We start from the raw sequence: 288,358 nt of genomic DNA on the forward strand, positions 1-288,358 counted from the left end.
ATTCCACGTGCCCTGCAAGCCTTCCCCTGTGAATATAGCATTCCACGTGACATACAAGCCTTCCCCTGTGAATATAGCATTCCACATGCCATGCAAGCCTTCCCATCAATATAGCATTCCACGTGCCATGCAAGCCTTCCCCTGTGAATATAACATTCCACGTGCCATGCAAGCCTTCCTCTGTGAATATAACATTCCATGTGCCATGCAAGCCTTCCTTCCCCTGTGAATATAGCATTCCACATGCCATGCAAGCCTTCCCCTGTGAATATAGCATTCCACATGCCATGCAAACCTTCCCCTGTGAATATAGCATTCCCCACGCCATGCAAGCCTTCCCCTGTGAATATAACATTCCACGTGCCATGCAAGACTTCCCCTGTGAATATAGCATTCCACATGCCATGCAAGCCTTCCCGTGTGAATATAACAATCCACGTGCCATGCAAGCCTTCCCCTGTGAATATAGCATTCCACGTGCCATGCAAGCCTTCCCCTGTGAATATAGCATTCCACGTGCCATGCAAGCTTTCCCCTGTGAATATAGCATTCCACGTGCCATGCAAGCCTTCCCCTGTGAATATAGCATTCCACGTGCCATGCAAGCCTTCCTCTGTGAATATAGCATTCCACGTGCCATGCAAGCCTTCCCGTGTGAATATAGCATTCCACGTGCCCTGCAAGCCTTCCCCTGTGAATATAGCATTCCACGTGACATACAAGCCTTCCCCTGTGAATATAGCATTCCACATGCCATGCAAGCCTTCCCGTCAATATAGCATTCCACGTGCCATGCAAGCCTTCCCCTGTGAATATAGCATTCCACGTGCCATGCAAGCCTTCCTCTGTGAATATAGCATTCCACATGCCATGCAAGCCTTCCCGTGTGAATATAACAATCCACATGCCATGCAAGCCTTCCCCTGTGAATATAGCATTCCACATGCCATGCAAGCCTTCCTCTGTGACTATAGCATTCCACGTGCCATATATGCGTTCCCCTGTGAATATAGCATTCCACGTGCTATGCAAGCCTTCCCCTGTGAATATAGCATTCCATGTGCTATGCAAGCCTTCCCCTGTGAATATAGCATTCCACATGCCATGCAAGCCTTCCCCTGTGAATATAGCATTCCACGTGCCATGCAAGCCTTCCCCTGTGAATATAGCATTCCACGTGCCATGCAAGCCTTCCTCTGTGAATATAGCATTCCACATGCCATGCAAGCCTTCCCGTGTGAATATAACAATCCACATGCCATGCAAGCCTTCCCGTGAATATAGCATTCCACATGCCATGCAAGCCTTCCTCTGTGACTATAGCATTCCACGTGCCATATATGCGTTCCCCTGTGAATATAGCATTCCACGTGCTATGCAAGCCTTCCCCTGTGAATATAGCATTCCACGTGCTATGCAAGCCTTCCCCTGTGAATATAGCATTCCACGTGCTATGCAAGCCTTCCCCTGTGAATATAGCATTCCACATGCCATGCAAGCCTTCCCCTGTGAATATAGCATTCCACATGCCATGCAAGCCTTCCCCTGTGAATATAGCATTCCACATGCCATGCAAGCCTTCCCGTGAATATAGCATTCCACGTGCCATGCAAGCCTTCCCCTGTGAATATAGCATTCCACGTGCCATGCAAGCCTTCCCCTGTGAATATAGCATTCCATCTGCCATGCAAGCCTTCCCCTGTGAATATAGCATTCCACGTGCCATGCAAGCCTTCCCCTGTGAATATAGCATTCCACGTGCCATGCAAGCCTTCCTCTGTGAATATAGCATTCCACGTGCCATGCAAGCCTTCCCGTGTGAATATAGCATTCCACGTGCCATGCAAGCCTTCCCCTTTGAATATAACATTCCACGTGCCATGCAAGCCTTCCTCTGTGAATATAACATTCCACGTGCCATGCAAGCCTTCCCCTGTGAATATAAAATTCCACGTGCCATGCAAGCCTTCCTCTGTGAATATAACATTCCACGTGCCATGCAAGCCTTCCCCTGTGAATATAACATTCCACGTGCCATGCAAGCCTTCCCCTGTGAATATAACATTCCACGTGCCATGCAAGCCTTCCCGTGAATATAGCATTCCACGTGCCATGCAAGACTTCCCCTGTGAATATAGCATTCCACATGCCATGCAAGCCTTCCCGTGTGAATATAACAATCCACATGCCATGCAAGCCTTCCCCTGTGAATATAGCATTCCACGTGCCATGCAAGCCTTCCCCTGTGAATATAGCATCCCACGTGCCATGCAAGCCTTCCCCTGTGAATATAGCATTCCACGTGCCATGCAAGCCTTCCCCTGTGAATATAGCATTCCACGTGCCATGCAAGCCTTCCCCTGTGAATATAGCATTCCACGTGCTATGCAAGCCTTCCTCTGTGAATATAGCATTGCCTTCCCGTGAATATAGCATTCCACGTGCCATGCAAGCCTTCCCCTGTGAATATAACATTCCACATGCCATGCAAGCCTTCCCGTGAATATAGCATTCCACGTGCCATGCAAGCCTTCCCCTGTGAATATAACATTCCACGTGCCATGCAAGCCTTCCCGTGAATATAGCATTCCACGTGCCATGCAAGACTTCCCCTGTGAATATAGCATTCCACATGCCATGCAAGCCTTCCCGTGTGAATATAACAATCCACATGCCATGCAAGCCTTCCCCTGTGAATATAGAATTCCACGTGCCATGCAAGCCTTCCCCTGTGAATATAGCATTCCACATGCCATGCAAACCTTCCCCTGTGAATATAGCATTCCACATGCCATGCAAGCCTTCCCCTGTGAATATAGCATTCCACGTGCTATGCAAGCCTTCCTCTGTGAATATAGCATTCCACGTGCCATGCAAGCCTTCCCGTGTGAATATAGCATTCCACATGCCATACAAGACTTCCCCTTTGAATATAACATTCCACGTGCCATGCAAGCCTTCCTCTGTGAATATAACATTCCATGTGCCATGCAAGCCTTCCCCTGTGAATATAGCATTCCACATGCCATGCAAGCCTTCCCCTGTGAATATAGCATTCCACATGCCATGCAAACCTTCCCCTGTGAATATAGCATTCCACATGCCATGCAAGCCTTCCCCTGTGAATATAGCATTCCACGTGCTATGCAAGCCTTCCTCTGTGAATATAGCATTCCACGTGCCATGCAAGCCTTCCCGTGTGAATATAGCATTCCACATGCCATACAAGCCTTCCCCTTTGAATATAACATTCCATGTGCCATGCAAGCCTTCCTCTGTGAATATAACATTCCATGTGCCATGCAAGCCTTCCCCTGTGAATATAACATTCCATGTGCCATGCAAGCCTTCCCCTGTGAATATAGCATTCCACGTGCCATGCAAGCCTTCCCGTGAATATAGCATTCCACGTGCCATGCAAGCCTTCCCCTGTGAATATAACATTCCACGTGCCATGCAAGCCTTCCCGTGAATATAGCATTCCACGTGCCATGCAAGCCTTCCCCTGTGAATATAACATTCCACGTGCCATGCAAGCCTTCCCCTGTGAATATAACATTCCACGTGCCATGCAAGACTTCCCCTGTGAATATAGCATTCCACATGCCATGCAAGCCTTCCCGTGTGAATATAACAATCCACATGCCATGCAAGCCTTCCCCTGTGAATATAGCATTCCACGTGCCATGCAAGCCTTCCCCTGTGAATATAGCATCCCACGTGCCATGCAAGCCTTCCCCTGTGAATATAGCATTCCACGTGCCATGCAAGCCTTCCCCTGTGAATATAGCATTCCACGTGCCATGCAAGCCTTCCCCTGTGAATATTGCATTCCACGTGCCATGCAAGCCTTCCCCTGTGAATATAGCATTCCACGTGCCATGCAAGCCTTCCTCTGTGAATATAACATTCCATGTGCCATGCAAGCCTTCCCCTGTGAATATAACATTCCATGTGCCATGCAAGCCTTCCCGTCAACATAGCATTCCACGTGCCATGCAAGTCGTTCCCTGTGAATATAACATTCCATGTGCCATGCATGGCATGCAAGAGGGGGTGGGATTGCAGACTGCGTGGTTAGTGGAAATGTGTGAGTGCGCACCTGTGAGGGACGAGAAAGCCACGCCCCCTGCGTATCTTTGCTGCTTTGAAGTATATTTCCAGCACCACATTGACACTTGTTTTGGGGAACACAAGGTATTATGTTTGACGTGGAAAATTCATCTCCAGCAAAAAGACGCATGAGGGGTCAGCAATAGGGAGTTTAATGGCAGGCTCCTGACTACCTGGTTGACATATTTTGCCAACCAGTACAAATTCTGCCGAACCGGGCATGCACGGAGCCCGGAAGCTGGGCCATGTTGCATGCCCGATGAGGAGAGCATGGTGACTCCCATCAGACTGCGGCATCCCAAACCGGGATGTGTTCCCCACCGTCCTGTGGGAAGACGCCAACGTGGGTGCAGATGCCAGGATGGAAGGCTCAGGTAAGTGTGTGGGAGCGCTGCATGTGGGGTAGGGAGTGTGGCGCGAGGTGTGGCTGGCGTGGGAGCATGACACAGAGATGGCAATGGCATGCCGTCCAGAGGACCCTCAGGCTCTGTATAGTGGTCCCCCTGGACCCCCCCAAGCTCCCTTGCTAAGAATCTCAGCGTCTCTGGAGGCCTATGGTACATCAGGAGTAAGAACGACTGTGCAGGAAGTGAAGAACCAGGAGACAGGCTTTCTCTGCCTATGTCCCAATACTCTGGCACCTGCTCCCCATCCACACAAGACTCGCCTTCGCTCCCAGATATCAGGAAGCAGCTCAACACCCTGCTTTTTAATGAATGGCCCCTAACACCTAGGGGCACGCACCCTTCACGCTCTACCTAATCTACGACAGGGTTATCTACTCCCCACGTTACCTCCCCTGCTTGCTTGCAGATCCCTTGCTGCAAAATGTCCAACCCCCTGCCCCGTGCTTAGCTCCCCAGTGCCTTGTGTCTTTGCTTTCCTCACAGTGTCCTCCCCTATGACTTGTAAAAGCACTCAGTTGCTTCCTGAATCGTGCTCGATAAATACTGTGATACCAATACAAAAGTAACACTTTCCCCCAGGGGGATTAGTGGGCCGGCACTTCACCCTGGACACCTGCAAGAGAAGCCATATTAGCACCAGTGTAAGGTGTGAGCGTGAAAAGGAAGGTACAGTGTGGAAGCAGGGCGACTGAGTAGTAGTAGAGTGTGAGGAAAAGCAGTGTGGGAGGAAGAGGAGGAGGAGGAGTGTGGGAGGAACAGGAGCAGTAGTGTGGGAGGAGGAGGAGTGTGGGAGGAAGAGGAGCAGTAGTGTGGGAGGAGCAGGAGTGTGGGAGGAGCAGGGGTGTGGGAGGAGCAGGGGTGTGGGAGGAGCAGGGGTGTGGGAGGAGCAGTAGTGTGGGAGGAAGAGGAGCAGTAGTGTGGGAGGAGCAGGAGTGTGGGAGGAAGAGGAGCAGAAGTGTGGGAGGAGCAGTAGTGTGGGAGGAGGAGGAGTGTGGGAGAAGGAGGAGTGTGGGAGGAAGAGGATCAGTAGTGTGGGGGGAGCAGGAGTGTGGGAGGAACTGGAGCAGTAGTGTGGGAGGAGCATTAGTGTGGGAGGAGGAGGAGGAGTGGTGGAGCAGGAGGAGTGTGGGAGGAAGAGGAGCAGTAGTGTGGGGAAGAGGAGCAGTAGTGTGGGAGGAGCAGTAGTGTGGGGGGAGGAGGAGTGTGGGAGCAGGAGGAGTGTGGGGGGAAGAGGAGCAGTAGTGTGGGAGGAGCAGGAGTGTGGGAGAAAGAGGAGCAGTAGTGTGAGAGGAGCAGGGATGTGGGAGGAGCAGTAGTGTGGGAGGAGGAGTAGTGTGGGAGGAGGGGGAGTGTGGGAGCAGGAGGGCTGTGGGAGGAAGGGGAGCAGTAGTGTGGGAGGAGCAGGAGTGTGGGAGGAAGAGGAGCAGTAGTGTGGGAGGAGGTGTGTGGGAGCATGAGGCATGTGGGAGGAAGATGAGCAGTAGTGTGGGAGGAAGAGGATAAGTAGTGTGGGAGGAGCAGTAGTGTGGGAGCAGGAGGAGTGTGGGAGGAAGGGGAGCAGTAATGTGGGAGGAGGAGGAGTGTGGGAGCAGGAGTGTGGGAGGAAGAGAGCAGTAGTGTGGGAGGAGGAGGAGTGTGGGAGGCAGAGGAGCAGTAGTGTGGGTGGAGCAGGAGTGTGGGAGGAAGAGGAACAGTAGTGTGGGAGGAGCAGTAGTGTGGGAGGAGCAGTAGTGTGGGAGGAGGAGGAGTGTGGGAGCAGGAGGAGTGTGGGAGCAGAAGTAGTGTGGGAGGAAGATGAGCAGTAGTGTGGGAGGAGGAGGAGTGTCGGAGAAGGAGGAGCAGTAGTGTGGGAGGAGGAGGAGTGTGGGAGCAAGAGGAGGAAGAGGAGCAGTACCTTAAGTGGCACTGAGAAATGAGCTGGAGCTCATCAAGGGGGCGTGGGCTGCCCCTGCCGCGCGTAAGACCACGCCCCTTGATGCGCCTCGGTTCAATGGGCTACAGGCACTCCGCCAGGCAGCCTTTTGTAGAGATCAGCACCCTCTCAACCTCTGCATTTATTTTTTAAAGGCTTGTCAGGCAGGGGACAGCGTCTGGTCTTTTCAGTCTTAATGGTGGTGCTGGCCCGCCAGCTGAGGAGGGGCTGCGTCACCATTGAGGCTGAAAAGGTGTGGCCGCTGGAAGCGGAGGGCTTTTTTTCCAAAACCTGAAGCTCCTGCTCATTTGCAGGAGCTTTGGGATTTTGAAAAAAAGGCCTCTGCTTCTAGCGGTCTCCCGGTTCTCTCCATAATGGTGCCGCCGGGGCCCACAGGCAGTTCTTGCTTGAAGGCATGCCTCGCAGGTGCAGCGCCACCATTATGGATGAAAGGCATTTTTTTCTGAAGGCTGCTCTCGCACACGAGCGAGAGCTTCAGGCTTTAGATAAAAATCCTTTTCATGTAGGGGCTGTGGCTGCCAGGGAAGATTCGTGGGCCAAGCAGGGCCCCGCCTCAGAACGAGATTACTGAACCTGCCGGGTCTCAGCCCCAGCTAGCCCCGGCCTACTTGAAGCCCTGAGTAGTAGCAGAAGAGTGGAAAATGAAAGGAGGCAGGAAATTCACCGGTCCAGCACGAGACAATGCTCCAAAACGGCCAATCCCATAAATATGGGACAGTTGTGACAGTCCCCAGACAGAGATTTGAAAGGGCCCCTGCTCACCCTAAACCGGGTCTGTTCCAGAGCGCAGAGGGACCATGCAAACGGCGGCAGTGCACGTTGCAAAGCCTAATAACATAAAATGTCTGGCTAAAATGCCAGTAACCACCATTTTTCGGAAACACATGCAGAGTCAAGTGGCAACTTGAAGAATAATAGAACATTTATTGTGCTGCAACGGGACCCCCCGCTGAGGAGCGACTAAGGCCTGCATTTAAGCAAGTCCCCAAGAATGGAACTCTCTCAATGGTACCCTTATTCTCACGAGGGGAGAGAGTCAAGGGGAAATGGCACTGTTGCCAGTGGGCCATGAACCGCGCGACTCAAAATGGCGCGAGAGCCCTGCGCGCGAGACGCATCATGGGGCCCCCTGGCTCGTAATGGTGATGCTGGGTTTCAGACCCCCTCCCCGCCCCCCCAGACACCCTAGCGTGGATGCGCGCAGCAGTCTCAGGAGCAGGCGCAGGGGCTGAGTGCACACATTCCCAGAAGTGAGCTGCAGATTTCTGCACTAATAATTTAGCATCCGTCGCCATCTCCTTAATGTCTCGGTTAAAAGCCCCTTTAGAAACCGCGGCTCAGAACAGCTCCAAGGCGGAAGCGGTGGCGGCACAGCCTCCTCCTGGGGGGTGGGAGGTGGGGGGAGACAGCAACTGCGCTGCCTGCAAAAGGGACACCAGAAGGCAGCAGCACAGCCTGCCCCAGGCAGCTGTGGTCAGAAGATGGCAGAACAGCGGATTCAGGGAAGGGCAGAGTAGAGTGGAGTATTGTGAGGAATCAACTTCCGGGGCGCCAGTGGTCCAGGAATTAATATCGGTTTCTAAACCATCAATTAGCCCCACACCTCTAGTGCACCAGAAGGGATCCAAACAGATTGGAAACACAAGCAAATTATAAGGCATCCTGTCCAATTTTGGTAACATGGACGGAACGGCAGGCTTATCTCCGCAAGGTCGTGGATCGTTGGTTAGTTGCAACACAGCGAAAATACAATTATTACCCAATGATAAAAGGGACTGTCCCATCAAGGTTGTATAAAAATATCTACTTTATTATTATCACAACAGACAGTTCTAGCAACATTACAAAATACAACCCACCCTGTAAAGGAATGCAGAGGCCAGACAGTTTCAAAGAAGGAAAAGGGATGCACTCTGGATACTGACAGGAGGGTAGTCGGTATGGTTAATAACCACAACAGGTTAAGGTTTCTTAGCTTTCGCACAAAGGGAGAAATGGGTCTTAAAATGTCTCTATGGGCCTTGCAGCAAAGACTACAGGGACAGAACCACAATGTTCATTGGGCTGCAGATGTGCTTGGTGCTCAACAGGGTCAAGTCAGCATCAGTGTGCTTTGCAGGGTTCAAGACGGGAGTCCGCTGCAGTTATCAGGCACCTAGACAGGTATGCTAGCGAACTTGGACGAATGGCTGCAGGCTGGCCTGCACGGTTGCACGGGGTCAGGAATCGTCTCAGTGCTGGTCGGCGGTTCTGAAGAACTAGTCAAGATGTCTCAGATGGCGTTAGTGACTGCAGCATAACAACGGTCAGCATTGCAGTCGGTTGCAGCTCGAAGAACACGACTGGCTTCGAAAATGTCCTTTAAGGCAGACGTCAGTAGATGTTAATCGAGGCAAGCCTCCTAGCTTCTTCACTGGGCTCTTGTCGTCCTTATAAGCGGACGACCCAAAGCTGAGGAGTGTGTTGCAGGCAGCTGCCTTGTCCTTGGTTTCGGGTTCAGAGACCTTCTGGCACTTCATACCTAAGAAGCTTGCATCCAAATCTAGCAGAGCACGCTGTGTGCTGGCTGGGTACCAGTTCTGGGGAGGCTGGAGGGGCCTCTGAGGTCTTTATCTCCCACTGTTTCCTGGGAGATGTTTAGGGGAGGGATCTTATTTCCTTCTTTGGAGGTCCTGGCCTTCCTTCACTGGCAGCAGATGTAAGGCAGACTGTACCTTCAGCCAGGGTCCAATGTTGAGTTCTTCTTCCTACTCATTGCAAAGACTTCAGATGATCTGCCAAAAGAGGGGTTCAGCCATCTTTTGAAGGCAAATGGGCCACAGTGATTGGTGTAGGCTAAGCCTACCTTAATGAACCAATCCTGGAGTCCCCACCAACAATCTACTTTAGGCATGAGGTGATAACCAGAGTGCTTTGCAGCAGGAAAGGCAAAGGGGTAAAAACATGTGATACTAAGTCCCATCTGATGTGTAACAAAGAGTATTTCTGGTTAATGGATGCCCCTGTGGTTCCTGATTAAAGCAGCAGGTCTCCCTTGAAGCTGCAGCGAGACTAGACACTCTGGCTCCTGCAAACCACATTCTCTTATGAATAGGGTATCCCTGTGGGGTGGACTACTGTATACACGCAGTGCCTGAATGAAAGGCCCACGTTAAATAACCTGCCCGAACAGAGATCAAGTCTGAGCCTGTATTGTCCTTGGGTTCCCTGGGGAAAATGTTAATGGAGATGCAGGAAGAAATGAAGCAGTCAAGAAGGGAGACTTTGGAATTAAGTGAAAGGATGAAGGAATTTAGTCTTCAGGTTAGCAAGGGCGGCGCTGAAGAAGAAAAACCCAGTGTTTCCAGACAGAGTCCTAGAAGGGATCCTCCTGTCTTGTATCCTGAGGTGGAAGTGGGAGACTCAGGGAAGGATAGAGGAGGAGAGAGAAGATTAGGAGTATCACCATCAATATCTCTAGTGACCAACCCACTGGCTCCACCAGAGCGTTTCTCGGGGGAACAATGAAAGTTCAAGTCTTTTTTGATGCAATGCGAGTTACATTATATGTGTAGGCCAGAGTCTTTCCCTAGTGATGCATCCAAAGTGGCTTTTTAAATTTCATATTTGACAGGAGAGGAAGCGGCCTGGTCAGTTCCTTTGGTGGGAATGGCAGCAATAGAGTTCAAGAGTTGGGCACTGTTTAAGGCAGAGTATGGAAACATGTTTGACCGACAAAGGTTGACTCAGAGTGTCAACAGTGAACCGTTAGATTTGAGGCAGGGTAGTCGGGAATTGCCAGCATATAAAAGCCAATTCAGAGCCCTAGTCCTGGAAAGTGCAGCCATAGTGGAAAGGCCAGCTTCCTGCGAGGAGTGCATGACTTTGCTGTTGAAATTGGATGCGAGGCTGTCTGAAAGACAACTTAGAGCGAAGAAGATATCTTCCTGAGGGGAGGTCTTGGGTTCGGAGTGAGCATCCCAAAGTAGAACCAGGGACCAAGGAAGTGACAAGTCCTATACTGAAAAGACAGTTTAGACCCTGTTTACTAAGGAAGAGAAGGAGAGGAGGAGGAAAGAAAGTCTCTGTTTCTATTGTGGGGATAGTGGGCATTTTGCAGGAAATTGTCCTCAAACGCCTCGAAGATTTCGACCAGCCACTGGAAGAGGTAAACTGGTAGCTAATACGATTCAGACGGTGCATGTGTTTTGGACCCGGGAGCTACAGGACATTTTATGGACAGAACTCTAGCAAATCGTTTAGGTGTTCCAATAATTGAAAAAGAAATTCCAGAACAAGTCAGAGCTGTAGATGGCAAACAAGGTACATCAGATTTAATCACACAAACCACAGACCATTTGGGTTTGCGAATTGCTGAAGGGCACTGGGAGGAGATTATATTTGAATTGATAGACCTACCCCAGTTACACATTATTCTGAAATGCCTTGATTGACCTTACAGAACACCCTGATAGATTGGGCCAAGAGAACCGTGGAGTTTAGATCAGAATTCTTTTTGGAGTAGTGTACACACGCTGTTAGTGAGAGTGATAAGATTGAGGAAAAGAGTCTGGGAGAGCATTTGGCAGAGGGAACAATTGTGGAGCATGTGGTGAGAATTGCCTAAATATTACCAAGATTTTGAAGATGTGTTCAGTGAGCAAGAGGCTGGTGAATTACCACCATATCGTCCATACGACTGCAAGATTGACCTTGAAGATGGAGCCTTGATTTCCTGTGGCAGGATATACGCTTTAACAAAAAAGAGAACATCTCAAGGCATAAATTAGTTTAAAAAAATTGTTTAGCAGAGTTTGCTAATTAAAATGTTTTTGATTAGCAAGCAGACCCATCTGATCCGCAATGTTGTACTCATATTGTTAATGTCACTGGATGTTATTTGTACACGAGGCATGAAATGAGCAACAATACAGCAGTTTTGCTTGCTGCTGAAATAAGACGTATTTGAGAGGACTCAGGCCTTGCAGATTCTTTAAACTTCAGCTAGACCTGCAGGTTGGGTAACTTAGTTTACTTTTTCAACCTAAGACAAATGCACTCTACACATAGCAACGGAAGACATCACGTTTCTAATGTGATTTCTGTAAAATGATTCATGTCACTACAAACCGACTTTGTTTGGCACACTGCTGCCACCCAGAGTCCAGCCATGCACAGTGAAACTTATTTGACATTTACTACAAAGTAGATGTTAAATAAAAGTTTGAAACTTCTCTTGTAAACGCTACTCGCCTTTCATAAAATCTACTCGACTGAGTGGGCGAAACAACTTGGCCATAGATGAGTGTTTGTAAAATGTAAAAGGTTACCTGCAGGAATGGACACAAATAAATAGATATGATAAAAAAGGCTCTGAAAACAGTTTGGCCAGCTATCTCCTGCAGGTTGTAATACAGAATACAATCATAAAGCAAAACAAGCTCTAGATGCTAACTACAATGTTTGGTATTGCAGTAGATCTACAGACTGGATGGAACTATTGATCACTACTTTGCATAAGCATTTAGTTCCCTTTGTATATTTATTATGTTTGTATATTATTATGTAAGAGGAAAGAAAGAAACTAAGCAGAGTGGATTGCGTAGCAAGCGGAGAACTGAGCAAACTAGATGGACTATTGTAGTTTGTGGTCCTCTCACTTTCAGGGTACCTGTTATAAAGCAACTGGGTGATAATCGAGAATGTCAAGGATTATGTGTTTGATCATGGGTTGAGCACCAGTTGCAAGATGTATGTAACCTGCAGGTTACAGAACTAGGTTTGCCATCAAAAGCATTTGATCATGTGATAATGTACATTTTCAAAGGTTCATTAGTCAACATGATGCATCTTCCCCAACAAAATGAAATCTAGTTGACGCTATGAAATTCAGTTAACCTAACCTAAACTTTACTGTAGAGCATGGATTGCTGCAAGATTTTACAGTCTCAATAATGTAATTATGTATTATTCTACACCTTACATTTTAGGAATGGAATTGTATGACTGGTTTATAAAAGATATAAGTTGACACATACTTGTCTTTGCCAGACAGGATATATATTTAGGAAGCTTAATAAAATTATCATGCGATTACGTCTGGTTTGCAATTATTTGAAGAAAAAAAATCTTGCACTCCTACACATGCATTTATCACTTAAGAGTGGAGGAGAGAATTACTGCTGCACTTTCCCTTAATTAGCACTTAAAGTGAACAGAGTAAAGAGGGTGAAGAGAGCACCAATGGCAAGAGAGGAATGCAGGGAAAGCTCTGCTTTCATTGAAGACGGCAACTTAAATAGCTAACTTTGCTACACAAGTGTTCATTTGATTAGCAAAACTACAGAATTGCATAGCAAATTGCTATGTGACACTGCTTATTTTATGCCTTGCATCTGAAGCAATGCTTGCAAGAAAATTTAGGCAAGGGGTTTGTTCGCCATTCGCAGTCATCTGCAGCATTACCTTTATTCTTTGTCTCCAAGAAGGATAAAAAATTAAGAACTTGTATCGATTACAGGGCCCTCAATAAAATCACAGTTAAGAATCAGTATCCCCTTCCACTGATTTCGGTCATGTTGGATCAAAACCAAGGCGCCAGGGTGTTCACCAAATCAGACCTCAGAGGGGCTTGTCATCTTGTAAGAATAAGAAAAGGTGACAAATGGAAAACAGCATTTGAAACCCCCTTTGGACTGTTTGAGTATCAAGTCATGCCCTTTGGACTATGCAATGCTGCGGCCGCATTCCAATTCTTCATAAATGAGGTGCTACAAGACTATCTTGACATCTTTGTGGTGGTGTACATAGATAATATCTTAATTTTTTCACAGGAAGAGAATCAACACAAAGAACATGTTCAAAGGGTCCTGATGAAGTTACATGAAAATCATTTGTTCGCAATGGTAGAGAAGAGTCAATTTCACACGACTAAGGTAGAATTCCTGGGTTTCCTAATTTCTCCAGCCGGATTAGAAATGGACTCGAGCAAAATAAAAGCAGTATTGGAGTAGCCAACACCAACCAGCTTTAAGGATATCTAAAGTTTCATCGGATTCGTAAATTTTTACCGTAGATTAATTCAAGATTTTTCGCCGGTGGTGGTGCCCATTACACAATTTCTGAAAAAGGAATTAAGTTTGAATAGGGAGGTGATGCCGAGGAAGTGTTTCATTTCTTGAAAGAAAAATTCAAAAGCCAGCAGGGTTATTGGTTCCTTTACCTACACCACCAGACCCCTGGCATACAATTTCTTTAGATTACATAGTTGAGCTACCACCAGATCAGGGTTGCACCACCGTTCTAGTGGTTGTGGATGTGTTATTCAAGACTGGTCATTTCATTCCTATCAAAGGGGTGGCCATAGCCACTTCTCTAGCACAAGCCTTTTTGCAAAATATAATGAGGCTACATGGACTTCCTTCCAAGATGATTTCGGATAGAGGATCTCAATTTGTATCTAAGTTTTGGTAGGCTTTCTGCAAGGAACTAAAGATTGAGGTTAGTTTAACTACTAGTTTCCATCCCCAGGCAAATGGTCAGACGAAACGGGTGAATCAAGAGCTTGAGCAAAACCTACGCTGTTACTAAAGTCCAGACAAGGTTTGGGTGGAATTGTTATGGTTAGCTGAATTCTGTTATAATAACACAGCCAAGGATTCTACGTCCATGTCCCCTTTCTATCTTAATCAAGGTTTCCATCCTAGATTCCTTAGGGAATCGAGTTAGAGGGAGGTGGATGTGCCTGATGTAGAAGGTAGATTGAAGATCATGGTGGAAAATATGCAGAGAGCAGTGGAGACTTTATAGAAAAGTGAGTCAAATTACAAAAGACTTGCAGACCGCAAGCATAGAGAAGCACCCAATTATCAAGCGGGAAAATTGGTTTGGCTATCCAGTAGGAATATAGCTCTCAAGGGGAAGAATATGTTTAGTCCCGATTATATTGGCCCTTTTGAGATTGAGCAAGTCTTGTCTCCGGTAGCAGTTAGATTAAAGTTGCCTTCTGGTGTTAAGATACACCCAACCTTCCATGTCAGTTTCTTGAAACCAGCGGTTGCCTGGTCCTGTGCGTGCAGAGGTTTGAGAGGATGAGTATGAAGTATAGGCAATATTGGATTCTTGGGTGGTTTGGGGAAAATTGCAATAGTTGGTGCACTGGAAAGGCTACGGGCCAGAGGAGAGATCATAGGTGGCAAAGAAGGATGTTCACTCCCCGAGATTGGTCAGGAGATTCCATGAACTAAAACCTGAGAAACCAGGCCCTGGGACAGTGCATTACGGGGGTACTGTCAGGTTCCCACTGAGCAAGTTGGCTAAAGCAAGGTTTAGAGCATGGAGCAGGTGGTCTGGTGTCTAAATTCTAGTTATTAAGGCAGTGGGATATTTTGAGCCATTTGCTGTCTTTTTCATTAACTTTAATATTAGGCAGCTGGAATTGCCCCAACGCAAGATAGTGGATCAGCAGAGCAACAGTGATTGGTCCTGTGTTCTGGTGAGGTCGTTTGGAATTTCTGCAGAGGTTGAAACTGCCTTTCATTCTAAACAAGCTTACAGAAGGTCACAGCAACAAGAAGTTACTGAGAAAATTAATGAAAGCAGATGTATTCTGAGGATTGAAAGCTAGGAGCAAGAACCTCATGAACAGTGTGACGCAAGCAATGAAGATTCAGATAAGTGCATGTTAAAAAGAAAGAATGAGACTCAATGTTGAAGTAGTAGCTGCTCTGAGACTTAAATGTGGAATTGTGCATGAAATGTCAATTAATTTATTGTAATTCTGGCAGAAGTAAATAGTTTGCAAGTTAAATAGAACTGTTTTCAAAACAGTTACAGTTAAGTTTATTCCCGATGCAATTATAAGTTGGTTTTGCGGCGCGAGCAATTCGTATGATTTTGAGGCCAGCGTAGCAAAGGATCACAGTGCACATGATCAGTTTGAAGATAACATTCACAGGTCTCTGTGTAAGCGCGCGTAGAGCTTTTCACTGCTCGTACTAGAGGAATGGACCTAGCAGTGTTCCCTTATGTCATGGACTCTGGAAGAAAGACGCTGTGAGACGGCTTGTGTTCCTAGTCCCTAGTTGTGTTCTTAGATTTATGTGAAGATAGTGGCGTCGGACCACTGACGTCGGAGTTGAGAGCCTTTTCGAACCCGCAGCTTGAATTAGAATAAATACAGAATCTGAGTGTATGGTGTGTTTATCCAGTGCGTACCTTTCAAGAAAGACAGAGTAAGTTGCTGAAATTCCTATAAGTTTAGTTTTAAAAATATTTGAAAGACTTTACTGTGGAGAGTAAGGCACAGAGGTTATTGAAAGAAAGAATGATAAAAGAAAAATACTGTGATTCAAGAGCACATATTTTGAAGCATCACAAAAAGTAAATTGATAGCAAGAGAGAGCAAGTCAAGAAAATTACTCAAATGAAATACTAATCTACATACTTTCCTTTTAAGTAAAGACTCAAAGAAGAAGTTTACAAATCTAAGCGCAAGAAATACAAGTAAAGCATTTTAAGTAAAAAAGAAAGCATTTACCAGCAGGTTCAATTTTTAAAGAAGAAATACAAGTCATTCACCTAAATTACCTCCAGGCTATGGGTGGAGGTAGTCAGGCAATACTGTGGTGGGAAAAATAGTGTAAATAAAGGGAACAGCCAGAGTGATATGTCTAATCATTAGCTGTATATATTGCAGGTTTCCTGATATCAGAGGTTTTGGCCCATGTGGGCCTGTATGAATGACCCTCTAATTGGTATGTGAATCACTGCCACCAGCGGCAGGGCCCAACAAAAGAGCAGGGCAGATCCATGGAGCCTTTGATAGTTGATCAGGGGAAGCTTTGTCTTCCCCCAGTCTGGAGATGACATGGCTGTCATATCCCAACTAAATATGACAGGGCGGACAGTGCCCGTAGGCTGTGTCCACCCAGAGTACACAGACCTATGCATTTGTCGTGGTGTGAGCATAGGAAAATGTGTGCAAATTAGCCCCACACATTTTTCTGAGGTTGGGCTATCATCATTCCATTTAATTAAAAATGTCAAAAAAGCACAGGCAAGCGCATACCCACCATACGAATGGTGGAATTCCTCACAAGTATCTAACCAGGAGATAGCCACAAAGCCTCTTCAGGTGATGAGTGAAGTCAGAAGGTGGCCTGGCCGAGGGTGAGATTAGAACATGACATCATAGCCAGCCCACGGGAGAGTGGGATGAGAACATGGCAGCAAAGCCTGCCTGAGAGAGAGGATATCATAACATGGCAGCATAGCAGTCTATAGGAGAGGGGATTCGAATGTGGCAACAGAAACTGCCGGGGGGAGAGTGAGATAAGAACATGGCCGTTTAGCTGTCTGAGGGAGAGGGGATTAGAACGTGTTAGAATAGCCTGCCCGCGGGAGAGTGGGGTCATAACACGGCAGTAAAGCCTTTCTGAAGGAGGGTGAGCTGGGAACATGGAAGCATGACCAGCCTGGCAGAAGGTAAAATCAGAAAATGACAGCAGAGCCTGCCTGAGTCAGGGTGAGATCAGAACATGGCAGCAGAGCCTGCCTGAGGGAGAGGGGCTAGAACATGGCAGCATAGCCTGTCCAAGGTAGAGTGAAATCAGCAATGGGCAGCAGAGCCTGCCTGAGGGAGTGGGGATTAGAACATGACAGCAGAGCCTGCCCGAGGGAGGGTGAGATCAGAACATTGCCACAGAGCCTGCCTGAAGGAGAGGGGAGTAGACCATGGCAGCAGAGCCTGCCCGAGAGAGAGGGTGAGATCAGGCCAGGGCAGCAGAGCCTGCCTGAGGGAGAGGGGAGTAGAACATGGCAGCAGAGCCTGCCTGAGAGAGAGGGTGCGATCAGGCCAGGGCAGCAGAACCTGCCTGAGGTAGAGAGGTTTAGAACATGGCAGCAAAGCCTGCCCGAGATAATGGGTGATATCAGGACAGGGCAGCAGAGTGTTGGGGAGTAGATCCAATGCCTCCAAAGCTCACAGAGTTACAAACTTTCAAAGTCCCTGTGAAGAAATGCACAGCATAAAGAGAGCAGCCCCATGCATGTAAAAGTCTCAGTGTAGGCCCAAAATGTGCTGGTAATTGTGCTTCAGTAAGCAGTGTCCCAAAAGGACAAGGAACCTCTAACGTGCAGAGTTATAAGAAACCTAAGGGTATTCTCACTCCTAACCCCCTTGGATCCTCTACACAGGTGGCCAGGGAGAGGCCATTGCTATTGGATCCCAACCCTGGGGGCGGAGACGCAAGGGAGGATCACCTAGTGGAGCGTCCTTGGGGACTGGGAGTGGGGTGCCCTCGGGCGAGACATGGTATCCCCCTTTCCCTATTGACAACCAACCCAACACTTCCCCAACCTTCGTGGCCTGTTATAAGCCAGTTCCCTTCATTTCTCCACAATTAACACTTGCCAGTACTGGGACAAAGAAGAGGAACTAAGAGCAATGAAGACTATGCTCTTATACCACTCTGGTACTGGGACAAGGAAGATGCCTGCTAAGAACTGTGAGGGTCAGGCATGTCCCTTTGTGATCAGACAGGGCTATTTGTACATTCTCACCTGCAGCCTGTCAAGGGGCAGCGGGCATATAAAAGGAGACCAGCCCAGTGGGGAACAGAGTGACAGGAGAAGCAGTAAGGAGGCAGGTGCAAGTGCAAGCAGCAGAGAACCTTATTGGAGCAAGATGCTGAGACGCTGGGGACTAGGGAGCGAGGTATCCATGGAAGCATGGAATGGGAGCTGGGACTCCCTGGAGCAGGCTGAACGAGGTGAAGGGAGCCATGTGGGAAGGCTGTCTCTTTCCCTTTTGCTCACAGTGTCTATGGGGTAGGAGCTGGAGCCCTGACCCTAAAAGCAGAAGGCCGTGTGGTCCGTGCTGTGCAAGAACTGTAAACGTTACCAGTGAGTTTCTGATGAATGAGAAACCTGGCGCGCGAGTGTGTGAATGTTTATTTTTGTTTTTACTTTATTGTTTTGGTTTATAAAACATTTACAGATATATCTTTAACAATTTTATAAACTATTTCTTTTAACATAAGTAAAAAGCTCATCTTTTTACGCAGACATTTAGACGCAGGCCAAGTATTTCATTTGATATGATATAATATGATAATTTATTTATATCGCGCTCGTACACAAAGTGTTTCAGAGCGCGACAAGGCAAGTGAGGGAAACGGGAGAACAAAACGATCTTACAAGGCCCAGTGACATTGAGAACGCGAAAGTGCAAGGGAAACGGAAAGGGGAAAAGTGCATGGAAGGGGGAGAGTGGAAAGTGCGGAGCAGAGAAGAAACAAATAATAATAAATAAAAATAAATAGATAGTAGAGGCAATAAACAGTGGTAGTGCAGTCAGAACGTGCTGTGTTTAAGACAGCAGACTGGGTAAGTCTGATAAGTGCATAAAAAAGAAGAAAATGGGGGTGTGGGGAACTGATTTGGTACAGATACAGTCCACCAGTGCAAGGGGTGGCCAGGAGGCAGTGCAGGAGGGTGGCAGGGTGAACAGGTACCTGGGCCCGAAGGACAGAGGGTGGCCAGGTGCACAGTGCCAAGAGAGCAGTTCAGCAGGGGAGAGGGAGAATGAAAGCAGAAGAAAAGAGGAAGGTCTTGAGGAGCTTCTGGAACGGGAGATGGTTCTCCTCAAGTTTTAAAGTGGCAGGGAGGCTGTTCCAGAGGGAGGTCCCAGCCGAAGACAGAGATCTACCCCCAGCTCGTTTCTTTGAAAAACGACTGACCCTGAGGGAGTTAGAAGTAGATGAGCGAAGAGCTCAAGAGGGGAGGTATTTGCGCAGGGATAGCTGAAGGTATTTTGGACCCAGGCCCCAGAAAGCCTTGTGGAGAAGCAGAGGGTTTTGAATTTAATCCTAGCGTCCACTCGGAGCCAGTGGAGAGATTTCAGAGCTGGAGAGATACGATCCCAGGGCTTGAGGCCAAGGACAAGTCTTGCAGTCCTGTTCTGGATTAGTTGCAGAGGGCGGAGAGTAGAGGCAGGTAGATTTAGAAAGAGTGGGGGTGGGAGGCGGGCCAAGGGAGGCCGGCCAGAGAGTAAGGGGAAAGGATGGTGAAGGTGTGCCGATAAGGAGGATCTCCGTCTTGCTGGCATTCAGACAGAGATCATTGGCGGCACACCAATCTTGAATGGCAGTTAGGCAATCAGAGATGAGAGAGGGGGAGGAGGTGGCCGAGTGAAGCTTGAAAATGAGCTGAGTATCGTCAGCATAGCACTGGAAGTTTGAGCAGAAAATGGCAATGCAGTGGGCGAGAGTTGCCAGGTATTGGTTGAAAAGCCAGGGCGAAAGGTTAGACCCCTGGGGAACACCACAGGTAGAGAGGAAGATAGATGATAGGAAGGACCCAAGTTGGACCTGGGAGGGTCGATCAGAGAGGAAAGAGGTCAGCCAGGCCAGGTTATCACGGAGACAGTTGAGCAGGATTGTATGGTTGACCGTGTCGAAGGCAGAAGAGAGATTGAGTAGGATGAGGACAGAGGGAATATTAGAGTCAAGGTTGGAGAGCAGATCTTCACAGATGTTCAGGAGAGCAGTTTGCATATTTCTGGCAGCTCTGAAGCCAGACTGATGGTCATGCAGACAGCCAACAGAATCGGAATGCAGGTTAAGCTGAGAGATGGCCAGCTTTTCCAGGAGTTTGCCCAGAAAGGGAGTAATGGAAATAGGGCGATAGTTTGCCGGACAAGAGGGATGAGCTGTAGGTTTCTTGAGAAGAGGATGCACAAGGGAGTGCTTCAGAGCGGAGGGGAAGGATCCTGAGGCAAAGGAGTGGTTGCAAAAATCAGCAAGCGCTGGAGCAAGGGTGTCAATGTGATTCTTGATGGTTTTAGAGGAACAGGGATGAAACTGTAGGTAAGACATTCAACCTAAAACGCATAAAGTTGTTTCTGAATTTGTTACCTGGGAATCTGAATAAATCGGAGTCCAGCTCCCCCATCGCTTTTTGAGGAACCACCAATGCGTAAAGTCGATGCCCTAGTACTTGTTTTATTGTTCCTGCCCAGTCTTGGCCTTTAATAATTTGTTTTCCCTTATTTGGATTATGTATTAATATCTCAATAGAAGAGTCCATAATAAATAGGCTACTGATTCCTTCCTCATACACTTCTTGAAAAAAATGTCCCCTTTTCAGCCCATTTCTCAATTCCTTACCCAACATTTCATACAAGTTACATTCTGTGTTTAACATACATTTCCTTAACAGATTCAGCCTTTTCCACAATATTATACTTTTGATGGATTGTAGCCCCAATTCATAAAGTATTACCACAAGTGGAACACATTTGGGTATACAATAAAATATAGCACACCATATTATAGCTTCAAAGTATTTCAGTTCCAAGAATACCCATGTGGGGAAAAGCTCTAAGTCGTAACACAGTCTTGGAATAACTTTCATGTTATAAAATGTAAGAGTTGGGAGTATAGAAAAGTTTCCATACTTTCTATCCACAACTTTCATTTGTGATACAAGTTTCACACACTTCTTTTTGATTTAATTTCTGAAAAAACATTTTGTATATCTTGCCACGATCGGGAGACCCCAGTATATTATATTTCTTTTCTCCCTCAATTTGCTGTTATTAAGCCACCAAGCAAAGCTATTTTTGGTCTTCCTACTTTGTTCAGGCGCTTTGACACATTTTATTATTACTGTTTTCTCTGGATTTATAACAAGTTTGTGAGCACTCATATATCTCCCAAATACATCAATTAGTTTCTATAACCCTATCAGAGTAAGATGAAAGAGGACAAAGTCGTCGCCATATGCTGCCCAAACTATCTTCCAAATACCAAATTTAGAGGGAGTGAACCAGGCTTTGTTTAAAGATGTGCTGACATCCGTCAGATAAAGATTAAAAAGGATCGGAGCTAACAAATATCCTTGTCTAAAACCATTTGTAGTACAGATGGGTTTAGATAGTAAGCTTGCAGAGTCCAATCTGATCTGGATTTGTGTGTTTTTGTGAAGATATACCAGAATACTCATTATGCCCTTATCAGTTCCATAAGAATCCAACTTAGTCCACAGATTTTGGCGATCAACCAAGTCGAATGCCATAAATAGATCCATTAAGGCCACGTAGCGAGGCTGGCTTTGTTCTACCCAAGCTTGTCTTAGAAGGGTACCTAGTAAGAGACCCCCACAGTCTGTGCCCATGCCCTTTCTAAATCCAATCAGTCTGTGGTCCAAGATGTCCTTTTCTCTACACCATACCTCAAGATGCTAACTAGTGTAGCAAAGATTTTTGAGTCCACATCCATGATCGCTATTGGCCTATAGTTTGATGGGAGCCTTTCTTAAAAATGGGTATTACATGGGAGATTTACCAACTTTGAGGAGTCTTCCTACTACTTAGTATGTCCCTAAACCGTATGTATACGATTTTAGTCCATAGAGTATAATTCTGTTTCAGTATTAAATTAGTCAGATGATTCGGACCTCCCGCTCTGGATGGACTAGAGTTCTTAATCAGTCTTTCAATATGATCCACCGAAAAATCCATTACCCATTTACGGCCATGACTATAACTATTGTGTTTACTGGCACCACTTCTCATGTGCTTAGTCCCCATATGTTCAGCGTGTGCTATCTTAACGACCCTGCCTAATGCATAACCTAGACTGCTCTGAGACTCTATTGCACAATCTCCTGTATATGCATACACACCTGCCAAAAGGCATGCGCTACATGCTGTGCCTTATTTTAGAGACCTGTGCAGATGTTATAGACTGATGCTGCTAATACCTGTATATTCGCAAAAAATGATTACCTACGCAATTCCTGTTACACAGTATAGAGCACATGTAATATGCTGTGCTAAATGTATTTCACCTGTGTTGCCATTACTGTGCATGCTCAATATTAATGATCTTTAGCAACAACTTAACTACTCAACACCACCCTCTGGGGCTATGACACACTGTAAATGTGAACCCTACAGCGATATTCAACCTACCGTGATTTTCTGTGATAAAGCCCACCGTGATACTCAGTCTTCTGTGACATTCAGTTGGGATATTTTGCAATGCTATTTAGCAGTGCCATTTAGCCGTGACATTTAATTACGAAGATTTTGAAATTTAGCAGTGTCATTTTGCTGTAACCTCTTAGCTGTGAAATTTAGCGGTGTTATTTTAGTTTTGATACTATATCTAGCTGCACTACCAGGCTTGCACATCCTTTTGCTCTCGTGGCCTCCGTACGTAGAGTCACAGTCATCATGGCCTCTATCCTCCCTCTGTTCCATTCCATCACACCAACGAACTTCCTACTCCCCTTCCTCCCACTTACATCACACAAGGCCACCACTACTGCCTATTGCTCTAATGATACTAGCACCCCTAGCAGCCCCTTCAGTCCTGCGGAATGGATCCAACATTTTGCTTCGCCACCCACTCCACTGGTACCCTGCCCAGTAAGCTCCAAAAACGAGAGACTAGGGTCTCGCTTCTTTAACTTCAAGACCCTCACCATGTAAAAGTAGATATATTTTGCATTGTAATGTTGGCCTAAGCACATACACGTACACATTGAACATACACACTGGACTGCATCATCGCACTGTCTAAAAATACCATCTTGGCTGCTTTGCTCCCATTTTCAAGTTTTCATTCTGAAAGCGGTGTAAGCTGCAAAGTCACTGCTTCGGAAACTTCCCTAAACCTGCCCCACACAGGAATGCTAAGAATCATTGAGCATGTTGAACTCTGCAACAGAGGACCTTTAAGCACTGGCACGAACGTAGCTGATCTGTAAATTAGGTGCCATTCTATCTTTCCTGACTGTCTTGTTTTCCGCAGTTAATTGTGAATATGCCATCAAGACTATTAAAGCGAAGCACGATTTACAGCATATTCTGTTGCCAAAAATGAACAAACTACTGAGTAGACATGTACACTGACCTTTAGCTTAACACAAACATAGATAATATAGCGCTAGGAATGTTACCTTGTACTGAAGAACACAATATCTTCCTACATCCTTTCTGCTCTGTTTCCCAGACAGTAAATAGTCTGCAGGGTGACCTGGAGTGTTCAAGCACATGTTACCATGGAGAATTGCCCACGTATATGGGTCCTTAGGTCACGAGTAATTACCACATGATGGGTTAGCCTACATTTTTCATGGTATTGTGGAACTGTATATAATATCTGTATGCCCACAAGTGGAGGCTCACTTTCTTATGCTTGTATTTCGTGCATTTGTAAAATCAGTCCGTGCTCGAGTATGAATAAACTGATGTTTATACCTTTTGTTCCTCGTGAGTGGTGTGTCTTCATTATCTTACAGTACCTTCTATACTTTCAGATTCACAGAATGGCACCCAGAATGTGGGCTCTTCCGAGCAGGACCCATTGCTTGGCGAGGACGGAGTGAACGGACTGAGATCCAGAGTATCGGGGGCCCCTGCACATCTTGAGACGCGACTCCCCAGCAGTCTGCTGCTTACCATCTCCGTGCACACACTTCGCCTAAAGGTCCTGGCGGCAAGATACTCGGACTAGAGGCTTTTTGAGAAGACGGCCAGCCACGACGAGTTGATTCAATATGAGGGATCTCTCTTTGGAAATCAGGTGAGTCTGTTTCAAACAGACAGTGCTCTGCCTGATATTGTTTGGATTTGAACGCATTCAAATATAGGCCTGGTGGAACTGCTTGTTTAGATATGCCGGCCTTCAGTAAATTGTCATCCTGTTGGGCAACGCTTTGTTGCAGAACATACTCAACCGGTGCCACCACCAGGGTCGCCGGCATACAATATGTTCATCAAAGATGGTATAGGAGGTGTAGTGTTTAATACTATTTGGCATCGTCAAACCAGACATGAACCAGAACTTAAGTGGCTGAAATTGGGGAGTTTTGAGATAGCGAGAATTGGGTATCTAGAAACTGTGCTGTTGCAGAAGAAGGCGAGACCAGCAGCGTTTGACGTTGTTAGGGATTGGAGGAAGGAAGCAACGCAACATCTTAGAAGTAGAGAGAAACAGGTATGCAAGAATATTACACAAGCTAGTAAAGCATTAGCGCATGATCAGCAAAAAGAGGAGGAAGCAATGAGGAAAATGGTTAGGGGTTTCCAATTAGAAGTGCAGAAAATATATCCGTCACAAGATTTGCATGCATCCGATGAATTAATTAATACATTATTAAATGAAAGGAGGACATCTCATACCGCACCGCCTCCATGTGTATCACCACAGCCACAAGTCCAGCGAGGATTGCCTACACTAGCTACACAGTCCTTTGGCTCCCAGTGCACACATGCACACAATTTACTCTTGCTTTCATTACCGACCACTTCTAGCACCCCATTGTTGAACCATGATGATACTTTTGACGATACAAGAATTGTAACTCGTAGCACGATATCGTCTGTGCAAAAGAAGGAATTACGGGATTGGTTAGAGAAGTTCATAGAAGGGGGTGACGAGGCAGCAGCTTCGTATTCTCTATCAGAACATGGGGTATTCCCAAGGAAAAGGTTTTGATAGAACAGAAGGGGTTATATTTAGCCAAAGTTTGGGGTGATTGGACTGATTCGACAGTACCACAAGAATTACAGGATTTTAATTTTTTATCTTGTACTGGAGATAGCGTTGAAAGTGTGCAATCATGTGTTGAAATTGTTTGTCTATAAACGAGAATTAGACCGCCTACATCAAATAGCGTTAGACGAAGGCACGTAACCACGAAACGAGTCAGCAAAGAAACACAGATATGCACGAGAGACGCTCTTAGATGGATTTCGGATGCTCCCATTACACCCATTGAAGTACATGATACATTCCATCAATATTCTCCATCTATGCAGAGAAAAGTATTACAGGTAATGTAATATTTCTACAGTGGATTGTGTTGTCCTGCTGACATTATGGTGATTTATAAACATGTGTTTTCTGCTGACACCGCACTAACTTCATTGTCACTTGATTTGGCTTTGCTCCTTAATAAACGTTTGAACATTCCCACAATGCAGTTGCCCATGAGAGAGGTTCCTCCAACTCTTGTCCCGAAAGTAGAAATACCTGCTGTAGGGCGGGGCACCTGCCACAGCTATTCCAGCCCATTACATTTCCCAGTTTGTTCATGTTTCCTTTTCACAACAAGAAGTAAACACCCTAAAGCAATCGATTCCGGATATTAGAAAGAATCCTACAGGATTTTATAAAGAAATACAGTCGGTTTTGAATTTGTCAGTCTTCACCCTAGGTGATATTGATCTATAGTTCCCCGTAACTTTGCTGACAGATTTATGGAAACAAATAGGACTATAGACGACCAAGGTGCCATGGGAGATACCCAGGTTGCCCTGGAATTGGCTGATAAATCAAGGAACGCTGGTGAAAAACCGCTGCAGAGCATATTAATGTTACCAAACCACACAGTGACTAAACTTAAAACGTTAGTGCCTCAGAAAATAATTATTTGGGATAAGCTCACTGCGTGTATGCAAGGCAAAAATGAAGAGGCAACTGAGTTCTTTAATATGTTTAAACAAGTATTTTCAGATTTTAGTGGTCAAGACTTGAGTACGGAGCCAGGGAAGAGATTATTTGTTGACAAATTTGTAAGAAGATTACTGCCGTACATTCAGTCACAGATCACTGCTTCTGAAAGTGCATGGTAAGCAAAATCTCATTCAGAAGTTCTTCATATGGCTCAGTACTATGAAAATAGAGTAACTAATGAGAAAGAGAAGATAAAGAAGAAAGGGGATTTAAAAACTAGGTTATTACTGCAACAGATTGCTAGAGGAGCACAGGGTGGAAATAATGAAAATAATGGGAATACACAATCAAGAAACCAGTTCATGCCACAAACGGGGCCAGTACATGAAAATCAATGTGCCTATTGTAGACAAGAAGGTCACTGGAGGGCACAGTGTCGGACCCTTCAGCAAAGAGCAGCGAATGGAACGATTGGTAGAAGATCAAGAGCACACAATGGCATGCCTAGTCTGAATAGAAGTCTGTTTACTCAATATCAACAGAATCAGCCACTGGATAATAATGCAAACAATCAGGGAGGTCAGCAACAGAATACTGGTAATACAAACGTTTTTGACACCAATTCACATTCCTAATTTACTGAGGATTTCACATCTGATGATGTTTTGTTTCACAAGGACTGCCCGAAGCAGAGTCTTGAACCTGTTCCTATTCCCGTAGATCAGAAAGGACCCTACGTTGAATTGAAAGTCGGGAATAGAGAGCATGTTTTTCTAGTAGACACCGGGGCACAGAAGTGTTCCATTGATCATGTGCGGGTTCCAGACATCCCACTGTCAGGGCAGAATGATGTTTCCATAGGGTTTTCAGGTTCGCCAGTAGTAAGCCCGGTTTCTCGACCGGTGCTGATAGCTTTAGGTCCATTCACTGACTCATGTCCATTTTTGTTAACAACTAATTGTGGTGAGAATCTTCTGGGATTAAATCTGTTGAAGAAATTGAACACAGTAATTTACTGTTCGCACAACGGAGTGTATTTGACCATTTCGCCCCAGCTGAATTCCACTTCACAATTTATGACTTTGCCATACGGAGTGAACTACACCAAGAACATACGCATTTATGGGCGGTAAATGACAATGATGTAGGGATACTGAATGTCGAACTTGTACGAATAGTATTAAAATCCGGTATTACATTGCCACATATTCCACAGTATAAAGTATCAGTAGAAGGTGAACAGGCGCTTAAAAGTATTGTCTCGGATTTGATATATAAAGGTGTTATTGAAGAGATTTCAGGTAGTATATGAAATAGACCGGTTCTGCCTGTATACAAGAAAGGCGATAACGCTTTACCCTACCGTTTTGTTATTGATTTGCGCGCAATTAACAAGGTAGTAGCACCACAATTTCCCATTCTCATTACTAACCCTGTACTGCACTTTCCCCTCTCCCTTTCCCCCTTGCACTTTTCCCGTCCCCCCTACCCATGCACTTGCACGATCTGAATGACACCTGGCCTAGTAAGATCGTTGTCTGTCCTCCCTTTGTTCCCCCCTCCCTGCCTCGTCGCGCCTTGAAACACTTGTGTATAGGCGCGTTACAAATGCCATATCATATCATATCATATCATTGTCCCTGACATCACCACCATTTTAACTATGATTCCTGCTAAAGCTAAACATTTTTCGGTAATGGATTTGAAGAACGCATTTTTTAGCATACCCATTCATCCAGATAGCAGATACTTGTTTGCATTTTCTTTAGGAGGTCGCTCTTTCACTTTCACTCGCATACCACAGGGATACATTGAAAGTCAGAGTATTTATAGTAGAGCACTCAGGGAACAACTCGACATGATTGAATTAACTTCCACTTGCACATTAATACAGTACATTGATGACCTACTTATTGCTCCTGATTCCGAGGAAGCTTGTAAGGAGGGCCCTGTTTTGTTATTATTGGCCATAAAGCTTCTTTGAAGAAGTTGCAAAATTGTCAACATGAGGTCGCCTATTTAGGCTATCTCTTGTCAAAGGAGGGTAGATGGCTTGCACCTGAACGTATACGAAGCATCTCTGGTATGACGGTTCCAAATACTAACCAACACGGATGAACACACTTGCACACCTAGGTAAATACAATTTAGTTAATAAGATAAGCACAAGATTAGCATTGCTGTCAAAATGTTTTAGGTGCGTGGGAGAAATATACAGCGCTGGTATCTAGGCTGGATATATACAAAGAACAAAAGAAATCCAATGTGGATAACTGCGTCGCCTGCACACTTTCTAAAAGGTCAAGTTAGCCTAATGGAAGTAAAGATAATTGAGCAAAGATATATAGCAGTTATTAACACATTGAAACCTATATACAGGTAATTTCCATAAAAAATTCAATGATACATTTGTGTTAGAAGAAACAATGTTCTCTTTTTATTTGTTTCTTAGTTGGCCCAACGCGTTTCGAGTTAGATACACTCTTCATCAGGGGCAGCATATTCAACAATTTAAATCTAAAAAAAGAAAATGACATACAATAGTTAGAATCATGTTTTTTAGGGTAAACAAAGAGGACTTGACTTACAATAACCAAAATTATTCACAAACTTCCAAGTTTCATAATGACATCCTGTCACCTATATACATCAGAACCAAATTATTACTCAAGATCAATAGATCTCAAACTAATTAGAACAACATTACGTTCCATGTACAGTGCAACATGGACCTATTATTTGGATTAATAATTAGGGCCTTGACCCAGTGTGTCTAACACAGGTAGTGAAGAAAAGTATGCATATATAGATTGCTCCTTGCAAGTGTGGATCTTACCCAAAAGGCTGTATGTGTTCATAGGAAGGATTGACTAGTAACGAACATCAACAATAGACGCAAGCTAGAAGCTAATTCCAGGGACCGCGATATCTAAAAATGGAGGAAATTGGAAGATTCCAAAAAATTGAATTAGGCGGGAATACAGTAATATTAAAATAAAAAATGGAAGATCCAAAGTTATAGGGGAATAAGAGAGAGAATGAAGTATTGATCTTACCCAAGAATAGAAGAGATCAATGGCTGTAGACAGCTGAGTAGATGTCTAGTAGTGCTGCTACAAAATGGAGGCAGCGGGAGGGACGCCGCTCACCTCATGTGGTAGCCTTAGTGAGAACATATTTGTGTGACCTGATATGTAGGAAGCGCAACTTGATATACAATCAGTTGTCAAAGTTCTGTACTAGTGGCACTTACTTGTAGAGAGTTCTTCCGGCAAGATGGTGACCATCCAGATGCGGTCAGAAGCCGCTGCTGAATATCCTTGCCGTATTTATATGTGTAGAAGGGATATGACGTCATCCGCGCATGCGTCAGCGGCACCGGACATGTCCGTGATGTCACTCGCGCATGTGTGGAAAAGATAAACAAAAATAGATTTGTCAGAAAAATGTAAATAACGCAAATACCATAGTTAGTAAAGGTATGATAATTCTTGGCCCTGCTCCTAAGCAGTAATAGTGACAAGCACATGTCATCTATTATAGAAAGCGTGCTATTCTGTCAGGGAGTATGAAATAAACCATGTTTATGTAAACAAAACCGTATGAGTCATAGCAATGATATGTTACAGAACCCAGTGTCAAAAGGACAATAGTAGTCTGTGCTACTAGAGAAAGGATTTGTAAAGATTCATAGCACATTGATGCATGAGGTATTAGCTTAGAATGCATGGAGGCAGAAGGTGGTAAGGGGGAGGAGGAGGAGGGGCAAATGATGCTATCTATGGAAGAGCAGTTTCAAGGTATGAGCAGTGTGTATAAGAAGAGCTATCTAGATAGCGTATGTAAAAAAGTGTAAAAAGCATGTAACACACGTCAAGGAACCTATTGCAAATTGGAATGGTGAAACAATGTGTTGCATATTTTCTGAAAGGTGTCATTCAGTATATCAAAAATGTGAAGAGGGAGAGGGGGCACCACTAAGTAAATTCAGTCTTTTTAATTATCAAATACATTAGTTGAATTGATTCCAATATTTTGAATGTTTTTGCCTGGAGCTGCCAGACCGAAATGGTCCTATAGCACAAGGACCTGTAGAAACATATGATATACAGAAAACAAAGGCTCTTCACAGTTGGCCCCATTTGGTTGCTGCTAATTTATCTGCTGTGAATTTTGCATAAAAAGTCTTGGCCATAGGTGAGTGATAAATTCAAAACAGAATGATTTATTACAGGAAATGTTTAATGCACATTCCTGAAATGTCCGTTAACATAATTTGTCTTTACAAATCGCACACTGGGTTCGCATCTCAGTTTGCCCGTAATACTCTAGTGCCAATGCATTTCGGATAAAACCTTCATCAGGGCGGTATTTAGGCAAAATTGATGTCACATGACTGATATTTCATTCATCTCTAGTAGATGTTCAACGTATTTAACACTTTAAACCAATGCATTTTAGTGAAATCAATACAAAAACACATACCATTCCGTGAGCGAGCCACATCCGTTTACATAGGTAGATGAAATAAAACAAAATTGAAGTGTCAATTAGTTAATTGATAGTGTAATGTTTACTATGTGTATCTGCAAAATCTGAATAAGCATGTCCTACCTGAGTCATGCCAGTTTCTCGAAAATGTACTTCTGTGCACAGATACATCTATAATAAAAATAAAGACTCCTTCTGGATTGACCGCCTGAGCTTCCTAACTCCTAGGGGGCTCAACGAAGAAATCAATTTCTTGTGTTTTTTATAAAACTTGTTCGATTGCATTGTTAGATATAAGCTTGTTACACCAAAAAGTTTTGTTAACACATTTTTTACTTTCCATCCACATTCTGTGGACAAATTAGTGCTCACCCTCGAGGGCTGTTTTTTGGCTTTCTTGGATTTTCTGTTGTACACATTTATTACATGCTAGGCACCATTAGTACTTGTATTTCCACCAACCACCTCCACTCTCGACAGGATAGCCTGAGGCCATTACCAGACCTCCAGCATACCTTACTATGACACCGCCAACCATATAAGATATGACACATTTGATATCCCTCATTGTAAGAGCATTAGGAGTAGCCTCTGGCCCTCCCCTCCGTTTCTTTAGACATACACGGAGTGGGTTCTTTTCTCCGTACAAACATCTACATTCGTTTCTCTGAGTAAATTGCATATATACGCATGTGCACCTTCTTCACACGAACATGCGCTTCCCAAGCGTCCGTTTCCTTGGAGACATCCCCGCCCCAGGGCTTGCTCCCGGGGGTGGGGCGCGAGGCGTACGTGCTCCTGCTGGACCACGACGCCTCGCCCGTCTCCATGGTAACACATAAAAAGAAAGCAAACCTGCCATGAGCGCGTAATGCAGCGGCTCATTCGGCTTACACGTCCTGAGAGCACAAGCTGCTCGGTAAGTACTATCCGTGTCCATTTGACTATAGGTTTTCTTTAACATCAGCAATAGGGTTACAAGTCTTTATTTTTATTATAGATGTATCTGTGCACAGAAGTACATTTTCGAGAAACTGGCATGACTCAGGTAGGACATGCTTATTCAGATTTTGCAGATACACATAGTAAACATTACACTATCAATTAACTAATTGACACTTCAATTTTGTTTTATTTTATCTACCTATGTAAACGGATGTGGCTCGCTCACGGAATGGTATGTGTTTTTGTATTGATTTCACTAAAATGCATTGGTTTAAAGTGTTAAATACGTTGAACATCTACTAGAGATGAATGAAATATCAGTCATGTGACATCAATTTTGCCTAAATACCGCCCTGATGAAGGTTTTATCCGAAATGCATTGGCACTAGAGTATTACGGGCAAACTGAGATGCGAACCCAGTGTGCGATTTGTAAAGACAAATTATGTTAACAGACATTTCAGGAATGTGCATTAAACATTTCCTGTAATAAATCATTCTGTTTTGAATTTATCACTCACCTATGGCCAAGACTTTTTATGCAAAATTCACAGCAGATAAATTAGCAGCAACCAAATGGGGTCAACTATGAAGCGCCTTTCCTAACAAAGTAGAGTTACTTTGTTTTCTGGAAATCATGCCATTCAGTATATCAACACATTCCACCTGTTATAACTCAGGATCACTGAGTGGAGTCTAGGCATTCACAATGTACAGGCGATGTATATCATTTCTATCCCCAAAGAAGGCATGGATGTACATTCTAGTGCCTGCAACAGTAGTACAGGAGAATGGAGTTAGGCTCAAAAGCTAATGCATGAAATACATACCAAAATGAAATGCTAAAAATTAAGCAAGTGTATAACCATAAATATACTAGAAGGCAATGACCTCCTGAAAAAAAATTATGTTAATGAAAAAAATATGACAAATTCAGGACCAAAGACAGTGAAACCATAAAAGAGTTTAAAAGAAATATTAACACAGGCAACTCTTCTGTATGTGTAGCCTACTCATATTGGTTATCATGTATGCGGTTTTAAACCAATGTGACCAAATTATAGAAATGGACCCAAATAGTAGTCCTCATTAATCCCTAATGGGGTCATAGCATCCAGTTTATTGATCCAAAGAGTTCCCTTTGAGCCAGAAGTTTAGGTAAATTACCTCCTCTGCTAAGTGGGTGTAGGACTTCCAATACCACAAGTCTCATTTGTGATACGTTATGTTTCATATCCTGAAAGTGTCTATAAACTGGGGATTTACAGTTTCACATCCTGATGCAGGATTTGTGTTCCGCCCACCTGTCCTTGACTTTTCTGTTGGTCTTGCCAACATAATATTTGCCACAAGGGCAGCGTATGGCGTATATGACATTTTTTGTGTCACATGTTGCAAAATTTCTTAGCATGATCTTCTCGCCGTTATGAGGTTGCCTAATGTGGTCACCTTTTATCAAGTTGTGGCAGTGTTGGCAGTGTAGAAAAGAGAAGGTTCCAGCTTTTGGTTTGCTGAAAGTTATCTGGGGTGATAGTTCAGGTTTCTCCGCTTTTATCAATTGATCTCTCAGATTCCTTCCCCTTTTGTAGGCCATCATTGGAGGATCAGGGAATAATTCTGTGAGTGTGCTGTCCGATTTGATTAGATCCCAATTCTTGTATATAATTCTTTTAATTTGAAAGCTTTGGCTCGAGTATCTCAGTGTGTAGATCAAACTCTTCTCATTTTTCTTGGGATTACCTTCAAGTAGTGTGCTTCTGTCTTGGGTTTCTGTGCGTGTTATGGCTCTATCAACTACTTCAAGTGGAAATCCTCTGTCTAGGAACCTCTTCTTCACGGAATTGTATTCCTCATGAAGTGTGTCAGTCTCCGAAGTGATTCTCTTCAGCCGCAACAGCTGACTGCAAGGGTAAATTCTCCTTCAACTGTTTTGGATGGTGACCTGTATGATGGAGACAACTATTCACATCTGTAGGTTTTCTGTAGATTTTCAGAGCCTGCATGAGGGAGAGGGATCAGTCAGCACATGGCAGCAGAGCCTGCAAGAGTGAGAGGGACCAGCACATGACAGCAGAGCCTGCCTAAGAGAGGGGGGATTAGAACATGGCAGCAGAGCATGCCTGAGGGAGAGGGAATCAACACATGGCAGCAGAGCCTGCAAGAGGGAGAGGGATCAGCACATGGCAGCAGAGCCTGCCTAAGAGAGGGGGGATTAGAACATGGCTACAGAGCCTGCCTGAGGGAGAGGGGGTCAGCACATGGCAGCAGAGCCTGCAAGAGGGAGAGGGATCAGCACATGGCAGCAGAGCCTGCCTAAGAGAGGGGGGATTAGAACATGGCAGCAGAGCCTGCCTGGGGGAGAGGGGGTCAGCACATGGCAGCAGAGCCTGCAAGAGGGAGAGGGATCAGCACATGGCAGCAGAGCCTGCCTAAGAGAGGGGGGATTAGAACATGGCTACAGAGCCTGCCTGAGGGAGAGGGGGTCAGCACATGGCAGCAGAGCCTGCAAGAGGGAGAGGGATCAGCACATGGCAGCAGAGCCTGCCTAAGAGAGGGGGGATTAGAACATGGCAGCAGAGCCTGCCTGGGGGAGAGGGGGTCAGCACATGGCAGCAGAGCCTGCAAGAGGGAGAGGGATCAGCACATGGCAGCAGAGCCTGCCTAAGAGAGAGGGAATCAGCACATGGCAGCAGGGCCTGCCTGAGGGAGAGGGGGTCAGCACATGGCAGCAGAGCCTGCAAGAGGGAGAGGGATCAGCACATGGCAGCAGAGCCTGCCTAAGAGAGGGGGGATTAGAACATGGCAGCAGAGCCTGCCTGGGGGAGAGGTGATCGGCACATGGCAGCAGAGCCTGCAAGAGGGATAGGGACCAGCACATGGCAGCAGAGCCTGCCTAAGAGAGAGGGGATTAGCACATGGCAGCAGAGCCTGCCTGGGGGAGAGGGGATCAGCACATGGCAGCAGAGCCTGCCTGGGGGAGAGGGGATTAGAACATGGCAGCAGAGCCTGCCTAAGAGAGAGGGGATCAGCACATGGCAGCAGAGCCTGCCTAAGAGAGAGGGGATTAGAACATGGCAGCAGAGCCTGCCTGGGGGAGAGGGGATTAGAACATGGCAGCAGAGCCTGCCTAAGAGAGAGGGGATCAGCACATGGCAGCAGAGCCTGCCTAAGAGAGAGGGGATTAGAACATGTCAGCAGAGCCTGCCTGAGGGAGAGAGGATTAGAACATGGCGGCAGAGCCTGCCTGTGGGAGGGTGAGACCAAGCCAGGGCAGCAGAGCCTGCCTGAGAGAGAGGGGATCTAAACATGGCAGCAGATTCTGCCTCAGGCAGAGGGGATTAGAGCATGGCAGCAGAGCCTTCCTGAGGGAGAGGGGATCAGCACATGGCAGCAGAGCCTGCCTGAGGGAGAGGGGATCAGCACATGGCAGCAGAGCCTGCAAGAGGGAGAGGGATCAGCACATGGCAGCAGAGCCTGCCTAAGAGAGGGGGGATTAGAACATGGCAGCAGAGCCTGCCTAAGAGAGGGGGGATTAGAACATGGCAGCAGAGCCTGCCTGGGGGAGAGGTGATCGGCACATGGCAGCAGGGCCTGCAAGAGGGATAGGGACCAGCACATGGCAGCAGAGCCTGCCTAAGAGAGAGGGGATTAGCACATGGCAGCAGAGCCTGCCTGGGGGAGAGGGGATCAGCACATGGCAGCAGAGCCTGCCTGGAGGAGAGGGGATTAGAACATGGCAGCAGAGCCTGCCTAAGAGAGAGGGGATCAGCACATGGCAGCAGAGCCTGCAAGAGGGAGAGGGATCAGCACATGGCAGCAGAGCCTGCCTAAGAGAGGGGGGATTAGAACATGGCAGCAGAGCCTGCCTGGGGGAGAGGTGATCGGCACATGGCAGCAGAGCCTGCAAGAGGGATAGGGACCAGCACATGGCAGCAGAGCCTGCCTAAGAGAGAGGGGATTAGCACATGGCAGCAGAGCCTGCCTGGGGGAGAGGGGATCAGCACATGGCAGCAGAGCCTGCCTGGAGGAGAGGGGATTAGAACATGGCAGCAGAGCCTGCCTGGGGGAGAGGGGATTAGAACATGACAGCAGAGCCTATATGAGGGCGAGGGGATTAGACAAGGACAGCACAGCCTGCCGGAGGAAGACGGGACTAGAACATGTCAGCAGAGCCTGCCTGAGGGAGAGGGGATTAGAACATGGCGGCAGAGCCTGCCTGTGGGAGGGTGAGACCAGGCCAGGGCAGCAGAGCCTGCCAGAGAGACAGGGGATCTAAACATGGCAGCAGATTCTGCCTCAGGCAGAGGGGATTAGAGCATGGCAGCAGAGCCTTCCTGAGGGAGAGGGGATCAGCACATGGCAGCAGAACCTGCCTGGAGGAGGGTGAGTTCAGAGCAGGACAGCAGAGACTGCCTGAGGGAGAGGGGATGAGAACATGGCAGCAGAGCCCGCCTGTGTGAGAAGGGCATTAGAACATGGCAGCAGAGCCTGCCTAAGGGAGGGTGAGATCAGACCTGGGCAGCAGAGCCTGCCTGGGGGAGAGGGGATAGGAACATGGCAGCAGAGCCTGCCTGAGGGAGAGGGGATTAGAACAGGACAGCACAGCCTGACGGAGGAAGACAGGAATAGAACATGGCAGCAGAGCCTGCCTGGGGGAGAGGGGATTAGAATATGGCAGCAGAGCCTGCCGGAGGAAGACGGGAATAGAACATGGCAGCAAAGCCTGCCTGGGGGAGAGGGGATTAGAACAGGACAGCAGAGCCTGCCCGAGGAAGATGGGATTAGAACATGACAGCAGAACCTGCCTCAGGGAGTGTGAGATCAGACCAGGGCAGCAGAGCCTGCCTGATGGGGGGTGAGATCAGACCAGGGCAGCAGAGCCTGCCTGAGGGAGAGGGGATCAGAAAATGGCAGTGCTAGGGAGGATTATCATATATGGCTAATTTCCCTTATCTAGTGAGTCCCTCAGCAGCTTTGCTGGATTTCTAGGATTTATTTTTTTCACCTGGTAAGAGTGGGAGCCCTTTTCCCCACTCTTACATGTGTTTTGCTGTGTGTGTTTAACATGTTTGTGTTCATAGACTGTGGAGCCTCACTTACTCCACAGGCATCATCTTTTTACTGTGTGTTACACAGCACCTTCAGTGCAGTGACACAGGGTTGTCTTTTAGACTTCCCAACTCAGACTCCATTTTCTGGGGCTGACTACTGTCCTCCAGAACATGTAAAGTTGCCATTAACTTTATTAGTCTCTTTTAAAAACCACAGACCCAGTACAAACCATTTTACATGGAGTACTGGAAAGGGCTACTACTTATCCCCTTTTGTCTGTTTCTCTTGGAGCATTGTTTTGCTCCCTTTCCATTAAGACTTGGCTGGTGGCAGTGGTAACTACCCTATTTTTTCTACCGCGGTTATCTTAAATAACCCTGGTATTGTTTTAGGCTATCTTGGTAGCCTCGAACTTAAATCCGCTTGCCCATTTAGTTTTTAATATTGCTCCAGCTGGGTTTAGTCGCCATTTCTTTTTGGAAAAGTCTTCTTTCTCGTGTTCATCTCTACGCGCCAAAACAGGTTTGGTTCCTTTGTTCACCGTCTTTTCACCGGCTTCTGCACAGAAGCCCTCCTTTAGGCGCCTGAAAGTCTGGGTAGGCAGGATGTGAGGGAGGGCTTTTAGGACCTCTGCCATGGGTTCCCTTGGTAACTCAAGTCGCACTACTGTGTGTTTGGCTGGATGACTGTCCCCGCCAGGACAGCCACCCTGCTGTCCGATTGACAGCCAGGCTGTGTTAATGGGGGAAAACTGTATAAAAAGCAGGTCTCTGGGTCTGGAAGAGCAGAGTCGCCACTGGAACAAGAGAACCAAAGAGGAGCTGACAGAAGAGGACCCCTACAACGACTGAACCGCCCGGTGAAGCCCTGCTGCAGGTCCGAATCTTCAGACTGCAACGTCAAAGAGGATCTTCCAAGAATCTTCTTCCCTTGAGCTGGTGGGACCAACCAGTTCACCCAAACTGCAAGCCAGGACCCCCTCTTCTGGTCGAATTCACTGTACAGAGCTACACTGGGCCGGATAGCCGGGCAGGTCGGACCCTGCTTGGGTTTTAAGGAGCGCACCTTTTATTCGTTGCTTTGCTCTGCTGCTGGTTTCTTCCCTGGGTAGTGCAGGACCCTCCAGTCTTCCTACTTCGTGTCAATTCCAACATTCACTTCAGGAACCGTGAGCCTGCTGGAACTACCATTTAAGGTACTGTTCAACATCCTGTTGTTCGTTTCGTCCAGCCGCGGTGGAATTGTGTGAAACCTTTCACCAATCCGAGGGCTTGTCCTTCTCTTCTCTTTAAGCTAACTTTTCTGCCGACCAACTTCATTCTGAACTCTTGGCAAAGACCTAACCGCGAACTACCCTGAACTGTGTGATCTTGAGCAAAAGACTTTTGTCCTATTGACTTTGGCCTAAGCCTATTTTACTTGATCCCATCACTGTAGTTCCTCTTTCTAGATTGCCCTGACTACTTACCTGCTGGTACTGCTCCTTTCTGCCTAACTTTGTCTTTCCCTCCCTTTTTAATGAACAGAGTGCCATTTTGCTCCCACTTCATTTTGTGAGCTTAACTTGTCTGTCAACTATTGGGAGTGGTGTGCTGTATCAAGAGTGTGATTTTTGAACTGCTTCACTTTAGGGAAATGTTATACAACTAAAAAGTAAATAAATGTATTTTCTTTTACTTGGAAACCTTGAGTCCGTGTTTGCTCGAATCATAGTAACTGCTGTGCTTTGTGTTACTATTTGATAATGCTCACTTTCTCTTGAGATAGGTCTGGCTGGTCAGCCATCGCTACCACTTTACTGTGTAGTACAGGCTTGTACCAAAGGGGAATTTGTGCTGCCAGTTGTAGTCCTAATTGTGTGTAGTGTTCCCAAAGGGTACTGCATATAATTCTGCCTAACAGGCAGCAGAGCCTGCAAGAGGAAGGAGGGATTAGAACATGGCAGCAGAGTCTGCCTGCGGTAGGGGGGGCAGACCAGGGCAGCGAGCCTGCCTGCGGGAGGGGGGAGCAGACCAGGGCAGCGAGCCTGCCTGAGGGAGGGGGGGCAGACCAGGGCAGCGAGCCTGCCTGCGGGAGGGGGGAGCAGACCAGGGCAGCGAGCCTGCCTGCGGGAGGGGGGAGCAGACCAGGGCAGCAGAGCTGCCTGCGGGAGGGGGGGGGAAGACCAGGGCAGCGAGCCTGCCTGCGGGGGGGGGGAGCAGACCAGGGCAGCGAGCCTGCCTGAGGGAGGGTGAGCAGACCAGGGCAGCAGAGCCTGCCTGAGGGAGGGGGGAGCATACCAGGGCAGCAGAGTCTGCCTGCGGGAGGGGGAGCAGACCAGGGCAGCGAGCCTGCCTGCGGGAGGGGGGAGCAGACCAGGGCAGCAGAGTCTGCCTGAGGGAGGGGGGAGCAGACCAGGGCAGCAGAGCCTGCCTGAGGGAGGGGGGAGCAGACCAGGGCAGCAGAGCCTGCCTGAGAGAGGGGAGCAGACCAGGGCAGCAGAGCCTGCCTGAGAGAGGGGGGAGCAGACCAGGGCAGCAGATCCTGCCTGAGGGAGTGTGAGATCAGACCAGGGCAGCAGAGCCTGCCTGCGGGAGGGGGGAGCAGACCAGGGCAGCAGAGCCTGCCTGAGGGAGTGTGAGATCAGACCAGGGCAGCAGAGCCTGCCTGCGGGAGGGGGAGCAGACCAGGGCAGCGAGCCTGCCTGTGGGAGGGGGGAGCAGACCAGGGCAGCGAGCCTGCCTGAGGGAGGGGGGAGCAGACCAGGGCAGCAGAGCCTGCCTGGGGGAGAGGGGGAGAAGACCAGGGCAGCAGAGTCTGTCTGAGGGAGGGGGAGCAGACCAGGGCAGCAGAGCCTGCCTGAGGGAGGGGGGAGCAGACCAGGGCAGCAGAGTCTGCCTGCGGGAGCGGGGAGCAGACCAGGGCAGTGAGCCTGCCTGCGGGAGGGGGGAGCAGACCAGGGCAGTAGAGCCTGCCTGAGGGAGGGGGAGCAGACCAGGGCAGCAGAGCCTGCCTGAGGGAGGGGAGCAGACCAGTGCAGCAGAGCCTACCTGCGGGAGGGGGGAGCATACCAGGGCAGCAGAGCCTGCCTGCGGGAGGGGGGGGGGCAGACCAGGGCAGCGAGCCTGCCTGCGGGAGGGGGGAGCAGACCAGGGCAGCGAGCCTGCCTGAGGGAGGGGGGAGCAGACCAGGGCAGCAGAGCCTGCCTGAGGGAGAGGGGAGCAGACCAGGGCAGCAGAGTCTGCATGCGGGAGGGGGGAGCAAACCCGGGCAGCAGAGCCTGCCTGCGGGAGGGGGGAGCAGACCAGGTTAGCAGAGCCTGCCTGCGGGAGGGGGGAGCAGAACATGGCAGAATCATGCTGAGGGAAGGTAAGGCCTGCCTGGGGGGTGCAGAGATCAGAAGGTAGCAGCACAGCCTACTCACGGGGGGAGGAGGACGTTGATGGGGATACTTCAGTCGTTGGCAGCGCCTCCAGCTTGATATGGGGCAGGGTCTGTGGAGCAGATGGTGGCACACGCTGCTTGGGAGGGAGAGAGTTTGGGGAGGGGGTATGTCCCTAAGTAGCAAGCTTTAATATTGTGAGGCTGCTTTGATAAGACCCCTGAACAAAGAGATCGGGTTCCCCCCGAAAAGCCCTATAAAACCCCTGAACAAAGAAATGGGGTTCACCCAGAAAAACCCTATAACTCCTACTCCACATGCCCCAGCGTGCATTCATTTTCAATTGGTCTTTTATCAAATTTAACAAAGCTCAAAAAAACGTGTGTCCGTGTTAGATCCTAGACTACTGCCTGCGTCCTATATGTATATACAGGTGTGCTATGATAGATAAGATGTGTAAACATGTCTGCTTCGTGTTTCTTGGAGATGTAGTGGCCTATGTCAGGACATGCCACTCCCTGCATCTGACCTCGGCTCTGTGGCATTACCAATCTCCCCCCAACCCCACCCCTACCCCTGCCCCTTTAGAACAGCCCCAGGTCTACTCTGGGTGAATGTTTTCCAATCTCAACCCCCCTTAGTACTGTGTGGTGAGTTAGGAGGGTGTGGGGGGGGGGGCGCCGCTCCCGGATCTGGGTGCAGAGTGGGATTGGAGAGGGCCTATGTGAGCACAGCCCCCCTCAGATCGAGGGTATTCCTTTACTTTCCTGAACCTGTGCTTCTGCTTCAGTGGACGACACTGCCCAGCAGACCAGCCACTGGGTTATTTGCCTCGTACATGGAGCACGTGATCAAGCACAGTACCACGGGTCCCAGAGGGATGCGGTATCTTGGCAACAAGGATAACACTTTGCCGTCGCACACCCGGGAACGCCATTTCCCAGATTACGCCACACAAGGAATGGACTTGCCTGCAGACTAGTAGATAAGGACAAGCATTGGGGTGCCTGCCCACCAGGTACTCCCGCTGTGCGGCGATGGGCTAGCGGTGCAGATTGTGAGTTCGGACGTCTTCATCAGGGTCGGACTGGGCCATGAAATTGTCTCGGGCACCAATGAAAAAGTGGCCCACAGTTGCAAATGGCAATTCATTCCTTTTATGACACTGTCTGAATAGTACACAAGGGTTTTTTTTTTTTTTTATAAAGTGAGATGCAAATTGTGCATTTTAAAGAATATCTATTCAGCAACACTGGTCAAAACTACTACCACCGAGTGAATGAACCCATCAAACTGGCCCAAATTGGCACAAAAGGTGGACTACTTTTACCCAAAAAACGGACCCACACCAGCATTTTGTGTTTTTGGTTCAGCCATGGGCCTATTGCCCTATCAGCCAGTCCATGCCGGCTCCTCAACCTCCTTTCTGTGGCCGCAAGGTAAGAAGGTGTGGGGAGAATTAGCACTGCTACACTCCACGCAACCACCCCTGACCTTGTGTCCCCTCTCCCTCCTGCACACATGTTGTTCCCCCTTCAACTGGTGTCGCTCCTCCTGCCTCCATGCCCGCACTTCTGCCCTGCCCACATGCGCTCCCTCACATCTTAGGCCACGTGCGATCCCTCTCAATTTAGGCAGCGTGTGCTCCCCCGCTACTTAGGCCGTGCATGTTCCATCGCAACTTAGGCAGCGTGCGCTCCCTCGCAACTCAGGCCATGTGCTCTCTCTCGCAACACAGGCTGCGTGCGTTCTTTTCCTACTTAGGCCATGTGCGCTTCCCCGCTACTTAGGCTGTGTGCGTTCCATCGCAACTTAGGACAGATGTGCTCCCCCGTGACCCAGGCCGTGTGCTCTCCCTCGCAACCCAGGCCGCATGCTCTCCCTCTCTACTTAGGCCACGGGCATCCCTCTAATCTTAAATTATTTGTTGCTGCGCTACACCTAGGAACCACTCTGCACCCACCTGGCCTAGCAAACCCTCCCTGCTTGGATCCCCACTTCCCTGACGTAGCGCACCCTTTCTCAGCGCTGCTCCCCCCTGTTCCTGACCCAGCCCCTCTTCTCCTTCCACTCAGGCTCCCTGAGCCACGTCCAGAGCATTGTCCCCTGCCTGTCTCTGCCATCCTTACGCCCTTTTGCTCTCTTTGCATTGTAATTCTATTGGGGTTTTCCCTGGTCATTCCATTGTGTTGTATTCACTACTGCATTGCCATTCCGTTGCTTTGCATTGCCTGCATTTCCTCCATCTCTAGGTTTCCTTAGACTACCAGTGGTTGTGTTTTGTGCTTTGTTGGATTACTACTGCCATTTCCCTCATGCTGTAATGCCTGCATTTTCTTCTTCCCAGTGAGGGCCCCTCTGATCATCAGCAGGTTTTCTGTACTCTCCCTGACACTGTCGCTAGCATTGTCCCTCCGCCCTCGTTAGGAACTTTCTAGGTCCCAATGTTTGTTGTTCGGTGGTATACTGTCTGCTCCCCCTCTCTGTTTGTGCCCCCCCCCATGTGCCTCCCTCCTGTCTGCCCCTTGCGTGTGACGCCCCCTCTGCTTGGGCTCCCCCGCACTTCCTACTTTCCGCCCCTCAGCCTCTATGGTGCTCTCTGTTACCCCCATCTTCTCTAACTGCTACTCTATCGACTATCCTATCCCTCGCACCAAGTCTGGCAGGAAGAAGCTCCAAAGGGACATCTTGGTCTCCAGCCCAGGCCTCCCTATCGCTGATACCTACACCAGTTCTTCCTCTAGACAGACCCTCACCAACATCCTCTTTGCCGTTCCCTCTCCAGGTCAAGGGACCCCCCAGATGATCTCTGTTCTAGCTCCTTTTTCCTCTTCTCCCATTAATGGTGGCACCCAGTGGGAGGTCCTCCTGGCCCCTTCCACTCCTCTAAGACCATCATTAATGTCTATTTAGATGGCACCGTCTTGGTCCAGGGCCCTCAGGCCAATCTCCTACATTTTGATAGATGCTTCCCGTGCCTTATAAACTTCCTTTCCTCTCCTGCTATCCATTCTTACACCTCTCAGGCTCCTCTGACGCCTCCTTCCTCTGCCACCTCTCAGGAATCCTCCACTGCTTCTTTGGCTGCCCTGTTGCATCCTCCCTCAGTCACCTCTCAGGCACTCTCTTCTTCCTCTCAGACTACCCTGCCATCTCTTCCTTCCTCCTCTGCCCATTCACAGGCACCTCCTACACTTCTGCAGGGAATACCTCATGCCTGGATACTTCCACGCAAGTCCTGCAAAGGTGTCAACCTGTTGCACATGGCTACTCTCAACTCTCACTCCGCTGTCAAACACTCCTCTTGCATCTGCCGTCTCCTGGAAAAGCTTGATTTGAATGTACTCGGTGGTTCATGGCCCGCTCTGTCCCGAATTTCGACACTCTCCTTCCTGATGGCTACAAGATCCTCTCCGAACCCAGAACCAACTGTCCCGGCGGGGGTGTAGCCCTGATTTTCCCAGAGTGGATCGCTGCTTCTGTCATGCCAACACAGGACTACTCCTCCTTTGAATGTCTGGTTTGCAGGCTCTCTATCTCTCCTGTACTCCTTCTCATTGATGCCACTATCTACAGGCAGCCTGGCCAGCCCACCCTCTTACTCTGAGTGGGCTGACCTCTCCTCCTCCCTCCTTGCCTCTACCTCTCAGTTTCTCCTCCTCGGAGACCTGAACATCCACCTGGATGCTACAAGCTCCTCTTCAGGGTTCTTTCCCAACTTCTGTGACTCTCTATCTCTCTCTCTCTCTCTCTATTTTTCCCTCTGACCTGACTCACTCTGCAGGGCACACCATGAATTTTCTGATCTCCTCAGACCTTCCCCTCTCCCACCCTCTCACCACGCCTCTCTCCTGGAGTGACCACTTTCTGCTTTCCTCCCACCTTTGTCTCTCTACCCCTCAGGTTAAGCTGACCCCAGCACTGCCACCTACCTTCTCGGTCATCCGGCCGATGAATCGTGTTTCAGTGGAGGATTCCGTTGCTACTTTCTCGCCTCAAAATCTTTGGCTGACTCACACTCTGACACAGCCCTCTCCAACCTTCAGCTCTCTATCTCTAACACCCTTCATGTCCTTGCCCATGTCATAAGAATTCTTTTGAAGCCTGCATCCAAGTGCAACTCTTGGTACGATTCTGACTTCACCACCCTTAAGCGCAAGTGCAGGGTGGCTGAAAGGAAGTGGAGGGAATCAAGTGCAACCTCTGATAAACTGGCCTGCCGCCTGCTCCAAAGGCATTACAGGCTCTCTGTCCTCTCATGGAAGAGAGCCTACATCCAAGCCCGGGTCTCGGCGGCCTCTAACAACTCAGCCAAACCTTTCAAAATCTGAAAGGAGCCGGCCAATCCTACTGCAGTCTCTACCTCTCCTGTTCCCTCCCAGGCCCATTGCACAGCTATGGCTTCTCATTTCACCACTAAAACCCAGGAATTCCTGTCCACTCTCTCTTCCTCTACCCCCTCTTCCTCTCCCTCCACCAGCCCAGGCCCCTCTTCGGCCATCTCTTCTACTCCTTTCTCCTCCTTTCCCCTGTTCACCCAGAAGACGTTTCTAGACAAGTCCGATCTATGAAACTCTCGTCAATGCAGGTGCTCCCCTGATCTTCCAGAACCATCAAGGACCACATCAACACCCTTGCTCCAGCCTTGGCAGATTTCTGCAATCACTGTTTTGGCACTGGAACCTTCCCTTTCCCCCTTAAGCACTCCCTTGTGCACCCCCTTCTTAAAAACCACTTTGCCGATCCTTCCTCTCTGTCAAACTATGGCCTGATCTCCATCACTCCTTTCCTGGGCAAACTCCTGGAAAAGCTGCCCATCTCCCAGCTTAATCTACATACTGAATCTCTTGGTTGTCTCCACAACCACCACTCTGGCTTCAGAGCAGCCAGAAGCACAGAAACTGCTCTCCTGAACACCTGTGAAGACTTGCTCTCTAATCTTGACTCGAACCTTCCTTCTGTCCTCATTTTCCTTGATCTGTCACCTGCTTTCTACACGGTCAGCCATGCCATCCTGCTCAATCATCACTGTAACAACCTGGGTATCTCTGGTCAGGTCAAAGCCTGGTTGACCTCCTTTCTCACTGATCGACCCTCCCAGGTCCAGCTTGGGTCTTTCCTCTCTTCTATCTCTCTACTTGTGGTGTTTCCCAGGGGTCCAACCTTTCTCCCTGGCTCTTCAACCACTACCTGGCACCTCTTCCCCAACACATCTCTACTTTCTGCTCAAATGTTCAGTGTTATGCAGATGACACCAAGCTCCCCTCAACAATTTCTTCTCCTTATCTCATACCTGACTGCCTGTCCGCAATTCAGGAATGGTGTGCATCCAACAATCTCTGCCTTAATGCCAGTAAGACAGAGATCCTCCTCATTAGGACACCCACTCACTCCTTTTCTCTCTCTCTGGCCACCCACCCTGGGCCCTCTACCTGCTCCTTCCTGTGAGGCTAAGTACCTTGGGGTCATCTTCGACCCCACCCTCTCCTACTCACCTCACATGTCGGACATCTCTAAGAAGTCACACTATCAGATGCACCTCCGCAGAGCTATTCTTCCTTTTCTCACTTTGCCCCAGAAGCTCACTGTCTCCAGAGCCTGGGTCCTCTCTAGGCTTCTTAAACGGGAAATCATATCGTGCCTCCTTCTGATATATATTGTCCTAAGTCCAGTCGCTCTGTGAAGAAAACCGTGTTGCAAAGTTCCAATTTTAGATTGACATCGCCGCCATTTTTAGGATCATCCGCCATTTTGATTTCTGTTCATATGTGATTCTGTGTTCTAAAATGGTGGCACCCAGTGGGAGGTCCTCCTGGCCCCTTCCACTCCTCTAAGACCATCATTAATGTCTATTTAGATGGCACCGTCTTGGTCCAGGGCCCTCAGGCCAATCTCCTACATTTTGATAGATGCTTCCCGTGCCTTATAAACTTCCTTTCCTCTCCTGCTATCCATTCTTACACCTCTCAGGCTCCTCTGACGCCTCCTTCCTCTGCCACCTCTCAGGAATCCTCCACTGCTTCTTTGGCTGCCCTGTTGCATCCTCCCTCAGTCACCTCTCAGGCACTCTCTTCTTCCTCTCAGACTACCCTGCCATCTCTTCCTTCCTCCTCTGCCCATTCACAGGCACCTCCTACACTTCTGCAGGGAATACCTCATGCCTGGATACTTCCACGCAAGTCCTGCAAAGGTGTCAACCTGTTGCACATGGCTACTCTCAACTCTCACTCCGCTGTCAAACACTCCTCTTGCATCTGCCGTCTCCTGGAAAAGCTTGATTTGAATGTACTCGGTGGTTCATGGCCCGCTCTGTCCCGAATTTCGACACTCTCCTTCCTGATGGCTACAAGATCCTCTCCGAACCCAGAACCAACTGTCCCGGCGGGGGTGTAGCCCTGATTTTCCCAGAGTGGATCGCTGCTTCTGTCATGCCAACACAGGACTACTCCTCCTTTGAATGTCTGGTTTGCAGGCTCTCTATCTCTCCTGTACTCCTTCTCATTGATGCCACTATCTACAGGCAGCCTGGCCAGCCCACCCTCTTACTCTGAGTGGGCTGACCTCTCCTCCTCCCTCCTTGCCTCTACCTCTCAGTTTCTCCTCCTCGGAGACCTGAACATCCACCTGGATGCTACAAGCTCCTCTTCAGGGTTCTTTCCCAACTTCTGTGACTCTCTATCTCTCTCTCTCTCTCTCTATTTTTCCCTCTGACCTGACTCACTCTGCAGGGCACACCATGAATTTTCTGATCTCCTCAGACCTTCCCCTCTCCCACCCTCTCACCACGCCTCTCTCCTGGAGTGACCACTTTCTGCTTTCCTCCCACCTTTGTCTCTCTACCCCTCAGGTTAAGCTGACCCCAGCACTGCCACCTACCTTCTCGGTCATCCGGCCGATGAATCGTGTTTCAGTGGAGGATTCCGTTGCTACTTTCTCGCCTCAAAATCTTTGGCTGACTCACACTCTGACACAGCCCTCTCCAACCTTCAGCTCTCTATCTCTAACACCCTTCATGTCCTTGCCCATGTCATAAGAATTCTTTTGAAGCCTGCATCCAAGTGCAACTCTTGGTACGATTCTGACTTCACCACCCTTAAGCGCAAGTGCAGGGTGGCTGAAAGGAAGTGGAGGGAATCAAGTGCAACCTCTGATAAACTGGCCTGCCGCCTGCTCCAAAGGCATTACAGGCTCTCTGTCCTCTCATGGAAGAGAGCCTACATCCAAGCCCGGGTCTCGGCGGCCTCTAACAACTCAGCCAAACCTTTCAAAATCTGAAAGGAGCCGGCCAATCCTACTGCAGTCTCTACCTCTCCTGTTCCCTCCCAGGCCCATTGCACAGCTATGGCTTCTCATTTCACCACTAAAACCCAGGAATTCCTGTCCACTCTCTCTTCCTCTACCCCCTCTTCCTCTCCCTCCACCAGCCCAGGCCCCTCTTCGGCCATCTCTTCTACTCCTTTCTCCTCCTTTCCCCTGTTCACCCAGAAGACGTTTCTAGACAAGTCCGATCTATGAAACTCTCGTCAATGCAGGTGCTCCCCTGATCTTCCAGAACCATCAAGGACCACATCAACACCCTTGCTCCAGCCTTGGCAGATTTCTGCAATCACTGTTTTGGCACTGGAACCTTCCCTTTCCCCCTTAAGCACTCCCTTGTGCACCCCCTTCTTAAAAACCACTTTGCCGATCCTTCCTCTCTGTCAAACTATGGCCTGATCTCCATCACTCCTTTCCTGGGCAAACTCCTGGAAAAGCTGCCCATCTCCCAGCTTAATCTACATACTGAATCTCTTGGTTGTCTCCACAACCACCACTCTGGCTTCAGAGCAGCCAGAAGCACAGAAACTGCTCTCCTGAACACCTGTGAAGACTTGCTCTCTAATCTTGACTCGAACCTTCCTTCTGTCCTCATTTTCCTTGATCTGTCACCTGCTTTCTACACGGTCAGCCATGCCATCCTGCTCAATCATCACTGTAACAACCTGGGTATCTCTGGTCAGGTCAAAGCCTGGTTGACCTCCTTTCTCACTGATCGACCCTCCCAGGTCCAGCTTGGGTCTTTCCTCTCTTCTATCTCTCTACTTGTGGTGTTTCCCAGGGGTCCAACCTTTCTCCCTGGCTCTTCAACCACTACCTGGCACCTCTTCCCCAACACATCTCTACTTTCTGCTCAAATGTTCAGTGTTATGCAGATGACACCAAGCTCCCCTCAACAATTTCTTCTCCTTATCTCATACCTGACTGCCTGTCCGCAATTCAGGAATGGTGTGCATCCAACAATCTCTGCCTTAATGCCAGTAAGACAGAGATCCTCCTCATTAGGACACCCACTCACTCCTTTTCTCTCTCTCTGGCCACCCACCCTGGGCCCTCTACCTGCTCCTTCCTGTGAGGCTAAGTACCTTGGGGTCATCTTCGACCCCACCCTCTCCTACTCACCTCACATGTCGGACATCTCTAAGAAGTCACACTATCAGATGCACCTCCGCAGAGCTATTCTTCCTTTTCTCACTTTGCCCCAGAAGCTCACTGTCTCCAGAGCCTGGGTCCTCTCTAGGCTTCTTAAACGGGAAATCATATCGTGCCTCCTTCTGATATATATTGTCCTAAGTCCAGTCGCTCTGTGAAGAAAACCGTGTTGCAAAGTTCCAATTTTAGATTGACATCGCCGCCATTTTTAGGATCATCCGCCATTTTGATTTCTGTTCATATGTGATTCTGTGTTCTAAAATGGTGGACTCTGTTTCCAACTTGTAACCGAGCCTTCTCGACCTTTGTGCCTAGTTAATGGTTAGGCTGTCCGAGGGCCGAATGTTTAGACTAGGTAATGAGACCTTGTCCCAAGCATGACTTGTGGTCTAAGGATTGTCTGCACCAACAAGCCTCATCCGCGAACACACATCGAGGACAATGTAAAGTAAATGTTGAGCGTGGACACTGGCAGAACTGCATTGTGAAGGGATATGTGCTAAGGCTCACTGTTAAAGCCAGGAATACACTTTGCCATTGTAACTTGCTGGACATGTAATCCATGTGTATATTATTGTATGAGCTATATGTGAACTCGGCACGAACTCTAGACCGCAGATTATTAACCTGTAGAGGGGCTGGACAATATTGCAATATATGTATAAATAATGTGACTGTTTAGATGTCCAGTACTCTCTCTCCTCACTCTGATGGGCTGGTACTCGTTGTGATGTATTGAGAGCCAGATAGCTATCTGTATTTCTGTTTCTTTGTAACTGTACAGTAGATTAAAGATCTGTGAATCTTTATAGCCCGTGTTTGGTGTATTTCCTTTTGTGGTACTCAGCCTCAATATTTCCTTGCTTTTACAGATGGCGCCCAAATAGGGACCCTCAAGATTGATGCCATCTCGTTGAAGTGTTGACGCGGCTATCGGACCGGGATTGGATGGTAAAAAAAGGGGGCCCCTTTCTTGGATGAGACGCGATACCTCAACAGTACTGCATGATCCGATCCCTGGGCGGTGAGCCCGCGGTCCGAGACGGCATCTTGACGAGGGTCCATATATCGAGGCGGGCAGTTTTGCCGAAATCACCAACCACGTTGGTCCTTTGTTGTCCTTAGATATCTGATCGGACCTCCTTTAGTTCTTTGATCAGGTGAGTCATGACCCGATTCTTAAGTATCCTGATCATTTGTTTGGGCGTATTGTACTCGCAAGCACAATTATTGACCAGGTAGCACCAGGAATCTGATATGCCTGAGAAATTGTCTGCCTGCTTCAGGGCATTATTCGACAAGGACAGACAATCTTTGGAATTTGGCGGTCCGGAGGGGTCGCCGGCGTGTACTATGTACTGTAAGCACGGCATTGGTAGTATAGTGTTTAATGATATTTGGCACAGACAAACTAGACATGCTTCCGAACTTCAGTGGCCAATCAATGGTAGCTTTGAAATTCCTCGTATAGAATATTTAGAGTCTACATTGTTGAAGAAAAAAGCGAGACCGGCAGCATTTGATGTATTACAAAATTGGAAGAAAGAAGCTACGCAGAAACTTAAAAGTAGAGAGAAACATACGCACCGTCATATGTCCAACGCCGAAAAAGCATTGTTGCAGCTCACCAGTGCTTATGGACAAACCTTCATTGCAACCTTTGCTGTGCCATGCATATTACTGTAATGCTATGATTGAGATGTATTGCTGCTGCTCCCGCTTTATTAGAGCCATTTTAAGTGGCCACTGGAAACAATAATATTGCCAGTGGCTTTAGTTCTTACCTGCTTGCACAGTGTTTTTAGCCTAATCTGTGATTGTTGAACCTAAACAGACCCTGTGGCCATACTGGTTCTTACCTGCCTGCACACATTTTTTAGCCTAATCTGTGATTGCATTTGACCTTGCCTTTGCAGTTCATAGCATATCTGTACTTGTCTAGTCAGCCTTATGTCCAGTACCTTGCCTAATCTGCATATGTCTAGGCCTTTGTAGCGTATAGTATAATTGCACGTGCCTAGCCCACCCAACTTCCAGCACATTGTCTAAACTACACATGTCCATGCAAGGCCAGGTCCTAGCCTAATTTGTACTAACAAACCTAGCTACTTATTGCCCACGACCATAATGAAAACCTCCCAAAAGTATACAGTACACTTTGCATTGAGCCTCCTTACTATCATGGCACTTGCACCCATTGCCTCTTGCCCACCTAAAGATAGAAGCATGAGACTAAGGGCTAGACTGTCCTATCTACATGAACCATCATCCTACCACACATTTAGGGGCTATACCAACCTAATTAACCCAATGAACAAACGTTCACAACACCCCAAGCCCGTTCCTCTGCCTCTAGGCGTCTCACCCACCAAGCAGCTACAATCTCAAGTAGCTACTTTAACTAAAAAGACGCAACCCCCTACTACCATAACAACTAGCACCCTCTTGCTAACTGGGTCCCTCATTAATGCTAGATCCATGGTAGCCCACGCCACTGAGATTTCAGACACCCTAACTAATGAGAACCTAGACCTGCTGTTCATAACTAAAACTTGGCTCTATGAGGCTGCCGGCCCTGCTATTATGCTAGCAATACCAGACGGATACCAACTGCTAAGAGTCGACAGACTTAATACCAAAGGAGGTGGCTTAGCTATTATCCACAAAGCCAACCTGCCCATTAGACTAGCCACTACTACGCCTTTTTAGTCCTGTGAACTCCTCATTGCCGAACTCCAACTCTCATGTAACTGTACTCTCACCATCTATGTGATCTACAGACCTCCCGGACCACTAGGAACTTTCGAGGACGACCTAACTAGTATCCTGACTAACAATACAAAAAAACCATCCTTCAACCTTGGCTACAATGACTGTAATGACAAACATGCCACATCTGTTGCCACACTACTGCATGATTATGGATTAATGCAAAAAGCCACTACCCTTACACACTCTAAAGGTAGGACTCTAGATTGGGTTGCTGAATTGAACTGCAACATCAGTATCAACAGTATAACTCCTCAAATATGGATAGACCACCATTTAATCTCATTCTCTGCCTCACTTGACCTTACCCTCCCTAAACTGATAATTATGGCCCCGCCGCTCCCCACTAGAAGTAAAAAAGATATCACAGTAGAACAACTCCTTCCACACCTCCTCCCCACCCTTAACAATGAAGATAATATCACAGACCCGACCTTACTTGTGGAAACCTATAATAGCACCATGACCAAGGCACTAGATCTGATCGCCCCTATCAAAACCCTTAAAGGCAAACAACTTTCACACCTGAATAACCGGTTCACACCTTAACTGAAAGACCTTAGAACTCAAAAAAGAAAACTGCAATCAATCTGGCGACACTCGCCTACTGAGAACAAAATTAAGTTAGCCACCCATGCCAAACGGTACAAAAAGGAAATTATTAGCACAAAAAAATATACTTACAATGATAGAATAGCTAAAGCCAAATCTGACACTAAGGAATTATTCTCCATCCTCCGTGAAATGGAATCACCCATACCGCAAACTGATAATACTCCCAAAAATAAGCTCTGGTGCACTAATATACAAAATGCCGTTGCAGGAAAATTGTGCTCTCTTCAAACCAAAATTGCAAGCAAAAAAGCTGCCTTGCTATTGCCAGTGGAGCCTACTCCTAAGGTACAGTCTTCCCTAAACCAGCCCAATAACACTCCTCACCCCTTTAGCTTCAAACAAATAACGATACTAGAGACAGAAAAAATGATACTCTCCCTAAAGCCTTCTAATTGTAAAGAAGATAATTGCCCTGCTCAAATTATAAAAGATGCAGCGAGAGACCTAGCTCCCTTCATCTCCAAACTGATCAATGCCTCCTTTAAGACTAACCTAGTGCCCAATAAGCTTAAACAGTCTTGGGTCCTACCTTTGCTAAAAGAAAAAAACTCTCGACCCTTACATCTCGACAAATTACAGACCCATCACCACCGTCCCATTCCTACTCAAAATCATCGGCAGGGTAGCCTAACTGCAAATTCAGGACTACCTTGAAACTAACAACCTTCTAGGCTCACGACAATCTGGCTTCCGCCCCCTTCACGGCACTGAAACAGCCTTGATTGATCTTAAGACTCAAATTGACGAGTTGAAGGATAATGGAAAATCAGCTATGCTACTCCTCCTTGACCTTTTGGCAGCCTTTGACCTGGTAGATCATGCAGTCTTATACAATCACTGTGGCTCCGCTGCCCACTTTTCAAGTGATGCCATAACCTGGGTACAATCCTTCCTTGCTAACCGGACTATGAGAGTCTTCTCCCCCCTTGCAGCTGCTGATCCCATCCAAGTCTCCTGCAGTGTCCCCCAGGGATCATGTGTGTCTCCCACTATGTACAACATCTTTACCAAACCTTTGTTTGGCAAGTTGGACAGACTGGATGTCATCTGCACAAATTATGCAGATGACACTCAGATCCTCATCCCCCTTTCGGGTAACTTCTTGGAAGACTCAGCTTTGGTAAACAAGATATATCTCCTCATTCAGGAATGGATGGCATCCCATGGCCTCTGTCTGAATGACGACAAAATGGAGATTCTGATCCTCGGCACAGAGACAGCGATTAAAAAACTTGACCCGAACTATGCCTCGTTTAAAATTAACAACAATGTCATCAAAGTGATGCCTGCAATCAAAACCCTTGGGGTCTGTCTGGACTCAGCATTCACTTTTAAAAAACAAATTGACTCTCTAGCTTCCTCCACAGCCTATACTTGTAAACTGATCCGAGCATGCAGACCATTCCTAACAAAGGCTGGCTGGATTACCTTAGCTAATGCACTTATCGTATCCAGATTGGACTATTGTAGTGCCCTATATGCGGGATCTAACAAGTATATCCTTAACAAACTCCAAACACTCCAAAATAACGCTCTTAGAGTAGCCTTAAACATTCCTAACAGAGCCCATGTCTCTACCTCCAGAAGGAATATCCACTGGCTAAAAATTAAAGACAGGATCACCCTCAAAACTCTCTCCATCACATCCAAATGCCTCAACAACATAGCTCCTCCCTATCTAGCAAACAGAATCAACAAGAGAATCTCAAACCGCCCCCACAAGAATGACTAACGCTTTTACCTTGATGGTGCCTAGATATAAAAAGAGTACAGCTGGAGGCGCTAGCTTTCCAGTCAAAGCTGCCCAAACCTGGAACAAACTCCCCTTAGAACTTAGAAAGGACCAACCCTACCTAAGTTTCAGGCGCAAGGTTCTTTCATGGATACGATCTAATGACATCTAATGTGATCACCCTCTTTTACTAGAACTACTTGTCCTGAGTGACACCTCCCGACTATGCCCTTTGTTAACTTGACCCCCCATAGGGACCTCCGACTACCACTGCTAGCATCTAGGTATTTCACTGGACCCTACCGGGACTACAAAACTGTGGTTTATTGTTACTTAGCTCTTTATGCTTCTGACACCTGGCATTAACTGTATAAGTATATTCAGACTGTAATGCTGCTGAACTGTCCTACTGCCTATTTTGCTTGTCACTGTAACTAAGTTCTCAAGTATCCTTGCAATGTTTGCACCCGGCTACCTGCGGGTTTGGTTTTGCGCTATATTAAACAAACAAACAAACAAACAAACAAACATCAAATTAAACAATCAGAGTCAGTTAGAAATATGGATAGGGCTTTTCAACTTGGTATTCCGAAAATATATCTGTCTAAAGATTTTCGTGTGTCTGATGAATTAATTGACAAGCTTCTAAATGAACAAAGGCCTGGTGCCACTGCGCCACCTCTGTAAGTTCCTATTCCTGTTGCTTTACCTCTTCCTGTTGTCGTTCCTCTCCCGAAGTAATTCCTGCTCCTCCTATCGTTCCTCCTATTGCTCCTCTTCCTCCGGTTATTGTTCTTCCTCCTATCGCTGCTCCTCCACCTGTACCTCCGCCTTTTCCTATTGTTACGGGTCTGGTAGATTTGTCTTCTGCACCAGTGATAGTATCTTTGTTACCGATTGTACAAGATTTGTCTACTCTTCCTCTTCTGAGGGATACTGTTCCACTTGTAGTTGATAAGGGAGCGGAATCAAAGATTGTAACTCGCAATACTGTGTCTAAAGAGAGAAAGCGCGATTTGACTGCATGGGCTAGACAGTGCATGGAGAAGGGTGAACAATCTGATATTTTTACCACACTCTCTAATCTAGAAAGTTTTCCTGAGAAAAATGTTTTTATTGAAGGATTGGGAATTCATTTATCTGTAATGTGCAACAGACTAAATGATGTAGATCTCCCACAATGGTTGAGGGATCTGAATGTTTTAGCATATTCAAGAGATACTGCAGAGAAAGTATATGTGCATGTCGAGAGGGTTTTTGAGTATAGAAGGGAGTTAGAAAGGTTACAGAATGAAGAAACTGATGGTGATAGTTTGAGCACTATTTTTGTACAGAAACAGTTCCTCCTCTTTGTAAATCAATGAGTGAGGAAACACAAATTTGCATAAAAGATGCGATTAGATGGATTTCAGACATGTCGATATCTCCAGTAGAAGTATATGACACGTATAGTCAGTATACGCCAGAAATGCAGAGGAAAGTGATACAGGTTATGGTAGAACACCTACAGGGTGAATATATAAAAAGAAAGATGTGTTGTCCCGCAGAATTATTGAATATCTATGAGAACGTTTTCGTCTGACACTCCTTCAGCTGCTTTAGCGCTTGATTTAGCTCTGTTGCTCAGTTAGCGTTCGGAGTTTCCTATCTCTCAGTTGCCTATGAGAGAGGTTCCTCCGACATTGGTCCCAAAAGTTGAGGTTCCAGCTAATGCCGCAGCAGGTACTGCTGCTTACGACATTCCTGCACATTATGTATCACAGTTTGTTCACGTCCCGTTCTCAAGACAGGAAGTGAACACCATCAGACAATCCATCCCAGATATTAGAAAGAATCTGACAGGGTTCTACAAAGAGATAGAATCTATCTTGCAGTCGTCAGTATTAACTCTGAGCGATATAGGTTTGTTAGTTCCTGTGCTCCTACCCATTGATTTGTGAAAACAGATTAGGACAGTAGATGATGCGGCAGGGTTAGGGGACACGTGGGATAATATGGTTAGATAAGATAGAGAAAGACCAGCTGGCGAGAGACCGCCACAGGTAATACTGACTTTGCCTGATAGAATAGTGATGAAACTAAAAGCCATAATTCCTGAGAGAAGGATTGTCTGGGACAAACTTACTGCTTGTGTCCAAGGAAAGTCTGAGGGTGCTACCGAATTATTTAATCGGTTTGAACAAGTGTTTTCAGATTTCAGTGGACAGGGTTTGAGCACAGAGTCTGGAAAACGACTATTTGTAGACAAATTTGTGCGTGGTTGTTATCTGACATCCAGTCACAAATTATAACCTATGAGAGCGCTTGGCAAGCTAAGTCTCAGTCTGAAGTATTGCATATGGCTCAGTATTATGACAACCGAGTCAATACTGAAAAAGAGAGGATCGAAAAGAGAAAGGGAGACCTCAAAACTAAAGTTCTATTGCAACAGATTGTTAGAGGTCCTAGAGGGGGTAATACACAGTTTAGGGGACAGTATGCTCCACAGGGTAATGTGCCGTTGGGTCCTGTAAACGCGACCAATGTGCTTATTGCAGACAAGAGGGTCATTGGCAAGCACAATGCCGATCCTCCAGCAGAGGTCGAATAACACATTTGTTACCATGAGTAGACGATCCAGAGGCCGCCCAGTGGCAGGGGGTCCTGGTAGAAGTCAGTTTTCTCAAAATGTGCAACCTTTTTCAAAAGACAATCAGTCACCGAGTGTGGATAGTAGAAACATTTTTGATCATCCTTCTACTGCCTATCTCTCTGAAGACCTTCCTTTTGATGACATATTGTTTCGCTAGGATTGCCAGAAGCAGGGTTTGGAACCGACGCCTATTCCCGTTAATCAGAAAGGTCCCTACGTTGAAATGATAGTGGGAAAAAGGAAACATCTATTCTTGATAGATACAGGAGTGCAGAAGTGTTCCATTGATCATTCACAGGTTCCAAACATTCCACTGGCAGGGCTAACCGATGTTTCTGTAGAGTTTTCTGGTACACCAGTAGTTTGTTCGGTTTGTTCGCGGGTACCGATTACACTAGGTCCATTCACGGATCACAGTCAGTTTCTTTTGACAACGAACTGTGAAGAGAATTTGTTGGGGTTGAATCTGTTGAAAGAATGAAATGCGGTAATTCATTGTTCTTTGGATGGAGTGCGTTTGATGATTTCACCACAGCAACTTTCTGTCTCTCAGTTCTTGACTAGACCTTTGCCGCCGGAATTTTGTGATGTTCCGGAGTGTTTATGGGCGTTTGATGACAATGATGTCGGTGTTCTACAAATTGATCCCATTAAAATAATTTTGAAACACGGAGTAAAGTTGCCACGTATTCCTCAGTATAAGATTTTGGTTGATGGTGAGCAAGCTTTGAAGTGTATAGTCTCCGATTTTGTACACCGCGGGCTAATTGAAGAAATTGCAGGTAGCTTGTGTAATAGTCCGATTTTGCCTGTGTATAAAAAAGGCGATAATGCAATTCCTTTTCATTTCATCATCGACGTACGCGCTATCAATAAGATTGTTGCTCCACAATTTCCTATTGTGCCTGCTGTAACGACAATATTAACCATGATCCCCGCTTCTACTACTCACTTTAGTGTTGTAGATCTTAAGAATGCTTTGTTTAGCATTCCTATACACAAGGATAGCAGATACCTGTTTGTGTTCACCTTATGGGGATTCTGGTTTGCATTCACCCGTGCGCCACAGGGGTACACGGAAAGTCCAAGCATCTATAGCAGGGCTTTGAAAGAGCAGCTTGACACACACGAGTTGCCTAACACTTGTACATTGCTTCAATATGTAGATGATCTTCTTTTAGCTGCTGACTCAGAAAGTGCCTGTAAGGAGGGCACTGTGTTGTTGCTTATTCACCTAGCAAAACATGGACATAAAGCTTCACTCAAAAAGTTTCAATATTGTCGACAGGAGGTCGCCTATTTAGGCTATCTTCTGTCAAAGGAGGGACGAAGGTTGACGCCTGAACGGATTAAAATAATTTCTTGCATGTCTGTCCCAAATACACAGAAGGAAGTCAGAGCCTTGATAGGAATGGCTTCTTCCTGTAGGCAGTGGATCCCGAACTTCTAACTAGTGATTAAACCAATGCTGGCTTTGACAAAGAAGGACATTTCTTTGCCATTGCCATGGAACTTGGAACACCAGAAAGAGTTTGATCTGCTCAAGACTGCACTGTGTTCAGCACCAGTTTTGGGCACACCTAATTATGAAAAGGCCTTCGAGTTGTATGTGCATGAACATGATGGATGTGCTTTGGCTGTATTAACGCAGGAACATGGAGAGAAGAATAGGCCGTGTGGCTACTTTTCTTCGGCCCTTGATCCTGTTGCATGCGCTTTGCCAAGATGTTTGAGAGCTGTCGCTGCTGCTGCTGCGTCTATAAAACAGAGCGAGGATATGGTCCTAAGCCATGCTTTAACCTTGTTGGTACCTCACTCTGTAGATGTTCTATTAAACAGAACACAAACACAACACCTCACCTCTGCACGATTAACGAGATACAAATTGATCTTGTTTGCAACACATATTAAAATTCAGAGGTGTTGTGTATTGAATCTGGCTGAACTATTACCTTTCCCGCAAGATACTGCTTGCAGTGACGAAGTGTCACATGACTGCCTCTACACTACAGAGCAAGAGACTAAAGGCAGGATTGACCTGAAAGATACGCCTTTGAACAACCCACAAGGGGAGCTGTTTTGTGATGGCTCCTGTTTCAAACTTCCGGATGGTACATTCACGGCTGCTTATGCCATCACTACACTAAGCACGATTGTGGAAACCAAAAGAATCATGCATAACTCCCGCCAGGCTACAGAGATTATTGCATTGACTCGAGCTTGTGAACTTTCTGAACGGCTTAAAGTAAACATATATACTGATAGTCAGTATGCTTTTGGGGTAGTTCACAACTTCGGTAGACTTTCGGCAGAACAAGGTTTCTTGACCTCACATGGAACAAAGATCCAATATGGCTCCTTGATAGTGCGGTTACTTTCAGCGCTTGCACTCCCCACTCAGTTAGCAATCATGAAATGCGCAGTGCATCAGAAAATCATAAATGATGTAGGAAAAGGGAGCGCTTTCGCTGACCAGATAGCCAAACAAACTGCCACCGTTCTCTATTCAGAAATGTACACTGCAAGGGAAGCCACAAATGTTTGTACCATAGATGAAGGTATTGAATCTGTAAAGAACATCCAAGCCAATGCCACGTTAGAAGAAACTAAACAATGGGCTGAGGGTTTGGCGAGGTTGGATGAAGACAGGTGTTGGGTGGATAAGTTAGAGGGAAAATGGATGCTGCCAGACGCGTAAATTACAATGATGGTTGCAATGGCTCATGGGCCCACCCACATCTGTGCAAGAAAAGTGTGCAAAATGTTAGAAAATGTCTGGGTGAACGATAAAATCTCGAAAACAGCTGAGCGTTTTGTTCAAAGTTGCCTGATCTGTCTACAACATAATATGGGAAAGCGCACATCGACACCAAGGGGTAGTTTTGGTCCACCTTTCATCCCCTTCGAAGTCATCCACTTTCACTTTATTGAAATGGAGCGTTGTAATAATCTTAAGTACGTCTTGGTTGTTATTTGCGCCTTTAGTAAATGGGTTGAACCCTTTCCTGTGAAAGATGCTACAGCAATGACAACGGCGAAAACCATGCTTACGGAATATTTTCCTAGGTTTGGTTTGCCAAGGGTCATCTGGTCGGACAATGATCCACATCTTATCGCTGCTGGTATTCTGCAGATATGCGCAGGATTACAGATCGATAAACGGTTCCATCCGGCTAGACATGCTCAAAGTGCTGGATTGGTAGAGAGACATAATGGAATTTTGGAAAACAAGCTCGCTAAGACGTGTGCCGGCACCAAATTGAAATGGCCAGATGCCTTACCGATAGTGTTACTGTCAATGCGCACCACCCCACAGACTAGGACTGGGCTCTCCCCCTATGAAGTGGTCATGGGTAGGCCAGCTAATATTTGGAATGTCCCAAAGCCCCAGGCCCTGAGGGATATTGAACATGTACTTCTTTCTGATTACTGTGACCAGTTAACTAAAAATATGTATTTGATTTACCAACAGGTGCGAGAAGCCCTTCCAGTAAAGTACGAGGGGCCAGGTCACAGCATCCGACCTGGGCAGTGGGTGCTTGTGAAAGCGTTTGAAGGAGCATCCTGTCTTGCACCCCACTGGAGAGTCCCACACCAAGTTCTCCTGGCCACACAGACTGCAATCAGGGTGGAAGGAAAAAGGCACTGGATTCATGCGTCGCATGTCAAGAGGATTCCCTTCCCTTTGCCACACGATACAGAAGATACGGACAATCTTACCCGCTCTGCTCCCAACGATCACTCAGCATTGAGCAGTATTGAGAGTGCTTCGGAGACACTCCCTTAGCCCGTGGGGCCTGGGGAAACAGCCGCTTTATCTCCACGCTCTCCTACAGATCCTTTTTCATCATTGTTAGGTTCTGTTGCAAATTTGCCACTTCCATCAGGAAGCAACGACGCGTTGTTCACAGATCACCCCGTACCAGCAGTTACAAGGTACAATCTGCGTCCACAGAGCTAGACTTACTGCACGGTTCGGCTGTGCCACCAGGAAAATCACCATAGGGCTTGTCTTTTGGCCCTGTCTTTTGCATACATAGGAAAGCCGTTGGCTAGGGATAGGGAAGGACTAAAAAACGCGCGATCAGGATATCGCCAGCAAATGAACTCCGCAGCTTTTCGTTTTGAAGAAACAATGCCTGCTACCGCCTCCACCCGTAGGGAACAAACAAGTGATAGTGTGGCCAGTATAGCCAATGGACAATCGAATACATGGTCTTTTACAACGTATTGTTTTCTTGTAATCATGTTAGCCGGCTTCACAATAGTAATTGCTTTAGGATTTTGGTACATGGAAGAAGTATGTCCTTTTGAAACTCTTTTGCCTACTGAAAATGTACCTACTGTATTTACACCTTTCGTGCATCTGCACACTCTATCTCCTAGAGACTTTCAGCACAGACAGAGTTACCACAATAACACACTACTGCTTATCATGAATGCGACACATGCCATTTTAAACAGGTCTAATTGCTGGGTCTGCTCTCATTTACCGCAACATGGAGACAAGGGGTTGGGCTGGTATTTTCATCCTTTGCCTCTGACTACTGCATGTTATGCTTCTTTAAGGGCACTATTCTTTGGCCGATGGAATGATAGCATCTCGGGGAACGTTGATGGAACAAATTTGAATGAATTTGAAAAACGAGTTCTAACGCCCCTGGGATGCTCACTTTTCGCAAATAGGAGCAAGCTTAATGTTGCTTCCATTAGGCCTTCTTATAGATTGTCTCGACCTTTTCAATCTCTGATCTCTTTCAAGATGGCTCCTATAGGTAATAGGGATGCCACGCCACCTTCCTACACTGTTAACCATAGTCCCGATTCAGTTTCTTTCTGCATACAGAGGAATGGTACTCAGTCAATTTCAAGGGTTTTACCAACGTTGCGAACGTGACCAGTGAGGACAAACCTTTGCATGTAGGTGAACCTGTCTACTTCGTTTGCGGTAATGAAGCCTTCCCATGGCTACCTAGGAATTGGCAGGGAACCTGTTATTTAGGGATTCTGTTGCCAGGGGTATTCATAGCAGGTACTATAGAAATCTCTATGGCTCGTCCAAGATGGGATGAGAATGGCGATACTTCATCACAAGTTCTGGTTGACTTAGCGAAATCTGTTGTACCTTTTTGGGGGCAAATACTAAACTCTGAGGATATTAGAAGACTAGCGAGAGTACTGGAGAGAACCATCAACCGGACCATTGACATACTCTATAACATGACTCTAGAACAGAAAGCGATAAGGTTAGTGGCACTACAGAACCGGATGGCATTAGATGTCATCCTGGCTGAGCGTGGTGGAGTATGCAAATTAGTGGGGTCTGCTTGTTGCGTTTTCGTACCAGATTCCTCCCCAACCATCTTTAACGCTATACAAAATCTGCACATCCTCAGTTCAGAAGTGCACATTCCCGAGGGAAATTGGGATCTTAGTGCTTGGTTCTGGGACTTCTTACAATCTTCGAGATAGAAGCTACTTTCAGTCTTACTGATTATTCTGGGTATTCTGTTATTCTGCTATTGCTGTATACAATGTCTTCCTGTCATATGTTCAATGTTAGGAGGATGTTGTGCACAGACTATGGGAACATTAGGACAAAAAATATGCGCACCAGAGAGAATGACCAATGAATTTGTGTCGAAGGAAATTTCCATCACAGACCTTATGGCGATCGATATCTCTGATGACTGTGATTCAGGTTGTATGGACATTGAGACGTGGAGTTACTCGTAAAGTGACTAATAGTAGTTTAGCGCTTGGCATAGGCCAAAAGGAGAGTTTGTTAAACGGGAAATCATATTGCGCCTCCTTCGGATATATATTGGCCTAAGCCCAGTCGCTCTGCGAAGAAAACCGTGTTGCAAAGTTCCAATTTTAGATCGACTTCGCCGCCATTTTTAGGATCATCCGCCATTTTGATTTCTGTTCATATGTGATTCTGTGTTCTAAAATGGTGGACTGTGTTTCCAACTTGTAACCGAGCCTTCCCGATCTTTGTGCCTAGTTAATGGTTAGACTGTCCGAGGGCCGAATGTTTAGACTAGATAATGAGACCTTGTCCCAAGCATGACTTGTGGTCTAAGGATTGTCTGCACCAACAAGCCTCATCCGCGAACACACATCGAGGACAATGTAAAGTAAATGTTTAGCGTGGACACTGGCAGAACTGCATTGTGAAGGGATATGTGCTAAGGCTCACTGTTAAATCCAGGAATACACTTTGCCATTGTAACTTGTTGGACATGTAATCCATGTGCATATTATTGTATGAGCTGTATGTGAACTCGGCACAAACTCTAGACCACAGATTATTAACCTGTAGAGGGGCTGGACAATATTGCAAGATATGTATAAATAATGCGACTGTTTAGATGTCCAGCACTCTCTCTCCTCACTCTGATGGGCTGGTACTCATTGTGATGTATTGAGAACCAGATAGCTATCTGTATTTCTGTGTCTTTGTAACTGTACAGTAGATTAAAGATCTGCGAATCTTTATAGCCCGTGTTTGGTGTATTTCCTGTTGTGGTACTCAGCCTCGATATTTCCTTGCTTTTACAGGCTGGACTACTGTAACAACCTTTTTCTATCTACTCTTCGCCCTTTACAACTTATCCAGAACAGGACTGCAAGACTTGTCCTTGGCCCCAAGCACAGGGATCATATCTCTCCAGCTCTGAAATCTCTCAACTGGCTCCCGGTGGCTGCAAGGATCAAGTTCAAGACCCTTTGCATCACGCACAAGGCTTTCTGGGGCTGGGGACCGCACTACCTCCAATGTTCTCTTCCTAAGCATCTTAGTTCTTGAGCCCTCCATTCATCCACCACCAACTCTGAGGGTCAGACCCTTTTCCAGGCAGAGAGTGGGGGGGGGATCACTTTCCTCGGCTGCAGCCTCCCTCTGAAACAGCCTCCCTGCCTCTCTCAAACTTGAGCGGAACCACCTCTGGTTCCGGAACCAACTCAAGACCTTCCTTTTCGCTTCTGCTTTCTCTCTCTCTCTCTTGCTTGCTGATGTCCATGACTGCTCCACACACTGGTCACCTGGCCAGCCACTGAACGTCGGGTCCAGGCTACCACATGTCCATTTGCCCTTGCACTGCCTATGGGCTTCCCTGCATTTACGGGCCTGTATCTGCAACCCTACAGTCCCCCGATTCTCTGCACTTATGAGCCACTTACCGGCAGCACTTATAAGCTACATGCACTTACCCCCTCTCCCCGTCCCCCTGGCACTTCTCCCCCTCGCTCCCTCCCCACACCTGCGTGATCTGAATGACACAAGGCCTTGTAAGACCGTTGTTTTGCCCTCCCTCTGTCCTCCCTTCCTTGTCTTGTCGCGCCTAGAAACACTTGTGTACAGGTGTGTTATAAATGACTTATATCATATCATACTCAGCAAAAGCAATCATGCAGCGCTGCAGAGCCGCCAAGTTCAATCAAGATGGTGCTTCACTCTGCAGATGCTTATACAATCTTACAGATCCAATCAAACCCTAATAGAAGCTGTTACTTTATGAACCAATCACTGTCAGATAAACAGGTCATGATGGAATAAAGAGTAGTGGCCAATCACAGGAGGATAAACATGAGCACGGGAGAAAGACCAATCAGAGTCAGCATTAGTAAACACCCCACAGCCACATGAATATCAAAGGGGCTGGGAAAACTAATTATTTCGGGGCCTGGAGGAAGAAGACATACCTGGTGATGCTCTCGTGATACATGGGATGCTGCCAAAGGGAAGAAGACTGCAGACGCTACTGCCTGGAGGAAGGCAGTGCCAGCCTGGAGAGACTGAAAGGAGAAGTGGAGAGATGCCTAGACATCGTGAAAGGGGAAAGCTGACCGGAAGGGCCCAACAGCCACTCTTAAATCCCTGAGGGGGACTGGAAAGCCAAAGCCAAATGTTTTCCACCAGCAACCCTTAGGGGAGGACAAAGGCCGCAGGCAGGTGGGTCAGAGAATAACAGCTACCTGATAAGGACTTGGAATGGGGGATAGGGGACACCCACTGAAGCCAAAGTACAGGAGGCACTGACCTGAATCCTGAAGGGAAGGTCCAAGAGGGAGCAGCGTGAACCCCGAAGCGAAGGTGCAGGAGGGACTCCCCAGAGTCCTGAAGGCCCGAGAGCATAGAGCAGCCTAGGAGTGAATATTGCAAGGACCCAGAGGGGCCTAGGAGGGGAAGATCTAGGACTACCTCGGAAAAGTCCTGAATGTGGTGGAAGCAGAGCAACTTAAAGACGGACACAGTCTGAGCAACTCCTACAGGTGCTTGCCCAGGAACACTTGTTTGTTTAGCTTATGGGTGTAATTTAGAATAGAATTTCAACAAATGTTTGCTTAGGCCAATCGATGGAATTTCATGTTATTAGCATAGGGTCAGCAGGAGGCTACAGGCTCAAAGATTACATTGAACTCTTCTGTTGGCCACATTGTTTGGACCTTTCTTTCTGGATTACAGCATCCATCGAGCGGCAAGGATTTATCAATCTTTATGCTCTGCCATGAGGGGAGACTTCGGAGCATTGAGGGACTCCCATTTAGTTGAACCCATCCTGATAGTTCCATTTGGAAGTCCCTCTTTAGTTGAAATGAAATTATATTTTATTAATATCTCACTCATACACTAGTGTTTCAGAGCGTGACCCGACAAAGAGAGGGGAACAAGGGAGAATAAAAACAACGATTTTACTCGGCCCAGTGACATTAAGAGCGTGCAAGTGCATTGAAAGGGGAAAGGGGGAAGTGCATGGGGGGGGGGTAGAAAGTGCAGAGCAGAGGAGAGAACAGAATAAATAATAAGTTAAATAAATAAAGGGGAATAAGCAGGGGTAGTGCAGCCAGAAAGTGGCAATTGCTAGATTAGTCAGATGGGTATATCTGATAAGGTTTATAGTGATTTGGTCGAAAACAAAAATGTCGAATGTCGAAAAAAAATGTTGAAAAAAAAAAAAAGTCGAATTTCTTTTTCAATACGTTTTTTTTCGAAATGGGGGGGTTCCCTCCCAACCTCCCTTTTTTCTATTTTTTTTTTATTTTACCCCTTTTTTTACTTACCGAACCCAAAAAAAAACATAAATGCAAAAATAATAAATTCGACTTTTTTTTTCGACATTTTTTTTCCAACATTTTTGTCATTTGACTTTTTTTTCGACATTTTGACTGACCACCACCTGATAAGTGCAGAAGAAGATTGGGAGGGGGGAATGTATGAGTACAGATACAGTCTTCAGTGCAAGGGGTGGCCCAGAGGCGGTGCAGGAGGGTGGCAAGGTGAGCAGGTACCTGGGCCCGAAGGGCAGAGGTGGCCAGAAGCACGGTGCAGAGAGAGAAAACAGGTCAACAGGGGACAAGAGGAGCAAAGCAGGAAGCAAAGAGGAAGTTCTTGAACCGGAGATGGTTCTCCTCAAGTTTCAAGGTGGCCGGGATCTGTTCAAAAGGGAGGTCCCAGCCAAAAACAGAGATCTACCCATAGCTCGTTTCTTTGAAAAATGATTGACCCTGCGGGAGTTAGAAGTAGAAGAGCGAAGAGCTCGAGAGGGGAGGTACTTACGGGGGGATAGTTGTAGAGGTTCCTCTACTACCTTTGATGTTTTATATCCGACCCTAACCATAACTATTCTGAAAGGTAGTGGTTTACGTCAAATGCCTAGATAGCCTTTGGGAACTTAACTACAACTCAAAAGCCATGACTATTCTTAGGGTTTCAACTGAGTCAGTTTTGCTTTCTGGTTTTGAGACAGTGGGTTGCTGGCACCAGCACCCTTGTTTCCGGATTGGCAAACTACATGGTTGCCTGCTGTGGCCACTGTGCCCGACAGGTCTGACAGTGCCAGTGCTTCTGTGTCCCCACTAGCATAGAGTCCCAGAGGACTCCGTGGGAATGGGGGCTTACAATTTACCGGCGCCTGACTTCCCGGGCCGCCAGACTCGTATTGATCCGGTGGCACTGGGAAGTCAGGTGCCGGTAAATGATTACTGGTCAGGCGGCAACCCGCTGGTAGCACTGGCAGGGTTACCGCCGGACTCGTAATGAGGCCCATAGTCTCGATATACTCCACACCCATTAATTCACTGTTACAGTTTCCTGGCAACCCCTTGTACATCCAATCATTCATTCTTTGTTTTCTCAACCTAACACCAGTACCTGTGCATCCAGCCGCTCATCCAAACCACCGCCCCTACACCAAACCAGCAATTTCTTTATCCATGCAATACTAATCTATCCATCCTTTACACCCCATCACTGGATTCTTCTGTTTACCCATCCGGTTCCTTCCTCTGCATATCCAACCATCCATATGAACGCACTACTGCCCACCCCAACCCACCGATTCTTTGCCATCCATGCACGATTCCACTTCAGCCCACCCACGCTCTGATCCACCCCTGCACTCCTTCTTCCATACGTCCGACCCCAGGTGCAAATCGCACTACAGCTGCAGCACATGACCTATCAATCATCCATTCATCCACCCATCACATCGCTGCCCCAATATATTCACACACCCATCTGTCCCCGAACACATCCAACCGCCCAGGCCTACTGAGAAGGGGTATATCAGTCACTTGTACTACCTAAAAATAGGCAAATGCTCCCAAAAAAGACAACTAGAGAATGAAACTACCCCCAACAAAAAATAGGAAAAAAGACACATAAAGTGCCTGTCTACCTGCTTTCACCCACAAAAACCTCCATGGATATGTTTGGACCAGTAGCACACGTACCAACACAGGAAGAAATTAATATTATTACTACCTGTTCTGAAGAGGAAACAATTATCTTTGAATGTGATTGGATAACTAGTTGCAAAGAAATATTTATTTTACAAAAATGTTTTACAGTTAAAACATATTTTTACTCACTTATAAAATACTCCTATTGGGAATGGGATGTGCATTGCTGCTCCCTAAATAAGAGCAGGGAGTAAAATACCCCTACTTCAAAATCTATTCCCATCCATCACTCCATCCACCTCATGCCCCTAACCAATCCACAACTGCACAAATACATTCCATCTATCCCTCTCTGCACTCACTCACACATCCATAGCTTTGACACTGCATCCCTCCACCCATCCCTCCATCCATAACCCATCCACAACCCATTGTCACGTCCCCGGTCACAAATCACCGTTCTCGCAAACTTGTTTCCCTCTCAGGTGACCATCAACTTCCCTTCAGTACCCACTTACCTTTGCACACCCGACGGCAGCAGTTGAGCGACCGGGCCCGGCACATCCGGAAGAAGGGCTTGAATGGCCGTCCAGGTTTGCGTCCCTTCCTCTACTGGCAGTTGCCATGGCATCTTCCCACGCCGCATCATAGACATCGGCATCGCTTGGGTGCACGTAGGTTGATGCGCCACGTGATCAGAAAGCAACTCCCGTTGAGGACACGGAGCATGCGTCACATGGTCCGAATCATGTGACTGATCCTTGCATTCAAAAGAAATGAGCAGACACACAAACAACGCTTCACAGCTGCTTCTCGGCAAGTACTGTTTGGCGTTTGATTGTTTTTGATTCCTTCGGTTACATTGATCACGGACTGTTTTCACAGTCTTCTTTTGCCTCTCCTTGGAATTGCCGCACGGTTTTGTCTTACCTGGAACTTTTGACCCCTGGCTCTGTCATCTGGTTATTGCTTTTGGATTCTCCCTGGAAGTGACGTTACCTCTTGGCTCCCGACCCCGGAGTGGGTACCGGACTGTCTACGGATCTTCCTGCCATTGTGCCTTGCTCATTGTTCTCTGCTGGTTCAGGTGTGCACCATCCATCCAAAGTGCCTTTCAAGTAGCCATCTGTCGCCTGCTGCCGCCGGCTATTTGCAGACGCCTGCCCCATTGCCACACCCAGGGTACCCGTCCACCTAGATTAGGTAAGCCTTCTTGTGTACCCTCTCCATTGCTCTAATAGAAGTGCATTTCTATTGTCTAATATCATTGCTTGCCTTACAGTGGTCGGGGGGGGGGGGTCCTTCCGGCGTTCCTGGTTCCGGTCTGACGGCACTCTACACCTGTGGCCTCAAAGATTGCACGAGCAGTGGTATTGATATCTTCCCGTGCGGTACTTGGGGACGGAGGTTCTATAATCTGCACCACCATCATGTCTTAACACCCATCCATCCCCAGCAATAACACTGTATCCATCCATCCATCTATCACCACCCACTCATCCACCCATCACCAATTCCAACACTACATCCATCCATACAGCCACCATCCCATCCATCACCCATCCCTCCCAGCACTAACACTTTATTCATCCATCCATCTATCACCACCCATTCATCCATCAATTACCCATCCATCCCCAGCACTAACACTTTATCCATCCATCCATCCATCCATCCATCCATCATCATCCAGCTATCATCACCCATCCATCCATCCATCCCCAACACTAACACTTTATCCATCCATCCATCACCACCCATTCATCCATCTATCTGTATTGGGGATCGCCTCATAGAACTCACCCAGAAATTACAAAAGTAGTCAAAAAGGAGTGTGCGCTGATGCAAGGAGTAATGCAATTTTATCCAGGGACCCAGATGCAGCTGGGACAGCAAATTCTAACAGATCGCGGAACAGAACTGCATGAAAAGGCCATGTCAAAGAAACGTCCCTACACTAATAACTTTTATAGTTAACAAAATAATAAGCACTTGAGATTGTACGATATGAAAAAATCTCCCCACACAAGTTTGATTGGATCTTGCACTTTTAACCCACATAGAAAAACATACATTGCAAGCAATGATTGGGTTTGCAGACCTTCCCACACTGCCCTCAATTATGCCGTGTGACGTCACAAGCCACCCCTAATTCCTACAACACAAAATGATGTCATTGAAACATTTGAGACGACCAGCAGAACTTTAATCATCTGACCTGGTCACCCCATCCAGATTCACATGAGAACGGCTACCCACCATGTCATCATAAGAGCCTTGAACCATGGACATACTGCTGCACACAATGTTGCATATTGGGGACACTCTAACCCTTTTCCCAGGGAAAACGTTCTATGGGGTGATTTGAAAATGCCATTCTTCTTGCCGGCTGCACTGGATAATCGCATTTCATAAATGATTTTGAATTATAAAATGTACATGTATTCATTCTTTGCTGTTGAAACCTGGGAGCTCGAATCTGTTGACCTCGGAAAATAACAAACATTGTGTAGTTCTCTTAATGCTGGCCGGGGATCGCATACTCTGCACTCATTTATCAACTGCAACAGCCTTTGCCACAAACAAAATCCTTGCACATGTTTAAGGCAGAAGCAAGCTTTTAGGGCCTGTTTACAGTGTTTCATCCTACCCCTACGCACGATTATGCTTACCTGTGCCCCAGGATTTATGGATTCGTTTTATTCAGTCTTTGATTTCCCATATATCAAAAGGAGCCCCTCCCATTTTACAATGGACCTCTCGCAGCTGATACTTGTGTTCCATCATGCTGTGCTGAACTTGCATTTTTATTACATTATTCCTCCCTTTTATTAATAACTACATATTTTTGGGCCTCTTGTTCCTTTTTAGCAACTTCATCTTTATGTATCCATATTTTCTCCAACTGTGTAATTTCTCCCCAAGTCTCCTCCCAGCTATTCAGATCTTCCCCAACCCATACATGCCCTGTCCCATCTTTTAAACATTGTATCCAGTATTCCTTGTAATTCTCAATATCAGCAGGCTGTGTAAAAACCCATCTATCAGGATCCTCCCACTTACTTTCAAATTTACTTTTATCAACACTCAGGGGTAACATCAAATATCGTTTTTTGTTTGTTAGAAGGTGATGAGAATCAGCACTGCCACAGGGACAGTCACTCAAAACTATCCGGAAAGCTAGGTGGACACCCATGTGAATACTCTGTCCAGCCAGTCTTTTGCTTGCACTCCATAAACCTTGCTTGTCATCTTTCCCAGGAGTGTCTATATCTCTTGTATAGCTGCACTTATAGTTCCATTGGAGACATCACCATCAGGTATTGCAGTGCAGCAACTTGACCGAATTTAGCGCAGACCCCTCCTTCGATAGCTGTTAGGAGGTCCAGAACAAAACAATTTTGGGATGGGGGGGTGCCAAGCGCAAAGACCTCATCTCTTCCTTGATTGCGTTCAATCCTTTCGCAGTTGAATTAGCCAGTTGCAAAACAGCCAGAACTCATCTGGGATAGCCGCCAGGATCTCTGCGCTTTTCCTTGAGAAATAATTATTCTCACACTTTCTCCTTCTCACTATCCATTGATGCTCATTTTGCTGTGCCATTTTTCCCTGCAGTGCGATCTTCATGGCAGTGCTTTCTTGCGGTGCCACAAGTGTAGGGCTGTGTAAAGTGAGGAGTGTGCAGATTCCATTCCAGTCAGGAGGAATTTGGGCATATGCTTTGGATGCGCAAGCCCACCAAAAATCCATCTCTGATGCTGTCCCCCCACGTCAGCGCTGCATTCTGCATGACATTGGTGCATCCTGAATTAGTACCCAATTAAATTGACCTACTTGACCTGAACCACAAATGGAATCGTGTAAAGCTCCTTATATCAATTGGTTGATGTGTTTCTCGTAACCACGTTAAGGCATGAACATACTTTCCCCAAGTTGCTCGGCAGTTGTCATTATCCTTGGCTACCATGTGTTGCTTAAAACCCACCAGTCTTTCAGCTCGACACTACATTATTCCCCCCTCCCATTTGTCCCCATACCAAGCTCCCTCTATTTTCATCAGTGGCTTCGTATGACACCAGGGGACACTCTGCCCTTCTTAAGTTGTGCACTGCAATCTTGTATGGTCTCTTATTTGCAATTCCCCTTCACTAGGCCCTTCAATGACATACTACATTACCTTATGCCTTGTTTCCTGATTTTGAAGCATTCACATTAATTTTACATTCTTGTCTTCATATTCATTGTCCCCTTCATCCACCCAGTGAACTGTTACTTTTAACCCCTGGAATAAACTTTAGGCATCCTGTCTCCTCATAAAACAGCTTCTGGGGCAGGAGAACCTTGGACATTCCAACTATGTGTGGACTGAGAGAGCACACATAGCATGTGCCATTTGCTCTCTCTATCTCCCCCACATGCATCATGTCATCATACCAGTAATTGCCTATTAATAAATGATGCTCTTCCTCAGTGCCATGGTGGAAGCCCTCCCCCTTCATCACATTTCGCTTTCCCGTTTTTGTTTTAGCATTCAATTGTTTCACTTTTTCCTTTAAAAAGCATATTAAATGAAAGCATTCAAACTATAGTGAAACGTGTTACTATCATTACAACCCAAAAACCTGTAAATGTCTTTTTCTTTGTCATTTTGAATTGTAACCTTCTTCAGCTCCCTCTTTTGCAGGTTTTTTATAAATCCTAAGGGCCATTAGAAAATGAAAAGAAAACTCTGTGATACTTCCCATTATGTTGTGCTTTGGGAGACAATACTTTTGTCTCTGCAAACGTCAGTGATTTGAACTGTAAGGAAGGCATGGTATCAAACAGTGAAGACAGACAGGTAGGTTGAATGCCTCTCTAAGCTAAATCTAAGGATGAGAGCAAGCTATGACCATCAAATAATAACGCACTCCGAGTCTAGTCTCTGTCAAAATAAAAGGGCCTATACTAATAAACCTATTACCAATCCTTACTTCTAAATACAAAAGTGTGTAGGACAATAGTGTATGCAAAAAGAAAAGTTTTCAAGAAATAATATGCCAGCCCAGTTGGGCAGTTGGCTTCCCTTCCCCAAGTTTTCAGCACAGGGCAAAGTGGCATGTTCGAGCTTTGCACACACTCTGACTTCTCTGCCACAAGGACACAGTTCAAAGCATAGACATCAGGACCTTCTGCCAAAGTCTCTTTTCCAATAACAGTATCTTACTGCAGAGGGCCTGTCGTAACAGACAAATATCAAAGTTCCATTTCTATTAGGATCTTCACATGCACAAGTTCTCGGTTCCAGCATTTATCATGGGTCTCCCTCCTTCACGCTTGGACCCCTTTCTACCACAATGTTTACTCTTGGTCTCCCTCGTTCCGGCTCAGACCATGAATCTTCTTGGTATGGGGCTTGGATCCTCTTGATATCAAAATCGAGGACTTTCGAATGTGTAATGGGTTTTGCTGAAACCGTGGCAGGAACACTTCGATTCACTTAATACAATATTCTCATCAATATTTTGGCTTTCATTTCTCTTGGTGGGGTACAGAGACCTTCGACTGAGCGCACTCACGGTGCCGGACCACTCTGTTAACAGTTTTGTATCTTTCCTTCCAAAGTTCAAATATTCATCAGCAGTTTAGCTTTACTCGCGTCTTTCATCAAACGCGTTTAACAATGTTTATTCCAGTGCTCATTATACAGTGCTGCTGCTTGCAACCTTGACTTCAACACAGACCGATCTTGCATCGGTCTCCGCAACTCACCAGCTGTGTTGATCTCTCTAATGCTTCTTTTCTCTTGGAGCCAAGGACGATACCCCGGCAGCTTGTCTCCTCCCCACTTTGGTTGGTTACTTGAGAGGGCCTTCGGTATCTCTGACACACAATGCAGGAGTCTTCAGTCTGGTTTCCTGGCCTTATGCTTTCTGCTTCGAAGGTTTCTCAAAAGTAACGGTTTCTTGCCGAAAAGGTCAAGGGTATTTCCCTCCTTGTAAACCCTTGTTGGTTTTCCGTCTTTCCCCCTCATTCAGCTGCTGACTCAAAACTGCTGTTCCTTTATGTGCTTTGCCCCGCTCAGAGTGTGCTCTCATGCTCCGCCTTTTATCCGTGTGCAGAAGTTTAATGGAAGTCAGGTGTGATTGATTGTCAGTAATTGCCTGACTTCGCCTAGCCATAGCAGTGGGACATGTTAGGTACACTGCTTGGGTTTGAGTCTGTTTTCTCCCAGAGCGGGCTGTCTGTGTGGAAGTCTTTCTGAAAGGAAAGGGGTGGTGGTACAGCTCCCACGTATCCTACCTGATAGGATAGGTTAAAGGTCATACACAGGGAGGGGAACTGCATCTTGCCATCAGGTGTCATACTCCCCCTCCCCGAAAACCACTCAGCCAGGTGATCCTCCCACACTGGTCCATCCCCAAGTGTCTGGATCCAAAGGCGATGGCTGTGCCCTGGCCACCTGAGAGAGAGATTCCTGGGGACTAGTGGGTGAGACACCTTCTGGTTTCTCAAGGACCCATTTGTATCGTCCCTGGATTTTGACGGCTGTTGGAGTTGAATAGACAACGACGCGTGTGGCTGTGAAGCACTGCTCTTTCCACCTCCTCACGTGATTGCGAACAAAGACACAATCACCCGGTAAAAGAGTTGTTTCTGGTGGGAAATGTTCGTTCGGATCATCTGATTGTCTACTTTTGTTTTTAGACCTCTTCTGCAAGGATATCTCGTTTAGGCACTTGGTAAGTTCTTTAAGATACAGATTAAATTCCCCCCAAGAATAGCAGAGCTAGAGTGAGCATCAGAGATTGTATGAGACAGCGGAATTGGCGCATACATTCTCCACCCTGTAAAAATCTCATGTGGAGTCAAGTGATGATCTCCTGCATGTGTATTTTTTAGTGCAAACAAAACAATCGGTAAGCAGCGCATCCAAGACTTTTCAAGAATTTGCATAAGTTTGGCCAGTCACATCTTCAGCCGTCCATTCAACTTCTCTACCAAGCCGTTGGCTTGAGGATGGTAAACCGTGCATAGTTTATGTTTTATTCCCAGGAGAGTTGTAATTTTCTTCATTAAATCATTGGCAAAATTATTCCCATTATCAGAGCAAGTTTCATCTGTAATCCCACACCTCAGGAACACCTCCTTCACCAGAAGTTGTTCCGCAGAGCGTGCATCATTGTGGGCCACAGAACATACCTCAAGCCAATGTGAGAATGGACACACCACTAAAAGCACGTACTTGTAAGAAGCAAGTCTCTTGTGCATATCAATGGAATCGATATGCAAGTGCCGAAAGGGGGCTTCCGGTCACAGCAATGTTCCCTGTACAACTCTCAAAATGTGAGCTAGTAAAAACTTTAGGTAGATCATACAATTACTCACATACACAGAAATACATTCATACAGGTTTGGCACAAACCAGTCTTCACTTATCCCTTTATCCCTACAGCCACATCTATTTATTTATTCGTTGCGCATTTGTAAAGCGCTTATCCCTAAATTGTTTTTCAAAGCACCCACAGGGCAAACAATAGGGAACATGGGAATGAAAACAATATAACAATGAAAGATAGAGGCGGACCTACTAGGCCTTGTGAGCATTGAGAACATGCAAATGCACAGTGAGGGATTAGGGAGTGGGCGTAAGTGTTAGGTGTATCAAGAGGGAAGTGCTAGGGAGTGAGCAGCTGTAAGTGCATAGCTGGAGTGGTCAGCTGCCAATAAATAATGCTTTTTCCATATGTGGGAAGGATAGTGAAGCTGTTCTACCTCCAATTGTAATAGTTTCTTTGGCATGACAACCTTCCCTGTGCTATCATGTCATCAAGCCAAAACAGTTGGAGACAGAGAGCATCCTCTCTTTTTCCGCAGCTCTTTTTCAGCATCTGATGCATCTCACTGCAACTCAATTATCTTCAATATTGGGATTGCATTGAAACTTTCTGTCGGTGCATCTTTCTCTTTGCTCACTTTCAGTACTGCTATTAGGGGTATTTTGTCTTCCTCGCCAGGGTGCATCACATGTGATCCCTCTGACATATATGCTGCTTCTTTCACTGCTCTGTCAGCCCTTTCGTATCCTAATGAGATAAAATCTTGCCCTCCTGTATGGGCTTCACACTTTGTTAATGCCAATTCTACTGGGAGTGGTAACATTTCTAATACTTCACTATGTAATGCTGCATGCTGGACGGAGTGCCATCACTTCTTTTGAACCCTCTCCTTTCCCACCTTGCTAGTCCTGGGTGCACTGTAGAGGTGACATATGCTGAATCAGAGAAGATGTTCATTGCTTGGCCCTCTGACATATTTAGTGCTTCAGTCAAGGCCACTAGCTCTGCCGCTTGTGCAGAGTAATGGTTTGGCAGTCGTGTCTGTGAGTACACTATCAACTCCTCCCCTTTTTGTATTCCTTGTTCATACCCCACCACTGCGCACCTTGAGTGCCTTTGCCCCATGGATTGATCAATGACCTCCTTTTTTGCTTCCGCTTTCTCTCTTCATCTCTCCTGCTGATGCACATGACTGCTCTGCACACTGGTCACCTGGTCACTATCTGAACTCGGGCACAGGCTCCTGCATGTCCAGTTGCCCTTGCACTGCCTCTGTGCTCCCCGGCACTTAAGGGTCTGCATCTGCAACCCTACAGTCCCTTCTCTCTTAACTTCGAGCCACCTGCTGGCTGCACGTGAGTTAACAGCACTTCCCCCTTCCCCTCCCCCCTGACACTTCTCCCCTTTCCTCGTACCCACACTTGCGTGATCGGAATGGATGCCTAGTAAGATAGTTATTTTGTCCTCCCTTCTTTCCCCCTCCTTGTCTTGTTGCACCTAGAAACACTTTTCTACAGGCGTGTTATAAATGCCACATCATATCATGTCATATATCAATGCTGGAACTCCCGTCAATGAAAATCATGTCCCCCTCTTTGATCACTTCTTCCTTAACAAGGGGGTTACCTTCGCTCCTGTCGATGCATGCTACACAGTCATTCACATAGTCTCCTTCTTCTATTTGTTCTGCAATGAACTCTGCTGGGTTTATTGTCCTGCACATCAATTCTTCTATTGCTGGGTTGGTTAGTATTGCCTCATACCATGAAGACCTCTGAGTTGTCAATGTTGAATTTTGTTTTCTCCAGTATGGCAAATAATGCATGTTCCGCGTACAAAACTACTGGGCACCCCATGGTTATTGTGGAGGCCTTTTCAATAGTGAATGCAGCAGCAGAAAGTGCCTGCTCACATGGGAAGTGTCCCTGCATAACTGCATCCAGGGACCCACTGTAATATGCAAGTGGCTTGTGTCCCTGTCCCTTTTTCTGTGTCAGTACTGCAGTCATACTTTTCCATCTGAGTGTGAAAACAGGAGAAACTTCTCTTTGTAATTGGGATTTGCTAATGTGTCAACTCGTGTTTTAGCTCATCAAAACATTCGTCCAACTCAGCTATCCATTTTATGTGCGTTTTGTTTTTCTGTTCTTCATTTAGTGCTTGCAACAATGGCTGGGTGTATGTGGAATAGTCAAAGACCCAGGCTCTGCAATAGTTGCACAAGCCCAAAAATTGCTGCATCTCTTTCACTGTTTTTGGTCGTGGAGTCTTGTGTATGGCCTCTACACTCTCTGGCATTATTTATCTCCCATCTGCTGACGCAATCTGACCTAAGTACACCACCTCTTCTTGACAATATTGTAACTGCGCTCTGTCCACTTTGTATCATTTGCCTGCTAATAAAGTCAATAGTGTCACTGAGTCCCTTCTACACTGCTCTTCTGTCTTGATGCACACCAATAAATCATCAAAGTCATCCTGTATGACTGTGCTCGCAACCTGCATTTGGTTCAGGTCCATTAATATCACTCTATTGAAGATGCCTGGCCCTTCGCAGTACCCCTGAGGCATTCTAGTATGTTCGAACTGCGTCCCGCGATACGTAAAGGCAGTGAAATACCTGGAGTCTGGGTGTAGTGCAATGGAGAAAAAGGCATTCTGTAAGTCAACCACTGTGAAATAGAGTGCTTTCACATGAGTGCTGCAAAGAATCGTCTCAGGGTTGGGAACCAATGGATATTCTGCCTCAATAATGTCATCCAGAGGGGCGTAAATCCTATATAAAATGCCACGTCCCTCCTTTTGCTTTCTTGATCAGATAGATAGCCGTGTTGCAAGGGGATGAGCTCACCTGTATTATGCCTTGCTGCCATAGGGCATGCAATGTCTTACATATGCCCTCATCTGCTTCTCGTGAGAGCGGGTACTGCTTTCCTTGTGGCAACAGTGCTCCCTCTTACAACTTGATGTGTACCCCCCCCGCCCCTTTCAGTACTCCCTCATCATGGGTTCCTGTTGTCCACAGATTCTTGGGCACTTTTTCCAAATCTTCCGGCAAATATTGTGCTTTCTGTTTCGTTATCTGGGTCATCTGGGGCACTGCCCTTTCTGTTAGGTTTACTGGACAAGGTAGGCTCAGTTCGAACACTACCTCTCCTTCTTCATTGTCTAATGTTGCAACCAACTCTGTGTCGCTTACTCCTGTCAATGTCAGTGTGCGGTCAATACATAATATTGAGCGCCACTCCATGTTGTTCTCATCAGTGGCAACTAGCATAATCATGTCTTTTCGTACCACTACTTCCTCCAAGTACAGTAGAGTGTGTGTGCCTAAGCTAACTGGGGAGGGAGAATGAGGCCTGAACAAAAATGTGTTTGACAGACGAAACACCTTCACTTTAATCCCTGGCAACCATCCCACCAATATGTGCACTCCGTACACAAACACCTCTATGTGTGTGGGTATCCCTCTCATATTGCTGTGTGCATAGTATGCCTGAATCAGTAATGCCACCCGAGCTGGATACATTCCTGGTGTGGTGCACACCATCCCCTTCTCCGAGAATGAAATTGTGGTGTTCAATTTGCTGAGTAGGTCCCCCTCCCAGAGTATAGGTGGGGGTGTCTTATGAATACAGCAAAGGTTCTACAATATGCTGTGCCCCTATCATCAAGGGCAAATCTTGTGTCAGAGGTACTTTGAAAACTGTCCCCAAAAAGCCCTGTGTGTCCAAACGTTTGTTAGATAATGGAAATCCTTCCTCCTTTATGAACCATCTGGTGGCTCCAGTATCTATAAGAAAGGGAAGTCCCCTCTGTCCTATCTGAACTGCTACCTCCGGTTCCTCCCCAGGGTCTTAGGTTACTGCTAGAGTAGGACACACTTGCACTCCCCGAGGGAACCCTATTTGGAAAATGTGTTCAGGGATGACGCAAATGGGTTAGCGACTAACAATCATCACTCCAGTGTATTGGGGTATGGTATTCCGTCCCGGTATTCTTAGCCCTTTGGGTATCTGTGTCTCAAGTATGCTCACTGTACCTTGAATTCCTGTCATTTCCCCATTTTGTACCTTTACCTGAACCTGTGCCTGGGTGGTAATGCCCAGTGTCTGTGCGGGCTGTATCTGTAATTGCTGCTGCTGCAGCATTACCTGAACCTGTGCCTGGGTGGTAATGCCCAGTGTCTGTGCAGGCTGTATCTGTAATTACTGCTGCTGCGGCATTACCTGCACCTGTGCCTGGGTGGTAATGCCCAGTGTCTGTGCGGGCTGTATCTGTAATTGCTGCTGCTGCAGCATTACCTGAACCTGTGCCTGGTTGGTAATGCCCGGTGTCTGTGCGGGCTGTATCTGTAATTGCTGCTGCTGCAGCATTACCTGCACCTGTGCCTGGGTGGTAATGCCCGGTGTCTGTGCGGGCTGTATCTGTAATTGCTTCTGCTGCGGCATTACCTGCACCTGGGTGGTAATGCCCAGTGTCTGTGCGGGCTGTATCTGTAATTGCTGCTGCTGCGGCATTACCTGCACCTGTGCCTGGGTGGTAATGCCCGGTGTCTGTGCGGGCTGTATCTGTAATTGCTGCTGCTGCAGCATTACCTGAACCTGTGCCTGGGTGGTAATGCCCGGTGTCTGTGCGGGCTGTATCTGTAATTGCTGCTGCTGCAGCATTACCTGCACCTGTGCCTGGGTGGTAATGCCCGGTGTCTGTGCGGGCTGTATCTGTAATTGCTGCTGCTGCGGCATTACCTGCACCTGTGCCTGGGTGGTAATGCCCAGTGTCTGTGCGGGCTGTATCTGTAATTGCTGCTGCTGCGGCATTACCTGCACCTGTGCCTGGGTGGTAATGCCCAGTGTCTGTGCGGGCTGTATCTGTAATTGCTGCTGCTGCAGCATTACCTGAACCTGTGCCTGGGTGGTAATGCCCGGTGTCTGTGGGGGCTGTATCTGTAATTGCTGCTGCTGCAGCATTACCTGCACCTGTGCCTGGGTGGTAATGGCCGGTGTCTGTGCGGGCTGTGTCTGCAATTGCTTCTGCTGCGGCATTACCTGCACCTGTGCCTGGGTGGTAATGCCCAGTGTCTGTGCGGGCTGTATCTGTAATTGCTGTTACTGCGGCATTACCTGCACTTGCTGTGGAGTCTGTTGCATGTATGTCTGTTGTTGCTGGGGAATGACCTGCACCTGTTGAGGAGTCTGCTGCATGTATTTCTGTTGTGGCTGTCCTGCCTATGGCATGAGCAGGCACATTCGTGCAAAATGTCCGAAATTCCCACATGCGAAGCACTGTACTCCAAAACGGGGAGTCATTCCCCTGTATTCCATTGCCCTTTCACGTGTGTAGCATCCTATCCCCATCTGATACTGTCCCATGTACCCACTTCCTCCGCCTGCTTGCATAACTCCTGGCTGCAGCTGCACGTTTCTGAATGCAGGTTGCTGCTGCATCTGTACCGCTCCCCGGTGCTGGTTTGGTGGCATCATAGTGTAACCGCCACTGGAAGCCCACCTTGCTGAATTTGTGGACCCACTACTGGCCCTGTCAGTACTGCTCCCTCCATGTAAATTTGTATCCGCTTTTTTTTCTGAACCAATTTGTTTTCTGTTTTGGTTGCATTATCGACTGTCTCCTTAACCTTCTCCTGCTTCCTTTTGCAATAGTGTATAATTGTCGTCTGTATCTGAGGCCTCCCATTTACTTCAATTCCCACCATCTTTTCAGAGACCTGCACATCCGCGGGCAGCCCCCTCACTAAGATGTGGTAGAACAATGGTATGTTTTCGTCCCATGACTGTTTATTTTCCTGCGTCCACGTTTCCTGTATGGACGGTATGTATTATGCAGGATCCTCGTCAGGCTTCATTTTGCGAGCCGAGATAGACCCCATGCCTGACGTGTTTGGATACAGCTCCCTTTGAGCCTTCCAAACGTGCTCCATAGTTGCTAAAGGGTGCTCCATCCTGTATATTGGAGCTTAACTTTACCATTGAATATCCGCCCTGTTGCCATATTTTCACTTCTCCCCGACCAACAGTGCCAACAAACGTTTGATATCTCCTATGGCCAATGGGATTCCCGCTGTCTCTTTCTCGAAAACATAAATCCATGTGCTCGCCCCCGCCATTAATGAAGGTAGACTGTAAACTAAATTGTCCCTGTCCATTGTCTGTCATGGTATGTAATGAACCTTGCCCCTCGCTTTCTGTAAAAAGGGCATTTGCGTGCGTGCTCTGCATTTATTGCCATGCTGTGGTCTTTTTGCTACCACTATTCTGGTTTTCCTGCTTCGGAGCCTATTTCCCCAGTCTCCCAGAGATTCTTCTCTTTCCTCCTCCTCTATCTCATCTCTCCTCCGTTCCCTTCTCCTGTCTGTCAGACTGTGTGTCTCTATGTCGTCATTCTCATGATCGATGTCACTGCTGTCTTCCCAGTCCAATATGGTTTGCCTTTCGTCTGCCGTGTCATTTCCACTATGGTCAGAGTCCCGTCCCCACTTGTCTATTTTAAACTTTATGCGTCCTGCTGTCCACACCTGCTCATTGGCTCCCTTTTCGTGTTCATTTCCTATCTCCTCTATTTCCCTTCCCATGGCTTTTTCTGCCTCCTTGAACACACTGTCAAGGTGTTGTTGCGTGGTCTTTTTTATGTAATTTACATATTTCCTCTTCCCTTTCTTGTCCTTGGCAGAAATGCCAGAGTCGCCCTCATCTTTGTTTTTATGTGTTCCTTCTTTCTCTTGAGACACTTGTTTAGGATTTGTATGCCCTGCGGCTTGTTTTAATAACTGATATATCGTATAGGTTGGTGGCGGTGCACTTCCCTGCTATTCCTCCTTTTTCCCTTTCTCAGTTTCTTTCTCTCTCTCTTCGTATAATTTTCAAAGCCCCAGAATGTCCTCTCTCTGCTAACCAACGATCCACATCCTTTCAGAGATAAGCCTGCCGTTCTGTCCACGTTACCAAAACTGGACACGGAGGTTACTAATTTAACTTGTGTTTCCAATCTGTTCAGATCCCTTCTGGTGTGCTAGAGGTGTGGGGCTAATTGATGGTTTAGAAACTGATATTTATGCCTGGACCACTGGCGCCCCTAAAGTTGATTTGTCACACACACACACACCTATCCATCCCCAGCTCTAACACTATGTCCATCATTCTATCACCATCCCATCCATCATGCGTCCATCCATCCCGCATACATTCATCCATCCATCAAGCACCCATCCATCACGCGTCCGTCCGTCCGTCCGTCCGTCCATCCATCCATCATCATCCCATCCCATCCATCATGCACCCATCCATCACGTGTCCGTCCGTCCATCCATCCATCCATCCATCCATCACGCATCCATCACGCATCCATCCATCACGCGTCCGTCCGTCCATCCATCTATCTATCACGCACCCATCCATCACGCACCCATGCATCTATCACCATCCCATCCATCATGCACCCATCCATCACGCGTCCGTCAGTCCATCCATCTATCACCATCCCATCCATCACGCGTCCGTCCGTTCATCCATCTATCACCATCCCATCCATCATGCACCCATCCATCACGTGTCCGTCCGTCCATCCATCTATCACCATCCCATCCATCATGCACCCATCCATCACGCGTCCGTCCATCCATCCATCTATCACCATCCCATCCATCACGCACCCATCCATCACGCGTCCGTCCATCCATCTATCTATCACGCACCCATCCATCACGCACCCATCCTTCTATCACGCACCCATCCATCACGCATCCATCACGCATCCATCACTCATCTTTCCACCCGCAGCTCTAACACCTTCCATCCCATTCTTCGGGCATCCATCCTACCCACATCCACTGCCACTCCCCATCCGCCCCTGTGGTGTGGTGCGTTTAGAGTGGTAACTATGCACCCCAGCATCTCTCCTCAGCCCACCCCTCCTCCGTCCCTGCATGCCCCCCACTTCCACGCCCCTCCCCGTCTATCTCCTTGACACCTTGTCCTGGCAAATGGCAGGTTAAAAAGAACCCGCGCTTCATTGGTCTATTTTGGGCGCACAGAGCCAATCAGAGGCTGCAGGAGAATGGAGCTGGCGCCTGACTGGCTCCCTATGGGAGCAGAGCCCCCCACTGCATGCCCCCCACTTCGCAAGGGCTACGGAGGAGTAGGCGGGGGCCATTGATCTGCAAGAGAGGGGGGTTGAGGGGGTCAGCCCGGGGAGGAGTGTGAGCAGGACGCGGTGCACCGCCCTCCCATCCACCACCGCGGGAGGTGCAAGAAGCGGCAGCAGCACATCTGGAGGGACATCTGTGGGGGAGCCACTCTGCAGCATCACCTCTGCAGAGGATACGGCAGGGAGAAGACCGCCCCCCCCCTCCTCCACCCAGGACCAGACGCAGGGCTGCACCTGCGGAGCCCCCGAGAGAAAGCAAAGGGGTGCCCCTCTACCCTGCCACCCGGGCGCCCACTGGCCCTCTGCCCCCCGCATCGCAACAGGGACCCCCGCGGAGATCTGCACGTCATTTGCCCTTCCCCGGCCACAAGATATCCTGTGTCTGGACGCAATGTGCGCCCCACGAACTGAACTGCGCGCAGCGCAGAGGAGTATGCGCCGCGAAGCACGGAGCGCAGTGGCGTGACACCTTGCAGAGCATTGCCGGGGGGGGGGGGGGCTGCGCCTGCAGGGGCATTAGCTGCGAGCTCTACGGACGCAGAGGCCGGAAACGCGGAACCATGAGCAAAGACGTGCGCAGGGCTTGCGCCTCGGCTGACGCTGGGCAGTGACCGGCTGGGCACTTTGCGCGGGTGGGCGCCACAAGCCGTGCCCTTGAGAAGGAGCTCCCGTGCCCCCGCCGCACCTCTTCTTTACCTACAGGACAGCGTCTCCGCGCAGAGGGGCCAACGAGGGCAGTGAGGAGCGGGGTACCCTCCATTCCTCCTTCAGTCTCGCTGAGGACCGGAAGAGAGAGGGGCCAGTGGCGACCGGTGCCCCCCACAAAACAGAACAGGCATCCAGGGCCCAGAGGCGGGCCGCAGTCTGCAGAGCAGCCAGCCGAGACATCCCTGCTCCCCGCCGGCCAAGCCTTTGCTACCCAGCACCAGCGACTGCTGAGGCAGGGCTCATAGCCTGGAGGCATTACCGCTACCCAGGACCACAGGCTGAGAAGGCGCCCCTGCTACCCAGGGCCGCAGGCTGAGAAGGCGCCCCTGCTACCCTGGAGCGCAGGCTGAGAAGGCTTCCCTGCTACCCAGGACCGCAGGCTGAGAAGGCGCCCCTGCTACCCAGGACCACAGGCTGAGAAGGCGCCCCTGCTACCCAGGACCACAGGCTAAGAAGGCGCCCCTGCTACCCAGGACCGCAGGCTGAGAAGGTTTCCCTGCTACCCAGTGTCATTGACTGCTGAGGCATTACCGCTACCCAGGACCGCAGGCTGAGAAGGCGCCCCTGCTACCCAGGACCACAGGCTGAGAAGGCGCCCCTGCTACCCTGGACCACATGCTGAGAAGGCTTCCCTGCTACCCAGGACCGCAGGCTGAGAAGGCGCCCCTGCTACCCAGGACCGCAGGCTGAGAAGGCGCCCCTCCTACCCAGGGCCGCAGGCTGAGAAGGCGCCCCTGCTACCCTGGACCGCAGGCTGAGAAGGTTTCCCTGCTACCCAGTGTCATTGACTGCTGAGGCATTACCGCTACCCAGGACCGCAGGCTGAGAAGGCGCCCCTGCTACCCAGGACCACAGGCTGAGAAGGCGCCCCTGCTACCCTGGACCACATGCTGAGAAGGCTTCCCTGCTACCCAGGACCGCAGGCTGAGAAGGCGCCCCTGCTACCCAGGACCACAGGCTGAGAAGGTTTCCCTGCTACCCAGTGTCATTGACTGCTGAGGCATTACCTCTACCCAGGACCGCAGGCTGAGAAGGCGCCCCTGCTACCCAGGACCACAGGCTGAGAAGGCGCCCCTGCTACCCTGGACCACATGCTGAGAAGGCTTCCCTGCTACCCAGGACCGCAGGTTGAGAAGGCGCCCCTGCTACCCAGGACCACAGGCTGAGAAGGCGCCCCTGCTACCCAGGACCGCAGGCTGAGAAGGCGCCCCTGCTACCCTGGACCGCAGGCTGAGAAGGCGCCCCTGCTACCCAGGACCGCAGGCTGAGAAAGCGCCCCTGCTACCCAGGACCACAGGCTGAGAAGGCGCCCGTGCCACCTAGGACCACAGGCTGAGAAGGCTTCTCTGCTACCCAGGACCGCAGGCTGAGAAGGTTTCTCTGCTACCCAGTGTCATTGACTGCTGAGGCATTACCGCTACCCAGGACCGCAGGCTGAGAAGGCGCCCCTTCTACCCAGGACCACAGGCTGAGAAGGCTTTCCTGCTACCTAGGACCGCAGGCTGAGAAGGCGCCCCTGCTACCCAGGACCACAGGCGGAGAAGGCTTCCCTGCTATCCTGGACCACAGACTGCTAAAACGCCCCTGCTACCCTGGACCACAGACTGCTAAAACGCCCCTGCTACCCTGGGCCATAAGCTGCTGAGACGTCCCTGCTACCCTGCACCACAAACGGAGAAGACGCCCCTGCTACCCTGGACCACAGACTGCTAAGACGCCCCTGCTACCGTGGGCCATAAACTGCTGAGACGTCCCTGCTACTCTGGGCCATAAGCTGCTGAGACTTCCCTGCTAACCTGAGCCCTTAAGCTTCCGAGACATCCCTGCTCCGCTGGGCAATACGCTTCTGAGATGTCCCTGCTACCCTAGACCACAGACTGCTGAGACGTCCCTGCTACCCTGTTCCACAGACTGCGGAGATGTCCCTGCTACCCTGGGCCATACGCTGCTGAGGCGTGCCTGCTACCCTGGACCACAGACCGCTAAAACGTCCCTGCTACTCTGGGCCATAGGTTTCTATCCAGTGGCAAAGACTGCTGTGGTGTAGATCCTAGCTTGGATCACAGACTGCTGGGGCATTCCTGCTAGCCTGGTCCATGGACTGCTAAGACGTCCCTGCTACCCAGACTCAGAGTGCTGTGATAACACTGCTGCATCCTCTCCCCAGGATCCTCTACTTTGCAGGGACTAAGGGACTTCAAAGAAGCCTTCAAAAAGCAGGGGAGACCAAGAGCTGCAACCATGGGCTGACCTCCGGGTCACTGGCTCCAGCCCCTCTCCCCTGCACCGATGCAATGCAACAGAAAAAGCGCCTGAGCTGCCAGCACCACCTGCCCAATATATGGCTGCTGGCTACCTGGGGGGTCCATGGCCCTGGAGTCAGCTACTGCTTGCCTGCTAGACCTGCCAGCCTCGGATAGGCGCTTCAATGCCCTCTTCTGCAGAAGCAACATGTGGTGCCAGCACGCGCCCCGGTCAGTGTCAGGCACCTCCTGGTTCTTGGCCCTATGCCTGCTGAACTTCAGGGTCCTGGGTGTGGAGGGGTCCGAGCTCAACTGCCGCACAGGCTGCATCTGCGCAAGCAATATCGTGAGCTGCACCAAGAAGGAGCTGGTGACCATCCCGACCAAGCTCCCCCGCTACACGGCCATCCTGGACTTGAGCTACAACAACCTGAAGGGGCTGTCGGCCGAGTGGCTGCGGGCCCCGCTCAGCCGCCTGCAAACCCTCCTGCTCAGCCACAACGAGCTCACCTTTGTCTCCACTGAGGCCTTTCTTAGGGCGCCCCACATCAAGCACCTCGACCTGTCCTCCAACAAGATCGAAGAGTTGAACGAGAACGTCTTCAGCGAGCTCCAGGAGCTCGAGGTCCTCCTTCTCTACAACAACCTCATCAGCCACATTGATCGCACCGCCTTCGATGACGCGTCCAGCCTACAGAAGGTCTACCTCAGCCAGAACCACATCAGCCGCTTCCCTCTGGAACTGGTCAAGGATGGGGCCAAGCTGCCAGAGTTACTCCTCCTGGACCTCTCGTCCAACAAGCTGAAGAAGTTGCCGGTGCCAGAGCTGAAGGAGCTCCCGGCCTGGATCCGGAATGGGTTGTACCTCCATAGCAACCCATTAGCCTGCGACTGTCAGCTCTACAGCCTGCTCATGCACTGGCAGATCCGTCAGCTGGCATCCGTGGTGGACTTTCGCGAGGACCTCAAGTGCGTCTTGGTGACCCATGAGAAGACCACAGTCAGCATCTTCAGCCTGGACGGGGCACAGTTCATGAACTGCAGTGTGATTAAAGAGGCGGATATGGAGGCGTATCTTGGCGAAACAGTGACCATCGACTGTGACACCAAGCAGAGAGGAATGACCCAGGTCTGGGTGACTCCGAATAATGAGCTTGTGCCCCCCAAGACGAACCAAGCCACCAATAGGACCATGGCCGTCCTGGCCAATGGCAGCTTGCAGATACGCCCAATCCAGGTAGAGGACAAGGGGACCTACACCTGCTACGCAGAGAGCGAGATGTTCAACGAGACCCTGTTTGTTACACTGATGGTCTACAACTTCACCCAACATGGGCACCAGGATACCCTCAATACGGCCTACACCACCTTGGTCGGCTGCATTGCCAGCATTATCCTGGTCCTCATCTACCTGTATCTGACCCCGTGCCGCTGCTGCTGCCGCGGCGAAGAGAAGAAGAACGAGGGCGAGGACAGCATCCATTCGTCCATGCTGAGCGCCACGCCCAACCATGAAACTGCAAGCGACAAGGTGGCCCTCAACCGGCACGTGGCTTTCATTGAACCCTCTGGCAACCTGCAAGGCCAGAATGGCAAGCTCAAGCCCAATGGGGCCCAGGAGGGCCCGGATGGCAAGCGCACGCACAAGCAGCCCCGCAAAATGTCAGACCCTGGCTCTATCAGCTCTGCATTCTCAGACACCCCAATCATGGTGTGAGTTCCCCTCGTGGAAGAGGGTGGCAGCTAGTTCATAGAAGCCACCACATTAATGCCAAGCAATCAAGCAATGGGGTGCAGGCAAGAGAAGATCTGGGGGTGGAAGGCAGGGACTTGGGGCCCCTCTCCCCTACTTACATCCCAGATTTCCTTACATGCAGCTCCACCCCCCACATCCTTTCTCTACAAATGTTCCAAACGACATGTATGCACACCTCTGCACACAGCTCTTAAAAAGGTCTAGCCAGCCTATAGGGAACCAAGGAGGAACCCTGCTGGGCTGTGGCAGTGAACCAGACACCGCACTGTACGGCCCATAGGGAACTGAGGAGGAACCCTGATGGGCTGTGGCAGTGAACCAGACACTGAACTGTATGGCCCATAGGGAACTGAGGAGGAACCCTGATGGGCTGTGGCAGTGAACCAGACACTGCACTGTATGGCCCATAAGGAACTGAGGAGGAACCCTGATGGGCTGTGGCAGTGAACCAGACACCGCACTGTACGGCCCACAGAGAACTGAGGAGGAACCCTGATGGGCTCTGGCAGTGAACCAGACACCGCACTGTACGGCCCATAGGGAAATGAGGAGGAACCCTGATGGGCTGTGGCAGTGAACCAGACACTGCACTGTACGGCCCATAGGGAACTGAGGAGGAACCCTGATGGGCTCTGGCAGTGAACCAGACACCGCACTGTACGGCCCATAGGGAAATGAGGAGGAACCCTGATGGGCTGTGGCAGTGAACCAGACACCGCACTGTACGGCCCATAGGGAACTGAGGAGGAACCCTGATGGGCTGTGGCAGTGAACCAGACACTGCACTTTACCGCTGTCACTCCCCCTACTGACTAGGAGCCCATGCAGGGAGGGCCCCAAGATGTGGCCCCCAGCGGCTCTCAGGGCCACTAGTAACAGATTGGCAGGCAGTAGGCCTTCGACGACTCCTGTGTGAGGGACCCCAGCACCCCAGAAGGTTTCCCTACTCTTAGGCCATGGAGTCGCAGGGAGCGGCTGCAGATCCCATTGGCTGGAACCGGAGTCTTGATGCCCCGAGCCACAATAGATGCACCGTTGTGACGTCATTGCACTTCCTTAGGGGGGCTCACACCACCCAGATCATGCCACTGCTAGCCATCCCATGGGACGTCACCCGCTGGCGCATCTCCTTCCAGGGCTGCTTGGCAGAGTCGCTAATTGCCACCCTAGCTCTTCTGACAACTTAATGGCCACATGGTGGACACTTCTTGTGTTTGAAAGCACACATTCTAGAAGTCTCCCCCAGCCATAAAGCACGAGCTCTCGGCAGCCTGTGATCATAATGACAGCAAAGGCATCACCACTCCCCCAGTGCAGCTGCGCCCTGTGTCCTAGAAGAGACCCACAATTAACGCATCTTAGCCTTGCAAAGACAAGCAGCGTCCTCACAAACCCAGGCAACACTCCCCTAGAAGCAGCAGAACAAGCGTGTGCCGCAGAACTGACGCAAAGCTCCCCCTAACGACAGACAGGGCACCTAAAAAAAAAAAACCACACTAGCACAACCAACACCACACAGCAACCACCTCGAGAACACAAAACACACCCACACAAACTGCAGCAGGACAGCCGTCTCATAAAAACGAACATAACACGCAGTATGTTTACATGTGTTTATTTGAAGAGCGCCCACTGCATGACTTACTTGCTTCTTGGCACCACGCCTCCATGCAACCGCCCCCCTCTCCTTTGCACCACCAATGAGTACGTGTTCTCGTGCACTTAGCTCCAGGACAAATAAAGCACCGTCCACCCCCTAAACACCAACCACGAAAAGCATCGTCCTTCTCTTCCCCGTCCAAGACTTAGCTCTGTAGCACACCTCACTTCTCTGACAGCACACCTCACTTCTCTGACAGCACACCACACTTCTCTGAGTGAAACACACAAGCATACTCTTAATCTCCTAACCACGAACACAATAAACACACCCAACACTCCTAATCTTAAAGGCACACCAACGTCCCTAATCTTAACCAAAACAAACACACCCTTCCCCCCCTGGGTATGTCCAGAACACACACACTGTGCGCACCCTAACCATGGAAGCAGCACCACGTTAGCGTTCCTCAGCGGCAACACAGACGTGGCTTTTGCCCCCCTGCCTACCAACAACGCCCAGATATTGCCATCATCTTTCCTAACCAACAAGAGGATTTAACCCCCCCCCCCTCCGCCCCCCGCCGCAAGAATCAAGGCATGACATGCACATTCGATCTCCTCCCTAACAGCATAACACGCATATCCGGGGCTCCCCTCCTCAGCCATGAACACAACGGACCTCTGCATTTCTAACACAAACACAGAAAACCCCAGGACACCCGCGTATTCACGGTCCCATCTTCCAGAGAAGACATGTGGGGGGGTGGGGTGGTGGGGTGACGCCCCCTCTTGCCCCCCAGCAGGTTGGCCCCGCTCAGCTCGTTCCTGGGAGAATGTGCCTGCCTCGTGCGGCAGGGTCGTGCATCCCTGCTGTGCTAGCCACGAGCCTCCCATCTCTACATGGCATGGCTGCCCTCTCCCGCAGGCCCAGGCGCCCCTGCATCACAAACGCACCCCCCACCCCATCTCCCATGCCAAAGAAACGCCCCTTGGTTTCTGGGGACCAAACATCCCCCCTCACCCTCTCCCTTTCCGGTTTTGTAAAAAGACAGAGTGGACACTTGCAGAATCAAGGCTATGACTGTAAAAGTCAATTTATCGAACAATTATAACCACATCGCGTCATTATAGTTTAGCTAGTTTCCAATACGCGGTCCAGAGATAGCCTCGAACTGGCAACCTTTTGGTTGGCAGCAACATCCATTGAGTGATCGTGCCACAGACACTGCTTGTCTCTCATGACTGGCAAGAACGCCTCCTTGAAACAACCCCTACACAGAACACTTGGAGAGATTACCATTAGCCCCCTACTCATGTCTGCTACGCTTAGCCTTCCAAACCAGGTGGTCTGTAGCCCGTCTACTGAAGCCCGGTGAGCGCACCCTTACAGACCCGATGGTCTGTAGCCCATCTACTCATGCCCGGTGAGCGCACCCTTACAGACCCGATGGTCTGTAGCCCGTCTACTCAAGCCTGGTGAGCCCACCCTTCCAGATCCGATGATCTGTAGCCTGTTTATTCAAGTCTGGTGAGCCCATCCTTCCTGACCAGATGGTCTGTAGCCCATCTACTCAAGCCTGGTGAGCCCATCCTTCCAGACCCGATGGTCTGTAGCTCGTCTACTCAAGCCTGGTGAGCCCACCCTTCCATACCAGGTGACCAATAGCTTGTCTACTCAAGCCTGGTAAGCCCACCCTTCCTGACCAGATGTTCTGTAGCCCGTCTACTCAAGCCTGGTGAGCCCACCCTTCCAGACCCAATGGTCTGTAGCACGTCTACTCATGTCCGGTGAGCGCACCCTTACAGACCCAATGGTCTGTAGCCCGTCTACTCAAGCCTGGTGAGCCCACCTTTCCAGACGTGATGTTCTGTAGCCCATCTACTCAAGCCTGGTGAGCCCACCCTTACAGACCTGATGGTCTGTAGCCCGTCTAATCAAGCCTGGTGACCCCACCCTTACAGATCCGATGGTCTGTAGCCTGTCTATTCAAGCCTGGTGAGTCCACCCTTCCAGACCAGATGGTCTATAGCCCGTCTACTCAAGCCTGGTGAGTCCACCCTTCCAGACCAAGACCAGCCCAGATGGTCTGTAGCCAGGTCTACTCATGCCCGGTAAGCCCACCCTTCCAGACCAAGACCAGCCCAGATGGTCTGTAGCCCGTCTACTCCTGTCTGGGGAGCCATGGGGGACCCTCTTCGACTGGTGTGCTCTCTCAGGTCAACCTCACCTTGCACCATGACTTATATGTTTGTGTCGACTCTTTCCAGCCACGTGCCCTTTCACTCTGGACTCTCTTGGGTGCCCCCCTCCCCCCATGTTCTATGTCATTAATAACTTTGTGTTGTTGGTCTGCTACTGGAGTGACGAAGGACGGAGCCCCTCATGGGACATTGGTCGAGCTCCTCCGCGTGGACTCATCTCTCGTCCTGCCCAGAGGGGGCGCCCTTCCTTTAGATGTCTTCCTGCCCCCGCCCCCTCTAGGGAAGAGACCCTCTAACTAGCCGGAGACGGATGTGAAGAGCAAGAGCTGCTGGGAAAAAATCCCTCACTGTGACCGGAAGACAAGCCTTTGAAGCTAAAAAGTGGACTTGTGTGGCATGCGGACCTCTGCAGCATGGCAGTGCCAGGGCTGCATGGATACAGGTGAGAAGTGCCTGCCAGGCTCGGGTTGGGGGGGGGCTTCTTCCCGACCCTCTCTCCTCATGGGATGAGGGTTTTTATCTCGTTGAGTCTTGAGTGGAGCATCAGGGTTGCCATCAGCGGGTCTCAGACCCTGGAAGCTGTGTGTGCCACGCCAGTGCCAGGCATGTGGGCGTGCCCCCAGGAGAAGGCTTCATGTTACACCCTGGGGGGGGGGGGGCTTAAACACCGCGCTCGGGAAGTGACAGAACACAGCCCTTGCCTTCAAACACAGCAGTTCATGGGCTCTTAAAGGACAGTCATGTTTGCATTTCTGGAGTCCCCAAAGAAAGCTACCCCTGCACCCCAGGTTTTCAAACACAGCCACCCACGAGCCCCCAAACCCAAGCCCTCCAGTGGTCCACAGAAAGCTACCCCCGCACCCCAGGTTTCGAAACACAGCCACCCACGAGCCCCCAAACCCAAGCCCTCCCAGGGGTCCACAGAAAGCTACCCCCGCACCCCAGGTTTCCAAACACAGCCACCCACGAGCCCCCAAACCCAAGCCCTTCCAGGGGTCCACAGAAAGCTACCCCGCACCCCAGGTTTCCAAACACAGCCACCCACGAGCCCCCAAGCCCTCCCAGGGGTCCACAGAAAGCTACCCCCGCACCCCAGGTTTCCAAAACAGCCACCTACGAGCCCCCAAACCCAAGCCCTCCCAGAGGTCCACAGAAAGCTACCCTCGCACCCCAGGTTTCCAAACACAGCCACCCACGAGCCCCCAAACCCAAGCCCTCCCAGGGGCCCACAGAAAGCCACCCCTGCACCCCAGGTTTCCAAACACAGCCACCCACGAGCCCCCAAACCCAAGCTCTCCCAGGGGTCCACAGAAAACCACCCACGCACCCCAGGCTTCCAAACACAGCCACCCACGAGCCCCCAAACTCAAGCCCTCCCAGGAGTCCACAGAAAGCTACCCCTGCACCCAGGGTTTCCAAACACAGCCACCCACGAGCCCCCAAACCCAAGACCTCCCAGGGGTCCACAGAAAGCTACCCCCGTACCCCAGGTTTCCAAACACAGCCACCCACGAGCCCCCAAACCCAAGCCCTCCCAGGGGTCCACAGAAAGCTACCCCAGCACGCCAGGTTTCCAAACCCAGCCACCCACGAGCCCCCAAACCCAAGCCCTCCCAGGGGTCCACAGAAAGCCACCCCTGCACCCCAGGTTAACAAACACAGCCACCCACGAGCCCCCAAACCAAAGCCGCCCATGGACATCCAGGGTGGCTGGAAATACAGCCCCCATAAGCCTCCAATGGGGTCCCAAACACTGCCCCCAAGCGCCTTGAAGGCACATGAAACCTAGTCCACAAGGTGCTCCCAGCACAGCCACATATGCCCCCCTGGGTGCTCCAAACACGTGGTCTGTATCCCTCACCCCTGCCCTCCGCGCCTCAGGCATGCCAAGCACATATAGCCAGCCTTGGCAGAGCACATCCCCCCTTCCCGGGCTCCTGCAATACACAGATAAATGAAGGTCAGCTGAGAAGCGGGGACCCTCCTCCCAGGGTGGGCGACAGACGCCGCAGTATTTATAGCAGCCTTGCAGGTGGCAAGGGAGATGCCAGGCAACCGCCCCCATAAGCCGCCGCCACTGTGATGGGGCATGAAGCGCACGCCCGCAGCGGGTGGCGACAGCGGGGATGGAGTAAGTGGAGTGGGAGGGGCACTGGGATGGAATGAGTGGAATGGGAGGGGCACTGGGATGGAGTGAGTGGCATGGGAGGGACACTGGGATGGAGTGAATGGAATGGGAGGGACACTGGGATGGAGTGAGTGGAATGGGAGGGACAGCGGGGATGGAGTGAGTGGCATGGGAGGGACACTGGGATGGAGTGAGTGGCATGGGAGGGACACTGGGATGGAGTAAGTGGAGTGGGAGGGGCACTGGGATGGAATGAGTGGAATGGGAGGGACACTGGGATGGAGTGAATGGAATGGGAGGGACACTGGGATGGAATGAGTGGAATGGGAGGGACAGCGGGGATGGAGTGAGTGGCATGGGAGGGACACTGGGATGGATTGAGTGGAATGGGAGGGACAGCGGGGATGGAGTGAGTGGCATGGGAGGGACAGCGGGGATGGAGTGAGTGGCATGGGAGGGACACTGGGATGGAGTGAATGGAATGGGAGGGACACTGGGATGGAGTGAGTGGCATGGGAGGGACAGCGGGGATGGAGTGAGTGGCATGGGAGGGACAGCGGGGATGGAGTGAGTGGCATGGGAGGGACACTGGGATGGAGTGAGTGGCATGGGAGGGACACTGGGATGGAGAGAATGGCATGGGAGGGACAGCGGGGATGGAGTGAGTGGCATGGGAGGGACACTGGGATGGGATGAGTGGAATGGGAGGGACAGCGGGGATGGAGTGAGTGGCATGGGAGGGGCACTGGGATGGATTGAGTGGAATGGGAGGGACAGCGGGGATGGAGTGAGTGGCAAAGGAGGGACAGCGGGGATGGAGTGAGTGGCATGGGAGGGACACTGGGCTGGAGTGAGTGGCATGGGAGGGACACTGGGATGGAGTGAATGGCATGGGAGGGACAGCGGGGATGGAGTGAGTGGCATGGGAGGGACACTGGGATGGGATGAGTGGAATGGGAGGGACACTGGGGTGGAGTGAGTGGCATGGGAGGGACACTGGGCTGGAGTGAATGGCAAGGGAGGGACACTGGGATGGAGTGAATGGCATGGGAGGGACAGCGGGGATGGAGTGAGTGGCATGGGAGGGACACTGGGCTGGAGTGAATGGCATGGGAGGGACACTGGGATGGAGTGAATGGCATGGGAGGGACACTGGGATGGAGTGAGTGGCATGGGAGGGACGGAGTGAGTGGCATGGGAGGGACACTGGGCTGGAGTGAATGGCATGGGAGGGACACTGGGATGGAGTGAATGGCATGGGAGGGACAGCGGGGATGGAGTGAGTGGCATGGGAGGGACACTGGGCTGGAGTGAATGGCATGGGAGGGACACTGGGATGGAGTGAGTGGCATGGGAGGGACACTGGGATGGAGTGAGTGGCATGGGAGGGACACTGGGCTGGAGTGAATGGCATGGGAGGGACACTGGGATGGAGTGAATTGCATGGGAGGGACACTGGGATGGAGTGAGTGGCATGGGAGGGACACTGGGATGGAGTGAATGGCATGGGAGGGACACTGGGATGGATTGAGTGGAATGTGAGGGACACTGGATAGAGTGAGTGGAATGGGAGGGACACTGGGATGGAATGAGTGGAATGGGAGGGACACTGGGATGTAGTGAGTGGAATGGGAGGGACACTGGGATGGAGTGAGTGGCATGGGAGGGACACTGGGCTGGAGTGAATGGCATGGGAGGGACACTGGGATGGAGTGAATGGCATGGGAGGGACAGCGGGGATGGAGTGAGTGGCATGGGAGGGACACTGGGCTGGAGTGAATGGCATGGGAGGGACACTGGGATGGAGTGAATGGCATGGGAGGGACACTGGGATGGAGTGAGTGGCATGGGAGGGACACTGGGCTGGAGTGAATGGCATGGGAGGGACACTGGGCTGGAGTGAATGGCATGGGAGGGACAGCGGGGATGGAGTGAGTGGCATGGGAGGGACACTGGGCTGGAGTGAATGGCATGGGAGGGACACTGGGATGGAGTGAATGGCATGGGAGGGACACTGGGATGGAGTGAGTGGCATGGGAGGGACACTGGGATGGAGTGAGTGGCATGGGAGGGACACTGGGCTGGAGTGAATGGCATGGGAGGGACACTGCACTGGGATGGAGTGAATGGCATGGGAGGGACACTGGGATGGAGTGAGTGGCATGGGAGGGACACTGGGATGGAGTGAATGGCATGGGAGGGACACTGGGATGAATTGAGTGGAATGCGAGGGACACTGGGATATAGTGAGTGGAATGGGAGGGACACTGGGATAGAGGGAGTGGAATGGGAGGGACACTGGGATGGAGTGAGTGGCATTGACGTGGCATTGGGATGGAGTGAGTGGAATGGGAGGGACACTTTGATGAAGCAAGTACGAGAGGAGGGACACTGTTGAGGCGAGTGATAGAGGAGGGACATCGTGGTGAGAGGATGGCATGGAAGACACTGTGTTTTATGTTGTGGGGGGCAGAGGAGGTGCCACTGGGAAGGGGTGGGGGGCTTGGGAAGGACAAAGATGAGGTGACTTCTAGGGGAAACTGGCCCTGATGAGTGGCTGGCTTGGATGACCCACTGCTTTTTGCAGAGAGGGGCTGCAGAGGGGCAGTGCTGTTGTGGCACAGTGAGAAGGCAATGCGTTGGGTGGGGTAGTGCACGCAAAGGTTGTGCGCGTGTGTAGCTGTGTGTGTACACAGCGCCCTGTTGAGAAGTGCCGAGTAACTGAGGTGAGCCCCTCCAGTGTTAAGGTCCCCTCTACGGCCACTCTCTGGTGTCGGTCACCGTAGACCAGTGGTCTTCAAACTTTTCTGAGCAACATGTGGGCAGGCCGGACCCCCCCCCCCAAAAAATGCCAAATGGACATTAAGTCCAAATGGCTATGAACTATTGCACACCGTCACTGCACCCTATTCCCAGTATATTCCCTGGGCCCTCCCCACCCTGCTCCCACCACTATCTTACTCCTACCCCCCTTTGTCCCCCCCTTCCCAGCACAGACCAAGGGCCAGTGAGGGCAGGTGAATTTTTTAAGTGGAGAGGCATAAATATTTCCCCCAGATATGCCAAGCGACCGGGCGTAGTGAGGGCACCCCAACCAATCAAGGTGCTTTCGGGGGAGTTCTCCCCCATGACATTTATTTAAATAATGGGTTAAAATGTTGCATTTTAGAGCATAATTGGGTAAAAAGCCAGTTTGCAATTGGTGCTGGGGGGCCCAGGTATGCTATTTTATACTGGACATATATGATAGATCTCCAGTAAAAAATAATACCACCCCTGTCCCCTGGGCTCCACTGCGCCTACACTCTCACACAATCAACATGATTACGTGTGCGCGGGCCCAGGGAGAAAGCATGGTATTTCTAACTGGACATCTAGGATAGAAGTACAGTAAATAAAAATACCATCCCTGTCCCCTGGGCTCCACAGTACCTCAGAAGGAGAGCTGATTTTGGCAGGTGGGTAGGGGGATTGTGCAACAAAGGCATTTTTAAAATGCCTTTGTAGTACAACCCTCCTTCCTCCTCCCCCCCTTGCCAAAATCAACTCAACGGACCAACACAAACACACACACATACACACATTCACATGAGCACCCATCATCATACAGTCACTCATAACACAAGCATACATGCACCCACACACGTATTTAAATACAAAATAGATGAACATAAACGCACCTTGTGCCCCGGTCCTGAAGTTTCCTCCCAGCGCTCCAGCTCCTGCACCGGGAACAGGAATCAGGAAGCAAGAGCTCCTGGTTCCATCACATGTGTACAGGGGCACGCATGTGAGTGCTGAAACGCTCTGCTCTGTCTGTATGTATGAGGTGGCGCAGGAGCCCCCCTCACACATACAGACATGCAGTTCCTCAGCCAGCATTTCCAATGAGCTGTGCGAGGCTGGCGAAGCACAACGCCCCAGCCTTACATGGCTCAGCGAGCAAGTGCGGCTGGGGAACTGAACTGTCAAAGGAAAACAGTTTTTCCTTTTGACAGTTCAGTCAGCCCAGGAGCGTTCGCTCAGCTGGAAAAAACAATCGAGGGAGCACTCAGCGTTTCACTGGGCTCCTCAGCTCCCCCATAATGGGTGAGGGGGCCACTGGGTTGACGTCCCTCACCCATTATGGGTTAATCACCCCAGCCCAGGGCCCCCCTGCCCCGCTTTACATTTCCTACATTAAAAGAAAAAAATGTATAGAAACACTTTTTTTTTTTACATTTCAGGCTGGGGTCTCACACGTATCTGTCTGCATCACACACGCCCCACTTTGGCCCCTCCGTCATGGCCTGCATTGGACAGTCAGTGTACACTAATGTGTGTGTGCACCCTTCTCGGGTGTGCTAAGTAACAATCACTCCCCCGCCCCCACGCCCACTTCTCTCGATCGGTGGGTTCACTGTCCAGGAAAACCACACCATCTCTTTTCAGCCACACACAAAGAAGCTTGGACCCTGAAACACCTGGACTCGTGGAGGTACAACTTGGTTCGGGTTAAAAGGCAACAACCTGCCCATTACTCCAAATTGGAGGGTCCTATTTTAAGGGGAACAGGGCCCTGGAGAAAAGAGGCCCATTTCACCTGCCACTAAAATGGGAACACAATGCGTGAATTACAAGGCTGGCTGTCGTGATGGCATGGGGTGAAAGAAACACTGGAGGCAGCTAAGTTTCAAGTGTGGCACCCCACAGTTTACTCAAGACTCACACCACATACCCTGCACCAATGGCACACTCACCACTACTCTGTTGAGCCTATCAGCAGTGGCCTTCTACCTCTCCCTTGCCAGCCTCACCACTTGTACCAACTCCACCTTCGGCTGAGCCCCACCACCCAACCAAACAGGCCGGAGCCTACCACCAGGCAGTCTACCGTGCATGAGCTCAAAAGGAGAGCACACTGTCAAACCACTGGGAGTGTCCCTCTGCACCTTCACTGCCTCCTCCAAAACAAACCTCCAATCCAAACCATTCACCAAAGACCATAGAACTGCCTCCTTTAAAAACGTGTTGGCAGGATCCACCAAACCATTGGCGCTGGGATTATACAGCGCTGTCTTGTGATGCACAATGCTCCTGTCCCTCAAAAAGTCTGTCATCGCCCTAGAAACAAACTGTACCCAATTATCAGTGACTATACTGACCGGCACCCCTTCTCTGTCAAAAACGTCCTTTAAAAATGCCACTACCTTCTGCATAGTCACAGTCTGCACCGGGGCAAATTCTATCCACCTCGAGGTATAGTCAATCAAAATAAGGATTCCAAAAGGTCCCACAATATCCAGAGCTACTTTGCACCAAACACTATCAGGAACTGCTACAGGGTGCCCTGGTTGCGCCCTAACCACCTGGCTTTTGCCACTCACCGCACACGGAATGCAATGTCTCACCGCCTGTTGAACATCTGCATCCATGACGGCCACCAATAAGACTTCCTCAGTCTCCTTTTAGTCATTGTCTGTCCAATATGCCCCTGATGGGCCAAAGCTGCCAGAGTCCCTGCACACCGGCAGGAGAAATAAATGTGTCACCCCGAGTTAAGCCCCAAGGTCCATCGGCAAGTTCATTAGCCACCAGAGCATACTTTTTGCTCACTACTGCATCAATGATCGCTGACCAACTGTCCTTAAGACCCTTCCTTAACCATGACAATTCCATGTCCTTCTCAGCCTCTTACCATCGTACGTTCCCGTCAATAGCTGGAATCACGCACGCCACCTGCACGTGACTTCCACCAATCATGCCTACAGAGCTATTGTCACTGCCTGCCTACACCAGCAGATGAGACAGGCAATCCGCCATAGCACTCCGCTGTCCCGGAACATACTCCACCACAAAGTTGTACTCCTTGAGTCCCACATCCAACAAGCAATCCTGGGCGAGATTGACCCGAGGCCCCCTAGAGGTGGAAACATGCATGAATGGTTTACAGTCCATCCTGACCACACAAGACAAACCCCACGACTGTGTCCTTAAATGTTTTGATGCCCAAATCACGGCTAACACCTCCCTCTCAATCACAGATTATCTTGTTTCCATACCACGCAACACTCTGGAAACAAAAGCTAAGGGTTTGTACTCGCCATAGCCCCATTGTGCCAAACAGCACGCACACCAACCTCACTAGCTTTCGACGTTCTGTCCTTCACGTCAAAACTCGCTAACAAAGGGGCCTCTTCCACGCACTTCCTCACAATGTTCTGACACTCGCTAGTCCAGTCAAATAACACATGCTCCTTCAGCAAACCCCTCATATGAACTGCTTTCTCCGCATAGTTGGGAATGAATTTTACATAGTACTCGGCCACCCGCAAAAACAAATGCAGCTGTTCCTTAGATCCGGGAACAGGCATTTCCTTAAGCACATTCACCAAACCTTCTCTGGGTCTCATGCCCATCTCATCAATAGTGTAAACCAGATAGGTGACACTTCGCACCTTTATCTGACATGTTGACATCTTCACTCTTAATCCCTTCTCACTCCTCCCCCACACCAAACTGCCATCTTGAAAACAGTTCACCCCAACCAATCTGCTGAAAAACTTCAGCATCAAACGTTAAAAAACAGTCACTGCCAATCCAAACAGCATCTGGCGGAAGATAAATGCACCAAATGGCGTGCCAAAAGATGTCAAATTGCACGACGATTCATGTTGCTCGATTTGGTAATAGGCCCGAAGACAAGTGAAAAGTTGAAAACCATGTCGTCTTCCCCATCGTGGTCAACAGTTCATTGATGTTGGGGAGAGGATGTCTGTCCCCCCAGATGTTGGCATTAAGATCAGAGATCTACACATATCCTTAGACTGCCGTCCTGCTTCCTTGCCAAAACCACCGGCGACAGCCATTCCAATGCTTCGATAGTCACTATCACACCATCTTCTGTCAACCTGGCCAATTCCGCCTTGAGTCCCTCATAAGCTAACACAGGTACATTCCGGACTCTGTATGCAATGGGCTTTGCCCCTCTCTTCAAGACTATTTTGTGCACAAAGCCCCTCAGCTTCCCTAACCTGTTGCAGAACACATCATGAAATGATTCCTTGAGACTGTCATCTAACATAGGCCTTACCGCATCCACACACAGATTGGGAACACTCCTTCCAGGGCAAATTTGAATATCCAATGCATCCTGTTCATCCCACCCCAATATACTGGTTCCCTTCTGCGCAACATACAGATTGCCCCTTGTGCAACTGCCCTTGATTTGGATATCAGCCTATTTGTATCCCAAAACTTTGATGGGGGCTTGCCTATAGGTGCTTGGGTTAATGTCCGGAGGTTAAAGTGCCTCCATGGATTTCTTGAAAGTATCCTCATATAGTTCTGGAGCCACCATTGTATAAGGTGACCTGGAATCCACCATCATTTCAATATCAGCCTTGTTTACCTTTAACGTGCTCAGTGGCCCCTACTTCTTCTCCCCGTGCACACAGAGTATCAACCTCTCTTCCATGACAGTCTGCTTGCACTTGAAATCCTCCAACAAGTGGACACGTCCCTTCTGCGTGCAGAAATGTTCCTTGAACATCCTGCTTTGCCTCAAAAAATGCCCCCTCACACTGCAGCATCTCCATTCTGCTGCCACAGCTGGACACTCTCTGAACCCTGTGGTGTGACTGCCCCAACCTCACCAGTTGCAATTTCCTGTATTTCTTCTTCCCATGTTGGCATTCGCACCTACTTGCACCTTTGCTCTGAACTTATTTGACCTTCTGCCTTCAGACTTCTTGGCAGGATACACCACCTATACAGTGTCCATCCACTGCCTCCCGGTGCCCCATGCTTAAGGGTCGTTGCCCAGATGTTGCTGGCAGATTCTTCAATCGCGCTGGCCAGTTCCAAAGCCTTCTCTAAGGGTGTGTCTTTGTCAATCCAGAGGCACGCCCTTATTTTAGCATTACATGTTCCCAGTCATTATTCGGCCCTTTATGTAATCGGACAAAGTCGCAGTGAAATGAAACATAGCAAGGAGTGTCCTCAGTGCAGTAACATAACTGTCCATACGACTCCTCCGCACCCTGCACCCTTGAATAAAAATGGTAGCGTTCCAGCACGACAAACGTTTTGCGAGCTTCTTTAGGGCGGTCTCATCTGCACTGATCACAGTCTCACCTTCCCCACCCACTTGCATCATGACATCATCGCCAGGTAAATGCTAAAAAGTGTGCAGGCCCTCTGTCCCCAGGCAGTTTAATAGGGCCGCCTCCTTTTGGACATCACTGTAATTGGCCCCACCAGCTCAGCTGCCCTCAGAATCCAGCCACAACACCCAGGAAATGGGTGGCTCACCTGCTGACAACAGAAAGCACGGAGGTGCCCTGGGCTGGGTACTCTGCACGTGCCTGCAACCAGCACACCAGAAAGAAAGAGGTGCAGTACCTTGCTGGATCTGCAGGTGGTAAGGGAAACAGCACTGAGAAAACCCAGTGGGTGGCGAGCTACGTTGCACTTGAGCAACTTCTTCCTCGTCAGGTCATCATCCCGGGGCAGCCTCCAATGTTGCAACAATAAGGGGACCATGGACACACCCGCACCCTGTTGCAGCCTCCTGCCATGACCACTACCGCCACCACCGACAGGGGACCGCACGGCAGGAAACGATGTGTGCCGCCGCTGACCCAGACCCGCCCGGGACAGCACAGACAGGCTGCCGCCACCGTGGCGTGCCCCAAAAACTCATGCCAAAATATAATGAGGGCGTAGGGGTGAAAGAAACGCTGGAGGCAGGTGTGTTTCAAGCGTGGCAACCCACGGTTTACTCAAGACAAAGTAGCGGTCCGTACAGACCCAATTCCCATGTAAACATGCTACACACTACACGCATACACGATCAGCACACTGGCCATGTAGGCTTTTCAGAGGGGGCCGCCCCCAGGATCTCTTTCTTAAGGTGTATACATAGGGGTCGAGTTTTCCCTTCCGGTCCATCCACTATTAAGTAGCCCAAATGTTCTTCCACGCTCTGCGCAAGTTGGCGACACTCGGTCCAGGGACTTCATTTGGGAGTCGCCAGAGGTTGCAAGTGCGACCTCTGAGGTCTCCCTTGCGACCTCTAAAAAAAAGAAAATATATATATATATTTTTTTTGTTTTGTTTTTTTTTTGCAATGCAAGCTCCTGGGCTGTGGCCAGAACCATGTGGCTCTTTAATTCTGGAGTGGCTGGCTTTCTTTTTCGGGCCCCTTAAAATAGAAGAAAAATAAGAACAGGAGTGCCACAAGTCTAATACTTTCATCACTGACCCTAAATAAGAAAGAATAGGAATGCCAAAAAATGTGTCTTTCTGGAATTCTATACAATAATTGCTAGACTCATTAAAGGTTTGTTTCAGGAACACTTCAGGGGGTGAGTCACTGATTTAGTCTGTTCTTAAACGCCTCAACTCAGCCCTTCATCCTTCTGAGGTCGATAAATGGGTACCAACACAGGTTGGGTGATATTGGGTGTATATTTCTTCTATGTAAAGCGCTTAAGCGTAAGTGCTATATAATAACACATCATTATCATTTGGTCATGGACGTCTGCTTGCATTCACAGTAATTTGGTAATATGGGCCTATACACACTGATCTTAACGATACATACGGCGATCCATTCTTGCATGAAATGTACATCACATTATTATCGTAATCATATTTTTCGTAGTGTACAATGCTATGTGATGCCACTTCCTATTTTGTCAACGGGTGAAAGGTCGTGTTCCATCGCTTCCCGCAATATCACTTTGGGGTGGGGTCAAATGACATCACTTCCTGTGATGTCATCAGGGGGGTCAAGGGTCATGTGATGTCACTTCCGCTACCCCTGGCATTTTGGTGAAATGTCATCCTTGCCTCGGTCCTGCCAACTCTATTCACAACGCATAGGACGCTATGCAAAATGCATACAACGCCATGCACATGGCATACAGCGCATAAGCAATGGGCAGGGCAGGCACCGAGGTGGGCGCAGAGCCACCAGCTTTTGGCCGCATTCATTACAGAAAATGGAATAGTCAATAACTTACAGATGGATCCTTCAAACATCTGCCATAACAATGTCCAACAGGGGCAAATGTCAAGGACGAGTGCATGACGTCATACACCCCCCCCCCCCGTCCTGGGAATTGTCCCGGGGAAAGCCCTGTCCCACCTCCTCTGCATAGCCACCAGCTCAGCCCCAACCAGGAACAAATAATAGCTTATCAAATGGGCTAAACATTCAGGAGTCCATTATTCCCACCCTGGTGACCCCTCAGTCTCCTGACATTGCTTCCATAATGCTCGCCTTCCATGTTGTCTTCCGTCATCAAATCAGGGGCTACTGCCCATTACCAGGTTTAAATGGACCAGACCGTGTGGCCTTTCCTTCTCTGTTCTTGCTCCCTCCCTATGGAGCAACATTCCTCGGCTAAGCAGAGATTGGACAGCTTTCTCTCCTTTCGTGTCTCCCTAACCCTTTTCTTTTCCACTTTCTTCTCTCTATCCTGTTTTTGCCCCCCTTTCTTCATCTTCCTCAGCTAGCACCATAATGCCTAAAGGTGACCGAGTGCTCTGCAATATGCACACCCCACGCCCAATACCGAAGGCGCATGGACCTCACCAACCAGAACGTCATTGCAGCTCCCACCGATAGGCCACCCATGTGCCCTGGAGTGAGGATTAGGGAACTATGGGTATGGAGCCACCCAACCTAGACACCCACCTCATGCCAATCTCCAATCTTATCTGCCGCCACTGTGTGTATATCAGCTCGCCCCCTAAAATGGCTTGTGCCAACTAGCCACCTCAAAGACATTCTGGTGTGCAGTGGTAAAGGCACAGATAAAAATGGCACTAGACGTGGTCATCTATGGGTGAGCACATGGAGAAACTATGTTCATCCGTGGCTAAACACAGATAATCGTGGTAAATATCATATGTTCATCCGTGGCTAAACACAGATAATCATGGTAAATATCAGGGGGAAACTATGTTCATCCGTGGCTAAACACAGATAATCATGGTAAATATCATGGGGAAACTACGTTCATCCGTGGCTAAACACAGATAATCATGGTAAATATCATGGGGAAACTACGTTCATCCGTGGCTAAACACAGATAATCACGGTAAATATCATGGGGATACTATGCTCATCCTTATGTTCATCCATGGCTAAACACAGATAATCATGGTAAATATCATGGGGAAACTATGTTCATCTGTGGCTAAACACAGATAATCACGGTAAATATCATGGGGAAACTATGTTCATCCGTGGCTAAACACAGATAATCATGGTAAATATCATGAGGAAACTATGTTAATCCGTGGCTAAACACAGATAATCATTGTAAATATCATGGGGAAACTGTTAATCTGTGACTAAAGAGAGATATGGTAAATATCATGCGGAAACTACGTTCATCCGTGGCTAAACACAGATAATCATGGTAAATATCAGGGGGAAACTATGTTCATCCGTGGCTAAACACAGATAATCATGGTAAATATCATGGGGAAACTATGTTCATCCTTATGTTCATCTGTGACTAAACACAGATAATCATGGTAAATATCATGGGAAAACTACGTTCATCCATGGCTAAACACAGATAATCGCTGTAAATATCATGGGGAAACTATGCACATACGTGGCTAAACACAGATAATCGTGGTAAATATCATGGGGAAACTACGTTCATCCGTGGCTAAACACAGATAATCACGGTAAATATCATGGGGAAACTATGCTCATACGTGGCTAAACACAGATAATCATGGTAAATATCATGAGGAAACTATGTTAATCCGTGGCTAAACACAGATAATCATTGTAAATATCATGGGGAAACTGTTAATCTGTGACTAAAGAGAGATATGGTAAATATCATGCGGAAACTATGTTAATACATGGCTAAACACAGATAAACGTGGTAAATATCATGGGGAAACTATGTTCATCCTTATGTTCATCTGTGACTAAACACAGATAATCATGGTAAATATCATGGGAAAACTAGGTTCATCCATGGCTAAACACGGATAATCGCTGTAAATATCATGGGGAAACTGTGCACATACGTGGCTAAACACAGATAAACGTGGTAAATATCATGGGGAAACTATGTTCATCCTTATGTTCATCCGTGGCTAAACACAGATAATCATGGTAAATATCATGGGGAAACTACGTTCATCCGTGGCTAAACACAGATAATAGTGGCAAATATCATGGAGAAACTATGTTCATCCGTGGCTAAACACAGATAATCGCTGTAAATACCATGGGGAAACTATGCTCATACGTAGCTAAACACAGATAAACGTGGTAAATATCATGGGGAAACTACGTTCATCCGTGGCTAAACACAGATAATAGTGGCAAATATCATGGAGAAACTATGTTCATCCGTGGATAAACACAGATAATCGTGGTAAATATCATGGGGAAACTATGTTCATCCTTATGTTCATCCGTGGCTAAGCACAGATAATCATGGTAAATATCATGGGGAAACTATGTTCATCCTTATGTTCATCTGTGACTAAACACAGATAATCATGGTAAATATCATGGGAAAACTAGGTTCATCCATGGCTAAACACGGATAATCGCTGTAAATATCATGGGGAAACTATGCACATACGTGGCTAAAGACAGATAAGCGTGGTAAATATCATGGGGAAACTATGTTCATCCTTATGTTCATCCGTGGCTAAACACAGATAATCATGGTAAATATCATGGGGAAACTACGTTCATCCGTGGCTAAACACAGATAATCATGGTAAATATCATGGGGAAACTATGTTCATCCTTATGTTCATCTGTGACTAAACACAGATAATCATGGTAAATATCATGGGGAAACTACGTTCATCCGTGGCTAAACACAGATAATAGTGGCAAATATCATGGAGAAACTATGTTCATCCGTGGATAAACACAGATAATCGTGGTAAATATCATGGGGAAACTATGTTCATCCTTATGTTCATCTGTGACTAAACACAGATAATCATGGTAAATATCATGGAAAAACTAGGTTCATCCATGGCTAAACACGGATAATCGCTGTAAATATCATGGGGAAATTATGCACATACGTGGCTAAAGACAGATAAGCGTGGTAAATATCGTGGGAAACTATGTTCATCCTTATGTTCATCCGTGGCTAAACACAGATAATCATGGTAAATATCATGGGGAAACTACGTTCATCCGTGGCTAAACACAGATAATCATGGTAAATATCATGGGGAAACTATGTTCATCCTTATGTTCATCTGTGACTAAACACAGATAATCATGGTAAATATCATGGGAAAACTACGTTCATCCGTGGCTAAACACAGATAATCATGGTAAATATCATGGGGAAACTATGTTCATCCGTGGCTAAACACGGATAATCGCTGTAAATATCATGGGGAAACTACGTTCGTCCGTGGCTAAACACGGATAATCGCTGTAAATATCATGGGGAAACTATGCTCATCCTTATGTTCATCTGTGACTAAACACCGATAATCATGGTAAATATCATGGGAAAACTAGGTTCATCCATGGCTAAACACGGATAATCGCTGTAAATATCATGGGGAAACTATGCACCTACGTGGCTACAGACAGATAAGCGTGGTAAATATCATGGGGAAACTATGTTCATCCTTATGTTCATCCGTGGCTAAACACAGATAATCATGGTAAATATCATGGGGAAACTACGTTCATCCGTGGCTAAACACAGATAATCATGGTAAATATCATGGGGAAACTATGTTCATCCATGGCTAAACACGGATAATCGCGGTAAATATCATGGGGAAACTATGTTCATCCTTATGTTCATCTGTGACTAAACACAGATAATCATGGTAAATATCATGGGAAAACTAGGTTCATCCATGGCTAAACACGGATAATCGCTGTAAATATCATGGGGAAACTATGCACATACGTGGCTAAAGACAGATAAGCGTGGTAAATATCATGGGGAAACTATGTTCATCCTTATGTTCATCCGTGGCTAAACACAGATAATCATGGTAAATATCATGGGGAAACTACGTTCATCCGTGGCTAAACACAGATAATAGTGGCAAATATCATGGAGAAACTATGTTCATCCGTGGATAAACACAGATAATCGTGGTAAATATCATGGGGAAACTATGTTCATCCTTATGTTCATCCGTGGCTAAACACAGATAATCATGCTAAATATCATGGGGAAACTACGTTCATCCGTGGCTAAACACAGATAATAGTGGCAAATATCATGGAGAAACTATGTTCATCCGTGGATAAACACAGATAATCGTGGTAAATATCATGGGGAAACTATGTTCATCCTTATGTTCATCCGTGGCTAAACACAGATAATCATGGTAAATATCATGGAGAAACTATGTTAATCCATTGCTAAACACAGATAATCACGGTAAATATCATGGGGAAACTATGTTCATCCATGGCTAAACACAGAGAAACCACAGATAATCGGTGTGAATATCATGGACAGCCGTGCAAGCCCATCATGGCCGACCAGATTGTTATCCCAGAAAACTGTGCTTAGTCAATTATCTTAAGAATCAGGTTTTTGCCCCGCCAAGAGCTGATTGACAGGTCCACCACTTGGCTCTTAGGGCACAGGAGCTTCCACTAGGAGTCGCAACTGGTTCTGAGTCGAACGTGGTTTGAGGGGCATCAGAATCCAGTGGGTGGAGCTGGGTTCAGGGAAGCAATGAGGGCCCTCATGGGCCCTTCCTCTGTGGACAAGCAAATGAATCAGGGACCTTGGAGTCTGCCCCCTCCTGGCCGTGCATGGACTTGCCATGACTCATGTCTCATCCATGTGAAAGCTCAAAGTATGCTGGGAACGAAAGCCCCCCCCCCCCAACCAAGTGGGGCAATGACTTATGCAAGGTGTGGCATGAAGAACAAGCGCAAACACACACGTAAGATCATGATTTAGGATAATGGGGTGGCCAATCAGATTCCAGGGGTAGCACGTGCCACCACAGGCCACTCCTTGGACGGACACGCCTCTAATCCTCCCACCTTACAGTAGGAACTATATGGGCACAGGACACCCACATCAAACGTGGGGGGGTCAGCCCTCTTCTCGTTAGGAAAGGACGGGATGCCGGTCTGGGGGTTACAAAATTGTCTGCCAAGTTCCCCTGTGATTTAAGCGCAAAAAGAAAACAGTGTTTGGCCTGCATTGGAAAGGTAGGAAGACGGAATCTATGACCCGCTAAAAAATGTGGCATGGTGTCAAAAGGAAGCATTTTAATGGCAGTTTTTGTTCACTGCCTGCTTTCGCTGTAGGCAGCAGCTCTAGGGCATTCTGGTGAAGCCGCTGGGCTCCTGGGGAGACAGCAGCCTGTGCAAAGGAAGACATTTTGATGGCATTGTTTGTTCACTTCCTGCTTTCGCTGTAGGCAGCAGCTCTAGGGCATTCTGGTGAAGCCGCTGGGCTCCTGGGGAGACAGCAGCCTGTGCAAAGGAAGACATTTTGATGGCATTGTTTGTTCACTTCCTGCTTCCGCTGTAGGCAGCAGCTCTAGGGCATTCTGGTGAAGCCGCTGGGCTCCTGGGGAGACAGCAGCCTGTGCAAAGGAAGACATTTTGATGGCATTGTTTGTTCACTTCCTGCTTTCGCTGTAGGCAGCAGCTCTAGGGCATTCTGGTGAAGCCGCTGGGCTCCTGGGGAGACAGCAGCCTGTGCAAAGGAAGACATTTTGATGGCATTGTTTGTTCACTTCCTGCTTCCGCTGTAGGCAGCAGCTCTAGGGCATTCTGGTGAAGCCGCTGGGCTCCTGGGGAGACAGCAGCCTGTGCAAAGGAAGACATTTTGATGGCATTGTTTGTTCACTTCCTGCTTCCGCTGTAGGCAGCAGCTCTAGGGCATTCTGGTGAAGCCGCTGGGCTCCTGGGGAGACAGCAGCCTGTGCAAAGGAAGACATTTTGATGGCATTGTTTGTTCACTTCCTGCTTCCGCTGTAGGCAGCAGCTCTAGGGAATTCTGGTGAAGCCGCTGGGCTCCTGGGGAGACAGCAGCCTGTGCAAAGGAAGACATTTTGATGGCATTGTTTGTTCACTTCCTGCTTCCGCTGTAGGCAGCAGCTCTAGGGAATTCTGGTGAAGCCGCTGGGCTCCTGGGGAGACAGCAGCCTGTGCAAAGGAAGACATTTTGATGGCATTGTTTGTTCACTTCCTGCTTCCGCTGTAGGCAGCAGCTCTAGGGGATTCTGGTGAAGCCGCTGGGCTCCTGGGGAGGCAGCAGCCTGTGCAAAGGAAGACATTTTGATGGCATTGTTTGTTCACTTCCTGCTTCCGCTGTAGGCAGCAGCTCTAGGGAATTCTGGTGAAGCCGCTGGGCTCCTGGGGAGGCAGCAGCCTGTGCAAAGGAAGACATTTTGATGGCATTGTTTGTTCACTTCCTGCTTCCGCTGTAGGCAGCAGCTCTAGGGCATTCTGGTGAAGCCGCTGGGCTCCTGGGGAGGCAGCAGCCTGTGCAAAGGAAGACATTTTGAACCGGTTCTTTTTTGTTGTTTTCTGGAAGAGGTTGAAGGAGCGTCAGAACTGTCACTCCTGTTGGTAAACACATTTTATTCTTACAGAATTCTGCGCTTTGCAGCAATAGGAGGCATTGGCTGGTGATGGGGATTGGTGGGGAAAGGGACTAGAGAGAGAAGGAAGAGAAGGGGGAGTTAAAGAGAGAGAGAGAGAGAGAGAGAGGGGATAGGGGAGAAGAAAGTGAGGGCGTGGAGAGCGAATGTTGGATAAGGAATCACACACGGGTACACAAGACATTGAGAACATCCCTAGCAGTCTCGTAAAATGCAGCTGCGGCCACATGTGTGTACTGTATGTGTTGAGTGTTCTATAGCAGGGATCTAGTTAGGGGGCAACAGAGCCCTGCAGAGCAAGAGGTACAGTAATATGGCTACAGAGCGGCCTAGTTCAGTTAGTGCCAGGGTCGGCCTCAGCACTGCACACCTACACGACCACCCGCTGTTATACAGCAACAGCAACAGTAGACTCAACCCAAAACACCAAACCTCCACAAGAAAAGACACCACAGGCTCACACTACAATCCCATACAGAACCACACGCCAAAGCACTAAACCTCCACGAGAAAAGACACCACAGCCCACAATACAATCCCATACAGAAGCACACGCCAAAAAACCAAACGCAAACCAACTAGAAGCAAACAACACACGGGGACCAGTTTTTCTGAACTGAAGCTACCAACAGCACGACAAAAAGCTCTCTTGCGCTTTCCTTCTCGGCACCCCTAATTCTCCCCAACCCTCCTTCCTTTTCAAATCAGCCAAAGAGCCTGGAGACCACGAAAATGGCAGCGCTGCACGGTATACATCTCAACAACATAACAGAAACTTTTGGGGCGTAAATTGACAAATTAATGTTCCTAAACCCAGTGTGACTTGTATTACATTCTGTGATTTCTGCAGTGGACGCTAAGACTACCCTCCCCGGCACACAGCAGTCTGTCTTTCATTTCTTTGCTTGGGGGTGGGGTGGGTTCCCTCTGGGGTCTTCCCTTTCTCATTCCTTGCACCCTGTGCCTGGCAGACACTTTGGATCCTCTCCTTTGCACGGAGTTTGCAGTTATACAGCGTATATATATATATATATATATATAGATAGATAGATATGATATAAATATATATTATAATTTTATTTATTTATTTACGTCCAAGACAAATCCAATGGTTGCACAGATTTGTAAAGTAGTGTGAAACATGTATAGAAATAAAGCGGCCTCTGTTACTGAATGCCTAGCCTACTCTTGCATGACTTTATTTGAATAGGTCAAATGTCTTGGCCTGTAGGACTGTGTGAACTAAGGGTGTTTCATCCACAGAGTAAGGTCTGCATAGGCAATGTAGAACGCATACACTACTGCAGCACAATTGCAAGCAGGGCTTTAAGTGAGCTGGGGCTCACCGGGAAGAATCCTGGCAGTCTCCAAACACTAATTTTACTGATTGAGCCTAATATCATTTTGTGCGCAGGCTCCCATCGCCATCATGTGGTAAAAATGTAAAGCGCGCCTTGGTTTTATTTTGTATTGTGAACAAACTTGATTAACGTTTGTTCAAACCAAGGCGCAAGCCATGTTTCTATGGCGACAGAAGGCTGCGCGTTAGGGTGGTAGAAGGCATACATCTTAGCCCAGCCCACAGCCGTTTACTGCAGCCTCTAGGACACAAAGCAAGGCCATTAGAGGTGTGCCACTTCTGTATGTAGACTTGCATGCAGTTCGCTTCAGATGACAGACTGCGCGAGACAGCAGCTGGAAAGTTCACTCTGACTTATTAATGGCTCCCCATTAAACGCAGAGCACCCTGCTTTTTCTCCTACAGGCTTCAGTTCATCTTTTTTTAGTTTGAGAAACTTGCTTTACTTTGTAAGAAGTATACTGTAACTTAACCTATTTTTGAGTGTTCCTGTGATAATCTCGCCAGGAAAAAGTCGCCAGGTAGGGGACCTTTTTTTCCTGGCCCCTTAAATGTTTTCACCAATTATTTTAGGAGGGGGGTATAATTATATATAATATTACCTCGAATCCTAGAATATTTGGGGGAAGGGTTTGGTTGTGGCGGGTGCATTTTTAGGGAAATGTCGCCACCTGGCGGCTATTTTCATGGCGACATTATCATTGGATAGGTTTTTACATATGTTAAAATAATGTCTTATGCATCGAAGTCGTTTTTTAAAGCAAAAAACACAGGATTCTCTGAGTTAGTTTTAACTCTGAACATCCTTTGCTGTTTTAAAAAAATAGTAGTATGTACTCTTTCTTGATAACATTTTATTCCAAGCATCTAAAAGTGCAGTGCTACTTTAAAATAGACTCCTTTGCAAAGATTTTTTTTTCTTAACCTGAAAAGCACCAGCTAGTTGATTGATGTATCATCCTGAGAAGGCAACTTGTGTTCAAATCATGCATCCCATGAAATGCATGCAATGCATGCATGGCCGTTTCAAACGGCTCAAATGTCTCTGTTGTGAGATTATCACGGCTGCTGAATGGTCAGTTTGGTAGTGCTGGAGACTTCGGAAACCATTACAGCTTGCCGCGACGTCTCTGTCGAAACGGATTTGCAGGTCTAGTTGTTTCCAAGATGGCGCCGGCTGGGCTGAATGTCCTATTTCAGCTGTTCGGTGTTGCCGGCCCGGCCCGGCGCGTCCCAAGCCTCGACTTCCTCCTGCTAGAGGTGACGCTGCTCCGTTCTTACGCCAATACTGAGTAATGTTGGTATTTTCTGCTGCTGCACTGCTCCGTTTCCTCATTTTCTTATTTTTTCCTTTTACCCTCATTTTTCATTCCTTGTTCTGGACATTATTATAATTTTTTACACTACTGGAGATTCCACTTGTTTGGACATTATTTACCTGGCTGTACTGGATCGCCCATACCTATTCACCTTGAAACACTTGTGTATAAGCGCGTTATAAATGCCATATCATATCATAACGACTCAATACCCGAGAGAAGACTTCCAAGTCTTCTGGAACACATGGATCCCAGGTCACTGGACCGATTATAGACACTAGTAAGAGCTTGCGACGCCTAAGGGACCAAGATGCAATCAACGCCGTTCAGAATGAAACTTTGGAGGTTCAGGCGGGAAAGATCGAAAACGCCACCCTTCGACAGATGCTTGTTGCCAGAGAAGCCCCTCCCGTAGATCCCCCTTTAGGCGGTGTATCGCGTAGTAAATATGATGGCTCTCCAAGGAAGTTGCGCGATTTGTGGAGGCATGTACTGTACACTTCACATTCAAACCTATAGCTTTTGCTTCTGCTAGAGCCAAAGTGGTCTTCATTTTTCCAACTTGGTAGTAAGTGCCCTTGCTTGGGCTACGCCACTATTGATTTCCGACAGACCATTACTTTCTGATTATATGACCTCTTGACCGCAATCAAAGAAATGTTTGAATGCACCAAACTAGAATGTGCAGCACATAAATCCTTGTTGGGCATAAGACATGGAACCATCAACGTACTGGCACATGTTACCCAACGGTGAAGGGTTGCTGCTGACTCTGGATGCGCCAATGCTGCGCAATTTGCTGAATTTAGAAGAGGACTCAATGATGACATCAGAGATGAGTTGGCTCGTATGCCGAGACCTACTTCATGAAATGACCTCATTTCTACGGGTTTGCAGTTGGAATTCCCTGGGGCTGAATGAAGGGGTGCAAAGAGAAGATTCAGACGCCAGTCTTCCCGAGCCATTACCTCTCCTGTACAAGGTGCACCCCTAGAAGAGGAACTCACGCAGATAGGCACAGCCCGAGGTCCCTTGCCCTCGGATGAACGAAGGAGAAGGAAAGACATGGGTCTGTCTATGTATTGTGGTTTAAAAGGGCACATTTAAAGATAAAGCTCTGTGGTTCTGCCATGTCGTCGGAGAAACGCAGACCCCAGTCTTAGTGTGAACTAAGACTGGGGGTTTTGATGCATGCTCCCAAAGTTCTCCTACCATGACCGATGTGTGAAACAGTTCTCACACTATCTGATTCTAAGTCCCTTGAAGTGTTAGCCTTGTTTGTTTGTCTGTTTTATTTATTTCTATAGAGCACCTTAACCCGGAGGTATCTGGGCGCATTCGATGGTTGCATAGGTTACACACATACATATGATGTATAAAACAGATATACAGTCATAAAAAATAATTGCATAGCTACAGAATTACAGACATAAGCAATACTAATGACATTAAGTTGTTCAGCCTGTGTAGTCACATGTTCTGATTGGGACCAGAAGTGAAAAGAATATTAAATTAATGCTACTTGGTTAGCCATTTGATGGAGTTACTTTTGAAGTTTGTAAATTAATTAGATCTTTTTAAGGATAGAGGGAGCGAGTTCCACCGCTTAGCGGCCATGACTGGGAAGCTAGTCCCACCAGATTTTTGGAATTTATATCTGGGAACTATCAAAGCGAGTGTATTAGCTGACCTAGTGCCTCAGGTAGACAAGTTTAACTTAAACGTTTCTGTTAAGTATGGGGGGACGCATGATTCAGTTCTTTGTAGGTGAGGGACATCGTTTTGCGTTGAATTTTGTCCTTGATTGACATCTATTTATATTGTCTGCTTGTTTCGATATGTGAGCTCTTCTTGAGATGCTCAAAGCTGATCTGAGAGCATTGTTTTGCAAGGTGTTCACCTGCTTTTGTAGATTTAGGGTGGCGTTGATATAAAAACCTAGAGTTTCTACCTCTTCGGCCACTGGGATCTTGTTTCCATCAATGTTGAAGGAGGTGAAGTCTGAGTTCAGTATTTTTAGGTTCGCTGTGGAGCCTACAATCAGCAATTCCGTTTTGTCATCGTTCAGGCAGAGGCCATGTGTGGCCATCCATGCCTGAATGAGATACATTTTGTTCACTTGTGCTACATCATCTTCATAAGTACCCGACAACTGGAGGAGGGTCTGGGTGTCATCTGCGTAGTTGGTGTTGGTGACACCCAGCCGATCCAGTTTATCGAACAAGGGCTTAGTGAAGATGTTGTACATGGTGGGTGATACGCAGGAGCCTTGGGGGACTCCACATGTGATGGGAATAGGGTTGGCTGCTGCTGACGGGGAGAAGACTCTCAAAGTCCTGTTATTTAGGAAGGATTGTATCCAAGTGATGGCATTCTGGGAGAAATGGGCTGCAGAAGTGAGATGGTTGCATAGTACCTTATGGTCAACCAAATCGAACGCTGCCGATAGGTCCAATAATAGTAGTAGGGCCATTTCCCCATTGTCCTTCAGTTCATCCATCTGGGCTTTTAGGTCAATGAGTGCTGTTTCGGTCCCATGTTGAGGTCTAAATCCTGATTTTCGGGTCTCCAGAAGGTGGTTAGTCTCAAGATATTCTTAGATCTGTAGATAAACTGCTCTGTCCAGAATCTTTCATAAAAACGGGACTGTCGTAATATGGCCTATAATTTGTAGGGCTGGTCGGGTACAGAGATAGTTTTTTAAGCAGGGGTAAAACCCAGGATTCCTTTAGGTCACCATGTGCTGTGTGATGTAAATGAGGCGTTGATTAGTTTGGATATGAAGGATGCTCGATCTCTAGCAGCATCTTTAATTATTTGCGCTGGGCAGTCGCCTTGGCATTGGGTAGGTTTGAGGGAGGTAATGATTTTTTGTACCTCTAAGGCAGATATTTTAGAGAATGTAAAATCCTGGGGTGGATTGGTATTACGATTAGTGTTGTGGTGGAGGATGCCTATCTTTTGTAAATATTTTCTTTTTTCAAAGATTTTAGTTTGCAGAATGGCTATTTTGTTGGAGAGAGCATTCTGGGGGGTGTTCATGCACCAGAGTTGGTCCTTTACGCGTGCATCCACTGGGGTAATAGAGGTCTCCATCTCTTTAAGGATCACAAATAGCTCTTTAGTACTAGAGCTGGCCTGATTGATTCTATTATTGTATGATTCCCATTTAGTGCTCAGTATTTCTTCCTTGTATTTCGCAGATATGTTCCTAAGATTCGTTTTGTTCTCCGCAGATGGGATGAACTTCCAAATAGATTCGAACTTTCTTTTTTCATTCCGCAGGTTTTTTAATTCAGGGGTGAACCAAGAGTTCAAGTGCGCTCTTGGTTTACATTTGTGCAATTTAAGGGGGGCAATGATATCCAGAGCTTTGGTCATAGAGGAGTTGTGAATCTCTGCTAGCTTCTTAGTGTCAGTGATGTCCTCTGATGCATTTAGCATAGGGATTGCAAGTGGCAGGATAGCCTCCACCGTGATGGTGCGTTTGTTCCTTGTCTGACATGGAGGTACTATCGGGTTTAGTTTAGTTTTTTTGAGGGTTTATTGGGAGGGTGAGTGACAGAAGATAGAGACCTGTCCAAGATTGAGGAGTGATGGAGGTAATTAAGGTTTCACAATTAAGGTCTGCTACCCAAACAAGGGTCCTGCCTTTGTTGTGGGTAGGTTGGGTAACTTTTAGGTTAAAGCCCTGTTCTGTCATTGTGTTGGCGATTATTAGTGCTTGAGGGTCATTAGGGTCGTTCAGTCCCAGTACTAGGATTTGGGATGATGTTTTGACATTGTCTGTCATTAGTAGCATCAGATCGTCCTCGAAGGTGCCTATAGGCCGGGGGGGTGGGCTGTATACTTGCTGGATTGTTATGGTGTGGAAGTTGTCGCTTGGTATTTTGGCAGTCAGTAGTTTGCAAGATGAGAGTTTATGAGAAGAGGCTAGTCTGAGGTCTAGGTTTGATTTGGCTAGGATGACGATTCTGCCGCCCCTGGCGTCTACTCTGCCCTCTCTTACAATTGTGTAATTGTCTGGCACAGCGAGTAGGATTGACGGTCCTGCTGCAGCATGGAGTCAGGATTCTGTGATGGCCAGGAAGTCTAGATTCTCTGCAGTAATTAGATCAGCAATGGCTGTCGTGTGCGCTACCAGCGATATGGCATTGATTAACCCACCCTTTATAGTCTGTGTACCGACTTGAGTTGGGATGGTACTTTGTTTATGTTGTTTTGGTAAGTTATTATGCTTGGTTGCATTTTTAGATGAGACTTTCCTAGGTACAATGGTACCTTTTATGGGGATACCGGTGACAGATTGGCGTTGGGTGTGTTTGACGAGGTTAGGAGTATGGCTCCGAGTCTCCTATTTCTGTCTGGAGTCGGGCAGGGATGGCTTGAGGTTCCAGCACTGGTATAGGTTCCCTTATCCTGATATACTGACTGGAGTCTGTCGCCAAGTCTATGGTTTCTGAATGGCATCAGACAAGCATGGCTTAAGGGCTTTAGCTTGATTAGGGATCCGTTTACGTACCTGATAGGTAATGTTGAGGGTTGAAAGTCACTACTAAAGGGACCTAGTTTTTGTGAGTTGAAGTTTAGGTTTAGTTTTGATAGGAAGTGTGTGGATTTGATAGTTGCGTACACAGCATTATGTTTTAGGGCAGGTAGGAAAGGTGTTGCCTTGATTTCTTTCGGATCGCAATGCATTGGTGGATAGAGGTAGTGCGCAGATCGAGCACTGTGTGTGAGAGAGGGCAGCTGGTTAAGCGTAGTAAGTACGTTTACCAATGATAGAAGCACAGCGTGCATGATATTAATGGATGGCTAAGTTCTAGTGAGGAATGTTGCTTGTGGTTGGTTAGGATACGTTAGGGGTCTGTGGTGGGACAGCCGGCTTAGCAACAGGGTGCATAGGCTACTCTAAAATTAAAGCAGCAGGGCTAACAGCAGTGTGCATAGGAGGCAGCAGGCATAAAAGTAGGTGCATAGGTTATTCCAATAATAAGGTAGCAGGCCTAACAGCAGGGTGCATAGGCTATTCCAATAATGAGGTAGCAGGCATAACAGCAGGATGCATAGGCTATTCCAATAATGAGGTAGCAGGCCTAACAACAGGATGCAAAGGCTACTCCAATAATGAGGTAGCAGGCCTAACAGCAGTGTGCATAGGAGGCAGCAGGCATACAAGTAGGTGCATAGGTTATTCCAATAATGAGGCAGCAGGCCTAACAGGGTGCAAAGGCTATTCCAATAATGAGGTAGCAGGCATAAAAGCACGGTGCAAAGGCTATTCCAATAATGAGGCAGCAGGCATAAAAGCACGGTGCAAAGGCTATTCCAATAATGAGGTAGCAGGCATAAAAGCACGGTGCAAAGGCTATTCCAATAATGAGGCAGCAGGCATAAAAGCACGGTGCATAGGTAATTCCAATAATGAGGCAGCAGGCCTAACAGCACGGTGCAAAGGCTATTCCAATAATGAGGCAGCAGGCATAAAAGCACGGTGCAAAGGCTATTCCAATAATGAGGCAGCAGGCATAAAAGCACGGTGCATAGGTTATTCCAATAATGAGGCAGCAGGCATAAAAGCACGGTGCAAAGGCTATTCCAATAATGAGGTAGCAGGCATAAAAGCACGGTGCATAGGTTATTCCAATAATGAGGCAGCAGGCATAAAAGCACGGTGCAAAGGCTATTCCAATAATGAGGTAGCAGGCATAAAAGCACGGTGCATAGGTTATTCCAATAATGAGGTAGCAGGCATAAAAGCACGGTGCATAGGTTATTCCAATAATGAGGCAGCAGGCATAAAAGCACGGTGCAAAGGCTATTCCAATAATGAGGCAGCAGGCATAAAAGCACGGTGCATAGGTTATTCCAGAATTAAAGTAGAGGGCCTAACAACAGGGTGCATAGGCTATTCCAGAATTAAAGTAGAGGGCCTAACAGCAGGGTGCATAGGCCTAACAATAGGGTGCATAGGCTATTCCAAATTAAGGCAGGAGGCCTGATAACAGGGTGCATAGGCTATTCCAATAATGATACAAAAAAGGTAGCAGGCGCCCTTCTCTCGAAAGAACAAGGCATGATAACCTGTTCAGTGGTGTATAACCACTTTGAGAGTTCGCAGCCATCTGCTTTTTGCTCACTGTACCTTTCACAGATGGGAAATATCCATTTGCATATCAATCTTTGTCCCGTCCACATGGGCAGTTCAGCACCGAAATGCTATGGCAAGTCCCTTCTGAACAAGAGTACCGACAGCAACCCCATGCACGTGTTTCAGCCTTGTTGGGGCTCATCAGTGAGGTAGAGCTGTGACATATACGAAGTTTCGGGCATCTGTAACTCCAGATATAGGAAGGGAAGAAAGACTACCTTATCTAGTGGAATGGAAGGCATGTTCTCCATTGGAAATATCTGGGAGCCTGCTTCACATGTTAGCGCATCTCTTCTCCTTCATCGCTTCCATGCCAGCCAGCCGCGGAAACCTGGGCCTGCTCATCTCGGAAGGGGGCACACTCTCATTGCTGCTCAATGGTCAAGTTGGCAGCACTGGAGACTAGGGGGGCCATTGCGGGTCTAGTTGTTTCCAAGATGGCGCCGGCCGGGCTGCATGTCCTATGTCAGCTCTTCGGTGTTGCCGGTGCGTCGCAACCCTCGGCTTCCTCCTGCTAGAGGTGACGCTGCTCCGTTCTTACTCCACTACTGAGTCATGTTGGTCTTTTCTGCTGCTGCTCTGCTCCGTTTCCTTATCTTTTTGTTTTGCTATCTTCCCCCCCCCCCCTCCTGTTATTGTGTGCTTTTTCTTGCCTTCCTGGTTCCTGGATTTTTTCTCCTTCATGCTCTTATTTTTCTTTCCTTGCTCTGGACACTGTTATTCTTTTTTGCACGGCTGGATATTGCACTTGATTGGACATCATTTAACTGGCTGTACTGCCGCATTTCCTCAACCTGCGGCTGGGGTTTGCATGCCTATGCTTTTCCTCCTAAAGGACTCTGCCTTCCTTACACCTATTTCGGGCTCGCAAGGTTGCGACTGGACAAGATCGCCCATACCTATTCAGCGAACGACTCAACAGCCGCAAGAAGACTTTCCAAGCCCTCTGGAACACGTGAATCCCAGGCAAGTGAACCCATTACAGCAGGATGAAAACAAGAACACCTGTCACCAAGCAATTGCTTGTAGCACGCGGCCCATTCCAAAGTTGCCTGCTAGCCAATTAAGCCACGCCCCTTGTTAAAGCCCCCCTCTATTTCACATCCCACTTAAAGCACTGACTGCAAGCTTCCCTCACTCACACAGCCGGTAAAGCAGCAGCAGTGAACATTTCTTTCAAATATACATCATGTACAGCAAGCAGCATTAGTGCAAGCTTCCCCCATGCAGACAGTAGGAATGACAGCGGTGCGTGCTTCCCTCACACACACACAGCAGGAACCGCAGCAGCAGTGCACGCTTCCCTCATGCAGACAGTAGGAATGACAGCGCTGCGTGCTTCCCTCACACACACACAGCAGGAACCGCAGCAGCAGTGCACGCTTCCCTCATGCAGACAGTAGGAATGGCAGCAGTGCGAGCTTCCCTCACAAACAGTAGGAACAGCAGCAGCAGTGCAAGCTTCCCTCATGCAGACAGTAGGAATGACAGCAGTGCAAGATTCCCTCGCACAGAGCAGGAACCGCAGCAGCAGTGCACGCTTCCCTCATGCAGACAGTAGGAATGACAGCAGTGCAAGATTCCCTCGCACAGAGCAGGAACCGCAGCAGCAGTGCACGCTTCCCTCATGCAGACAGTAGGAATGACAGCAGTGCGAGCATCCCTCATGCAGACAGTAGGAATGACAGCAGTGCGAGCTTCCCTCACACACACACAGCAGGAACTGCAGCATCAGTGCAACCTTCCCTCATGCAGACAGTAGGAATGACAGCAGTGCAAGATTCCCTCGCACAGAGCAGGAACCACAGCAGCAGTGCACGCTTCCCTCATGCAGACAGTAGGAATGGCAGCAGTGCGAGCTTCCCTCACAAACAGTAGGAACAGCAGCAGCAGTGCAAGCTTCCCTCATGCAGACAGTAGGAATGACACCAGTGTGAGCTTCCCTCACATACACAGTAGGAACAGCAGCCGCAGTGCAAGCTTCCCTCATGCAGACAGTAGGAATGACAGCAGTGCGCGCTTCCCCCAGACACACACAGCAGGAACTGCAGCATCAGTGCAAGCTTCCCTCGTGCAGACAGTAGGAATGACAGCGCTGCATGCTTCCCTCACACACACAGCAGGAGCCGCAGGGCAAGCTTCCCTCATGCAGACAGTAGGAATGACAGCGCTGCATGCTTCCCTCACACACACAGCAGGAACTGCAGCCGCAGCGCAAGCTTCCCTCGTGCAGACAGTAGGAATGACAGCAGTGCGAGCTTCCCCCAGACACACAGCAGGAACAGCAGCTGCAGCGCAAGCTTCCCTCGTGCAGACAGTAGGAATGACAGCGCTGCATGCTTCCCTCACACACACAGCAGGAACCGCAGCCGCAGCGCAAGCTTCCCTCGTGCAGACAGTAGGAATGACAGCGCTGCATGCTTCCCTCACACACACAGCAGGAACTGCAGCATCAGTGCAAGCTTCCCTCGTGCAGACAGTAGGAATGACAGCAGTGCAAGCTTCTCTCACACACACAGCAGGAACTGCAGCATCAGTGCAAGCTTCCCTCGTGCAGACAGTAGGAATGACAGCAGTGCGAGCTTCTCTCACACACACAGCAGGAACTGCAGCATCAGTGCAAGCTTCCCTCATGCAGACAGTAGTAATGACAGCAGTGCGAGCTTCCCTCACATACACAGTAGGAACAGCAGCCGCAGTGCAAGCTTCCCTCGTGCAAACAGTAGGAATGACAGCAGTGCGAGCATCCCTCATGCAGACAGTAGGAATGACAGCAGTGCGAGCTTCCCTCACACACACACAGCAGGAACTGCAGCATCAGTGCAACCTTCCCTCATGCAGACAGTAGGAATGACAGCAGTGCAAGATTCCCTCGCACAGAGCAGGAACCGCAGCAGCAGTGCACGCTTCCCTCATGCAGACAGTAGGAATGGCAGCAGTGCGAGCTTCCCTCACAAACAGTAGGAACAGCAGCAGCAGTGCAAGCTTCCCTCATGCAGACAGTAGGAATGACAACAGTGTGAGCTTCCCTCACATACACAGTAGGAACAGCAGCCGCAGTGCAAGCTTCCCTCATGCATACAGTAGGAATGACAGCAGTGCGAGCTTCCCCCAGACACACACAGCAGGAACTGCAGCAGCATCAGTACAAGCTTCCCTCGTGCAGACAGTAGAAATGACAGCGCTGCATGCTTCCCTCACACACACAGCAGGAGCCGCAGGGCAAGCTTCCCTCATGCAGACAGTAGGAATGACAGCGCTGCATGCTTCCCTCACACACACAGCAGGAACCGCAGCCGCAGCGCAAGCTTCCCCCGTGCAGACAGTAGGAATGACAGCGCTGCATGCTTCCCTCACACACACACAGCAGGAACTGCAGCCGCAGCGCAAGCTTCCCTCGTGCAGACAGTAGGAATGACAGCGCTGCATGCTTCCCTCACACACACAGCAGGAACTGCAGCATCAGTGCAAGCTTCCCTCGTGCAGACAGTAGGAATGACAGCGCTGCATGCTTCCCTCACACACACAGCAGGAACTGCAGCCGCAGCGCAAGGTTCCCTCGTGCAAACAGTAGGAATGACAGCAGTGCGAGCTTCCCTCACATACACAGTAGGAACAGCAGCCGCAGTGCAAGCTTCCCTCGTGCAGACAGTAGGAATGACAGCAGTGTGAGCTTCCCTCACACACACAGCAGGAACTGCAGCATCAGTGCAAGCTTCCCTCAGCAGACAGTAGGAATGACAGCAGTGCGAGCTTCCCTCACATACACAGTAGGAACAGCAGCATCAGTGCAAGCTTCCCTCGTGCAGACAGTAGGAATGACAGCAGTGCGAGCTTCCCTCACATACACAGTAGGAACAGCAGCCGCAGTGCAAGCTTCCCTCGTGCAAACAGTAGGAATGACAGCAGTGTGAGCTTCCCTCACACACACACACAGCAGGAACTGCAGCATCAGTGCAACCTTCCCTCATGCAGACAGTAGGAATGACAGCAGTGCGAGCTTCACTCACACACACAGCAGGAACTGCAGCATCAGTGCAAGCTTCCCTCATGCAGACAGTAGGAATGACAGCAGTGCAAGCTTCCCTCACATACACAGTAGGAACAGCAGCCGCAGTGCAAGCTTCCCTCGTGCAAACAGTAGGAACGACAGCAGTGTGAGCTTCCCTCACACACACACAGCAGGAACTGCAGCATCAGTGCAAGCTTCCCTCATGCAGACAGTAGGAATGACAGCAGTGCAAGATTCCCTCGCACAGAGCAGGAACCGCAGCAGCAGTGCACGCTTCCCTCATGCAGACAGTAGGAATGGCAGCAGTGCGAGCTTCCCTCACAAACAGTAGGAACAGCAGCAGCAGTGCAAGCTTCCCTCATGCCGACAGTAGGAATGACAACAGTGTGAGCTTCCCTCACATACACAGTAGGAACAGCAGCCGCAGTGCAAGCTTCCCTCATGCAGACAGTAGGAATGACAGCAGTGCGAGCTTCCCTCACATACACACCAGGAACTGCAGCATCAGTGCAAGATTCCCTCATGCAGACAGTAGGAATGATAGCAGTGCGAGCTTCCCTCACATACACAGTAGGAACAGCAGTCGCAGTGCAAGCTTCCCTCATGCAGACAGTAGGAATGACAGCAGTGCGAGCTTCCCTCACATACAGCAAGAACTGCAGCAGCAGTGCAAGCATCCTTCGTGCAGACAGTTGGAATGACAGCAGTGCAAGATTCCCTCGCACAGAGCAGGAACTGCAGCATCAGTGCAAGCTTCCCTCAAGCAGACAGTTGGAATGACAGCGCTGCGAGCGTCCCTCACACACACACATCAGGAACCGCAGCATCAGTGCGAGCTTCCCTCATGCAGACAGTAGGAATGACAGCAGTGCGAGCTTCCCTCACAAACAATAGGAACAGCAGCAGCAGTGCAAGCTTCCCTCGTGCAAACAGTAGGAATGACAGCAGTGCGAGCTTCCCTCACAAACAGTAGGAACAGCAGCAGCAGTGCAAGCTTCCGTCGTGCAAACAGTAGGAATGACAGCAGTGCGAGCTTCCCTCACAAACAGTAGGAACAGCAGCAGCAGTGCAAGCTTCCCTCGTGCAAACAGTAGGAATGACAGCAGTGCGAGCTTCCCTCACAAACAGTAGGAACAGCAGCAGCAGTGCAAGCTTCCCTCGTGCAAACAGTAGGAATGACAGCAGTGTGAGCTTCCCTCACACACACACAGCAGGAACTGCAGCATCAGTGCAAGATTCCCTCATGCACACAACACAGCAGGCATGGCAGCAGTGGAAGCCTCCCTCGTGCACACAGCAGGAGCAGTGCAAGCTTCCCTAAAATGTAGAACATATATATATACATATATATATATATATATATATATATATATATGTCACAGAAGCATTAGTGCAAGATTCCCACCACACACGGGAGGTGATATTGCAAGGTTCCTAAAACACACACACACACACACAGCAGGAACTGCAGCATCAGTGCAAGCTTCCCTCATGCAGACAGTAGGAATGACAGCAGTGCGAGCTTCCCTCACACACACAGCAGGAACTGCAGCATCAGTGCAAGCTTCCCTCGTGCAGACAGTAGGAATGACAGCGCTGCATGCTTCCCTCACATACACAGTAGGAACAGCAGACGCAGTGCAAGCTTCCCTCATGCAGACAGTAGGAATGACAGCAGTACGAGCTTCCTTCACATACACAGTAGGAACAGCAGGCGCAGTGCAAGCTTCCCTCATGCAGACAGTAGGAATTGCAGCAGTGCGAGCTTCCCTCACACACACAGCAGGAACTGCAGCATCAGTGCAAGCTTCCCTCGTGCAGACAGTAGGAATGACAGCGCTGCATGCTTCCCTCACATACACAGTAGGAACAGCAGACGCAGTGCAAGCTTCCCTCATGCAGACAGTAGGAATGACAGCAGTACGAGCTTCCTTCACATACACAGTAGGAACAGCAGGCGCAGTGCAAGCTTCCCTCATGCAGACAGTAGGAATTGCAGCAGTGCGAGCTTCCCTCACACACACAGCAGGAACTGCAGCATCAGTGCAAGCTTCCCTCAGCAGACAGTAGGAATGACAGCAGTGCGAGCTTCCCTCACATACACAGTAGGAACAGCAGCTGCAGTGCAAGCTTCCCTCGTGCAGACAGTAGAAATGACAGCAGTGCGAGCTTCCCTCACATACACAGTAGGAACAGCAGCCGCAGTGCAAGCTTCCCTCGTGCAAACAGTAGGAATGACAGCAGTGTGAGCTTCCCTCACACACACACAGCAGGAACTGCAGCATCAGTGCAACCTTCCCTCATGCAGACAGTAGGAATGACAGCAATGCGAGCTTCACTCACACACACAGCAGGAACTGCAGCATCAGTGCAAGCTTCCCTCATGCAGACAGTAGGAATGACAGCAGTGCGAGCTTCCCTCACATACACAGTAGGAACAGCAGCCGCAGTGCAAGCTTCCCTCGTGCAAACAGTAGGAATGACAGCAGTGTGAGCTTCCCTCACACACACACAGCAGGAACTGCAGCATCAGTGCAAGCTTCCCTCATGCAGACAGTAGGAATGACAGCGCTGCATGCTTCCCTCACACACACAGCAGGAACCGCAGCCGCAGCGCAAGCTTCCCTCATGCAGACAGTAGGAATGACAGTGCTGCATGCTTCCCTCACACACACAGCAGGAACCGCAGCCGCAGCGCAAGCTTCCCTCATGCAGACAGTAGGAATGACAGCGCTGCATGCTTCCCTCACATACACAGTAGGAACAGCAGACGCAGTGCAAGCTTCCCTCATGCAGACAGTAGGAATGGCAGCAGTGCAAGCTTCCCTCACATACACAGTAGGAACAGCAGACGCAGTGCAAGCTTCCCTCATGCAGACAGTAGGAATGGCAGCAGTGCGAGCTTCCCTCACATACACAGTAGGAACCGCAGAAGCAGTGCAAGCTTCTCTCATGCAGACAGTAGGAATGACAGCAGTGCAAGTTTCCCTCACATACGCAGCAAGAACCGCAGCATCAGTGCACGCTTCCCTCATGCAGACAGTAGGAATGGCAGCAGTGCGAGCTTCCCTCACAAACAGTAGGAACAGCAGCAGCAGTGCAAGCTTCCGTCATGCAGACAGTAGGAATGACAACAGTGTGAGCTTCCCTCACATACACAGTAGGAACAGCAGCCGCAGTGCAAGCTTCCCTCGTGCAAACAGTAGGAATGACAGCAGTGTGAGCTTCCCTCACACACACACAGCAGGAACTGCAGCATCAGTGCAAGCTTCCTTCATGCAGACAGTAGGAACCGCAGCCGCAGTGCAAGCTTCCCTCATGCAGACAGTAGGAATGACAGCAGTGCAAGCTTCCCTCACATACACAGTAGGAACAGCAGGCGCAGTGCAAGCTTCCCTCATGCAGACAGTAGGAATGACAGCAGTGCAAGCTTCCCTCGCACAGAGCAGGAACCGCAGCATCAGTGCAAGCTTCCCTCGTGCAGAGAGTAGGAATCACAGCAGTGCAAGCTCCCCTCAAATATGCAGCAGGAACAGCAGTGCGAGCTTCCCTCATGCAGACAGTAGGAATGACAGCAGTGTGAGCTTCCCTCACACACGGCAAGAACCCCAGCAGCAGTGCAAGCTTCCCATATGCAGAAAGTAGGAATGACAGCAGTGCGCGCTTCCCCCAGACACACACAGCAGGAACTGCAGCATCAGTGCAAGCTTACCTCATGCAGACAGTAGGAATGACAGCGCTGCATGCTTCCCTCACACACACACAGCAGGAGCCGCAGCCGCAGCGCAAGCTTCCCTCATGCAGACAGTAGGAATGACAGCAGTGCGAGCTTCACTCACACACACAGCAGGAACTGCAGCATCAGTGCGAGCTTCCCTCATGCAGACAGTAGGAATGACAGCAGTGCGAACTTCCCTCACATACACAGTAGGAACAGCATCCGCAGTGCAAGCTTCCCTCATGCAGACAGTAGGAATGACAGCAGTGCGAGCTTCCCCAAGACACACAGCAGGAACCGCAGAAGCAGTGCAAGCTTCCCTCGTGCAGACAGTAGGAATCACAGCAGTGTGAGCTTCCCTCACACACAACAGGAACTACAGAAGCAGTGCAAGCTTTTCTCGTGCAGACAGTAGGAATGACAGCAGTGCAAGCTTCCCCCAGACACAAAGCAGGAACCGCAGAAGCAATGCAAGCTTCCCTCGTGCAGACAGTCGGAATCACAGCAGTGTGAGCTTCCCTCACACACACACAGCAGGAACTACAGAAGCAGTGCAAGCTACCCTCGTACAGACAGTAGGAATGACAGCAGTGCAAGCTTCCCCCCAGACACAAAGCAGGAACCGCAGAAGCAGTGCAAGCTTCCCTCATGCAGACAGTAGAAATAACAGCAGTGCAAACTTCCCTCACACACAGCAAGAACTGCAGCAGCAGTGCAGGCATCCTTCGTGCAGACAGTTGGAATGACAGTGCTGCGAGCTTCCCTCACACACACACACAGCAGGAACCGCAGAAGCATGCAAGCTTCCCTCATGCAGACAGTAGGAATGACAGCAGTGCAAGTTTCCCTCACATACGCAGCAAGAACCGCAGCAGCAGTGCAAGCTTCCCTCGTGCAGACAGTAGGAATGACAGCAGTGTGAGCTTCCCTCACACACACACAGCAGGAACTGCAGCATCAGTGCAAGCTTCCCTCATGCAGACAGTCGGAATGACAGCAGTGCAAGCTTCCCCCAGAGACACAGCAGGAACCGCAGCCGCAGTGCAAGCTTCCCTCGTGCAGACAGTAGGAATGACAGCAGTGCAAGCTTTCCTCACATACACAGTAGGAACAGCAGGCGCAGTGCAAGCTTCCCTCATGCAGACAGTAGGAATTACAGCAGTGTAAGCTTCCCTCGCACAGAGCAGGAACCGCAGCATCAGTGCAAGCTTCCCTCGTGCACAGAAAGTAGGAATGACAGCAGTGCAAGCTTCCCTCACATACACAGTAGGAACAGCAGGCGCAGTGCAAGCTTCCCTCATGCAGAGAGTAGGAATGATAGCAGTGCGAGCTTCCCTCACACACACAGCAGGAACTGCAGCATCAGTGCAAGCTTCCCTCATGCAGACAGTAGGAATGACAGCAGTGCGAGCTTCCCTCACATACACAGTAGGAACAGCAGCCACAGTGCAAGCTTCCCTCATGCAGACAGTAGGAATGACAGCAGTGCGAGCTTCCCTCACATACACAGTAGGAACAGCAGACGCAGTGTAAGCTTCCCTCATGCAGACAGTAGGAATGGCAGCAGTGCGAGCTTCCCTCACATACACAGTAGGAACCGCAGAAGCAGTGCAAGCTTCCCTCATGCAGACAGTAGGAATGACAGCAGTGCGAGTTTCCCTCACATACGCAGCAAGAACCGCAGCATCAGTGCACGCTTCCCTCATGCAGACAGTAGGAATGGCAGCAGTGCGAGCTTCCCTCACAAACAGTAGGAACAGCAGGCGCAGTGCAAGCTTCCCTCATGCAGACAGTAGGAATGACAGCAGTGCAAGCTTCCCTCACATACACAGTAGGAACAGCAGGCGCAGTGCAAGCTTCCCTCATGCAGACAGTAGGAATGACAGCAGTGCAAGCTTCCCTCACATACACAGTAGGAACAGCAGGCGCAGTGCAAGCTTCCCTCATGCAGACAGTAGGAATGACAGCAGTGCAAGCTTCCCTCGCACAGAGCAGGAACCGCAGCATCATTGCAAGCTTCCCTCGTGCAGAGTAGGAATGACAGCAGTGCAAGCTCCCCTCAAATATGCAGCAGGAACAGCAGTGCGAGCTTCCCTCACACACGGCAAGAACCCCAGCAGCAGTGCAAGCTTCCCATATGCAGAAAGTAGGAATGACAGCAGTGCGAGCTTCCCCCAGACACACACAGCAGGAACTGCAGCATCAGTGCAAGCTTCCCTCATGCAGACATTAGGAATGACAGCAGTGCGAGCTTCACTCACACACACACAGCAGGAACTGCAGCATCAGTGCGAGCTTCCCTCATGCAGACAGTAGGAATGACAGCAGTGCGAACTTCCCTCACATACACAGTAGGAACAGCATCCGCAGTGCAAGCTTCCCTCATGCAGACAGTAGGAATGACAGCAGTGCGAGCTTCCCCAAGACACACAGCAGGAACCACAGAAGCTATGCAAGCTTTTCTCGTGCAGACAGTAGGAATGACAGCAGTGCAAGCTTCCACCAGACACAACGCAGGAACCGCAGAATCAATGCAAGCTTCCCTCGTGCAGACAGTCGGAATCACAGCAGTGTGAGCTTCCCTCACACACACACAGCAGGAACTACAGAAGCGGTGCAAGCTACCCTCGTGCAGACAGTAGGAATGACAGCAGTGCAAGCTTCCCCCCAGACACAAAGCAGGAACCGCAGAAGCAGTGCAAGCTTCCCTCATGCAGACAGTAGAAATGACAGCAGTGCAAACTCCCCTCACACACAGCAAGAACTGCAGCAGCAGTGCAAGCATCCTTCGTGCACAGTTGGAACGACAGTGCTGCGAGCTTCCCTCACACACACACAGCAGGAACCGCAGAAGCATGCAAGCTTCCCTCATGCAGACAGTAGGAATGACAGCAGTGCACGTTTCCCTCACATACGCAGCAAGAACCGCAGCAGCAGTGCACGCTTCCCTCATGCAGACAGTAGGAATGGCAGCAGTGCGAGCTTCCCTCACAAACAGTAGGAACAGCAGCAGCAGTGCAAGCTTCCCTCATGCAGACAGTAGGCATGACAACAGTGCGAGCTTCCCTCACATACACAGTAGGAACAGCAGCCGCAGTGCAAACAGTAGGAATGACAGCAGTGTGAGCTTCCCTCACACACACACAGCAGGAACTGCTGCATCAGTGCAACCTTCCCTCATGCAAACAGTAGGAATGACAGCAGTGCAAGCTTCCCCCAGAGACACAGCAGGAACCGCAGCCGCAGTGCAAGCTTCCCTCGTGCAGACAGTAGGAATGACAGCAGTGTGAGCTTCCCTCACACACACACAGCAGGAACTGCAGCATCAGTGCAAGCTTCCCTCATGCAGACAGTAGGAATGACAGCAGTGCAAGCTTCCCCCAGAGACACAGCAGGAACCGCAGCCGCAGTGCAAGCTTCCCTCGTGCAGACAGTAGGAATGACAGCAGTGCAAGCTTCCCTCGCACAGAGCAGGAACCGCAGCATCAGTGCAAGCTTCCCTCGTGCACAGAAAGTAGGAATGACAGCAGTGCAAGCTTCCCTCACATACACAGTAGGAACAGCAGGCGCAGTGCAAGCTTCCCTCATGCAGAGAGTAGGAATGACAGCAGTGCAAGCTCCCCTCACATATGCAGCAGGAGCAGCAGTGCAAGCTTCCCTCATGCAGACAGTAGGAATGATAGCAGTGCAAGCTTCCCTCACACACGGCAAGAACCGCAGCAGCAGTGCAAGCTTCCCTCATGCAGACAGTAGGAATGACAGCAGTGCGAGATTCCCCCAGACACACAGCAGGAACCGCAGAAGCAGTGCAAGCTTCCCTCATGCAGACAGTAGGAATGACAGCAGTGCGAGCTTCACTCACACACACAGCAGGAACTGCAGCATCAGTGCGAGCTTCCCTCATGCAGACAGTAGGAATCACAGCAGTGTGAGCTTCCCTCACACACCAACCGCAAGAACTACAGAAGTAGTGCAAGCTTCCCTCGTACAGACAGTAGGAATGACAGCAATGTGAGCTTCCCTTCTAAAGAGGCTCCTATTTTGTCTGGTGTCCCGCAGGGGGCGTGCCTGTCACCACTCTTGTTCAACCTCTATATGAGGTGTCTCTGTGTAGTGCTCGAGGAAATCGGAGCATACTTTACGAACTACACAGAGGACACCCAATTGATGGGGGAAATGAGTGGCAATTACATCAAGGATAGGGCTAAAGTGGCGATGTTATACAACACCATTGAGAAATGGATGGGAAAAACAGGATGTGCCTTAATGGCCATAAAAAAGAGGTTATGATTTTTGGATCTCACCAGGCTCATGGCAAGTTGGGACCAGAATATGATTCCATCAACATCAAGGGCTCCCCCATCCCGGTCTCGGGGAAAATGAAAACGCGCGGGCTCTTCCTGGAAGCCTCAATGGGTGCAGAGGCACAGGTCCAATACTTACATAAGAACTGCCTGTATTATCTACGCCTCCTCAGAGCAATACAACCCTTCCTGAGTAAAGAGAATTGCGCCACTATCGCAAGGGCCACCGTCTCGTCTCGTCTCGTCTTGACTATGGTAGCACGCTATTGCTAGGCGCAAACAAGAACTGCAAAGCAAAATGCCAAGTCTTGGAACATAACGCAGTCAAAGCAGTAAAAATTAAGAACACATGACAGTGGGTAGAAGAGCCTTGCACTGGCTGACTGTGGAGGACAGGATTCTGGCACATCGATGCCTCCACGGGAAGGATCCGGTGTACACAATGGAAAGAATCACCCGATATGGGCCCAAGCGCTCTCTAAGATCAGAGATTCTGGGTCAGATCTCAGTTTCAGCTCACAAATGATCCAACGGCTGGCGAGAGCATTGCCACAAATGGAACCACCTTCCACATTGTCTCAGATTGGAACCCAATTACATAGCTTTTAGGAAAAGCTTGAAAACACATATTTTCAAGCAAGGGGTCGGCTTCCTGCCCAGTTGAGATCTGTCAGGTTAGGGCCTGCTTCGTCCTGTAGAATTACACGTCTGTAACTTGTGTTTGTGTTTTTACGCCCCGGTGCCTGCATAATGTGGGTCGTGGATTGTTTTACAAAAAAGGCATATTTTATAGCTTTGAAAAAACTGCCATTATGGCAAGAGCATTCCAGCACCGACTTTCAGCAAAAAATGATATTGGTCCGAGGATCCCAATTCATTTGCCATTTTTTGACGGCCTTCTGCAACTCTCCCAGTCCCATCTGCAAACGAACAGGCAGCCCGAATGAACTAACCAGATCCTGCAACAGTATCTTGGGTGCTACCAATGCCTTACAATCTGACTGGCATGATTCCTTGGATCCAGCTGAAGTAAACTACAACAATGCTGCCCACTCTCTGACAGGATACAGTCCTTATTTCAGTAACTATGTGTACCACAAGGTCATGCCAACTGCAGCTATCACTCGAGCTCTGTTCCATCTGCTATCCAGGAAAACCATTGCATAGCCCACTTTGGAACTGAACAAGCTAACTCCGAAACATCAAGCAGACAAATCAAGAAGTCCTGCCCCTACTTATCCCCAAAGAATATCTCTGTACATAATTTACTCATGAAAAGGGGCCGCTCTCTCTGTCCTTTTAGGATGAATTCAGTGTTGATCTCCAGGAGCGACCCGGTCCTGCCTGGAATATACATCCTGTTTTCCACATAAACCTTCCCAAGCACCACATCCCTAATCGCGTTGGGAGTCACGTTCAGAGACCGGGCCCGATAGCCACCGATGGGAAGTCTGAATATAAGGTATAGGACCGATACTTCCTAGTGGACTGGAAAGGCTATGCCGCCTGCGACAGGTCCTGGGAGCAGGCCTCCTTTGCCCACACTCCCCGCTTGATGGGCAGTTATACATACACCATCCCTTTAAACCAGGTGCACCATGGGGTATTCAAGGGGGCACAGTGTCACTACGGCCAGCAAACAGGTCCCTACTATTACAAATACACTACCTGTGCCCTGGATGCTTTATCCTGAGGGAGAGCTCTGCACCCGAATAAGATGTGAAGTCTTTTTGCAGAGATATGCACGCCTCTGAGAGACGCAATCGTGTGCAATGGCCGCTGCCATATTTCCTCCACCATGCATAAGCGGGGACGAGTTATCTGGTTACAGGTATGCACAATGAAGCACAGACATTAGGTCCTACTGGGAACAAGGGTGAGCCTCGGTATCACACTGCAGGAGTCGCATAGTTCCCTGCGCCTCGTTCCCTTGTGTTTCCTCACCTGCTCTTTCCCTTCTACCCCTAGTCTCCTGTTCCGGATTCCTTCCTGCTCAGTTTGCCTCCGCATTGGTTTTTCACCCCAAATATTTTGCATAGTGTGACAAGTCCCAGGGTATTCTCACTGCTTCCATAGGGGAGCCCTTTCCCAAGAGGCAGGGAGGTGAGGCCGCTACCCGACAGAACCCCTGGGGGTGGTACTCAGCGAGTGGATCTCATGGGAGGGGAAAAAACCCTGTGGGACCAGTGACTAACATATCGGGGGAACGCAGTATCCCAGCTAATCCCCTGACCCCAGACCCCCTTCCTACAACCTTAACAACAACCCCATTGCTAATAGGGCCATGAGTTATCACCCCAACATTGTGCTAGTAAGTACTGGGACAGGGAAGAATAGGAACTACCCAAGTCAAGATCCCGTTCCCAGTACTGTGACAAGGAGGCACCGTAAGATCAGTATTGGGCGAGGGAGAGGTGCGTTGGCATGGAGATTACCAACGGGAACCACCGTGAGCGGTCTACTTGTTGCCGGTTTCCCATTGGGTCAACAGTAGTTGAAATAGAGGAAGGAAATCAGGAAGTGTTGCCAAGCCCACCATGGAGGAGCAAGGCACAGGGAATGATGCTGCAGGGCACGGGGCTGTAGACCAGAGCCCCTGCTAGGGAGAGGGGGAACCTTTGCACGTCGGTGAAGTGCTAAGGACTGGGGGAAGCCCAAGAGAATCCCTCTCTAAAGGACTTGACAAAGAGTCTAGCCCTCCCTGAAGGAACTAGAGATCCAGCTTGACCTGGTGGAGCCAGGTGGCAGACTGGGAAGCCCAGAGGGGAGAAAGCTGCTGCAGAGCTGGTCCAGTGGAGCAGGACCGCTCAACAAGCAAAGAAGGTGAAACTCCTGACCTCCCTGCAGGTCGGTACGCGTGGGGAGAAGGTGCTACGCCGACCAGAGGAAGACTAACAGTGTGGAGTGGCCGCAGTTCTGAGAAGGACACGGAGAGAAGAGGAAACCCTGCGGCAGACCACAGGTATCCAGGGAGATCCGAGACCATCACGAACCACGAGTCAAGGTATGCAGACGGACAGGGAGGTGCCGGGGCCCCTAGAGCGTGGTGCAGCCAATTTGAAGAAGCAAGTTATTGGGTTTGGAACCCTGGATTAAGGCAACAGACATTTGTGTTGTGAAAATCCAGGAAAGACTTGGCAGGATGGTGAACCAAGTCTGGTAGTGCGAGTATGGGACCCGCACACATAAAGAAGCAAGCATCCTCACTGCTCTTCATAGTCACAGTACCCAAAGGACTGGGGAAACAAGGTGACTGTGGGAGTTTTATGAAAGCAAGAGGAAGACTTGGCAGGATAGTGAACCCAGTCCATCAGTGTGAGTCTGGGACCTGCACCCACAAGGGAGCAAGCATCATCCTTGTTCTTCACAGTCGCAGTACCCGAAGGACTGGGGAACCAAGGTGACTATGAAGTTAGTGAAAGCAGGAGAAAGACCAGGGGACGGAAACCATCTCCCCTGGCGTTGTGATCTTCCCAGGAAGCCTGAGCAAAATTAGGGGGAGGGACTCATCCCCCTAATATTGAGAACTATGAGATATACGTTGTATGAAGACAAGAGAAGGGGAGGCCTCCTCTTGGTGCTTGTGAAAGAAAAGGAAGAAGCCAGGGGGGCGGAAGGGAACTTTTACATGGTCACACGCCTGGGGAAGGGAACCATCCCAAATGGTATAATGGGAATTCTGAGACCAAGAGACTTTGTTTTTGTTGCACATCGGTGAAACCCTGGAGTAGGAGCAAAACCCCAAAGACTTTTGATGTGCTTTTTTGGTGGCAGACATTCCTGTGAGGAAGAAGAGCGTCATTCTTTAACCATCCTGTTTTAGTATAGTTTATAGTGTACGGGTTGGACATAGGTTTGGACACGAGATGGTGGATACCATTCTGACAGGCCCTCATTGCTCAGTTGAGGCTGGGAAAGCCCCTCTTAGACATAGGGAAAGGTGGGAGTTCCTTCTTTTCCTTTACTTTAAATAAAGCTAATTGTTTAAACATGCCACCACCGTGCCAGCCTCATGCTTCTGACCCAGCTCCAGGCCTTGCTTCTCACAGGAGGCTCCTGTCCTCGTCATGATGTCTGGATGCCTGGTTCCCACCTTCAACACCTTACCTTCAGGAGCCAGCTGACATCATGCCAAACCAGTCACCCATCACAGGCAGCAGACTTCAAGCAGGTGCCTGCCTTCTTCGTACTAAGGAGAGAACACACGGTCTGCAAAGATGCCCGGCTTCATGGTGAATACAACATATATGGCTTAAGGAAGCAGGAGATCAGTGTCTCCAACAGAACAAAGAGACAGACAATGGGTGTTTATATCAAAATATAGATGTATTATCAATCACACTATGTTGCAGAAACAAGACCGTTGTGATCAGGGTCCAGTGCAGCAAGTCAATACAAGAGGACAGGTAGAAGGGGGCACCGTGCACAGGTCAAGTACCCCTACAAGGGGGTTCAGAGACTTCTGGGTATGCGAGAGACGATTCGAGATGTAAGGTTACCCTTACAATCACATTGGACTTGGTCATTTCCTGGGGTCTCACACAGAACCAGCTTCCCAGTAGATCCCCCTGCGCTTGACTCAGCCTCATGATCTCAATGTCACCTGGCATAGTAAGATCGCTGTCTCTGTCTTCCCTGGTTCCCTCCCTTGCCTCTGCACTTGTGCGATCTCACTGTCACTTGGCCAATTACGATCGCTGTCTCTGTCTTCCCTCTGTTCCCCTCCCCTGCCGCTGCACTTGTGCGATCTCACTGTCACTTGGCCAATTACGATCGCTGTCTCTGTCTTCCCTCTGTTCCCCTCCCCTGCAGCTGCACTTGTGCGATCTCACTGTCACTTGGCCAATTACGATCGCTGTCTCTGTCTTCCCTCTGTTCCCCTCCCCTGCCGCTGCACTTGCGCGATCTCAATTGCACGTGGCCTAGTAAGATCGCTGTCTCTGTCTTCCCTCTGTTCCCCTCCCCTGCCTCTACACTTGGGCGATCTCAATGTCACTTGGCCTATTACGATCGCTGTCTCTGTCTTCCCTCTGTTCCCCTCCCCTGCCGCTGCACTTGTGCGATCTCACTGTCACTTGGCCAATTACGATCGCTGTCTCTGTCTTCCCTCTGTTCCCCTCCCCTGCCGCTGCACTTGTGCGATCTCACTGTCACTTGGCCAATTACGATCGCTGTCTCTGTCTTCCCTCTGTTCCCCTCCCCTGCCGCTGCACTTGCGCGATCTCAATTGCACGTGGCCTAGTAAGATCGCTGTCTCTGTCTTCCCTCTGTTCCCCTCCCCTGCCTCTACACTTGGGCGATCTCAATGTCACTTGGCCTATTACGATCGCTGTCTCTGTCTTCCCTCTGTTCCCCTCCCCTGCCGCTGCACTTGTGCGATCTCACTGTCACTTGGCCAATTACGATCGCTGTCTCTGTCTTCCCTCTGTTCCCCTCCCCTGCCGCTGCACTTGCGCGATCTCAATTGCACGTGGCCTAGTAAGATCGCTGTCTCTGTCTTCCCTCTGTTCCCCTCCCCTGCCTCTACACTTGCGCGATCTCAATGTCACCTGGTCTAGTAAGATCGCTGTCTCTGTCTTCCCTCTGTTCCCCTCCCCTGCCGCTGCACTTGGGCAATCTCAATGTCACTTGGCCTATTACGATCGCTGTCTCTGTCTTCCCTCCCCTGCCGCTGCACTTGTGCGATCTCACTGTCACTTGGCCTATTACGATCGCTGTCTCTGTCTTCCCTCTGTTCTCCTCCCCTGCCGCTGCACTTGCGCGGTCTCAATGTCACTTGGCCTATTACGATCGCTGTCTCTGTCTTCCCTCTGTTCCCCTTCCCTGCACTTGCGCGATCTCAATGGCACGTGGCCTAGTAAGATCGCTGTCTCTGTCTTCCCTCTGTTCCCCTCCCCTGCCTCTACACTTGCGCGATCTCAATGTCACCTGGCCTAGTAAGATCGCTGTCTCTGTCTTCCCTCTGTCCCCTCCCCTGCCGCTGCACTTGGGCGATCTCAATGGCACGTGGCCTAGTAAGATCGCTGTCTCTGTCTTTCCTCTGTTCCCCTCCCCTGCCTCTACACTTGCGCGATCTCAATGTCACCTGGCTTAGTAAGATCGCTGTCTCTGTCTTCCCTCTGTTCCCCTCCCCTGCCGCTGCACTTGCGCGATCTCAATGGCACGTGGCCTAGTAAGATCGCTGTCTCTGTCTTCCCTCTGTTCCCCTCCCTTGCCTCGTTGCGCCTTGAAACACGTGTGCATAGGCGCGTTATAAATGCCATATACATACCGATACAGGTACCGGGAAGGAAGGTTTTGCGCCTACGTTATGGCTTATCGGACAGTCACTGCATCTCAGACTTGGTGAAGCCACTGGGCCTGTCATATGAAATTAAATCTGTGAGTCTGAGCTATTTAACCTCCACACAATGGTCCATCGGGCCATTCTATAGCCCATTCCAAGGAACAGGACGAGTTCCGCATCTCCAACTTCTGAAAGTCTGTAGCGGACAAACCCCTGCAGGATCCATGGAGCTTGGGAGGAGTTTCAGCAAAGTCTGCGCATGTGTGCGCAGAATCGCACCCAGCAGCAGAGAGCCACACGGTGGGGCTCTCCTCATTCACTGCCTCTTCCGCCACCACGAATAAATACCGCAGGGGCTCGTGGCACTCCTCCCACAGGAGGCAGCTGCTTCCCGCAGCCTTGTGCACCACCACTGCAGCAGAGTGTGCAGCAGGGGTCTGCTCTGCAGCCTGGGCCCGTATCTAAGGCGCCCCTGGCTCCCTCCCTGCAGGTCCCGGACAGTAACAGCTAGAAAAGTCACTTAGACCCTGAAAGCGCTTCACACAAGCACAAGAAAAACACGACAAGGTGAGTGTGTTCCATGCAGACACAGTCTATGAGAGGCAACGCATGATAAACTGTGAGTTCAAACACACAACACATGTGATGGGGTTGCAAACAAACACACACACACACGCAATGCGAGTGGCATACACAGAAACTCCAAAATAGGACGGGTCACCCATCTGGGAGTGGCCACACCCAGCAAATAGTGGGGGGGATGTGGTCACTCACATGGAAGCACACACCCACTGCAAGGTGTGGCATCACTCACCTCTGGGACCTGGGTTTAGGGAGTAATTCACGCATGATAAACAAACTAAAAAGTGGTCCCATGTTGAACAATAGGAGGCTTAACACACAAAGGGATGACATAGTCACACCCATTACACACTATATGGTGTCCAATTCCAACAGCGCACTGTTGATAGCGAAGCACCCGAGAAAACACACACAGGTATGAAGGGCCAAGAGGCGGCGTGAGATGGGGGTGTGACAGCAGAAGAGAACAAGGAGGGGAGAGACTGGGAGACACAGAGGGGGAGCGGCACCAAGGGAGTGTGATAAGGAGTAGGGCGGAAAGGGAGAGATGGTGTGGGGAATGGGAAGGAGGCGGGGAGAGAGAAAGGAATGGTCAGAGGGGTGAGTAGGAGAGGCGTAAAGGAATGAACCCAAGGGAAGCACCGCAGAAGCGCCTGCATGCTGCACCAATAGGAAGTCAGGTCTGCACCTGCACCCAAGGGAAGCACCGCAGAAGCGCCTGCACGCGGCACCAATAGGAAGTCAGGTCTGCACCTGCACCCAAGGGACAGGTCTGCACCTGCACCCAAGGGAAGCACCGCAGAAGCGCCTGCACGCTGCACCAATAGGAAGTCAGGTCTGCACCTGCACCCAAGGGATGCACCGCAGAAGCGCCTGCACGCTGCACCAATAGGAAGTCAGGTCTGCACCTGCACCCAAGGGAAGCACCGCAGAAGCGCCTGCACGCTGCACCAATAGGAAGTCAGGTCTGCACCTGCACCCAAGGGATGCACCGCAGAAGCGCCTGCACGCTGCACCATTAGGAAGTCAGGTCTGCACCTTTTTCTTCGGGAGGTAAACATTCAGCGCCTGGTTCATGATAACGAGGGCAGGGTAGAGGGGCAGCGCCAGGCAGATGTACCAGGCCACCCCTTTAATTTGGGCCTGGAACCAGTCTGACGAGATGCCCAGCAGGAGAGTGGACGTGGCCAGCAGGTAGACGATCAGTCCGCAGGTGACGTGGTACAGCTTCAGGCGTGCCACCGACGAGATCCGGACCAGCTGCGGGCACAGAAGGAGCATGCCCAGCAGGGCCTGCCCGCAGGTGGCTGCAAGTGTGCCCATCCCCAGCACGCTGTGCCAGGACACGAAGTGAGGAAGCTCGCTCCAGTTCTTGCTCGACACAACGTAGAAAAGGCCCACAGCAGCGCAGAGCATCACCGTGCCCTGCCCCAGCCAATGCAGGCGCACCTTGGCCTTGCGAGAGCAGAAGCAAAAAGGCGAATTCTCCGACGAGAAGAGGAGGATGGCTTCCGTCAGGGTGAGGTGGTACTGGAAACAAAGAGAGCAGAGGGTGCATCAGAGGAGCGCAGCCACACAGCCTGTCACCTGCACGTGAGGGGGGCATGCATCCAGGGGCCAACCACCCGTCACCTCTAGGTGTAAATAAACTGAAAACACTGGCAGGATACAGAGCCTGTCACCTCTAGGTATGAATAAACTGAGAACACTGGCAGGATACAGAGCCCTTCACCTCTAGGCATGAATACACTCGTGAGCCTGGCAGGATACAGAGCCCGTCACCTCTAGGCATGAATACACTCGGGAGACTGTCAGGATACAGAGCATGTCACCTCTAGGCATGAATACACTCGGGAGACTGGCAGGATACAGAGCATGTCACCTCTAGGCATGAATACACTCGTGAGACTGGCAGGATACAGAGCATGTCACCTCTAGGCATGAATACATTCGTGAGACTGGCAGGATACAGAGCCTGTCACCTCTAGGCATGAATACACTCGGGAGACTGGCAGGATACAAAGCCCATCACCTCTAGGCATGAATACACTCGGGAGACTGGCAGGCTACAGAGCCCATCACCTCTAGGCATAAATACACTCGGGAGACTGGCAGGATAGAGAGCCCGTCACCTCTAGGCATGAATACACTCGGGAGACTGGCAGGATAGAGAGCCCGTCACCTCTAGGCATGAATACACTCAGGAGACTAGTAGGATACAGAGCTCATCACCTCTAGATATAAATACACGCAGGAGACTGGCAGGATACAGAGCATGTCACCTCTAGGCATGAATACACTCAGGAGACTGGCAGGATAGAGAGCCTGTCACCTCTAGGCATGAATACACTCGGGAGACTGGCGGGAATACAGAGCATGTCACCTCTAGGCATGAATACACTCGGGAGACTGGCAGGATAGAGAGCCTGTCACCTCTAGATATAAATACACGCAGGAGACTGGCAGGATACAGGACCCATCACCTCTCGGTATGAATACACTCAGGAGACTGGCAGGATAGAGAGCCTGTTACCTCTAGGCATGAGTACACTCGGGAGACTGGCAGGATACAGAGCCTGTCACCTCTAGGCATGAATACACTCGGGAGACTGGCAGGATACAAAGCCCATCACCTCTAGGCATGAATACACTCGGGAGACTGGCAGGCTACAGAGCCCATCACCTCTAGGCATAAATACACTCGGGAGACTGGCAGGATAGAGAGCCCGTCACCTCTAGGCATGAATACACTCGGGAGACTGGCAGGATAGAGAGCTCATCACCTCTAGATATAAATACACGCAGGAGACTGGCAGGATACAGAGCATGTCACCTCTAGGCATGAATACACTCAGGAGACTGGCAGGATAGAGAGCCTGTCACCTCTAGGCATGAATACACTCGGGAGACTGGCGGGAATACAGAGCATGTCACCTCTAGGCATGAATACACTCGGGAGACTGGCAGGATAGAGAGCCTGTCACCTCTAGATATAAATACACGCAGGAGACTGGCAGGATACAGGACCCATCACCTCTCGGTATGAATACACTCAGGAGACTGGCAGGATAGAGAGCCTGTTACCTCTAGGCATGAGTACACTCGGGAGACTGGCAGGATACAGAGCCTGTCACCTCTAGGCATGAATACACTCGGGAGACTGGCAGGATACAAAGCCCATCACCTCTAGGCATGAATACACTCGGGAGACTGGCAGGCTACAGAGCCCATCACCTCTAGGCATAAATACACTCGGGAGACTGGCAGGATAGAGAGCCCGTCACCTCTAGGCATGAATACACTCGGGAGACTGGCAGGATAGAGAGCCCGTCACCTCTAGGCATGAATACACTCAGGAGACTAGTAGGATACAGAGCTCATCACCTCTAGATATAAATACACGCAGGAGACTGGCAGGATACAGAGCATGTCACCTCTAGGCATGAATACACTCAGGAGACTGGCAGGATAGAGAGCCTGTCACCTCTAGGCATGAATACACTCGGGAGACTGGCGGGAATACAGAGCATGTCACCTCTAGGCATGAATACACTCGGGAGACTGGCAGGATAGAGAGCCTGTCACCTCTAGATATAAATACACGCAGGAGACTGGCAGGATACAGGACCCATCACCTCTCGGTATGAATACACTCAGGAGACTGGCAGGATAGAGAGCCTGTTACCTCTAGGCATGAGTACACTCGGGAGACTGGCAGGATACAGAGCATGTCACCTCTAGGCATAAATTAACTTTTCCCGCAAAATTGACCAGTCAGATGTATGACCATTAGAACTTTCTAGGCACTTGAATAATTCATGATGTATTACGCAATTTAATAAAAATCCATGTACCAGATATTTTGAATCTGGATACAAAAAACAATAACTTTAGGTGCAAACCTAGAGATGTGTCCATTATATATGCTGTTCTTATGGTTTATGTTGTGAATTTGTCTTTCCTTTTAAGCACGCTAGTCTCGTGACTAGTATATGACTGATGCTGTTCCTCTGTTTATGACTCTAATATATGTTTTCTTTTTTAGTCCAGTAATGTGTTGTACATGCAGGTGTTTATACAAGAATTTCATTGTTGTCTTAATACAATTAAGTATATTTACGATGCAGCCCCTTCTGTGTGTGTTTTTTCTTCCTTGACAATTTCATGGGCAACTAACTTTGGGATATATTCCTTGAGTATAAGTAGGAAGGTTCCCCAGTACAACCAAAATGTTTTTCATCCCTTGAGGAAGCAATTGGGTTGAGCCTACTAGTAGCAGTACTAACTCGTTTATGTTCTCCTAAACTCAGGAGACTGGCGGGGAAGGGCTTATCCAAGTCTGGATACCTAGAAGAGAATGTCAGGATAGAGAGCATGTCACCTCTTATCTTGGATGGACTACTAGACAGGCTTACATTCTCGTGAATTGAAGTTCCTCGCATCCACAATGCACACTGACTCTACTCCACAAGAGTGGATTATCACTCATCACATGGCTAGTGGCGAGTCCAACTCTGAGCCACCCTCAGAAGATTGGTATAATGCAAAGAACCTGTCCCTTCTAGGGGTGGAGAGGCCAAGGCCCCAGAAACGGTCACGTCATGTCATATATAAATATGTCCACAAGAATCCTTGGCAGTGGAGAATTCCAAGACTGAGGGACAGAAAATGTTGTCCCTGGAGGGAGTGTGCTTCTGAAAGCACTGCTTACTATTTATTTAATTACCTCCTGAGTGGAAGCCCATCTTATTTTAATTTTTTTTTAAATTATAGGCTTTGAAATTTTGGTCTGAATAATCAACACCACAAACAGAAAAGTAACTTAAAATAATTCTGAGATTTCAAAGAAACAGCCCCATGCAACTGAGCATTACATGCATAGGGTGCAAGAATATCCAAGCATCACATGCACAGGGTGCAAGAATATCCAAGCATCACATGCACAGGGTGCGTGTCCATCCAAGCATCACATGCACAGGGTTCTAGTGCATCCAAGCATCACATGCACAGGGTTCTAGTGCATCCAAGCATCACATGCACAGGGTGCAAGAGCATCCAAGCATCACATGCACAGGGTGAAAGAACATCCAAGCATCACATGCACAGGGTTCACCTGCATCCAAATATCACATGCACAGGATGCAAGAACATCCAAGCATCACATGCACAGGGTGCAAGAACATCCAAGCATCACATGCACAGGGTTCACCTGCATCCAAATATCACATGCACAGGATGCAAGAACATCAAAGCATCACATGCACAGGTTGCGTGTCCATCCAAGCATCACAAGCACAGGGTGCAAGAACATTCAAGCATCACATGCACAGGATGCAAGAACATCCAAGCATCACATGCACAGGGTGCAATAACATCCAAGCATCAACATCCAACCATCACATGCACAGGGTGCAAGAACATCCAAGCAGCACATGCACAGGGTGCAAGAACATCCCAGCATCACATGCACAGGGTGCATGTGCATCCACGCATCACATGCACAGGATGCAAGAACATCCAAGCATCACATGCACAGGGTGTAAGAACATCCAAGCATCACATGCACAGGGTGCAAGAACATCCAAGCATCACATGCACAGGGTGCAAGAGCATCCAAGCATCACATGCACATGGTACTAGTGCATCCAAGCATCACATGCACAGGGTGCAAGAACATCCAAGCATCACATGCACAGGTTGCAAGAACATCCAAGCATCACATGCACAGGTTGCATGTGCATCCAAGCATCACATGCACAGGTTGCATGTGCATCCAAGCATCACATGCACAGGGTGCATGTGCATCCAAGCATCACATGCACAGGGTGCATGTGCATCCAAGCATCACATGCACAGGGTGCATGTGCATCCAAGCATCACATGCACAGGGTGCATGTGCATCCAAGCATCACATGCACAGGGTGCAAGAACATCCAAGCATCACATGCACAGGATGCAAGAACATCCAAGCATCACATGCACAGGATGCAAGAGCATCCAAGCATCACATGCACAGGGTGCAAGAACATCCAAGCATCACATGCACAGGGTGCATGTGCATCCAATCATCACATGCACAGGGTGCAAAAACATCCAAGCATCACATGCACAGGGTGCAAGAACATCCAAGCATCACATGCACAGGGTGCAAGAGCATCCAAGCATCACATGCACATGGTGCTAGTGCATCCAAGCATCACATGCACAGGGTGCAAGAACATCCAAGCATCACATGCACAGGGTGCATGTGCATCCAAGCATCACATGCACAGGGTGCATGTGCATCCAAGCATCACATGCACATGGTGCATGTGCATCCAAGCATCACATGCACAGGGTGCAAGAACATCCAAGCATCACATGCACAGGATGCAAGAACATCCAAGCATCACATGCACAGGATGCAAGAACATCCAAGCATCACATGCACAGGATGCAAGAGCATCCAAGCATCACATGCACAGGATGCAAGAGCATCCAAGCATCACATGCACAGGATGCAAGAGCATCCAAGCATCACATGCACAGGATGCAAGAGCATCCAAGCATCACATGCACAGGGTGCAAGAACATCCAAGCATCACATGCACAGGGTGCATGTGCATCCAAGCATCACATGCACAGGGTGCCAAAACAAACCAAGCATCACATGCACAGGGTGCAAGAACATCCAAGCATCACATGCACATGGTCAAAGAACATCCAAGCATCACATGCACAGGGTGCTAGTGCATCCACGCATCACATGCACAGTGTGCATGTGCATCCAAGCATCACATGCACAGGGTTCACCTGCATCCAAGCATCACATGCACAGGGTGCAAGAACATCCAAGCATCACATGCACAGGGTGCAAGAACATCCAAGCATCACATGCACAGGGTGCAAGAACATCCAAGCATCACATGCACAGGTTGCGTGTCCATCCAAGCATCACATGCACAGGGTGCAAGAACATCCAAGCATCACATGGTGCAATAACATCCAAGCATCACATGCACAGGGTGCAAGAACATCCAAGCATCACATGCACATGGTGCAAGAACATCCAAGCATCACATGCACAGGGTGCAAGAACATCCAAGCATCACATGCACAGGGTGCAAGAACATCCAAGCATCACATGCACAGGGTGCAAGAACATCCAAGCATCACATACACAGGGTGCAAGAACATCCAAGCATCACATGCACAGGGTGCAAGAGCATCCAAGCATCACATGCACAGGGTGCTAGTGCATCCACGCATCACATCAGGGTGCATGTGCATCCAAGCATCACATGCACAGGGTTCACCTGCATCCAAGCATCACATGCACAGGGTGCAAGAACATCCAAGCATCACATGCACAGGGTGCAAGAACATCCAAGCATCACATGCACAGGGTGCAAGAACATCCAAGCATCACATGCACAGGGTGCAAGAACATCCAAGCATCACATGGTGCAATAACATCCAAGCATCACATGCACAGGGTGAAAGAACATCCAAGCATCACATGCACAGGGTGCAAGAACATCCAAGCATCACATGCACAGGGTGCAAGAACATCCAAGCATCACATACACACGGTGCAAGAACATCCAAGCATCACATACACAGGGTGCAAGAACATCCAAGCATCACATACACAGGGTGCAAGAACATCCAAGCATCACATACACAGGGTTCACCTGCATCCAAAAATCACATGCACAGGGTTCATCTGCATCCAAGCATCACATGCACAAGGTGCAAGTGCATCTAAACATCACATGCAAAGGGTGCAAGAACATCCAAGCATCACATGCACAGGGTGCAAGAACATCCAAGCATCACATGCACAGGGTGCAAGAACATCCAAGCATCACATGCACAGGGTGCAAGAACATCCAAGCATCACAAGCAAAGGGTGCATGTGCATCCAAGCATCACATGCACAGGGTGCAAGAACATCCAAGCATCACATGCACAGGGTGCAAAAACATCCAAGCATCAAATGCACAGGATGCAAGAACATCCAAGCATCACATGCACAGGATGCAAGAACATCCAAGCAAAAAATGCACAGGATGCAAGAACATCCAAGCATCACATGCACAGGGTGCAAGAACATCCAAGCATCACATGCACAGGGTGCAAGAGCATCCAAGCATCACATGCACAGGGTGCAAGAGCATCCAAGCATCACATGCACAGGGTGCAAGAGCATCCAAGCATCACATGCACAGGGTGCATGTGCATCCAAGCATCACATGCACAGGGTGCATGTGCATCCAAGCATCACATGCACAGGGTGCATGTGCATCCAAGCATCACATGCACAGGGTGCATGTGCATCCAAGCATCACATGCACAGGGTGCATGTGCATCCAAGCATCACATGCACAGGGTGCATGTGCATCCAAGCATCACATGCACAGGGTGCATGTGCATCCAAGCATCACATGCACAGGGTGCATGTGCATCCAAGCATCACATGCACAGGGTGCATGTGCATCCAAGCATCACATGCACAGGGTGCAAGAGCATCCAAGCATCACATGAACAGGGTGCATGTGCATCCAAGCATCACATGAACAGGGTGCATGTGCATCCAAGCATCACATGCACATGGTGCGGGAACATCCAAGCATCACATGCACAGGGTGCAAGAACATCCAAGCATCACATGCACAGAGTGCAAGAACATCCAAGCATCACATACACAGGGTTCACCTGCATCCAAAAATCACATGCACAGGGTTCATCTGCATCCAAGCATCACATGCACAAGGTGCAAGAACATCCAAGCATCACATGCACAGGGTGCAAGAACATCCAAGCATCACATGCACAGGGTGCAAGAACATCCAAGCATCACAAGCACAGGGTGCATGTGCATCCAAGCATCACATGCACAGGGTGCAAGAACATCCAAGCATCACAAGCACAGGGTGCATGTGCATCCAAGCATCACATGCACAGGGTGCCAAAACAACTAAGCATCACATGCACAGGGTGCAAAAACATCCAAGCATCACATGCACAGGGTGCAAAAACATCCAAGCATCACATGCACAGGGTGCTAGTGCATCCACGCATCACATGCACAGGGTGCATGTGCATCCAAGCATCACATGCACAGGGTTCACCTGCATCCAAGCATCACATGCACAGGGTGCAAGAACATCCAAGCATCACATGCACAGGGTGCAAGAACATCCAAGCATCACATGCACAGGGTGCAAGAACATCCAAGCATCACATGCACAGGGTGCAAGAACATCCAAGCATCACATGCACAGGTTGCGTGTCCATCCAAGCATCACATGCACAGGGTGCAAGAACATCCAAGCATCACATGCACAGGGTGCAAGAACATCCAAGCATCACATGCACATGGTGCAATAACATCCAAGCATCACATGCACAGGGTGCAAGAACATCCAAGCATCACATGCACAGGGTGAAAGAACATCCAAGCATCACATGCACAGGGTGCAAGAACATCCAAGCATCACATGCACAGGGTGCAAGAACATCCAAGCATCACATGCACAGGGTGCAAGAACATCCAAGCATCACATACACAGGGTGCAAGAACATTCAAGCATTACATACACAGGGTTCACCTGCATCCAAAAATCACATGCACAGGGTTCATCTGCATCCAAGCATCACATGCACAAGGTGCAAGTGCATCTAAACATCACATGCAAAGGGTGCAAGAACATCCAAGCATCACATGCACAGGGTGCAAGAACATCCAAGCATCACAAGCACAGGGTGCATGTGCATCCAAGCATCACATGCACAGGGTGCAAGAACATCCAAGCATCACATGCACAGGGTGCAAGAACATCCAAGCATCAAATGCACAGGATGCAAGAACATCCAAGCATCAAATGCACAGGATGCAAGAACATCCAAGCATCAAATGCACAGGATGCAAGAACATCCAAGCATCAAATGCACAGGATGCAAGAACATCCAAGCATCACATGCACAGGATGCAAGAACATCCAAGCATCAAATGCACAGGATGCAAGAACATCCAAGCATCAAATGCACAGGATGCAAGAACATCCAAGCATCGCATGCACAGGGTGCAAGAACATCCAAGCATCGCATGCACAGGGTGCAAGAACATCCAAGCATCACATGCACAGGGTGCAAGAACATCCAAGCATCACATGCACAGTTTGCAAGAACATCCAAGCATCACATGCACAGAGTGCATGTGCATCCAAGCATCACATGCACAGGGTGCAAGAACATCCAAGCATCACATGCACAGGGTGCTAGTGCATCCAAGCATCACATGCACAGGGTGCAAGAACATCCAAGCATCGCATGCACAGGGTGCAAGAACATCCAAGCATCGCATGCACAGGGTGCAAGAACATCCAAGCATCGCATGCACAGGGTGCAAGAACATCCAAGCATCACATGCACAGGGTGCAAGAACATCCAAGCATCACATGCACAGGGTGCATGTGCATCCAAGCATCACATGCACAGGGTGCAAGAACATCCAAGCATCACATGCACAGGGTGCAAGAACATCCAAGCATCACATGCACAGGGTGCAAGAACATCCAAGCATCACATGCACAGGTTGCGTGTCCATCCAAGCATCACATGCACAGGGTGCAAGAACATCCAAGCATCACATGGTGCAATAACATCCAAGCATCACATGCACAGGGTGCAAGAACATCCAAGCATCACATGCACATGGTGCAAGAACATCCAAGCATCACATGCACATGGTGCAAGAACATCCAAGCATCACATGCACAGGGTGAAAGAACATCCAAGCATCACATGCACAGGGTGCAAGAACATCCAAGCATCACATGCACAGGGTGCAAGAACATCCAAGCATCACATACACAGGGTGCAAGAACATCCAAGCATCACATGCACAGGGTGCAAGAACATCCAAGCATCACATGCACAGGGTGCTAGTGCATCCACGCATCACATGCACAGGGTGCATGTGCATCCAAGCATCACATGCACAGAGTTCACCTGCATCCAAGCATCACATGCACAGGGTGCAACATCCAAGCATCACATGCACAGGGTGCAAGAACATCCAAGCATCACATGCACAGGTTGCGTGTCCATCCAAGCATCACATGCACAGGGTGCAAGAACATCCAAGCATCACATGGTGCAATAACATCCAAGCATCACATGCACAGGGTGAAAGAACATCCAAGCATCACATGCACAGGGTGCAAGAACATCCAAGCATCACATGCACAGGGTGCAAGAACATCCAAGCATCACATGCACAGGGTGCAAGAACATCCAAGCATCACATGCACAGGGTGCAAGAACATCCAAGCATCACATGCACAGGGTGCAAGAACATCCAAGCATCACATGCACAAGGTGCAAGTGCATCTAAACATCACATGCAAAGGGTGCAAGAACATCCAAGCATCACATGCACAGGGTGCAAGAACATCCAAGCATCACATGCACAGGGTGCAAGAACATCCAAGCATCACATGCACAGGGTGCAAGAACATCCAAGCATCACAAGCAAAGGGTGCATGTGCATCCAAACATCACATGCACAGGGTGCAAGAACATCCAAGCATCACATGCACAGGGTGCAAAAACATCCAAGCATCAAATGCACAGGATGCAAGAACATCCAAGCATCAAATGCACAGGATGCAAGAACATCCAAGCATCACATGCACAGGGTGCAAGAACATCCAAGCATCACATGCACAGGGTGCAAGAACATCCAAGCATCACATGCACAGGGTGCAAGAGCATCCAAGCATCACATTCACAGGGTGCATGTGCATCCAAGCATCACATTCACAGGGTGCATGTGCATCCAAGCATCACATTCACAGGGTGCATGTGCATCCAAGCATCACATGCACAGGGTGCATGTGCATCCAAGCATCACATGCACAGGGTGCATGTGCATCCAAGCATCACATGCACAGGGTGCATGTGCATCCAAGCATCACATGCACAGGGTGCATGTGCATCCAAGCATCACATGCACAGGGTGCATGTGCATCCAAGCATCACATGCACAGGGTGCATGTGCATCCAAGCATCACATGCACAGGGTGCATGTGCATCCAAGCATCACATGCACAGGGTGCATGTGCATCCAAGCATCACATGCACAGGGTGCATGTGCATCCAAGCATCACATGAACAGGGTGCATGTGCATCCAAGCATCACATGCACATGGTGCGGGAACATCCAAGCATCACATGCACAGGGTGCAAGAACATCCAAGCATCACATGCACAGGGTGCAAGAACATCCAAGCATCACATGCACAGGGTGCAAGAACATCCAAGCATCACATGCACAGGGTGCAAGAACATCCAAGCATCACATACACAGGGTTCACCTGCATCCAAAAATCACATGCACAGGGTTCATCTGCATCCAAGCATCACATGCACAAGGTGCAAGTGCATCCAAACATCACATGCACAGGGTGCAAGAACATCCAAGCATCACATGCACAGGGTGCAAAAACATCCAAGCATCAAATGCACAGGATGCAAGAACATCCAAGCATCACATGCACAGGGTGCAAGAACATCCAAGCATCACAAGCACAGGGTGCATGTGCATCCAAGCATCACATGCACAGGGTGCCAAAACAACCAAGCATCACATGCACAGGGTGCAAGAACATCCAAGCATCACATGCACAGGGTGCTAGTGCATCCACGCATCACATGCACAGGGTGCATGTGCATCCAAGCATCACATGCACAGGGTTCACCTGCATCCAAGCATCACATGCACAGGGTGCAAGAACATCCAAGCATCACATGCACAGGGTGCAAGAACATCCAAGCATCACATGCACAGGGTGCAAGAACATCCAAGCATCACATGCTCAGGTTGCGTGTCCATCCAAGCATCACATGCACAGGGTGCAAGAACATCCAAGCATCACATGCACAGGGTGCAAGAACATCCAAGCATCACATGCACAGGGTGCAAGAACATCCAAGCATCACATGCACAGGGTGAAAGAACATCCAAGCATCACATGCACAGGGTGCAAGAACATCCAAGCATCACATGCACAGGGTGCAAGAACATCCAAGCATCACATACACAGGGTGCAAGAACATCCAAGCATTACATACACAGGGTTCACCTGCATCCAAAAATCACATGCACAGGGTTCATCTGCATCCAAGCATCACATGCACAAGGTGCAAGTGCATCTAAACATCACATGCAAAGGGTGCAAGAACATCCAAGCATCACATGCACAGGGTGCAAGAACATCCAAGCATCACATGCACAGGGTGCAAGAACATCCAAGCATCACAAGCACAGGGTGCATGTGCATCCAAGCATCACATGCACAGGGTGCATGTTCATCCAAGCATCACATGCACAGGGTGCATGTTCATCCAAGCATCACATGCACAGGGTGCAAGAACATCCAAGCATCACATGCACAGGGTGCAAGAACATCCAAGCATCACATGCACAGGGTGCAAGAACATCCAAGCATCACATGCACAGGGTGCAAGAACATCCAAGCATCACATGTACAGGGTGCAAGAACATCCAAGCATCATATGCACAGGGTGCAAGAACATCCAAGCATCACATGCACAGGGTGCAAGAACATCCAAGCATCACATGCACAGGGTGCATGTGCATCCAAGCATCACATGCACAGGGTGCATGTGCATCCAAGCATCACATGCACAGGGTGCATGTGCATCTAAGCATCACATGCACAATCTGCACTTGCATTCAAGCATTAGAAACACACGGTGCGTGTGCATCCAGGCATCACATGCACAGAGTGCACATGCATCTAAGCATCACATGCACAATCTGCACTTGCATTCAAGCATTAGAAACACGGTGCGTGTGCGTCCAGGCATCACATGCACAGAGTGCACATGCATCTAAGCATCACATGCACAATCTGCACTTGCATTCAAGCATTAGAAACACACGGTGCGTGTGCGTCCAGGCATCACATGCACAGAGTGCACATGCATCTAAGCATCACATGCACAATCTGCACTTGCATTCAAGCATTAGAAACACGGTGCGTGTGCGTCCAGGCATCACATGCACAGAGTGCACATGCATCTAAGCATCACATGTACAATCTGCACTTGCATTCAAGCATTAGAAACACACGGTGCGTGTGCGTCCAGGCATCACATGCACAGAGTGCACATGCATCTAAGCATCACATGCACAATCTGCACTTGCATTCAAGCATTAGAAACACACGGTGCGTGTGCGTCCAGGCATCACATGCACGGAGTGCACATGCATCTAAGCATCACATGCACAATCTGCACTTGCATTCAAGCATTAGAAACACACAGTGCGTGTGCATCCAGGCATCACGCACAGAGTGCACATGCATCTAAGCATCACATGCACAATCTGCACTTGCATTCAAGCATTAGAAACACACGGTGCGTGTGCGTCCAGGCATCACATGCACAGAGTGCACATGCATTTAAGCATCACATGCACAATCTGCACTTGCATTCAAGCATTAGAAACACATGGTGCGTGTGCATCCAGGCATCACATGCACAGAGTGCACATGCATCTAAGCATCACATGCACAATCTGCACTTGCATTCAAGCATTAGAAACAGTGCGTGTGCATCCAAGCATCACATGCACAGAGTGCACATGCATCTAAGCATCACATGCACAATCTGCACTTGCATCCAAGTATAAGAAACACAGGGTGCACATGCATCCAAGCATCACATGCACAATCTGCACTTGCATTCAAGCATTAGAAACACACGGTGCGTGTGCGTCCAGGCATCACATGCACAGAGTGCACATGCATCTAAGCATCACATGCACAATCTGCACTTGCATTCAAGCATTAGAAACACACGGTGCGTGTGCATCCAGGCATCACATGCACAGAGTGCACATGCATCTAAGCATCACATGCACAATCTGCACTTGCATTCAAGCATTAGAAACACACGGTGCGTGTGCATCCAGGCATCACATGCAGAGTGCACATGCATCTAAGCATCACATGCACAATCTGCACTTGCATTCAAGCATTAGAAACACGGTGCGTGTGCGTCCAGGCATCACATGCACGGAGTGCACATGCATCTAAGCATCACATGCACAATCTGCACTTGCATTCAAGCATTAGAAACACACAGTGCGTGTGCATCCAGGCATCACGCACAGAGTGCACATGCATCTAAGCATCACATGCACAATCTGCACTTGCATTCAAGCATTAGAAACACACGGTGCGTGTGCGTCCAGGCATCACATGCACAGAGTGCACATGCATTTAAGCATCACATGCACAATCTGCACTTGCATTCAAGCATTAGAAACACATGGTGCGTGTGCATCCAGGCATCACATGCACAGAGTGCACATGCATCTAAGCATCACATGCACAATCTGCACTTGCATTCAAGCATTAGAAACAGTGCGTGTGCATCCAAGCATCACATGCACAGAGTGCACATGCATCTAAGCATCACATGCACAATCTGCACTTGCATCCAAGCATAAGAAACACAGGGTGCACATGCATCCAAGCATCACATGCACAATCTGCACTTGCATTCAAGCATTAGAAACACACAGTGCGTGTGCGTCCAGGCATCACATGCACAGAGTGCACATGCATCTAAGCATCACATGCACAATCTGCACTTGCATTCAAGCATTAGAAACACACGGTGCGTGTGCATCCAGGCATCACATGCACAGAGTGCACATGCATCTAAGCATCACATGCACAATCTGCACTTGCATTCAAGCATTAGAAACACACGGTGCGTGTGCATCCAGGCATCACATGCAGAGTGCACATGCATCTAAGCATCACATGCACAATCTGCACTTGCATTCAAGCATTAGAAACACGGTGCGTGTGCGTCCAGGCATCACATGCACGGAGTGCACATGCATCTAAGCATCACATGCACAATCTGCACTTGCATTCAAGCATTAGAAACACACAGTGCGTGTGCATCCAGGCATCACGCACAGAGTGCACATGCATCTAAGCATCACATGCACAATCTGCACTTGCATTCAAGCATTAGAAACACGGTGCGTGTGCGTCCAGGCATCACATGCACAGAGTGCACATGCATCTAAGCATCACATGCACAATCTGCACTTGCATTCAAGCATTAGAAACACGGTGCGTGTGCGTCCAGGCATCACATGCACAGAGTGCACATGCATCTAAGCATCACATGCACAATCTGCACTTGCATTCAAGCATTAGAAACACGGTGCGTGTGCGTCCAGGCATCACATGCACGGAGTGCACATGCATCTAAGCATCACATGCACAATCTGCACTTGCATTCAAGCATTAGAAACACACGGTGCGTGTGCGTCCAGGCATCACATGCACGGAGTGCACATGCATCTAAGCATCGCATGCACAATCTGCACTTGCATTCAAGCATTAGAAACACAGTGCGTGTGCATCCAGGCATCACGCACAGAGTGCACATGCATCTAAGCATCACATGCACAATCTGCACTTGCATTCAAGCATTAGAAACACGGTGCGTGTGCGTCCAGGCATCACATGCACAGAGTGCACATGCATCTAAGCATCACATGCACAATCTGCACTTGCATTCAAGCATTAGAAACACACGGTGCGTGTGCATCCAGGCATCACATGCACAGAGTGCACATGCATTCAAGCATTAGAAGCACGGTGCGTGTGCGTCCAGGCATCACATGCACAGAGTGCACATGCATCTAAGCATCACATGCACAATCTGCACTTGCATTCAAGCATTAGAAACACGGTGCGTGTGCGTCCAGGCATCACATGCACGGAGTGCACATGCATCTAAGCATCACATGCACAATCTGCACTTGCATTCAAGCATTAGAAACACGGTGCGTGTGCATCCAGGCATCACATGCACAGAGTGCACATGCATCTAAGCATCACATGCACAATCTGCACTTGCATTCAAGCATTAGAAACACGGTGCGTGTGCGTCCAGGCATCACATGCACAGAGTGCACATGCATCTAAGCATCACATGCACAATCTGCACTTGCATTCAAGCATTAGAAACACACGGTGCGTGTGCATCCAGGCATCACATGCACAGAGTGCACATGCATCTAAGCATCACATGCACAATCTGCACTTGCATTCAAGCATTAGAAACACACGGTGCGTGTGCATCCAGGCATCACATGCACAGAGTGCACATGCATCTAAGCATCACATGCACAATCTGCACTTGCATCCAAGCATAAGAAACACAGAGTGCACATGCATCTAAGCACCACATGCACAATCTGCACTTGCATTCAAGCATTAGAAACACACGGTGCGTGTGCGTCCAGGCATCACATGCACAGAGTGCACATGCATCTAAGCATCACATGCACAATCTGCACTTGCATTCAAGCATTAGAAACACACGGTGCGTGTGCGTCCAGGCATCACATGCACAGAGTGCACATGCATCTAAGCATCACATGCACAATCTGCACTTGCATTCAAGCATTAGAAACACACAGTGCGTGTGCATCCAGGCATCACATGCACAGAGTGCACATGCATCTAAGCATCACATGCACAATCTGCACTTGCATTCAAGCATTAGAAACACACGGTGCGTGTGCATCCAGGCATCACATGCACAGAGTGCACATGCATCTAAGCATCACATGCACAATCTGCACTTGCATCCAAGCATAAGAAACACAGAGTGCACATGCATCTAAGCACCACATGCACAATCTGCACTTGCATTCAAGCATTAGAAACACACGGTGCGTGTGCGTCCAAGCATCACATGCACAGAGTTCACATGCATCTAAGCATCACATGCACAATCTGCACTTGCATTCAAGCATTAGAAACACACGGTGCGTGTGCGTCCAGGCATCACATGCACAGAGTGCACAAGCATCTAAGCATCACATGCACAATCTGCACTTGCATTCAAGCATTAGAAACACACAGTGCGTGTGCATCCAGGCATCACATGCACAGAGTGCACATGCATCTAAGCATCACATGCACAATCTGCACTTGCATTCAAGCATTAGAAACACGGTGTGTGTGCATCCAGGCATCACATGCACAGAGTGCACATGCATCTAAGCATCATATGCACAATCTGCACTTGCATTCAAGCATTAGAAACACGGTGCGTGTGCATCCAGGCATCACATGCACAGAGTGCACATGCATCTAAGCATCACATGCACAATCTGCACTTGCATTCAAGCATTAGAAACACGGTGCGTGTGCGTCCAGGCATCACATGCACAGAGTGCACATGCATCTAAGCATCACATGCACAATCTGCACTTGCATCCAAGCATAAGAAACACAGAGTGCACATGCATCTAAGCACCACATGCACAATCTGCACTTGCATTCAAGCATTAGAAACACACGGTGCGTGTGCGTCCAGGCATCACATGCACAGAGTGCACATGCATCTAAGCATCACATGCACAATCTGCACTTGCATTCAAGCATTAGAAACACACGGTGTGTGTGCATCCAGGCATCACATGCACAGAGTGCACATGCATCTAAGCATCACATGCACAATCTGCACTTGCATTCAAGCATTAGAAACACACGGTGCGTGTGCATCCAGGCATCACGCACAGAGTGCACATGCATTTAAGCATCACATGCACAATCTGCACTTGCATTCAAGCATTAGAAACACGGTGCGTGTGCGTCCAGGCATCACATGCACAGAGTGCACATGCATCTAAGCATCACATGCACAATCTGCACTTGCATTCAAGCATTAGAAACACACGGTGCGTTAGCGTCCAGGCATCACATGCAGAGTGCACATGCATCGAAGCATCACATGCACAATCTGCACTTGCATTCAAGCATTAGAAACACACGGTGCGTGTGCGTCCAGGCATCACATGCACAGAGTGCACATGCATCTAAGCATCACATGCACAATCTGCACTTGCATTCAAGCATTAGAAACACACGGTGCGTGTGCATCCAGGCATCACATGCACAGAGTGCACATGCATCTAAGCATCACATGCACAATCTGCACTTGCATTCAAGCATTAGAAACACACGGTGCGTTAGCGTCCAGGCATCACATGCAGAGTGCACATGCATCGAAGCATCACATGCACAATCTGCACTTGCATTCAAGCATTAGAAACACACGGTGCGTGTGCGTCCAGGCATCACATGCACGGAGTGCACATGCATCTAAGCATCACATGCACAATCTGCACTTGCATTCAAGCATTAGAAACACACGGTGCGTGTGCGTCCAGGCATCACATGCACAGAGTGCACATGCATCTAAGCATCACATGCACAATCTGCACTTGCATTCAAGCATTAGAAACACACGGTGCGTGTGCGTCCAGGCATCACATGCACAGAGTGCACATGCATCTAAGCATCACATGCACAATCTGCACTTGCATTCAAGCATTAGAAACACATGGTGCGTGTGCATCCAGGCATCACATGCACAGAGTGCACATGCATCTAAGCATCACATGCACAATCTGCACTTGCATTCAAGCATTAGAAACACATGGTGCGTGTGCGTCCAAGCATCACATGCACAGAGTGCACATGCATCTAAGCATCACATGCACAATCTGCACTTGCATTCAAGCATTAGAAACACACGGTGCGTGTGCGTCCAGGCATCACATGCACAGAGTGCACATGCATCTAAGCATCACATGCACAATCTGCACTTGCATTCAAGCATTAGAAACACACGGTGCGTGTGCGTCCAAGCATCACATGCACAGAGTGCACATGCATCTAAGCATCACATGCACAATCTGCACTTGCATTCAAGCATTAGAAACACACGGTGCGTGTGCATCCAGGCATCACATGCACAGAGTGCACATGCATCTAAGCATCACATGCACAATCTGCACTTGCATTCAAGCATTAGAAACACGGTGCGTGTGCGTCCAGGCATCACATGCACAGAGTGCACATGCATCTAAGCATCACATGCACAATCTGCACTTGCATTCAAGCATTAGAAACACGGTGCGTGTGCGTCCAGGCATCACATGCACAGAGTGCACATGCATCTAAGCATCACATGCACAATCTGCACTTGCATTCAAGCATTAGAAACACGGTGCGTGTGCGTCCAGGCATCACATGCACAGAGTGCACATGCATCTAAGCATCACATGCACAATCTGCACTTGCATCCAAGCATAAGAAACACAGGGTGCACATGCACAATCTGCACTTGCATTCAAGTATTAGAAACACACGGTGCGTGTGCATCCAGGCATCACATGCACAGAGTGCACATGCATCTAAGCATCACATGCACAATCTGCACTTGCATTCAAGCATTAGAAACACACGGTGCGTGTGCATCCAGGCATCACATGCACAGAGTGCACATGCATCTAAGCATCACATGCACAATCTGCACTTGCATTCAAGCATTAGAAACACACGGTGCGTGTGCGTCCAGGCATCACATGCACAGAGTGCACATGCATCTAAGCATCACATGCACAATCTGCACTTGCATTCAAGCATTAGAAACACACGGTGCGTGTGCGTCCAGGCATCACATGCACAGAGTGCACATGCATCTAAGCATCACATGCACAATCTGCACTTGCATTCAAGCATTAGAAACACACGGTGCGTGTGCATCCAAGCATCACAATCACAGAGTGCACATGCATCCAAGCATCACATGCACAATCTGCACTTGCATTCAAGCATTAGAAACACACGGTGCGTGTGCGTCCAGGCATCACATGCACAGAGTGCACATGCATCTAAGCATCACATGCACAATATGCACTTGCATTCAAGCATTAGAAACACACGGTGCGTGTGCATCCAGGCATCACATGCACAGAGTGCACATGCATCTAAGCATCACATGCACAATCTGCACTTGCATTCAAGCATTAGAAACACACGGTGTGTGTGCGTCCAGGCATCACATGCACAGAGTGCACATGCATCTAAGCATCACATGCACAATCTGCACTTGCATTCAAGCATTAGAAACACACGGTGCGTGTGCGTCCAGGCATCACATGCACAGAGTGCACATGCATCTAAGCATCACATGCACAATCTGCACTTGCATTCAAGCATTAGAAACACACGGTGCATGTGCGTCCAGGCATCACATGCACAGAGTGCACATGCATCTAAGCATCACATGCACAATCTGCACTTGCATTCAAGCATTAGAAACACACGGTGCATGTGCGTCCAGGCATCACATGCAGAGTGCACAGCGGCATCACATGCACAGAGTGCACATGCATCTAAGCATCACATGCACAATCTGCACTTGCATTCAAGCATTAGAAACACACGGTGCGTGTGCGTCCAGGCATCACATGCAGAGTGCACATGCATCTAAGCATCACATGCACAATCGCACTTGCATTCAAGCATTAGAAACACACGGTGCGTGTGCATCCAGGCATCACATGCACAGAGTGCACATGCATCTAAGCATCACATGCACAATCTACACTTGCATTCAAGCATTAGAAACACACGGTGCGTGTGCATCCAGGCATCACATGCACAGAGTGCACATGCATCTAAGCATCACCTGCACAATCTGCACTTTCATTCAAGCATTAGAAACACACGGTGCGTGTGCATCCAAGCATCACATGCACAGAGTGCACATGCATCTAAGCATCACATGCACAATCTGCACTTGCATTCAAGCATTAGAAACACACGGCGCATGTGCGTCCAGGCATCACATGCACAGAGTGCACATGCATATAAGCATCACATGCACAATCTGCACTTGCATTCAAGCATTAGAAACACACGGTGCATGTGCATCCAGGCATCACATGCACAGAGTGCACATGCATCTAAGCATCACATGCACAATCTGCACTTGCATTCAAGCATTAGAAACACATGGTGCGTGTGCATCCAGGCATCACATGCACAGAGTGCACATGCATCTAAGCATCACATGCACAATCTGCACTTGCATTACAAGCATTAGAAACACACGGTGCGTGTGCATCCAGGCATCACATGCACAGAGTGCACATGCATCTAAGCATCACATGCACAATCGCACTTGCATTCAAGCATTAGAAACACACAGTGCGTGTGCATCCAGGCATCACATGCACAGAGTGCACATGCATCTAAGCATCACATGCACAATCGCACTTGCATTCAAGCATTAGAAACACACGGTGCGTGTGCATCCAGGCATCACATGCACAGAGTGCACATGCATCTAAGCATCACATGCACAATCGCACTTGCATTCAAGCATTAGAAACACACGGTGCGTGTGCATCCAGGCATCACATGCACAGAGTGCACATGTTGATAGTCCCCAAATGTGCCCTATAAGGCATTCTCATTAAACCCAAACACATTCGAATAAAACCAGCTTTTTTACATCACAAATTCTATGCTGCACCGAAGAGGACTGGCATGCGCTCATTCTCCCTCACCCTAACCCACCCGCCCCCTACTTCACTTCCCCTGCCTTTTGTATGTGCCACGTATCCCCTCTTTTTTTGCTTCATGCTTCTTGTTGGACCAGGCCAGACCTTCGGACAGTATGAAAACATCGTGCCCTGGATTAGAACAAAGGAAACAAATGTTTGGCCCAGTCATTCATAAACATCAAACCTTGTCTGCTGAGGATTGGTGGGAGCCTTGTTTGATGGTTCAAATAGAGCCGTCTTATTCGCACTAGTTGCTTTTTCTCGTGTTCTAAAGGACGGGTTGTATGGAGAGACAATACATTCAGGACCTAATTGAAGAATGGACTACTTTTTGCCCTTGTATGACTGATTTGAAAGGTTTTATTCCCCGAATAATGAAACTACCGAGGAAGAGAAGAGATGGAAAAAGTGAAATGTATTTCTGTATTCTTTTCTTTTCTTTAAAAAAAGTTGTAAAAACCAATAAAAAAATAAATAAATAAAAGTATGAAAACATATGAGCACATTACATACAAGATAAGGAAACCACGTCATGGCACCTGGACCCCCTCCCCTCACAGAGACGCGATGCCCCAGACCGGCCAAAGAGCCCCAGATGTGAAGAGATCTTATACTCACAGCCACAGCCATGAAGACCGGATGCCAGGAGAAGCGGCCTGCAGAGAAAAAGAAGCAGTGAAACGTCTGACAACCCAGCATTGCATAAGCACTCAAAAGGCAAGACCTGCTGCTCCCCCCCCACACCTCCCCTCACCCCCGGGCCCCAGCAGCACCTCCCCCGATGGCCGGGTCATGCAGGCATAGACTCGGATACAGCCTCACCCCGGCAGCCGTTAGTGAGCCTAGAAGGCAGCCAGGGGCATTCTGCGCCTGTACAGGGTGCCGGTGCTTCTGGCAGGCTGCGCTTGCCAGAGGTCTGTCGCCTTGGGGGTGCATGCGTCTTCTATACCACAGCGCAATGTTTCAAAGGTTCACACTTCCGGTTTTCTGATGTATTATTATTATTTTTTTTATTTACTTACTTTGTGTATAATTGCTTTTGCAATTTTTACAAAACTGTTGCTAATCATCTTAAAAGCGCCACATAATACGAGAAAACAAAACAATCAAACAGTACAGGAGAAGGCGAGGGACTAGGATGGAGATACGTGTAATAAGGACACAAGATCAACAGAAGGGACGGAATATAGCGACAATAAGCGCACAGCACAAAACAGAAACGGATGCAAAAGCAAAACACCAAACAGGGACTGGGGATCGAAGACCACAAACAGCCAGCTGTTCCCAGTTAAGTGTTCAGCCACGCAAGGGTCCCGACAGTTGATCACCGTAGAAGTTCGTAAGGCGATCAGTTCAAAAGCGCTTTCCAGAATTTTAACAGTCGCTATGGAACCATTTCGTTTTCTCCCCTGATATCAACCTATTCTACCATGTTGTGTCTGCTTCTCCTAACAATCCCGAATGAGCTGTACGCAGGCTGGTCAGATATGTGGCTCTCGAATTTCCTAACTCTGGGCATTGTAGCAGAAGATGTTTTATTGTTTCTGGTTTGGTTGGTTGGGTGCAAAGACGACAGGCTTTATCATTTGTTTGCATCCTGATAGCCTGGATTTCAGGTGTCGGAAGGAGGTTGAAACGTGCTCTCATGAACAGTTTCCTTAGGTGTTTATTTGGGAATTTGATACAATATGTCACGGGTTCCTTCAACCTGTTGAACTTTGGTGGAAGATCTTTGGCCAGTTTGTTAGCTTGGGCTTTTTCCAGAGTCTCGATCCAATCTTGGGCCTCGAGTTTAGATTTTACTCTTACTGGATTAGTTTTTAGATCCTCTTCAGTACATGCGATCTCGATAAGCTTTTCTCCGAGTTTGTCCGTCCATTTATTTAAGATGACCGTTTGCTATTTCAGCGGCTATGATCTTATAAATAGGCGGGCTGTCCGGTATGAGAGTATTCCTCAACAGTTGCATTGCATTTTGCGCCACCGTCGCTTCCAGAGAGAGTAGACCCAGCTTTCTTCTGATGAGGTCCGTTGAGATTGCGTTGGGAAGTCCTAGGACCGTTTTCCAAATGTGGCTCTCTAGTTTCCGCCAGATGTCGTTTGGCATGCTCAGGGTTGCTCCCATGCCATAGGTTAGGGTTGGCACAACCTTCCCTTTGTAGAATTCTATAGCTGGAACTAGTGAGAATTTGCCATATTTTCTGTCAACGATTTTCATTTGGGCAGCAAGGTTTTTTGTTTTTCCCCATAAAGCACTTTGCATTGTTGCTTCCTTTGCCGAGTGATCGATATGGACTCCTAGATATTTAAAGCTTGGGACCACTTCAATTTCGACTTTATCCAAAGCACAATTATAGCCAGCCTGGGTCTTCTTGGCACTTTTTCCAAGGATCACTATTTTCGTTTTTGATTTGTTTATTTTTAGGTTATTCAAGTCCATGTATTGCGCCAAGTTGGTAAGTTGGCGTTGCAGGCCGATTTGGGTTTGGTCTAATAATATCAAGTCGTCTGTGTACAGTAGGTGCGGTATATTTACCTTTCCCAACTTGGGTGGGAAAGCTCTGACTGATTCTTCCGACTCTTTAAGATCCCCCAAAAAAGCAATAAAAAGCGCCGGGGCCAGTGGGCAGCCTTGCTTCACTCCTCGCTCCGCCGGTATCTCTCTAGACAGAAGGCCTTGGTTGTTTAAACAAACTCTTAGCTTGGTGTTTCTATGTAAGGCCATCACAGGGTCCAGCAGTTCCCTCGGGCAGTTCCATTTTTTCAATTTGTTCCACAGAATCCGCCTGTCAACTCTGTCAAAGGCCTGGGACAGATCCACGAAAGCCAGGAACACGGTAGGTGCCCCTTGCTTGACCTTCGCTTTTATCAGATTGAGAACTAAGATGTTCACTGATGTGCTCCCTTTCTTTAGAAATCCCATTTGAAAAGGGTCGTTAGCCGGGGATAATCTGGCCCAATTTCGAAAGCGTGTCAGAAGAAGGGTCGCAAAAGATTTTACCTATTATATCGAGTAAGGTGATGGGTCTATAGTTGCTCGGATCTTCTCTGTTCCCTCGTTTAATGATCAGAACCACCACTGCTTTTACCCAAGACGTTGGGAGGGCTCTTGTCTGTCTGCACTGGTCAAAGATGATACTAACGAAGGTGGCCCATTTCTCAGGGTTCTGTTTTAAGTCAATATTGCTTAGGCCATCGTAGCCAGGTGCTCTTGATTTCTTTAATTTGAGTATGACGCACTTTATGTCATCCATTGACGATATATCGATCCATGTGGTTACAGCTGGTCTTTCGGCCGTCGATATTTGATGTGGTGGTGCCCTAAACAGGTTTTCAAAAAATGTAACCCACGTGCTTTCGCTCACTGCGTTTGCGATTTGGTTTTCTACCTTCTTATCAGATTTTTTGATAAGCGCCCAAAAATCGCCAGTTTTTTTTGTTCTTAGTGATCGAAGCATTTCCTCTGTGTCTTTTTGGTACATTTCGTGTCTATGGCCTCGCACCCAAGATTTATATTTTGAGATTTCCTGTTTCCATGTATTCCATGCCGTTGGCGAGTTATCCTTTTTCATTTGTCTCTTCAATTTTCTCAACGTTCTCTTTCTTTCCACGACAACTCTGTCGTATGTGTGATTATTTTGTAATGCCTTTAGATTTTTTCCCTGCGTATTTTTGTCCATGATTGGTCGCTCATTTGAGCCCTTGAACCTGGAACACGTTCTTGGAATCTCCGTGTCTCTATATTTGCTCTGTTTCCCGTCTGATTTTCAGGTCTCAAATTGTGTCCTGAAGTTACATGGGACTCTTGTTGCTCCACTTGTTCCTTTCTTGGGGTCTCGCGTGGTGGTAGGTGTTGGTTTATCATATGACTCTGTGAGTTTAGGTTGAAAAAGGATCTCTTCTGCCGGGTTTCAGATGTTATTTCAATCCTAGGCGAAAAGTCAGCACTTTGGGTCGGTGTCCCTATAATGATGGTGTTTTTCCTAGTATCAGGTTTCGGTCGAGGCATTTGTTTTCGGGGACATCTTTGATGAGTCATCCGTTTCCCTTGGAGTACCCGTTATGCTGTTTATTTCCCTGGAGTCTTTGTTTAGATTTTTAGGTTCACTAGGTAGTGCTTTTTGTTCAATCTGTTTTTGGATCTTGGTGTCCTTTTCTTTAGGGGTTGGAGGGTTTAGCTGGCATATTTCACTTAAATTCGCTTCATTGGGTTCATTGTTCCTCGGGCTGATCGCCAGCTTGTCAACTGCTCTTGGTCACTTTTCGCCGTGTCTTGTTGTGATTTCAATGTCCGTTTCCGTTTTCCTGGCTTTTATTGCTGGAAACGAACCCTCAATCACTTCCAAAATTTCGGCATCAGAGATCTCATCATCTGACTTTAGTTTTCGTTTTTTCTGTTGTGTCTTGAAAAAGTTAAACAGGGCATTTGAGAATAGAGGTTTCGGGAGCGTGCAAGTCCCCGATTCAGGTTTTTTAGCTGCCGGATTTGTTTATTTCTTTGGTACCTGTGTTTTTCTGATTGTGCCTCAGTGCTCCATCATCTTGGCGGTTTTGAATTTCAGGCCCACTTGGGATTATTGCCTTTCCCCTTTGATTCTTAGTGTATTGTCGTTTTGTACCACTTGGCTTAATGTTCTTTTTTGGACCTTTGCAGGTTTCACGTACAGGGGGGCATAGGTCCACCCAGTCCCCCAGGTCGTGGTTCATTTCCTTATTCGTCGATTCTGTGAGCACAGCACTAATCTCCATGCTCGAACTTTCCTCTAATGTCCTTGTCGGCACATAATTTGATTGTTCCGTCATTGATTGACTAGGGCTTACTACCCGCATATGGTCATTCAAGGCTGCGTTCCTGTCTGCCGCCGCATATATATCCATATTTGTGTAAATTAATGCCCTGGTTAAAGTCACTGGCTTTTCTGTTGCCACTGTATCCACTACATTGTTCTCCCCGGGCCTATGATCTACAGAGCCTTCTGATGTTATCGTTGTATTACAACTTGAGGTCCGGCTGAGTTCAGTCGAGTTCCTATTTGCCCCCGGGGCTATGCTCATTGCCATTGCCCCTTCCTTGATCGATGAAAGAAACGAGGGGGAAGCCACGTCTATGGAGATTTTTCCCGGTTTTCCCGGGTGGAGACTTTCTCTAGACTCCAAATCATTGTATGTCTCAGTACGCCCCCCCCCCCCCGCGCTTGTTGGTGCACAGGAACAGGGCAAGGTCCAGGCCAGTCCACCCTCCGGCAGGCTGAGCTGGCAAACCTCTCGCCCAAGCGGCGCTCCGGTCCTGTGCTGGCTCCGCGGCGTCTATGATGTTGCGCAGGGGGGCGGCGGTCGTCTGAGAGGGAGCCGATTCCATCTTGGCGATGTCCTTTGCCGTGTCCATACTGGTGTGTTTGTCTGCTCTCCTCCCTCCCGCTCCCTTGTGGCGGGATTGCATAGCAGGTGTAGTGGCTTCAACAGGTTTAACGTCTGAGGTGGAGGGCACGAGGTTCTTACCTCTTTTCACCGGCGATCTCCGGTCGCCTTGAGGCAGTAGCTTAGAGTTGCTCCGGAGAATTCTTGGCTGTTCCAACTGTTCCAACGGTTCCGGATCAAGATGTTGATGCAAGTCACTCCCCCGAGAGTCGGGGGCATGGGCTCCTGCTCCCTGCATTTGCCTGCAAGGACTGCAAAACTTAGCAAACTTTGCATGCTCCGCGTTCCGCTCTGCGGAATACTGCTGGGCTTTTGTGGGTCCTCCCACAACAGACGAGCTGAAAGGCAGACTCTGCTGCAGGACTGCAAAATTTAGCGAACTTTGCGTGCTCCGCGTTCCGCTCTGCGGAATACTGCTGGGCTTTTGTGGGTCCTCCCACAATAGACAAGCTGAAAGGCGTATTTAAAGAATGTATGATTGCGTCCATGGGTGACATTTTACTCTTGTGGCAAACCCTTCTATCATATCCTGCAACGGGAGAGCAATGACTCTATGCGCCTGTCTCCTTTACTTCCGTACTGCAATCGGGTCCTGGAAACAAATTTTGTGTTTGGAATAAGAAAACACCCTTCAATAACTCAGTACAGGCGACGGATCCGCTCAGAAGCAGGCGCATCCCTCCCTGTCAAGGCCTCCTAGTGAGGTAGGTATGGCCCTTTGAGTGGGCTCGGTGCTGGGGGGCCCAGTGATGCAGGCAGGGGGTGGTGCTGCTGCCTTCTGGCACCGAGGACTGCACACTGCTCCCAGTAAGAGGCCACTAGTCCCGCGATTCCTCTACTTTGGGGAATTGCGCCTCCCAATACTCGTATTTGCGTGCGTTATTTTTGTACACCGGACTTGTTACATTTCTGTTCAACATCTTGTACGATGTTTAAAAGCTACAGGCACTAATCAGATTTTTTCAACTAAATTATTTACGCCCCTTGCCATGCCCACAGACCGCCCCGGCATTGACCTTACCCTCTATACGCCATTAGGGTGGGCAATGTAATGTGGCAGTGCTCCTGAGGCTGAACTAAGGGCATATTGTGACCACAAGAGCGCCTCTCGTGTATGGGGCTAATATTGCAAGACCCCCTGAGCACCCTGTCCCACCCTTTATTCTCCAGCCAGATTCCCCTACCATGAAGCCCACTCTTGACTTGGCCTCGCCTGGCCTCCAGGCTCGGCAGCCCTGCATTACTATTCCAACAAGGAGAACCCCAGGCCAAACAAAAGGCCCACTTGGACTGGACCTCCAGAGCACACCACTGGCCCATCACCCCCAACCCTACTACTATTATTATGATGCTATTTATTGAGCACAAACCTAGCTTCGAGAAGCACCCGGAACGCCATACAGCGGTATACAGCAATACATATACATAACAGAGCACAGGAGGAAGCACACACTGACAGAAGCAGAGACAAAGGGAGCAGGGAGCTAACAGAGGAGGGTGGGCCATTGTCAGCATGCAGGGGGGGGAGACAGTGGGGCGCAGAGCCCCAAGTCTAAGGTAGGATGGGTAGGGCAGGGTGTGTGGACCTAAGTGTTCAGGAGGAATCATTCCTTGAAGAGAAGTTCTTGAGATGTTTCCTGAACCTTAGAAGTGATGGGGCAAGTCTGAGGTTGACAGCGAGGAGGTTCTGAGTCTTGCAGCGTAGACAGAGAGAAGGCCTGTCTTCTGGTTCTTTCCTTCCTCCACCACCGTAATTCAAGTCTGCACATTTCCTTCTGGTGGATTGCAGGCCTCCAGAGATTCTGAGTTTCTCAGTGAGGGCAAGTCTGCACATGTCTTTACTTCTGGTGGATCGCAGGCCTCTAGGGATGCTGAGTTTCTCAGTGAGAGAGCTTGGGGACTTGAGGGCGACAGCCTTGCAGAAAAGGCCACAGGATTTTATGATGGGGGGTTTGGGGACTTGAGGGTGACAACCTTGTAGATGATGTAAAATGATTTGAAGATGATACAGGCTACTAGCAGGGGCAAGTGCAGTTTGATGAGGGTCGGGGTGATGTGGTTGAATTTGAAGAGGACTTTGATGAGTCATGCTGCAGCATGCAAGACATCTCTTGGGTGCCAGCGTAGTCGCCGGAAGGCCTATCAAAAGGTCACTGCCACCATCCAGGTGGGAGAGGACCCAGGCTTGCACATCAGATCTGAAGTTGTTTTCTAGGTTGGAGGGCTTCATTTTCCACAGGAGAGAAAGTTGGTACCAAGTTGTTTGCGTGTTCCTTGCTACGTGCTGTTTGAAGGAGCGGAGTCTGGCAATACAGCACCCAAGGGACTTGGCGCAGGTGGCCAGCTGGGGTGTGAATCCCTCAAGGTCTCAAGGACTGACAAGGGTCTGACCTGATCAATGCCCTTACTTCCCCCCTCCATTTCCTCCTCACCTGTAATTGCGTCTTCAGAGGAGTCTTCGGACGATACCGCTCTCCTTTCTCTCCAGGCGGTGTCCGGTTTTTTTGTGTGGATGTTAGGACGGGCTCTACTGGAGGCCACCTTGCCAACTAGCTATATGTTCGGCAGAGGGACCCCCAGGGAGCGCGCCCGATTAGCAGGGAAAAGCTTAGCTGAGAAAACCCTGGAAAATTGAAAGTAGTCACAAGCACTGCTGGTGTTCGGAGGTTTGGTTTGAAGAAAGGACTCCAACTCCCAGAAGGCACTCCGGGTAGTCGCAAGCGCTGCTGATGTTCGGAGGTTTTACTTGAAGAGAGGACGCCAACTCCTAGAAGGCACTCCGGATGCTTGCATGGAGGTTCTTTCCAAAAGGTATGTTCGAAAGGATTAGAGGGAAGCGAAGAACCCAATATAGGTGAAGCCGCTTACGTGGATTCAACCTTCCATAGGACTCCTGGAAGGAGTAGCACAATAGAAAACACGGACCCCGCAATAGAATGCAGGTAAGAGGATGGAGCCTGGAAGCTCCGGAAATGAGGCGAAGGACAACAGCTGCTCGGAAGGAAGGGAGCCGTACAGGAACAGACAGGAGAGCAGCAAAACACACAGGGTGAAACACAGAACAGGATGGCAGACGGGGGGGGAACTCGGGACAGAGAAGAAAAACTACGGCGGAAATAAGCCACTTACTTAAGTGTACGGAAGAAAGTAACAGCATGTTAACCCGAGAAGGCAGAAGGGTTGCAATGCACCGATGCATCTGATAGACGCGTACTTGTACGTGTCTCCCGTGCGTTGAAAACTAGACCGCTGCATTCGCTGCTACCTAAGTTAGCCCCTCTTCCATTTCCACCACAGTCTCCATGGCGTGCGCATCATGACAGTATGACCCCTTCTCAAAGGTCCCCCTCCTGGTTTCCCCGGATGGTTTCGATGGAACAAGTGCAGAAGTCTGGGTGCCCTGAGGTTTCTTGCTGGTTCCCAAGATCTTTCTGTCCAAGGGTACCCTTTCCAGAGTATGAGATATTGAACCACTCCGTGTTTATATCGGGAGTCTAGGATGCGGGATACTTTATACTCCTGGGTGTTATTCAGGCTTGGAAGTCTTCTCTTGATTCGTCTTTTATGTGGGTCGGGTTTGCATTCCTTAAGAAGGGAGGCATGAAATACTGGATGTATCCTGCGTAGGGAAGATGGCAAAGCTAACCTGAAGGCAACCGGATTTACCTGTCGATCGATGGTAAAAGGGCCAATATATTTTGGAGCGAATTTCCGTGGATGTATTCGCCTAGGTAGGTATTTGGTTGATAGCCGGACCTTATCCCCGGTCTGCCATGCTGGGTTTAACCTTCTGTTCTTGTCAGCCCATTGCTTATAAGTCTGGCAAATGGAGGACAGGGTTTCCTGGGCCTTCTTATGGATTTGTTTCAGAGAGTCCAACAACTGATCGATGGTGGGTACATTGGTGGAATGAATTGTGGAAAAAGGTATATGTCTGGGTTCGTACCCATATGTACACCTGAAAGGACTCATTCCGATAGCTGAGTGAATGATGTTGTTATAAGAGAATTCGGCCACTGGTAAGAGATGATACCAATTGTATTGTGTTTGATTAAAGAAGTATCTGAGATACTGCTCAAGCGTGGCATTAAGTCGTTCGGTTTGTCCGTTACTCTCAGGATGAAACCCGGATGATAATGCTCTTTGGATCTGTAATTGTTTACATAACGTAGTCCAAAATTTGGAAGTGAATTGTGTACCTCTATCTGACACAATCGTTTGTGGTATAGTTGTACTATATGTCTAAGAAAAACCTCAGCCGTGTCGGTGGCAGATGGAATACCTTTGAGGGCAGAAAGATGTGCCAGTTTACTGAAAGAGTCGATGACCACCATGATGGCTGTGCACCCTCCTGAGTCAGGCAGTTCCACAATCAAATCCATCGATAGGGGTTGCCATGGTCCTGCGGGAGGATTTTCTTATTGGAGGAGTCCCAAGGGCCTTTCTGTATTGTACTTACTCTGCGCGCAAGTAGGACAAGAAGAGACATACTTCAAGGTGTCTTTTGCATTGGTTGGCCACCAAAAGTGTCATCTCATGAATTCCAAAGTGGCTGATCGGCCCTTGCGTCCAGCTGTTTGTAGGTCATGACACCAGGTTAGGGCTTGTGACTGGAGGGCTCACGTTGGCAAGTTTAACAAGTTCTCTTTAAAAAGGAACTCCTCCTTCTGGATCAGAAACAGAATTTGGATATCAGATGATTCCTTTTGTGCTTCCAAGACTTGTTGCAGAATGGTGTTAATGGCACCTGTGAATCTCTTCCCTTTTAAACAAGAACTCATGACCGGAGTACTTTCCTGATTCTTCTCCATAGCTCCGTGAGAGGGCATCAGCTAAGTAATTCTACTTCCCAGGTAGGTAAGTTAGTTGGAAATCAAATTGGGAGAAGAAATACGCCCATCTGGTGTGCCGTGAATTTCTGCATTCCATTTGTTGTAGAATACTGAGATTCCTGTGATCTGTGCGGACCTGAAAAGGGTACTTGGCTCCCTGTAGTAGATGTCTCCACTCTTCGCAAGCTTGTCTGATTGTTAACAGCTCCTTTTCAATCACCGCATAGTTCTTTTTACTGGATGTAAATGTCCTCGAGTAGTAGGCTATTGGATGTTCCAGCAGGTCTTCCTTCCTTTGTAGAAGTGCGGCTCCGAGAGCTCCCTGGGAGGAATCAGTTTCTACTATAAAGGGCAAGGTTTGATCTGGTTGTCTAAGGATCGGAGCGGTAGTAAAGGCTTCCTTGAGTTGTTTGAATGCAAGGTCAGCTTCTTGATTCTAGTCACATTTTGTCCCTTTCTTCAACAGGGCTGTAATGGGTAGGACTTTGTTGGAGAATCCAGTGATGAATTTACGATAAAAATTGGCTAGGCCTAAGAACCTCTCGATGTCTTTCACCGAGCTGGGAGTAGGCCAGTTGGTAATGGCTGCAGTCTTGTTTGGATCCATCTCTAGCCGATTCTCTGAAAGAATAAAGCCCAAATAGGGAACAGTCGAAACCTCAAACAGGCATTTTTCTGGTTTTGCCAACAAATGATGGTGTCGGAGTCTTCTGAGTACTTCTCTTACTTGTTGGCGATGCTGTTCTAATGTCACTGAATAAATCAAGATGTCGTCTAAATATACCACTACTGAGTTGAATAATAGGTCACTAAATACCTTGTCCATAAATCTCTGAAACTGGGCTGGTGCGTTGACTAAGCCAAAGGGCATCACCTTGTACTCATAATGGCCTAAGGGAGTCAGAAAAGGCCGTCTTCCATTCATCCCCTCTCTTATCCTTAGGAGATGGTATGCTCCTCTGAGGTCCAGTTTGCTAAACGATTTAGCTCCTTGTACTGCTTCCATAATATCCTTTATTAAGGGCATGGCGTATCTGTCTCTGATTGTTAGGCTATTGAGACCTCGAAAGTCAATACAAGGTCGGAGTTCCTTCGTCCCCTTCTTAGGAATGAAGAACAAGGAAGCCCCAAGAAGTGGATTCGTGTATAAGACCATTCTGAAGATTGTTTGCTAGATATTCCCGTAAGGCTTTTTTCTCAGGAAGAGACAGTGGGAACATCCATCCGAGTGGAACCACTGTTTCAGGAACGAGGTCGATTTTGCAATCTTCGGTTCGGTGTGGCGGTAGTGGTCTGGGTGGTGTATCAGCAAATACGTCTATTAATTCCTGGTATGCTAATGGTATAGAGTGGATTCTCCTCACTGGTATTGAACTTCCTTGGTGGCTCTGCTTTTCTTCTTTGGATAGACAGGACTGAAAACAAAGGGATTGTGCTTTCTCAGCCATGGGATTCCCAAAATCAAAGGAAAGTGGGCTGCCTTTATTAAGTCGAATATTATTCTTTCATGGTGTGTCTTCATCTTGACTGTGACCTCTTGTGTCTCTTGTCTGATCAGACCTGACGATAGAGGGGTGCTGTCAACGCCTTCTACAGGAATCGGTTGGTGCTTTTCTCGTCTTGGAACAGCATGTTCTCTTGCCCATTGATCGTCCATAAAATTTCCAGCTGCTCCACAATCCAGCATGGCGAGGCATTCAACTGTATGGTCCTTCTTCCATTCCATAACCACCTTAAAGACCATTTACTGGTGTGAGGGATCCAGAGCAACGGATGGATTGGTAACACAGGGATTGGCCAGTGAAGCACCTTCCGTGTCCCTGTTCAGGGTCGGGGTCTTTCGTTTCCCGACCTCCTGGGAGGCACTTCGGGACAGTCACGCAGAAGATGTTTCTCAGAACCACAGTACATACATAGGCTCAAATCCTGTCGTATTTTTCTTTCAGCGGCCGTCAAGGGACCCCTGGCTGTACCTATTTGCATAGGTTCTTCGGTCTGAGGTGGGAGTCTTTCGGAGATAACAGGTGGGTAGGAGGGAAGATTATGTGGAAAGCCTAGTTTGGGTATCCTTCTTTCTGCCCGTCGCTCCAAAAGACGGTATTCAATTTGAAGAGCTAAGGCAACCAGTTCTTGAAAGGACGTAAGTCTAGCCACCCTCGACAGTTCATCTTTTATCTCCTGATGCAATCCTCTTCTGAAGTGTGTTTGTTTAGCCGAGTCAGGCCATCCGGTTTACAAAGCAATTCTCTGGAAGTTGGAGACATATGTCTGCACATCTGAGGGTCCTTGTTTGGTGTACAAAAGATTCTCCTATGCTGTATATAACACTTCTGTTCTTTCAAACCTAGTGTGAAATTGTAGTACGAAGGCTTCATAGTCATTCACAACAGGGTCGATATTTGTTACCAACGGGGTGGCCCATGCAAGAGCATTGCCCCCTAGATTCGAAATGAGAAATCCGACCTTAGCCCGGTCCAACTCATTGGGCGGAAAGTGAAGTTAACCCGACATGCAGCGAGAAATTCTTTTAACCTTTTGGGGTTACCCTTATATTTACCACAGGGTAAAGGCATTGGTGGAAGATCGCCACGAATGTCATCTCTTTGAGTGCTCTGCTGCCTCAACGCAGCGTTGTCTGCTTTGAGCGCATTGTTCTCTGCTTTCATAGTCTAGAGTTCGGCGGTGATTCCTTGTATGGCATTGACCAGTTCTTGGTATTGTTCTAGGCTGGCCATCTTGGGGCGTTGCAAACTCTCAAGGACTGACGGGGGTCTGACCTGATCAATGCCCTTACTTCCCCCCTCTTCCTCCTCCCCACCTGTAATTGCGTCTTCAGAGGAGTCTTCGGACGATATCGCTCTCCTTTCTCTCCAGGCAATGTCCAGCTTTTTTGTGTGGATTTCAGGACGGGCTCTACTGGAGGCCACCTTGCCAACTAGCTATATGTTCGGCAGTGGGACCCTCAGGGAGCTCGCGCCACTACCAGGGAAAAGCTTAGCTGAAAAAACCCTGGAGAATTGAAAGTAGTCACAAGCACTGCTGGTGTTCGGAGGTTTTACACTGAAGAGAGGACTCCGACTCCCAGAAGGCACTCAGGATGCTTGTATGAAGGTTCTTTCCAAAAGGTATGTTCGAAAGGATTAGAGGGAAGCGAGGAACCCAAAATAGGTATAGCCGCTTACGTGGATTCAACCTTCCGTAGGACTTCTGGAAGGAGTAGCACAAAGGAAAACATGGACCCCGCAATAGAATGCAGGTAAGAGGATGGAGCCTGGAAGCTCCGGAAAGGAGGCGAAGGACAACAGCTGCTCGGAAGGAAGGGAGCCGTACAGAAAAAGACAGGAGAGCAGCAAAACACACAAGGTGAAACACAGACCAGGATGGCAGACAGGGGGGGGACTCGGGACAGAGAAGAAAAACTACGGCGGAAATAAGCCACTTACTTCGGTGTACGGAAGAAAGTAACAGCGTGTTAACCTGAGAAGGCAGAAGGGTTGCAACGCACCGGTGCGTCTCATAGACGCGTACTTGTACGCGTCTCCAGTGCGTCGAAAACTAGACCGCTGCATTCGCTGCTACCGAAGTAAGCCCCTCTTCCATTTCCACCACAGTCTCCATGGCGTGCGCATCATGACAAGGTTCATAGCAGAGGATCATGTCTGGATGTCTGGGTGTTCAGTGTTGCTGGCCAGCAGTAGGAATTCGGTCTTGGAGGGGTTGAGCTTCAGGTAAGCACAGGACATCCAGAACTGGATCAATGTGAGGCAGGTCTTGAGCCTGTGGATGTATTCGACTGAGGATATCTTGAGGTAGATCTGCGTGTCTTCTAACTATTGGTGAATGAGGATGTTGTGTGGCGTGAAGAGGGTTTTGAGCAGGTCCATGTAACGATTGAAGATCACGGGAGAAGGGGATGGATCCTTGCGGGTCTCCGCAGGTGATGGGTAGAGTTGATGATCTGGAAGAATCAATTTGTACAAACTGTTGGAGTTCACAAGTTAGGATCTGAACCAGCTGAAGATAATCTTGCTGATCCCCATGCAGCGGTGTAAACTGTCAGTGAGTGTCTGGTGGTCTGCTGTGCCAAATGCTGCTGAGACATCAAGGAGAACCTGGAGCAAGGATGGCCATCATCAAGGATTTTAAGGGCATTGACGATCACCTTGATGGTAGCCAGTTCTGTGCTGCATCTGGGTCTGAAGCCAGATTGGTAGGACTGAAGGAGGTTATTGGCTTTGATGTGTTGGAGGAGTTGCGTGGCTACAGCTTTCTCAAGGTTCTTACGTAGGAAGGGAAGATAGGTGATGGGACGGTAGTTGATGAGATCATCAGGGTCCAGTGTTATCAACTACCTTCTGCTCTTTGAAACCGCTCCAGTCCTGATCTATGGCCCATGTAGTGGGTGGACACACACACACACACACACACACATTAACCCCTTCCTATATCTGTGCATCCACATATGGTCTTGCAGGATCATTATCAGGGACAGCATCACAGTCTTTCAACCATTTCAAATTGAAAGGGGCCTCAAGCCTCAGCGGGGCCCCCAGCAACTGCCTCCATGTTGCCAGACAGCCATCTTGGTAATTTATTCCCTTCTCTATTTTCGTTCAAGGACTTAACAGTATGCGCTTTACAAGCTGTGTTTCCTGGAGCCCTTCCGGACGTCACTTTCCACAGGACATACTGAAGTGTTATTACCTCATGGCCTTCTAATACTGGTTCTTCCACATCAGCCACTTGCTGACAAATAAGGGTTTATAGCTCTTCAGTGGGCATTTAGTGCTTAAGGCCCCTGCTGGTTGGCTGCTTTGTGATAATCGGTGGCTATTAACTTTATCTTTGTCGTCATTATAATGTATGCACCCCAGGGGTAGCTCAGAATGTTTTCGCTCTAAGCAGGGGACCCCAATCATCATAATGAAATGGGACCCCACACATCTTCCGCTGGGCCGGATCCTTATAACTATCTGTCCCTGCCTTATTTTTCTGTCACTCTAGTACTCTCTCTCTTTCTTCACTCTGCTAGTGTGGTGTGATTTTCTCTCTGCCTTACTGTCTCTCGGTTGGTGAGAGGCATGTTGCAAGGTGCACTGTGTTTGTTCTGTCATTAATGTGTGATACTCGCATCCTCCCGTGATTTAGACAAACTTTCCTATGGTTGATGTTTCTACACAGCACTTAATTGGCTATTGGGCTTAATAGCACTAGAAGGACAGCCTGGCAGTAATTTAGCGCATGTATTATTGGAGTGAAGCTCAAGCAGCCCTCCACTCCTTGTGAAACAGTGCAAGGTAGGTGGCTGGGCTGCCAAACAAAAGGGGCTCCGTGTACAGAAGGTTCCATGTCATTTCATCAACACCCGTTTTTTCTGTGGAATTTTTGCAGAAATGTGTTTTGGGTATTTTTTAAAAATTATTTTTGGGGGGTTCCTCCCCCATGACCCCCGTCATTTAGCTATTTTTTTATTCCCACCCCCCCCCCCAAATCCTTTATATGCTTTTTCCCACCCCCCACAAAAAATGTGAAAAATATTTTCGGCAAAAAATCCACGGAAAAACATGTCGTAAAAGCAGGTCTCGATGAAAGGACATCGTACCATACAGAAATCACAACAACAAAAATAAAACTAGTGGCCCACATTGTGATACTGAGAATACCATACAAGACCACAACATTACAAAAGTGTTCCTTCTGATCTGTGAATCTTCTGAGAGCAGCACTGCAGGGAATGAGTCCAATGTCACTGCAGTAGCAGCAGTCTAGGAAGGTGGCAGAGTAGGGAACAAACAAGCCAGGCTCGAAACCAAAAAGGCATTGTCCTACCCAGCCTATATCGCCCTGCGCTGATCTCTACGCCTAGCAGCTGCTCCTTCAAAAGCATGGCATGCACATGTGGCTTTCGACTTCACGCATGCTTAACCATTATCACTGTTTATGGCCCAGCTGGAGTCGCTACGTCAGTCCTACTCGAGCGGGATGATGGAGTCTCCACTATCCAATCTTCTATGGACTCCATATCATGCGCAGTGACCGTCCCACCGATGAAATCCCTAAAGATTTCTTCTCCCTCTGGGATTCACTCGCTCTCCAAGTCCACAGTGGAGGCCAAACTCTTGGTGCGACAATTCCATCCGCTCATCTTCATCTCTCCTCCATGACAGTAACTGACCACAACCCACTCGTAAATGAATTATTAAAAATCCACCTAGGTCCGTTCCTCGCCCTCCTTCTGCTGGCTAGGGTTTCATTCATGTCCATCCTATGAAACGTTTTGCCACCCCCTTCATTGACCATGTAGATCCTTGTAAGCACCCAGAAACCTTTCCCGCCTCGTTCTGCAATCCGCTGGAAAGAACACTGGATATCCTTGCCCTGCCATTAAAAACAATACCAACCAGAGGCTAAGACCAACTTCATCTGGCCACACAGAGAAAAATCACGCATTCTGGAAAGGCGATGCAGGTAAAAAAACATGCACCCTGGAAAGGCAATGCAGGTAAAGCAAAGCTCCCGGCAATAAGACATCAAGCTCATGCCCACCTTTCCAGCATGATTACATCTCCCGGGCTAAAGATGCCGCTTGCCAAGCAACCATCACTCACCTTCAGTGAAAAGATCTAGCGCTTTCACCTCTTCCCCACTAACCTGGCAAGATCCGCCTGGCCTGCCAGTCCTGAAACCTTGGCTGGCGCGTCTTTCCTGCGTCTTAAATCCTTGTCACAACTCGATATCCAATAAATTAAAAATGCTGAAAGCATCATCTGAACACATTTGCCCTTCCTAGCTAAGTCCATCACAGAGAATATTTAAGTCCTCACTCCAGCTCTCTCCTCCCGAGTCAACCTCTACCCATCTACCGGCTTCCTCACTTCACTCCTCAAGGGGTCCCTGATTACACCTCTATTAAATCAAAACAAACAATGCCCCCCCCCCGGTAACCCTGCTAAGCACCCCCTTCACAGGCATAATTGTTGAAAACGTTGCCTCACTCCATGCTCACCAGTGCATCTACTGACCTGTAAGAGGCACTGAAACTGCATTACTATTCTTGAGGGACAATCTTATATAGGCGCCCGACACCAATACTCCAGCCACCCTTATCCCCTGGATCTGTTGGCAGCCTTTGACACAGTCAAACATACAACTCTCTTTAATCGCCTAAAACCTTCTTTCAGCGCTGATGGTCTGGCCCTTAGCTGATCTCTTCTTTCCTCTAGGACAGGGTTAGCCCTTTGCTCTCTACCTTGGAGCAACACAAGGGTCTGCATCCATACTCTGCCCCTGGCTCTTCAATGTGTACCTGAAATGCCCCCCTCATCTGACATCCGTGCGCTCTTCACAAGCACATTCCAAACCTATGCTGATGACACACAAATCACTGCCACACTCTCTGGCCCCTCCTTGCATTCCAGCACCATCTCTACTCAAAATTCAAGACTGGATCATCAACGACAGTCTCTGCCTGAATGCCTCAAAGACAGAAAGCATCCACTTTGGCCAGCCCCACCTCTTTAGGGCCTACTCCTCTTCTCTTCTCTTCTGTGCAGTGTAAATCCTCGGTTTTGTTTTTGAAGAGCTCCTGTACTTCACACAACAGATCCAGGAGATCAATAAATGATCTAGTTACCAGCTTCTTAGGCGCATTCGACCCATTCTGAACATGTTGCAAAAGTTACACGGCGCTTCAGCCATCATCACCTCTTGCTTAGACCACTGTAAAAACCTTTGCTTGGGCATCCCGAAGCACGTACCCCATCAACTACAGTTAATACAAAATAAGGTTGCTAAACCGTTCCTTGGCCTAACTCCCTGTGAGCCCATCATGCAGCCCCTCATCGCCCTGCATTGGCTCCCTGCTGCCCCTCAAACTGAATTCAGCACATGGTCCTCTGAGGCATGCAAGAGCCTCCACATCAGACTTGCTGATCATCGCCCCTTGAAGAGAAAGAGACATGGTGGGAAAACTCTGGATACAGCGGAAGCTCTCAACCGGAATGCAGAGGACCATCACCGCTACTGAAAGACGTAAAACAAACATCTCATCCTGGTTCCTTGGTATGGGCCTCTTCCTCTTTGACGCGTGTACATCCCCGTCAACCTCCTGCATGCCTCCCCCGCCCCCCGCTTTTATTGTGTATCCCAGACACACTTTTGCACTCAGTTATCTAAACGCCGGCCCTTTTCTTGCTTGGAGACTTGTACTGCACTTCACAATAGCTGTTTCTCTGCACTTTCCTGGCTTGAACCTTCCCCTGAGCTACGAATGATCAGCTGTTCCCTTCCCCTTCATTTCTCCGCTCAGGGGGTGCCACGAGGTGACAATGTGGCCGTTGGCTTCTTAAGAATCACCAATAAATACAGAGCATAACACCAATGATAACAGGAAACAAGTGTAACTTAATTGAATGATACACACGAAGGACTCCAAAATGGCACCTGTAACTGAAGAGAATGGCACTAGGCAGAGTCATTGAATGTTTGCCATAGACCTCTGTAGCAGCAGCCTCCCTACTTACTTGTTCCAGGTCGAGACAACACCAAGAGGAAGATGGTGAATCCGATGACCACCAGGTGAGCCAGAACTCCAGTGAGGCAGCGAAGCCATCGATAAAGCCAGTACTCGGTCATCACTGGTCCTTTGGCCCCCAGCAAAGTGTTGGGGACTTTCAACAGGGACAGAACACCTCTCATTGGGGGATCAATTAGCTGTGCTGTGAGGAGACCATTGAGCCCTGAAAGATAACTCTCCCCCCTTCTCTGTGATATGTGCTCAAAGTCTGTAGACCGTTCTATGGAAACCCAGCTTTTTGGGGATGACAAGTCTGGGAATAAAAAACTCCCACTCTTTAAGAGAAGGGCACTCTGTACTGATGTTAAAGACAACCAGCCTTGTGGAAGGAACAGAAGCTTGGCCTCTGTGGTAAATGTCACCCCGTCTCAGCAAGTGTTGGGATAAGATGAAAGATCGCAATCCAGGTGTTTGGAGGAGCGCACTTTCTCCGACTGATGATTTTGTGCCTCCCTGCTGTCCCTTAGGCGCTATATTACAGCAGTGCTGACCCGCTCATCTATATCCATATTCTAGCCCACTCTTTGCTTTGACTTTTAAGTGCTGCCCCTTCCCCTGTTGCTTCTGCCAGGGTTTCCCCCCCCCCAAAGCTGTAGCAGTCCCTTCCCTTTTTCAAGCTCGAAGGGAATGTTTTAGACTAGCATGCAGAGTTCTTCTCCAATATGAATGTCTATCTAGACCGAATTCCACACACACCTAATGGCAGAATACCTCACTGCTGCACCACCCCAAGTGCTGCTGCAACCCTCTAGAATTAGTAGCTACCTCCCTTCCCTAGTCTAAGCCATCCTCCTACAGCACTGCCCCCACAACTGCCCCCAGCAATGCCTCATTCCCTTTACTGCCCCTTCCCTCAGTATTGCCCCGCTACATGAGTGCTGGGCCTCCACCTTCAGTGCTGCACTCCCCCCTTCCCAGTCTTGCCCCCCTACTCCCGTCCCTCTTGGTGCTGCCCCTTCAGTGATGCCCTTCCCCTCTCGATGTTACCCTCATCCCTGTCCCTGCCCTCTTAGTGCCCCCCCTGCGCTCTGGGTGTCGCCCCCCCTTTTAGTGCCGCCCCCCCTGCGCTCTGGGTGTGCCCCCCCCCTCTTAGTGCCCCCCCCCTGCGCTCTGGGTGTCGCCCCCCTCTTGGTGTCGCCCCCCTCTTAGTGTCGCCCCCCTTTTATTGCCCACCCCCCCTTTTAGTGCCGCCCCCCCTGCGCTCTGGGTGTGGCCCCCCCTTAGTGTCGCCCCCCCTTAGTGTCGCCCCCACCCTGCGCTCCGGGGTGTCGCCCCGAGCCCCACTTCCTGGTTCGGAAGCTCTTCGGTTCCGGGTTCTGATAAAGGAAAAAAGCGCAACTGCCCACAGAAAAAGGACCAAAACAAGGCCCAGTAATCGAACGACGTGGATAGGCTACTAAACGGCCCATGTTTTGTTTGAAATGGAGTATAAGCAAAGTCAGATCCCTATTGGCACCAAACTCACCTCAGTCACTACCAGAGAAAGCGTCATGCACTGGATTATGCCATAAGGGGAAGACAAATACAAACAGACTCTTGAAATAAGATGGGAATCCTCTGCCTCACTTGTAAGTGCCAAACACCTAAGCCCAACTTCCTTTATCTGGCAAGAGAACTCCAACTTGGAGCACAGTTTCAAGTATTGGGTTTGCATTATACATCCTGGTTCAGCATAAGTACCAACAGTGACATTCCAGTGTCATGTAGGATCATACGTTGACATGTCATGTGATAGGCAGGCGCCCAAAGGCATGGGGAGCGGGGTGGGTGGAAAGGGAGGAGACAGTTGGGGAACTTTCACTTTCTAGTTGTAACACGCTGAATAAAGACACATACATGCCAACATTGCGACGCACCTGGGAGGGAGATTTCCCTAAGGAAATCGGGAGACATGCATTTTCCCATAGGAATGCATTGGGGCTACGGGTATTTTAGGCGGGAGACCGTGAAAAATAGCAATATTTTTCACTGAAAAATCGGGAGTCTCCCGCCTAAATCGGGAGGGTTGGCATGTATGAAGATACGTGTGAGTAGCCACTCTTGTCCGCGCCTTATTTCCATGGGTGAATGGCGCTGTGTGAGTGTGCTGCTCCTGACTCACACAAGAGTCAACATTTGGCGACGAGTGGTTTTCGTGTGCCCGCGAGTACTGTACGCTGTGGGAAGGTGCAACAGCATCTCCCTGATAGTGGAGAAGCACCGGAAGATGCGGGTCTCCCACTCCAATGGTACGACAGACCAGCGCAAGTCAAGGAGGCACCCCAATGAGAAGGAAATCATCAATTTATAACAGTCCCGACTGCTGTACGCATGTAAGGGGGCAAGGGGAGGCCTGTCACAGCAATGCTGGGAAAGTGATCGAGGAGACACACACTGGCCCCACATGTGGTCATGGTCCATTAACTCTGCAAGCCTGTATGATGCTGGAAATGCATTGGAGGGACAGGTCCTCCATGTCCTTGTCCTGTACTCCCTTATCATGTGTGATCTGTGTTGTTTTCTGCACAGGAGTCCATGTGGGACTCCTGGCAGTGCAGTTCTTCCTCTTTTTGGTCATGCTGAACAGAGACCCTTGGGATACCCTTATGGCACCCACGGGTGAGGGTAGAACCCTGTACCCCTAGTGTATTTTTTTGGGCACCTTTGTGTGGCCCAAAGAGCAGTGTATGGGCTGGTGGCAGCTCTATGCTGAATTTGACAGGTGCACCGACTATCCTCCATTTTGGGATAGCCAGGCCCTGCCATAGGAATCAATGGATTCCTGATAGAAGGCAAGATGGCCCCTGTGGCCTCTTGGTTTCTATTGCCTGTTACCTTGTTTTCCAAAAGTCCTGGGAAGCCCGGACTCTTCCCTTCCCCCTGACTGGCTGTTGGGTAGAAGAACCATATATGGTATTGTGGGGAAGTCCAGGCCAGACTGGCGGGAGCCTTCCCAGTGACTATATTACATTACATTACGGTATTACATTACAGTATTTATATAGCGCGCTGTGGACCCTCAGGCATTAATGCGTTAAAACAGAGTACACGAACATAACATAGAACAGTTACTTGTTGAATGCAGGTGAGTTAGAGCAAGTGTTGTGATGTTATCCAAACAAATGGGTTTTTAGCCCCTTTTAAAAGCAGGTAATGAGCTCTGGAACCTTGGATTCTTAGGAAGCTTATTCCAGAAGTTAGGAGCCAATGAAAAAAAGGCTCCTTTCTCAACTTTAACGGTTCTGCATCTGGGTTGTATGATGAAATTCTGTCCATTGGATCTCAGGCCCCTACCAATCGATTTATCGTTGATGGAGTCCTGCAAGTAGGATGGTATGGATCCTAAACTACACTTGAATGTGATAATGAGGAGCCTGAATGTGACTTGTGCTTCAATTGGTAACCAGTGCAGTGATCGCCTGCCACCCATTACATGTACTCTTTTAGGGAGTCCCAACACTACTCTGACTGCTCTGTTTTGCATAGTCTGAAGCCTAAGCAGGTTGCGTTTGCTATTACCAGCCAGGAAGCTCCCGCAGTAATCCATTTTAGCGCCAATGATGGCTCTGGGGATGATCTCTGCACTAGCCTGGGTGAAAAGCGGCTTACGGTGGTGAAGTATTTTAATGTTATATGCAGAGGCCATCACAATGCTAGAGACGTGGGGTTCCAGAGATAAAGTTCAGTCAAGCGTTACACCCAAGAGCTTTAGTTTAGAGACTGGAACAATAAGATCAGTTCCTAGTCTGAACATACCAAAGCTGTGGTCTACTTTCATGAGCACTGTTTTGTTTTTGTTGAGGGCCAAGTTATTATTGAGCATCCAATTCTCTATGATGTTATGTTATCAAAACTTCTAAAGCGCACCTACACCCGGAGGCATCTTGGCGCTGAGGAGGCGGGCAGAAAGGAGCGCAGCTAGAAAAGCAAGGCTTTTAATCCTCAACGAAAAGCAAGATGATTAGTGGTGTCGCGTAGCGGAAGGGGAAGGTCATTCCACGTTCTTGCAGCAGCGACGGAGAAAGCACGGCCACCCTTACGGGCCAGCTTGAAATAAGGTACAACCACCCACCAGGTGGTAAGAGAACGGAGGGTGCATGAGGGTTGATAGGGAGCGAATTTACTTTGCAGATATTCTGCTGCAGATCCATAAAACGCCCGATGTACTATGCACATAGACTTGAACAGAATGCGCAGAGCAACAGGGAGCCAGTGAAGTTGTCGCAGTAATGGGGTCATGTGGGCTCCAAAAGGAGGGCGGATGATGGAACGGGCTGCAGTGTTTTGAAGCAGCTGCAGCGGACCAATCAGGTAGGCAGGTTGCGCCAGATAAAGTGAGTTGCAGTAGTCCAGGATGCTAAGGACCAGGGCTGCCACAACCGGTGCCTGACTGGCAGAGAGGAAGAAGGGGAGGACTTTTCGAAGAACCCTAAGTTTAAAATGCCTGATTTGCAAACTGCTCCGACTTGCTCGTCCATGGTCAGGGTAGCTGAGAAGCGAACTCCAAGGTTCCTAACTGATGGAACGGGTATAGGAAGAGGGCCCAATGACAGGGGCCAAAAGTCGGCCGTCCAGAACACATGAGGGGTAGAAGTACCCACAACCAGGACTTCAGTTTTTGTGCCATTTAGCTTGAGCCAATTCAGCGTCATCCATGGACCAAGTTCCCCCTGACACTTTTTTAATCTGTAAGCTGTTTCATGTTTGGTTAGGTCAAGACGGACCAGTAGCTGGGTATCATCCGCATATGAATAGAAGCGGAACCCATGAGACTCAATGAGGAACAGCAGATATCTTATATAGATGTTGAACAGAATAGGGGAAAGCGCCGAGCCCTGAGGGACACCACAAGAGAGGAAAACAGGAGCAGAGAAGAAAGGGGGAAGCAAGACTGACTGCGAGCGATTAGTAAGAAAGGCTATGAACCATTTGAGGACTTGACCAGAGATTACGTCCTCAGAGAGTCGTGAGCCAAGAAGAGAGTGATCGACGGTGTCGAACGCAGCCGACAAATCTAAAAGCAGGACTGCTCCAACACTTCATGATAGTGAAGATTAGATTCAGCTCCAGTTCCAGTTCGTCCTGAGCGTGACTCCCTGAGAGCGGGACGACACATTGTGTGTCGTCGGTGTAGTTACAAAACATTATGCCCTCTGCCTCTAGCTCGGAGAAAAACAGCGTCATGAATAGATTGTAGATGCATGGAGACATGCTGACCCCCTGCGGCACTCCAAAGTGGTATGAAATGGGTAAGACTTCTGCAATATCGGAGCAGACTCTACTTACTCTGTTCTCCAGGAACAAAACTATCCAGGAGACAGCCAGCGGTGAGAAATTGGCAACCTCTACGAGTCTGTGCTTCAAAATAGAATCGTCGACTAAGTCGAATGATGCGGACTGATACAGCAAAAGTAGCAAGGAGAGAGCCCTTTTATCTAGTCGCTTAAGCAAATTGGATTTTAGTTCTAAAGTGAGGTTTCAGTACCATAGCCCTGTCTAAACCCGGATTGGTGATCATTCAAGGTGGGGTACAAATATAAATGTTCTGATATTTGTCCGTATGCTACCTTATCTAAGATCATCAGGAGAAAGGGACTGTTCGAAATGGGGCAGTAGTTAAGGGGGTTATCCCTGGCTAGTCCATTTTTCTTTAGTAGAGGTGTGACCATAGTTTGTTTTAGGTTGTCAGAGACAAGACCTTTGTCCAACGACTCGTTGGCAAATATACAGATAGCTTTTATTAGGCGAGGGGGACAGGTTTTTATAATCAAAGAGGCACAAGCGTCTCCTTTACACCGAGATGGTTTTATTTTCTATATGACTTCCTGTAGATACTTGTCACGTGCTTCATGCGCCTGCCATCCTGGAGGCTATGGAATACATGGCGGCTTCACCGCCATTAAAATGTGCCATTCGTTTTCTTTCCATTTCCCGATTCCGCGCTCTAGTCTTTCTGTCTGTCTCTGTGCTTTTTCCTTTTTAACCACGCCCCTTCTTTAGCGCTGCGCATTGCAACCCTACTGCTTTCACTTCTGTGTTTACATGCTAGTACTCTTGCTTTTTTTCGTGCTTCTGTTCGAATATTCCTTCTACTTTTGTTTTCCCTTGTGATTTCTTTCTTAGCCGGGTCTCGCCCCGTACTATCTTTGTGACTCTCGTTCCGTCTATTTTCGTACGGGCAGCTTCCCGGCCTCTCCCGCTGCCGTGTTGCCTTGCAGTCTTTGCTCTGCTTTCTTTTCTACTCTGGTTCTGCCTCTACCCTTCTTTTCCTACCGGTACCTTTCCTTGCAGGCGGTTCTGCTTTTCTTTCCCCATTTGTTTTCTTTACTTATCTGTTCTCCGACTTACCTTTTTTCTGGATTTCCACGGCTTTCAGTTTTCACCGCCCTGGATTGCCACCAGTTGTGTCCTGTTATCCTCCATTGCTACCATCCTGTGAAAGACTCTAAACATTTCTTCAGGAAATCTGGACTCTTTGCTTCTTAGCTTTGTACCGGACCTACAGCCCCTGTGCAGTCTTACCTTTGGACAGTGGTCGAAGTGAGTGGGAGCGGTCGGGAACGGTGCTCGACCTTTTACAGCTCCTGTACTTTTATTTTGAAAAGAAACCGTTTCGGAATGGTTTTGTTTTAAAATGAAAGTGTAGGAAGAAGTTGAAACGTGCACTTTCAGTGCACTGCACTGAACATTCCCTTAAACAGTAGGTGCAAGTGTCTCGGTGTGTGTATTGTGTGTGGGAGGGGGCGTGGTGATGGGGTTTGTGGGGAGCGAGGGCATGCCAGCAGGGAACATAGTTCCACTACTTCTTTTCATACACTTCGACCACTGCCTTTGGAACACACCAGCGTTAGGATACCATGCTCGACAAACTACGAGAGGTTTTTCCACCGTTCTGGCTTTTTCCGCTCTGAAGCTCTCTCGGAACGAGGTCCTCTGTTGACCTTATCTATTAAGGCGTCAGAGTGGCTTCACTCCGAGGGAGGCCGTATCTCTTCAGGAAAAAACAGAGAGACCGGAGAAAGAAGGGACGCCAACAAGACAGTTCTTCTGAGGATGCAGGTGAGGAGGAGGGGGAGATTGAAATAAGGGATACTCATGGAGTGGAAGACAAACTTGACAATACTCCTGTTATAGGATGGTAGTTAAATTGGGGAATAGTCAATTGGCAACTAAGTGGCTTCTGAGTTTCAATTATAGGTTTAGCTGGTGAATTCTGCTTTCTATCCCGCATTCCTACCATAATACCTAAGAGTTTATTATGCATTCCCTCTTAATTCTTTTGGCACCAGGCAACATCGCGAATATCCAGTTGATCCGCTGGGGGGGCAGGCTCTTGTTCTTTTAACAGGTTTAAGATTTCCTTTAGCTCTATTCTTAGATTGTGATCATTTTGTTTGGCCTCTAAAATTGCTATTTTGTATCTCTTAGCTTAGGTCTTATAAATCAGCTGCAGCACGGAGGTCTGCGTGGATTTCCATGAATAAAAGGCCTTAATTACTGTGGACGTGAGCTTTCTGAGGTCAGCCGAGAACCAGGGTTGGCTTTTCAGCTGGACATTCTTCTGTTTCTTAAGCTTTAAAGAGGCTAGGGTTTCTGAGATACTTCCCATGTAAGAGGCCGGATTAGATGCCATGGCTAAGAGAGTGGAATCAGGCGAAAAGATTGATTTCAGGTCCAATAACGGTTCAATGTTGTCCACAGTAAAATGTTTTAAATGGCGTGACAATGAATGTCCATTAGAAAGACTTCTGAGCTTGACAGGGAATGGGACTATTATTGAAAAGTGTATCAGAGCATGATCTGACCAGGGACATGGTATGATGTTCGTATCGTGACAAGAAATATTGGTCGTAGCAATCCAGTCCAATGTGTGTCCTAGAGTGTGAGTGGATTCTGTCACTTGTTGCTCAAAACCTAGATCCGAGAGGGCCTGTTGTACCTGTAAAGTATACAGGAGGGCAGAGCATAGGTCAGAACTCACCCTCCAGTACTTGTAAGACAAGATAGCTGCACCTTGAGGAGGATGGGGTGCAGGATTGATTTACTCCGACACACTTCAATAAGGACAACTCAAAGGTTTAGCAAAGGGAATTCCGTTTAATGACAAGTACAAAAAACGGGGAAACAAATGGTAATCATCAATGGTGCGATCACCTGTCTCACTTCAACTCCTGACTTCTTCATTCAGACAGCAACTTTTATGGCCATAAATCGTCATCATTTGACATGCAAAACTCATAAGTTTGTCATGCAATTTCTATTGGTCGGAAAGGTAACTTAAGTATAGGTGCTATAGCTGTATATGGTAACAGAGCATGCGGATTGGATCATTCTTATCGAGTGGGCGTCTACGCCCATCCCACTACATCACTCGTGATAGACGTCACTACAACTACAACGTCTTATTGGTTCTACAAGCTATAGGACCCTAGATTATTTGGTACATTGTGATTGGGTGGGTTACAGCCCTAGACATAAATCTCCACTTTAATTAGCAGCATGCAGAATAGACACCCAAATGCGGAGTGCCCCAAGATTCACCCTGCCTCCCTTCCATCAATCAGTACCTTTAGGCCTATGTGTCAATTAGTTGGCCCAGGATGGCCTCGAAACTGTAGTTCTTATCAGGGAAAGTTATGGCATCCTCGGGTTCTGGGTGACATCAGACGTTGGTACCTCTTTGCCCTTGGCTGGTCACGTGTCTTTTTCCTTCTTTTCATATATTTGATTCTTTGTTCAGCCCAGCCACCTGCCCGGGGCCTCTTATTTCGACCTTCACTGGCTGGCAGTCATGCTCTGACGTTTTGAGTCTTCAGAGTAGTCGCCCTCCTCCCTTCCTGGAGTTCACCTCCAATTCCCAAGCATGAGCTACTTCTTGCTGAGTTTCAATTCCGCTCTTCCTTTCTGGCTTTAGGTGGAATATGAATCTCGGCCTTGGTGGACCCTTTGCAGCCTGGGCTTAGTTCTCCTTTACAAAATGGAGTCGCACTCGTATAGCGTGCTTCTTTGAGGTAGAGATATAATTGGCGCATGCCGCTCTATTCTTCTACTAAGCATTGCAAGCAGTGTCGTTTTCCTTGCTACTTGCGTTCCAAGCCTATTTACATGCATTCAGTCAGTTGCACGATTCGATCCTGGGTACGTTCTTTGTGCTGCAACCTGGTATCTTCTTATACGTTTGTCACATTATCATTCTTTTACAGTTCGTCCTTGTGTATCTTTCTTTTGCTTTTCGTTTTATGGTTGTCTGTACGTCACGTCTAGGCTCTTATATCTTCACCAATTGCCTTCCATTAAGGTTCTGTGGGCCTCTTCGGGGACAGTCTGTAAGTAGTCTTCGTATGGTTGTCTCAGTGGATATCTTGCAGCCCACGGTTGTCTAGTTATTGGTGCTTCAATAGGTATACATGTCCCTCTGATGGGTACTGGACAGAGCCCCACCGTGGCTCTCTGTTGATTCATTTGCTCCTTATATGTCACATATCTTAGCGAGAATGCTTCTGGCATAACATGAGTGAGAGGCCATCTTTGGGACCTCCTCTACACACCCCCCTCTGGTCGGTTTATCGACCACTTGTTCTTCTTCCTTTAAGTTATTCTTGCTTTGTTCTTCCACATCCACTTCTTCGTCATCTGCGTTTGTACATGATGCTGTGAACGTGTGCATCTTTGGAGTCCATATTTTTATCACTCCTTTCAAACTTCCTGTTGTTTTTATGTGTTCGTCTTTGTTCCAGGTCATTAGCTGGCATTGCCCATTTGGGCTGCAGTAAATCCATTTCCCTTCATACCTTCTTCGTTTTCTGGGGTATGCAAACTTTGTTCCTTCTGGCGCAAATTCACTGGCCTTCACAAAGTATGTTATTTTCTCATCTGTTAGGTCCCTTGGCATCCATCCCGGTTCGACATTGACCATAATTTTCATCCCAATGGCTTTCTTCGCTGTTTTCTGGCATTGTGTTACGATTATCTTGATAACACAAAATCCTAGTAGTATCATTACTAGCAGGGCTCTCAGCATTTTGAATATTTCTGCCATCCATTGTGGGACCCATAAAACAGTGTTCCACCCCAGCTGCCATCGTCCACTTCGTCAGTTTCCTTGATCATCTGCCTCTGCAGATCTGCCAGCATACTTATGGCTTCTGTTAAGGTTCCATTTTCTTCATCATGTGAAGGTATAAACGTGCAACATGATTCTCCGATTTTTGTGCAAACACCTCCATCCATTTCTGTAATCATGTCAAGTACATATCTATTCTGGAGGGTCATCAATCAGATTGCTCTCAGTTCTTCTTTGATTGCATTGAATCCTTTTATGGTAGTGTTGATGGTCGCAATAACTCCCATCTGGGTATCTGCAACCATTTCGTATTTACTCCAACTTGGACGTGGGGTAAGAGCAGTGTTGTGAATACTGTTGAGGTGAAGCCAAACAGCCTGTGCTCGTATGAGATTGCATGGAATGCTTCTTCTGATTTGGCAGAAAAGTAATTCTCTCTCTTCATCCGGGATACCAATGCTATAGATCTCCTCTTCCTTAGATAAGCATCTGCTTTCGGGAAACTGTCAATACTCAGGTCATTTTTTGGGATCACTAGTGCAGGAACGTGGACGTTCACTAGTGTGCATATGCCTCCCCAATGTTTTGGTAGTCTTATATATGCCTTGGATCCACACGCCCAGTAATGGTCTATGATTACTGCGGTCCCTTGCGTCATTCCCAGAGCTTCAAAGATTCGTCCGCAGTTTTGATTCTCTCCCATCTTCCTTGTGCCATTGTTTCTGAAGCACAGTTTCGGGCTTTCCAGCGGTACTATCTGCAAGAGTCCTCCTTTGTCTTCGACCCATGTCAGCAGCTTTACCAACTTCGGCCATATGGGTTTGCATAATCTCTGAGAGTTCTCTATTGCTTCCTTGCAGGCTCCAAGACCCATCCATGCTCGGCATATCACTACTCCTGCTTCCCATCCGTCTGGGGAAAGCACTGTTCCCCAAATCTGCACCTGGCCTCTATTTCTCCATATTTGTGCTTCTTTTGGGGTTTTCCCTTGGACTTTCAATCTTGGGTTTATCTCCCATCTTGTTCCTGTTCCTTGTGCTTCTGGATTTGCATATCTAATCACGTGATTCCGGGTGTGAGCTCTGTTTCTTGTCTTGATGTCTTGGATATAGTTGTCTTCATCAGTGTATGCTGTCTCTGTTGCCCATATCAGTGAGGCATCTCTTCCCATGAATTGTCCTCTGGTGTTGCACATAGCTACGTGTGACAAACAGTGTGCTGTCGGCACATCAATTTCTACAGCCACGAAGATCTTGGACTTTCCCATGCTGTACGGTAGAAGTGCGCAGACGTAGCATTCTCCTTCAGCTTTTCTTCTTCTGACCTCTTTCATGTGTTGGTACCAAATGTTGTTTCCTAGATGTGCTGTGCTGTCTAGGTAATTGTTTAGTTCATTGTTGTCTTCATGTGGGTTTCTCTTGATTCTTAATGTCTTTTTGTAGTTAGCTATAACTACGTCTCTAAATGCATCTATGTGACTTTTTCTTGCTGGAGGATTCTCAGGCATGCTTGTTGGAGGAGCAGGCTTCATTACCTGTATCGTTGTGGTAGGAGAAGGTTTTGTGTGTCTCTGCTCCTCTTGCATTCTCCTGTAGGGCTCCTTTAACCACCATCTGTATATCGTCTGTCCAACGTGTGGCCTCATCATGGGCCTAGTGCTCGTAGGAACTGATGTGATTTCTGCGATAATCACTGTGGTCCTATTTTTCAGCTACTTATGCACTTCCTTTGCTCTGGCTATAAACGGGAACAAATGGTCTATCAGCATTTGTGTCTTTGCAGCAAATTCTTTTGTAGCAGTCTCTGTCTTCTTGAGTGCTTTGGTTATATCCTTTTCAGTTGGCCTTTCGCTTGCTTCCTCTTGGTTGCTTCTACTATTTTCTGGAACTGGTTGTTTGGTAGGCAGTCTTTTATTTTCTGTTGCCATCATTCGAGGTTCAGTAGCCATTGACACTTGCCCTTGCCCGTGTGCAATTTTAGTTAGTTTACTTTATCGTCAGTTTTTCTAGGAATCGGAATGACTATATAGGGTCTGGGTGCTTTCATGGGATTCGTACGTACATTATCTGGTGGGTGCACTGAAATTGGACTGCTTCATGCACCAATAAAAAATGCAGTTCTGATTGTTAATGACAGAAAAACAATAATAATCACTATACATATACACATTATCGTTCGATAAGACAGTTTGCAGCATTTTCTTCCAGGGAAGAGGGGGCGCCCCTCCGCTTGTGGGAGGACTAGGTTACTGTTCTGGGCCCCCATTTCAATCATATCAATGGTTAAGGTTCTATAAAGATCTCTTCTTTTTATTTACTCCATTATGGTCTTTCAGGAGGTCTTGGACGTAAAGTATCTTGTGCTTCATAATAGTCCCCCCTCTTGAGGTTGTCGAATGTCTCTGGTTGCGGGATGTAGTTCCCTTGCTAGACTATGGAAAAAGATTAGACTAGCCTCTATGGTGAGTCATACTCATTGAGCATATTCAAAATAGGTCAATTCCTAGTCCACCCCCCCGAATTTGCCTTAGTCCGGAAGACATGCTGGAATCTTGTTTAAATGCGACAAAGATAGAAAAAATTAGAAACAAAAGAAAAATGGAAAAAAATGATAAAAAATGGAAAACCTGAAAAAATGGAAAAATGGTATCGTTCAAATCAAATTAAAAATGGGAGTCAAATAACCGATAAAATAAGAATACAAAATAAAAAATAAAAATAAATACGAAGCGGTGAAGTTCTCTTTCCTGATCTTCTCGATCCGTCCCACGGCAGTAAGATGAAGAACTGTGTCTCTTTTCCTGGATCTGTCCCAAGGCGGACGTTTCACTGGAATCTCCTCAGATATTCTCGCTGAACATTGGATAGCTCCACCTGGAGCATGATTCCGTGGAGGAGTGTGCCCATATGTGCGACATTAGCTGGGTCTCTGAGGAAGGTGATGACGTCAACATCTGCAGGCCTTCCCACCATTTCTGGATAGTCAGTGACTAAACGGAAAAGGACATTGTGCGCCAGGCGACTGTCCTCGGGTGACAAGGACATTTGTCCTGCTTGGCTGGGTTCTGGATCACAGGCCTTTCTTTCGACGAGAACAGTTTCTGCACTTTCCTGCTGCGTGGATTGCAACCACGTAATTTAGCTTGGTATCTGTGGTTCTCCCTACAACTCCTGGGCATTCCTCTATGATGCGAAAGAAAAGCGTGTATGTCGGCTCATCAATCATCACTTGTGGTGGAAGCATCTGTGTCCTTATCACCGTACTCGGGCAGTACAATGAAGGCTTCCGCGATGACAGTCAGTAGTTGCCAGAATATTTTCTTGTTGGCTGGATCTTGGACAAAGTCTGTGATACTGGTAACTCTCCCTACAAGCGATGGATATGTCTCTAGCACTAACTGAAAACAGGACAGCACATCCCTTATGATATTTCTGTTGGGGGATATCATACGTTCTGCAAAGCAAAGTCTGGGTGTTGGTTGATTCAGGTGACTGTGTGATGTTCTTAACTTTTGCTCTTAGTTCATCAAAGTCTCGTTTGCTGAAAATGCTTGGATATGGCTTGATTCAAAAGTTCGTATCATCAGTGTAATGTGGCTTAGATGTGCGATGTTCTTCTTTACCCTGCAACTAGAATGCACAGAGTGTCTGTTATGTCCATATCCCCCTTTGCTTCGAGAAACTGTCCAGTTTTATGCCACAACTTGCATCCGAGTTCTTTGTCTTGATTTTCCTTCTCATGCGTCCTTCTTCCTCGTCATAGCTCTCGTCTGCACGTGCTGAGGTTCTTCCCCGTTGTCTGTAGGTCCTTCGCGGTTTCCACGGGTTCTTTTCGTCCTGTGGTGCCTCCTCTTGAAGCTTCATCAATTGAGTTTGCCCCATATTACTATAAGCCTCTGGAGTGGCTCGAGTTATCATCATACGCTCGTGGGTGCGTGCCACTTCTACTTCCATGATTGTCTAATTTTTGGATGCCATACGCTTGGCTTCCGTGTCTGCTGAGTGATTTCCACGTGACACGAAATCTGTCCCGTGAGTACGAGCGGCGCATTTCACGACCGCTATGCCCACTGGGAGCTGTAGTGCCTTCATCAGCCTGTCCAATAAGGCTGCGTGCTGCACTGGTGTGCCGTCTGCTCGGAGGTAGCCCCTCCTCTTCCAGCGCGCTAGTCCTGTGTGCACTGTGGACGTTACATAGGCAGAGTCACTGTACACCGTATTTCCTGGTCTGAATGATTCTCAATGGCAAGTATCAACACCAATAATTCTGCAGCCTGTGCTGAATAATGAGATGGTATTCGTGCACTAACGAGTACTTGGAATTCTCCGTTCGCTATGTGTTTTATTACGGCAACGCCCGTATATCTTTGTCCATCTTCTTGGTCGATTCTCGAAGAACCGTCAATGAAAACGATCTCACCTCCTGCCAGGGCATTTTCTTTTACCCTGGGGATTCCATCATAGAATTCTTCATAGTTTGCGCAGTAATGTATCGGCTCACCTTCAGTGACTGGTTCAGCTATGAACGTGGCTGGATTCACCGTTTTACATCGCACTATTTTGATCGATGGATTCGATATGATCACCTCATAGGCCGAGGCCCTTTGAGATGTCAATGTACCTTTTGGTTTCTCTAATATGGCAAATAATGAGTGTTCAACATACAATGGCATGGATCATCCAATTACAATGGTTGTTGCCTTCTCTATGGTGAATGCTGCGGCAGCTAAGCTTTGTTCGCATGGGAACTGGCCTCTTATTACAGGGTCCAGATTCCCACTGTAATACACCAGGGGCTTGTACCCCAACGAGGTTTTTTGAGTGAGTACTGCCGTCATAACATTGCCATTCGTGTGCGAGAACAGGTAGAATTCCTCTGCATAATTAGGAATCCCGAGAACTGGAGCCGTGCAAATTGCTCTCTTTAGTTCTGTGAACCCCTCTTCCATCGCTTCAGTCCATTAAATTTGTTCTTTTGTCGCTCGGGCCTTCTTCAGGGCCTGGAGCAAGGGCTTGGTATACGAACTGTAATAGAAGACCCATGCCCTAAACATAGCTGCACAGGCCTAGGAAGCTCTGCATTTGTTCTATCGTGAGCGACTTAGCCGTGTTCATGATAGCTTCAGCCCTTTCTGGGGTGATCCTTTTCCCCTCATGCGAGATTAGCTGGCCTATGTTCAGCACCTCCTGTTGACAATATTGTAACTTTTCCTTGTCAACCTGATATCCTTTTTCAGCCAATATAGTCAGAAGCTAGATAGAATCGCGCCTGCATTGTTCTTCAGTGGTGCTGCAGATCAGAATGTCATCCACATACTGCAAAACAGCACTGTCTACTGTAATGTTGCCTAGGTCCATTTGCAATACTTGGTTGAACATGGATGGAGACTCACAGTACCCCTGCGGCAACCTCGTGCTTTTCAGACACATTTGTCTGAAAGTGAAGGACGTCAGATCTTGTGAGTCACGGTGTAGCGGGATTGAGAAAAAAGCATTTTTCAAGTCAATCACCATGAAGTATTTCGCCTCGATCGGTATTTTACACAAGATCGTAGATGGATTAGGGACTATAGGGAACTCGGCTTCAACAATATCGTTTAATGCTCTTAAATCTTGGATTAAATGCCACGACCCTCCCTTTGATTTCTTGACTGTGTTGCATGGTGTTTCTGACGTCAAAAGGATGCCCTGCTCCATCATGGCGGAAATTGTCTTCGCAATCCCTTCATCTGCTTCTCTAGACATGGGATATTGTCGTGCCCTTGGTAAAATTGCTCCTGGTTTCAATTTAATTTTCACTTCTCCTGCTCCTTTCAGGAGTCCTACGTCATAGGGTCCTGTAGTCCATACTGAGACAGGCACCTGGGCCATGTCATCATCAAAGCATGCGGGGGGGATCAGCACCAACATCATTCTCTGTGGCACTTCTCGTTTGATCATTTTGACCCAAAATATGAGACTTACTTCCACCCTTGTCTCTTCTGAGTCAGGGTGTTCTTCAAACAGATCATCATCGGTGACGTCAGTCACTCGGTACGCTTCTTCAATGTCGATAATTGCACACCATTGTCTGTCTTCATCATCGTACCCTTCGACCATTACTACCTTCCCTCGTACTGCTGCAATATGTATCGATAAGGGAAATACTTGCCCCTCTTCTTCATGCATAGGTATCCTTGGTCTGAATAGAAACTCATCAGGGGTTCTCATAGTTCTATCTGCGAGGCCTGGCAGTCCCGCCATAAGCACACACACACCATATGCGAAGACTTCCGGTTCTAATGGTATAGCTCTCATGGCTGTGCGTCCGGAGTACGCTCTGACCATTTCGCATACGTTAGAATAATGCATTCCTGGAGTGGAGCATACTATGCCCTCCTCTGTGAATGATATAGTCATATTCAACTTTGTCATTAAATCTCGACCCAAAATGTTTACTGGGGTAGGGCGTGAATATAACAAGAATCGCGTAAAGCCCAAACTTCATCTCAAACAATCAATGATACAGTTATTTACGTTTGACATATAACAGGTCACATATGACAGACATTTGACAGACTAGACGGACACCAGCTGGACACACATATACCTGCCTTCTAATCAATACCCCGACATGGGGTTTAAACAAACCCCATTTGTGCCGTCTTTAATCGTCACCGTAGCCTTATCGTCCCCTATTATGTGGGCTCTGAGTTCATATTTCTTCTGACCGCTGTATTAAAGCGCGGTAACCTTACTTTTTCTCTCGGGTGTCCTCCCGGTAACCTTACTTTTTCTCTATCATACTCGAGTCATTAACCCCTTATTTATATACAGTCTTCTCTACGTCTAAATATTTTAAATTTTTCTCCACCACCCTCCGTTACCTTTCCCTTACTTGTTCTAATGCCTACAAGACTTTTGCCAAAGTAATGAGTTTATTGTTTCACTCACTGCTCGCATCTTTTCCTCTCTGGAACTTCGGGATTACCAGCCCCTCCGTCGTTACCGCCTCTTGCTGTCTTTTCGTCTGATCCGCTGCCCGTGGAAATGAGAAGGGTTTATGCTTGGAAAGGCAGGTTCCTTCAGACCTACTGCAGATTTGATGGATTTACTTCTATCATTGTCCACAGGAAGCTTCTCAGTCTACTCAGCCGAATGGCGAAGGACTTGTGATATTGCCAAAGGCCGTCGGTCTATGGGTGTCTTATTATTAATCAATCAATAGTTGATGGTCGAACCATCCTCTGCTACCAAGTGTACAGGAGGGCAGAGCATCCTCTGATGGGCCCATAGGTCAGAACTCACCCTCTAGTATCTGTAAGACAAGATAGCTGCACCTTAAAGAGGTTAGGGTGCAAGATTCATTTACTCCGACACACTTCAATACAGACAACTGAAAGGTTTTGTTAGTTTGTAAAACAGATCCCTACCCACGTCTTGCCCCCCTGAACAACCATGCACCGGTCTTAGACAATCTCCTAGGGGTGTGGATCAATATACCCACCTGCGTCTGTGTCACAGGGCCTATGTGCACTGTATTACTCCTTTATTACTCCTAACATACATTCACCTATAGACACAATAACACAATAACACAAGACACAAAGAAAACACATGAATCGATTCAATTATAACAATAGAATACATTTATTTATGCACAGCAAAGCATAATTCAAACAATACTAAAACTATTGCAACCATCTAATTTGCACCTTTTATACTGTTGGTGCAAATCTACCATGCAGTGGATAACTATAAGCCTTACAGGTTTTGAATGCAAGCCTATGATGCAAGCCTGTGATTCTAATGCGGTATAATGCCAGCGTCAGCATCCCTCTCATTCATGCAGGATCAAACCTATCCAATCCACACCATACTTCACTCTCTCTATCTAAGACAATCCCTGTCTGATTTCCCCTTCTCCCAAACCCAAAGCTCTTTGTGTGAGTGTCTGTTCTAATCAATCAGTTCAGTCTAGGCCATAAACCATACTTCCCATTTGCATCTCTCTCCTCTCCAGCTCTGTCTTTGTCAAGTCTCTCCTCGCTCGCTACTCTGCAATCAGCCAGTCATTCAGATCCGGGCCTCGCTCTCTCTGCCAGATCGCTATCATCAAGGCCTCCACAGGTTCTGCTGCACCAAGACACCTCTCCCTCATCGCATCTAGCACCATCTCCCACAGCAACTAGCCCATCGGATTCTCCCACAGCAACTACTCCAACTCTCTCTCTCCACTCCTGGTTATACTTTCCAATGACGCACTCATTCCCATGGTTACTTACATTCTCTAAGCTAAGAATGTCTCTTTCTCTGTTACCAATGCCTGCCAGTCTCTGTTATGCGTGCTGTCTGGTCACTATGTGTTCTGTGTCAAAGTGACATTGGACATCATATCTCTGCCTTGGCCTTCTGTGTGCGGTGCAAAACACCATCTATTCCTCCATTTCTCCATTCACTCCACTGTTGGCTCTGTCTGCATCATGAAATCCTCTCTCTGTGCCTGTGTTCAAAGCATCTCCTTGCCTGAAAAGGCTTCTCTCCCAACTCCCCATGTCACGCTCCCTCCCACCGTTGCTGTCTCTGCGGCACACCAAGCCATGCCATGCTGATTAGCTTCCTTCGCTCTCCCCACTCGGACAAGGTTCATGTTATCTGTCTGCCTGCAAAGCTACTGTTTACACATTCCTTCTTTCAGTGTACCATAACATCTCCGCACTAAGCCCAGTGCCCCTCTTCTGTCTCCATCAGAAATGGCTTCAAATGCCAGCTAAATACTTCCTAGCGTTTACGCTTTCTCTCGCAAATCCAAGCGCTATCTACATACAAACTAATTCTAAGTGCACACTCTACATACATGTGTACATAACATATCTCTAAATGTGTCTCTACAAGAACATAACAATGTGTCATTCTAAATGGCTCTACACAGCATTTCCAAATATGACAGTGTGTCATTTCAGGCCTCATTCGTTCTCTAAAGGGATAATACTAAATAATGGGTAATGGTTCTGTAACAAAGAGTGCCGATTCTCTTATGATTCCCTAATGATAACAAACCAGGCATCCTCATTTTATCAGATTCCACAATCTCTCCTCTTATCGTTAGATAATCATTCCTAACTATATGTCATAACATAACATAGCAATGTGGTATGCAATACCAAGCAAAATTGAAAAAAGGAAAAAGCATATTATTTCATGATGCAAAAAAAAACCTTTTTAAAAAGGCAAGCGTTTCACTCTATCAGTGGCAAGCTAAAAATTCAAATGCAAAGCTGCAAATGTGTCAGAAATCAGAATAGCATATTCAAATTTCTCATTGAGTCAAAAAGTCAAAAGGTCAAAAATGTCTACAAGCCAAAAGTGTGAAAGTGTCTCTACAAGCAGAACACGAAAATGCAATGGATAGAATCAATGCATATGTACTGTGGATACAGGTGTTTCCATCTTTCAATGTGTCAAGCACAACATATGACAATCACTTTCTCAGGTGTCAAAGCTCAGTAGCCAAACAGGCCAAGCATTTCATTACAGATCAATGCATACATATCAGTGTATACATCCAGTTTATTGGTCATACAGACCAATTCAGTTATATTCCAGTCCAAGGTATTTTCAGGTCACTCATGAGGTATGTGTGTCCTCACATATGTGCAGAATTCCAGGTAAGCACAAATCCAATTCTAATGCAAAAGGTTCAGCCAAGGAATGTCAACAAAGATGCAGTGTCAATGAAGCAAGTGTTCACAAATCCGATAATGTGTTCACTATGAGCATATCAGTGTTCAGCAAAGGTTTTCAAAGTTCAGGTAGCAGAAAAGTGTACAAGCCAATTCAGGCTGGCCTGCTGAATAAATGGCAGCAAGTTAATGAGATTTGGACAGAGCTCCAAAAAAGACAGGAGCAAGCATCAAGTGTCGGTACCATATGTGTCGGTACCATATGGCTCCATTTATCCCCATGGAGTGATCACACATGCCCTTCACTTTTCAAAGGTAGCACCGGGAAAACCGTGTGTCGGAAACTGTCAATTTGATGCAGATCATACGCTCCCTTTTCCCTAGGCCTTCATTCCCATTTCATTCAAATTTGGGGAACAAAGGCGGTTCACTCATTCAGAGTGTTTGCATGCCAATGCAGATTGTAACTCTCCTCTGGCACAGTGGCCCTTCTCCATAGGCCCAACTCCAGCTTCAAATTCTCTTCTTCCTTGCCAGGTCATGCTGTTGCCAGTATTCCAGCTCATGCCAGTTCCATGCCATGCCAGTCCCATGCTCTTCAAATAAGGGACCAGCCAGCGTTGAATGCAAGTGCACATTTCAAAGCACCATGGATCAATGCTCAATCTCTTTCACTCAAGAGAGAAAGCTTCACTGCTGTTCAAACGTGTATCAGGAATTAAAATGCTTTCAGAGCGCATCTTCCTGCTCATTCCTAGTTTCTCTCTTTCTCCTCAGGCCCAAACTTGTGTCTGGTTCTGGTTCACAAAGTAAAGCATTCCAAATGGATTCTCTTCTCGCTGCATATTACAAAAGCTGCTCACAAAACAAATTCTCTCTTCTTTGCTGAACAATCTTTCACTGCTCTTTCTCTCTCTCTCTCTCTCTCTCGGCACAGAATGCTGCAAGGTGTATTCTCTCTGCACAGTCAGTCACGATCTTCACTTTCCATGGCAATAGGTGTCATGCCAGGAAATTCTGGGTAGCAAGCAGATTTTCTGGGTACATTCTCAGAGCACAGCCATTAGACAAGGCCACACCCTAAGGCCTCAAATCCGTCGGTCGGCATTCCTCAAAAGTGCTGCTGCAAAGCGTAGCAAAAGGTCAGATGGTGTCACATTATAAGGTGACAAAAGCCAGTCTCTTTTCTGGTGCTGTTTCAAGACAGCCATGCAAAGTCACAAGGTGTCAGCCATCGTGGATCTCAAACAGACGGTCATCAAGGTCTGGTCAATCTGGTCTGGTCATTCTGCTTTCAGCCGTCATGCTGCTGCCAATCATGGTCTGGTCAATTCATGCGGCAAAGCAATCTGGTCAGTCATCAATGCGATCTCGGTCTGGTCAAGGTGTCTCCAGATTTCATGCAAAGAAAATAAAAGTGCAAGTATCAGTCTTCAATCAGATTCAGATGTAATCAAAGCCAAAAAACAAAACAGCAATCCCCATTGTGCGTTGCAGTGCACATCTAGTTCTACACTTTCCCATGTCTCTCAAAAGACATCAATGCTATCTCCCTCAGTGTCTGCAGTCAGTTCTATCAATGTGTCAGTGTCTAGGTCTAACTATGCCTGTCTCTCCATGCTGCTTAATGCATGCATGCTTAATGCATGACTCCTACAATTACATCTCTTTCCTTCTCAAAACAAAACAAAACAGCCAGTTTCACATACTCCAAACATTTCACATTCAAATGCTGCACATTCAAAAATGTCACAACTGCATTCTCATTCAATTGCATTCCATATCCTGTATTTTCTTCTGTGCCACTTCCATGTGTTCTAGCACTCTCCCATTTTTTCATCATTAAGTATTCACAAAGCTGAATAACTCCATGTTGAAAATAAATCGGTCATATTCAAACAGCCTCTCACATGTCCAATGCGATTCACATTCAAACAACATTCCTGCAATGCACTGCTAACTCCTGCTTCAAATAAACAGTCTGCCAGTCCTGCGCAATCTCTGATGTCAACAAACTTCCTCTCCATGCACTCATTTAAACAAAAAAAAAATTCCAGGCATACAAAGTCTCAAAACATCCAATTCTAGCACGATTCTCTTTATCAACGTTCTTCTTCAATGCTATCAAATGTTCTATGTCATTAGACAATATTTTTTTTTCACTCGAAAACATAGGCAAAATACTGGTGTTATCACTCCTGCAAAAACTGTCATTATTTCTATTCAAATCAAATCAAAGATCTTCACATAACTACCTTCATGCACATAACTTTTTACATGCAAATGTCTCTCCAATGATACAGTTTCACAATGCCTCAAATCTTCATAGGCAAACCCTCTATGCATTTTCCTCATGTCTGTCAGAAATGCACTATCTCTCATATTATTCGGAGGTAACTCTTTCTCCCCACGGACAATATTAATTTCTCTAGGAACTCTGTTCCCGCCCATTACTGCTGATGAAATGGATTTCAATGGGTCTGATTCTGCTGGGACATTTTCCCAGTTTTCAATCACATGTCTGAGATGATATATTACTGAATGCAAATTACCAATATATGGGCTCCTCTCTGTCATAGCTATGTCACTATTCACTTTCAATACAGTTGGTGCCTGTGATACATCCCAGGCCTCAAGCATATTTCTAAGCCGATTTCTTATTGCCTTCAGGTCACTAAGAAATGAGCTCATTCTGCAGTTTCAATTATTCACCCTCGGGATTTCTCTTCAACCAATCTCATGACACTTCAGTGAGTTACAAAAAAAACAAGTTCCAAGACTTCTCTAAAACAAGCAGATCTAGTCTATGGCAACTCGCCAAAAATGTGTCCACAAATTTTCAACCAAATGGAAATCAAAACATAGTTCAGATTTCACCAAAAAGTGTCAGTCTCTGCGGATTTCCAAACAAAGTACCACAAGCATCTTCCAGAAAAAAATCTGTTTCTCTCGCTCGGCCAAATAAATGTACATTTATTCCTAAAATATTGCCAGTCATGAAATACTGCTCTCGGTCAATGCCAAATTCAATTCCGGATTTCAAAGGTCAGTCAGACAATTAAGTTCCCCTTCCTACGATGAACAAAATTGTGGACAAAGCATGCGCTAAATCATAACATCCCCAAGACAGACAAAACATGAAACATAAAAATCTATTCCCACGATGAACTAACAGAAAAAAAAAACACAGTTACACGCGATGTTCAAACTTCGACTGCTGCAAAACCGATAAGTGTACCAACAAGCCAGCTGCAATTCCATGTTATCAGTCAGCATTAGTGAAGATCCGGGTGTCCCCTCCATTTGTTAGTTTGTAAAACAGATCCCTACCATCGCCTTGCCCCCCTGGACAACCATGCACCGGTCTTAGACAATCTCCTAGGGGGTGTGGATCACTATACCCCCCTGCTTCTGTGTCACAGGGCCTATGTGCACTGTGTTACTCCTATATTACTCCTAACTTACATTCACCTATAGACACAATAACACAAGCCACAAAGACAACACATGAATCAATTCAATTATAACAATAGAATACATTTATTTATGCACAGCAAAGCATAATTCAAACAATACTAAAACTATTGCAACCATCTTATGTGCACCTTTTATACTTTTGGTGCAAATCTACCATGCAGTGGATAATTATAAGTCTTACAGGTTTCTAATGCAAGCCTATGATGCAAGCCTGTGATTCTAATGCGGTCTGATGCAAGCGTCAGCATCCCTCTGCTTCATGCAGGATCAAGCCTATCCAATCCACACCATACTTCACTCTCTCTATCCAAGACAATCCCTGTCTGATTTCCCCTTCTCCCAAACCCAAAGCTCTTTGTGTGAGTGTCTGTTATAATCAATCAGTTCAGTCTAGGCCACAAACCATACTTCCCATTTACATCTCTCTCCTCTCCAGCTCTGTCTTTGTCAAGTCTCTCCTCTCCCGCTACTCTGCAATCAGCCAGTCATTCAGAGCCAAGCCTCACTCTCTCTCTCTGCCAGATCGCTATCATCAAGGCCTCCACAGGTTCTGCTGCACCAAGACAACTCTCCCTCATCACATCTAGCACCATCTCCCACAGCAACTAGCCCATCGGATTCTCCCACAGCAACTACTCCAACTCTCTCTCTCCACTTCTGGTTATACTTTCCAATGACGCACTCATTCTCAGGGTTACTTACATTCTCTAAGCTAGGAATGTCTCTTTCTCTGTTACCAATGCCTGCCAGTCTGTGTTATGCGTGCTGTCTGGTCACTATGTGTTCTGTGTCAAAGTGACATTGGACATCATATCTCTGCCTTGGCCTTCTGTGTGCGGGGAAAAACACCATCTATTCCTCCATTTCTCCATTCACTCCACTGTTGGCTCTGTCTGCATCATGAAATCCTCTCTCTGTGCCTGTGTTCAAAGCATCTCCTTGCCTGAAAAGGCTTCTCTCCCAACTCCCCATTTCGCGCTCCCTCCCACCGTTGCTGTCGCTGCGGCACACCAAGCCATGCCATGCTGATTAGCTTCCTTCGCTTTCCCCACTCGGACAAGGTTCATGTTATCTGTCTGTCTGCAAAGCTACTGTTTACACATTCCTTCTTTCAGTGTACCATAACATCTCCGCACTAAGCCCAGTGCCCCTCTTCTGTCTCCATCAGAAATGGCTTCAAATGCCAGGTAAATGCTTCCTAGCGTTTACGCTTTCTCTCGCAAATCTAAGCGCTATCTACATACAAACTCATTCTAAGTGCACACTCTAAATACATACATGTGTACATAACATATCTCTAAATGTGTTTCTACAAGAACATAACAATGTGTCATTCTAAATGGCTCTACATGGCATTCCCAAATATGACAGTGTGTCATTTCAGGCCTCATTCGTTCTCCCTAGTGCGTAGCATGTTTCTCTCCTAATGGCAAGCGCTATAATGCAAACATATAATTCTAAAAGCATCTCTTTCAATCATATATGGCAATAACATAACTAAGCAAGCCCTTCATATAACAGGGCCTATTTCTCTCTTCAAATGCATAATGCAAATGGCTAATGCATACAAAGTGGCAGTCTAATAATGTGGATAGTGTCTACTTCAAAATGTACAATGGATAGCTAAACAGGATGCAGTGATTTCTAAAGGGCTAATACTAAATAATGGGTAATGGTCCGGTAACAAAGAGTGCCGATTCTCTTATGATTCTATAATGATAACAAACCAGGCATCCTCATTTTATCAGATTCCACAGTTTGGCAAAGGGAAGTCCGTTTAATGACAAGTACAAAAAACAGGGAAACAAATGGTAATCATCAATGGTGCGATCGCCTGTCTCGCTTCAACTCCCAACTTCTTCATTCAGACAGCAACTTTTATAGGCAAAAATCGTCATCATTTGACGTGCAAAGCTCATAAGTTTGTCATGCAATTTCTATTGGTCGGAAAGGTAACTTAAGTATAGGTGCTATATCTGTATATGGTAACAGAGCATGCGGATTGGATAATTCTTATCGAGTGGGCGTCTACGCCCATCCCACTACATCACTCGTGATAGACGTCACTACAACTACGACGTCTTATTGGTTCTACAAGCTATAGGACCCTAGATTATTTGGTACATTGTGATTGGGTGGGTTACACCCCTAGACATAAATCTCCACTTTAATTAGCAGCATACAGAATAGACACACAGATGCGGAGTGCCCCAAGATTCACCCTGCCACCCTTCCATCAATCAGTACCTTTACGGCTATGTGTCAATTAGTTGGCTGAGGATGGCCTCGAAACTGTAGTTCTTATCAGGACAAGTTATGGCATCCTTGGGTTCTGGGTGACATCAGACTTTGGTACCTCTTTGCCCTTGGCTAGTCACATGTCTGTTCACCGTGAATCTGCTTCTTTTTCCTTCTTTTCGTATATTTGATTCTTTGTTCAGCCCAGCCACCTGCCTGGGGCCTCTTATCTCGACTTCCTGGAGTTGACCTCGAATTCCCAAGCATGAGCTACTTCTTGCTGAGTTTCGATTCCGCTCTTCCCTTCTGGCTTTAGCTGGAATATGAATCTCGGCCTTGGTGGCCCCTTTGCAGCCTGGGCTTAGTTCTGCTTTACAAATGGAGTCGCACTCGTATAGCATGCTTCTTTGAGGTAGAGATATAATTGGTGCATGCCGCTCTATTCTTCTACTAAGCATTGCAAGCAGGGTCGTTTTCCTTGCTTCTTGCGTTCCAAGCCTATTTACATGCATTCAGTCAGTTGCACGATTCAATCCTGGGTACGTTCCTTGTGCTGCCACTTGGTATCTTCTTATACGTTTGTCACATCATCATTCTTTTACAGTTCGTCCTTGTGTACCTTTCTTTTGCTTGTCATTTTATGGTTGTCTGTACGTCACGTCTGGGCTCTTATGTCGTCACCAATTGTCTTCCATTGAGGCTCTGTGGGCCTCTTCAGGGACAGTCTGTATGTAGTCCTCGTATCGTGTCATCTGCTGGTATGGTTGTCTCAGTGGATACCTTGCATTCCACGGTCGTCTGGTTATTGGTGCTTCAATAGGTATACATGTCCCTCTGATGGGTACTGGACAGAGCCCCACCGTGGCTCTCTGTTGATTCATTTGCTCCTTATATGTCACATATCTTGGCGGGAATGCTTCTGGCATTTCGACATGAGTGGCTGGAGTGCAGGCCATATTTGGGACCTCCTCTACACAAACCTGTATGTCTTCAGGGTCACCCAGCCAGTGGTTATAATTGCCTATGATAATGAATTGTGATAATGGTTTAAACCGTGGAAGCACAAGATTAATAAGCACTTCTATCCAACTATCCTTCTGTGAAGGTGGTTGATATAGAAGTATAATGTTAACCGTGGACTTCGCGTTCATGCCAATCTTGATGTAGAGCGAGTCAATTTCTTTAATTATCTCTCCTGGGACTTCCCATATGGAAAGGAAGTCTCTTGGGATAAAAGCTACTCCTCCCCCTCTACCTTCCTGTCTGTCCTTACGTATGTTGTGGGTACACCCTTGGGGTGGGACCTGACTTGAGTGTGTGATCAATATGCATTCTATGTTATGGGTGCCTGGCTTCTGTGTGTGTGACACAATGCATGAGACAGCCCTACCTGAACCTGACTTGCATGCAGTGTGGGGTGCTGAAAGGCTGGGTGCTTGCCCCAATCCACATCCCTTGTAATGGTGTCTGGCTGGAAGTGAATAGCCTGAATGCCTGTGAGTCTGATTGGCTGCCTGCCTGCATGAATGCCCCTCTGTCTGATTGGCTGACTCTGCTTGGCTCAACAGAGTGAATGAGGGACAGATGTGTATATCTGGGAACCTCTCACTTCCTAATTTGTTCAAAAGCTGATGTTCAAAGTTGAAGCTGCTTATCCTTTAAACTCAGCTGGAAGAAGAAGAATTGCTGCTGCTTTACTTAGACAAAATCTAAAATCTGTCGATTCTGTCGAGGACTGATCCGAGAGAGGACCTGGCTAGGAGACCTCTCCCCGAGCTACGAGGGAACATCATGCAGAAGCTGGTCTTCATCGAAGTACCCTGGAAGCCAGTCCCGAAAGACTGTCAACCGGAGAAGGGGTTCACTGAGAATCTTGGAGTAAAGCAACAGGATATCAAGGCCATCAATGATCAATGCCATTGACCGGGGTTTGCAGGATTTCCGTAACCACTGGAAGCCAGTCGAGCCATGCTGCCCGGAAGCGGGGACAACTTGACGCTGTGCTGCTCAACGATCAGAGCCGCAACACTCCACCTTGCCCAAGTACATTGAGTGAAGGGCTCCCTTGCCATCACCATCGACCGTTTTTTCCTGTCGGAGAAAGTCGAGGTCGTCGACAACTGAGCAGAGTCCACCGGTGGGTTTGCCGCCACCCAAAGCCATGAAAGATGCTGACGGAGTGAAGATCCGAAGTCCAGCCCGTGGTCGAGTCCCGATCGCCAAAGCTATCCTGACGCCCACTGCTGGGCCTACGCTCATCACAGAGTCTTTTTTGTGACACCGAACTCTTTGCATCGAGGTGGACCGCACGCCTCATCTTCACCGGACTTGCACGATCGATTGTCGAAGAGCACAGCAAAGGTCGAAGCTGCAGTCTCGACGCAAGTGTTCACCCTTTTTCGGGGAATCTCGATGCCCTGTGGCTCCTGCTTTAAAAGGAGTCCACTCTCGAATGATCTGTCGACAAACCATCGAAGAAACTCTTCGAACTCAGGTACGTTGCGGTAGTTCAACATCTTAACCAGGAAACAAGACTACTCAAAAATTAATGGACTGGGCTTGTTAATACTATTTATTACAGGTTGCCCAGGTGGGAGGATCCTCAATCAGAAAGCATTCTGCCATTGTTTAACCCAACTTGTCTTCCTTCCTATGATCGATGCTTCTACACATCGCTGTATGATTTGTATGCCATTACAACTGTCAGCAGTTGGTGCATTTTAAAGGAGTCAATAGCTAAGTGTGGTACAACATAGACATTGTATATATTTGACATATTAGAATTGCCAAAGTACAAAGTGTGTAATTAATTGATTATATATCTTGAACCTTATTTTTTTTAATAAAGAACTGTGTAAGCACATAAAATAGTGTGTGGACATTCCTTTGTGGGGGCTTGGGGACTACACTGTACTTAACAACCAGACTGCATCCCTCCTGAGAGCTTAAGCCTTGGTTGCTCATCCATTCGCAACCCTATAGAGAACCTTGGCTAGGGTGCTCTGTGCTTCTACTCTGCCATATAGAGGGCAGAAGTACAGATACCCCCTCCCGTCTTTACAGCCTGCCAGCCGTGCCAAGGCCTAGGTGCGTATTAGTCAAGATTGTACATTACACGTCAGATGGTGAAGGAGAGTGAGGGCTGTTTCACACCCGGCAGCCCTGGACTGGAATGAACACACACACCCCTACAACTCATGCTGGTAAAAGGAAGACCACACAGCAGGGCATCAGCATAATATCACCTCATGCAAATACTGGTTGTGGGCAGAGTGCAAAAATAAAGTGCTTTAAACGGCGAAGGGTCACAGGTGTCAGACGGAATTCCTGACTATATCCAACCGTGTCGAATCTAGGCTAAGTGGCAGCGCCTACCACCCCACCACGCACGCCGCAAGAAGGCCTACCCTCGAGACTGCAAGAGAACCTGGTCATGCAGCTGCCTGGCCATTTCAGCCTAACAGTACCCAGCACTTTGGGGTCTAGATGGAAAAGCTGGATGAGAGACTTTGAGGTGTATGTGCAGACGATTGGGCCCCTGGAGGAGGTAAAGAAGCATGACCTGCTACATTTAGCAATTGGGGCGAATGTGAGAGACATTGTGGATGAAATTCCAGCCAATACGACGGACACATACACAGGCCTCAAAGATGCCCTAACCGAGTATTTCACACCACATACCAACATTGACTACTAATGTCACATATTACACACCACCAAACTATACAAAGGGGAATGAATGGGCTCATTCGTGATGTGGCTACGTGTGAGGTTGAAACACTGAGTTCAATAACTAATATAAAGAGGAAGCCCTGAGGTTGTAGATTATTTCGGGTTGCGAGTCCCCATTGGTCCGCAAACGCCTACTACAAAAACAACGGTCCCTTGATGAGATCTTGAAGTTGGCCAGGTCTGAAACTGCGCTAGAGCAACAGGTGGAAGCCATGGGGAATGTCAAAATATCTGTGCCATCATCAGAGGCCATTCACAAGATGACTGCATCGTTGATGCCACAATGAAATAATGACCCATTTTGCTACTGCTATTGCTGCGAGTACCCACATGATGGTGCATGCCTAGCTACAGGGCAGCAGTGCACCACGAACAGTGCACCACGTGTGGAGGGATAACCACTTTAAAGCAGTATGTTGCATGTCACATGGCCAAGCCAGAAGCAAGAGCACACAAGTGGGGTCAGCCAGGACAAAGGGCGATGTCATGTATGGGCACTCGTACCTTTCCAAACTACGGGCTCGTGTCCCTTTAAGAAGCGTGAAACCGGGTGCCTGGAAACTGGCATGGCAACGCTGGCGTCTGCTCTACTCCTCCCACGGTCCACGCCGAGTAGCGCGCCGCGTTGTCACGTGACTTGCCTCCTTATTAGCCCCTCCTCCCCCTAGATCGGTGCTTCTGATCGCTGATTAGTGGCGTTTCGAAATCTGTTCAAAGTTTTCCTTGTATCTTGTTCTTTCCGTTCCTGTCCTTGTTACCCTGTTTTTTCCCCCCTTCAGTTTCTGATTTCCTTGGCTCCTCGACGCGGACTGCTTATTGGATTGCTCTTCCTTATCGCCTTGCCTTGATTTGCCCCGTCTGGTATCTTGATCACGGACTGTTACTGGACCTCCCTTGCCTGCTCCTTGGGTGCCACGTTACTTCAGGCCAGACCTCGTCTGCATATGCTTTTCCACCTTTGGATTGTCCTTGGAACTTGTGGTTTTCTCTCGCTTATCTGGAACTTTGGAGTTTAGAATTGGTACACGGACTAGAGACTCCCTGTGTGTCCTCTTGCCGTCGGTTCAGGGTGTTATTAGGCGTCCTCATGCTGTCGGGCTAGGTTTGGACTGCCTTCTTTGTGGATTGCTTGGATCTTGTCTACGTGTGCATACCCTCTCCTGGGACAGAACCACCGGTAAGCGGCAAACCTTTTCTGTTAAGCCTGGGGGGAAGAAGGGAGGTGGGTTTTTGTATCCTATGCTAACCATTACTTGTGGGGTACGACTACTGGAACTCCCCTTTTGCCTTGCTTGGTTGTTGAATCTTTTTGGCACAACGCAAACTCAAATCTTGCTGCTGTGGTGTGTTGTTATATCTCACATTTGCAGGTCCGGCCTCAAATTGCTGTTGTGTTATCCACCTCCAGTCCTCCTTTGACATACCGCATCTCGACCTGTGTTGTTCCATTGGTACCCCGGGATTTCCATCGACATCCATTCTTTTCTCCAATAGATCGCTCTGGTTCTTTCTAAACCAAAACCAGAGGGGCACATTGGGAAGAAGAATTCATCGGCTACACTACGAGGGCAAATCTGGTATCTGACAGGCGAGGTGACTGGCCCACAAATGGAACCGTCAACATCCTATGAACCCCCTCATAGAAGACGCAAGGAGGGGGAGAGGAGAGTTGTAAAAGTGACAACCCGGCACCTGAGTGGTGCACCCGTTGTTCCTCAAGGTCAAGGTCCCAGTGGAAGCCCAGGTGATATGTAAGATACCTAAAACAACAAACCACGTCAGAAAGTGGATCTAGTGGTTCATCAACTGAAGAGATCAGGAGGAGGAAGCAATCCAAGCAGTCTGCAGAGGAAAGACTACTTAAATGCCCTGGTCAACCCCATGGCCAAAGAACACAGCCCTGTGTTCCTGCTACAAATAGAAGAGTTATCAGAGGAATTCCTCATAGACACAGGAGCTACCGTGAACGTCATCAGTGAGGTTGTACGTGGGAAAATCGCAAAGCCTCCCAGACTCATTCGGCAGAAGTAAACATATACCCATTCGGTTCAATGACACCATTACCGTGCAAAGGGTATTTCATGGCAGAATGCAAATACAAGGGTCAGTCCAAGACGCTGCCCGTACATGTGCTTGAAGCGGCTGCAGAAAGCGGGTACATTCTTAGCTACAGGGCCACATTGGACATGGGATGAATCCACATATTATATAGGCTAATGGGCCATAAATACATTGACGCTCCAGACAAACTGGAACAGTTATTCCCCAAGCTGTTCTTGGGACTTTGAAAACTAAAGGGTGGACAGATAAGCCTGCACATCAATCCTGAAGTGCGCCCACCAGAGACACAGAATCCCCATAAAAATTCAGAAGAAAGTACAGGAAGAATTGCATCATCTGTTAGAACAAGACATCATCGAACCGGCAGAAGGTCCAACCCCGTGAGTCCCACCCATAGTTCCAGTCCCCAAAAGGGATCAGACAATATACAAATATGTGTCGACATGCGTAGACCCAATGAAGCAGTCATGAGAGAGAGACATCAAGCCCCCAGGATCACAGACATGATACATGTACTACATGGGGCTCAAGGTTTCTGCAAACTAGTCCTTATCAAGGCTTACCATCAGCTGGAGATAAGTAAAGAGTCAAGATGCATACCCACTTTTATCACTCATTTGGGACTCTTCAGATATAAGCGATTAGGTTTTGGAGTGTCATCGGCTGCTGAACTATTTCAGTCAGAAATATATCATGTTATCAAACACATACCAAATTGTTTAAACTACAGTGACGACATACTAGTGCTCGGGAAAGACCAGGACCAACATGACAGTATCCTGGCGAGAGTATGCATGGTGTTGGAGGCAGCAAATTTCGCCCTGAACAAGAAGTGTACATTTCGCAAAGGACATCAGCAAGTTTTCACACACATTTTCTCAGCACAGGGAATAATGCCGGAACCCGAAAAGGTTGCTACACTCACTCACGCAAAGCCTCTCACATCTGCAGTCTTTTCTGGGTCTCGCCAATTATTGCACAAGATACATACAGAACTTTGCATCTGTGAGTGAACCACACGAATGCTTACCAGAAAGGAAGTAACTTTTGAATGGTCAGAAGGATGCCAGTAAGCTTTTGAAATCATTTGGCGATGCATCTCATCTGCGGATAATATGGCATACTTCAATCCAGCCAGAGAAACGGAAACGGAACTCACAGTGCATTCTAGCGCTGTGGATCTGGGAGCCATACTGGCTCAGGTGGACCCAAAGGCACCCGTCAAAAGACACATTGTGTCATATGCCAGCAGGAGTCTTTCACCCATACAACAGGCATATTCACAGCCCGAGAAGGATGGGTTGGCAGTTGTATGGACCTGTGAACATTTGCACTTGTTCCTGTATGGGAAACCATTCACTGTAGTGACAGACCACCAGGCGCTCCTGTTCATATTTGGCAACCCACAGGCCAAAATGCCTCCTCGAATTGCTAGGAGGGAGCTCCACCTTCAGGACTACCAGTTTTGCATAATTCACTGACCAGTAAAGAAAGAAAACCCGGTGGATTTCCTATCCCACCACCCTGTCTCAACAGCGGAAACAAGTATGTCGATTGCGGATGAGTATATTCATTATATCGTAAAAGAGGCCACGCCGGAAGGGATTGATGTCATGCAAATAGCTCAAGAGTCAGAAAGTGACTCTGCCATCCAAATCCTCCTGCGCTGCATGCAGTCGGGTAGGTGGAAGCAAGCTAGAAAGATGGCAGAGAACACCTGTCCGGAAACACAGAGAGATACAAGGGTTATTGATGTAGAGGGACAAATTGATATGGGCAGAAGAAGGTCTGCTGCTAAAAGGAACCCGGATCGTGATACCTCAAAGTCTAAGGAAAAAGGAAAAAAATGCTGGAGCTGGTACACAAGGGTCACAGGGCCATCTTGTCCACCAAGAGGCTCTTGCGCCAGAAGATTTGGTTCCCACTCATGGACACCCAAGTGGAAGCACTGCTCAGAGATTGCCCCACCTGTGCTGTTCTGAACCCCACACTCACCTGGAACCCCTCCAGAGGACAGAGCTGCCTGAACACACCTGGGATGTAGTGATCATTGATGGCGGCCGGTGGCCATGTATTGGTAGCGGTGGAAGAACATTCCAGGTATCCTGATATTCAGACAGTATCATCCACAGCGGCTCATCACACCATCCCAGCTCTAGATAGAATGCTCACCGCCTACGGAGTACCCCGGGGTGCTAAAGTCTGATAAAGTACCCCCATTCATGGGACAGGACTTGACAACCCTTTGCAGAATATGTGGGTTTTAGGCATAGGAAGATGACGCCGTTTTGGCCTCAAGCCAACGGAACAGTTGAGTGGTTCATGGGCAAGGTCAAGCGATCGCTACAGATTGCTGATGTGACGGGGGAGTCGATGCGGAAGATGCTATATCATCTCTTGAGGGATTACTGCAATACCCCACACAGCACCACAGAGGAAACACCCTGAGAGGTCATGTTTGGACGAAATGTCAGAACACGTTTGCCCCCCACATCACGATGACGGAGGAAAGGTACGCACATGATCATGAAATGAGGGAACGAGACTCTCATGCCAAAGTGAACATGAAACACTAGGCAGATGGCAAACGAAGAGACCGAGAAGCTAACATTCATGCGGGCCGTGGTTGTGAGGCAACTGCGTACCCATAAACGTACCGCGGCCTTCAGGAGTACTCTGTTAACTGTCACTCATGTTCATGGATCGATGATAACAGCTGAGGACGGGCAGTGGCAGTAACCAGAAACCCCTCACATTTTCGCATGGTTACTGATTGCCTAGACCGAGAGAGATGGTGTGAGGAGGCTTCAGCACAGGGTCTCCAGGATCTTTATGACAGTGATGGAGAGGAGTCAGAGGGTGAGTGTTGGAATCCTCCTGAACATTCCAGCCCAGGGAACAGGGTGGAGGTCCTGGTGGGGCAACCCCAAAGGGCCAGGACTCGGGCAAGGTGACTGATTGAAGATATGGATTGAAGTTACGTTCCTGTTTATAAAGGGGGGAGGTCGCCGTATCTTCCGTTGACATGTGATGTGATGGCCGAGCGCCGGAAAGCACAGGGAGCGGGGTGCACGGGCGGAAAGGGAGGAGTCAGTTGGGGAACGTTCACTTTCTAGTTGAACACGCTTAATAAAGACGCCTTGTCTGCATGGGTGAATGGCACCGTGTGGGTCAGCTGCTCCTGACTCACACAGGAGTCCACATGTCACGACATACATAGATTGGATCCCGGGCCTGGAACATAAGAAGAGGAGCAAGGCTCCGCTGAGGCTAAGGGGGCAAACCTAGGCCAGTTTAAGACATATAAAGCAGCAATTGTTTCAAAAAGACTACTTAGACCGAATTTGTTTGGCCATAAAAATCTTTTAAAAAAACGCTTACAATTGTGAATTAATTCATTCACCGTTAAGTGCACCCAAGTGATGTTTGTGCGTTGGCCAGACTCTGCCAACATGTATCTCATTTCTTCTAGGAAAGGAAAGGGAGTTCCCCCATCCCTCCAAATGCGAGTTGCCAACAGCACTGCCGCCATGTCCAGTTCTGGCCACTACTTCCATGAAGTGCTGTGCACACATGTAGCTGTGCCTCTGGGTGAGGGCAGTGCAGTGCCGGAGCAGGCAGAAGGTGTAGGAGGCGGGAGGTAAGCAGTGGGTGGAGTGGGGGTGCCAGGGATATGGAGATCACCCCCCCGCCCGCTAATGTTGGCAGTCTGGTGGTCTCTGGGTCCTGCAGACCTCTCATCTCATCTTCTCTTCTTCTCCTTTCTCTGGGGCCCCTTCCGTCATATATCATGACGTGCGCCCCCTCTCTGCTATGGCCTTAATCGCACAGTTCTTTGTCATATCCACAATGTATCTCAAAATTGTTTTTCTCCTTTTTGTCCCTGGAACCCTTGGTTTTCCTTCCATTTTAAGAATAATCTGTGACAAATTCTCAACACGAGCACAAATCACACATTTCACCGGTCAAAATTTCGTTGAAATAGTTCTTGTAAAACCAACAATGTTCAAACTTTTCTCAGCCAATTTAATTATAATCTCCATCTTCACACTTTTACTTTGTGTTTTAGAGAAATTATTGATATCCGCAATTATATCGAGTAAAACAATGTTCTTTTGTCAGCACCAACATAACCTCATCCACATGTTTCGATGGTTCCATGTCTTAAAATCGCGGCAACAATTGCCATGTTTAAAAAATATCATGGCAAAAATGCTGTGGTTTTGCCGCCACAATCATAAAGGATGCAGCGGACACCCCCGCAACCCCCACTCCCCTTAAATGGTATAATGGGGTACACCTTTACCGGGTCAAACCACAGCATTTTTGCTGCGATTTTTTTATCAGCCACATTTTGGCTGCAATTCTATTACATGATACCGTTTCGATACCGGTTCAGCGTCTGATACACCCGGATTAGGCAACTGTACTAAAGGCGCTGATGCAGAGCCAGATAGGGGGTGGCACGTACCACCTTTAAAAGTAAGCAGGAGGGACAGAGTACCCTGTAGGGGGGTAAAGCACGGCAACTCAAACAAACTGCAGTTACACCATGAAAGAAGACTTTGCAGGGAAACACAGCGGTGGGAATGCATTGTGTGTACGAATGGCCCAAGGGACCTCTCTATGATTAGCAACAGGAAGGGAAAAATAACCCAGGTGAACACATTCAACAGGGATGCCTCCAGGATGGGCCCTGCCTGGGAAACCTTGCTCCAAACACATGATCACCACCCCATGGGCCAGCGAGGAGGGGGACAGAGCTGAAGCTGCGCGTCACTGGCATGACTGAAGCCGCCAAGACAGCACTGGGTGATGTAATGACATGGCGGCAAGCCAATCCTCTGGACACTCGGGTGATAGTGGGAAAGTGGACTTGAGCCAGAGAACCGTTCACATGGCTACAAGTGCCTATCGGCAGGTGGCTATGGGAAGGGGAAACTGGGCAGAGTGGCGTTCCTGTGCGGACCATTCAAAAGCTACTTTTAAATGTCTCTGGGAGGTAGCATGGCCAGCACTCAAAGTATCCATTACAGGGTTTATGAAGACCGATATTTAGCTGGATGTCTCCCTTCACTCCAGAAGCAGGGTGTCTTTTGTTCTTTCTTCAATGGTGCTGGCCAATGGCAGTATAATAAAGTTCCGGCGGGCAGCACAAATGTTAGTTTACTAATTGGAAACTTTTCCTGGGAGGGGTGAGAATAGATGTGACGCCACATGGGAAGGCAATGAGTTGGGATACTGTTGATCTCTTAGCTCCAATCATGTTCTACTATCATACATTAACTCTAAGGATATGACTTAGTCTAGCCAATAAGCTTCTTCGGAACCACAACAAAATGCGCAGAGTTTGAGCTACAAATGTTTCTAATTCCTTGACTATTACATGCATAGTAAAAAAACGAATGTTCACTGTATGCGCCGATGTCAGCGCTCATCAATCAGTTCCATTCAACTGTTCTGTTTGATTTGAAAGGAACGGATGGATGGAAGGGAACGGATGGATGGAAGGGAACGGACGGATGAAGGGAACGGATGGATGGAAGGGAACGGACAGATGAAGGGAACGGATGGATGGATGTGAAAGGAATGGATGGATGGGAATAGATGTAATGGATGGAACGGATGGAATGGATGGAATGAAAGGGAAGGGATTGGATGGAAGGGCAGGATGGATGGAAGGACAGGATGCATGGAAAGGGATCGATGGAAGGGGATGGATGGAAGGGAATGGATGGAGGGGAATGGATAGATGGATGGAAGGGATTGGATGGATGGAAGGGAATGGAACGATGGATGGAAGGGCAAGGTGGATAGATGGATGGATGGATGGATATGAATGGATGGATGGAAGTGAAGGCATGGATGGAAGGGAGCGGATGGATGGAAGGGAATGGATGGAAGGAAGGGGATGGATGGATGGATGGATGGATGGATGGATGGATGGATGGATGGATGGATGGATGGATGGATGGATGGATGGATGGATGGATGGATGGATGAGATTGGAACGATGGATGGAAGGGAACGGATGGATGGAAGGGAATGGAACGATGGATGGAAGGGAATGGATGGATGGAAGGGAATGAAGGATGGAAAGGAATGAAGGATGGAAAGGGAATGAAGGATTGAAAGGGAATGAAGGGTGGAAGGGAATGAACGGATGGAAGGGAATGGATGGAAGAGAATGGATGGAAGGGAATGGATGGATGGATGGATGGATGGATGGATGGGATTGGATGGATGGGATTGGATGGATGGAAGGGAATGGAACGATGGATGGAAGGGAATGGATGGATGGATGGATGGATGGATGGATGGATGGATGGATGGATGGATGGATGGATTGATGGATGGAAATGAATGGATGGATGGAAATGAAGGCATGAATGGAAGGGAACGGATGGATGGAAGGGAATGAAGGATGCAAAGAATGAAGGATGGAAAGGGAATGAAGGAAGGGAATGAACGGATGGAAGGGAATGGATGGATGGAAGGGAATAGAACGATGGATGGAAGGGAATGGGTGGATAGATGGATGGATGGAAGTGAAGGCATGGATGGACGGGAACGGATGGATGGAAGGGAATGGATGGAAGGGGATGGATGGATGGATGGATGGATGGATGGATGGATGGGATTGGAACGATGGATGGAAGAGAACGGATGGATGGATGGATGGATGGAAGGGAATGGAACGATGGATGGAAGGGAATGGATGGATGGAAGGGAATGAAGGATGGAAAGGAATGAAGGATGGAAAGGGAATGAAGGGTGGAAGGGAATGAACGGATGGAAGAGAATGGATGGAAGGGAATGGATGGAAGGGAACGGATGGATGGATGGATAGATGGATGGATGGAAGGGATTGGATGGATGGAAGGGAATGGAACGATGGATGGAAGGGAATGGATGGATGGATGGATGGATGGATGGATGGATGGATGGATGGATGGATGGATGGATGGATGGAAATTAATGGATGGATGGAAATGAAGGCATGAATGGAAGGGAACGGATGGATGGAAGGGAATGAAGGATGCAAAGAATGAAGGATGGAAAGGGAATGAAGGGTGGAAGGGAATGAACGGATGGAAGGGAATGGATGGATGGAAGGGAATAGAACGATGGATGGAAGGGAATGGGTGGATAGATGGATGGATGGATATGAATGGATGGATGGAAGTGAAGGCATGGATGGACGGGAACGGATGGATGGAAGGGGATGGATGGAAGGATGGATGGCTGGATGGATGGAAGGGATTGGAATGATGGATGGAAGGGAACGGATGGATGGATGGATGGATGGATGGATGGATGGAAGGGAATGGAACGATGGATGGAAGGGACGGATGGATGGAAGGGAACGGATGGATGGAAGGGAATGAAGGATGGTAAGGAATGAAGGATGGAAAGGGAATGAAGGGTGGAAGGGAATGAACGGATGGAAGGGAATGGATGGAAGAGAATGGATGGATGGATGGAGGTTAATGGATGGAAGGGAATGGATGGATGGATGGATGGATGGATGGATGGGATTGGATGGATGGAAGGGAATGGAACAATGGATGGAAGGGAATGGATGGATGGATGGATGGATGGATGGATGGATGGATGGATGGATAGATGGATGGAAATGGATGGATGGATGGATGGAAAAGAAGGCATGAATGGAAGGGAACGGATGGATGGAAGGGAATGAAGGATGCAAAGAATGAAGGATGGAAAGGGAATGAAGGGTGGAAGGGAATGAACGGATGGAAGGGAAGAGAATGGATGGATGGAAGGGAATGGAACGATGGATGGAAGGGAATGGGTGGATAGATGGATGGATGGATATGAATGGATGGATGGAAGTGAAGGCATGGATGGACGGGAACAGATGGATGGAAGGGAATGGATGGAAGGGAATGGATGGATGGATGGATGGCTGGATGGATGGAAGGGATTGGAACGATGGATGGAAGGGAACGGATGGATGGATGGATGGAAGGGAATGGAAAGATGGATGGAAGGGAACGGATGGATGGAAGGGAATGAAGGATGGAAAGGAATGAAGGATGGAAAGGGAATGAAGGGATGAAGGGAATGAACGGATGGAAGGGAATGGATGGAAGAGAATGGATGGATGGATGGATGGATGGATGGATGGATGGATGGATGGATGGATGGGATTGGAACGATGGATGGAAGGGAATGGATGGATGGATGGATGGATGGATGGATGGATGGATGATGGATGGATGGAAATAAAGGCATGAATGGAAGGGAACGGATGGATGGAAGGGAATGAAGGATGCAAAGAATGAAGGATGGAAAGGGAATTAAAGGTGGAAGGGAATGAACGGATGGAAGGGAATGGACGGATGGAAGGGAATGGATCGATGAATCTAGGGGACAGAAGGGATGAAATAGATGAAACTCCCCACCCCTATCCCTGTGTGCCCCCACGTATGTGTCTCTGTGTACCTTGCTCCCTTACTCCCCATGCAGTTGTTGTACATCGCTATGTCCCACCCTATCGCTGTACTCCCTCCCCACTCCCTGGGTGCCCGAGTGCCACTACGTTCCATGCCCCCTGTCTCTGTGATTTCACTATGTACCCCAATGTATCACCCAACCTTCTCGTCACCTTATGTGTCCATGTGTCACTTTGTACTCCTTGTGCGTTCATATCCCCACGCTGTTATATATCTGTATGCCCGCTCCTGTCACCATAAGACCAAGCCAATGTCACTGTGTATCCTTGTCCTGATGTATTCCCTGCCTTCCCGTTCTTGTGCCTGGTCTCGGGCGTTTTAAGATGAACCACCAGTCTTATCACATCACTACGCCTACTCTCTTCTACACACCATCACACAACTAGAACACAGCTATACCCCTGATTAATTCGGCCTAGCTGTTCACATATGAACACTACCCCATGAACACCCCATCACCCTATAAAACGCAGCTATCCCATGACATTCCGGTCTCGCTGCTCACATAAGCGTCCTTCAGGCCTAACGCAGCCAACCCCAGTCTGGATGCCCAACCACCAGACTGCAAACACATACAACTATTATCTTCAACGCCACACCTAACGCTAGGATGCAGCTACTATGCGACAACTACACCAGCTGCACACATAATTGGCGCACCCACGCACCCTATGATACCATCTATCTCTACTGACCTGAACTACGGTTCCCGAGGGCGTTCAACCAACAAGCGCTTTGAGATCATACCGATGATATATAGAGTGCTATATAAATGGCAAGTAACATAACATAACGTAACATTTGTGCTCGCCCCGCTGTAATAAACAGGGTGGGTTCTTGCCCAGTGTGTGCTCCTTTTTTATTACAATTTTTATTCGGTGGGATCGGTGGACCCCTGAGTGCAAAATCCCTTAGTCAACGTCAGCCAATGTTCTCCCGCACAGCTCCTACAGACGAGATTCTTTTCATCTAAACTTTCCTTGACATCATGAGCATCTCTGCATTTAGCACAGACTTGTACACCTCTACAAATACTGGCTATATGTCCAAACCTTAGACACTTAAAACATAACAACGGGGCTGGTTTGATCTTAACCAGACAACATCTTTCATAGCCAATACATAGGCACTGGGCTATCTCCTTGGACTTAAAGGTTATCACCTCTATGCCAGACTAGAACTACCCCTTCACCGGTCCTGTGATTCAGTCATCTCACCCATCACATGACCATGCTTAAGTTCCACCAACAAATTCTCCAAATACGAATGGACTGGCATACCATACATGACCCCTTGTAATTTATTCACCTTTGCTGTAGGCACAGTGCATGCCATAGAAACACCCACCACCGTTTCAAAATGGAGGACATTTTCTTTTCGCCAAAGACTTTTGCAGCATATCAAAGGTTTTCCCCCGCCTGTCTTCCTAATGTACCAGGATGACTTAATGCTCTCCTGAGCAAAGTCCAAAGGCTGCTATTTCAATTGGGCATACATTCCTAAAATCCTGCCCCTCCATAGTTCTTGCCACAATCACCAAGATGTCTCTCTCTTTATGGTACCTACATCTCCCTGGTCCTGCACTGTCTCTTTCACAGCAGAGCCTAAGGCTTTCACAGTCCCCCCCAAAGTCCCAATGCACACCTTCCTCTACACCGTTACCGCAGGACGCCGCCTCCTCAAGCTACAACACTGAATACGTGGATGGTACTGCTATCCCACAACAGCCATTCACTTCCCTATCTGCCTGGGTCCTGCTTCTAGCCCCAAGGAACAGTATTCCACTCTGAGCTGGAGTCCCTATTGCTGGGCTCCAATGAGTCCCCTATTTCCACTATTCTGTTTCTGTGTTGATGTTAACTTTCCCTCCTCATTTTCCTTTGTCCCCAACACTAACTCCCCCTCCCCCCCGTTTCCTTCCTCCCTAGTGTCTCAACTCATTGGTCAACTCTCCATTTTTTTGTCCCCATGCATTGTAGTCTCAATCTCTCCTTTCTCCAATCACATTTCTCAGGCACTAGTTGTTCACTCGACCAATCATCACTCACACTACTGCTGAGCCATCCTCTCATTTTCTCCCTGCCTGCAGCATCACGTTACTGTGCCAGTCACGCTCACAACATGCCATGGAAATGGAAGAGGGGCTGCATGCAGGGAACTGAAGTCCTCTTTCCAAGAAGTTGAAGGCCTCAAGGCCTGTCGATGCGGTAGGACCAGACCCCCCCCACTTAAGACACAGGTAGCTGGTCTGACCTCCGCGCATGCACTGACATGCAGATGCGTTGACGCCCCATTTATTGACGCAGCAGAGTTACGTCACTCCGTCACATCTCTCTTAAAGCGGCACCACCATACTCCTCCTTTTTCATAACAACAACAAAGAGTTTTGCGGATTAAACTAATCAGTTCTATCCCCCCATTTAAAACATCTAAACACCCATAACACAACTAGAGAACTGTCCGACTTAGGCCTTCCTTTATGCGTCCAGCACATAGTCCTTCCAATGGGAAGGCCGGCTCCTTAATTCTCGCTGAGGGTACCTCATGGTCCCGCCCCATGGTGTTCTTCCATCCTCTACCGGCCCCGGATCAGCAGGTTCTTGAGGGATCCCTTCTTCTTCAGCTCCCCCAGCTTCTTCTTCGTTTCCAGTCATGGGGCCGGGTTCTGCCTGACCACTTTCTCCTTCTTTGTTAAAGAAACTCAAGTTTCTGGCCATCAGACACAGTCACCATGGACCCCTTCACTTTCACCACATCCATGCGCCAGGGTTCATAAGTCGATGAAAGTTTCGCTTCAGGGTGTCTGTTCCTTATGAACACTTCATCGCCAAGTGACAGATGTTGTGGCTGTAGACCGCGACAGATGTTCTCACTTTCCTTCCTGGCCCTCCTCTCTTACGTCATCGATCTCATCAGGTGCCTTCCTTCCTAGGTCTGGTCATAAACCACAAGGACATCTCCTGAACAGTGCCTCCACAGGGGCGACGCCTGTTGAGTGGTGGGGAGTCACTCCATTTTCCCTCATAAATTGGCATAGGGCCCTTGTCAGACATTGGCCGTGGCCGTGGGCTCTGCAAAACTCCTTGTTTAGTGTTCACATAAAGTGTTCTTCTTCACCATTCGCTCTTGGCCACACCAGAGATCCTCCTATGTCTTATCCCACACACCACCATGAACTGTCACCTTGGAACGGTGGTTCATTATCTGAACAGATTTCCTCCAAGAAACCATGTGAGGCAAATACCTTCTCCATTACCTGCACCATGTGAGCAAATGATATGGACTCCACAAATTCCACTTCTGGATACAATGCCCACTGATCAATGAACACCAGAAAATGTGTGTCCCATCCTGTGGACCCAAAGTCCATGTGTACTGTCTCCCAGCGGCAACAACTTCTTGGCCTGGACTCGATCTGTAGTTCCTGTTGCACCGGGGCTGATGCTTAGCACCACACACAGCTCTTTAGATATTTGTCAACACAATTCTCTAGGTTCGGGAACCACATCTTAAGTCTCAGGCACGCTTTTGTTGTCCTTGATGCGCCAATGCAATTACCTGCAGAATGTTGACTGAGGGGACCACCATCCTCTACCCTCTCAGCAGTAGTCCTGATTTGTTGATGGACAGTTTGTCCCTGACCTTCCACAACGGCTCGAGCATCACATGGGCCTCCTTGGTCCTTTTTCTCAGCCCCATAAGTATCCCTTTCCATTTTCCCTTGTGCAATGCTTCACGTAGGAGGCGGAAACACTCATCCTCACTGGATGTGTCAGCCAACACCTACAATGAAATGGAATACGGAGCAGCCGACTCGATTACCAATTGGACAAATTCCTCTGCCTCGGCTTCACCAGTCTCTGGTCGGCTGTCTTTCCCCAGCAGATGTCTCGATCTGGGAGTATCGCTGTTCTGTCCTGGATAGGGCTCTGCTTGCAAATGCCACTGGTCTAATATTTCCACTCGACTCATGCTGAGTCAGTACTGCACCCAACGCAAACATGCTCACTTCCACCACAATCTCAGATGCCAGGACCGGATCAAAGATCAAATGGTGTCATTTGCTGTGAGAGCTTCTTTAATATTGTTAAATGCTGCTTGTTCCAGTGGGCTCCATTTCCACACTGTGTCCTTCTTAGTTAAATTCCATAAAGGTTCTGACAGCGTTGCCAGGTTCTTAATGAATCGCCGGCAGTACATCACTATTCCAAGAAAGCTACGGACATCCAACACCATCTCAGGAGGTTTTGCTTCCTTGATGTCGTTCACTTTACCAGGGTCAGGTAACACACACCCTTCCTGGAACACAAACCCAAAGAAGTCAATGCTTTTTTGGAAGAACTCACATTTGTCCTTATGTAGCGTGAGACCAAACTATTCGATTCTTTCCAGGGTCTTCGTTAGCCACTCCATGTGTTCAATTTCCAATTTCACAAAAACCAGAATGTCATCACTGAGGTTTAAAACTCCATCCAGGTCAGCCAACACCACTCTAATGATGTTCTGGTAAACTTCAGCCGGTGACAAGACCCCATAACTGAGTCGCTTATAGCGATAGAGACTGCTGTGTGTGGTGAATGTTGTAATGCACCTCGACTCAGGTTGCAGGACCACCTGATGATAACCTACCCTCTAGTCCAGTTTAGAAAATAATATTGCCCCCTGTAGATCTGCTACAATATCATCAATGGTGGGCATCAGGTGTCATTCTCTTTTAATGGCCTTATTTGGTAGGCGCATGTCAACACAAATGCAAACTGATACTGTGTTACACTTCAGGCTTCCCCGCGGGCCTCCTTGCAGAATACGACTTCTTTACAAGCTCCTCTATGGACCAGATACAGGCTACCATGGCGTCTGTACAAACTTCGACGGACTCCGGGTCACCTGACACGTCTTGTATGTGGAAGACGTAAGGCAAGCAACGCCCCTCTTACGACTAGAAAACCACCGTCTTCCAAGGGGCTCGTTGCTGCTAATTAGCGTTACAAGCTACACGCGGTTTCGTCCGTTTCCTCTTTGTGTCTTCCTACACGATTCCTCATCTGAACTCCTGGTTTTGACCTTTGCCTGACTTCTGGATTGCCTCGTCTCCTCCTTTATTCCTGTTGTGCTCGTCTGGTTGTTTGACTTGGAATGTTACTGGATCCGGCTTCTTCTGTCTCTTGCGGTACTTATTCCTGGTTGCCGCTCTGCACTCAGAACCAAATTGCTGTCTACTATCCGGACCATTTCTACAGCTACTCAGCTATACTTGTGTACTCAGGTACATACTTAATTGGCTATTCCCATCTCTGCTATTGGTTACCTCCACGACTTGTTTGGATATTTGTCTTCTGTTGGATTCTGGGACATTGAGCGACTTTCCTGTGAGATTGCCCTTAAGTGCATACAAACGCTTTCCTGAAACTGCACCAACCCGGCACTAGTGCGTCCCTCGTGCCGTCCGGGGCTATTCCCTATACTAACATCCCTGTTTGTTATTTTCTCCTGTCGTTGTCTTCAGTTTCCTGGACTCCTTTCCTCAATATATCCTTACTCAGGTCAGTTGTTATCAATTCTATATCTATAGTTGGAACCAATATTGAATTAGACCATTTCCACTCATTTTGTGTTATTCCTTGTAGATAACCACAGGGAAACTCCACTCCAATATCTATCTAGGTAGTTGCCCATTTACTTCAATTGTTCTAATCACTTGCATAAACTTCAACACTGTCTAATATCTTTGGATTCCTTTGCAGCATTGGTATTGGCGGTGTGTGTTCTCCCCGCTCTTTTATTCAATTGACACCTCTGTCTGTCCCAACTGAAACAGCAGAGAGGTACATTGTGGAAAAGAGCCCCTCTTTGAGGAAGCCTGAGTCTTGTACTCAGGGGAGCTGGGATGGAAGGCTGAATATCGATTCTTGTACCACCATCATCTCCAAGGTCACTTCTCTGCATCTTCGGCCTATTTCGGAGTGGTGAGTAACAGAATTAGCAGCCACAAAAAATGTCCACGGAGGCCAGTGATGCTTTGAATCAAATTGTGCAAATGGTCACGGATCTACGTACCGACTTGACCAATGCACAAGAGGCACTGCGCCAACGTATGGACGCCATTCAGGCCTTGGTTACCACATCAGCGTCACAGATGGCCGGTGCTGGTGCTACAACACCAGGATCAGGGTTTCCACCTCCACAGCAGGAATCAAACCCGATCATGCTTACAACCCAGTTCCCTCTAGCTCCTCCTGAATGCTTCCTAGGCGACCCTAAACAATATCGAACCTTCATTAACCAATTCAAACTACATTTTCTGTGTCGCCCGCTTCATTTCCCACCTCTACAACTAAAGCGTCTTTTGCTTTGTCTCATTTAGGAGGCACTGCAGCCACATGGGCTAACCCATTGTTGGAATCCAATAGTCATGTTCTCTACAATTGTGATGCCATTCTTGCTATGATGAGTAAAGTATTTGATACACGTTATACTACTTATGCTACTGACCTGGAACTCTTAAAGCATCGACAAGGGAACAATTCTTTATTGGTCTATTTGGCCCGGTTCAATCAGTTGGCAGCAGAAACTGACTGGCCTGAAGAAAAGAAAACAGCCGTCTTCTATCAAGGCCTCTCAGATGAACTAAAGGACATCCTCTCCACTGTTCCTGTAGTTCCCACGGCATTTGGGGAACTGCTAGATTTAGTCCTTCAGATTGATGCTCGTAAATCCGAAAGACGTGGCGAAAAGAAACCAGCATTGTTCAGCACGGTTTCAGCAGAGGCCTCGTCTTCTTCACTTCCTGCGCCAGAACCTATGCAGATTGGTGTGGTTAGGGGACCACTTACCCCTGCTCAACGAGAATATCGTAGATCACACAATCTCTGCATGTACTGTGGGGCCTCTGATCACTTATTGCCTGAATGTTCCAAAAAAACCTAAAAGAAAGACGGGAAACGCCAAATCCGGACAATAGACAGAGTCCCTATGTCAGGAAACTCACCTTTGGACTCTACATTACAGAATCTGAGTCATTTAGTCCGCCTACCTGTTACATTTTCCTTAGATCACGGTGTTTCATTCCAGACAACAGCCGTGATTGATTCAGGTGCAACAGGTAATTATGTTGATCAATGCTTTGCCTCCATGTCAAGAATACCACTAGTTCGCAAAACTATACCTGAAACAGTGAATGCAGTGGACGGTTCAATTCTTGTCTCAGGAATGGTAACTCACCAAACAGTTCCACTGCAAATGAGTACTGATGAAGGCCTACTGAAGACATATCATTCGATATCATTAAAGCACCAGCTTACAAAGTCATTCTGGGCATTCCATGGTTGAAGCTTCATAACCCTGCCATCGACTGGTTGACATCTCAGATTCAGTTCCCTTCCAATATATGCAATACTCGATGTACTACATTACTCGGTATTACCCAGGATAGTCCAGTCAGGGCGCTAGTTTCTCCTACTATGCATATTGGAGCTGTCTCTAAAAATGTTGTCTCTGTGATACCATCTCAATATGCAGATTACACAGATGTTTTTGACAAAGGGATGGTGGAGACTCTGCCCCCACATAGAGCCTATGATTGCCCAATAGACCTAATACCGGGAGTAAAGATACCATCCGGCAGAGTGTACTCCCTCACTCTCAAAGAAGATGAAGTCCTTAAAGATTACATAGACAAGGCTTTGACCATGGGATTCATTCGTCCTTCCAAATCACCAATTTCATCACCACTTTTCTTTGTTCCTAAGAAGGAAGAGGATCTACGTCCTTGTATTGATTATTGTGCTTTGAATGCAGCAACCATAAAGAACCAGTACCCTCTTCCTCTGATTTCTGTCCTCCTTGATCCATTGGGTTCTTCCAAAATATTTACTAAGCTTGATCTCAGAGGAGCTTACAATCCCGTCCGCATGAGAGAGGGACGAATGGAAGACCGCATTCAAAACACGTTACGGTCTATTTGAGTATCTTGTCATGCCCTTTGGGCTATGTAATGCCCCGGCCACCTTTCAGGCATTCATGAACGATCTGTTTTACGACATTCTTGATCAATTTGTTGTTGTCTACCTGGATGACATTTTGATTTATTCACAAAACCAGGAAGACCACGAAAAACATGTCAAAACAGTACTCCAACGCCTGAGAGAACACAGATTGTTTGTAAAAGCCAAAAAGTGCATATTTCATGCCTCAGAGGTGGAATTTTTGGGATATGACCTCACTAACAATGGAGTGCGCATGAGTCAGTCCAAAATTAGTGGGATCCTGGAATGGCCTGTGCCCAATTCAGTCACATCTTTACAATCATTCCTGGGATTTGCAAACTTTTATAGACGCTTCATCAATGGATTTTCTGAAATCCCTGCACCTCTTACCTCTCTGACAAGTGCCAAGGTGCCATTTGTATGGTCTTCAGAAAATCAGAGAGCTTTTGATCAATTAAAATCAGCCTTCACTTCCGCCCCTGTCCTCAAACATCCTGATCCTGAGCTTCCTTTTTTTGTTGAAGCTGACGCTTCAGGTTATGCTGTCACAAATATCAGATTTGTCTGTTATATCCAAGTCGCTCCCCACTTCTGTCACCTCCCCTTCCTCCTCACCGGAGGAAATGTCTTTGGAGAGCTTCCTTTTTCTTTCTCTGGCGGCGGATTTCTTTTTTAGGAGATATGGTCTACCACGGAACAACGCCACAATGGTTGCCGGAGTTTCCGGGAACCAGTGGCCCCGGATCTGTGATAACCAGAGGGGAAAAAGCCGGAAAGGCAAAAAACCCAGGAGGACTCGCTAAGAGAAGATTCCAGCAGACTGAGACGTTCGGTGAGTAAATAATACCCGGAAGTAGGCAAGGGTAAAAGAGCCGAAGGGCGAAGAGTACTGGCAGAAGACAACAGAGGAGCAGCAGGCAAAACGGGACGCCAAAGGAGTGACACAGCACTAAGGGAGAAACCACAGGGGAGAGGCCAATCTCCTCTAGCAGGTAAGGAGAAAGCAGGGGAAACCAAGCTGGGAGAAGGCGCCGAGGGGGGGGGGAAGCCCCGAGGGCCGGGTAGGCGGAAAAAGAAAGAAACGAAGAGAGGAGGGCGAGGAACCCTAAGGACAGGAGGGGGCTCAGCAGAGCCAAGAGGAGCACTGAGCGCAACAACCATAGGTAGCGAAGAGAGTAAGATGCAACGTGGCGAGCCGGCAGCAACTGGTCGCCAATATGCTGGAGGCGGCCATATTAGAAAAAGACTAGACCGCTCTCGGAATACGTCTCAAACGTGGCGGGACACTCCATGGCGACCGAGCCTCCATCGGTGCCAATGACCGAGAAAAAAGGGTCTCATGACATATGCTCTTGGGGCGGTCTTGTCTCAAACCTGTCCTCATTCGGGAGAGATTCATAAATTGACAGCTTACGAAAGAAATTATTCCATCACAGAACGCGAACTTTTAGCCATCAGAGACGCATTCTTGGAATGGAGACATCACCTTCTGGGGGCCAAACACCTTGTAACTGTATACTCGGATCACCGCAGCCTGTTAGACTTCAAATCTATGAAATGTCTTACAGCTAGACAGGCGCGGTGGCATTTATTCTTTTCACAATACCAATATGTTATCACATACCGTTCTGCTAAAGCTCAAGTTTCGGCTGATACTCTCTCTCGCTTATATGCGGATGGCCAGTCTCAACAGATCGAAGCACTTCCTCATCTACAAAACAAAGTTGTTTGTGGTTGTTCGGTTCAGCCCTCTTTGCGTTCAATCATCCTTGATTGGGTCTCAACCCATCCAAAAGAGATCACTGACCTCAACCTGGAAATAATTCAGGGTATGCCATTCATTCAAGGGCGCGTCTATATACCCTCAGGTCAAGCTAGAGATTTAGCGCTTCAGTGGTCTCACGATTCTTTGATTGCTGCACATCCAGGAAGTCAAAAAACTCTTGAAGCCTTACGGCGTTGGGCTTGGTGGCCTTCCATGGTTTGTGATGTAAAGGATTACATTTTGACTTGTTCCATATGCACTCAGTGTAAAACTTCTAGATCCAAACCAGTCGGTTTGTTACAACCTCTTCCTGTTCCGTACAAACCTTGGCAGATGCTGTCAATGGATTTCATTGTGGAACTCCCTGACGTTCAGGGCTGTGACACTATTTGGGTAATCGTTGATTATTTCACTAAATATGCATTGTTCATACCTTGCTCTGGTTTGCCTGCGGCTCCAGAATTGGCGAGACTGTTCTTGACGAATGTGTTTCGTTTCTTTGGATTATCTTCGGTTATTGTTTCCGATCGTGGCACACAATTTACGTCACGATTCTGGAAGGCTCTTACAGCTTCTCTGGGTATTGAGGACAGGTACTCCTCGGCTTACCATCCTCAAACGGATGGGCAGACTGAGAGAACTAACGCTACTATCGAACAGTACCTACGCTGTTTATGCCTTCAGTACCAACAGTCTTGGTTTACTTCTCTGCCTTATGCAGAATTTGCATATAACAACTCTATGCATACATCAACTGGAGTTTCTCCCTTTTTTTCCCTGTATGGTGGTCATCCTAGGGCACTCCCACTTGATCTGGTATTACCGGCCATTAATCCTGCAGCAAGTGATTGCATGAGAGATCTCGATAAGATTCATCGGGATGTACGCTGTCATTTACTCCGAGCTCAAGATTGTGCCAAGAAGTATGCTGATGTGCATCGATCACCTTCTCCAGTCTATCGCAGTGGCATGAAGTTGTGGTTGTCATCCCGTAATTTTCGAATTGCAGAAAAACTCTCGCTTCTGCCCAAATATGTGGGGCCCTATGTCATTACTGATGTTATCAATCCTGTGGTGGTTAAGCTTTCTCTGCCGCGATCATGGCGCATACATCCAGTCTTTCACGTCTCCCTGATCAAGCCTTTCATCCACAGGACTCGTCTGCCTACTCGTCCTTCGCCGATCTTGGTGGATGGTGAGGAGGAATATGAGGTCTTGCGTATCCTGGACTCAGGGTGTCTAGGGGTACGTTGTTCTACCTCGTGGATTGGAAGGGATATGGGCCTGAGGACCGTACTTGGGAGCCTCTCTCCAATTTGCATTGTCCGGTTCTTCTGAGGAGTTTCCATTCCACCAAGGGGTTGCCGGAGTCTTTGGGGGAGGATGCTGTTACACTTCAGGATTCCCCGCGGGCCTCCTTGCAGAATACGACTTCTTTACAAGCTCCTCTATGGACCAGATGCAGGATACCATGGCGTCTGTACAAACTTCGACGGACTCCGGGTCACAGGACACGTCTTACACGTGGAAGACGTATGGCAAGCCACGCCCCTCTTACGACTATAAAACCACCGTCTTCCAAGGGGCTCGTTGCTGCTAATTAGCGTTACAAGCTACACACGGTTTCGTCCGTTTCCTCTTCGTGTCTTCCTACACGATTCCTCATCTGAACTCCTGTTTTTGACCTTTGCCTGACTTCTGGATTGCCTCGTCTCCTCCTTTATTCCTGTCGTGCTCGTCTGGTTGTTTGACTTGGAACGTTACTGGATCCAGCTCCTTCTGTCTCTTGCGGTACTTATTCCTGGTTGCCGCTCTGCACTCAGAACCAAATTGCTGTCTACTATCCGGACCATTTCTACAGCTACTCAGCTATACTTGTGTACTCAGGTACATACTTAATTGGCTATCCCCATCTCTGCTATTGGTTACCTCCACAACTTGTTTGGATATTTGTCTTCTGTTGGATTCTGGGATATTGAGCGACTTTCCTGTGAGATTGCACTTAAGTGCATACAAACGCTTTCCTGAAACAGCACCAACCCGGCACTAGTGCGTCCCTCGTGCCGTCCGGGGCTACTTCCCTATACTAACATCCCTGTTTGTTATTTCCTCCTATCGTTGTCTTCAGTTTCCTGGACTCCTTTCCTCAATATATCCTTACTCAGGTCAGTTGTTATCAATTCTATATCTATAGTTGGAACCAATATTGAATTAGACCATTTCCACTCATTTTGTGTTATTCCTTGTAGATCACCCCGGGGAAACTCCACTCCAATATCTATCTAGGTAGTTGCCCATTTACTTCAACTGTTCTAATCACTTGCATAAACCTCAACACTGTCTAATATATTTGTATTCCTTGGCAGCATTGGTATTGGCGGTGTGTGTTCTCCCCGCTCTTTTATTCAATTGACACCTCTGTCTGTCTCAACTGAAACAGCAGAGAGGTACATTGTAGAAAAGAGCCCCTCTTTGAGGAAGCCTGAGTCTTGTACTCAGGGGAGCTGGGATGGAAGGCTGAATATCGATTCTTGTACCATCATCATCTCCAAGGTCACTTCTCTGCATCTTCTGCCTATTTCGGAGTGGTGAGTAACATACAGGCTACTTGAGCTTCCTTGCTACCACAATAGGAGAAACCCACAGGTTCGGTCCTTTTACTTTCTCAATAATATCCAGCTGAACCAGATGGGCCAAATCTTTGTCGACCTGATCTCTCAGATGAAACGGGATCTTCCTAGGTTTTAGGGTGAATGGACTGATGGAGTCGTCTATGTGAAGCTTCACAGGTTCCCCCACCAGTTTCCCAATTCCAACAAACATATCCGCGAACTTCTCCAGAACAGCCTGAAAGTCCTCGACATAAACCCCATAGGCAATACTCACAATCTTCAGCGCCTCTGCCACAGAAGATCTCAGCAACATGGTGTTGCTGATGTCTGTGACAAAGAAGCATGCTTTGATGGTATTAATCCCATGGTCCACTTTCGAGATGAATACTCCCTTAAGCGGTATGTGTCTGTCCCCTCCAAACGTGAATATTCAGACATTCGCCTTGTCCAGTTAAGAAGCACCAGACAACTCCTCATAGTCACTAGTGTAGCAGGGGCCCCCGCAACCCCTGTAATGTGGGGGGCCCCGCCATGCAAAGCCAAGCTTCCAGAATCTTCTGAAAGAAACATTTTCCTTCAGAAGTTGCAGCTCGACTTCTGAAAGAAATTATTTATTTCCGAAAGAAATGCTCCGGTTGCACCATGGTATGAAGGAAGAAGAAAAATGGAACAGAATCGCTGTGTTGTCACAGCCTGAAACGTTTACTCAAATCCTTGAAGTTTTGCCTAATCTGCTTTCAAAATTGCCCGGCAAATCAGAAACAAAAGTACCAGGACTTGAACTTTCTGAGGACACTCCTTTATCATCCATTGTCGCGACATTATTGACGGGAGATCGTCATGAGAGGCTTACAAAGCCAATTGGGAACAAACTTACATCATTTGTACCCAATAAACCTCTGTTTAAGTATCGTCTTATATTGGAACGTATTTCAACTGTGGATGATGGCTTAGTGCTTAATCGCAATAATGTTTTACGCCTGTTTCATTACGTTCCAATTCTTCGTACAATTGAAACGGGAGACATCAAGACCGTTGAATTTCATAAAGAACCACAGAGTGATTGTGTCAGATTACATCTTGACTCTGGAATAGTTCGCAACATCTTACTTAATATAAAGATAAAAGCACTGTTCCAGTGATAAATCTGCCTTCTGGCCCGCAAAAAAAGATAACTGCGACTACATCACCGCTTGTATCTCCACGTAATTATAGTAAAACGTTTTCACAGTCTGGCAAAGAGCCGTTGTCATGATCTCTGCTTCCAAAAGATCAGGACTTGCCCGACTCCCTTGGAAGCAGACCCATAACCCCGGTTCCGAGTGCCAGCCAGTCCCAATTGGGACCTTTTGGACCCTGTCCTGGCGCCAGTGGCACCAGGCTCATAAAGATGCCCAGTCCCAGCGCTGGAAGCGCCGGGCTCATAATGCTTGGGTGGACTTACCTGCAGCAGACCATGCTGCTTACTTACCTGCCAGTTGAACCCCTGATCCTCTTCTGTTTGGGACTACTTTTCCTGTTGGGTGGGGCAGGAGCCACTCCCTAGGTTCAGAACACTGGAACTCTTCTGGAAAGCAGGAACTCTTTTCTTACCTAGGCGTGGCTGTGGAAGGAGACACCTAAGCACTACAGGAGGCTATTTAAACCACACCCGATGGATGAATCTTGCTTTGCGTTATTCTGCATTCTCTGCAGCAGAACGCTCATCGTGTCTTCTGCTTCTGATCCTGGGCCTAAGGGAACAAAGGCTTACCATCCTGGAATCCAGTCTTCAGCAACACCTGTAAAGACAAAGAAAGAACAGGTTAGCACTACGGTCTTCAGTGGCAGCGCATCTCTTAACTGGTCCATCGGCTGTCACCAACGCCTCGCGCTGCATTCCGGCATCTGAAAGACAAAGGCTTACCTACTCTTCGCATGCTCCGGAGGTCTTCGCACTGCATTCCGGCATCTGAAAGACAAAAGCTTACCAGCTCTTCGCACTCTCCGGAGGCCTTCGCCGCTGCATCCCGCATCTGAAAGACAAAAGAAGGTGCGTTTAAAGACATTGGGCAACTTTATTACTCACGTGCCATTACTCCTTCCCACGCCGAATCCAGTGGGTATTCCAGCACCCTTCAGCTTCTCTAAAGCTCCGAACTTGTACCTGCAAGATAAAAGGGACAGTTAGTGCGCATCGTGAAGCAGGCTACAAGCGCTTACTTACGTGCTTCCAGGCGCTTCTATTCCTCACGCGGGTTCGATCCTCAACTCTCATCAGCCCGCCATCCGCCATCGCCGGAACCCTGCAAAACAAGAGATATCATTACAAAAGACTTTTAAGACATTTGAAGTGCCCAGAACTTACCGTTTGTGCAGTTAACGACGGACAGCAGTCCTCTGAGGTCAAGAGGCCTGCACCCTTATCCAGTGAAGAAACTGGTTACGGCACCCTGCCCCGAGGCAGATGGAGAGCTCGGCGTTCACTTACCTAAGGTGAGGGCGTTAACCTTTGGGGTTCTACAGGAGAAGAGAAAGGGAAGAGGAGGGGGGCACCCAATAACCCCAGTTCATTAATCCCATATTTTCTATCTGCAGACATCTTACTCTTCGAGTCAGACATACAGTGCACAGAGGTCCAGCCCAAAGAGCCAACCGTGTGTTACACATCACCTTTGAAGATACGGCATTCACCCAGTCAAGACCGGCGCCTCTGCGGGAATCAGGTGAGCGTTACAGAACGCAAAGCCTACCGCAAAACTCCCACCCAGGCGCTATGGAAACCTCGGATACCGACCAGCTAGCCCAGTTACTTGGGGAACTAAGAGCAGAAGTGCATGCAGCCCGTCAGGAAACGAATGCTCTAAGAAGGGAACTGATTATTTCCAAGGAGCGAACAGACGATCTCGCTAGACAATTGCTACAGTCACAAGCCGGACAAACTCCGTTACCAGCATCAGGGGCAAATCTTCCTTCAACATCCTCTACGAACCCAGTGCAGATCAACCTACCTGGGAATGTACCTCTGGCTCCGCCCGAACGATTTTCTGGTGACCCAAAGAGGTTTGCAGTATTTATTAATCAGTGCCGGTTGCACTTCTTATGCGAGCCAGCAGCCTTTCCAACTGATCAAGCTAAGGTAGCTTTCGTGCTTTCGTACCTTAGTGGCAATGCGGCAGACTGGTCGATCCCTCTAGTTAATCAAGATGATCCGGTTCTCCATGATTTTCAAGCTTTTCAGCTCAGTATGGAAAAACTGTTTGCAAGACATTCACAGGGGCAGGCCTTGGACAATGAGCTCCTTTCATTGCGACAGGGTAATCAAGACCTTTTGGCTTATATTGCGTCTTTCAACAGACTGATAGTGGAAACTCGATGGCCTGAGGACAAAAGGATTACGCTGTTTTATAGAGGTCTACGTGGAGAGCTCAAAGATGTGTTAGCCCAAGTAGTGAATCCCCCGCAAGACTGTTCGGACTATATTGACTTAGTCGTTCAAATTGACCACAGACTGCAGAACAGGAAGGCCGATCGTTCCAAGTTTGATGCTCGAGTATTTTCCAAACCACCAACTCCTACCAAAGGAGTAGACTCCGGGGAACCCATGCAAATAGGGGGCCTGAAAGGACCACTAACACAAAAGCAGCGGGAAAGGAGAAAACAGCTGCAATTATGCCTCTATTGCGGAAACTCGGGGCACTTTCTTCGAGACTGTCCGGTGAAACCAGCCAAGAAGGCAGTAGGAGCTGCAGTTACCAGGGTCACAAACTCTGAGCAGGGAAACGACCTCGCCCGACAAGAATAGAGGTCCTCTTGCCGAGCGTTAAAACCAGTTCCGTGACCTCGCATTTCGTGATACCTATGGTCCTCATTAGCCCTGAACATCCGGATCGATTACATGCGATTGAAGCTTACGTCGACAGCGGTGCCATCGGCAATTATGTGGATCATGAAATGGTTTTGAGGATGAATCTGACTCTTTGTCCAAAGGCTGTAAAGGACGTCATTACTACGGTGGATGGTACGGAGATAGCCTCCGGACCAGTAAAGCATACCACCCAAGAAGTGACGCTAGTAAGTCAAGATGGACACCATGAGAAGATCGTGTTCGATGTGATCAAGGCCCTTCAGTTCCAGATTATTCTAGGAATTCCTTGGTTAGAGAAGCACAATCCTCAGATCGATTGGCGAGCAAGAACGGTTCAGTTTCCAGAATGTGTCTCTACTTGTCACCCTCGACCTGGTGTTGCACTGGCAGCAATTTCCTCAGAGGCTCCCCAGTTACCTCCTGAATACCTAGAATTCCAAGATGTTTTCCGGAAGGATCAGGCTAACTCTCTACCTCCTCATAGGTCTTATGACTGCCAGATAGACCTGATACCTGGATCTACTCCTCCTTGTAGTAGAATTTATGCCCTCACCGAGCCTGAGAATCTTCACCTCCGACAATACCTGGATCAATACCTAGCAAATGGGTTTATTCGTCCTTCCAAGTCCCCTGCTTCCTCAGCTTTGTTCTTCGTTCCAAAAAAAGAAGGGGACCTTAGAACTTGTATAGATTATCGCGCCCTGAACCAGATCACCGTTAAGAATAGATATCCGTTACATTTGATCCCTGAACTCCTGGACCAAGTCAGAAAAGCATGCATATATACAAAGCTGGATCTTAGAGGAGCCTACCACTTGGTACGAGTAAAAGAGGGCGATGAATGGAAGACGGCCTTCCGCACCAAGTATGGGCTATTTGAATATCAGGTCATGCCCTTCGGACTTTGCAATGCCCCGGCCGCCTTTCAATATTTTATGAACGATGTCCTCAGAGAGCTCATAGATGTGTGTGTTGTTGTTTACATTGACGACATCCTCGTTTATTCTTCATCGGAAACTGAACATCGGAAACACGTGAAAATGGTCCTCGAGAGATTGCGTCAACACAAACTTTTCGCTAAGTTGGAAAAATGTGTTTTCAACGTGACTGAAGTTGAATTCTTGGGATTCATATTATCACCTAGCGGAGTGCGTATGGATTCAAAGAAGGTTGATGCAATTCTCAAATGGCCATCGCCATCCTCCGTAAAAGGTGTTCAAAGCATGTTAGGCTTCGCTAACTTTTACCGCAGGTTTATCCCCGAATTCTCACGAATAGTCCAGCCCATCACCGCCTTGTTAAAGAAAAACAAACGTTTTGAATGGTCTACCGAGGCGGAACAAGCTTTCCAGAATTTGAAGACTAGATTTATCTCTGCACCGATCTTAAAACATCCTCGCCCAGAACTCCCCTACATCGTTGAAACTGATGCTTCGAGCCTTGCCATGGGGGCAGTTCTATCACAAAAGGACCCAGTAACCAATCAGTTGCATCCCGTGGCATTTTGGTCCCGCAAATTCTCGCCTCCTGAAATCAATTACACTATTACTGATAAGGAACTTCTAGCTATCAAGTCCGCCTTTAAGGCTTGGCGGCATTATCTTCTGGGGGCCCGACACATCGTTACTGTGATTACAGATCACCGAAACCTGCAATATTTGAAAACCGCAAAAGCTCAATCCTCTAGGCAACTCCGTTGGGCACTATTCTTTGCCGAGTTTGACTTCATAATTACCTATCGACCTGGTACAAAAAACGGTAAATCTGATGCCCTTTCTCGGATGGGAGTGGAAAAACATTTGATCAATCCTAAACCTGTACCTATCATTCCCGAACAAAGAATTCTAGGTGTAATCGCCACACAATCCATAGAGGAAGTTAAGGATAAAGCCAGGCTACTGGTAACTCCAGCAGACATACAGAATTGGCATCTGCAGGGAAAGGACTTTACGGTGAAGGACAACCTATTATATTTCCAAGAACGGTTATACCTGCCCAGCACAGATTTACAGAAAAAGGTAATCTCTTGTTATCACGATTCTTTAATGGAAGGACATCCCGGTATGACCAAGACCTCGGAAAAGATCAAGCGCTACTTCTGGTGGCCGTCTTGGAAAAAAGATATCAGAGACTTTATAATGTCCTGTGGAGTACGCGCCCAAAACAAGAGTCAAAAGGAAAAACCAGCTGGCCTCTTACGCCCTATTGACATCCCGCCTCGCCCTTGGCATACGCTTTCTATGGACTTCATCACCGATCTACCTCCATGCTCCGGATACAATACGATCCTAGTAATCGTGGACCTATTCTCCAAGATGGCGCATTTCATTCCACTCAAAGGCTTACCAACAGCAGCAACTCTGGCCCGAGAATTTCTCGAAAACATCGTCCGACTGCACGGTTTTCCTTCAGTTCTAATTTCGGATAGAGGTAGTCAATTTATTTCTCATTTTTGGCGAAGTTGCTGTCGGTCGGCTCAAAGTGATGTGAGACTTTCGACCAGCCACCACCCTCAAACCGACGGACAAACCGAGAGGACCAATCAAACTCTGGAACAGTATTTGCGCTGCATGCTACAACAAACTGAAAAAAGTTGGAAAGATATCCTTTGGATAGCCGAATATGCCTACAATAACTCTGTCCACTCGGGAACTGGGAAGACCCCGTTTTTTCTTTTATACGTTAGTCACCCTCGAACCTCGGAGTTGGATCCACTCCAAGATCTTGGAACACCAGCAGTAGACCACCTGCATTCTACAATCACCCAAGCCTTTAAGGAAGCCATTTCTCACCTTCAAAGGGCTAAAGAACAATACAAGAAAGGAGCAGACCAACATCGGAAGGAAGCCCCCCAATATCAAGTAGGAGATCAAGTCTGGTTATCCACCAAATATCTACCTCTAAAAGGACCACGCACATTCAACCCAAGATACCTTGGTCCCTATTCCATCACTACCATAGTAAATCCAGTAGCGGTCAAGTTGGACTTGCCCCCTCACATGAAGATACATCCGGTCTTCCACGTCTCTCTATTAAAACCCGTGCAACCTCAAACCCGACTAACTACATCTCCAAAACCTATTCTAGTTGATGGAGAACTCGAGTTTGAAGTCAAAAGCATCCTGGATTCCAAGATCTCCAAATCTAAACTATTTTACCTGATTGACTGGAAAGGCTACGGTCCCCAAGAAAGATCCTGGGAACCTGCAGAATATGTCCACGCGCCTCGTCTAATCAAAAGATTTCATCGAACATTTCCTAACAAGCCCAAACCCCCGGAGAAGCCCGGTTTGGGAGGGGCCTTGAGGGGGGGTGCTGTCATGATCTCTGCTTCCAAAAGATCAGGACTTGCCCGACTCCCTTGGAAGCAGACCCATAACCCCGGTTCCGAGTGCCAGCCAGTCCCAATTGGGACCTTTTGGACCCTGTCCTGGCGCCAGTGGCACCAGGCTCATAAAGATGCCCAGTCCCAGCGCTGGAAGCGCCGGGCTCATAATGCTTGGGTGGACTTACCTGCAGCAGACCATGCTGCTTACTTACCTGCCAGTTGAACCCCTGATCCTCTTCTGTTTGGGACTACTTTTCCTGTTGGGTGGGGCAGGAGCCACTCCCTAGGTTCAGAACACTGGAACTCTTATGGAAAGCAGGAACTCTTTTCTTACCTAGGCGTGGCTGTGGAAGGAGACACCTAAGCACTACAGGAGGCTATTTAAACCACACCCGATGGATGAATCTTGCTTTGCGTTATTCTGCATTCTCTGCAGCAGAACGCTCATCGTGTCTTCTGCTTCTGATCCTGGGCCTAAGGGAACAAAGGCTTACCATCCTGGAATCCAGTCTTCAGCAACACCTGTAAAGACAAAGAAAGAACAGGTTAGCACTACGGTCTTCAGTGGCAGCGCATCTCTTACCTGGTCCATCGGCTGTCACCAACGCCTCGCGCTGCATTCCGGCATCTGAAAGACAAAGGCTTACCTACTCTTCGCATGCTCCGGAGGTCTTCGCACTGCATTCCGGCATCTGAAAGACAAAAGCTTACCAGCTCTTCGCACTCTCCGGAGGCCTTCGGCGCTGCATCCCGCATCTGAAAGACAAAAGAAGGTGCGTTTAAAGACATTGGGCAACTTTATTACTCACGTGCCATTACTCCTTCCCACGCCGAATCCAGTGGGTATTCCAGCACCCTTCAGCTTCTCTAAAGCTCCGAACTTGTACCTGCAAGATAAAAGGGACAGTTAGTGCGCATCGTGAAGCAGGCTACAAGCGCTTACTTACGTGCTTCCAGGCGCTTCTATTCCTCACGCGGGTTCGATCCTCAACTCTCATCAGCCCGCCATCCGCTATCGCCGGAACCCTGCAAAACAAGAGATATCATTACAAAAGACTTTTAAGACATTTGAAGTGCCCAGAACTTATCGTTCGTGCAGTTAACGACGGACAGCAGTCCTCTGAGGTCAAGAGGCCTGCACCCTTATCCAGTGAAGAAACTGGTTACGGCACCCTGCCCCGAGGCAGATGGAGAGCTCGGCGTTCACTTACCTAAGGTGAGGGCGTTAACCTTTGGGGTTCTACAGGAGAAGAGAAAGGGAAGAGGAGGGGGGCACCCAATAACCCCAGTTCATTAATCCCATATTTTCTATCTGCAGACATCTTACTCTTCGAGTCAGACATACAGTGCACAGAGGTCCAGCCCAAAGAGCCAACCGTGTGTTACACATCACCTTTGAAGATACGGCATTCACCCAGTCAAGACCGGCGCCTCTGCGGGAATCAGGTGAGCGTTACAGCCGTGTCCAGTGGAAAGGATCCATGAGATAAAGGCGAACTTGGCCACCAAGTGTTCACCTTCCCTTCAGATGGTGAAAAAATACAAATCACGTTTGCGTGTGACAGTCCTACAGGAAATATCGAGGATATGTCATCTAATGCTGGGTCTGGTGGCCTATCCAGTAATGAATGGTGTTGATTGGCAAAATCGTTAGCTGGTATTCCTCAAAGCTAATGCCAAGACTTAAGAATTCTCTTACCTTTGCCTCTTGGAACTCTTGAGGATTTTCTCATTTATTTCAACAACCATGGCTCTCTGGACTCGATATTGTTTGCCTCCAGGAAACGTGGCTGTCCACATGCCCTGTTTGTGACGATTTTGAAATAGCATTTAATCCGGCAATTCAGAAGGAAAAGGGCAGACCTATGGCCGGCTTATTGACTACGATCAGGAAAAACTCTGGTTATAAAATTATAGACTCCAAAAATGTATCTGATTATATTCAACTGGTATCAATCAAATTAGAAAAGGGAAAACAAAATGGGGAGGATATGATTAGTCTTATTAATGTTTATTGGCAGCAAAAAACCAATTGTGCTATCGACTTTATCGATCAAGTCTCATCGTTGATGGATAAAATCATTGACAAATCTTTAGCACCTAATATATTAATATGTGGTGACTTAAATTTTGACTGTTTGAAGCCCCAAGAGAAACTTGTGAACATCACACTGCACACATAGACCAATACTTCCTTATGGATGGACAAAATGTCCTCACGATCTATGAAGATGCTGAATGGTTGCACGTTGGGAGACATTCCGGCAAGAAATACATGGAAACGATTAAACCAAAAATCCAACTTAGATTATATTTACGTATCAGATGTATTACATAGGCCCTCATTACGACCCCGGCGGTAAGTAATGGACATTACCGGCATGGCGCAACTAACGTGTCCCTGCTGGTCTGGAACCGTTAAAAGCGGTAAATTACGACCTCTCGGGCACGAGTATTGCGCCATGCCGGTAATGTAATCTGCGCCATGCCGGTAACGTCCCAAAAACATCAGCTACCGGCATCGTATGCCGTGCAAGCTGCACCACCGCCACCCTATCCACTGATATTAGCGAGCACCGCAAATAGCGGTGACCGCTATTAGCAGTGATCGCTATTAGCGGTGACCGTAAAGAAGTGGATCCGGAACTTACGCCATCGCACCGGAACGGGAAAGAGCACGGCGGCCATCTTTAAAAACATAATCCATTGCAATCCTCCACAACCAGGGCACATTTGACCCCGAGACCTGGCACAAAACTTCACCCACATCCACGCATCCCCACAATGCCTAAAGTTGTAAAAATATCATGCGATTGGCAGCAGCAGGAGCGCTTCAGTCGGGAAGAGCTTGCAATGTTGGCGGAAACGCTCCAGGAAAACGCAGACATCGTATTCTCCACTGAAATGACCAGACCGGCAATAGAATGGAAAAAGGCCATATGGGAACTAGTTGCACAACGGGCCATTGCAGTAGGAACAACACCCCGCACCACCAAACAGTGCCGGAAAAGGTGGGACGACCTCCGGCTCCGTGTAAGGAGCATACTGTCGGCCAACCGAAACATGGGCATGGCAACTGGCAGAGGAGCAGACTCACCTATTAAAATGGAGCCGTGGGAGGAGATATGTGCCACAACAATTGGCATCTAGAGCATCGAGGGGGTTGATGGAATGGAGAGAGGAGCCCTGACATCAGGTGACACAGGTAGGTGCCTCAAATTAAGCCATGCTAAACTCCCTGAAGTCCACTTACATGGGAATCACAATGTTGCCCAATAGGGTTAACGCAACACATCAGCAGAGGACTGCCAACAGGCATCATTGACCTACACCCTGTACACATGCAGTATGCACACTCCACTGTAGGCACCCACATTTCTGCATGCTTAACCCACCCAAAAGGGAGACAACCTGTATGTCACTGCCTCCAAAGTGCACCATCTATGCATCAAATTCATGGCAGTCATAACAATGCCTGCTCAATGTCCGCAGACCCATCAATAACACTTTCCCTCCTTTGCTCCACTACAGGCTCCCATTTGGACCCCGGCGAGGATGAGACTGGCACCACACCTGCCAAGAAGGCCAGGCCAGAGGCATCAACACACCAACCCTCCACCTCTGCTGGACCCAAGAAACCCCCACAGCAGCCAAAATTGACTGCCACAACACAGCCCAGGGCAGCGATGATCCCCAAGGCAAGCAGCATGGTACTACCAGCGACAGACATACAACAACTGGTGGCCACTGAAGGGGATGTGTCTGCAGGAAGCAGTACAATTGGGGAGACTGCTGCCATTGCAGCCTGCTCTGACAGTGATGTGGGGAATGATGAGGATGACATAGAATGTCCCCCACTGCCACCCTCATTCCCCCCACCTGTCCCCCTGTAGCCTGCACACTGATAACACACAGGGGCTATCCCCTGATAACTCCTGGCCAGCCACTCCATGCCCAGTGGGAGGTGTGGAGGAGGGGAGTAGCCCAATGACCCCGCTAATTGCATCATTCAATGCCCCACAATACCAACAGTCGCTGGACCAAATATTGACAAGGCAACACCAACTGTCCTCACTCCTCACGCAGCATGTGGCCGATTGTGGAGGTGCCAGTGCTGAAATGCAAAGATGTGCCGAGACTGTGTAGGCAGCCATCCAATCCTCCAGCAAGGACATCTGTGCTGAACTTGCCGCGGTGCGGCACATGCTCTCTGAGCTAGTACAGACAGTGAGGGACATGCGTCCCAGCGAGCAGCCGAGTACCTCCTCCGCTGCCAGTTCTGCCCCAAGCAGCCCCGTCCGCAGGTCGGCCAGGAACCTGCGGAGTACAGGCAGGGGTGCCCCGGGGGCCGGCAGAGGGGGCTGCCAGTAGAGGCCACCCAGTGGATCAATTCCACATTAGGCACTGCGACACAGGGATCCACGCACTTTTGCGGGGAGTTGAGGGGGGAGGGGGGAGTGGGTGTGTTGGGGAGTTGAGGGGTGAGGGGGGAGTGGGTGTGTTGGGGAGTTGAGCGGGGAGGGGGAGTGGGTGTGTTGGGGAGTAGAGGGGGGAGGGGGGAGTGGGTGTGTTAATTGAATTCACATTTACAATATAATTTTTTCTTGATCACCAATCACATGTGTGGACATTGCTCATTGCGTATGTGTGATTTATTGGTGAACAGTGCACAGTGTCCAAATCCCAGACACACACAGTGCCCCAATTGCCATCTCCATGTGACAACCCCCATCCGTGTGTGCTAGAAACATTGGTTGATCAGAGTCTGATGCATTTCACGCCCCTCCTGTGCATCGCTGCCTCCCTGAGGTGCTGCCCCACCCCCACCCTCCTTATCCTCATCGTTAGGTGGATACAGTTCTGCGTCAGGGGGCAGGGGCACATTTCGTCTGATGCACATATTGTGTAGCATGACACATGCCATGACGATCTTTGCCACCTTCTCATGGTGGTACAGGAGTGCCCCACCAGACCTGCTGAGGCAGCGAAACCGTGCCTTCAGTAGGCCGAATGCCTGCTCAATCACCTCATGGGTACGTGTATGTGCACGGTTGAAGTCCTCCTCATGCCTGTTCTGTGGGTTCCGGACTGGTGTAAGGAGCCACCTCTTCAGGGGATAGCCTGCATCACCTGTATGTGGGCAACAATGTGTGTGTCAGTCATGACATCAAATCTCAAATCATGACGTGCCACCATGGCATGCATCCAACTGTTACTTTGTACCACTTTTACATGCACGAATGGAGTCACACTATGTGACCGCTATATGTGTATTCCTCTCATGGACTGTTTTGCATGCCATCAACCAATGTATGCAGGGGGGTCCAGTGCCTTGTGAGTGCCCATCCACTGTGTTCGTTCATGGCGTTTGTTTTGCTGAGCTGGCAGGTGTCCTGTGATAGCAACGCTCTCATCATGGCAACATTGCTTCAGCCTCATGATGACCCCACTGAGCACTACTAATGTTGATAGGGAATTGTTTGGGGCCTCGGTGTCTGTGTAGTGGTGTATTGATGTTTTTGTCCGTCATGTGCCTCCTTTGTGCACAGTTATGGGGGACTGGCCTTTCAGTTGATGGTGTTTGGTGCCGTGTATTGGCTGAAGTCATTGCATGTAGGTGCATTTCGTTGAAGTCAATGTGGTCCAAATCAGTACAATGCACTTGCAGATGGTTGTGTCATGGTTGGGACACACCTTCATTCACATGGTAGGGCTGCTTACATGGGGCATTATGTGTACAGGTGTCAGTTGACGTCGGTGCTGCTTTAGGGTATGAGCTGGCTGCATTGCCTCTGCTACTCGCAGCAGGTAAAGTATGCATCATTCCCCCCCCTTTCAGCCAGGTAAAGTATGCATCATCCCCCCCCTTTCAGCCAGGTAAAGTATGCATCATTTCCCCCCCCCCTTTCAGCCAGGTAAAGTATGCATCATTCCCCCCCTTTCAGCCAGGTAAAGTATGCATCATCCCCCCCCTTTAATCCAGGTAAAGTATGCATCACCCCCCCCTTTCATCCAGGTAAAGTATGCATCACCCCCCCCTTTCATCCAGGTAAAGTATGCATCACCCCCCCCTTTCATCCAGGTAAAGTATGCATCACCCCCCCCTTTCAGCCAGGTAAAGTTTGCATCACCCCCCCGCCCTTTCAGCCAGGTAAAGTTTGCATCATTCCCCCCCTTTCAGACAGGTAAAGTATGCATCACCCCCCCCCTTTCATCCAGGTAAAGTATGCATCACCCCCCCCCTTTCAGCCAGGTAAAGTTTGCATCACCCCCCCCCCCGCCCTTTCAGCCAGGTAAAGTTTGCATCATTCCCCCCCCCTTTCAGACAGGTAAAGTATGCATCATTCCCCCCCCTTTCAGCCAGGTAAAGTATGCATCATTTCCCCCCCCCTTTCAGCCAGGTAAAGTATGCATCATTCCCCCCCCTTTCAGCCAGGTAAAGTATGCATCATTCCCCCCCTTTCAGCCAGGTAAAGTATGCATCATTTCCCCCCCCTTTCAGCCAGGTAAATTATGCATCATTCCCCCCCCTTTCAGCCAGGTAAAGTTTGCATCATTCCCCCCCCCCTTTCAGACAGGTAAAGTATGCATCATTCCCCCCCCTTTCAGCCAGGTAAAGTATGCATCATTTCCCCCCCCCCTTTCAGCCAGGTAAAGTATGCATCATTCCCCCCCCCCTTTCAGCCAGGTAAAGTATGCATCATTCCCCCCCTTTCAGCCAGGTAAAGTATGCATCATCCCCCCGCCCTTTCAGCCAGGTAAAGTTTGCATCATTCCCCCCCCCTTTCAGACAGGTAAAGTATGCATCATTCCCCCCCCTTTCAGCCAGGTAAAGTATGCATCATTTCCCCCCTTTCAGCCAGGTAAAGTATGCATCATTCCCCCCCCTTTCAGCCAGGTAAAGTATGCATCATTCCCCCCCTTTCAGCCAGGTAAAGTATGCATCATTCCCCCCCCCTTTCAGCCAGGTAAAGTATGCATCATTTCCCCCCCCCTTTCAGCCAGGTAAAGTATGCATCATTCCCCCCCCTTTCAGCCAGGTAAAGTATGCATCATTCCCCCCCTTTCAGCCAGGTAAAGTATGCATCATTCCCCCCCCCCTTTCAGCCAGGTAAAGTATGCATCATTCCCCCCCCTTTCAGCCAGGTAAAGTATGCATCATTCCCCCACCCCCTTTCAGCCAGGTAAAGTATGCATCATTCCCCCCCTTTCAGCCAGGTAAAGTATGCATCATCCCCCCCCTTTCAGCCAGGTAAAGTTTGCATCATTCCCCCCCCTTTCAGCCAGGTAAAGTATGCATCATTCCCCCACCCCCTTTCAGCCAGGTAAAGTATGCATCATTCCCCCCCTTTCAGCCAGGTAAAGTATGCATCATCCCCCCCCTTTCAGCCAGGTAAAGTTTGCATCATTCCCCCCCCTTTCAGCCAGGTAAAGTATGCATCATTCCCCCCGCCCTTTCAGCCAGGTAAATTATGCATCATTCCCCCCCCTTTCAGCCAGGTAAAGTATGCATCATTCCCCCACCCCCTTTCAGCCAGGTAAAGTATGCATCATTCCCCCCCTTTCAGCCAGGTAAAGTATGCATCACCCCCCCCTTTCAGCCAGGTAAAGTTTGCATCATTCCCCCCCCTTTCAGCCAGGTAAAGTATGCATCATTTCCCCCCCCTTTCAGCCAGGTAAATTATGCATCATTCCCCCCCCCTTTCAGCCAGGTAAAGTATGCATCATTCCCCCCCCTTTCAGCCAGGTAAAGTATGCATCATTTCCCCCCCCTTTCAGCCAGGTAAATTATGCATCATTCCCCCCCCCTTTCAGCCAGGTAAAGTATGCATCATTCCCCCCCCTTTCAGCCAGGTAAAGTATGCATCATTTCCCCCCCCTTTCAGCCAGGTAAATTATGCATCATTCCCCCCCCCTTTCAGCCAGGTAAAGTATGCATCATTCCCCCACCCCCTTTCAGCCAGGTAAAGTATGCATCACTCCCCCCCCTTTCAGCCAGGTAAAGTATGCATCGTTCCCCCCCCCTTTCAGCCAGGTAAAGTATGCATTGGTACGTCAATCACCTACCCACTTCACATTTCCATGGCCATGACATGAGACTCACCGAGTAGCCAGGATCTTGGCCCTGCATGTCGCTCCATGTAGCGTGGTATTGTGGAGTTCCTCAGGACCATTGAATCATGGGTTGATCCGGGGAATCGGGCACAACAATGTGTGATGATCCTGTTGGAGTCACAGACCATTTGCACATTGATTGAGTGAAATAGTTTACGGTTGCGGTACGGTACCTCCATGGCATGTGGGACCACCAATTCCACATGGGTGCAGTTCATGGCACCAACGCAACCAGGTATGCCGGCTAGTGCATGGAAACCCACTTTGGTGTTTGCAATCTCCTGGGCAGACCGTGGTAAGGAAATGTGGTCGTCTGTGTGCTTGAGGAGGGCATCGAGCACTTGGATCAGTGTACGTGAGAATAATGGTTGTGAAATGCCATGCAAGTGCCCCACTGTGTGCTGGTAGGTGCCTGTAACGCTCACCTGATTCCCACAGAGACGCTGACCCGAACTGGACTGCTACCGTTTCTTCTATCGTGAGGCGCAGGGCCCGGAAGATGCTCTGGACGGGGCCTCCGAATTTGGATTGCCTGGCTTGTAGAGTAAGTTTTCTGCAGGTGGAAGAAAAGGGATTGATTACCAGCTGAGGTGGATATGTGTTCCCACCAATCTCCCGTTTCTCACTCTTCTTGACCCCCAACTTGGTTTCTACAAGCTCTCACCTTAGGTATTGTAAAGCTGAGCTCTCCATCCTGCTTCAGGTGCAGAGGTGCGTAGAATCCAGTTACGTCACTGGATGGGAATTAGTTGCGGACACTGTGTCCTTCGTCTCTCCTACGGTAGCCGTAAGTATGAGTGTCTTTTCTCCACAGGAGCCGGGGCCCAGAAACCTAAAGCTGGTAAGTCTCTTGGTGAGTATTTGTTCTCTGTGCTTAGTTAGTGCTCACCATGTATTCCTCTTATGCAGGTGCTGGGATGTAGCTGGCGTCGTAGCCGCGGTGGAGGAAGGTAAGTGAAAGAAAAGCGACTGCTTACTTCTAATGATTGTCTTTTTCTGCTTATAGGTGCCGAGATGCTGCCGGCGTCGTGGCCGCGGTGGAGTTCGGCGAGGCCACGGATGGGTAAGGCAAGGCGGCGCGGCTGCGAGCGTTTGAGAGCGCTGCTAATCTTGTACCTTTCCTTTGCAGGATCGTCGGAGGTAGGATTGCTGAGGCCGGATTCCGGTAAGTAATTTCTAATGCTTGCCTTCTCTTTTCTTGTCTGTTTGCAGGTGTTCCGGGTGCTGGCGGGCGTGTCAGGAGCCAGGATGCAGGAGCCGACTCGGTGAGCGTCCTGCTGCTGATGCAGGATAACGCGAAGCACGTGTATTCCATCGGGCGTGGTTTAAATAGCAGAGAAGTGCTTCAGGTGTGTGTTCTTCCACCGGCCCCACCGAGGTAAGAAAAGAGTTCCTGAACAGAGGAAATAGTTCCTCCCAGCCCTGATGGCTGGGGACTTCAGCCAGACTGGATTGTTCTGGGTAAGTATGCAGCATGGTCTGCCTCAGGTAAGTCCACCCAAGCATTATTAAACAGTTTATCAATATGAGCCCGGCGCCTATGGCGCCGGGACTGAAGTCCTTTATGAGCCTGGCGCCAAAGGTACCAGGACACAGTCCAAAGGACCCCTGTAGGGGTCTGCTGGGTCCGGAGATGTGGAAGACGGGTCTGCTTCCGGGGGCGCTGGGCCAGTCCTGGCTCCTCGGGAGTAGTGCTCATGACAGCGCCTGTGGCCAGGAAGTGGAGCACGGACACTACCTTCAGTAGGGTGGGGGGTGGCGGTGGGTGTTTTCATCATGCTGACGATGTTGTTGTGTATCATGTCAACTATGGTGGTGATGGTGTCCCGGTCTAAACGGTACAAGGTATGGATCTGCTCAGCGGTGAGGTTGAATGGACTGGCTCGGATGCGTGGGATTGGGGGCTGCCTGCGTGGTACCACTGGCTGCACTGGTGGGGCATGCTGGGCCTGCCTCACCCTCCTTCTCCTCCTGCGTCTCCTCTGTGCTGCCTGTTGTTATTGTTGTTGTGGTTGTAGTTGTAGCATCTGCATTGCAATCAGGTCCTCCAGCCCCAACATTGCTAGTCATATTGGAATCATTGTGGAGTGTGACTGGGTGTGGAAAGGGGTGGGGTGTGCTCTTTTTGTACTTGGTGAGTCTGTATTGCCTCCACCTGTGCTGATTCTGTGCACCTGTGGCAGCTGGGAACACTGCACATGGCCATTTACTGTTGGTTCGCGATGGTGGAATTAGCACCATTGCGGTCAGGTACTTAACGGCCTTTGCGATGGCGTTAAGAGCATGTCCGCTTGGTTCGTGATTTGCCTACCTTTGTGCAATGCCGGTATTTACGGCGTGGAAGGTCTTGTGCGCGCGAACTTGCTGCTGTTAGCGGCACCGTTAACTACGATGCCGCTAATAGCACTTTCACGGGTCATGATCGGACCTAGCGGTAAACGATGCCGGTAATCATTTACCGGCATCGTTTTTCACTTACCGCCGGGGTCGTAAAAAGGGCCATAGTCACGTTCGGTCTCTCCATGTTATCGATAAAATCGAGAGTGATCACAACTTGCTAAAATTAGAAATGAACTTCTTATTAAAGGAGAGAGCGAGTTGGAGCAACCCTGTGACTGTTGAATCAAATAGAATTTGTCTTCAAATAGAAAGCAAAGAAGTTATAGCCCTAAATCTAGCATTTCAATCAGAACATAATACTGTCGATTATGTGCATCTACTGAAACAGTTTAAGGAGACGAACCAAGGGCTGCGACATCCTAAGTTTGATCACATCCACAGGTTCGACCTTGAGGTCCTTAAACGTAAATGTAAGATGCGATTAGATCATCGACAGTGTTCAAGAGGAGACCAAATCACTCAAATAAGAAAAATAAAGCAGTCTTATAAAAACTGGCTAAAAATGCATAAAGCAACAATATTACAACGTGATGCAGAGGTAATGCTGTCTAAATTAGCAAATAAGAATACTCGTGATTTTTGGACCCTTATAAATAATTTTAGTAGTCCCCAAGATGCCTTGCAAGATAACATGGTACCCAAAGACACTTGGATAAATCATTTTGCCCAATTGTACAGCAAACAGACTTAAACTAATGAAGATCCATCTTGCGAGCTTAATCACTCAGACCTAAAATTTTATCGAACAGACATTCATGAAATCATTATGAAACTAAGCCAATAGAAAGCATCAGGTCCTGATGGACTGACTAACTGTATTCTAAAAATAAATCAGACAGAAATGCCTGTGGAGTATATAACAAACCATCTGTAAATTATATAGTCACTAACATTGATAATATAGATGATTTAAACAAATCAAAATGTGCAAACAATTGAATAAAGGTGCCATTCGTCGCATTTCTGTGTGGACACCGCTTTCCCTCTTTGAGTGATCTCCTTCACTCACCTTGGGAGTCCGGTGCCTGGCACGTTTGCCTGCGGTGTGGACCCTTTATTGGGCCCACTATTTTGATGCAATAAATGTATTTCTACCTGTATCATGTTGATCCTACATTTGGTATAGGTCCATACAGTCAGAACATGCATTTTATTGAATGGTTTCGCTCTGGGCCCTTTGCTCACTTTTCTTTGTCTGGTCTACCCTCATGCACTAGACTTCTAGTATGTTCCGCTTGACATGTCCTCTGTTTGATTATTGAGAAAGAAAGGACCTAGGCTAGTTAGCCATCGGTGTGGGCCGCACTCCTATTTTACCCAATAGGATTTAAATAATTTGTCTTGAATTATTGATAACAGTAGAACCATGTTCCAATAGTTTTTCTTCAAAGTGCTTTTATTTTGCAGTTATCTTTTTTTTTATATTCTTTCGTTCTTTAAGGTAATGAATGGTTAAACTTCACCAATTCATTATATGCTGATACATTGGCAAAGGAAAAATAACCTAGGGCTGGTGCATTTCGGAAAAATAGTATTTCCTTCTTCAGAGCCAGGTTACATTCACAAAAATCTTACTGAGGCTGATGGATATACTACTCGATTCGAGCGTGAGGTTATATTGTTAACGTTCGTTCGCAGAACACTAGTGAATGCTTCATGCGCTCAATCAAAAGTGGAACTCCAGTAACGGTTTGCTCGAATCCCTATCTATTCAACAAATGCAAAAGAAACTAGCGATGCACCCTCTCCCATTCTTCAACTCTGTTTGATTATTGCCACTGTTTCCTCTCTCTCAGCGACGAAGGGAACACTCATCTTTTGTCTTTAATGAGTCTTCAGTTTTCGCATTGGGGAGTCTTTGATGGGCCCAAGATTCTCTGCTAACGTGGGACATTGTTATTGTGAATCCCCCAATTTCTCTGGTACACAGCAGCTGGTAGCAGAGGAGGGTCACTACGTTCAATTGGCAAGGCCGCCTCATCCCGCTGTGAGGTGACCCACGGAAGTCGAGAGACACACGAAGAGTGCACACCAGGAAGTGGTCTGCAAGAACTGCCTTGGAGAAATTCCTGCCTGCTTTCTGTGAGACACCCAGCAGACTGGAAAGGCAGAGGGGCAGGTTGGGGGAGAGTCCGTGTCCGAGCGACATCAGCGGATCACGGAGTGTAAGCATAGACTCAGCTATGTGGCAAATGGGGGAGGGAATTAACAGGTTTTGCTCGATGGTTGTCACGATTCGCTTCCTTTGCTCCCGTTCCCACCACTTGGGGGCATGATTTGGGGTTTATTCCCTATTGCACTTTCCTTCCGAACCTTATGCTACAGTGCTGTGATGAATTGGGAGTGCTAAATCCTTATTTTCCAAGTTACTTCCCTTCCGGATCCATTCCAGGTTTTTGGCAGCCAGTATGCTGCTTAAATCAAATGACTATGCTTCCCAGAATGCCTGGCCCACAGCTTCATCTCCACCCTTGCAGGACAAGCCTGGGTGAAGGATAGGCAACACCTGTGGCTGCAGGTGCAGCAAGTAGCACACCTGCAGCATGTGCTTGTTTAGCAGGTTTAAACGCCTCAGTTTGCTTCAGTCCAGCGCTGGTCATTGATGCAGTGTTCTTGTTTGTGACTGGTCCCTTGTTCCTGGTCCTTAGCCTTGTGCCTAGTTCCATGTTTATATTCCTTGTTCCTTATCCTTGGATCTCGAATTTATGTGCTTAATTGATTTCTGCTTCCCAGATTCCCTTTCTGTCTTCCTCCGTTTGCAGGCAACTTTTCTCAGTGCTTTCCCTTTTGGTGCAGCCCAGTTTGCCTGTGTTCTTTATTTCTTTGACTTTGTCCTTTTCTGTGGTAAACCTTGATACTTTAGTCTTTCCTCTTTATAGATTAGCTTCCTGCCTTTTCCTTGGATGGGTGGGGTAGTTTGCCCTTGTAATTTCGTTTTCCTTGTTCCTGTTCTTTTACTTTCTCTTGGAATCCATTCCATGTTTTCCCTTGCACCTTTGCTTACATTTCCCATTGATTATTAGGTGTGATGTGCGGTTTTAGCTAGCTCCTGTGTGAATGCCTATGTTTTCCTCACTTTTCTGTAATCACTATTCCTACTTGCCCCTTGTCTTGAGTCTTACATATTTAGTTATCCTCCCATTGCTGTTATAGCTGTTCTGGGTCCCTGTTTGAACAGGGTTCGTGGGCTTGCTGACATTCAAGAGGTTTTTTCGTCCTCGTGAGTACTGTTTTTAAGTTCCCTTATTTAATACCATCAAGAGTGTTAGTTCACAGATCCTGTCGTTGCTTGCCCTCTATGTGGGCTTAGCGCTGTCAGTACCTCTAATAGCAATTGTGGGTAAGGAGCTTGCCGACTTTCCTTGCAGTCATAAGGAGCTTCTAAGTGCTTACCCCACAGCCCTTTTCATATATTTGTATTGTTGTCACATTCTACTTGTATATCCTGGGTTTTAGTATGCATGAGTCTTGGTTCCTGTGTGCATGTTGTTTGACTCAAAGCTATTCACTGTGTATTTTGTGCACATTTCCCTTGCCATATACACTGCCTTTGTCCTTACCTGACAATGGTTGTGTTGGGGTTTTGATGTAGTAAGGAGCATTGTTGTGAAACTTTTGTTCGTGAATAGGGAACATTCAGGCTTAGGGCGATCAGTTTGGGAAGTCAGCTTAGTTGATTGACTTAAGGGGAAGGATAAGAGAAGATATGTAAATATTGGATTTCCTCTGGGTTGAGCGTAGTAGCTCAGTTCATGGATGATGGTATCCCTGTGTGTATTGATTGATTGATTGATTGATTGATTGATTTATGTAGTGCTTTATACCAAGGCGCTGTACAGTGGAACAACAAAATACAAAATAACAACATTTAACAATGAGAGCAAAATTTACATCATGATTCATTAAACAAAACAGTGCAAAGAGCAATTAACTTAGGTGGGGGGTGGAAAGGGGAGAGGTGGGGGGAGTAGGAGATGGACAGGGCGAGGGAGAATGGAAGGGGAAAAGAGAGGAGTAGGAGAGGGGAGAGAGGAATCAGATGAGGGTAAGAAGAGGGGAGGTTGGGGGGGAGTGAAGAGGGCAGAGGAGAAGTTTTCAAGTAGGAGAATGGAGGAGAAGGGATTTAAGGGAAGTGCGAAATGAGGTGAAGGTTGTGGTAGAGCGGATTGTAAGAGGGAGCGAGTTCCAATGCAGGGGTGCAAGGAGTTGGAATGAGCGGAAACGGGAGGAAGCGCAAGGGGAAGGAGGAACAGTGAGAAGGAAATGGTCAGCGGAGCGAAGGGAGCGGGAGGGGGAGTAGAAGGAGAGGAGGGAGGAGAGATAAGGAGGAGCAAGACCATGGAGGGATTTGAAGAGAAGGCACAGAAAGTAGAACTTTAGTTGTGAGTGGAAAGGTAGTCAGCCAAGGTGAGAGAGCGAGGAAGAGATGGAGTCACGGGAGGAAAAAAGACAAAGGGTACGGACAGCAGAGTGGTATATGGATTTTAGAGGGGTAAGCTGAGATGCGGGAAGTCCAAAGATTAGAGAGGAGCAGTAGAAGAGGTGGGAAAAGATGAGAGAGGAAATTAGGAGTTTGGTGGCGTGGAATGTGAGGGAGGGATGGATTTTGCGTATATTGTAGAGGTGGTATCGGCAGGAGCGGGAAGTGAGTGAAATGTGTTGTGAGAAGGTGAGAGAGGAGTCAAAGAGAACGCCTAGATTATGAGCTTGGGGGGAGATAGGGAGATTGGAGGGAGGAAAGTGAATGAAAGGAGGATGGGAGGGAGGGGGAAGAGAGTTAGAGGGGAAGAAAAGGACTTCGGTTTTATCGGTGTTAAGAGAGAGAAAGCGGGAGGACATCCAGTTCTTGATAGCAGTGAGACAGGAGGAGAGTTTAAGGTGGAGGTCAGGCGAGAAGGAGGAGAAACAAAGAAAGAGTTGAGTATCGTCAGCATAAAAGTGGTGAGAAATGCCAAACGAAGAGATGACAGGGGCAATGAGAGAGGTGTAAAGAGAGAAAAGGAAAGGACCAAGTACAGAGCCTTGAGGAACACCGTAGTTAAGAGAGAAGGAAGGAGAGGACTGGCCTCCCCACGATACAGCAAAGGAACGGGAGGAGAGGTAGGAGGATAGCCATTTTAGAACAGGGCCGTTAAACCCGAAGGAGGAAAGAGTATGAAGCAGGAGTGGGTGATCGACAGTGTCAAACGCTGCAGAGAGATCAAGTAGAATAAGGATAGAGGATTGCTTAGCATGTCGAGCAGAGAGGAGTGAGTTAAGGATAGAGGTGAGAGCAGTTTCAGTGGAATGTTTGGGACGGAAGCCAGATTGGAAGGGAGGAAGGAAAGAGGAAGAAGTAACAAAGGATGAGAGTTGAGAGTAGGCAAGGCGCTCAATAAGCTTAGAGAGGAAAGGTAGAAGAGAAATAGATCTGTAGTTAGCAGTGAGCAGTGGATCAGCAGAGGGCTTCTTTAGAATAAGAATAATTGTTGCATGTTTGAACGCAGAGGGAAAGATTGATGAGGAGAGGCAAGAGTTGAAGAAGGTGGTAAGATAAGGGATAAGAAGAGGGTAGATCTTGGGGATGAGAACGGAGGGGAGAGGGTCAGAGGGGGCGGACGTGGGGTGGGCTTTGGAAAGAAGGGAGGAGACTTCAGAAGGGGAAACAGGAGAGAAGATGGACATAGTAGATGAGGGAGGAGAGGAGGGAGGAGGAGAGGGGGAGTCAGAAAGGGAGTTAATTTTTTGCCGGAGAGTGAGGATTTTGGAGGAGAAGAAGTTGGCAAGGTCAAAAGGAGAGAGTGTGGAATCGGTTGAGGGATCAGGCGTATGAGGAGAGAGAAGACGGGAGAGAGTTTGGAAAATCCGACGAGGGTGGGAGGCTTGAGACTGGAGAAGGTTAGAGTAGTAGGAGGATTTGGCTGCTGCAAGACAGGAGTTGTAAAGTGCATGGTAAGAAAAGTAATAGGTTTGATTAGATAGCGAGGGAGATTTGAGCCAGAGTCTCTCTAACCGCCGGAGAAGGCACCGCATAGAAGAGAGATGAGAGGTAAGCCAGGGTTGAGAAGGCTTCTGAGTAGGACGAAAGAGAGAAAGAGGGTAGAGTTGATCTAGGGAAGTGGAGATGGAAGAGGATAGGGAAGAGAGAGCATCATCTGCAGTGAGTAGAACAAAATCATGGGGAGATGGAAGAGAAGCTGAACAGGTGTCAGAAAAGAGGGTAGCATCGAAGTCCCGAAGGTCACGACGTGAGTAAATTGGAGGGGAGGGATTAGCAGTAGTGGAGCGTGAGAGAGGGGATAGGGAGAATGTAAGGCGTGGTCTGAGAGATAAACAGGAAGAGAAGAGACCGGGGAGGAGGGATATGAGGAATTGAAGATGAGGTCAAGAGTGGAGTCAGAGGAGTGAGTGGGGGAAGATGGAAGGGAGGATAGGAGGTAGGAGTCGAGGATGGAAAGGAGGGGGGAGGATTGAGGGGGAGGAGGAAGGTGGATATTAAAGTCACCAAGTACAGTAAGAGGAGAGGGGGAGGGAGAGATAAGTGAGAGGAGGTGATCAAGGTCTTCATAGAAGGAAGAGAGAGGCCCAGGGGGCGATAAATGATCAGGAATGAGATAGGGTGAGAAGAGGAGAAAGACTTGTACAGGAATTCAAAGGAAGGGAAAGAGGGGAGAGTTGGAGAGGAAGAGGAGGAGATATATTTGGGGTGGTACAGGAGACCAACGCCTCCACCACGACCAGAGGGGCGGGGGGTGTGAATGAAGGAGGAAGAAGAGGCCGTCAAGGAGGCGGGGACAGAGGTGTTGTGAGGGGGAATCCAGATTTCAGTAAGACAGAGGAAATGAAGGTTGAGGCAAAAGAATAAATCAAGGGTAGCTGCAGTTTTATTACAGATGGATCCGGCGTTCCAGAGAGCAGGGTTCAAGAGGGCAGAGTGGTTGGTAGTGGGGGGGGTAGAGAAGGTTAGGGCCGTTAGTGAAGGAAGGCGGGTTACTGGAGGGGTAGGGGTGATGATGGTGAAGAGGATTGGGCATCTGGACTAGGAGGAGAGAGGAGAGAAGGAGGGAAAGGGGAAGGTGGAAGGGTGGAGAGAGGGGGGGAGAGTGAGGCAGAAGGGGGTTATGGAGTTTTGCATACCAATGGACGTGGAGAAGGACAAGTAGAGGAGAGCTGCAGTTGTAGGAATTAGGAATGTGTGAGGTAGTTACAGAAGGGGGGGCGGTGGGCACTGTAGGAGTAGGAGTAGAAGGGGGGAGTGGAAAGTGACAGGAGGGGTTTACTTGGAGTAGAAGTTTGAGTAGTCCATGCACAGGATGGTGCTAGAGGTTGGAGTAGTCCATGCACAGGATGGTGCTAGAGGTTGGAGTAGTCCATGCACAGGATGGTGCTAGAAGTTGGACTAGTCCATGCACAGGATGGTGCTATAGGTTGGAGTAGTCCATGCACAGAATGGTGCTAGAGGTTGGAGTAGTCCATGCACAGGATGGTGCTAGAGGTTGGAGTAGTCCATGCACAGGATGGTGCTAGAGTTTGGAGTAGTCCATGCACAGGATGGTGCTAGAAGTTGCAGTAGTCCATGCAAAGGATGGTGCTAGAGGTGGGCTCGGGGCCAGTGATGAGGGGTAGCCCGGAAGGAGCTGAACGCGTCAGAGAGATCAGGCACTAGACACTGCAGTTGGAGGGGTCTAAGTGCTTGAGGCAGGAAAATGGGGTGGAAATATTGGGCTGCTCCCAGATGGTAGCGGGACCAGCGTTGGGAGATGACCTGCAGGAACCACTAGAGTCAGAGGGAGTAGGTACTCGCAAATGGGGTTGGAGGAGACCAAGCACGTTGTTGAGCGAACCTTCAGGCGGGCCGGACCGTTGTAAGTAGCACCAGGGTAGCATGGAGGAATCCCAAGCTGATCCGACCCACAGGGACTGAAGGCTCACTGATTGATAAGGTGGCTTAAGCTGGAAGCAGCGTTCAGACCGACAGTACCTCTACCTCACAGTACCTCACAGTGCCGGGTGAACCGAGGACTGTGGGAACAGAGGTGGAGCAGGAGAATGAGGCAGGCTGGAACCACACTTGTGCGAGTAGGGGTAGCAGAGGGCAAGAAGAAAATGGTTGGATTCGGGGCGTTATGAGATGGCGATGAAGGGGAGGGATCAGGTGCCAGAGAGGTGATTAATGGAGGCGCCTTGAAGCTGGCGCGGGGGCACACAGAGTCACCTCGTTTCTGACCGGGCACGGGAAGGGTGAGATGCAGATGGCGGTCTCCGGAGGTCCAATTCCGATTGTACGGTTGGCTGCAGGCTCATCTGTACCCCATGTGTAGCAGAAGGGGCTCCAGAGGCAGCGTGGAGTGAAGAGACAGCTGTAGATTCACCCGGACCCCGTGTGTTGCATAAGGGGCTCCGGAGGCAGCATGGAGAGAAGAGGAGGCTGTGGATTCACCCGGGCCCCGTGTGTTGCAGAGGGGGTTCGAACCACGTGTGTTGCAGAGGTGGCTGCAGATTCGCTCAAATCCCATGTGTTGCAGAGGGGGCTCTGGGGGCAGCATGGAGGGAAGAGGCGGCTGCGGATTCACCCGGACCCCGAGTGTTGCAGAGGGTCTCCGGGGGCAGGATGGAGTGAGGAAGCCTCTGTAGACTCACCCGGACCCCATGTATTGAGGAAGGGGCTCCGGGGGCAGAGTGGACTGGAGAGGCGGCCGTAGACACGCTCGGGCCCGTGATTTGTAGAAGGGGCTCTGGTGGCAGTGTGAAGAGATGGGGCTTCAGGCAGAACCACCCGGACTCCGCTCCAGACCGATGCCGACCCGCCCAGGCCCCGGCTGGTGAAGAGAGGGCTCCAGGGGCTGAGACAAGGCCTCAAGAGGTCCTGATGGCGGCTCCACGGACGGGTGCAGACCGATGCAGAGTCACCCAGGCTCCGGCTGGTGGGGAGAGGGCGCCAGGGGCTGAGATGAGGCCCCAAGACGTCCCGATGGCGGCTCCACAGATGGGTGCAGTCCGATGCTGACTCACCCAGGCTCCGGCTGGTGAAGAGAGGGCTTCAGGGGCCGAGATGAGGCCCCAAGAGGTCTGGATGGCGGCACCACGGACAGGCGTAGACCGACGCTGACCAAGCCAGGCTCCGGCTGGCGAAGAGAGGGCTCAAGGGGCTGAGACGAGGCCCCAAGAGGTCCCGATAGCGGCTCCACGGACGGGTGCAGATTCACTCGGAACCTGTAAAATGAGGAAGGGGCTCCAGAGGCCGCGCGAGGCGCGAAGTCCAGCAAAAAGGTGCCTGGTGTGGAGGTTCCGGGAGTTGGAGCTGGCGCCAGGCGTGTCGCGGCAGGAGGGGAGGACTGCCATTCTGGATGTCCGTAGGGCGGGAAGGATTTCGCAGCGCCGGCCGATGGCAGAGCACGAGAAGGCCGCACCAAGACTCGACTCAGAAAGCACACAAGGCGAATCCGAATTCCGCTGGAAATGCCGTCGGAGGAGCCCCAATAGGTAAGGAACTGGAACGGAGGAAGGAGAGGGTTAGAATTGCTGTTTAAATTGTTTTAATTTTGTAATGATTCAGCCTGAGTGAAGGAGACGCTGGCTCAGGCAGCCATGCTCACGCGCCCCCTGGTGGTGATGTGGCTTATGGTGTATGGCTTAGCAGACAAAGCTAGCTTGTATCACGGAAGGTGTTCTCCTGGTTAAGTCTCACAGAGGCATTTTATCTACAATGCGACACTGTGGGTACAGATGGATCACGTGAATTATTGATTTTCCCTGTTGGTTAGGCAGGAAGGTGGCCATGTATATGTTATTTAAGTTCTGTCAGGTTTGACATTGTGTTCGGGGACTGTATAAGCGGGCAAATTGAAGGGGCAGGTGTCAGTGATGTCTTCCTTGTTGTAGAATTGACGTCACCAATGAGGTTGTTGTGTAGGACTTAAGAAGTATGGGAGGTGCACAGCTTTTTAGGCTGAAAACTATAATCTTGTTGTGAAACAGTGGTTGCGCATTTGGGGCCGAGCATGGGCAGCGCATGAGCAGAGTTGTCAGTTGAGCCTTTTGAGGTGGAGACCTGTGAAGGGCGGTGCGCTGAGCACATCCATGGTATTAGTCGAGAGCCAGAGAGGCTGAGATCGATGTGGTGATTTGGTGTTTGTGACCTGATATCGTGGTGAAAGAAAATAAGAGTATACTAAAAAAAGGTGGCGGTGTCGAAATCCCAATTTGAGGTCAAGTAAGTATATATATATAATGTATTCAGGTAAAATCATGAGGGACCCTCCCCCACAGCATATGTGCAAGCCCCTACCGCGATATAAGAACAACATCTGTAAATATTGCACAGCATGGACTTGCGGCACAGAGGGTAAATTTGGCAAAGCCCTGGCCTAAAGAGGGGAGCTTCTCCAAATGTGTGCATCAACAATTACACACGTACATACACAAGGATTACAAGGGGAAAATGTTAAGCAAACGGATGGCCATACTAGAGTTATGGAAAATGTTTCAGGATGAGGAAGAGGAACTGGCATGGTGACAAAGGATGCTGAGCTAGAGAGAGGCAGAGAGCGAATTGCCCTCGGCTCCCCCTCCTCAAACAGAGAGCGAAAGAGCAGCAGCGGGAACCCAGGGATTATACTCCATGAGGGAATTAAAAACAGCAGCAGTTTACACCAATCCCACCTGTGCAACTCCAGCACACAGTAAGTAGGAGGGGCAAGGTGAGGCTGTGCAGACAACCAAGGGAGCTCAGAGCACAGACAGCGAATGCAGGGAGCGCAGCGAAATTCAAGTGAGGTTAAAAGAAAATGACCTGGGTAAAGGGGGAAGCCTTGATGGGCAAGAGCCATTAGTCCTGAATGAATGGGTAGGTGGACAGATTTAACTTAAATTGCATGGGAAAGGTGTGGGAGAAACAGGATGCGTGAGGAAGGAAGTAGCAAGTAACAAAGACGCAGAAGAACTGAGAGAATGGGAAATTAGAATGGAGGAAGTAGAAAGACGGGAAAGGGAAGAGAAGGAAGAGAATGAAAGAGTATGATATGATATGATATGATTGTTTATTTATATAGCGCCTATACACAATGTGTTTCAAAGCGCTTCAAAGCAAGGGAGGGAACAAGGGAAAATACAACCACATTCTTACAGGCCATGAACAGTAAGGATGTGAAATTAACTATCGTACTCGGCCTGACGACATTTCAGATAGTGCAAGAGCTAAGACATAGATAAGGAAGGAGTGGGAAGGAAATGGAAACAGACAGGTGACTACCGTACTAGGCCTGACGACATTTCTGGTAGAGCCAGAGAAAAACAAAAGGTGAGGGAGAGGGGTGCAGAAAGGGAGGGGTGGAACAAAACAAGCGACTATCATACTAGGCCAGACGACATTTCAGATAGTGCTGGAGGGGTGGTGGGGAGGAAAAAACAGTAAAGGGAGGGTGGAGGAAACAGACGAGGTTGCTATCATATTAGGTCGAGGGACAATTCTGATAGAGTAAGCGCATAGAAGAAAGTAAGGGGAGGAGATAGGAAAAGGGAGAAGGGAAAGGAGGAGAGAGTAAGCAGTCAAAAAGAGTGGAGAAGCAAGAGTGCAGAGCGAATACAATTGCAGAAGTCAGTAGTAACACATAATGCAGAGTATGCAGAGAGAAACACAAGGTAGAAACACAAGAGGAGCGGTAAGCGCGAAGACAGAGAAACCTTGTGGACGTGGCAAAAATAAAGGCAGATGAAGCAAGGGAAAGGCAAGTGCAAATAAAGAAGGACAAGAGGAAGTTAGAAGTTGAATTACTCCTTAGGGAGTGACGATGTAAAGAAGAGGAGGGGCGGGCCTTAAGGGCGGCACAAGTAAAGACAGGTTTGGCATGTTTTAGTGACAATGAGGAAAAGGAGATGCATGTGAGGAGAGAGTGAGACAGAAGTGGGAAAAGTAGCTGGGCTACCCCACGGACAGGTAGAGATGAGATTGATTTCTCCATGAGGGGAGAACGCGGAAGTATAGGTCAATCGGGAGGCAGGCAGCAGGGAGATACGGTATTGAAGAGGATTAGCCATCAGGAGGACATTGGCAGTATCGCTGGGGACATGGGGTCAGACGATAACTTATTGGGGAGTGAGGACGATGAAGAGGAGAGACCCTGTTGCCGTTTCCAAGGACCAAGCTCAGATAGGAACACAGTATGAGGAGACGACAAAGACACAGATGGACTAAAGGAAGACAGAGTGGGACGGCTGCAGTGTCCAAAATGTATATCGACGAGTACAGGTGATATTACCCCATATGCACGCAGGCATAAGGATCTGCCAGGGCCAAGGAAAGAAGAGATGACAAGGACGTTTACCGCCACCAAAGACATGGGGAGACAAGGCAGAGCGATAGGGCTGGCACAGTGTCCACTACTAGAAAAGGGAGGGGGGGAACCTCAATATATACCATGGCAGCAGATAGACAAAGACAATTTAAGATGTAAGTTACCATTGTTGACTGCAGGGACTGGAAAGTGGATATATGATCTAGAAAGACTGACATCAGGGACGACATTAGCAGTAGGTGACATGAAGAGCTTGCTCTCAGCAATGCTCGGGGAGGTTGCAGACGACGTATGGAAAAGAGCAGGTTACCCCGGAGTAACAGTACAGAACACGGCGCATGATGGTTCCCTGTTCAATCATTGTTGAGCAGCCGTGTGGCACGCTCTGAGGAGACAGTACCCAGATCCCCTTCAATATATTCAAGGTATTCAAGAGAAATGGAGGCTGGAGACGTGTGAATCGTGGGATATATTTATTTATTTATGTATTGATTTTATTTATTTATTACATTTGTATAGCGCCGAGACCCAGAGTTATCACAGCGCTTGTACATGAATTGAGAGTTAACAGTAAAAAACAGTAGATAGCCATGAATGCAAACATACAGAAGTGCAATAGCATAGTCCACAAGGTGTAGGACCAAGCAAAGAGTTCCAAGATAAAGTATATCTAGTAAACACACTCTGGTAAAGTCCTGCGTCTTGGTATCGGGTCTGCTTAGGCCTTAGGGTATGTAAATAAACAAGAATGACAAAAATAGGTGTGAGCGCACAATCTAGCAAAGCCTCGCCTCATGGTACAGGAGCTACATCAGATGTGTGAGCAGACAAGAATCACAAAGTAAGTGTGAGTGCACAATCTAGCAAAGCCTTGCCTCGTGGTACGGGGCTACATCAGATGTGTGAGCAATCAAGAATCACAAAATAGGTGTGAGCGCACAATCTAGCAAAGCCTCGCCTCAAGGAACGGGGGCTACATCAGATGTGGGAGCAAACAAGAATGACAAAAAAGGTGTGTGCGCACAACCTAGAAAAGCCTCGCCTCCAGGAACGGGGGCTACATCAGATGTGTAAGCAAACAAGAATGATAAAATAGGTGTGAGCGCACAATCTAGCAAAGCCTCGCCTCCAGGAACAGGGGCTACATCAGATGTGTAAGCAAACAAAAATGATAAAATAGGTGTGAGCGCACAATCTAGCAAAGCCTCGCCTCCAGGAACAGGGGCTACATCAGATGTGTGAGCAAACAAGAATGACAAAATAAGTGTGAGCGCACAATCTAGCAAAGCCTCGCCTCAAGGAACGGGGGCTACATCAGATGTGGGAGCAAACAAGAATGACAAAAAAGGTGTGTGCGCACAACCTAGAAAAGCCTCGCCTCCAGGAACGGGGGCTACATCAGATGTGTAAGCAAACAAGAATGATAAAATAGGTGTGAGCGCACAATCTAGCAAAGCCTCGCCTCCAGGAACAGGGGCTACATCAGATGTGTGAGCAAACAAGAATGACAAAATAGGTGTGAGCGCACAATCTAGCAAAGCCTCGCCTCCAGGAACGGGGGCTACATCAGATGTGTGAGCAAACAAGAATGACAAAATAGGTGTGAGCGCACAATCTAGCAAAGCCTCACCTCATGGTACGGGGGGCTACATCAGATGTGTGAGCAATCAAGAATCACAAAATAGGTGTGAGCGCACAATCTAGCAAAGCCTCACCTCATGGTACGGGGGGCTACATCAGATGTGGGAGCAAACAAGAATGACAAAAAAGGTGTGAGCGCACAACCTAGAAAAGCGTCGCCTCCAGGAACGGGGGCTACATCAGATGTGTAAGCAAACAAGAATGATAAAATAGGTGTGAGCGCACAATCTAGCAAAGCCTCGCCTCCAGGAACAGGGGCTACATCAGATGTGTGCGCAAACAAAGAATGACAAAATAGGTGTGAGCGCACAATCTCGCAAAGCCTTGCCTCATGGTACAGGGGCTACATCAGATGTGTGAGCAAGCAAGAATGTCAAAATAGGTGTGAGCGCACAATCTAGCAAAGCCTCGCCTCATGGTACAGGGGCTACATCAGATGTGTGAGCAAACAAGAATGACAAAATAGGTGTGAGCGCGCAATCTAGCAAAGCCTCGCCTCCAGGAACGGGGGGCTACATCAGATGTGTGAGCAAACAAGAATGACAAAATAGGTGTGTGTGAGCGCACAATCTAGCAAAGCCTCGCCTCATGGTACAGGGGCTACATCAGATGTAGGAGCAAACAAGAATGACAAAAAAGGTGTGAGCACACAATCTAGCAAAGCCTCGCCTCAAGGAATGGTGGCTACATCAGATGTGGGAGCAAACAAGAATGACAAAAAAGGTGTGAGCGCACAATCTAGAAAAGCCTTGTCTCCAGGAACGGGGGCTACATCAGATGTGTAAGCAAACAAGAATGACAAAATAGGTGTGAGCTCACAATCTAGCAAAGCCTTGCCTCCAGGAACAGGGGGCTACATCAGAGGTGTAAGCAAACAACATGGCAAAATAGGTGTGTCATAGACATTGCAGGTATGTTACAGGTAAAGGGCTACCAGTCAAATCCACTCTATTCCATGTAGGTTAAATTACGCTTCCCGCGTGATACTGCAGATCGAGCTTGGTATGTTATAGGCCAATTCAGAGTGCATGAACAGAGAAAGGCTGCCTGACAAATAGGGTAAGTAGTCAGCAGATTCAGGGCTGCGAGATAAATGAAGTGCAAAGCAACCCACGAGTAATGAAGTACAAAAGGTACAGAATGGCCGTCTGGCACCTGGTCCAGTGGACATAATGCATCAGGGGTTACCTGAACAAGTGCAAAGGCAAGTTAAGAAACTTGTGGGGATGGAGGCCAAACTGTGGTCAGAAATCCAGCTGACTATAGTACACTATTGCAGGTTAATACAAGAGAACACGAGGAAAAAGTGTGAGGACAGAAAACAGGAGGAAGCAAAGCCAGTGCAAAAGAAATTATCGAAGTATACAATGGAAGAGACAGTGTTAACCAGCGCAGAACTAGCAGGTCTGCTGCATCTGCAGCACAGACAACCATCAGTAGGGGGAGGCTTTGTGGGGCAGGGCGACATGCATGAAGGGTTCCAGAGGGAGAGGGGGGGCACCCAGGGGAAGAGGGTATGGACATCAAATGCAGCAAGGACCGAGTGGCTTCAGGGGGGCTATCAGAGACCAATGGGGGGGACACCACAGTGATGGGTATGCAGATAGATAGGGCACATCTCTTGAGTGTGCCTAAGTAGAGGTGGGATGCCACAGAATGGGGGAATGCCGCACCAACCACATATCAGGCAGAACAGACTGACTATTATGCCCAGGACCAAACGCAGCGACAGGCACAGATCCAAGACACATACATGCAAGCATATCAGCCTATGACACAGGCACCACACATACAGGGGCCCGCACAGCATACCCACAGGCACAACCTTCATGCAGATACAGGGACACATGCTGCCACCACAAGCAGCACAGCAGGGTGCTGGGATTCCGACACTCACAGACTCTATGGGATCGACTCCCAATTGGAAGTTGGAGGAGGTGACTGTTGTGGGGGGAAACCCATTCACGGGGACAGGGATGTCATAATACCCACAATAGGACCGCCCACGGACAGACCTGTTGCGTTCACTCCTATCGGTTACACCCAACCCATCAGAGGAACCACGTATAGGGGTGATGATAGGTGACAAGATTTCTCCTTTCTCGTGGACACAGGGGCGACTGGATCCTGTATCAGGGAAGGAAGATACCCAATGTAGGCAATGCCATGAATGCGCAGGGATTCTCTGGGGTGACAGACGTAGTTCCTTTTACAGACAAACTCTCACTATCTATAGGGGAGCATGACTTAGCTTTGCCACTATTATATTCCCGACAGACACCAGTGAACATAATGGGAAGAGACATAATGAGTAAGCTCAATATGACCATCTCATTTACAGACGGACACACGGTACAGAGGGGCGTGCCAGCAGAAATTGAACTGTTCCGGTTGGCATTATTGATACCATGGCTTCCAGAGACCCAGGGATAGTTATGGTGATTACCCACCAAGTACATATTCAGGCCAGAAGTTACATTAGATGAGCCTGACGGGAAAGTGTCTTCCCAATAGAACTCAAGGCAGCAATAGTGGGGGAAGACAGGATAACATACATGGGACGGATGACACAGGACAATCCTGGAGGACAGTGATTGCAGCGGGGAAGGGTACAGGCTAACCAACGTGACTGATGAGGAACTGTTCCAGGACGATTGATCAGATCATGAAGTGGTGTTTGACATCAGCATTACATATTGGGTGAGAATACACTACATAGAAGTACCACACACAATGGCTATGTTGCAGAAAGCACCACCACTATTCCTCAAGGAAGATTTGGGGAGGGTACCCAGTGTCTTATGGACCACAAGTCCTTATGATGTGGGGCTACTGAAAGAGATAGGAGCAGTAAAAATAAAGCTTAAACCAGGAGCAATTTTACCAAGAGCAAAACATTATCCCTTGTCAACAGAGGCAGATGAGGGCATATATGAGATAATTGCAGCATTTTATTTATTTAGTTGATTTAATCAAATTAATGATTTTTACAAACGAAATTGGAATCAAAACGAAGTGAAGAACAAAGGATGAAGCTCGAAATTAAGAAATAAGAGGGAGAAAGAAAAAGAAACTGAAGCGAGGTGAAGCCGAAGTGGAGAAGGAGAAAAAAAAAAAAAAAAAAAAAAAAAATTGGGCTAGATTTTCAGAGAGATAGAATAAACTTCAAAGTCTGTGTGGTGGCTATAGTCCAGGTATTTCTTTCTCCGCTCATCAGGCGCGTCCACCACGTTTCTTCTTCCCTGATATACGATGCAGAAAGGTGTGGTAACAGAAATTTCTCGCCTACGGCTCTGGTTCCTGTGCAATTTAAAAGGAGATGGCGTATAGTTTCTACGTGTGTCTCATTTTTGCAAAAACGACATGTGTTCGAATTACTTTGTCCTCTGAGTTTTAGTATCTCGTGTGTCGGCAGTAAATTTAGACGCGCTCTCAAAAACAAGTTTCTGGCGGCTTTGTTAGGGAATTTCCTCAGGTAATTCGGAACAGTGTTTAATTTGCACTCATGGGGCGGCAAATGGCTGACTGATTTGGCTTTAAATGCATTGTTCAGGGTTTCAATCCAGTCAAGCTCACTGATTTTCCTTTTTATTTTTAGCGGATTGCTGATAAGATCCTGCTCCGAGGAATTGATTTCCGCAAGCTTCATTTTACGAGCCCTTTCCCAAGATTTGAGCACAGAAGAGGAAGATGTCAATAGTTCCGTGCGTACAATAGCTAGCACATAAGGACAGTCCGAAAGTAGCATCTTCCTGTACAGCATCATCGATTTAGTTTCCATGGTCCCTTCCAACGATAATAGGCCAAGCTCTCTTCTGATCAACAGAGCCGGCACAGACTTGGGGAAACCTAGAACAGTGCGCCAAAATAGACCCTCTAACTTCAGCCACAAATTTGTGGGTGTATGCGGGAGAGCTTCTGCGGCATAGGTGAGGGATGGCACCACCTTCATTTTGTAGAATTTTATCAGGGGTAACAGGGAAAAACCTCCAAACTTGTTGTCCAATGCCCTGCCTTGTGCCGCTAGGTTTCTTGCTTTAGTCATTAGGCAACTTTGGAGAGATGCATTTATACTCGAGCAGTCCAATGCTACTCCCAAGTATGTGATGTTTGTGACTTTTTCCAGTGCTACCCCATCCAGGTACCAGGCAAGTTTTTCCTTTGGTCGCTTGTGTTTTTCCATTATCAGGATCTTTGTTTTGGCCGTGTTTATAGTTAGATCATTCGTTTGAATATATGCCGCCAGATGGTCGAGTTGACGCTGAAGACCGATAGGAGTCAAGTCCATTAAGATAAGGTCATCAGCGTAGAGTAGTCTCGATGTTTTCACTTTGCCCAAAGTCGGTGGAAAGGAGCGGATCGTTTGCTCCGAGGCTTTGAAGTCGCCGAGGTAAGCAATAAAGAGTGACGGGGCAAGGGGGCAACCCTGTTTCACACCGCGATCCACCGGGATTTCAGAGGACAACAAACCAGCCTGAGTTAGTCTCACTCGCACCCTTGTTTCTTGGTGTAGAGCTTGAATCGGTTGAAGCAGTTCGGCCGGGCATTTCCAAAGACTCAGTTTTCTCCACAAGCGTTCACGATTTACTTGATCAAAAGCTTGAGCCAGATCTATGAACGCTAGAAACACTCTAGGGCCTCCTCCCAGCACCTTGCTTTTGAGTGTACTGAGAAACATGATGTTAGTGGTCGTACCGCTGTTTTTAGTAAATCCCGTTTACTGGCCCAGTCCTGAAATTTTTGAAGTAATAGAGAACCAAACACCTTGCCAACCGTGTCCAGAAGTGCGATCGGGCGGTAATTTTTAGGATCTTCTTTCCCTCCCTTTTTGTAATTGCAGCATTAGTGAAGCAGGGCATGTTGGTACCATCAGAGTCACAGCGCAATACCACAGTGTACCCTGTGAAAAAGGCAAGGGGGGGCATTGCAATTTTATACAGGCTTTGAGACAGAGTTCCCTTTAGTTCCAAATCCAGCAACAATTTTGTATAGCATTGCCACGGAAGCTACCCACTTCATGGTGATAGAGTTGAAGAATGACGTCTTCTCTATAGCACTCCACATAGAGTCACAGGACCTGGCTTCCTTTCTATATAGAACCCGGAAACCCACTCGGCTCCCACAAGGTTACTGTGAGTCACCTTCCATATTCAATAGGGTCATCTAGATGGAATTAGGCAATGTACAATTGGAGAGCACCATCATACAGTACGTTGAGGACATTTTGATCTGAAGCAAGTCTGAAATACAGTGCAGAAATGACTCAGTACACATGTTGAAAGTATTAGCAGACAAAGAGTACAAGGTAGATAAGGCAGAATTACAGTATTGTCAGAGGAGGTGCTGTACATTGGACAGCTAATCTCGTAGAAGGTGCAAAGAGTGACACCAGAAAGGGCAGAGGCAATCTGTAGGATGGCAAAAGCTACGACAGTGAAACAGATGCAGCAGTTATTAGGTCTCTGTAACTATTGCAGAGCTTGGGTATTTGACTACAGTACATACACGAGACCTTTGTTAAGTGCACTCAAGGAAGCACAAAGAGGGGAGGGCACACTACAATGGACAGAAGAAATGACAGATGCATTTGAGGAGCTGAAGAAAGTGATATGCATAAGTCCTGTGTTAGGGATCCCAGATTATCAGGACACATTTGATTTGTTCTCACACTCCAATGGACTAGTGATGACTGCAGTACTGACACAGAAGACTACTTTAGGACACAAACCATTGGCATACTAAAGTGGGAAATTAGACCCATTAATGAGAGGACATTACCCTTGTGAGCTAGCATTGGCTGCTGCTACGTTCGCACTAGAGAAGTCAGCAAGTATTACAATTGGGTGCAGCACAACCCTATTCATGGAGCATGTTCTCTTTGCAATAATGGAATGGCCCAAGAGTACCTTGACCACACAGAGGGCTTCAGTGTATGAGGTAATACTATCAAATCCAACCATTAAGGTAGTACAATGCAGAACTGTAAATCCGGCGACATTTGTAGCAGAACCAATAGAGGAGGGGGACTACTTGCACGACTGCACCACCTACATGGAGCAGTATGATGATCTTCCAAAAGTAAGAGAAAAGCAACTTGAGGGGGAGAAGGGGTTTACATTGACGGTTCTTCGACAATAGACAAGACCATGGGAGAGAGACACACTGGGACGGTTGTAGTGAAAATAAAGACAGTCGGGACAACTGAAGTAGTAGCAAGCGCATGATTACCATCACATTTATCAGCGCAGGCAGTAGAATTAGTGGCTCTTATATTGGCATTAGAGCAGAGCAAGGACCAGGAAGTGACAGTCAATTCAGACTCCACCTACGTGACGTCTAGAGTACATTCTGGGTTGTCACGATGGCAGAGGAGAGGCTTCTGATCTGCTGGCGGCCCGCCAGTGCAGCACACGCCCCTATTGGGCAGACTCATAGAGGCGCTTCAACTCCCAGCAGGCATAGCGGTCGTGAAGTGCCAAACCCACACAAGGGGGGACGACCCTGTTTCCAAGCGCAACAAAGCAGCAGATGAAGAAGCGAAGCGAAGCGTGCAGCATATTTTGTTGACATTTCGGATTTTGATACTCCATCTCACATGCCTATTCGTTTGCGTGCAATGGTGTTACAGGAAGGGTATAGTGCATTACCAGTGATCCAGATAATGGAGTTACAGGGAAGTGCACAAAAGGAAGAAAAATAATTATGAGTAAAAAGGGGATGCTCTATAGCTCCATCAGACGCCCTATGGCGACAGGAAAGCACAGTCAAGCTGGTGATGCCACTGGTGTTATTACAGAATGCACGCACACAACTACACCATCCGACCCACATGGGGAAGGATGTACTTGCTGCTCAGATTGGGGAAAAGTGGTTTTGTCCCTTTTAGGGAGAATTCTCTGTTTTGGCTGAATTTCCTAACCTAGTGAGGCCCACAGCAGCTTTGCTGGATTTCTGGAATTTGTTTTTTCCATCCTGCCAAGAGTGAGACTCTTTTTCTCCCACTCTTGGACATGAATGTGTGTAATTCCTTTGAATGTCCATGTGTTCTATGGGCTATGGGGTCTTTTACTCCATAGGGTCTCATATGTTTTGCTATGTGTGTTACACCGCACCCTACGTGCCGTAACACTGGGGCGTCCTAGCGGACCTCCACCATAGACTCCATACCCGGGGACTGACTACTGTCTCCCCGGGCATGTAAAGTCACCATTGGCTTTACTAGGCCTAAATTTACTAACAGAACTAGTACAAACCATCTTATTGTGGACGTACTAGTAGGGGTATTACGATTACTCCTGGATCTGTTATTCGAGGGGGCACTGTCCCGTCCCCCCTCGTCGAATTTTGGCTGGTGGCAGCGGAAACTACTTGTTATGTTCGACCCCGAACATAACCCTATGGGATTCGTCCCATTGTTGGAGATTGATACTTTTTCTCGTTAATCTCTAACGTACCACCGGTCTACTTATCTTAAATACTTTTATCGGATGGTATTTTCTGCCAGAACTCGGTTTGTAAAATGGCGTCTGTGTTCGTCTCTGTGACTCCTAAACCAAAGGTTGAGCCCTTTGTTCCACTTTTGGCGGGCTCTGTACAGAGACCCTCCAAAGTGGTGCCATTCTGTCTGGGTTACCACAGGGGTGTGGGAGGGTTGTTTAGGCACCCTGGACCGAGTTGCCTTGCCAACTCCGGTCGCACTCTGGAGTGATTGGCCCAAGTGGTGAGCCTTCCCGCTCACCACTTAGCATGTGTTGATTGACAGCTAGGCTGAATGAATGGGGGTTTTCTGCATAAAAGCAGGGCTTTTGTGACTGGATCTTCAGAAGTCGCCACAGGACCTAAGAATCCGACGAGGGTAACGCTGAGCCGACCTGCACGACGACACCTCCGGTGGAGCCCTGCGGAACCGACTCACCACTTCCCGACGACAGAGGAGATCTCCCTGCCGGAGAGTCTCTTCCCCTGACTGGTGGGAACAACCAGTCCCCTTTGCTTTTTATTCGCCTCAGGACGCAGTGGTCGAATTGCCTGTGCAGAGCACCCCGGCAACCGGATAGCCACTACCCCTGTACCGTGACCAAAAGGTGGTGCTTTGTGACGGAGCACTCCGCGGCTGGTCTCTTCCCTGGTGGTGCACCGGACTTCACTTTTCTTCGACGATGAGAACATCTCTACTCTTGGCAAAGACCCGACGTGCATCCACCACCAGGAACAACTGCCCCCGCCGGAGCTGCCCTCCACAACAAGGTACTGTGTCCGCCTGGCTTCCCTTTCGATCGGTTCGAGCGAGGTGTCTTAATCCTCTCCTTTCCGTTGGGTCGCCTCCAAGCTTGCTCACGTATTGTTCTGAACTAGTTCAATCTGCCGATAACAATTTGCTACAAAGGCTCAAACGCATTTTTACTAGAGACTTTTGGGACATATCGCCTTGCCTCTCTCCGAGTGGGCCTGGCCTCTGAACTTTATGATCTATTGTGGTTCTTGCCTTCTTGCCTTGCATTTTTTTCCGCAAAGTATTGAACTGTGTTGATTTCGTAACCTGCCTATTTTTCTCTCCCGTCCTAACTAATATTAGAGTGCCATCTAGGTTGAGGCATACACCTCTGTCTGTAAATAAGTGGTGCCGGTAAAACCTAGACTTGTCGAAATATTGCTAGGGGGATTGATTGTTTCTTCTTCGTAGAGTAATTGTGATTGATTTGTTTGCCGTGATAGTGCCATAGTGTTTTTGATAGATGTTTCGTTATAAATAAATACCTTAATATCTTTACACTGAACCTCGTTGCGTGTTTGCTTGTCTAACTGTGAAGAATTGCCCTATCTTGTATACTCCACATACTGCTTAACTCTTCTTGAGAGAAGTCTGACTGCTCAGCCACAGCTACCAACAGTGAATCTGTGTGGTACAGACTGCTACCAAGTGGGATTACTGCCAAACACCTGTAGTCCTAAATCTTTTGCAGTGGTCCCAGAGGGAACTGCACAGGTTTCCGCCTAACACTGGTGTACAGCGGTGGGATTTGTATCGAGTATACAGTTTAGAGTGCTTTCCGACACTTTAGGATAACTAACCACAAAACTTAGCACTAAAAAGCAACTTTCAAAAACATGTCTACAATGGAAACTTACAGTCAAGAGTCCTTGTCAGGTGAAAATATTGAGAGTTTGCGAGCTCTCTGTAGGCAAGAGAATCTTCCTGTAAGAGGCAAGAAGTTAGAACTAATAGAGAGATTGCTGGCGAAACAAAGTCTGGGTACTGGTTCAGAGGAACCAATCTCTCCAGCAACTGTAGATAACAGTGATGGTGTTGATCTGAATCGTAATTCTGATGATAGCGATGAAGAGGCTGACGAGGACGGAGAGGCTAACGAAACTGTCTCCCCTGTTCCTCTACCTGCCTTACCAGTTGTACCTACGGGGCCCATACCAGGTCCCACAAGTAACCCTGCTTATTTTGAACTTGAAAAAATGAAGCTCGAATTAGAATACAAACGGTTCTTGGCTCAATCTGAACGAAACCAAGAGCTCAAGTTCAGACGGATGAATGCCCAGGCTGAGCAGAAGCAAGCTGAGTTAAGACTCAGGGAAATAGAACTTAATCACGAGTTAGAGATGAAAAAGTTGTCTATGGAAAATGCTTCTCTCTCCTCTGGTTCCTCTAGGAGCTCCAGTCCCAAAAGACCCCGGATGCCGAAGGAATTAGTGGTTATGTATGAACCGAGATTGGATGTGTTGGATTGGTTGAAACTGTTTGAATACAATCATGGGCTCCAGGACATCACCGGGATTGATTCACTTCCCTGGTTGTTCTCTAGGCTTCCTCCTGTTGCGACTGATGTGGTAATGGAATTGGGGGAGGCGGATAAGACGGATTACGAAAGTGTGAAACTAGCTTTGATAGCTAGATTCGGGAAGACCCCTTCCCAGTATCTTAAGAGGTTTAGAACCCTCAAAAAGCATGATGGTACCCCTTGGGCTACCTGGGTGAGTGAAGGGTTGAAAAACTTAGAGGGATGGATTAAGGGTTACAAAGTGAACACTTATGAGGGTATGAGGAATCTTTTTATGTTGGAGTCTATTTATGATGCCTGTTCTCCTGAGCTCAGACAGCACTTGGCTGATTCGAAGGAATTGGATTCCCGGAAGCTGGCTAAGGCTGCTGATTTATGGGTTGCCAACAGGGCTACTCATAAGGATTCTGGGGCAACTCAGAAAAAGGATGAGGGAAAACAGCCTAAAAAAGACTCAAAAGAGAATTCGAATAACTCAGATTCCAAAGAGGTCCCCAAACAAAACCAGAAGGGTAAGCCACAAGGAAAACCACAGCAGAATAGTGTATCTTCTGGTGCCAAACCGGAAGGAGGTCAGAACAAGCCACCATTCCAGAAAGCATTCGGTAAATGCTTTGTTTGTGGCTCGACTGACCACTTGAAAGGAGATCCCAGATGTAAGGGTAAACCTTCAGGGGTCCAGCTTGTCTCCTTAGCCTTCGCTCCAGAGGAGGAAGTCCAAATGGCAAGTGGAAACTTTCTACTGCTAGCTGACGAACCAATTGGAGTCTCAGCCAACGTTTCTTTAGTATCTCTGGGGTTGGGGGAACAACAGAATTTAGATGTCTATAATTCTATCCCCGATAATACTAAAGAGTATTATAAGGACAGTGTCCAGGTGAATGGTCAGGAGACTCCTGCCATTAGGGACACTGGGGCCAGCATAACTGTGGTGGATAAATCATTTTTTCAGGCTGAGGATGTTGCTAAGGCACCCAAGCGCCTCACCAAGTTAGCTGGAGGGCCTGTGCAGATGCTTCCCCAATTACCAGTTCTCATCCAGTGTAACAACATGACTGTGAAGATACCTGTCAGCATACAGAGTGAGGTACCAGGACGCGTACTGTTGGGTAACGATTTGAAAACTCTCAGAGTTGTATCGCATACTCCCAGACCTCCTAGTAAACGGTTACAGGAGCTAACCAGACCCGCAAGAGAGAGGACCATGCGCGGTACTCTCCAGGAGATGATGAAGAAGGAAATCACTCCTGCTCCACTGGAATTGTCGGCCGCTGTCTCCAAGAAATCAGAAGCGAAAGGGAACCCTAAGACTTCTATCCCGAAACCAGCAGCCAGCATTCCAGTGCAGCCAACACGGACTTCCCCGTGGTTGTCCAAAGTTACACCTGTAACTCCACCTCCAGCCAAGGCTGAGAGGGAGGTACAACCCTGTGTGGTAGAATTAGACTCTGAGGAAGAGCTAATGGAAGGCCAGGAACTCATTGGAGATCTGGATCCTGTTGACCATCCTGAGCTGCAGTCTTTACTGGCAGAAGGTGGACCCAGCAGGGCAGACTTCAGTAAGGGACAGAGGGAATGTCCAACTCTGGAAGGTCTTCGCCACCAGGCAGAAGCTCAGGCTGAAGGGCAAGAGCCTGGGAAACACAGGTTGCACTGGGAAGATGGCCTCTTCTACAGTGAACGGACCGAGTCTGCACCTGGAGACTACAAACGACTTGTAGTACCCCAAGAGAACAGACCACAGTTCTTGCAGTTAGCCCACGAGATTCCTTTGGCTGGTCACTTGAGTTTCAAGAAGACTAAGGAAAGGCTCTCTCTCTACTTCTATTGGCCAAAGATGGGGGCCGAAGTAGAAAAACACTGCAGGAGCTGCCACACCTTCCAGACCTCTGGTAAGGTTGGCTCCAAGAATGTGGCACCTTTAGTGCCTCTCCCAGTTGTGGGAGTCCCGTTTGAGAGAGTAGGGATTGACATTGTTGGTCCCCTTGATCCTCCAACCTACTCAGGCAACAGGTTTATACTTGTTGTAGTAGACCATGCTACTAGGTATCCTGAGGCAATTCCTATGAGGACTGTTACAGCTCCGGCTGTGGCTAAGGCAGTCCTTGGTATTTTTACTAGGGTCGGGTTTCCTAAGGAAGTAATCTCTGACAGGGGGTCAAACTTTATGTCCCACTACATGAAAGCCATGTGGAAAACCTATGGAGTTACTTACAAGTTCTCAACAGCGTACCACCCACAAACCAATGGGTTGGTAGAATGGTTCAACCGAACCATGAAGAGCATGATAGGTGCTTTAGAGGAACCCCTTAAGCGTAAGTGGGACCTTCTACTACCATGCCTTCTCTTTGCTTATAGAGAAGTCCCTCAGGAGGGAGTAGGTTACTCTCCCTTTGAACTACTCTATGGTCATCCCGTCAGAGGTCCATTGGCCCTGATTAAGGAGGGGTTGGAGAGTGCTCCTTCCCCCAAGCCAGTCAGAGTGACTGACTACGTGATAGGTCTCCGGAGGAGAATGTCGCACATGATGACAGAAGCAAGCGATAACTTGAAAGCTGGACAAGCATTGGTCAAGCACTGGCACGATCAAAAGGCTAACATGGTTGAGTTCGCTCAAGACCAGCTCGTTCTCGTTATGATCCCAACAAGGCAGAGGGCCTTGCAAGATAAGTGGATGGCACCCTTCAGAGTTGTGGGTAAACTCGGAGAGGTCAACTATCTGGTGGACTTGGGCAATCCCAAGGAGGCTCCGACAGTCTTCCACACCAACCGCCTCAAAGCGTATGTCTCAAGACCCGATGTAGGAGCGTTGCTTCTAGCATCATCCGAGGAAGAAGAAGAGAGTGAAGCTCTTCCGGATCTCCTCAGAGGCTTACCTTTAGATGAAAAAATTGAAGGAGTAAATCTCTCCTCCAATCTGACACCCGAGCAACAAGAAGAGTGCATATCTATGTTGAATCAGTTTGCCTCTCTGTTCTCGCTTTCACCAGGCTTCACCCCTTGGGGCCAGCACGACATACTCACTGGTGACTGTCTGCCAGTCAAAAGCAGAGGATACCGCATATCAGAAAACGTACGAACCCACATCAAAGGTGAGGTCAGCAAGATGCTTGATCTCGGGGTAATAGAGCCCTCTACTAGTCCATGGTCTAGCCCAGTTGTGTTAGTACCAAAGGCCGGATCTAAAGAACTTAGATTCTGCGTGGATTATAGAGCTCTTAATGCAGTCACCAAGACTGATGCCCACCCTTTGCCCAGAACAGATGAGTTGGTGGACAAACTTGGCGCCGCCAAGTTCCTCTGCACATTTGACTTGACGTCAGGCTATTGGCAAATAGCCCTGACAGACCATGCCAAGGAGAAAACTGCATTTTCTACCCCCGTTGGCTTATACCAGTTTAAGGTAATGCCTTTCGGATTGAAGAAAGCACCTGCTACGTTTCAACGGATGGTAAACCAAGTTCTGAATGGGATGGAGGACTTCTGCATGGCATACTTGGATGACATCGCAGTGTTCAGCAATTCCTGGGAAGAACATGTAACCCACCTGAGAGATGTTTTGCAGGCTCTTGGACGAGCCAATCTGACCATAAAGGCGAGTAAATGCCAAATTGGACAGAGTAAGGTAGTCTATCTTGGAAATGATGTAGGAGGTGGAGAAATAAGGCCTTTGCTCAGTAAGATTGAAGCTGTGCAAAATTGGACAACACCGACTACGCAAACCCAAGTGAGAGCCTTCCTAGGCCTCACTGGGTATTACAGGAATTTCATAGAGAACTATGGGACCATAGCTTCTCCACTGAATGTCATCTCCTCGCCCAAATTTCCTAAAAAGGTTAGATGGAACGAGGAGTGCAATCAGGCTTTTGAAAACCTGAAAAAGGCTCTTTGCCAAGCCCCAGTACTCAGAGCTCCTGATTACCGCCAACACTTCATTGTGCAGACAGATGCTTCAAATGTAGGAATAGGTGCCGTACTCAGGCAACTGGATGGGAAAGGTAGGGAGCACCCCGTTTGCTTCATCAGCCGCAAGCTGAAGGATCCTGAAACAAGGTGGGCAACAATCGAAAGAGAGTGCTTTGCTATCATGTGGGCTCTGAAGAAGTTTAGGCCGTACTTGTATGGTTCTACTTCTGTCATTCAGACTGACCACCAACCCTTGAAATGGTTAATGCAAATGAAAGGGGAAAACCCAAAACTATTGAGATGGTCGATCTGCCTGCAAGGGTTTGATTTCACCATTGAGCACAGGTTAGGATGTCACCACCAAAATGTTGATGGTCTCTCTAGGATGTATGTCATCGACTAGAGGTATGAGATTCATTCAGGAGTGGATTAAATCCTCCTATCCCTTAGTCTGGGGGGGGGCGAGTGTTAGGGAGAATTCTCTGTTTAGGCTGAATTTCCTAACCTAGTGAGTCCCCCAGCAGCTTTGCTAGATTTCTGGAATTTGTTTTTTCCATCCTGCCAAGAGTGAGACTCTTTTTCTCCCACTCTTGGACATGAATGTGTGTAATTCCTTTGAATGTCCATGTGTTCTATGGGCTATGGGGTCTTTTACTCCATAGGGTCTCTTATGTTTTGCTATGTGTGTTACACCGCACCCTACGTGCCGTAACACTGGGGCGTCCTAGCGGACCTCCACCATAGACTCCATACCCGGGGACTGACTACTGTCTCCCCGGGCATGTAAAGTCACCATTGGCTTTACTAGACCTAAATTTACTAACAGAACTAGTACAAACCATCTTATTGTGGACGTACTAGTAGGGGTATTACGATTACTCCTGGATCTGTTATTCGAGGGGGCACTGTCCCGTCCCCCCTCGTCGAGTTTTGGCTGGTGGCAGTGGAAACTACTTGTTATGTTCGACCCCGAACATAACCCTATGGGATTCGTCCCATTGTTGGAGATTGATACTTTTTCTCGTTAATCTCTAACGTACCACCGGTCTACTTATCTTAAATAAGTTTATCGGATGGTATTTTCTGCCAGAACTCGGTTTGTAAAATGGCGTCTGTGTTCGTCTCTGTGACTCCTAAACCAAAGGTTGAGCCCTTTGTTCCACTTTTGGCGGGCTCTGTACAGAGACCCTCCAAAGTGGTGCCATTCTGTCTGGGTTACCACAGGGGTGGGGGAGGGGGTTTAGGCACCCTGGACCGAGTTGCCTTGCCAACTCCGGTCGCACTCTGGAGTGATTGGCCCAAGTGGTGAGCCTTCCCGCTCACCACTTAGCATGTGTTGATTGACAGCTAGGCTGAATGAATGGGGGTTTTCTGCATAAAAGCAGGGCTTTTGGGACTGGATCTTCAGAAGTCGCCACAGGACCTAAGAATCCGACGAGGGTAACGCTGAGCAGACCTGCACGACGACACCTCCGGTGGAGCCCTGCGGAACCGACTCACCACTTCCCGACGACAGAGGAGATCTCCCTGCCGGAGAGTCTCTTCCCCTGACTGGTGGGAACAACCAGTCCCCTTTGCTTTTTATTCGCCTCCGGACGCAGTGGTCAAATTGCCCGTGCAGAGCACCCCGGCAACCGGATAGCCACTACCCCTGTACCGTGACCAAAAGGTGGTGCCTTGTGACGGAGCACTCCGCGGCTGGTCTCTTCCCTGGTGGTGCACCGGACTTCACTTTTCTTCGACGACGAGAACATCTCTACTCTTGGCAAAGACCCGACGTGCATCCACCACCAGGAACAACTGCCCCCGCCGGAGCTGCCCTCCACAACAAGGTACTGTGTCCGCCTGGCTTCCCTTTCGATCGGTTCGAGCGAGGTGTCTTAATCCTCTCCTTTCCGTTGGGTCGCCTCCAAGCTTGCTCACCTGTTGTTCTGAACTAGTTCAATCTGCCGATAACAATTTGCTACAAAGGCTCAAACGCATTTTTACTAGAGACTTTTGGGACATATCGCCTTGCCTCTCTCCGAGTGGGCTTGGCCTCTGAACTTTATGATCTATTGTGGTTCTTGCCTTCTTGCCTTGCATTTTATTCCGCAAAGTATTGAACTGTGTTGATTTCGTAACCTGCCTATTTTTCTCTCCCGTCCTAACTAATATTAGAGTGCCATCTAGGTTGAGGCATACACCTCTGTCTGTAAATAAGTGGTGCCGGTAAAACCTAGACTTGTCGAAATATTGCTAGGGGGATTGATCGTTTCTTCTTCGTAGAGTAATTGTGATTAATTTGTTTGCCGTGATAGTGCCATAGTGTTTTTGATAGATGTTTCGTTATAAATAAATACCTTAATATCTTTACACTGAACCTCGTTGCGTGTTTGCTTGTCTAACTGTGAAGAATTGCCCTATCTTGTATACTCCACATACTGCTTAACTCTTCTTGAGAGAAGTCTGACTGCTCAGCCACAGCTACCAACAGTGAATCTGTGTGGTACAGACTGCTACCAAGTGGGTTTACTGCCAAACACCTGTAGTCCTAAATCTTTTGCTGTGAGTAGTATACAATGATACCTTTCCACATCAAACGAGCCTTGACAGCTTTCCACGCCCCTTTAGGGCGGGATATCCGGTCCCTATGACGTCATATCCGGGGTGTGGCCCCCTCGTGTTTCCCCCGGAAGTTCTGTCTGGGCAAAATCCTGTCCCGGATGTGATGTAGGTGTGTTTAACAGGCCCTGGGTCCTTAGCGGGGGTGTCCCACCGGATGTGACATCATGGGGGCTATCAGGAAGGTCCCCCCAAGGGTTGGGGCCCCAAGGGGACTTCCTCCGGATGCCCCCCAAAGAACCGGAAGTGTGGGACGGGGTTTTGAAGGGTGGGGCGTGGCGTGCAGGGTGTATATATACAGATACGTATTGGGGGATGTACAAGCCGTTCCTGAAGCCTTGGAAAAAACGAAAACTCAAAAGACCTCAATACCAGGAATTATGAAGCGCTTCAGCTACTACTCTAAGGACAATACAGCTGCTGAGGATTTGAAAACCCTTCAAAAATATTACAGCCCTGAAAGTCCGCCGGCACCGGCGCTATCCGTCGATGCGGGTCCTGATGATGCAGCGGCTATGGATACATTATGTGAGCATTTTGATATGTTGAATCTTGGGAGTGGGAAACAGCCGGGTGTCATCGACTCCGGTGTGGATGACGCCTACAGCGATGCAGACTATGTGGATATGGATGAGGCTGTTAAGGCTCTGGAGGAGACCCCGTATGAAGATCTGAATGTTTAGAGCAACTGTTTCCAGAGGCCGCAATAACCTCGACGGTAGACACAGCATCCGATGAAGACAAGCTGTTTATGGACGTTACTAGCTCCTCTATGCTGGAAGATGTTGGTTCTGAAACATTGGCTATGGTAAGTAATGAAGTATGACGATGTGGGTGTTTGTGTGTGTGGAAAAAAAAAAATAATAACCTGTGAAAACACATGCTCAAGAGCTAAACTTCTTTCTTTTTTGAATTGCAGAAAACGCCAGATAACCATAACGGAACTGTGGGCCTGAACAACTCGTTTAACGCAGTCAATTATTATTGCGTGTGCTGTTCAAAAAGGATCGAAAGTTCAGCATTCCCAGTCGGTGATAAGTGTAAGAAATGCGATACTTTGAAACGTTTTTAAAGTTCTGATGAGGAAGAAGATGATAATATAACCCTTTTGGAGACTGTAACGGCTCAAGCGTTTGCGGCGGCTGTTGTGAAAACGTGTTTGAAGCGGGACTATTACCGTTGGTGTGAAGGGCATAAATACGGATACCCGCAACAGGATGCTCATGATTGTTTACTCCCGAATTATCAATCTGTAGCAATACGGGCGATATGTCAGATGTTGAAGTCATATAACTTTTATCAGATGTTTAAAAGGGTTTATAAAACCATGGGTATGCGTGTACATGCGAGTGTGGGGGGCCTGCTAACAAAAACAATCTTGGAAATTCAAACGTGTCGCAAGCCTGAGAAAAAAATGAAATCTTTACGCCTGGCAGGCCCCGTGATTTTTAGAAACCATATAACCCGTTTAATACAGAGAGACTTTTCTAACCTGTACAGGTTGAGGAGTAACCCGCAGAGGTGTCCGGTTCCGCAAAAGCTTGTTTTTTAAAAAGATGAAAACACAATAATACTGCTCCTTATATGTGTACCGTTGTTTCTAGGGTACCGTTTCTGCAGGAAAAACCGGATGTGTGGAGAGCTATCTGATGCCTGTACGGCTGTGTGGGGAAAAACTTTTATACGCTATGCGGAAGGCGAGAATAGCGGTAAACACCCCACCCCGGCTGTGGCGTTTTGATGTACCGAGATTTCAAGATGCACGGATGTGTCAAAGTGTAATTTGTAGCACCATCAAGATGTCGGCGTGTGATGAATACGGTTCTGTATTCCGATACAACTGGAGTTCTTTATACATGGGCCCTAGAACCGTTTTGAGGCACCACGTGGCTGAAATGTATGCAAGATTCCTACGCCTTAAAGGTCTTGTTTTACAGGCCTCTGAACTATCTGAACTATTAAATGCTACAAGTGTCTGGTGTCTACAGAGTTACAGGCGGGGTAGCCACGTTGATGTGTATAGCCTGTTATATGATGCGTCCAATAAAATATCAGGGGTGGTAACTGTTCGACACCCGTACATGTATACCAAACAGTATAAAGAAAAATTAAATAAAACACCATACACCAACCCTGCGTCTGCTTATTTTTTTTGTAGTGCATCAATGGCTAACAACACACGTTCAAGATTGCATGAATGCTATTATGATAAATCTGGTGTTGGGGGTGTTGATGCAGGTTTATTTTTCTTTCTTCTTTCTCTTTACGGAAATATCTAGGGACTCAACATCCTCGGACGTGGTTTTAACACCAGTGTCTTTCAATGTCTCAAGCAGTTCGCGATGCCCCATTTTTCCCACTAAAGTGGCAGGAATGTTTAAGTCCGCAGCAGATTGCATGAACAGATCCCAGCCTCTAGGCTTTTTGTGTCTTCCAAAGGCCTGTGGGTTGGTAATGCTGCGAACTAAATCATGGACATTTGAACCTTTGACAGGTGTACCTTTATATACAAACTCCCCTTTTGCGTTCCAGGGTACCAGCCGCTGCTCACCGGTCATCTTGTTCAACAATAATTCTGCATTCTTACGATAACGGGGGTTAATGGTATTCAGGATTTCAGAGACCAGGGGATCAGAAACGGGGTGTCCGGGACTTGTGTTGCCGAGACTCGTAGGCTCTTCAGGGGGCATGTACAATGTTAGCTTGTTCTTCTCATTGGCGGCTTGTCTAAAATGTGTTAAGTATTTCTAGAGAATCGCGGAATAGAGGGTAACCTTGTCGTAGTCTGATAAATCATGCCGACGTAGGACATCTTGCATTTCAGAATCGATCCTGAGGGTTGCTGATTTTCGAATATCAGGCTCTTCCCTGTTATGGGTGCTCAGACCATCCAGCTGACGCTTGTCAACCAGATACATCTTCTGACTGTGCTCCATTAACCGCCCCCTAGAAGCCTGGTGATCAGAGGCAATGCAAGGCCTAGGAGTGCTCCTATGAAACCTCCGGATTGTTTTAAAAGCTTTCTTTTAACTTTTATGGAGGCCCGCTTGTTACCCAGCTTCTTGAGGATTAGCTTCTTCTTTTTTAAGACACCTAGTTGACGGCCGGATAGCGGTACGCTCCCCCTGACGGTATTGAAGGCAATCTCGGCTATAGCCGATACTAGATCATCAGAAGCCAAGCACAGAATGGCCCTGCGTTGCTGGGGCGGTGCCGTTACTAGCATTTTAAGGAGAGGGTAGTTCCGGCGTATACGTGCCGTCAAGATGATCAGTCGCTGGTACTAATGAGGTCTGTTTTGCACCTCCCCAGGTTTTTCTAGAGGGCTTCTGTATGTAGACGACCGGTAAATCCGGATGGAAAATACCCGTTCGCAGTCGGTAGTCCTCTAAGGTGTTTGTCTTTAAATCCACCAATAAGTAGCCATAAGGTTTACGGGTAGCGTCTTCAAAGGCCTCCATGAAAAATCGGCTGTTACCCGGATACATCTGGCGTGCTAGAACTGAGAGTTGTTGTTTATCTCTGGGGTTCTTAAACAGAATGATATAACTGGCGTTTAGAGTTATCGAGCGGTTGCCCTTGCCCTTGTAGAATAAATTCTGTACAATGTAGCAGATACTAAGGCTCCTATGATGTGAGTATTGCGTAAAAGCCTTTTCCAATTCGGGGCTCTGACCGCCCTCCATCATGAGATCATCTACGATAATCATGTTAATAAGGTTTGGTGGTAGCAACCGATCATCATTCAGAGTCTCTGGTAACCCCTCCACAAACTTCAGATGCGGTATTTTAGAGGCCAGTTCGTTATACAAGTTCTGCCAGCACGAATAAAACCAGATGACATTATCAGGTGGGGTCGACATGGTGGTGCAGGCATTTTCTAGGAGCTGTTTGATAAAATAACTTTTACCGCAGCTGGAAGGACCCGCTAGCACGCATGAAAAAGGGTGTTGAAGGCGCGTGTTCATCATACACGATGCTTCCTTTTCAGTAACCGTAGGGTAATGTTTTGTAGTCGTTTGTGAGCACCCTTTTATCAAACATCACCCTCAAAGTCTTCTGCAGTGTCTGGGTGCTGATCTCCCAGCGTTTTTTCTCCCGCACTATGGATGGCTGCTGCACCACAATAGATTTGATGGTGTTTTCTAAAGTGTACTCACGCACCAGCTCTTTCAAACTGTCAAAATTGATCTTCAAGCTGTTGCTGACATTCAAAGTGATGCCTTTTACTTTCATACAGACCGCCCCTGAGGATGTGCGATAGGAATATGTTTTGGGCCCTGCAGAAACAAATTCTATAATGTGCTCACCAGGAGCTAATTCACTTGTTAGATTACCCAGATAATCACCCAGTGGGGGATTCTCCTGGCCGGGGGCGCTAACAAAAATGACCGAATCGGTGTCGTGGTACAGACACCTCTCCTGGAGAGCATCCATGACTGTATAAAGTTCCAGACGGGCATGAGCGGTTGTGAAACAGGCGATGAATATGTTTATATTGTTGGAACACGTAGGGTACTCCTCAGCGAATTTCCATCAGAGGCATGCCGTTTCCTCATCTATAAACTGCAGGCTTGAAATGTCATAACCTGCGTCAAAAAGATAGGCTGTCAACTTATCAGGGTCGGTTATAATAGATGTGTTTGGTAATTTGTTCTCTGAGCAAATTTACCCCATAGGGAATTTAAGCACAGCTTGGCTAGCTGCCGTCTGGAAGGGTTATTCTCGATGAATTCTGGTCTTAAACGGATACCCTGATGTGTGTAATAGTCATCTATGTACTTCTGGCGGGCTGCGGGGTCATCGCAGCCCTCGGGGTATCCTGAAGCTTCTTGTTTGCTCCGCAGGAACATACGAATGTACTCGCAAAAGAGTTCTACCGTAATCTTCTCAAAGTGCCATATTTCATGAATCTTCCCCAGACGGTACCCTTTCTGCAAGGCTACTTCTAACTCGACGGTATACCAGGTACCCGTGATCGAGCGTTCCTCATCGCTATGTGTGCATTTCTCAGTCTGTTTTGACTCTGCACAAGCCATGCACAATGGGAACATGAGCTTACCAGAAATCCTTTGAGGGAGGACCGGAAAATAAAGCTTCTTAGGGGGGTACACCTGGCATTTGATCTGTCCAAAATACTGCTTAATATCCCCAAAATTTTCATAGATGATCCGTGGGTGTCCTAAAGGATAGGGTTTTGAATTATTGATAAATGTCAATGCAAGCAAAGGGATAAGGGTCTCGACCCTCTCTCCCGAACCACAGAAGCCGAATAGATTCGACCCTCCCACCTTGGTTAGCACGGGCGCTTGAACTAGTAACACAAGGAGCCACGTGGCAGCCAATGGGGGGAAGAAGGAGTTAGGGAAAGGGGGTGGAATGACAAAGGAAAGGAGGGGGAAACACAACATACAACTTATAACAATAGCTCTAAATAAGTACGTTGAAAGCTATATAATAAATCCTGCACCTGACCTGTCCTTCAAACTGTCTATGCATATTCATAGTATCTTGTCATAAGCAATAACACATAACCTGACTTTAAACACAACGTAAATGGTGTTAGAAACTCAAACGTAATGAACACAACATTTAGGAACACTTATGCTCCAAACAGACTTTAGCACATAAAGCATGGTAGCACACACTGGGATGAAGCACGTTGGACTCATGGCCCCATTATCACAACGAAGCAACGAACAAATGCTGCACAGGAAATACATCCAACAAACAAAACACAGTGTCCTTATTTTCATATGCTTAGACATTAATTCCTGGTTTTTAGTGAAACACTTGATCTTCCTGAACAAGGTAATTCAGCCTGCTTTGTATCAAAGTGTTCCCATGTTTCCTCACATGCACACATAACCAATGACTTCAAAAGTTTGGTAGCCCTAAAATAGAACACCATGGAAAATGCACTTAGCTGATGGCCCGGGCGCCTCACGAGGACACCCGAGCCCTGAAGACTGTTGCTTCCAAAGCACGTCAAAGCCGCTTGGAAAATCACCACCGCGGTCCGGGATGCATGCTTATCTTGATTCTGGAATCCGTGCTGACGCCCAACAGTCCTCCGGCGTCCGAGAAAATAACCTGGTTCACAAGCTCTCCACACTGCCGCCCGTGCACATAATCATTAATTATCTGCACCGAGGCACGGGCGGTTGGAGATTTATTCCTTCCTAATTGCCAGCTGCTGCATCACGCGAAAACCCCGGACTACTGAATTCCCTAGACATGCTGGGAAACGTAGTTTAATCCCAGAACAGCCTATTTTCTGGCTGTAACGCGCTGTTTCTTGCCCCAACCAACTGTTTTTCTGACAGTACCCCCTCTCTCAGGGCCCTTTCCAAGTCTTGCTTTCTCCGGATGACGCAGATGAAATTGACGCACCAAACGAGGTGCGTGAACCGCAGTAGCTGGTTCCCATGAACAATCCTCAGGTCCATATCCCACCCATTGGACAAGATACCATAATTTCTTCTGTCTGTGCCTGGAGTCCAGTATTTTCTGCCCCTCGTATTCCGATTGCCCATCCTTGATGATTGCTGGGGGTTTCTGTGCTCGCGTCCCGGGAGCTGCAGGTTTAAGCAAAGACACATGGAATACTGGATGGATCTTCAATGATTGCGGCAATTGTAGTTTAACCGCCACCTTAGATATACATTTAATCACCTCATATGGTCCAATAAACTTAGGTGCAAATTTTCGAGGTCCTCTTAAAAGCAGATTGTGAGTAGACAACCATACTCTATCCCCCACCCTGTATTGAGGAGCCTCTCTCCTTTTCTTGTCTGCATGTTTTTTATACTGTTCCTTAGCCTGTTCTAAATTGGCTTTTGCTGTCTGTCTGATGTTCAGAAGTAACTGTTTTCTTTCCTGTAACGTGGGAATAGTCTCAACATCAGGTAAATATTCAGGTATCATATTTTGCACTTGGCCATACAAACATTCATTCGGAGCCATACCCAATGATGCGTGTTCGGTATTATTATACGTGAATTCCACCAACCATAATGATTGTACCCAAGAATCACGACCATCATGTAAGTAACAGCGCAGATATTGCTCCAGCGTCTGATTGACCCACTCAGTTTGTCCATCCGTCTGTGGGTGATAGCTGGTGGACAAGGCACAATCAATTCCTAGCATCAGACAGAATGCACGCCAAAATTTAGAAGTGAATTGAGGACCTCGGTCCGATACAATCTTCTGAGGTAACCCATGTAACCGAACCACATGCTGCAAGAACAATTCAGCCAATCTTCCCGCTCCGGGAATACCTTTACAAGGCACAAAATGAGCTTGTTTTGATAAATGGTCCACACCCACCCATATGGTATCATACTGATCATCAGGAGGTAAATCAGTAATGAAATCCATGGATATATGTGTCCACACTTTCTCAGGTGTTTGTAAAGGTTGGAGCATCCCTGCTTTCTTTGTATGGTCTGCCTTACTACGTACACAGGTTCACACTCTTGGATATATTTCATAGTGTCCTGTCTCAATCCTGGCCACCAAAAGTACTTTTCTAGCATACTCTGTGTCTTTTTACTTCCTGAATGTCCTGCCAAAGGAGAATCGTGACACCAATGCAATGCTTTCTTTTGTAAAGTAAGTGTGGGTAAATACAATCTACCAGCATAATACGGAAGACCATGGCGAAAAGTTTCTAGAGGATTCTCCTTTCCCCATTGCACTTTTTCGGGTTTCCGCATTTCCTGTTTCACTTGTCTCAATAACTGTGTCATAACCGCTCCCACCACTCTTTCCACTGGAATGATGGTTTTAGTTTCAGTTATAGTATTTTCTAGATTTTGCTGCCTAGACAAAGCATCCGCTTTCCCATTCTTTGTTCCTGGTCTAAAAAGTACCAAGAAGTCAAATTCATTAAAGTATTGTGACCACCGTAATTGCCTGGAACTCAGAGTATTGGCAGTCTTGAAATACTGTAGGTTCTTATGGTCAGTGACAACCACCACCTGATGTTTGGCCCCTAGCAAGTAATGTCGCCACTCCAAAAAGGCTGCTCGAATGGCCAATAGTTCTTTATCAGTAATGGAATAGTTTTGTTCACAATTAGTAAGCTTACGAGAATAGAAAGCTACTGGATGCCACACCCCTGCTTCATCCCGTTGCGACAACACTGCCCCAAATGCAAGATTGGATGCATCGGTTTCCACCTGAAAAGGATTCTCCGGATTCGGATGTCTCAGTACCGGAGCTGAGGTGAACGCCTTCTTCAGTTCTTGAAAGGCTATTTCTGCCTCTGAATTCCAACAAAGCCTAGTGGCGTTCTTTAATAATTTCGTGATGGGTGTAACAATTTGTGAAAAATTAGAAATAAATCTTCTGTAAAAGTTAGCAAAACCCAAAAAAGACTGAATGTCTTTGATACATTGAGGTGCTGGCCATTCAGTAACTGCTTGATCTTTTTTCTTGTCCATCACTATACCAGAAGGGGTCAAAATGAAACCAAGGAATTCTACTTGAGTGGTATGAAAGGCACATTTTTCTAGTTTGACATACAACTGATAATCTTGTAACCGTTCCATCACTGCTCTAACATGACCAATGTGTAACTCTTCAGTAGTTGAGTAAATTAGAATGTCATCTATATATACAATGACAAACACATCCAGGAACTCACTCAACACCTCCTGCATAAAGTATTGAAACGCTGCAGGGGCATTACATAGGCCGAAGGGCATGACAAGGTACTCAAACAAACCAAACTTAGTTCTGAAAGCCGTTTTCCACTCATCTCCCTCCTTCACCCGGATCAAATGGTAAGCTCCTCTCAAATCTAGTTTAGTGTATACCACTGCTGTTTTTACCTGATCTAACAACACAGAAATCAAAGGTAAAGGATATCTGTTCTTTACTGTTACCTTATTCAATGCTCGGTAATCAATACATGTCCTTAGAGTTCCCTCTTTCTTGGAGACAAAGAATAAAGGAGACGAGACAGGTGAAGTAGAGTGTCTAATAAACCCCTTCTTTAACATTTCATCCAAATATTCCCTTAAATATTGGTTTTCAGTTTCCGTCAAAGCATAGATTCTACTACAAGGTAACTTGGCCCCCGGCTCCAATTCAATTACACAATCATATGATCTATGGGGTGGTAACCTGTCTGCTCCCCCTTTATCAAATACCTTAGACAAATCTTGGTACTGTGCTGGAATATTTTTCACCACAGCTCCCACCTTGTGTGGTTCAGCCACTTGTTCCGCCAGCAACAATGCGGGGCCCATCTCCTCCTCCATGTGACTCGCACACCCTGAATCTTCAAAATTCACCTCATGTTTAACCCAATCAATCCTAGGATTGTGTTTCATTACCAAGGCATGCCCAAAATGAGTCCAAACTGAGGTGCCGCTATCAAATCAAACACGATTGTCTCAGAATGCCCCGACCCACACTTCATGGTAATAGGCTGAGTCTGCTGACAAATAGGTCCAGAAATTAAGGGTGACCCATCCACCGATTGCACCCCCTCCACCTGTGATTTTTCTCTTAAGGGTAAACACTAAGAAATCTAGACTCCCAATTCAGTCACTTCACCATCGACACCATCAAAATACCTGTCTCAGACTCAGTCAAAACCCTTGGAGTCTATTTGGATTCCAACCTATCCATGGAGAGACAAGTCAATGCAATAGCCTCCTCAGCTGCATATCACGCTAAACTAATCAACGCAGTCAGGCCCTTTCTCTCCAAAGAGAACTGCACAAACATAGCCAGAGCCATCACTGGCTCCAGGCTAGACTACTGCAATGTACTCTTTCTAGGAACCTCCAACAAAAATTTGGAAAGGCTACAAGTCATACAGAACAGTGCTCTCCGTGCAGCCCAAGGCATTGCTAAAAGAGAACACATCTTGGAGGCTAGAAAACTAGCCCACTGGCTCCCAATTAAGGAAAGAATCGTCTTCAAAGCTCTTACACTGACCCACAAGTGCATTCACCTCACTGCTCCCGCTTACCTCT

General features: G+C 48.2%; 2 protein-coding genes across 5 annotated transcripts; one reads left to right on the forward strand and one right to left on the reverse strand.

Annotated features, from left to right (window-relative positions):
• Positions 1-28,309: 28,309 nt before the first annotated feature.
• Positions 28,310-179,317, reverse strand: CYB561D1 (cytochrome b561 family member D1). 4 transcript variants are annotated; one of them, XM_069633002.1, is made up of 4 exons: positions 178,354-179,317; positions 160,200-160,237; positions 138,143-138,634; positions 28,310-28,418 (listed from the first exon to the last, which is right to left on the reverse strand). In XM_069633002.1, the coding sequence occupies exons 1-4, from the start codon at positions 178,526-178,528 to the stop codon at positions 28,413-28,415; spliced, it is 711 nt and encodes a 236-aa protein (XP_069489103.1). In that variant the 5' UTR covers positions 178,529-179,317; the 3' UTR covers positions 28,310-28,412. The 4 variants fall into 4 exon arrangements, 2 of the variants coding, with proteins under 2 accessions (XP_069489103.1, XP_069489102.1); XR_011282875.1 differs by lacking the exon at positions 28,310-28,418 and adding an exon at positions 134,544-134,839 and having other exon boundaries at positions 135,233-138,634; XR_011282874.1 differs by lacking the exon at positions 28,310-28,418 and adding an exon at positions 134,544-134,839 and having other exon boundaries at positions 134,917-138,634.
• Positions 82,137-86,857, forward strand: AMIGO1 (adhesion molecule with Ig like domain 1). The gene has a single exon (XM_069633000.1). The coding sequence runs from the start codon at positions 85,207-85,209 to the stop codon at positions 86,797-86,799; it is 1,593 nt and encodes a 530-aa protein (XP_069489101.1). The 5' UTR covers positions 82,137-85,206; the 3' UTR covers positions 86,800-86,857.
• Positions 179,318-288,358: the final 109,041 nt, after the last annotated feature.

The sequence above is a fragment of the Ambystoma mexicanum genome, chromosome 13 (assembly GCF_040938575.1).
Source record: "Ambystoma mexicanum isolate Mex_15411 chromosome 13, UKY_AmexF1_1, whole genome shotgun sequence".
NCBI classification, from domain to species: domain Eukaryota; kingdom Metazoa; phylum Chordata; class Amphibia; order Caudata; family Ambystomatidae; genus Ambystoma; species Ambystoma mexicanum.

Bases quoted from the DNA above. Each gene is read 5' to 3' on its own strand.
- AMIGO1 (XM_069633000.1), top strand. From the start codon at position 85,207: ATGGCCCTGGAGTCAGCTACTGCTTGCCTGCTAGACCTGCCAGCCTCG.
- CYB561D1 (XM_069633001.1), bottom strand. From the start codon at position 178,528: ATGAGAGGTGTTCTGTCCCTGTTGAAAGTCCCCAACACTTTGCTGGGG. The intron at 160,238-178,353 runs GTAAGTAGGGAG...TTTTCTCTGCAG, and splicing joins GTTGTCTCGACCTGGAACAA to GCCGCTTCTCCTGGCATCCG. The intron at 138,635-160,199 runs GTGAGTATAAGA...CTTTGTTTCCAG, and splicing joins CGGTCTTCATGGCTGTGGCT to TACCACCTCACCCTGACGGA.